Genomic DNA, 288,358 nt, shown 5'->3' on the forward strand with positions numbered 1-288,358 from the left:
TAGCAAGCTAAGTTCCTGCTGAAACTCGACACCATCAATGATATGGAGAACGCTGGTACTGTAATGAAATGTAATAAGACGACCGCGATGATATTGAAATGTGTGTGTGTTTACTTGTGTGTGTGCGTGCATTTTCGTCTGCTTGTGTGCGTGCACGCGTATGTGTGACTTTCCATATGTATACAATAGATATAGTTTTAAAAATGTTACAATATTTTTATGACTAAGAACATTTATAGGTATTTTTGGGATTAAAATTAATCAATATGATTAAGTCTTGTACTAAAAAGTTATAATACTAATTATAAAATCCAACGAAGTCAATGACAGCGGAATTGTATAGTAGATGAGTATAGTCATCTTTCGGCTCCATCATGACACACCAGCTTGCCTGATCGACAAAATTAAGTAAATAATTTCATAGGTCGCGAGTTACTGCATGAAAAAACGAATTTGAAACGGGATAGAGTAAACAATCAAATGTAAAAAATAAAAACAATATCACGAGATCTAGCGTAAAAATTGAAAAATCGCGCTCGAAACGCACCAAATTCTTATCTAAAATGAATCCTTTTCTGCTGTCAGTAGCAGGCACGCGGTGGGTATAATACGAACCGGTCTCAGCCCACCAATGCGTTTTCAATGCGGACGCAATAACATATGCCCGGTATAAAAAGGCGAATTTACGGCAGTAGCACACATGCGATTTAGTGGCGATTCGCGTTTTGACGATTCGATACGGTATACGTTTTGGTGACTGGCGTTTAGTCGCGGAACAGAAATTACAAGTTTTAGTGACTGTATTAATGCTAAATCAAGCATTCAAAAGCTAATGCGATTGGGGCTCAAATGTGTACAAGCTGTAGAGTACCTACGATCGCTGAATCGACTTTCAAAAAACAGCTAATTCAATCAAAGTCAATCGCCGTGGTTGAAGTTAGTATGTCTGCTGCAGCCCTTACAATCGCCCACTCTGCGATGCTTCGTCAAAGCACACTATTTCGCGCTTTATTTCGATGCGAGAAAGTTGAACGTTTTCTCATGTCTCGTTAAGAAATATGTGCGTTTTGTATGAAGTTCCTTATCGCCTGAATTTGATGTGCGGTTCCACGCTTAGACAAGTTTAAGCGAGACTAATTTTTAATGATAATATGTCTGATATTTTTGATAGTGATAGAATCATTAGTAGTTCAACTTCGGCGACACCATGGCGACAACAATTTATGTCTAGTAACACTAGTGTTAAACGCTGCTGTGTTTAAGTTTGACTTGATACTTTTCTGAGGCATTCCAACGGTTCTTAGAGGTAGCGACGCCAAACGTGTGGCTAACCTCTGTTGATCACTGACACGTGTACTATGGTGGCAGTAGGTACTTACCATTAGATGGACTGCACCGTTACTGTCATTATTATAGACAAAAGTTAAATACGCACATTTCCAATAATATGTTTTCTACCAACAATAGCATAAGTATCAAATTATACACACAATCATTAAACAAACACATGCAGAGATAGACATTAACACATGCACTATTAAAACACAACACATCCACAAAATGCCAATCCAAATAAAATATCGAAGCGCAATTATAAGCTCACTCCCTTATTATTTGATTTAAGATTAAAGTGCAAGGCGGCGATTTGGGGCGTACTGGAATCGGTTTGATAAAGACGTTATTTATTGCGTCCATCGAGACACGAATTTATTTTTATTTCGTACATGATCGTGAATGGGCGGACTTAAGCTTAACTTGTCCGGACATGGTACTTGGATGCGAATTTTATTTAAGCAAATTCTCTACATTGCTAACTTAATCAACTGTGGAGGGTAATGTTTTTTAAGCGTTTTTTATAATAATGTTGGAGTAGCAGATGAGCATGCAGTTCACCTGATGGTAAGTGGCTACTGCCGCCCATGGACATCTGTAATCAACCCGAAATAGGGTTAGATATTCCTACCTAAGGTCGGCCACAGATGCACCGTTATCTCAGCGAACTAAGCTGGATTGCTTCCGAAAAGTATTTTTTCCATATCACACCCTTCAAACCAGAACATAGCAGCGCTTCACGCTGCTGTTATTAGGTAGAAATAGGTGTTGTGGTGGTGCCGCCATTTAATTTTTTTGGGACCATTGCAGCCCAAATGCCTTGTCGGATTTTAACATTAATGAGATGCATTCGTCAAAATTTTGGAAGTGGAAGAAGCTATTTTTAAGCAGTTGGACTCCTTGTTTTTATTGATTGATAGTCATGAAATCTATCTTCAGTCAAAATTTAATTCAAATTGAGTCTACCATAGGCCGAAATTTGTCAATTTCTCTTAGGCAGGAAACGTCAAATTTAATCTTTGATTGGTTAAACATTGGGTAGATTGAATATTAGTAACATGCCCTAGGAGTTAAAACAAAAACGCGTTACAAACGGAATTACTTTCGCATTTGTGTAGTGTAACTTTTATCTTAGTCAAGAACTTTTTTAGTTAGTAATTTTAGTACGAATGTAAAGATTGTCGTTTTGATTACTAGTAATTGTATTCGTATTCCATTCATTCCTTGACTTTTAATGCGCCGGATGCCGCTTTTATTGTTATTCACAGACTGCGAACTTTACGTCAATAAGTAAGTTATGTAAACTGGCATGCAAATTAAAATCGCACAAACTTCATTCATATAGAATTATTTTTGAACGTAAAATAAGGGTAGGTACAGACAAGCGACATTGAGGTAGACAGCGAATAGTCGCTGGCGTGTCCGCGCACAGGCAGCGACAATCGCGGAACGGAATGTCGACGATCGCTTAAATTCGATGTCCATCGTATACCTATAAGCCACCTTAATATTGCCTCTGTTTATTTTTTTAAACAAAGTCAATTTGATTGTACCTACACAATAATTATAACTACAAATTAAAATACATATAGATTAAATATTGTTAATTGAAATGTAGTGATACCACCACCGCATCTTTTCTGTCTTATACCAACAGTTCTTGTTTGTAGTATTTTGAATTGAAATCAAATCATTTTTTTTATTCAAAATAGGTTCTTTACAGAGCACTTTTTAAATGTCAATACAACTACTACCACTTCACAAGGTGTTTCGTTATGCAGAAGAAGCGGCGAAATAAACTCCATAATACACATCTTTAAAAAAAAATGTTTTTACAATGTTAAACTTAACCTAATGGTACATGTGGAGCTGGAACTACTTCAGACCACACCGTTTTGTCAGTCAAATAATCATTTAGTTTATACTTAGTACGCTTTTTTACATAGCGTTTGTTTAACGACATGCTTGAACTTTTTTTCTGTGAGATTCAAAATGTGGTCGGGTATTTTATTGGAGTAGCGAATACAGTTACCCATGAAAGATCTAGCCACCTTAGATAATCTATGTTAAGAATTGCTACTTTATTTCTATTTCTAGTATTAAAGATGAAAATCGGTTAACTGTGGTGACACGGGCTATCCACTTATACCTATTCGAATATAATATAATAATAATTATATAAAACATACATGTAAAACTAATATTCCTAAACAGTACATAAAAGTAGATTTTGGTAGTAACTAACGGTACTACCAGCAACACTGCATTATACATGGAAATCTTATTAAAAGATCAGTGTTAAGCACAGGCGATATAAACTACAGGGCATGCAGGAACTCTATCTATTCTATTCGATAGCGATGCAGCGATAACCGTAATCGAATCGCTAAATTTATTCGCCATCGCTCCCGGCTTCCGACGATTGTTGCTACGATTTATCGACGCGGTGTTTATTACAGAATGGATGTTAGATGCATGAATGGATTGTATTATGATGTTATGCGGTGAATAATTTGTGTTTAATATATGCGTGCATGTACTTGCATACGCCATTAGATTTTTATGTACAAAGAAAGAGTTTTACAAGGTAGCAGAACTTTGTGGTTCTACTTCAAAGGCACCACCGTCTCACCTATTTCTGTGTAATAAGAACACTAAGTTCTGATTTTAACTGTATGGTCGACGAATTATCCAAGGTGTTATTTTCTTATCTTTAAGGGTATAACATCTGTTTGCGATCTGGCTAGAACAATAATGTTATTGGGATTTCATTGGATATGTTCACGAGCGGCAATAGCTAATCCTAAAATGGATTTTATACTCGATTCCTACTTCAATATAAAAACAACAATGCTTTCTGCATATGAAGAAAGAAGAAACAAATTGGAGTACTGTCACACCGTACCTACGTATCTTCCACTAAGTACAAAATATGAAGACACAGATCGTTTTATGTACCAGTAGACGCCTAGAACTTAAGGTAATAGTTTTGCTTTAGACTACAATGTTATTGTAACATTCATATATGTACTAATCCCATAACCAAGGGATTGAGCATGCCTTGCAATATAATATAAATAAAATCGAGAAGTGTCTGGTCGTAGTATTAAATGACCTACTTATATACTTCGAAAATGCTTAATTCGAAAATCAAATTCGAAAAAATGTATTGTAGGGGCCAATCAAAAACATGTTTAACTAAAATATTTACAAGAGTTAATCATAATCGATGCTGAACTAATAAATATGAAACTCTCACTCAAATATTTGGGACGAGTCTACTATAAAAAGTAACACTAATTCTTAGATCATTATATTTCTATATCTGACTAACCTTTAAAACTAGCAAACCTTTTAAATTTGCAAATTATATAAAATTAACTTACATAAAAAACCTCAGCATCAACAACTATTAAATAATAGTAATTAACTGAAAAGGAAATAAGGAAATATATTGCAGTGTAAATACTAGCATATATAGGAGTACTTTTAAACCAAAAAATACGTAAAACTAAAACCATGAAGGGGCGGGTAGAGCCATGTTTGTGAGGTAGTTTATAATAACTTAGATTCAGAGGCGACAGGTAGGATTATAGGCGTCTTTGCAAGTGCATTCTAGCGAATGGCGAGGGTATTATTATGTGGACTAGTGTCTACGTGCGGGTTTGTATAGTTTATTGTTTGGGCTACATTTAAGCGCTATTTTATCTAATGGAAACAAAATTGCCTAACAAGAGGTGTATGTGCTTAGAAAAATTGGCCAAGTGCAAATCGAACTCCCACAGATTATTTCAAGATTCGTTTAGGTATGTAATTCAAAATATTACATTTTTTACGCAAAAAACACTCATTAACTACAAGTTAAGTAGCTAATTACAATCTAAGTAATGGACTCCAAAATACATAAGTAAATCACCACAAATGAAGACGTTCTGTGTAGTTGACTAATTCATCATTAAGATTTTTTTCTTCTTTTTCTTTTTTAAAAGACGCTTTCTACACTCACAGCCCCACACTAGGATTCACTGTACCGTGGTTGCTATGGGCACACACAGAGACAAATATACAAAGACCCAGACCCAGAAACAGAAATCTAAATTTATCATTAAGATATCTGTCTGTCCGGGGATCGAACCCGGGATCCTCTGCGCGTCAGACTGGCATGGTGACCGCGCCGCTACGCGGGTCGTCAAAAATGATTTGCTTTACCCTTGGTCGAATCCAGGTCTCTCTGTCACAAGTTTTATGTCGAATGTATGAGCTTATCGTAAAGTAACTTAACTTAAAGTAACTATCTCGTAACCAAAACAAAACAATTTTATTTTATATAGATACCAGGTAATTGGTATTGCGGATTCAGCGCTGTAAATACGGATTATGAATGAATTGTATCCTTGAATTTATATTCAAGTAAAGAGCTTATTTGTTAAGAGGAATATTATAAAAAGTGCTATTGGGCCCTACAAGGTATAAATAGAATTAACTTTTGCGACAATTCTTGAGCTATAAAAGCCATTTAATATAAATGATTGTCTGGCCCTTTTATTATTTTTACAAGCGTTTATTCAATTTGAATTTTTATAATATTTTTATAATGTAGGAGTAGAAGATGAGCATGCAGTCCATCTGATGGTAAGTGGCTACTGCCGCCCATGGACATCTGTAATCAACCCCAGATAAGATTAAATAGCGGCAATATCTGTGGCCGACCTCAGGTAGGAAACCTGAGGTCGGCCACAGATACGCCGCTACCCTTGAGCACTAAGCTAAAAGGCCTCAGAAAAGTATGTCTCCTTTAACACACCCTTCAAACCAGAACACAGCAGCGCTTAATACTGCTGTTATTAAGCACAAATAAGTATAGTGAAGGTGCCTCCGGAGTCAAACCATAAAGGGTTCTACCACATTTAAATATACCTATCGTATATGTTTTTTACTTATTTCCGTAGGATCTTCGCTCTAAGCTTTCGCTTAATTAAACTTAAATAAATTGAACATTGCAATTACTGATTTCGCTAAGACGCTAAAGCATCTTATATGGAGGCATTATTGTTCAATTTACTAAGAAAACTGCGAATAATTTTAATTCCTATGCCGTTTTAAATAGAGTTGCAAATCCGTTACAAGATAAAGTATTTAAGGGGTAATTACTGGTATTGTGTGACAAAACAAACAAATGGAAAAACACTTAATCACGAAACAAGACGGCTTAATTAAAACTTAAAACTCAAAAACAATTAAACAGGGTATCAGTAGCTATCATTGTTGTGTTAAGAGGTACCAGTATATACACTTACTATTTCTTCACGCAAGGCTCTGAGTTCGAGTCCCGGGGAAATTTATCGTATATTTTATAATATAAGAGTAGCAGACCAGCATGCAGTCCGCCTGATGGTAAGTGTCTACTGCCGCCCGTGGACATCTGTAATGAACCCCAGAACCAAAAAGTTTACTATCACCTTTTAAGGGTTCTACCTACAGACCTGTATTTGTTTTGATCTACCAGTCCAAAATGCACATACGCTCCCTATGTAAAGTTCAAAGGTCGACCCCCGGGGAACTTTATCATTTTATACTATTTTTTATAACATTGAAGACAGCCATTATTATAAGTTCTTATACACCACCATTTTCGCCTACTAAATAAATGAAAAATAATTTCATTTGTTGGACAGAGCGAGTAATACAAAAAATCCCGAATCTAAAACTTCACTGCTAATGGAAATACAAAATTACACAAAAGTCAACCACAAAGTGAATACGTAATACGTTCGATCGTTATCGAGAAGTAAAAATTTAATTTTACCTCCCAAGCGAGAATTAGGCCGATTACAAACTAACGATTATCTTAAACATTTCGTAATATAAAATAAATTAAAAAAAAATACAATTTGATTTTAATGACGTTAAGGTATTTAGTATAATCGATTGATTTTGAAATTTAAAAAAATATTTAGATGAACATTTCTAGAATACATATTTACATTAAAAAGCATTATTCGAAATAAAATAATGCCATTTATCTATATCTATATTATGCATATTCAATCAATATTATGGCGGACAATTAAATCTGGCAGTGTGTATATTTGATTTTAAATTAATAATTAAGTTCTCTGCATAATAAAAGTCGTCCAGCTGTAAACAGCCTAAAGGATTTATGCAAAAATTAAGAGGCCAGGAGGCTCATTAGCAACTTTTTAGATCTTTTAACGTCTTAATTTGAATTTCGGCTTAAAGCCTGTTCGACCTGCAAAAGGCTCGTCTTTTGAGGCATTCTGAAGGTTAAGGTTGAATTATTTAAGCATAATTTATGCCAGTTGGACGATTTTGTTATTTTTAGACAATAGTGTGCTAATTAATGAGGCTTTTAATGAACTTGTAATATCATTTTCATGTGAATTAAGCTTATAGTTCGGTGGTGCAAGTGTCGTCGTCACTTATTGTCCCACTGTTGGGCACGGATCTCCGTCTACCGCACTAGCTAAATGTGATTGATAGACTTCATACACCTTTGAATTTTGAATTTTGAAGAATTTGTTTTTTGTAAACAATTCTATAGTGAGTAGGTTAAGTTCCTCAGAAATATAAATAAATTATTACAAAATGCCCGTTTTCCATCGCCGTTTGAGCAAATTATAATTAATTTATAATACGTAGATACTTTGAAAACCCAGAGCGTGCCCGGGGCTTGAACCTCAGACCTCCCGAATCAGAGGCCGTGTTTCAACGACTAAGCTATCACTGCTAAGCATGCTTGGAGGTGCAGGTGTATCGAAAACGATGTGCCCCTTAAAGCAATCAGGTGATTGTCTCTTATGATAATGCTTATAAGCCTTTTAAAAACTCGTGTGACGCAGTTATCTGGCTAATCCGCGCATCCGGTACCGGGTTCAATGCCTGATTAAGCAATTATGTAAATGTCGAATTTAGATTTTTTGTACAATTAATTTTATACTAAATAGGAAGTACTTAATGATTATACAAACTAAACGCCTGACTGCTTAAAATAAATAGCTGAAGAGCGAAGTAATATACAATAGCATAGTGACTTACTTAATTTAGACGCATCCAACGACATCCCTCATGTTAAAATCTATCAGGCCGTCCAAAGAATGAGACAACATACATATGATGTCTCATTCTTTTTATGACATAAATGCGCAGTGGGATAAAAATACAATATATTTCTTATTTAAAAATGTTAAGAACGAGCCGATTTAAATACAGACTTAAAATTTCGCATCTAAATAACAATCATTAAAAATCCTTACTTTAATGAAGACATTCGATCGCTACCCGCTTTAAGCTAAACGCCGTCCAATTAATTAGCGGATCGCAATCGCGATAGCCGCCGCTATTGATCAGCCGAGATCGGCCGATAGTGAGGACGGCAGTTGTGCGTTCCACACTGTACCCACTGTAAAACCGAGCTACTTTTTCCTGCCATTTAATAGACTTTGTTGATAGTTGGTCATAATTCATCATTATTATGGGTCATCATCACTGCCACTACATCTACATTTACTCAACATTGGCAAAGCTAATTGCCGTCTAATTAATTAGCGGATCGCAATCGCGATAGCCGCCGCTGTTGATCAGCCGAGGTCAGCCGATAGTGAGGACAGCAGTTGGTGCGTTCCACACTGTACTCGATGTAAAACCGTAGCTGCTTTTTCTTGCGATACAAAGTCGATATAAGACTTTGTTGATATTTGGTCATCATCGTAATGTCGTATATTCTATACTGTACCTACTAAAAGTGCGTAATATACCTACTACCTATTTTTTTTTTTTTTTGCCTACCATTCTATAGAGTATACACATATTTGATAAGTCAGCACCCCCTCCACCACAAAGGGATTCGCCGAATCATTGTAGTGATGTACTGTAAAAATGTGCTTCTTTTTTCACCGCAAATAGTCAAAGTTGAGGAAAAAATATTAAAAAAATTAAAATCTAAAAATTGCCTTATATTTCATGGTTCTTTTACATCTTTTAACCAATTTACATTTCAATATGGTAGCCCAACTATCTGATAGTATTTAATAGAAAAAATGAACACTCCATGATCAAATTTGTACACGGAGTTAACGAAAGAAGATGAAGAGGGCTGAATTTTTTACAAAAATATAAAACAATCGATAGTGCAAAATTGGTGACACTTTTACTAAGGATTTTTTTTTTCTCCGGAAGGTACGGGACACCCTGTATATATACTATTTTATACTATTTAAATCTTACTGTCAAAACTAAAACTAAATAAAAAATGAAAATACCGTTACAATATACAGTGTACAAGTGGAACAAAGCCACCCGTTGAGTAGTGAGGGCACGGGCAAATGAATATGCTCCAGATCAGCGCTGTGGACCGCGAAGAAAGTAATAGGCAGACATAGCTAGGAAATAGAGTTAATCTATCGTTGTTGTGTGTTTAGGTATACAAATGGAATTAGCTCTGGTATTTTTATAAGCGACTTCAAAGAGATTATGGATTGCATCTATGAATGTATTGTTCCAATATGAGTTTTCAAGAAGTTGTAGTGTGTGGAAGTACGAGTCAGATTATTATTTACTTTTATTTGCTGAAACGTACCTCGTATGAATATAAAATTCAGATGTCTGTGTGCTCGTAATTCCTTTCCTTTAAGAGGAAGATTAGTTAGTTTGACCGACTTCTTCACAAGTCTTTTGTATTAATTGGACAGTTATTAGGGACTCTTAGATTCACTTTTATTCGTTGCAATACAATAGTTTATAATCGACTAATTTCCTTTGTGAAGTACAAAATCTTATATTAAATGCCCCTACAATCACTTAATCACTGCTGCTTTATTTTTATTAGTTGCTTATAAAAGTTTATAAGCATTTCATTTCAATACAGTTTACTTATCGTAAAAGTTACTGACCAAGATTTCCTCACATCGTTATCTCTAGAATATACGTAAACAAAACATAAATAATCTTACTTCAAACATCCTTGCGTGTACGCTGGAACTACGAACTTCCACAATCGTCAACGGTTGAACTACACGAGGCTTTCCGAACAATTCGCGCAACAATTTTTCAATCAAAGTCGTGTTACAAAGTTTCTGGGTTCCGAGAAATGTAATAAAGGACGCCGGTCACGCTACTGGGTTTGTTGGTGGATGTAACATAAAAATTTGGATGTTTTTATTGTATTGCTAATCCAGTTTAAAAGTTGGCCTCCTACTATTCACATAAGACAAATAAGTACGTATTAAAAGTAGTTATAGCCTATAATATCTCTTATTGGGGAACGTAGATTAGAAAACCGGTCATCTCTAGTTTTTCAAAGTTATATGCGTATAAGTAACAATTAACAATTGGTTAAAATGTGAACTTAAATATCATGAGGGAACCTGTACGATTGAGCTCTGAAAAAATAAACAAAAATGGTCTCAAGGGTCTGTTAAGTCTTACCAATATGCACTTGGCCATTACTGCAGTGGTACAGTAATGAGATGGCGACGATAGGTGCTTATTACTTAATTATCATTTAATGAGCAACGAAAAAGAGACAATACAGAAACCTTTAACTTTGGAAGTTCTTAATAATTTTCTCACAGCCTTGTATTGTGTAGCGTTCTTGGTCAGCTTAGTGGACTATGACCTACATCCGATTCTCTTGTAGAGGAGTCCCTAGGAGAGAAGTAATGTATTTCTGAAGGTGGTAGAACTCATTATGGTTCGACTTCGGCGCCACCACAAATATTTCTACCTAATAACAGCAGTGTTAAGATTGGGAGACATACATTTTCCAGGCGTTCCAGTTTTGTCCTCAGGAATAGCAGCGCATCTGTGGTCGACCTCAGGTAGAAACACAGGTACAGATGTCCATGGGCGGTAGTAGCCACTTACCATCAGGTGGACTGTATGCTCGTCTGCTACTCCTATATTTAAAGAAAAAATCTCAACTTAAAAAAACTACATGTACTTTTCTTAGGTAGGTAGGTAGAACTTTTCTTTTAACCACATCTTCATTAGGTAACAGACGAATATACTTACTCCATACTTACTTTTGCCTCATAATAGTAATGTGTAATATTATACTCATTTTAGTATAAAAAAACTAAACCTATTAATTTGATTTTTTTTTTTTTTTTTTTTTTTTTTTTTTTTTTTTTTTTTTTTTTTTTAATAGTAACATTTATTTTCAACAAAACTATAGATATGTATATAAACAACATTCTAAACTAAAATAAAAAACTTTATAAAAATACTAACTACAATTAAATATAATAGGCTTCATCCAAATTGTTGTCCTTCGGAAGAGTTCCCAAAACACTGGCGACATTACCCCGCTGAATAGCTAAGCTTATTCTCTGTCCGAGGTAAGCGCCAGCCCTTTGGTCATTGGTGCACTCGATCAATCGCTTGGAAAGATGTTTATAGAAAGATCGAGCGTCAGAACCCCACGGTCCCATTGTCTCCACGCCAAACGGCAAAAATATGTAGTCTCTACTGAGACTTGCATAATTTGATAAACAACAATACGAGTAAAACCTTCTTAAATTAACGTTAATTAAAATGTTCAAGACCAAAATTAATAATCCTTACTTGGATATCTAATACACCTTTATATAATACTTCTAAGCTTAATTCTTAAGAGAATTTTCGCTAACATCTTTACAGTCAAAATAGAATTTCCTCGCAAATTATTTTCTTTGTCTTAATTAATCTGCTTTCATTAGAGGTTTCCATATCGCGTTACACTACGTGTGGGTGAAATAATGATGAAATAAATAACGATAATGTTACGACGATGAAATAAATAAATAACGGTGAAATAAATTATTTACTTACGTGATATGAAAAGAGTAGAAAGAGATGGATTGTGCAGTGGTGGCACGTAAATACTTCAAAACAGAAGCCTTTTTTCTTCGACTGCGGAGAGTAATGTCATGTAGTCTTTCGAGCGTATGTAGGTATGTAAGTATGTATATCTCATTCTTAGACACTCTACAGTCCAAACGAATTTACGGACTTTATATAAGTGTCGTTGGATTTGTCTAAATTGTAGAAGTGATATAGGCTTATATTTTAAAGTCAGGCTTTATGTTTTTAAATTATTGATTTGTATTTATGTTCATTAATTACCTCATAATATTTCTAAGTTTTGAACTGATTGCATTGTGTTCGATATTATTTTAACCGTTAAAATAAGCAATAACATGTCATATGTGTAAATTGTACACATATGATATGTTATATCTGTTGTGCCTATAATCGACTTACATACATAGAACAGTTGTATATGTATAATATTATAGTTTACTAGCTGACCCGGCAAACGTTGTGTTGCCGGGTCATATAAATAAAAAAAAATGTTAAGGGTGAACAAGCCTTATCACTTACGGGTTTGAAAAATAGATAGAATATTTGAAACTGCGATGGTAGCGAAGTCTGTCGAATCCAATGTGAAACATTCTAAAATCAACAACTACTTACGAATTAAAAAATAATTAAAAAAAAACCTTTTCCCACGGACTAAATTGTGAATCTAAACCATTCTCAAGTCCCCTTGAACACACACAACAAATTTCATCAAAATCAGTCCAGTCGTTTAGGAGGAGTTCAGTGACATAAACACGCACATAAGAAATATATATTATAGTTTATAAGTTTTATTTGTTAAGCTGTTGTCGTGGTAAAATAAATAAATAAATAAATAAAAATTCTATGCTTAACGTAAGTCCTTACAATTAACAGCATATAGAACGAATTTATGTAAGACATACATTTTATTTAAGTCGGTTACAAATGTCTATGAGTGGCATTTACCACTTCACACCATCCTTGTTTGTTCCGTTACAGATTTCTGCTTTATGTTTCTACTTCACACATGAAGGGGCAAGACCAAAGCGTAGAAACCGTATCGTATATTATCGAGCCGGTTTCACAATAAAGATATAAATCAAGAGGAACTGAATAAAATCGCTCACATCTCGCTTATCGCGCGATCGCTTGCTCCTTGGTATTATACCCGCGATTATACAGGATGTTTTAAGTTATAAAAATATTTGATTTAAACTGTAAAAAAATATGCCTATTTTTTAAAGATTTATATATAAAACACAAAAAAAATCTGCATATGATAACGTTGAAATGTATATTAGTCAATGTTTAAAATATTGAAATTACGTTCGAGTTTTTTTTAAATAATTACATAGACTATTTATTGTTACCATATAATTATAATTGAAATAATTACACACACAGATTCTTTATCATTTCCAAAGAATTTATATTCACATATCTAATATACACCATTAAAACATTTAACACTAAAACCATAGATTACTGAAGATTACTCCCTCCTAACAAGAAAATGTAACCTTTTGACAATTGTCACTGTCAATTATTTTCATGTTTGAAAAATATTAAAAAATGTAGTTTTTAAGTCATTTGCAAATGAAACGAATTTTCTTCGCACGTTTTTTTTTCGATTTCGTGTCTTTACTGCGCATGTCGGCATTATTCCGCCTAAATGACACCATGACAGCCATTAAACGGCTGACAGAATTATCAGCCGTTTAAGTCATTTAATGGCTTCCTTCAATTACAAGGCGGTGAGATATCTATACTTATCTATGACTTAAACGTACAGTTTCGAGAATCTGATCAAACTAAATTTAGTAAACAAATATAGTTTAACTTGGTTCAGTAGTTCAAAACATGATAACACCTCTTTGGTTACTAGAATAGTTCTCTATTATTAACACAATAAAGTTTGTTAGCTGAACCTCACAAATCCAACCACCACAATAGAATATTTGTATTAACATCACGGAATTCATAAAACTGGCAGTAATGGTACATCGTAAGTATAATCCTTTTCATGAGCGGAGTGTAGCAGAATGGTGGTTTTGCTAGGTTCCGTATGAAATAAATTCTATAACACGGTTTTATGTAAGAGCTGGTTTATATGTAGCTTCGTTTTCTTTGTTTTACCGTTATTTTAAGGTCAATTCTATGTATACGCTAGATTTTGAAGGTGGTAGAAACCTTTGTGGTTCGATTCCGGCGGCACCACCGCCACACCTATTCCTACCTAATAACAGCAGTGTTAGGCGCTGCTGCTGCTTTTCTGAGGCGTTCCAGTTTAGTCCTCAGGGTAGCGGCGCATCTGTGACCGACCTCAGGTAGGAATATCTAATCTTATCTGGGGTTGATTACAGATGTCCATGGGCGGCAGTAGCCACTTACCATCAGGTGGAGTGCATGCTCGTCTGCTACTCCTATATTATAAAAAAAATGTTTTTGGCGTAGGTTTTAAATTAAATAACCATTAATCGTCTTTAAGTAAGTTATAAATATAACTATTCTTATGTTTCTGCCACGATGGGGTCACAATTATAGGATTTTAAAATGTTATAAAATATGAGACTAAACATAATACCGTAGAACTTTTTTCTTTTTTCCGACTGCTGAGTGTAATGGTTTTCGAACTTATTTATGTATGTATGCATATATTTATACCCGTATGTATGTATATCTCATTCTTTAACACGCCCTGCATCCCAAAAAGTTTGACGTTTTACGAAGTTTTGTTGAATTCGTCTAAATTGTGAGAATGACAAAGATTATATTTTTAGCACTCGAGTTGAATTTTTTTTTAAATATTTTTTTAATTATTTGGTGTACTACAAAAAAATATCATCCTGTATAATGTATATGCGCTGCCGCCCGGCAACATTGCAAAATAAAGTTATTTCTAACCTGCTGTATATTTGCGCTTTCTTCGTGGTCCAGTGTAATATTTAACGTTATATTTTGTAGTTAAAGACATTGAAGTAGTATAAACAACTTGTAATTATTATAAAAACGAAAGACCAGATTGCTTAAAATTAGTGTAGCATGTCATATCACGTCATGTCAACATCACACACCTCATGTGACATACATACATACGTAAAATACATTCCCCTCCGCAGACCCGTAACAAGGAGTACGAATAATTCATTTTTAAGTATAATGACGCACATTTAAAATTATACAAATATATTGCGCCCCATATTTTTGAGCATCCTTTTTAAATATGTATATTTTAAAAGTATTAAAACGTTTAGATTCCGAAGACCGAACACTTTATACAGTATTATACCGAAACTGATATATCTACTGTTTTCTACACATACATTTACAGTTCTGTGTCTATACACAGAACTGTATTTATTCTATAATAACATCTTCATTTTCGGGCTTTTAATAAACCTCTTTGTTGGTGTCCTATGTGCCTCTTTGGAGAATAGTAAAATAAGAAGTCACACAAATTTAGTACATAATTCTGTAAAGTAAATTTATATTTAGTACATAAATTATTTTAGTACAACCATCCCACACCTGACCTGTTTCTTGCGTCTAACATTCTAATACATTAGTGATGTACATTTAAACTCACATTACAATTATGTCCTCTAAAAAGCCTGTGCCCCATTTAGAACATTAGGACAGAAGGTAAAATTATGTACCGACCCTTTCTACTCAGAAGCCGTTCTGCTTGTGATTTTGTTTGTGATTGTAAAGGTTTATGTTCATTAAGTGACCTTAGTAAGATATTTGGTAATTTTAGAATAATTATGATTTTTTTAATTGTTTGTATGAAAATTGTCTTTTATATGTATGGTTTTATAGTTTAAGTATGTATTAGAAAAATCGGAAAGTAGTCAGAATTTTCTTTGATAAATTAAATTATTTATTAAAGAAATTTGAAATGCAAATAACAAAACAACTATTTTAATTATTACAAATAAATGTAGAAATTTATTTTAATTATTTCGTGACAGTCGCATAAGTAAGTACCTACCTATCTATTAGAAAATGATAGAAATTATTTTTTGATTACTTTTATAATTATGGTTCTTGGAGAAATAATTGAGTTTGTGACTCAGTACAATGTTTCTCGATATATAAAAATACTTAACAAATTATTTATTATTGATATGCATAATTTGACTAAAACACCAACAACATCCATAGAATTTAAAATGAAACATTTTGTATAATGATTGTTTTTCGAAAAAAAATCTAGGTCTATGGTTTTATCGTTCGAAAGCTGTTGACAAAAACCATGTATAACTTACTTAATATTATGTAGTAATAGTACCTTTGCATATTGTATTGTACTACATGAAGGTCTAACAAAATGGCTAAAGCTTCTGCGAAGAAAATCTCATATCTGAAATTACCATTACATGTTACTATGAACAGAGCATTATCTCCTAAAGGATTTCGGGTGCCCTAGTCAAATAGATTTGGACACAATGCGAGATGCTGGGTTATTTATTTATACGTTAAGACGACTAATCTTGCCAAATAACCTTAGGCTGAATGGAATATGTCAAATAGGATTTTTAATAAAAGTGTTCTTATTTGTTATTGACGACTACGATTAATCGTAAGCATTTTTAATGTTTAATTTAATACCATTTGATTTTATATACAAAAAAGGAGAGATTTATGAAAATACAATAATCATATTGTTGTGGTAAGGGAGACATAGACATTTCGAGCCATTCCAGCTAAGGCCTCAGGAATAGCGGCGCATCTGTGGCCGAAAGGAAGGACTTCAGGACTTCAGGAAGAAAACTAATCTTATCTGTGGTTGATTTATAGATGTCCACAGGGGGCAGTAACCACTTACCATTAGGTGGACTGTATGCTTGTCCTACTCCTACATTATAGAAACATTATTTGAAATCGTGGTGCCGGTGACATTAAAGACATGATGTTACTATTTTAAGGAATGATGCCGCAGTAAAATTATTGCTATGTAAATAATATTGTAAAATGAAAGCAGTTTTCATATTGTACTTTTACATTGTCTTCGTTATGAACAATTGGACGACTTTACCAGTCTTTTTATATATTTGGTTGTGTCGTGATCGAAAAACGTACATAATATTGTAGTATAAAAGCAGTTTTCATATTGTACTACTTTTACATTGTTTTCATTACGAACAATTGAATGACTTTATCAGTCTTTATATAATGGGCATGATGACAGTATTGAAAAATCGAAGAATAAATGATTTACTTACAAACAATATGTTGAAAGCATTCTCAAAAATGGCCCAGCTTTAATAAAAACTTTAGGATTCATTATATTTTCAATAAAATAAAAGTATAACATACTGCATTCGGCCATCTTGTCTAAAACGCTAATCGGGGCGAAATGACGTCATTTTTTTGACGTGTCACCGTATTGCTTGAACTTTACTATGGGATATCGAAGCGTGACGTCACTCGCGGACGCCATGACACCTGTGAGCGTTTTAATATTTCCGTTATTACTGAATTTATTGCCAAAATAATACGATGTTTGGAATCAGTAGACATGTACCTACATTATAGAAGCGGAGTTCAAAATTTGTCATGCCCATTACTAACACATTGGTCGTGTCGTTGTCGCATCCAGTAAAGTGTCTCTTCTAATGTTCAAAGGCAGATTATCATGCGAATAACGTAGCGTTGGAATTGAGCCTATAAAAATGTAAGAAACATTATTATTTGGTATTTTCTACAACGCAAAATTTCTTTCAAATAATGTCAAAATACCAAAACCTGGTTCACGTCATGTATTAGAGGTCTATTAAATTTGTAGGAATATACTTTTCGTTGAAATATCTTCTAAGAATATTTGGTATATCATTTTATAATACTACATTTTTAAAATTACGAGTATGTATTGTTTTGTTTATCTTAATAAATCTGTCTGTCTTAATAAATCTGTCTTTATCTTCGTAAATTTGAAAAGTATTTTCACGAAGCAAGAAAAACATAAAGGGGCAGACATAGGTACTTTTTAAAACTAGGTATACTTTTTAAAAGCTCGATAATGGCAAATTCTTAGAGAATTGATTTTGAGTCACTCAAAACACTTGACACTACAGTCATTATACTTTTAGTTTTTGTTTTGCAGCTCACCTGGTGGCAAGAGGGTGCTGCTGCCCATGTATATCTGTAATTAACCTCTGATAATATTAGGTTCCTACCTGAGATTGACTAAGTCGGAACGCCTCGGATAAGTATGTCTCCCTTACCATACATTTCACACCAGCGCTGAACTTAGCTGTTATGTCCCAAGTCGAACCACAATGGTTTCTAGCATCTTCAACTAACATGCCTATGACACAAAAGGTTCCAGCTTCAATCCCGGTCAGCCTGTATTGTCTAAAATAGACAAGTAGGTATTTAATCACAGATTCTATTCTAACCGTCATGCTATCATTTTAAAATCATTCATCACATGAATGATCCAGGATTTTGTCTGTTTTGCTCCCTTTGTGTGCTAATGGTTCGAAGCTGCTGACTCAGGCACACGCTACATAATATCTGATACTCCGAGAATATGTATCTTTATTTATCTTTATCTTTGCTGAATGGATTCTATTGTGAATTTTCTAACTCGTCATGAGGTTAAAAGGTTTTCGGCTTGCTTTATAGATAATGCTATCTTATTCTTAATTCTAAAATGCTCTGTATTATGGTGGACACATGAAAGTGCAAACATTCAGGTTTTTAATAATAACATAGATATCCGGATTGCGCACCTATGCATCACCATCCATGAATGAATACCACCAGCATGAATACCACCTGATGCTAAGTGGTCACTGCCGCCCGTGGACATCTGTAACCAACTTCATATGGAACAGAGGTTCTACTTGAAGCCAATCGCAGATGCGTTGCCATTCCTGAGGAGATAGATGGTCGCCTACCATGCAAATAGCGGCTATTTACCACTTCAAGGTCATTACAATGTATGTATTCGGCGACTTCATTAATATATTTTTTTAAATATATTTAAAAATGCTGATAACTAAACTAAGTTACTAACTAAGCAAACTAAGTTAACTTAGCAAAGTTAGATAGAAAGAAAGACGACCACAGACATCGCCATCGCTTCCACATTCACAACATACAAACATTTGACGACCCACGTGGCGGAGCGGCCGCCATACCGGTCTGATACGCAGAGGGTCCCGGGTTCGATCCCCGACCAGACAGAATCTGAAGGATGAATTTAAGTTTCTGTTTCTGGGTCTGGGTGTTTTTGTATTTGTGTAGCCATAGCACCCACGATACAGGGAATCCTAGTGTAAGGCTGTGAGTGTAGAAACGTTTATATAGCTAAACAAATCACATTATCGCATAAATGTGTGTTATTTTAAACTTCACACAAACCCCGCCCACACAAAGCCACGAATGGTCACCGCTGACCACACGCCAGAGACAAAGCCAAGCGAAGTCTCAATGCAGGCTTGAAAACCGGAGTTTAACACTCCTATTGTGGTTTTGTGCTGTAAGAAATCAAGGCGACAAAGGGATTTTGTGGATATAAGTGTACTAGATGCGGCTAAATGATTTTATATTTTAAAAATGTTTTATGTTACCAATGGGCGCGGGCTACACATTGATTCTTTTTAGGTCCGATTTTTTTGTTGTTACGATGTACACAAACATTGTTTTTGTAGTAATATTCATAAGTTTAATCATGCTGCTAAACTGCTAGTTTGCTCTGAATATACTAATGAATCGCGTCGCCGTAGTAAATTGTATGACTACACCCTCTCGCAACAACTTCGGAGGGGACTAGCAGTTTGGCGCGTACTATACTATTTACATGTCGCCTAATTGATTCTATAGCCTATTGATTCTATACTAAAACGAACTAATGGATTGCTAAACTTCACAAGCCCTTAAATTATGTAGAGCTTAAAGACACCATTGAAGCATTTGCTTTAAAGGTGTTCAAAAAAAGAAATCAATAAAACGATAATATAAGACTCTTCCAGCCATCTATTTCTCCGTTCGCACCTTCAGAACTCAACAAAAGATCTCCACATTATACCGCGTTAAGAAGACCTCAAAGAACCTTATCCGGAAGACGCCACTTGTAACGTAAATACCCTATTGTGTGGGTCTGGACCCAGACCGCCCTGATGGACTGAGCTTTGTTTTGTGAATAAGACGATTTTCACACTAATTCTTTCGATAAGGTACAACTCGGTACAACTACTTTTAATACACGAATTTAGCGATTTTTCGTAAGCTAGATGCAAATACAGCAGACATAAAAACGCCAGTCGCGAAAATCGGTGATGGGACGAAACATAAACGAAAAAATCACCCAGTCACCAAAATGTGCGATATCGATAGGTACTGGGATCGTACGCCAGTCTGCTGGTCGCGAAAACGTAATGCAATCGCCAAAGCGCAAATCGCCAATCTCAAAAATAGCTAGCCATTTTTAGGACAATATGGCCGAAGAGAACATTTCGATGTACAAGGCATTTAGTCGCTGCCTTACTTATGAGGGAACCATCTAAGTCCTTAATAGCGGCAACGAATCTGTGATCAGCTATTTCTAATTCTAATTGGCGGCGATAGTGCAGGTGGACTGCATGCTGGCTTACGAATTCAATGTTAAAAAAAAAATACTTTCATCGATCTTAAGTAGGACTTAATCCCGTCTGGGATTGATTACAGACATCCATGGGCGACAGTGGCAACTTACCTTCAACTTTTTCACTGAACTACTATATTTCTAAAATCGACAGATTTTTTTAGCGCACGAACTTTTGTAAGCTAACAGCATCTTAATATTATTTCTAAGTAACAAAACACCCGTTTAAAGTACGAACTACATAATAAAATAGATAACTAAAGTTTATCACCGTGTGAGATATCAAACAATATTTATCTTGAATGCTACCGTATATAAAAATTATTACTAAGAAACGTGCGATACATTGTAATGAAAACAGGGATGCTTTATCAATATTATTATTTTACTTCAGGGCAAATGTTTAGTTCGGACTTTTATGGAATTTAATATTCATAAATATTGATATTAAAATTATTATAACTTAGTGGTTTCCAATTGGGCCTCTCACGCTCGAAGTCCAGTTCTTTTCGAAGAATTTGAAATCCACTTTTCTTAGCTAGCTTAAACAGTGACGCAATCATGAAAAATATAACCAAACAAAATGTTCTCAAATGTATGTGGAGTCTCCCAATCCGTAACTACTTTTGAAGGTGGAAGATCCCTATTGGTTTGACTCCGGCGGCACCACCGCTACACCTGCTTCTGCCTCGTAACAGCAATGTTAAGCGCTGCTGTGTTCTTGTTTGAAGGGTGTGGTAAGGGAGACATACTTTTCCGATACGTTCCAGCTTAAGTAGGAATATCTAATCCTATCTGGGGTTGATTACAGATGTCCATGGGAGGCAGTAGCCACTTACCATCAGGTGGGCAGCATGCTCATATATTGTTGCAGCCGAGAAAAAAATTGTAGCAGCCCTAACAACAATTTTTATCGAATACAATGTGCGAATTATATGAAACGTTTGAACTAAACATTTATTTTGTTCTGAGAACATTGAGTGCCGAATTTTATGAGCTCCACGAAGTACCCACTTGAGGTGTGCACGAAGATAATTTCTCGAAATATCTCAATAAAAATATAAGCAGTATCTCCATACTATTTCTTAGAAATTTCATTTATGATCCGAGGTGTTTACTACCTATAAATTGCAATGAGTAATATTTGAGAGGCTTTGACTCTTAGTAGCGATAATATTTTGGAGTTAAGTAGATAATATTTTACTTTTTAAGTCATTTTGATAACTGTTATGAATGAAAGAAAGAATCATTTTCACACAAATTTTATAAGAGGAGTATGAAATTACATTAAAACAAATAAAAAAGTCATAAATAGTCTGCGCGGCCGAAGATTAAACCCGGACACTTATTAGAGCATCTAATTAGACCAATAACCGCTTCAAAATATTCATAGGAATTAAACTCATACAGTTTCATTTTTTATCACAAGAATTACCCCAAAGCATGCATGCTTGTATATACTAGGATTTTCCCAAGAATTTACAACATTTTAAAATTGCATCCACAAAGAAAGTCACGGGTGATAAAACACTCCCTTGCAATCCTGACAATCGTTCATCCTGCTCTACCATACCTCTCTTTCTTACATCTCATTCAGTAGCAAGAACATGCGTTATACACTCACTTCATAAACTGGTTTCAAAATAACTTGTACCAATAAAAATCGTATCTTAAATTGGCAGCTTTTGTATATCTTTCTTGCTCACACATTGGAAAGACAGAATGAGAGGTGAATACAAATTCCGTCATTTTGGATTAGAATTTTGACACAGTTTACACCATTGTCTCGCGAAATGCAGCCGCAATTAGAGTGGCCACTGGTTGTTCGTAAATCATCGGCGACATGAATATTTCTTTGAAATCACATTGCTTTTGTTATTGCCATTGTGTTGTTGTTTCACTTTTTATCGTATTACAAGGCTATTGATGTTGTTAATAAAAACGTTGCTAAGCACGCAGCGTTTAAATGAGTTTGGAGTTGGAAGCTGTTTGTGTTTCAACTGATATATATTCGCTTTTGGATTTAAGTCGCTGACAAAACTATAGATTTTTTATAAACAAAAAAAAGTTACAAATATTGCCGATGATCTCCCTACAACTTCGACGATTCCAACGACACCTCTTATGGAAAAATCCATCAAATCTTTTAGGCATGCCAAAATATTGAAGGTGATAGAACCCTTTGTGGTTCGACTCCGGCGGCACCACCGCCACACCTATTTCTACCTAATAAAAGTAGTGTTAGGCGCTGTTGTGTTCCGTTTTGAAGGGTGTGGTAAGGGATACAGACTTTTCCAAAGCGTTCCAGCTTAGTCCTCAGGGGTAGCGGCGCATTTGTGCCCGACCTCAGGTAGGAATATCTTATCCTATCTGGGGTTGATTACAGATGTCCATGGGCGGCAGTAGCCACTTACTATCAGGTGGACTGCATGCTCGTCTGCTACTCCTATATTATATAAAAAAAATGAAATAAACTTACTATAACCAAAAAAACTAATATAAGCGACAACGTATTAGAAGCCACTACTTTATTGCAAAGACACGTTTTTGAAATGACCACAACGCAACCACAAACTTTGCATAACGTTTGAAGGTGGTAGAACCATTTGTGGTTAGACTCCGAAGGCTTCCGAAGACTCCACACTTGTTTCTGACCAAAACAACGATGTTAAGCGCTGCTGTGTTCTTGTTCCAAGGGCGGGGAGATACTTATCCGAGTTTCAACTTAATCATCAGGAGTAGTAGGTATCTTCGAAGCTATGCTCTGGTCGACATCAGATAGGACCTCTAATCTGGGATTACAAATGTTGATGGGCGGCAGTTGGTAACCATAAGACTGCATGCTGATTTATGATTATTATAAAAAAGTGACCACTGCTCGTTTGTTGCTTCTGTGTGGTATGATTGTGGTTACGTATGAATAGACAAATTTTCATTTAAAGCGATAATATGGGAGTAGCAGACGAGCATGCAGTTCACCTTAAGGTGGCTACTGCCGCCCATGGACATCTGTAATTCACCCCAGATAGGATTAGATATTCTAACGTAAGATCGGCCACAGATGCGCCGCTACTCCTAATGACTAAGCTGAAACGCCTCGGAAAAGTATGCCAACCTTACCACACCCTTTAAACTATAACACACTAGCGCTTAACACTGCTGTTATGAGGCAGAAATAGGTGTGGCGGTAGTGCCGCTGGAGTCGAACCACAAAGGGTTCTACCACCTTAAAATTTTTAGCTTTTCATTTAAAGTCATATTTCTTGGAAACAACCTTACGTCTACTCATCGAACCCCGTTAAAGATGAAAATTCTTGGTCAGCAAATTTGGTTCATCCGCAGAAATATATTTTATCGGCAACTTTCACAAATAATGCCCCACCGTTGAAGTGTAGCGAATGGCGATTAAACGAGAAAATAATAATCATGAGCAATTCGAATAAAAAAATCATTGAAGCAATATAACATAAGCAGTACGGTAACTTAGTGATTTGTCTCCAACACAAGTGTTCCTGGACTCGATTCCTAGGCATACGCAATGTGATTTTTGAAGATAATTATAAGGAAAACATCCTGCATGATTTAAAACAATCCATTGTGCTCTCAAGTATTTGTGAAGCACCACCAATGCACTCTGCACGAGTATTGGGATATATTACCCTGTACTGTAATTATACTGTAATCAGTATAACTATATTTACTGATAAACTGAACCATAACCACTTTCGTATTCCACAAGATTTCTTTATTTATTATATTTTTGCAATTAATATGTACAACCTATCGCTTACCCACTCATAGTGAGGAACGTCCAATCGAGTCCCAAGAACCGAAATTTTAAATGGTAATGAATGAACAGCGAATGTGCTATAAATATTTTTTGCTGACAATTTTATGTTCCGAAGACAATGTGTGACTCAACAATGGTAACGATCTTTTATAAGTGACACGGATGCATTCCTGTTAACTTCAATTCAGTGTTGACTGCATTTGACTGCAGTCTGTCTGTAAAAATCAAATATTGTCGCGGAAAGTCTTGCTATGGAGTATTCCTGTAGAGTTCCCTTTACCTTTTATAACTGACGCAGAAGCATTCCTATTAAATTCAGTTCAGTGTTGAGTGCCTTTGACTGCAGTCTACTGTAAATCTTTGGTCTTTGCGCAAGATTAATTTTGACTGCAGCATAGATGTATAATGTCATTGGACTGCAGTTTTTCTATGAAGTCTTTCTGTGGAGATGTCTTTTCCTTTTATAAGTGACACTTATGCCATCCTGTTAACTGCAGTTCAGTGTTGAGTGCGTTTGATTAGTCTTGCTATGAAGTCTTTCTGTGGAGTTATCTTTTCTGTTCTGCTGCTATAAGGCAAAGTAGTGTCACTGCCATATTCAAACTACGATGCTATCTACCACCTAGAAAAAGCTATATTTATTTATTTATTTATTATTATTATGTTACACCAACAAAGTATACACCAACAATCGGTAAAGGTACACAGAAGGAAATAAGACACAGGTACAAGTGCTACCTCAATTATAGGTGCAAACTACAATGCAAATAATAGAATAACATAAAATAGTATACAAATTAAATGGAAAGAATTGAATAAAACTGTAAATATAAATTAATGAAATGATGTCACATTTAATATGTGTATGTCTATCACGTAAGAACATTTTTATGTAAATACCTGCCAAATACACGAATGGGCGTCCCACTGAACCCATCCTAATACCCAAGTCGAGACACGTCGTTCAATTTTCCTCCGCAAAACCCTGATAATGGCTAATGAAAGCCCATATAATTAGTTACCTGGTATCAATTATTTACAGTCCCCTGAGGGCCCGCCCCTACATAATAGATAAAGCTGCCCAAGGGACCGACGAAGACTCAATCGGATGTGGATTTTCTTTGATAATTATCAGGCGATTTGACTGATAGTGATAGTAGTAATTTACTGGGTTGTTTTTCGTATAAAATGTTGATAGATGCATCTTTTATGATCGAAATGATCGCGAAAATTCATGTTTTAAAAGATGACTTGCATGCTTGGCCAAAATTGAGGCTAAGTGGAGATGCCTTAGAATTAAATGTATCTAATGTATTGTATCTCTATTAGTATTTTACATCGATCTTGCTAGATATGTAGTCAAAAAAATATTTATCATCAGAAAATGTTCTAATAAGTTATTTTGCATCCTAAGAGACTTTCAAGACTTTAAAAGTTAATTTAACTAAATTAAGTCTTAAAATATAATCAGTCCTAAAATAGGAAAGAAAGTAACTACTTACTAGGAATTATATTATTCGTTATTGTTATTTCTTTACTTAAATATGTAAAAATATCGAAATCAATATAATCCATCTGTAACAATTCCCACATTTTTTCCTAGATTTATCAGAATTCTGTTATGATACTAATATTTTACTCTATTTAAGTCCCATACTCTATTGTGCTATTAAGTCTATATTTAGTCATACGAGAGATAACCACCCACTCATATAACAAAACTAACCTTTGCTACGTAGCTTTATTCTCCATTATTCCACTATCATTCACAATCAACCCTGACAAATCGTTAAGCCTATCTGATACAGCAACTGTGGAAGAAGATTTAAGCCACTTGTCAGACTGCAGCTGCAAAGCGAGAAGTTAGAAGCGAGTAAAAAAATTAAAGGTTTGGGTGTGCTAAATGCCGTTCTTCTTCGTATGACTTATTATGAGGATTTATGTAAAACATTATAATGGAGATTATATCTAGACACAAGGTTCTAAACTATCTACATAGTACTGTGTGTTACGTTTAATTAAATAATCTAATTATGTTGGATTAAAACCCTATCACATTATGTAAAGGTTAAACACTATCTAATTATGTAAACGTTGAATATGTGAAACATATTTTCTATCGCTGAATCTTATTACATGGAGTGCTCAATTTAATCGTGTAAAATGCTCTTTCATAACTGATGTATGTCGTCAAATATCAGAGGCGGCCGTAACATAGCTTCCTTGCCGTAAGATTTCGTTCTCAAGGAAAGCTATATCACTGTTTTAAAAATCGATACGCTAAGGCACAAAAAGTACCTAAACCAACAATAGTCTGTTGCGTCATAAGTCATACAAATATCTATGACTTCTTGTGACTTGTTAGGAAGACTACACACCTACTTATAATTTTCATGATAAATGAAACATAATTCTCTTCCTTTGTAAAGAATATAAGTTTGCCACAGTATTCATTAACCTACATTTTCAACCTAGATAAAATAAGTATTTTGAAGGATATTATTATACTATTCGTCGAGGAAGCGTTTTTATTACATAGCTTCCACATGGAAATTACTTTCTCATCGACGTTTATTTACGTCATACTGCATATTTTATAGACAGAAACAAACTGGCGAAGTTTTATGCAAATTCAGCGTTTTAATATATTTTATTAACGCATTATAAAACACATCTTCACTTTCAAAATACATAATGACACATATTTTTGTAAGTATACACTTAATTTGATTTGTTTATTTAAAGGACCACTAAAATTTTTCTGCTAATGAAATTTATTGTAATGTGCAATTTAAAACTGCACTGGCATAAATAGGAAGTCTTATTTCGACTTTTTATTTATTTACCGACTTATCGCGCTTCGCTCAAACCACCACAAAGCGTAAGCCGAGTCGTCCATTTACGGGCCGACAGCGCGACGAATTATGACGGCCGGCCGGTAGTCATTACACTCGCAAACAATACCTCATATAATATTCCAGTGTTTTGTAGATATAATTACGATATAATGAATACTTTTTATTACATAATTTTCTTGAACGAATCTTCGCTTTGAAAATACATAACAAGATACAAGCTTAACAAGATTATTTTACGTAAGAAATATTTACTGCTCCTAATGAATTAAGAATAAATATGATTAAAAAGTCCCTAGTAGAAATAAGCAGTTTTATTTCGACTTATTATTTATTTACCGACTTATCGCGCTTCGCTCAAACCACCACAAAGCGTAAGCCGAGTCGTCTATTTACGGGCCGACAGCGCGACGAATTATGACGGCCGGCCGGTAGTCATTACACTCGCATACAATACCTCATATAATATGCCAGTGTTTTGTTTTGGCGGTTAATAAAAATCTCGCGTTGGACGCACGGATGAGTTATTTCGTCCACTCTTTGTGAGTGATTGTCAATGGGATAGATATTTGCATTGTTTGGATGAATGGATAAATTGGATAGTGGACGTGGTGAAATGTGGGCTGTTGGGAGAATTTAATGCTTTGTAAAGGCACAATTAATTCGTGAAATGCAAGTTAAATATCAATATAAAATTGGAGTGAATTAAAAATGTAATTAAACACTATCAAAACAAGTACTTATTAATTATTTATACTATCACTACTTTCTATAATAATATTGTTGTAAATAGGTAGTTAATTTGTTACTTAATAAATAACTTTTAGGCACATTTTATGACGAAATCTTGAAAAAAAAATTAAGTTCATTTAACGGGAAAGTGAAGTAGAGAATCAGCATGCAGTCTACCCATAGTATCTAAGTGGTACCCGTAGACAACTGTAAATATAATTACAAGCTATATAATACAAATCTGCCTGAAACCACAGATTCGTCTTGACGGTTAGGAGTTAGATGATTTCATTGTAAGTACGTACACTTTAAGCCCAAGTACTACACACTTTAAGCCAGTATACAGCAGCTTTAAACAGCTTAACAAAAATAGGTGTGGCAGTGGCCCCTGTGACAGTTACACTACAAAGGATGCTTAGGTACTTCAAGTCGTTCTGTAACCTTACCAGGAGTTTTTACGTTTCGACAAATATGACTGTTTTAGTATTTGTTTACGTATTTGCCCATACAAATTCCAATCAGCGCCCCTAGCGGATTGTGTCAAAACTAGAAAATCCTATGGGCCAATACGTAAACAAATACCAAAACAGTCATATTTGTCGAAACGTAAAAACTCCTGGTAAGGGTACTGATGTCATAATACGTAACGAACTATTCAACCACGAAACAAACATCGCGCAAAAACCCTAAAATATCACTTTAATTTATAAACTGGGCCACAAAAGGCTACAAATGACCGCAAATAAATACCTTTTCTTTTCTTTTTCGTACAAAATTCTCTTCATTACGTATAACATTATCTCTGGACTTGTTCCGATCATATTTTATCGGGAGCACAATGAGACCAGAAATAGCCTCATAATCTTGTTATTGGCTATGTTTGGTCTTTCTTTTTAGCATACAGACCACCTCTATGGTCACTTTGCCTTTTGATATTAGTTGTCATCCAGTAAATAATACAAGTTGAGGAACCCTCAGCATACAATTTTAAAAAGGACTTGGAGTTACGATTTTAGTTTTCCTGAAGACTAAAATGGAACGTTTCAAATCAGAACACAACAGCGTTAAGCACTGATATTATTAGGCAGAAATAGGTAGGTATGGCAGTGGCGCCTCTATATACAGTTACGATGTGTAATTTCCTGATGACTATTACCCATTATTAATATAATTGATCTACCTAGTAAACATCAAAATTTGACCATTTTAGAGAGATCAAAACATTCGAAATGCGAGGATCTATCTTAAATCACAATACATTGCGTAGTTTGAATTTCTCTACTTTAACATACTATGGAAAGTACTCTCATTATATACCTCTGTGCTTCAACGAGTTCTTATAGCACACTAAGCCAGAGTGCCCCATATCACACGACATGTTAAGTTGAATCTTTGAAACACTTTGATATGTCTACAAACAAATCAAGAATTTAAATATCCAAATCAAAATCATAATATCTCACTATTACCCTCCCATAGCGACGCACAAACAAACAAAGGGACACTTACATCGGTATTAGTTGGTATGTTAAGCCGAAAGCAATAAAATCGGGATTTCGCCCACGAGCGTCCGTGTCTCATTCGTGCGAACACGGCCTATGCCAAACGTTCGTGTGGGTGGCTTAAGATTGTGCACAGTTAATGGCCGAAACTATATAAAGCTATAAATAATATTTTTGGTCAACTGACGAAAACTAATATATCATCTGTGCGAACACGGCCTATGCCAAATGTTCGTTTGGGTGGCTTAAGATTGTGCACAGTAAATTGACGAATTTATATGATACACTTAATTATCTATTAATACCTAAAGTTTCTTCAGTGACAACACGGTCTATACCAAGCCTTCGTGTGGGTAACGTTATAGTCTACGAAACTCACAGCTATGTATAAAGGTATAGATTTTTTAATAAACGCATATGATTGACAAAATAATACAATTGTTCCCCAATAACAGCCAAAATTGGAACGTTTTTAAAAACTGTGCTAAAATTTACAATAAAGGTTTGTATACGCACTTTTTCTCATTAAGAATGGAATAACTTTCGTGATTGTCGACAATAGGTTGTCGCTAGCAGGACAGGACTAGCACACTTATAAAGTATAATGTTTAAAAAATGGTTCGAACTCGCACGTCCCGCTCGAATGCGTAATTTACGTTGATAATTGAATACAAAGCTTTCGAGTTAAAGGTAGTGACCCCATTCGATATATTCTATAAGTAGCATCGCTTAAACTGGATACTGAACCTAAGCACTAATTCATACTGTTTCCTCTCGATTGTGGAGTGTGGTCAGACATTTATCGTGATATCGATAAGAGATATTTTTTATTGTTACAGAATTACTTGACTGGTGTGAAATGGTTATCTGGACGGTGACATATGAACCGATGGGCGAATTATTCAAATATCTTTTACCTTTTTATTTAAAGATAAAGAAAGAAAAGATTGAATCGCGTTTAAATCCTAATAATATCACACACACATATTTATTAAATATAACCTATTTAACAGTATTATTATCATTATCATGATAGAAATACTGTTTCTTTCAATTCGGATATCATACCCACTTTATGCGTACGTATAATTACTAAGAAACTTAAAACTTTTCCGACATTTCGTACCGCTAGCGATACACTATAAGCTATACAAAATTGCGTAACGAAAAATAACAGCTGTTAATCGCAATTAAAAAATGGTAATAAATGCTTATAGGTTATTTAATTTATTCCTATTACTAAGTAGATTGAGAAAGTTAATTGCATAAATATAATTTTGTATGTGTGGAGAAAAGCTTCCAACTAAGCTCGAATTAACTTTATCGTGTGATTGACGCAATTGTTAAGCTTTTAAAACTTTTATGTGCAGAAGCAGATAGCATGCAGCTCGCTCGATATTAAGTGGCAACTCTCGCTCATGAACACCTGCCACCAGCTCATAAGTCCCCAGAACTTGTATCTAAATCTGATCACAGATGCGTTGTTATGCACAAATGATAGAATAGAATGCCTTATTTGAATATATATACTATCTTATAACATTAAAACGATATAGTAAAACTTATTTTTTAAACTTAAATATGTTTTAAACTAATTATCTGACTGCTATTAATGCTAAGGGTTAGCTTTTTCAAACGTATTTATTTATATTTCATTATTTAACATACTTATGCTCACGGCCCCGATGGATTTTATGTGAGGTGTCGCTGGATTTATCTAAATTGTGGGAGCACATATTTAACATTTTTTATTTACAATTTTGAATTTATAATAATTACTTATTTTAATAAATTTAACATTATTGTAAAATAAATCATTTAAACATAGCTATGCGTTTTTCTGTGTTTTCGCCGGCGATAATAATTACTCGCTTACACTACATTAGTGAAACTAGTTGCGTTGCTCACTTTGACAACCTCAGCCGAAGTTGAAAATTAACTTGTTCGTCAAAATTGCGAATAAACATAGTTATAATTTGCGTGTATTTGCAAAAAAGTTTCCGTCTAGAGTCAGCGGAGAATCAGCAATTAGGAGGGAAAGTAAGAAGCTATCACTTCAAAGACTTTCTGTAGAGTAAATTGAAAGTAACAATGAAGGTACTTTTATGTAAAATTGAGTTTATTTTTATTTGCACTGTTTTTATGGTCTGTATAAACATTTAAAACTTCGATAAGAAACTCATGTTTTCATAGAACTCTTTGTAGTCGTATTTCAGCGACACCACCGTAAGGGCAGAAGGTAGCGACTGTAAATCATTTCTACCTTAACGCTTTCTACACTCATAGCTCCACACGTATTTCTCCTAGATCATGGGTGCCATGAACATAGACAAAATCAAAATTCATCGTTTTGATGTCTGTCTAGCCGGAGATCGAACCTGGAACCTTCTGCGTGTCCAACAGTCGCCTTATAACAACAGTACCTATTTAACTATGATGTGCTCTAGTTTGAAGGTCGTGATCATAGAAAGACACTAACGAGGCATTCCACATTAATCCGTAGCAAAGTATTTGTGATAGACCTGAGTAGAGCTTATTTGTCCGGTACAGTTTAGTAATTGTTTCAATAATATTCCATACAGATTGAAGGGTAGAACCCTTTGTGGTTCGACTCCGGCGGCACCATCGCTACACCTATTTCTGCCTCATAATAGCAGTGTTAAGCACTGCTGTGTTCTGGTTTGAAGGGTGTGATAAGGGAGACATACTTTTCTGAATCGGTCAAGCTTAGTCCTCAGGGGTAGCGGCGCTTCTGTGGTTGATCTCAGGTACGAATATCTAATCCTGCCTTGGGTCAATTACAGATGTCCATGGGCGGCAGTAGCCACTTACCATCAGCTGGACTGCGTGCTCGTCTGCTATGGAATATGGAGTATATTGTAAAAAAAAAAGATATACAAATGAAAAAAATATCAAACGGTCTATATTAACTATCTTCTTATATAAAATATTCTTGTTCAATACTTACATTGAATACGCAAAGCCAGGAAGTCTGTTTCATTATTACAAATACGTAATAATATGAAAATGTTACCAGACATACAATTTAGCATTAGAGCCGTCAGTTTTTCAAATCCACACCGATACGGCCTGTCATCCATCAATCTTCATACATCATCGCGGTAATATGCCATCATTATGTGATCAATTTATGTACGGTTAACAGGACTATTGGTTTGATGTTCCGATTGAGTAATGTCGTTTTGATCGTGTTTTGTTTGTTGTGTGATAGAGGCAGATTGATTGGAAATCTGTTTGAAAGTAAAATTCAAAGTAATTTAATAAGCAGTGATAAGCGCTACTGTGTTGTGGTTTGAAGGGCCACACCCTTAGGAGACAAACTTTTCCGAGGCACTTAGTCCTCAGGGCTAGCGGCGCATCTGGGGCCAACCCCTTATCTTATATGTATAGTGTTGCTTACAGAGATCCATGGGTACGTACTTACTATCAGGTGGACTGCATGCGCATTTACTACTTCTTTATTATAAAAAACGGATTTTTTCCTAACTTGTAGGTAAAATCTTTCGAAGTTATACTCTGTAGGTAGGATATAGTGAAGCAGAGCCCAGAGCAGAGAGTTTGAAGTTAGTGTCAAGACAGATATTTAGACAATGTAATCTAAAATAATACATTTTAAAGCTGATTACAGATATTATCAGATAAAATTCATTATCATCTGTTACTTACATTTAATTTTCAAAAAAAAAAAAAAAATGATGACATCCTTCAAACCAAGACGCAGTAGCGTTATCTTCAGCTAATTAAAACTACGATAGTGGTCGTGACGTCATCAAATACCCTCCAAAAGTATTAATCTCAATTATTAAACAAAACTAATCTATACCACTAAATAACTATGTCAACATAGTTAAACAAATCATCAAGTTATTACTGTAGCCCACGTTAGTCATAGACGTTCCAAGTAAAACACGACTCCAATATTTTGTATGCGCCATCCCAAATGCTAACCAGCTCGCAACAGGCAGTAAATATAACAAAAGACAAGCCGCTAATTGCTTCACGTGGAGTATTCATGGAGCTTGGGTTAGGCTGCTTACTAACTTTTCTAGTCGTATGTCAGGATGTCAGTGATGATAATCCTTACTTCCTTACTAATATTATAAATCCGAAAGTAACTCTGTCTGTCTGTCTGGTTGTCTTTTCTTCACGCTTAAACCACTGAACCGATTTTAACGAAATTTTGTACAAAGATAGTCTGAGACCCGAGAAAGGACATAGGATAGTTTTTATCCCGGAAATCCCACGGGATCTAGGGATGGCGATCTAAGATCGATTAATCGGAGAATCGATCTTTTGGATCAAAAAAAATCGATTATGTTAATCGATATTAGCAAGAATTGAATCGTAAACTATGCATTTGATCAAGCGATGATCTTTAGCAAAGTTGTTGTCCATGAGCCCACCAAGGTTTCAGAGTTGGTACGACAAATTTTCGCCAGATGGCGCCACTGTCATTCCAATAAAGGTACGAATTTTCAGTTTTATGTATGTTAGTATGTCATATTATTTTCTTTTAAACGCGGGCGAAGCATCGGGCATAAACTAGTAAGTCATAAAACGTGATAAAATGTCAAGGCGTTTTAACAGTGAGGGAGGTATCTTAACAGTTAATAAGGGTAGTTGCTTATAAATATAATTATACTTACGGTTAGTAGTGTGGCGCCTTCTCAAAGAAGATGAACATGGTTGTTATTGGGTTCAGTATAGGATCCGAAAACATCCCTCTAAAAATAAATTTCACCACTGATATCAAAACTATCCTTCACGCCAGATCGTAGTGTTATATCATAAACAACAATATCATAACCAACAACAGTTGGTCATATTATGACCGGGCTTATGAAAGAAGGAAACAAAATTAAAGAACCTCGATAGATCGTGATTGGAAGCACATGTAGCGCAAATATACATACCTATTTGCTTAAATGAATCAATATTAAAAACAATTTAATAAATTTTAACATTTAAGAAGATTCACTTCTGCAACCGCCCTAATCTTAAACAGTCCATACTCTACTAGCTCTCTTAAATCACTTGTAGAAATGACTTCGTATTATTAAATAAGTCGAAGTGAAGCTTGTAAGTCATGTAAGTCCTTATGCATTGATATGTAAGTTGGACCTTTGTGATTTGGACCTAGACAAAGATAGTCTGAGCCCCGAGAAAGGACATAGAATAGTTTTTATCCCAGAAATCCCACGGGAACTAGGGATCTAATATCGATTAATCGAAGAATTGATCTTTTGAATCATAAAATCGATATTTAGTACTTAGGATTGAATCGAAAACTATGCATTTGATAAAGTGATGATCTTTAGCAAAGTTGTTGTCCATGAGCCCACGAAGGTTTCAGAGTTGGTACGACCAATTTTCGCCAGATGGCGCTACTGTCATTCCAATAAAGGTACGAATTTTCAGTTTTATGTATGTTAGTATGTCATATTATTATCTTTTAAACGCGGGCGAACCCGTGGGCAAAAACTAGTAGTAATTATAAATCACGTTATACTAAATTCTGTCCTAATTTAAAATAAATAAAATTTAGTTTACAACTTTTAATATATCACAATAAGTTACAATTTTGTACGACCAACATTTTAAATGGATTTTGTTAATGCGTTTTAAGTTAACTAGTCGCGCTTTAAATTTTCGCGTTTAACTCATTATTTATATCCTACTGTGCACATAATTAGTCGACGTCTTCGAAGATTTTACGTAGGTAACTTTGATTTGATTAGAATATTATATACAAAATACCTAGTTAATAAGTTCATAAAGTATTCTAAAGCTTAGGCACATAAATATAACCCATAGGAATCTAATAAGAGTACCGTCAATATACTTAAAGCAAATAATTGATGAAAAAATTAAATGCTTGCGATTTATATTTAGGAACCATACTTTAGGATACTTTTTGTTTTATATCTGAGCTCCTTGTTAATTTTTATGCATTAGGGTCATCATTGTACATTGTTACATCAAGTACGAGATAATTGTATAAGCAATTTGTTACTCGTCCGATCTTATCACAAATTGTCGCATCGTCGCCGTCCATTAAGGGAATTGTTGACAATTGGGGTCAACTCGGTCATTAATTTTTGACATAACGCATTAAGGGAGAAATAGGGATTATATAAACACTCCTACAGATGTAGTTCCATAATCTCTCCGTTCCTATTAGAAGGCATATCACAGCCGAATGCACTCTCTCAATCTCAAACCTGCATAGACAAAAACCCCCTATGCTCGGTGCAGCTGTCTCCCACCCTACCTGCGGTCGTCTCTCTCCCCCATCAACAACAAATCTCTTATCTCGTTCCTACCTCAAAATTACATTCGGCTGTTTTCGTCTATCCTCGGATGCACTAGCCGTTGAGCCCGCTAAATTTTCAGTCAGTCGCTTTCCGGACGCCAGAGGAGGCGTTTCGCTGTCCGTCGACTCTCCCGCGCGAACATCGTAACGTGCATCTGTATAGGGATGTTTATTCCGAGATAGTGCGCCCTATAAACCCCGACTCACGGATTAACAGTGCTGTGAACGCATTCGTCAAGTGTTCGGACTAAACAAAAGTTTAGTTGGAGTGCTGTGGTCTGGTCATTCAAACTCATAACGGATGCTGAGATTTGTTTGATTCTATCAAAGGTAAACACATCAGTCGGTTATATTAGAGATGTTGCCGACTGTTGACGGCTGACAACGGGTTAATGGATCGGGCTGCACAAATGTAACATCACAGCGGAAACATGCAATGATTTAGTTTCAGCCGAATATTATGAGTTTCAGAAACATTTACTAACTACAAAACATGATATTAACGATGTAGCTTTTGTAAATGCGTTGATAATAACAGATTCAAACACGATGTTTGAGTAGGGAAATTTTGAACAGAATTTCGCGAGCGATGAATAGAAAGAAGCGGGCTAATTGGATATTAATAGCCATTATATGGTGTTTAATATAAGCATGTGGGAGGAATAAAAGCCAACAATGAGGAGGCAGTTTTAGGATGAACACGTAACAAAACAATCCATTACAACAATGGGGCATTGTTTGTGATTGAGCTACAAGTTTTTGTCAGTAAATTAGTTTCATTTAGGTTGTTTATAGAATAATATCCGTGGGTTGGACAATACCGCTGACCTTTACAAAATCAATTAATGGTACCGTAAAACAGTATCGATTCTAATTTTATAACGGACGTCACTAACAATTGTTATTGTTCATTAATTTTGTTACAATGAGCTTTTTTATTAAGGAAATTTGGCTCCAAAAACATTACTGTTTATCTCATGGTTGAAATAAATTTACAGACTTATTATGCACTTACATATCATACAAGAATAGCAAATAAATATAGTTCTTAGACGAAAGTAGTTATTTCTGCATCCATTTTGGAATAAATATAATTAAATACCGTTAAAAAGATATGTATATATCTTTGTTATAACCAAAAAGTATATATAATTCTTATTAGATTTTAAAAGGAAAGCTTACCCATCGGCTGAACCTAAAAGTTATTCAAAAATAGCAGCTGTTGTATTAACTATAATTACTACAATTACTATTAACTACAATTTAATATTGGATAACTGACTAAAATAATTTCGAGTGACATATTATAAAAAATCCACTCAAGTGAAGCCGCAAACCGTAGCACTCTTGTACACATATCAAACAGATCTCATATCACCCACGCTTATGAACCGGTAGCAATAAAATCGAATACCCCAACAATTCTGTAAGAAGACAATAATCTAAATAACTGAAGTTCAGTATCACAAAATATTCCCGCGAATACAGTAAACGGCGATAAAGTTGTGGAACCACAGAGCGGTTTTGGAAACAATAGAAAGAAGTAAGGAGATTTCCTTTAGCATTATTTTAGCTTTTATTTTTCGCTATGTTATTCTCGTTCCACTCAGTCCTCATAATGTACTAATTGAATTGTTAAGATGTATTAACTAAATGGGAAAATGGACTTTAAGGGAATTTAAGGAGAATTTCTTTAGCATTTATTTTGTTTGCGCCTTATGTAAATTTTAATTAACTTTGTACATTCATACTTCTAAATTTTGAATATGAATATGTTTTTGTAATACTTTGCGCATTTAATAAAAATAATGTAGAAAATTTTCCTGTCGTAATTTTAGCATTTATATCTTTAAGTTAATACTTAAGCGAAGTGAAAGATTTTTATTGGTCGTGAGGCAAACATATAAGACGATCCGAATTCTGTGAATTCCCCGCGAAAATAAGTAAGGAGCGATAAAGTTATCTAAATAAGCATAAAAGGAATATTTTGGAAAGAATAAGCCGGAATAAGTTAAGGAGGTTTTCCTTAGCGTTCTATATTCAGCTGATGTTAATATTAGTTGCGTTCAGTTTTATATTTGGCATATCCTTACATTATGGTTGAGAGATTTTGTGAACTTTTGACATTGTGTATCTCTGATAATAATTGCGTAGATTATTAAATTGGTTCTTATTTTTTGCAGATAATAATAATAACGTTACTTTGAGAACTAAGGAAGGTGCATATCCTTCCTTAGTTCCCAAAGTTCTCCTTCGTTATCATATGATATAAGGATCTTCTATAAGGATGATATAAGTATATAGATAGGATAGGAGATAGGAGTTCAGATAAACACATTTTTTCTTGTACCATTTGATGATTATCATATTGTTTTTGTTGTACCCTTAACTGTGTCACTGCTGGGCATAGTATCTTTATAATGAGCTTTACGGTACGCTATCTAAATACAAATGCAAAGGACTAAATTTTCCTTTAACAATATTACGAAGAGCGATCAGCCAACTTTCAACTTTACAGTTAAAGCTTTACTTTTTTTAATATATTTCCTGTTTTTCCACCATACTCTTCTATTTATTAAAAGTATTTTTAATCATTTCACTTTACATGAAATCTTGTCTCGTTAGAATATTACTAGACAAGATTTCATGTAAGCTATTCCATATGAGTGAGATTATCAAATTGGAATTCAAAGTAGGATACAGAAAAACTAGTTTAGTTTCCAGTCTAAATAACTCCACAGCATGTAGAAATAGTAATTAGTTCAGTTTTTGTGTCGTATTTCGAAACTATAAATAAGAGCGATACGACACGGAGACAGCTATATAAATATTGTATCCTGTTGGACTCCATGAAGTCAGTAATAAAAAAGATAATTTCCATGAAAGTTTAGTAAAACACCATTTATATACAAAGCCCACACATACAACAAAGCCATGAATAGATATAGGGCCTTCCATAAGCGCTTCCATTTCATACAAAACTGCTTTTAAGTAGCATCTTTGTTTGAAATTCCGAAACGCATAGAATCTTACTTTGGATAAAAAGCGGCCTCAATCCACAGTAGATTCATCATACGAAACGCCTTTCAAACGGAATGTTTCTTAAAATATAGGCAGTAGAGTTGCCAAGCGAACAACGTTGTAGGGACGTCCTATTTCTAGGTCGATGGTTTACGCGAATGCGGTCGAAATCATAATAATTGCGTGTTTTAACAATGGGCTCTATTTTTTCAGGGTCTAACATTTTTAGAACCTTTTATGTCGGTTTTTATTTATTATATCCTCCTCATAATATTTATCTACGCTATTTATGTAGATAAAACAAACTGGCTCAAAACATTTACTCAATAAAGTATTTGAAATTTAAAAGTAAGGCTTCAAGAAGGAAAAGATCAACAAATTTTGGTTAACCCAAGAAATATAACAAATTAAGACACGCAATAGCTTCTTGGTTAATTATAATTGTGACTTATCATAGTACTTAAGTATTATCTGCTACTTTTTTAATAGAAATCATTATTATAGCAGATTTCAAAATTAATCTTTAACTCACAGTTACTTTACTTTAACACGCTTGAAGTTTCGTTACATTTTATAGCGGATTTTATCTATCTTTTACCCTAAAATCCTTTTTATGAGTTCAAGATGGTCACCCTCCCAACTACTGACCATAATTTGATGGATGTTCTCGCTACAAATGCGTATCCATTCATCGGTACGAGCGAGAATATTACCGAATCGACTACGGTGATATCATCTTATATTGCTACGAATGTGTATGAAAATTAGATTAGTCAGGCTATTGATGTATGTATTTCCTATTGGTTATTGATATCACGTTGTGTTTCTATATCTGTATCTGTTTCTGTATCTTGATGATCCCTTGCTTGAGCGTTTCGACGTGGGCTTGATATTACTATATTGGTTTACAATTCATTATTGCTAGAATGTTGTGGTACGTCTTTAAGATCTACTTTATTATTGCTTAAATGTCTTATCAGTGGAACACTACTTTTTATTACAAAATATTGGTTTTTAGATTAAATTTGTTTAAATGTACAAGGTTCAGGAGTGTTTTGGGTAAGAGGTAAGTGGTTTAAATGAAGCACTGTATATTTTAACCCTAATTATTTACAATAATGTAACCTATATGTAATTCACAAGTTATCACAAAATTTATACAAACTTTTCAAAATATAATAAAAAAATGAAAAATCAAAATATCCAAAAATTTACATTGAATTAAAAAGATAGTTCATATACACAGACTACTCTAGATTTATTTTAATTTAGTCACTCTAATATTGATCACGTTGCTTAAAATTCATTAACACGTCAAAATCTTACATCTCTTGAATGATGAGGATATCTAAAAATAAAATTAGGTCGGCGCTAATAGCTTTTTTATGCGAAAGTTACGCTAAATAACATTTTCTCGAGAAACTTACAACATCATGAATACTTGAATATTTATCGTAAGCCATTGAACTAAAACATCTAAGACTTTAGCCACTTGTTTCATTAAGAACGGATAAAATATTATTCGCTATATGATTCGCTATATATATATCACAAAAGTTCAATATTTCAAAAAATTAGACTTTGCATTTGTTTTCAAGTCTTATTATAAAGTGAAATTCTATTATAGGTTTCGCTCAAGTTTCCAAGTCCTATTCATTAAACCATTTTACTACTAATGAATAGCGATTAACGATTTAACGAATTAAGTAGATATGTGAAAGCTTAAGGCCAACCTCAACGTAACTTGTACCACTCACTTTCTTAACTTTCTTTGTCATAAAGTTTTAATAGGTGTTGTAATTTCCATGCAAATCAGCTTTTGATTTCGCTTTGAAAAGGCCGCTCCTTATCAATCTATAGAATAACTAATCAGTTTCAATATTCCCTTTTTTTACACGTTTCTCCTTCACGATAAAACAAGTCCTTGGTATGAAAATATCAGGCTGTATGGGCCTCTTTTCATTAGAGATCATTAGAGTTTCGAGGATGAAAAATGAAAAATAAATAAAGCCTACATTGTAAGCTTCTGAGCGAGTTCTGTGGGAAGAGCTTTTTGTAAAATTTTGTCTCGGGCATATTTTTTTAACGTTGTCAAAGTTAAGACTCTCATTTTATTTGTTTGAAGAGATTTTCTTTTTAGAAATACTGGACATTGTGCGGGTCGTACGTTTTATTTGAAATTGTTTGATTTATGGAAGAGAGGAATATTACTTTCTTGATGGGAGTATCTGGTATATTATGAACGCTTCATTGGATGGCTGTGGATTTTTTGGAATGTTGACATTCCATCAGAATATGACTTAATTACTTAATTAAATATGCTTCAAGTCTTTTAGTTCTAATAGTTGGGGCTAAAACTATAATTGAGAATTTTTACTTAAAATTAGTAATTTCATCCAATTGCACGCAAAAATATGCTTATTGGGAATACATGCAATTAGAAATGTGCTTATTGGTCATTCAGCGTGGGAAGTCTACATTTTGTTCTGAGGTACAAAATTTAGACTTGATAACATTAATAGCAGCATTGGTATTCTACATTGGGTGTTCTATCACCACTATTATTGTTTCTACTACCCACCAACTGTCTACCATTTCTATGAATTTATTCCAAAAGCAAGTCTCATATTTAACTCTAACATTTTCAACCGCGAGTAATAACTCACGTATTTCTCTATCGGATTTGAATTTCCACTGAACTAGAGTAATCAGAGCGATCTGACCAAGTTCGAAATAAGTAACTTAATGTTATTCAAAACGTGTCTCTGCATTTATCCTAAGTGGGAGATCTGGCACGACTTCACCGACAGCAAACCAACTAAATATATTACATAAATTCTACCCATACAGCATATAAATAATATGATGTTCATATATTGAGATTTCTAAGATAAATATTATTATCTGTTTAATTTTATGAATTGTTTTTTCATATTAAATAAAATATTTTAAAAACGAACATAATAACACACACTTTTGGTATTTTGTTTGGGTTGTAACGTCATACCTATTTTAATAAAACAAATTATAACAATCAATTTCAATTACAAAACGAAATATAATGATTCAAACTTACCCATAACATATTTCTTAACACGTACCAAATATATGCAACTAAATAAAGCCAATTCCTACAAGATTCCCGATATAACACTTGCAGTGTCACCGAAAGATTTGCATTTATTCAATTAGACGTATCTGGCTGACCGTACTCGGAGGTAGGTCTGATGGTAGCCGGCCACGATAAAACGCGACATTCGCGACCAATTTGAATAGATACTATACGTCCAGATAATGATATGAAGAGGATTAGAAGCATCCAGCTCATTAGAGAGATTCAGGGAGCTTAGTGATTCTGATATTATGTTACACGTAGTACGAATACATCGGAAGAATAAATTGTAGAATAGTATGCGGATAATCAAATTTTTTAAATGTTGAATAATTGAATAGGCATTAAAAATTCAGATAGAATTTTGTTGAGAATATAAACGCAGATTTAAAAATCTTCGCCCTTAATGTGTACAGAAATCCAAATATACAGCTAGGAAACGAGGCACATAATTAAGTACATATACTTACTCGTTCGTCTTAAATAAAGCAAGTAGTATCGGTCAGATATTTTGTGCACGATATGACATATCTATTATCTACATATTATTTATGTCGGTATTGCCTTATTAATATTACGCTTTTAAATTGTTTTAAATGATACAGTTGCAGATATTTCGCGAAGTGTGTTTTTCTTTCGCTTTCTGTTTGCGATCTGATTATATTATAATTTCAATTTCATGACTTTGCTCTTGCTCGATTTAACTTATGACCTTTACAAAATTTAAATTATTTCTGTGCTAGTAAATCTTAAACATTTTTCCTCGAATTTCAATAACACTGTTTACTTTATATTGCGTAGCTTTGTGTTAAGAGTAAATTCATTTAAAGGTATTTGTTGGACCTACATTCTTAATAATAGAAATTTTCTTAAATTCAGTAGGTACATCTATCTATTTAAATTTTAAGATTCTTAAAAACTTTTAAACTTCAAATACAAACTTTTAAAGGGCCATCGTAAACAATGAACATTGCTCTTTTTCAAGGCAATTTAGGCATTATTATTTGTTCTTTGGGAGGTTTTCTGACAAGAGTACTACTTTAGTTATGCTAAATTTTTCGCTTTCTTTGTTGTGTTCGTATATATTATTATTCCAAAAACTTTCAAAGTTTATTTAATCAAGTGACCAAACCATCCGTATACTCCTAAACTCTTTTAAAATTGCCTGTTGACAATGCACTTCATTATACCAGGTGCTCCAAACAGTCTCGAAATTTTATTTTGTACCTCCCCAAATATTTTGTTACGTGAATGAACAAAAAGTATTCCACTGTTATTTTATCCTCGTGCGCATAATTCACATTCTCCATATTCATATTTCAAAGCCACGTTCATTGTTTATGTTACTACAATTACTGAATGTTTACTCGATCCGATGTATGGGGTAAACTGTGTCTATTTTTAATTCTTTGATCTCGAATGGTGGCAATAAAGCGATATTAGATTCACTCGAGTACAAACGTTTACGTTCGTGTCTCAGAGTGTCTTTGCCTTAGTCGGTTAATACTGTTTTATTGTTTGATCCTACGTTTGATTATGTACGCGGCGCCACATTTTATTTCTAATGGAATGTTTAATGACAAACTTTGTAAAATTTTCATCAAAGGCTTTATATTAAATAAACAATTGAGCTTAATACGTATTAACAACGTTAAATTAATCATTAAAGTAATATGGGTACTTCAGCAGGGATGTATGACAGCTAGTTATTTGAATTTCGGGCTGCCACAATGATGGCCTGGAATTTAAGTCCCAGACATGTATGTAGATTTTTTAGAAATTGTGTGCATGTCACTTATAACTGTTTTTTTGAGGGCTAGAATTTTCAGTAATAGAAATTACATTTGGTAACTTTGATGAAAGATGACAAATGGCATCTTTCATCAAAGTTGCCTGGGATCGAACCTAAAACCTAGATTTTATGTCTAGTATAAAGGCGCTAGGTATTTTTGGGCTAATTTTCACTATAACTTTATCAACTCCAGCACTAGTAGATATATCGAATCTATTATGTCACGGCTCACAAGCAATTCTTCATTCGCTTTTGGTCTCCGAACGGCTTATTTTTATTCCCTTCATTGGCCGCAGTTAAAACTTCCGTTCCGTTCTCAAAAAACCAACGAACTTGATTTACGATACGTATATTGAACGAATTTGTCGTAAAGCACGCTTTACGGCTGGATGCATCTATTCGGATCTGCTTCGGTATAATATTTCTATCCAGATTCAATTATGACCGTAATAAACAACGCTCAAGAGCAATACTGACGGGCGGTGGGTAATTTTGGTCGTAAATGAGTGATATACTGGACCGTCGAAAAAATTTAACAACGTACGAGTAAAAAGTAAACAAAGATTTAAAGTTGATAATTATTTTTACGATAAACAACATACTACTTTTAATGTCACTTGAGATAGGACACGTAACAGAGGATTCTAGACTTAAAACTTGAATATATGATTTCCTTAAATAGGGTATCAGTATGGGATAAGTAATTTTAACGGTACAAGCTATGCTTTATAATTTAGTTAAATATTAAACCTGTGATAAAGAATACTTTAACTTTGATTAAACCGTATTATTATTAAAACCGTATCAAATATTTACCTTTTAAAGGTCAAAGATTATTCAGACGTGACCAGACTGTTTGCGTGACTTATAATATTCATAAAATTGGTGACCCTTAAAGGATAATCGGCTTATTCCCGTTCCGTGAGTTACAAATTTTCATATTAAACATCTTTATGTAAAGCGAGATGATAATCAGCGTAATAATTTACGGCCACGGAGCAATAAGTACGGACGAATTATACTAGGCGATTATCAAAAAATCGCGTAATAAAATTTTGTGGATATCATAAAGGCCGAAACGGCTGGTGTTCGGTACATATTTTATTAAAAAACTTCCACCATCGCGTCACCACAGTCGGCGTTACAAGTTTGCTCGACGATGTCAATCTTCTTATATTAAATATTTTCCTCACTGAATCTTTTAGTGAGCGTCGCGGAATATCTGGACCGGCGAAATTTGATGGAAGTGATGAGATTACAGAATTTGTTGGAAAACAAGCTGGTAACATACACTAGAGATTATATGATATTGATGAAATATTCTTAAGTTCTGGATAAATTTATTAAATATAGTAATATTTTGAAAATAAACAAAATTAGGTAACAAATTAGAATCATCATTTATGATCGATCTAAGCAGTCCCGATAAAGCTGATTAAAATGATTAAACTGCAAATGATTAAAATGCTGCGGTTTTTTCAAAGTCATGATAATAAATATTTACCTAATTCACCTTGTGAAATAAATAGAACCATCATCGGTTTATTTACTAAATAATTACTTTACAATTTTTACTCGAATTTACTTAGGCACTTTCCTTGCTGCGGAAAATTATTTTTCTCGAGCGTATATATTAAGTACGTATATATATCTTATCCGGAGTCGTCTTAATAGTGGGAGTGACATATATTTTAAGCATATTTTTCTTTTATTTTAATAAATACTATGTATGTAATTTTATTATTACTTACATCCATACATACTTGTAAGTTACCACTTGATTCATGAAATTATAATGAAATCAAATTACATCAGTAGAAATGGAGTTGCCAACAATACGAAATAAAACGTAGGAAGAGATATAAAAACTCAATCATTCCATCTAGATTCATTATACATAAGAAACTTTTAAGTAACATCGTTTGAAACTTGGGGAAGTTAGGAAATTACTTGTCCATCTTTATAATAAGATGGAGGCAAACTCAACGCGATAGATACTCTGGTGTCTGAAGATATGATAATACTGTGTGCCAATAGAACTTCTTAGCAAACTTCCTGAAACTTTTTACGTTTTCTCTGTACATTTTCGTCGCGAGAACACATTTTTTTGGACCGGAATATAAAATACTGCAAAGTGTTTTAACTAAACAAATAAATATGTCTTTTGGTGTGTAAATTCTAGCTAAGTTATGTGTATATTTTTAAGATAACGAAATGTAAATCCATACTTTTGTCATCTGAGCGTCTTTGTCTATGCGGATTAATCTTGGAAGTGGCTGAACTACTTGACTTTCCTTCGAATAGGTTTTTCTTAGAACTGTAAAAAAATCTTAGCTTTGTTTCTCTGGTTACAACATACACGATATTTACATATTACTCACGAGAAAACTAATATATAATAATAGTAACGTTGTCGCGTTTCCCTTTTTCAAGGACCCTCGAGGTAACATCTACATTTACACGACATGAATCATAATGAAATAACAATAATAGGGACGGAATGGTAGAAACAAGTAATACAAATTCAACAATGACTAACAACACTCGAAACGGCAATAAAGCAAATAGAAAACAACTAAGAGACACTTCAAGTATCCCTTTTGTGCCGTAGTGCCACCCATTGTTGATAATAAAATGTAAAAATCACTTAGCACCGTACGTTTCTCTGAAGGCGTAAAACAATTTAGTATAGAAAGCCCTGTGCAGCCCCTATTCATTCATAGAGCGTTCGGTAAAATTTTATTGAGTGCCCCTTTCATTAAACCCTACGCTAATGAGGACGTGTTAATAGGAACTTCCTTGCTTTACCTTCTAGTTTACATTATCCGATGCCTTTAATTCGGTTCCTTTTTATCTTCCTCAGAACGTAATGGATTACTTTTTATAGGACTGTTATGTTCAATTTTTATTTCAGCCTTTGGTTTCTTTTGGGGTGCCGATACTACCCACATCGTTTATTGCCCTGTTTCAGTATCATTAACTACGTCTATCCATTGTTTGGAAGATCTATCACATGACTTCTTTCATTCGATCTATTTTTAAATATTCAGTCTGGTTAATTTATCTACATTCTTTCGAGTGCATTTTTCTATTGGACCCTCTTATCGAAAACCACGAGTAATAAACGCGTTATCGACTTCAAATTAATTATATTAATTAAATCTCTCACGGTTCGAATTATTAACGCCATCTACTTGTAATGGGTTTGAATTCTCGCGTGGGCAATTAAAGAAATTATTTCCAGTTCAACGGAGAAGATTAGCGATCAAGTTTTATCCTCAGTTTGCTTTTAATGTCTTAATAAAATCAACGTTAAGGGACCGGCTAAAATGGAAATGCAGTGGTTTCTAATTCTCTACATAATTAAAACTAGGCATCGTGTCGAAATCAAAACCCTCTGTTAATGAACAATTTAGCTTTGATTGCTGGCCGTCAGTTATTTGAGTCGTATTCATATTTTTGAGCATAGAATAATTTCACGCTCTGATTTTATAGAGCCGACGAACCTCAATATATGAGTTTCGGTGGCCTATTTGGAAAACGCATAAATATATTTTTTGGAAATATTTTTTGCAAAAAATTACGCAGTTGAATATCGATAACCTAATTCTCTTTTGTAATATTTCCTTTGTAGAAAATAAGTAAAAAAAAACTAATAAAGTCATAATCGTTTCGGAATCGTTCTGGAAAGAGTGTTCTAATTTTCAAAGATTTACCCATTCAGAATTTCCTAGCTTTAAGGTACAAATGCACGTGCAATCTAGAATCGAATAAATCGTGCCGTTCTCACAAAACATGAGCGTGTAGCAGCGTGCGTTAGCCGACCTGGAAATCAAAAAACACCATCGACAGGCCTTTGCCCCAAAGGGAATAGTAATGTTGCTAGAGTTCAGTTTCCGTGCAGGCGAATTAGATTAGAATGTACGAACCAACACCGCTTGGCCGATAACCGTTATCCGTTCCCACATCGTTCAATTTGGATACATCGCGTAAAACAAAAGGCAGTTCTCTTCAATTTCTTTATTCGTTCTCATTATTTGTGGGTGTTTGTGAATGTCTTCAATGTTGTGTCTCACTGTCTAAATTTTTTATACCTTTGAGAATTGCTAGGCGAAGTATCATGAGCTTAACGGGTGATAACATTGTCTTAACTTCGTAGCTGTCCTTTAAATATATTTTAATTAACTTTATATTCTTCTTAACTTATCTTGATAATATTAATAGCCTGTTTAATAGCCTGTTGTACCAACAATCTTACAATATCGACAACTATAAAAGTTTCTTTCGCCGCTTCTTCGGTGGTAGTTTGTTGACATTCAAAAAGTGTGAATCAATTTTAAATAAATGAGATTAGAATTTCAATGTATTGATTTCATATGTTCACATTTAAAAGCGAATAACGAGTAATTGACGGTCTACAAAAATACATACCATGAACACGCTTTATCCCAGAGGGAATGATAATGTTGCAAAGAAATTAGATCCACAATATGAAGGAACCCTGTCGCTCCGATAACGGTTAATTATGTCGCTCTACTTTCTAAAAGGTCTTTACCTTAGATACAAAAAACTGTCGACTGCAAAGCGTAATGTTTTCGAGCGTACGTTTGATTCTTTGACAGGCCATACAAAGGATTCAAAGGCAATTAAAATTAAATTGAGTAAAATACAATTAATAAAATTGCAAACTAGAATAGTAACAAAGCAATTCGGAAACTTATTTCTTGTAATTCTAAAATAAATTCAAATACCTTTCTCATTTCTACATTTATCATAGCTTTAACAAATAAAATTCTTACAACTCTGTCACTGAACACAATAACATTGAAAGTTCCAAAGTAATTGATTTATTAGTTCAAATCAATTGTGGTTTCAGTAATAAATCAATTAACAAACCATAACTTAGCGATGACGAAGTTTAAATGCCATTTTAACTGGATAAACATAAATTAATTAATGTCAACCTTAACTTTTAAGATTCCCAACTGTACTGTTATGTCAAGTATATTTTAACAATGTTATATATTATAAGCCACGAATTTTGTCTATTGTAGGTATTATCGACTAGATTTTGTCTCCGGTGTTGCGTGCGTTTTATGAGTACCCATCATTTTTATTACTGTTGATCCTAGCGAAATTTACAGCGTCATCGGGTTTTAGTGGCGAGCCTTAAGCGCAACCAGGACATAAAGGATGGAAGGGAGAAACTGTTTTGGTCGACGAAGCTGGTCTCCTGGTCCTTCCGCGTTCGCTGGAGGGAGGGAAGGTTGTCGAAATTGTAGCCATCAGCCAGTAACTAATATTTTATTGAATGTTCTCTACTCACTACAATGAATGAGTTTAAGTTACTGTTTCAAGATACAGCCAAAGGAAAGTTTGTTAAACCTATAGGTATTATCTAGGTACAATTCTAACGAGCCTGCCATGTCAAAGAATGAGACATACATTTGACATACATACGCTCGAAAAACATTACCTTCCGCAGTCGGGTAAAGGGATGAAAATAAAACAACTGAAGCAAATCAATGCTTACGTAAGCATAATGTACTTAGAAAGGTTTAGGTATAGGTACATTACTTACCCGAGAGACCCGATGTAATGTGACTCGATATAACGATACCCGCCAAACCTTTTCAGGCTTTCTTAGCTTATTCTTAGTTTGATTTCTTAGAAATGTACTTATTTAAGGTTTTAGTCCCTAGTGAATTATTTGTTTGAGCTGTGGGTATATCGTAAAAGTTGCCGATGTGTTTATTAATCATTCGTTCGTTCATTCAACCGTTCGTAAATTGCTTCATTCACATTCATTTCTTCATTACTTTATTTAATTCTTATATATAAAATTCTCGTGTCACAATGTTAGTTACCGTAGTCCTCCGAAACGGCTTTATCGATTTTCACCAAATTTTATATGCATATTCAGTAGGTCTGATAATCGGCTACTATCTATTTTTGATATATTTTTGATCACTTAGGGGTGATAAGGGTAGTTCACCCTGAACAATTTTTATTTATATGGCAACACAACGTTTGCCGGGTCAACTAGTCTTACATAAGAAAGTCTACAGTTTAAAATATTAGGTATTGACTTACTTTTTTGACTTACTTACTTGCTTACTTTTGACTCCAGGGGCAAGACCGTAACACTTTTTCTGCTTAATAACACAGTGTTAAGGGGGGGTGGGTTCCGCTTTGAAGGGTGTGGCAAGGGATACTTATCCGAGGCGTTCCAAGATAGTAACGAATCTGTGGCCGATCTTAGCTAGGACTGTAACCTTATCCGGGGTTGATCAAAGATGTCCATAGGAGGTAGTAGTCACTTACCATCACTACCTTTCCATGAGTTTTTACGTTTTGACAAATATGACTGTTTTGGTATTTGTTTACGTAGTTGCATACAATTTCCAATCAGCGCCCCTAGCGGATTGTAACAGACCTATAGTGCCAGTAACGTAACATTAAATGTCTAAATTGACAAAATGGCGCTTTATGTTTTGTCTCCCTATTTTGCGAACATGTGAGGCAGACAGAAAGATTTGAGCACTTACTTATTGTTACGTTTACTCAGTCTACTAAAATCTAAAGCAAACGGAACAGAATATTGGATTGAGTAAACGTAACGTGAAATTGTGTGATGTTTTGAAAACTCATGGTAAGGGGTGGACATACTTGTTTACTACCTACATCAATATTATATTAAAGAACGAAAAAGAACTCCCATACGACAATTTACTTGACTAATTAAAAAGCAACATACCACACAGAACGTCATAAACAAATCCGAACATAAAACCTATTCTTTAAAACGTATTTATCAAGTTTCATTAAAAATTTAAGATTTGCTGATAACCATCTCTAAAATAACCAGTTTATCAAGACCTCTATTATGTTGAAAGGTGATGGACACGCGTTATAAAAAGTATAGCTTAATGAATAACACGGGTCAAGTATAGTTGGTTATCAACTAATTATTGCTAAGCCAAACCTGTTGTTTACTTTTATGTTCGCATAGAATTTTAGAATATGTAGTTAATTAACAAAGTATTTGTCATTTATTGCGATAGACATCCAAATATGTGTATTGCTACACCAATAAAATCCATTAACTTTTGTCCCTAATAAATATAAATGTAAAAGCAAAGGCCGTGTTTGGTAAAAGCCGTCGGTGTTGGAATTTCTAAGTTTTGAATTAAAGTACTACAAATGATGAAAAAGAAATATTTCTTAGCAGTTTTTCCAGTAAGCACACAGGAAAGACGAAAGGTAGATGTTACTGCCTATCAACAACAGTATTAAACACTGCTGGGTTCTTATTGGTTTGAAGGATAAGGGAGGCATAGATACTTATCCGAGCTGTTCCAACTGAGTCCTCAGATGTAGCAACAGATCTGTAGTCGATCGCAGATAAGAATCTGGTCAAATCTGAGGTTGATAACAGATGTCCATAGGCGACATCTCACGTCAACACGCACCATCGTTAGGTATAACCGCGTACATCGTACACTGTTTGGCTTCATACTAAACTCTTAAGCTCATGCTCGATAATATTCCATACTCAACAAAATGGTGCCCGCAAGCATCCTTCCTTAAATAAAGACTAGCGCACATGGATGTTCAAATAGGGATGGCGATCTGAGAATGATTAATCGTATAATCGTCCTTTTGGGTTAAAAAACGAATATTTTAATCGATCACCAGTAATGGATCGATCTTTCGTACTAGAAAATCGAAAGTCGATATTTTCGAAGTTGGTCGAATATGTTACAGACATTATTTGCTGTCGGATACGTATTTCAGTGCTTGTTTGCTCCTGATGAACTTTTTTCACAATCTTCACTATCTTTAGCTGAAAAGAACGAAGATAGATTTTGGATAATCGATTCTTTGGGCCTCGATTTTTTTTTTTAATCGATTTTTTGCACTTCGATTCAAATCGATTCAAGAATCGATCTTTTTTGGAAAGAATGGCTATCCCTATGTTCAAATTGCCTAGATGTGTCCAAAACGGGAAGCAACGTCGGTCCTGGAATAATTTCATACCGCATCAGGGCAGGCGTTGCCGTGTGGTTGCACGACTTCTTCACGTGGATCTAGATCACTAGAATTGACAGTAGATACGTAGGAAATATGGGATATGGGTGTGATTATTAATTTCACGATTAGTTTATTATTATTGTGACACTAATATTCAAAACTTCAGAAATAATTAAACGATCTTGCAATATACTCATATTTTTATACTGTACCATATTTATGTTACATTTTAGAACCATGAACAAAAATATTTTTTCACAAATCAAACCGCATACATTTACATGTATTGACTATAATAGTATTAGTAGGTACTGTATTAGTAGGTACTGTAAAATATCTGTTCTACTTTAATTTTGAATGTATGTATGAAACACAACAATTTGTGATGCTATTTGAACTGTATTTGTAAACTCTAATCTGTTTGTTTATATTAGTATTACTTAAATTGACTCTTTAACAATAAAATTGATTTTACTTACTTAAATTATTTCATCATACTTTGCAACGTGCTTGAATTCCAAAACAATGCGTGTATTATAATTACGATACATAGTTTTTAATTCTAATTTTTGTAAAAAGACATCCTTAGCAGAGGGACAATCATCTACCATTTCCTACGCAGGTATATTTTTAACACAAACCGTCAAATGCTGCTAAAATTAGCTCTCATATAGTGATTTATATCTCATAATGTTAATGATAATAAATATAGCGTCATTATAGTGTCCCGTGAAGACGTTCGTATCCGTCGGTAGATTAATGACGCTCTTTATTGCTTTCTGAAGCTCGTCGTGACAATATTTCAGCTAATATCAAGGGTCACTTCTAGTTCAAATTAAATGCATGTATAGGTGAATTGTATAGACTCTATACTCTAGAGAAAAACTGGGTAGATTGTAGTGTTCAAAACAGTAATTGCTGACCAAAGTGTTAGCTTCATAAGCTTCGAAATCCGTGGTTGCTTGGACTTTACTCTGACTTGACTGATTTTACTATACTCTGAATTGTAATGAAAGAACAGTTACAGCCGAATGATTTAAACTCTATCTCTCAATCAAGGGGACGAGGTTTGCATCTCAGAAACGTACTTTTGATTTTCAAAATTATGTTTATTAGAAATGAATTATCGCTTTTTATAACTAAGAGGGAAAATATCGTGAGGTAACCTATGCCTGAGAATTCTTATAAGAGAGGTCTAAGGCCTGTGAAGTCTACCAATTCACTTGGCCAGGGCGGTTGAGTATCTAAACCCCTCTCGTTCTGAAAGGAGTTCAGTACTGGGACAGTAAGTAATGGTTTCACAAGGAGGACGGCGACGTCATGAACTATAATAAGCGAACCAGAAGAATTAGTGAATGTTAATAATAAAATAAATTAAACATATTTTTTAGATTTTACACATCATAAGATTATGAAACAGTTAACTAATAGTTCTATTACAGCTTGCAAAAAAATCACGCGCCGTATATTTCATGGCCTCGATTAAGACGGCAAAATTGAAATAAAACAAATAGATATAATTAACAAAATAATCATTAAATATATAGATAGAGGTATGAATTCGTTAACTAAAGATAGATTAAAAACTCATTAGCAAACAAAAAATGCAATCGCAGTTACAAACAAAAAGTTCTTATAAGAAGTTCTTAAGAAACAATTTCAATTCGTAATACAATTTTAAGCAAATTGTAATTTATGTTGATAATATATAATGTACATACATATAATATTTATTAATCTAAATAATTTATCATATCAACAGTGTGCAGGTTTCCACGAGTTTAAGCAAGTAATATGTAATTTCTAACGTCACCTATATAATACGTACGTAATCACGTAACTTTGAAAAATCTGTGTTTGGATCTGAAGCTCGGACCTCTCGATCACAAGGCCGAGTTTCTTAATCACTGCCTGCATAAGAACAGTACTCAGCATAATGCATCATCATCAACAACCCATTACTGTCCCACTGCTGGGCACGGGTCTCCTCTCATAATGAGAAGGATTAGGTCATAGTCCACCGCGCTGGCCAAGTCTACCAAGACTTCACATACCTTTTTAGTTCTTTTTTATAAATCTCTCAGGTATGCAGGTTTCCTCACGATGTTTTCCTTCACCGTTTAGCAAGTGATAATTAATTTCTAATACGCATATAACTTTGCAAATTCAGAGGTGCGTGCCTGGGATTTGAACCTCGGACCCCTCGATCGAGAGGCCGAGTTTCTTAACCACTAGGATATCACTGCTTCGCATAATTACACTCTCGCACTCAGCATAATTACAGAGTCTTATTTATTGCAATACTATCAAGTAATTGTTATATATTCTAAGTATTGAGGCCACCAACTAAGTTAAAAAGGCAATAGATAGCGCCCAGTTAAGTACGTATTCTCGTTCATCTTTAAGAAGCAATTAAGGTATCTACTTTATTTCTTTCATTAGATCGCGATTCCACTATTAACGTTTTATTTATGGGTGGAAGTTTAGAAGCTTTTCTACAGCTTTGCAGCCAAGTTTCTTGGAATGTTTCGCGAGCGTGTTTTGTTGTTGTGTTGTTAATTGTTTACATTTCATTACGGGCTTAGGGACGTAACACACGTGCGATAGTTCGACGACTATTGCTTACGATCGCTTATAGTCGCCGACGACAGCCGACGAACGTCGCCGATAGTCGGTACTTGTCGGCTTGTTTCGCGAGCGTCTTATATGTTAATTGTTTTATTATTTTGAGAGGTAATACAGTTGATGTCGACAACTGTCGCCGACATGACTCAGGGCGACTATGACAAGATTTAGGGCGCTATTATATTCTGACGACAAACAGCGACAGCCGACAACCGTCGTCAATAGTTGTCAATTGTTACTAGACGTTGCTGGCAATTGCCGGCGACTGTCTGCGACTGGCCTATGATCAGTGACTGCTAACGACAGTCGTCGTCGTAACCATCGACGATTTGTAGCACAGAGTGTCGCTCATCTATTAGCTAACTGTCGTTCGTATGCAACCTCCCTAAGCTTACCATACTTTATCGTTTTCATTCCCGTTATTATAGTTTTGCGATGGGTTTATAGTTATGAGTTATGGGATTTTCCTAAAATTGGACTTCCAAACCAAAGAAAATATACATATATTATATATCTGTAATTTTACAGTTATTGTTTACATACATATTTTAAAATTTTTGTACTACGTTATGATTAACTATCTAGATTTTTTTTATAAAATCAAAGTAAAGGAATTTTACACTACATTGCACTTTTTAAAACTCCTTCATATATTTAGGTGGATATTTTTCTAGTTATAGTGGTAGAACCCTTTGTGGTTCGACTCCGGCGGCACCACCGCCACACCTATTTCTACCTAATAACAGCAGTGTTAGGCGCTGCTGCGTTCCGGTTTGAAGGGTGTGGTAAGGGAGATAGACTTTTCCGAGGCGTTCCAGCTTAGTCCTCAGGGGTAGCGGCGCATCTGTGGCCGACCTCAGGTAGGAATATCTGATCCTATCTGGGGTTGATTACAGATGTCCATGGGCGGCAGTAGCCACTTACCATCAGGTGGACTGCATGCTCGTCTGCTACTCTCATATTATAAAAAAAAAAAAAAAAAAAAAAAAAAGTTATTTCAGTATTCGTAGATTGGAAATACTAAAACATTGAATCGCCAGTTAAAGGGTTGCACTACTGAAAATGGGTCAAACTCAAAATGTATTCATATTGCACACAAATTCAAACACTTTGAAATATTTATATGCATTTATTTCAATATGTGGCCTGTAAAGTTCTCCTGCGTTTACAAAAAAGTTGATATGTTTTGCTACTTGCATTTTTGCTTTTTTGTTTTATTTTTTTCATAAAAATCTCTAAGTATCGCGATAATGGATGATGTGCAATCATTATTATCGTTGTGTAGTTCATAATCACTGTGATTCAGATGGAAATTGTGGCATGTTTAATAGATCTACATTTAATGTAGATGTTTCATGAAAACCGGCTGATGTAATTAATCTATACACAAAAGTAAAATTGTCGTACCTATCTGTAATGTTAACAATTTTTCTAAATGCATATAAAAATAGGTCCGATACGTATAACAAACAGACACCGTCCGCTTGTCTATTTGTTTGTTTGCTTGGTACGGGTAATATCCGAAACGGTTGGACCGATTTTGCCGGGATTTTTACTGGCAGTTAACTAATGCTACTTTTAATTTAAATAAAAAGTTACAAGCAGTTCGTTTAAAAGTTGTGTACTCCGTGTAAAACTGCTAGTCCGCTCTGAATATAGAAATGAATCGCGTCGTCATAGTAAATTGTATCACTACCCTTGCTCGCAGAAACTTCAGAGTGGACTAGCAGTTTGGCGCAGATTAAATTAAACGCAGACAGAACTGCGGAACACACCTTGTAATTTTAATAAAGCTTGATTATATAACATGGGGTATTTATGCTAGGCATAGAGATACGTCACTATCAACTGAATAAACTTTAGGAAGTTAGCATTAAGAGCTATCTTGAGCTAAGAGTTGATTATCTCATAATTAATAAGTAATGTCGTATAAACATAGGGCGCTCCTTGCGTGATTGCAACTTCATAAAATTACTATTCTAGCACTTTATGGTTCACGGAAATTCATAATATTATGGCATCTATTTAAATGCACGTTAAACCAGAGTTCATTAAGTTATTTACAAAATGTTAGAAAAATCGTATATTTTTATCCGGTTGCGGGTAATGATTTGCAAGTTTATGTCGAATTTTTTTGGCGCCACCTGCAGCTCAAACAGTTTGACAGATTTTAACATTTGAGAAATCTATGAATCGATTTTGATTCGACGGAATCAAACTTCGTGACGACCTTTTTTTTTCGGTCCCATAATTTCAGAGACAATAACGACCTCTTTCAATTTCAAAATCGATTATTTCTAAATGAATAATTTGTGACTAATCGATATATATAGAAAAAAAACAAAAGTCGATTATTCATTAGTCGAATGTTCACATGCCTACCATCTCCACTGCTTACTCACGCTCAGCTTAAGTCTAGTTCCATTCGGCAAAGTTGTTAAAAATGCACGACAAAGCTGACAGTCCAAGTTGGAAGTCGTCCATTCTCCACTGAGTTATTTTGCGTTTCTCACGCACCGCGACCCGTCCGATCTTCTGCTCCCCGAATACTAATAAGTTAATCTTTTATATCACGTTCTCGTGAAACAAAGAGATGAGGGCAAGTATGAGATAAAACGACCAGTTTATCTTGAACCCACTCTCGCATTATGCCTTGTTTAATATCCAAATAGATTTTGGTTTTCGGGAGGTCTTTCAAGCATAGACGCGATGGCCGTGTGAGTATTAAGTAGTGCCGGAATTATGAAAGGATATGCTCTTTGAATACTAAACGGCAATTTTGTAGTCCGGCATATGACGTAGTGTCCGAGATTTTTTCTACTTGTAATTCATATGATAATCTAGGTGTAAATGGCGTCTTTAGAACGTTTAAAGATATTTTAAGCTACGTGAGGGGAAGCAAGTGTTCGAAATGAATAGATATCATTATGAGTCATCTACATAAGAATGCGTTCTTAATTTGTAAACAAATATGGTAGTACTTGCGACTAGTAGCAACTTAAAATTTCAGATATCGTCCAATGAATATATTTTTTGTATTTCGAAGAAAAGTGCTGCTTTCGTGTGGTCTGATTTCTCTGTTTATATGTACTGAAATAGTGCACTTACTAAAGGCCGAGACCCTTATTAATATATTTTATCATTATACAAAATACACGAATAATCAATAAGAAATCTTAAAATTTTAATGACAAAGTGTTGTTTGGATAAACTTAAAACAAATATATAAACTACACACGCTTTACAAATGGTGTAGTATATGCTACATCATTCAAAGTTACAATACAGTCAGCAATATATTTGATTTATAATAATTTTGTACTTATAAGCTATCCTATTACCACTTGATATGGTAATGATTATGTTTATGAGATACCGAATAATTTTAATACTAAATATACAACACAATAACCAGATGATTTATGTCCAACCGACATTAGCATAATTGGTGAAATAAACATTGTCACTGATGAACTAATTATGTTAGAATTATTGGTGGCATAACTATGCAGAATAATTTAATAAAATTAAAATGTTATTGGAACGTGAATTGCATTGGATTTGGTTATTTAATGGGTGAGTAGTATAACAATTTAGAGTAAATATTTATAATCCAAATCCTGTATGAATAACTAGATTAAAAAAAAACAACAACAGCAAAAAGCTGACAAAGCTGCTTAAAAATATACCTCATATTTTAAAATTCTTCAAGCCGTTTGAGCTGCAGGCGTGCCAAAGATGAGATGCAGCATGTGTTATCAACCACAAATAGAATTGAAGTTCTGCATTCGGTTAGCCACAAATGAGTTACTCATAGACGTGATGTTTATGGTGTCAATACTCTTAATGACTACGTTGGAATGTCTCATATTAGTATCTCTCTTATATGATACCCGTCTAATTAGAACACAATAGCGCTTAATAACGACTACTAAAACATAGTGAACGTGGTGATGCTACCGAACTGTACCCTTAGTATGAGTTTTTACGTTTTAACAAAAATTACTGTTTTTGTATTTGTTAACGTATCTCCTATATATTTCCAATCAGTTCTGATACATGATATGCTGATTGGAAATGTATGAGCAAATACGTAAACAAATACAATAACAGTATTTTTTCTCAAAACGTAAAACTCATACTAATGCTACTGGAGTCACGAAGTTTTGTACCACCTGTATGTACTTATCAAATCAATTTATTATAAATTTGATAGCAACATAGTAACTTGGAACTCACTGAAAAATTCCCAGCAGTTCGATTGGCAATCAAACGACTGTAGGTACCAAACTTAACGCGCTGTTAACAAAATTATTTGAAATAATCGTTCCCACATGTTTTCTTGCTTAGATATGAATAATATGTGGTAATAATTGAATATGCGATTCATTTGCAAACAAAAACGTACATAATTATGATTAATTAAAATATTTACGTAATTACAATTAAATTAACGTTCTTCTACTAATATGTATTTAACCTTGACTTTTCCAGTATTTCTAATTAGAATTAACATCATTCTATTAATTGGCATTCTTATTAAAGTCTTTGCTTACACCAATTGGGACTGTTGTAATGTATTTTAGAGTACGGTTGTTGAAATAGGTTTTACACAAAATATTTTTCAAATTTCAATCCAAGAGTCCTAAACTCTGAAAATTAACCACAGACCCCCTCATTTGTATGCGCGACATCAACACCATAAACGGCTGTACTGTTTTGAATAAATCTCCCACTTAAATACTAACTCAATAAGGCGAGTGCTCGTTTGGCTCGTGTTGAAAGTTAACGTTCACTGAATTGAAAAAGGTTAACTCGATTTGCATTTTACTTGAAATAATTTCGTGAAGTCCTTTCATGGTTCGTCGTGCTTAGATCGGCGCTTTTTGTCTTATTAGGCGCGTGTTTCCCGTCAATTGGCTTTTCACGTCCTGTAAATATAAAATTATATTTATTTTTATAAATAATGTCTATTATTTCTTTCTTTAATTCTTGCTGAATCTTATATTCTACTTTTCCTGAATTCAATAGCTTTGCTTTTAAACCAGAGAATGTTCCACACAGAATTTTAAATAAAACCTATTGATTTATTATATTTTTGAGATATTTTTTATGCAAGACGTATTTTGATATTATCATGTTTAGACCACCATCATATTTTAGCCTTTAATTCTTCGGCTAAATTAATAGTTTAAGAAATCGTTGACTTTAGGAGGATCTGTATTGTGTTTATTAAACACTATAATTTGTTTATTTATTTAACGTTACATCTATCATTACTGGTATCGTTACAGTTATCCTAAAGCGACACAGTAGCCATATTAGTTATAACTTGAATTTTATACGTGTAATATTAAAAAAAATAATGTCATACATTAAATTATATTATAGCAGTTATGATTATTACCGCCGTTATAAGTAATGTGCAGAGCATTAAAAATTTAGAATAATTTTACAGAGTTAAGTTATGCGTGTGATTATCTAACATTTTAATACCTACATAAAATAGATCATTTCGCCAAATGGTTCACACACTTAAAATCTTCGACTTCCGCAAAACTAAAGCTGTTTCCATTAGCGGTTATAGCAACTCTTTAGCAAGTGCCGGCTCATTAGAGTTGAATAGCTGAATAGGAAGAATGCCACACACAACCTAGATGCTCCACCATCACTCGCTATGAAATAAGCTATAATTTTTTCCCTACGATCATATGTAAACTTAAATTAATTTCAATAATATTATACACGAAAACCTTTAAGTTTGTGTTATTGTTAAAAATCTTTCAATGTTTTTCGCGTTTATTTATATACAGAGTTTTAATTTTTTATACATAGTTCCTTACTCATAATGGATATTAATACGAGTAGTTTTTTGAAGTTTCATCTTCATTTATTAGGTACTCGTACTTCCAACATTTCTTCACTTAACATATCTTCAACACGGCTCATAGCAACATCCTTAGCTATTTAATCAACGCTTCTCCTTTCAAGTTCCTCGTTTACCGTCATTAGTGGAGCAAGCCCCGTATTATGACTAAGTTCACCATCTCCATATCCGTTAACTCCATGTCTTTACAAAGTAAGCGCTGATTCACTCTAGACAATACACCTAATGAATTGTCTAATTCCTTATTTTGAATGGACATCATGGTAATCGGCGTGTCAAATTGACGTACATGACATAACTTTAGTTGGTGGAAGTGAAGACGTTGTTAGGAATGTTTGGAAACGGATGCCAATCATTTAATTTTAATACAGCGATCATTATTATTACTGTGTTACGAGTTTACGATACACTAACGAGAATTTTATGCAGATAAAAGAAAGTACGATTGGTATACTTTTCTCCTAATGTAAATTTAACCTCGGGCCTTCAATTCATAGAAAACAAGCCTTCCTTCTTGACACTTTTGTCATCCGTGTAGTCTATTTCCAAAAAACCAAGTATAATTGTCGATGTCGACGTATAGCAAGATTTTTTAAATTGTATAAATTAAAGTTAGAATACGAGATACATTTATTTCTTTTGACATCAAAATAGCAGTAACATAGTAATAAAATATATAATTGAAACATTTTACATCACAATAAAAGTAATTTTACTGAGTGCTATTAAGTATGTCATAAATAAGTAGCTACCGATCAAACCTAAGCTCCCTGCAATCAGAAATCAATTGAATGATGCAATAAAGACATTAAATCTGCTCGAACTACAATAATCGTGGTTACTTCGAGCTATGAACATAAAAGGAACAGTCCTTTATTTCGTATGCAGAAGGCACTCGTAATCTTGCAATGGGACTGTAATAGCAGGCACCAATATAATAGATCGTGTAGTACAATATTATACTAATGGAAATCATTACCTTGGTAGATCAAAAATGGTTCTACATAAAAAATATTGAACGAGATCCTGTTTTTTATAATTATCCTATTTTAAATATGGGTTTTACTTTGAAACTATTTTTAATTTAGATATCGTTAAAAGGGAAGGAGAAAGCGAATATTTCAGATTTAAATTTTTGTCACTGAAATAAATAGTGAATGTATTGAAATAAATGAATTGTTTAATTAGTGTACCTATACTCGTATTACTGTATTTAGAAACTCGAGGCTATTAAGAGTCATGAACGTTAAACGTGAAACAAAACAAGGTTATTGTTGTAGAAATTAATATGCCATCAACATAGAATCTTGAACTAAAATTTTAATTAAGTCTTCCAAGCAAACAGTAATTAAATAACCAATCCTCATTACGTTCACATTCGAGTTAGCATCAGATTCGACTCGAAAGATATTCCCTTTGAACCAGCCCTCCATGGGCTTATTAGAATTCGCAACAAACTTTTGGGGCGTTCGGTTTAGATTTGTATCTATTTAGGACATGCTTGACTGTTAACGAGAAACGAATGTAATGCTAAGCGTTAATATGTTAGTTTTTGATTTGAATATTCTTTTAGATCTAAGCAAAGATCTCTAATTGGTACAGGATTACACAAAGATCAATACTAAGATCGAAACGTTATTGACCAATCCGTTACATTTTATGAACTCATAGCATAATTGCTATAGAATCAAGTATGAAAGTACATTAATTTACTCTACTACTAGTGGTATTTCATGATTGTGTATAAAATTCTGACTACAAGTTGACACTGCCGTTACTGGAAATCTGTAATCAATGCCAAATAAAATTGAAGTACTATTTTAAGTCAGCCACTGATAAGGTACTACTTCTAAGGACTCTTGGACCGCTTCTTATAAATGTCTCGGCCTAACCCCATCAAATCAGATGAAAGCGGCGCTTAACAATACTTCTATTAATAGAAGTAGGAGATAGATTCTACCACCCACACTAAGAACTGTTCGATTACATTGTGATTTAATCTCTGAGATTATGACATGCTTCCCAATTCGGAAAAAATAATCTCATTAATCATTATCGTTTGATCCACCGTAGTTGAACAAGTGCATTAGATCTGTATCTAATATATACGGACGTGATACGTGCTTGGAAAGTGCGATTAATTTACCTGAGTTTATTTTGCGGTCCGTAGCAAGGATCGGATTCAGCCGATAGTCTTTGAGATATGCCGAAACTGTCCACCTAATGTGTCAGAACCTTCGTCTGAATTTCCAATTTCATTTAGCCTTCACTTCGGGGTACGTACTTAAAACTTTCGAAGATTCGGGTCAGATATAAACCTTGAGTGTAATTGAATTTCAGGTAAACGATTTTGCTAAAATTAAAATTTGCTACTACTACGGCTGTTACAAATTGCGTTTAATATTCCTAGAAACTATTTTCAGTGCAATTTAACTAGATTGTTGCTGATCTCATAATATTATCTTTTTTATATCTGATTTCTATCTAGCTGTTGATTACAGTAGAACTTTAATTTTATTTGCATTTTTTTTAAATACTCCAAAGATTTATGAATAGTAAGTGCAGACGTAGTAGTCCAGTTCCATTTTGAATACGAGGCCTTTGCGTATTAAAAAAGGCAAAGAAAAAACGCAGTCAGACTTTTCAAAAAGGCGCCTGCATGACACGCAAAGCCTTTCTCGGAACTAAACACGTACCGGAAATGTGTACCGGGCGTCCATACGTCACTAGACAAAAGAATAATCAGGCTCCAACAGCGTTGTACGGACCTTATTTGAACACTTGAGATCCCTTTCTGCGTATCGTAAAAGAAAACCAAATTAACAGACAACGATGACAGGTTACAAGTGATTTGAGCAAACATAACTTTGAAGTCGGAAAAAATCATCGTTTCTTTCATAACCTTATGACGTTTAGATACAGTTGAATTTTGCTGGTAAGGCAAGAGTGATTGATAATTGTACCGTTGTATTGAACCATTCACTCTTTTGTATTGACTCTTACAAAGACAATTGATAGAAACAAAGAGCCCAGCAAGTGGTCAACATTCTCGTTGGTATGTCACAGGGAGGTGTACTAGCACCATTTCTTTACAACATGACTAATAACTATTGATCTATCGTCATGTATAATTTATAACCAAACAATAAAAGTAATTACGTTTTATTTTTCATGATTGGTCATAATTATTATGATGTGTTTATAAATATTCAATTATTTAATACGACTTATGTTAAAAGTTAAATTTGCATGAAAATGTTTGGCAATATTTTGATAGATTGTTTTAAATCTCCCGTTCAAATTTGATGCTCCATTTTTGCTTAAGAATTGTGTTTTCGAACAAATAAAACCACCTATTTCCACACATCCAAATTTAAATACAGCAGTAACATCTGCAACCATCTCAACATGCAGAATACAAAATGCAACCAATAAATACCCACTGTTTCAGCTAAATCTCTATCAATAAATACTCTCGCCAAAATAGTACCACAAAATCACTACAGCTTAATCAACTAAACCACGGCAGATCGGCCTCAATTTAGTCAAATTCTGAGCACATTAATTTCCCTGCCGCTAATTCGCGAACACGTAGCACTAAATAAATCTAGCCTTACACGTCGCTCTGATATAGTGATCGATGCAATGTAATTATGTCATTTATTCAAAAGCTTACAACAGTTCCAATTTGAGTAGTTAATAGGTATTCTAGCATTATTGATGTTTCTTTAAAATCTAATTTATTTGGGGTTACTAAGGTTAGAGTTATAATCGGTAAAGTATGAATTTAGTGGATTGGGTGTATGAATTGAATTAATTTAATGTGATTTATGGCATAGAAGTAGAGCACATAACAGAGAACAGGATATAAGAAAATAACTCTATGACTGATAATGAGCTCTACCTACATGAAGTGAAGTGCATTGTGCATGTTAGAAATTCATTATTATTTCTTGTACGGTCAAAAAGAAAATTGTTGACTTGTCTTTCGCTTTCTTAAAGACAATTATTCTGAAGCGTGCCGATGGTATCATATGGCCTCACACACTTTCGATCAGCTTTTCACTATGAACGTCATAAGGGTTTTAAAAATTTCATAGTCATTGTATCATTAAAAGATCATTGTGTATAATGTGGAGGAACTTCAAATAATTTTAATACTATATGTATATGGGTATATACGCTTACTCGATCAAATCAATAGTAAAATATATTTTGGTGCAGATAAGCATGCCGCGCAATAAGATCAATAATATTCGTAAAAGTGGTTTTACATAATTAAGAACTATTTGATTATTGATGAAGGAAGTCGTGGGCTGGTGACCAACCCGTGTAGGAGGCTTTCAAACCGTCCACAGGGTCTCTGATAAGATATATCGGCTGTTATACAATGATAATATCCAGGACTAACGGTTTATTGACATGATAAGCCATTAGCCGTTTGTATACCAATACTACTTCAAAACTATGAAGTCAAAAATACCTATGAGGAGAATTAAAGGATGAGGAACGTTTTGTGGTTTGACTCCGGCGGCACCACCGCCACCCCTATATCTGCCTCATAACAGCAATTTTAAGTGCAGGTGTGGTAAGAGAGACATACTCTGAGGCGTTCCAGCTTAGTCCTCAAGGCTAGCCGCGCAATTGTGACCGCTCAGGTAGGAATATTTAATGCTACCTGGGATTGATTACAGATGTCCATGGGCGGCAGTAGCCACTTATCATCAGGTGGAATGCATGCTCGTCTGCTACTACGAGTATATATTATAAAAAAGTATTAGAAATAATTCAAACCTAGAGGACAGCTATGTATAACGCAAGCAATAAACTACAATTAATAGCAAATTAAATGACAACTTAAAGTAAGCTGTCACTTGCATGAAATATGGCAAAAATGTAATTTCGCCATCGTTAAATATTAAGATACAATTTGAGGTGATTTATTAACGAATCAAGTTAATAAATACAGGTCGTGATCGTGTTTAGTTGGTCCGCGAGTTGGGAGGGTAGTCGTGATTCGTTCGTGTCATGGGTTTCCTCTGAGCTAGGGTTGCCACAAATCTAGTTTTAATTTAATTCTTACTCATATAAGGTATATTGTCATGTTTTTATTATGTCAACGACATGAAAAAATAGAAATAATAAGTATAATTAATTTATGAATAAAAGAAGAAAGTTACTTAGTTATACCTAATTAAATGCTACCAATCTATCTATGTGAATAAAATAATTGTGGAAGAACAACAATATTATACGAACAAGTATTAAAAGTATTAAAACTATATTATATTTCTGCGGTTGATCATTATAATTGTTTAAATAACATTTCATCTAGTAAATCTTCATTAACGTTAATTTTAAAATTGTCTGTGATTATTTCTAATTATGTGAATATTATAATTTACAAGTAAACATTAATTATTTAAAATATATAATCAAGGATTTTATTTTCTAAAGTATTTTTCTAAATTTTTGACAACCCTTATTCAGTACAGTCTGTCTCAATCGGAGCTCTTTATCTCCCGCCGTGATTTAGAAAGAGACGGACGAGACGGGTAACCCGTGTTCCGCTGTAGGTTTTGTCTCTATTGTTGATTTATTGTAATAGCCGGGTAATGAATTTATTGACCTTGCTCTTTGACTGCACGAATCAATAATCGGCTGGTTGGGATAAAGGTGCGCTTGTAATAAAGTTGTTTTTGCAATCCATGAGAGTTTAAAGGTAGGACTTCGTACTAAGGATGTACGACTTTTATGATTTTGCTCTTTCACAGGAAGAAATCAGTAATCGGCTGGTTGGGATAAAGGTGCGCTTGTAATAAAGTTGTTTTTGCAATCCATGAGAGTTTAAAGGTAGAACTCCGGACTTAAAGTATAGAACTTTTATGGTTTTGCTCTTTGACTGCATGAATCAATAATCGGCTGGTTGGGATAAAGGTGCGCTTGTAATAAAGTTGTTTTTGCAATCCATGAGAGTTTAGAGGTAGAACAATTTAAGTAAGTAAATAATTTAAGTGAGACACATTATAAGTAAAACTTATCTACTGTTCTTACTGTTTTGGTCTATGTAATTTAAAGTGACATAACATAATAAGCAGATTATCGATATTTACAACTTCTAAACCCCATTCATACCTCTAGTATAAACCACCCCACAATTGCATCAATTCAAATATTTCCGCGCGACTTAACCCTTTAAAAAACTAAAACGTTCTAAGCTTTTGATACGCTCAGACCAAAAAAGATAGACAAGGCCTCTTGAATAAAATATTAAAGCATGCTGACTTTTGCCGTTTTACGACGTTACGCACGTTGTGTTGTGTATACAAGAATTATGCACACATGCACAGAAGTTCCTCCTTTTGTAAAGCAGTCTCTAATTCTACACATTTTCGTAATTTTGCGTTGCATATGCAAGAATTAAGTATGCATACATTCGCATGTGATCAAGCAGAATGCGTTCCACAAAAAAATATCTCCTCAAAGAAGTGATGTGTCCTTGCGATATTGTCCTTATATGAGCAAATAGGTACAATCCGCCAAAAATGTAGTAACGCAATATTCATGAAACATACGTCTTTCAAAGTTACACGTTTTGATGCAATATCGCGAGCACGCTCGTCCTTTTTGGTCTAAGTTCATACCTAACAAAAAGAAAAAGTTATAAAAAGCGAAACAAAAAACTCCTTAATCCGATACGAGGCTTACACACGTTCGACTAGACCTGTACGAATGGAGTTAGTGATACAGAAATATCGGGCGAAAAAAATCTCAATGAACTCCAGTGTTTATTACGGTATACATTTTTTTACCTTCGGATCGTGTTAGGTATTTGTCTTATAGAAAACGAGGAACGGCATTATCTTGTTTTCTTATGAGGGTATTGTAATCGGTTGTTGCAGCTACAAAAGCTGAGCTATTTGCGATAAATATCTTCACTGACCTACACATACACACACACATATACAAACTAGTATTCATTAAAAAAATCTAACTGCTTCTAATGTAGCTATGTGAATACTACAATTAAGATGAATCCAACTATAGCCCACATGTAAGTTAAAATTTGTCAAGCCGTTAAGTGGCATCTTTCCTTGATAGTTAGGTTTAGATAGCTTTCCTAGATAGTTTTCCTTCCTAGTTATCTGAAGGAGAATTTAGATTGCCTGATTTATGTTTAAGGTGTATTCAAATTATTCTTAAAATAATTAAATCTAATTATTTTTTACAAGACCCACTTAAATATTTTACGTATTTAAACTTTTGTTCGATTGTTAAACATACCAAAAAATATAACTACATTTTAACCATATAGCTTATCGCCGCTAACTGACTATACGACAATCGCCTTATTAAATTTTTTGCACTTGACGTTCTTTGGGGTTGAGCGCTTTTTACGCTAAATCAAGCGCCCCTTTGATTGGGTAAAAAGAAGATTTTCGCAGTTTCCGTCGCCACTGAATAACTTGGAATAGGGTAACCGTGTTGGCGTAATGCTATTAATTTGTACTTTATAGATAAAATAACGTACAACTTATTGGTGAACTTCAGATATTATTTTGAGATAAATATTCATTTATTTATTTTATTTATTTATTTCTTAGGGATAACAACAGCGTACGCCAATTACAGTTATCCACACATTAACAGACATGTAGTAAAATAGACTAATATTAGATGACTTTTACCTACATACCATTGTTTTCATGTGGGTAGACAAAAAAAGTAACTTCAAGACATAACTACGAATTTATATAAAAATAAATAAATCTATCAAATATAAATAACAATTAATAAATATGTTTTCCATAAATAAAAATAATAAGGTATATATATGTATATATATTAATATAAAAAAATCTATCTATATCTACTATCTCGAAGGTAGTAGAACCTTTTTGTGTTTCGTCTCCAGCGGCACCTGCGTCACATCTATTTCTGCCTCTTCAGCAGCCTTAAGCGCTCTGATTTGAAGAGTGTGTTAAGGGAGACATATTTTTTCGGAGGTGTTCCAGCTTAGTACTCAGGTGTAGCGGCGCATCTGTGGCCGACCGCAGATAGGAATATCTAATCCTATCTGGGGTTGATTACAGATGTCCATGGGCGGCAGTAGCCATTTACCATCAGGTGGACTGCATACTCGTCTGCTACTCCTATATTATATATAACATGAACATGATTATTAACAGTGACTGCAATGCTTTTTAGTTGAATGAAGCATATAACTTTACAAAGGAGTTCCGATTAAATGACGTAAATGCAAGCTAAGAAAGATTTTATCAAACATAATTCTCATAATAGGAGAATGAGAGGTAATATTAAATCTCATAATCATCGCCTGGCTGAACAAATAGGGGTGCAAAAATAGAAGTTCTTAAATTACTACTACTATAATAAGTGATCTCGTACTCGTACTTATAATAAGTATAATAAGTGATGAAAAGCTGATATCAGATCCCATAATCATTGCCGCACTGGAAGTGAGTGAGTGACTGATATAGATGAGCCCTACGAAAATTGTTCAAACACAATTCTCTAGTGTCAAATAGGGAATGAAACACTATAATCCCTTAGCCATCGCGCTAACTGACGACCGCGTGGCGGACCGGTCACCATACCAGTCAGACGCGCAGATGGTCCCGGGTTCGATCCCCGGCTAGACAGAAATCTAAATGATGAATTTAGGTTTCTGTTTCTGGGTCTGGGTGTTTGTGTATTTGTCTACGTGTGTGTCCATAACACCCACGATACAGGGAATCCTAGTGTGGGTGGGTCTGTGAGTGTAGAAAGCGTTATTTATTATTTATTTAACTGTACAAGTAACTAAATTTAATCGAAATTCCATTAAAATTTAATAATATAGGAGTGCCAACGACAGACATTTTAACTCCCGTTAGTAATTTAGACAAAGAGATGGTTATTTTTAAAACATTAAGCTTAAACTAACAGCTTCAGTTGAGTGTACTTTTCACTTTTTACCGAAATGAAAATAGATTTTTATTCCACAGTGTCAGGTTTATGCACAAATGAAGATAGAAATTTCATTCCGGCCAAATGAGGCAAAATTAAAACTGGATTGAAGTTATTTTAAAAGATGCTTCAATAAATTTGTTCGTAGCGTTAGCACTATGCGGAAATTGCTTCGAAATGTTTACTTCGTTATTAATAGCTGCTCTACAATGGTTAAAGTTTTATAAAATGAGACAATTATTTTTAGTTGATAATATGTGAGTAGCTAAATATTCTTCTAGTTTAGTCCATTTCTTAATAACTCTAATCTACCAAACCCAAACACGAACACAATATTTTTATCATTTTACTGTTAAAATTACAACTGTGCCATATGTTGTAGGAAGGAATATTTAAGATTCTATGAGGTGACGTTAGATGGCGTTGTCATGCTGGACAGGATTAAGTCACAACCACCTCTCAATTTTTCCATTGATGTCGTAGAAGCGTTAAAGGGTTTAAACCTAGAATACGCTGCAGCGTTACCCTGCAAATTTGTTTTATCTACTGTGGTTACTAATATACACATTCAAGCCATTATCACCATAACCAATCCCACCTTACTAATAAAGCCTTTTTCCAGCAACGAACTTTTACTAACTGGATACTTTGCTAGTTCTGTAATATACAATAGTCGGCAAATTCATTCCATCCCTCAATATCCCCCAAAAGAATATAGAACACAACGAACCGATGTGCGAGATAACAAAAATATGACACCATAAACTCGAAAACATTCACAGGAAGAAGCCGATTTATCATACATCCATATTTCGTGCACGCAAAAATTGCCGAACAAACGTACGTAGGGGAGCGGAACGTCTTGATATCGAGTTACTCGACGCTAAGGATCATGATGTTTGTTTACTTGTCCTTTGTTAGCTTTTGTCGTAAAGCACCGGTATGACCCACTTGTCACACTGGAAGCTGTTGGCGGTGGTAAAAGTATGTGTTACTGCTACCGTAAACCGCTTTGCACACGTATGGTCTAGATTTGTAAATTATGTTGCTATGTAGACGAAGTCATAAATTATTTGATAAATGAATTAATCGATTATAATGTAAGACTTTATATTTTTATATTCCCTATAAACAATTTTATTTTAAAACTATTAGCCTGTGACGTGCTAAATTTTAGTTAAATTTACAGTAACTTTATTGTATTTCATTCACTTTGTCTAATTTATCTCGCTATGACATACAAAATCTGGTAAAATTATATTACTATTTGCTTTTTTTCACTTTTATCTAAACCGAATTATACCATGTTATAATCTTCCAGTATTATTTGATTGAGTTTAATAAGATTCTATATAAAGCAGCAAACTTTTAAATGCCCATAATTCGATTCCCTTATAATAATATTTTGACATAGAGACGGTGGAACAAGCACCTCTGTATATAGGATATCCAAGCGAGTAATAGAGACAAAATATAAGTATTATAGGTAGGAAGGAAAGAGATGAAGATGTTGACAATTTGGGAGACAGCGCTGACCTAAAAGATAATCCGGTTAAGTAATCCAGAGTAAAGCTATATTTTATGGTGAGAGGTTCAGAATAATTGGTTTAGAAACTACTGTAATAAAATGGTGTTTATAACAAAATATGGTTACGGTTTTATTTCTCAACGTTTATTTGTTTTGGGCGACCCACTTCGTCCAATGGTTTGTTACATTGAGGATTCTGGGCTCAAAGTCTAGCCGACAAGAATTATGATGTCACTCCTAAGTATGTATGAGTGTGTAAAATAGTACTTGTACATGTACTAGTTTTCACGTATTTTCATACGTACACTACTACCTATAGATTTTACATTATAGTAAAAAAAGTTACAGTTCGAAACATAAATAAACATATAAAGAAAATAGATGTACTTAGATCTACCATAACTAAGTAATTTCTATTCCATAGAAAGGATTTTAATTGGAATGAAAGGATTGCTACCATAAGTGCCACTTACGACATTGAAGAAACAAGAAAAATTCAGCAGCATGTTGTGTTCGAGCAGAAAAAACAAAACAGTTACCATTTGATTCATAATCCACCGAGAAAATACTTCTCAGCAGAATCGCGGCTGGAATTCTTATGTCATATTCCCAAGCTCCTGTTTTTTACCCAACGAGACGCCTTCATACAGGTTTTAAGACTATTCAACGCTAAAGGGGTCTATAGAAATATCGTGCTAAATGTAACTCTAGTCGTCATGTAACTCGATTCCAGGGCATCATGCTGTTATTTAGCGGGGAAACACACTATCCTTTGTCCTCTTTTCGCAAGGTAGGGTCTGAGAAAAAGATCAAACTATTCGAATTTAATAGAGAAAATATTTATTACAATTATCTGATAAGCATCTGTCTTTCTATCAAATCTAAAATTTCAGTATATGTTAATGCGTGAATAATAAAGTGTAAATAATCATTGAGAATGTTAATGTTATTGAATGAAATGTTAATAATGTTTTATAGCTTACACATACAAAAAATTAAATATAACAAGCATTGCAAACAATAAAAAAAATACTATGATCAGTCGTCTAGACGTGACAGAATATAACCGTTTTTTTCAACTGCATATGTAAATTGTTTCATATTAAGAATTCTAGATCTGTTGTATTAGAATATTCACGTCTATATTGTTTACATTGTCTTCTACAATATCATCGTCCATATTCTTTATATTACCTTTCTACTAAATTTGTTTCAGCATCCTCATTAACATGAAATGTTTTTCATTATTAAACAAAATACCTCAAGCTTTGATAAAATGTTTACCATCGAAATTGAAAATGGTGTTTGCATCCCCTTATTGATTTAATCCCCAACGATTTACATTGTAAGTTGAATCCGAATGATTTTGTTTCTTATTTGCACTCGTTCCGGTAATAAATACCCCTAATTAGTTTGTGCTTCAGAAGCGATAAACAATTTCTAGGTTAAAACCACAACATCTGTTAAAGTAAACCAATTAGTGTGGATGGAATTTGCCGAATAATATTTGTTAAGTTAATTGTATTCGTTTGACTCGATTAATTAAAAACAGTCTGATGTAAAAATATAATTGGTACTCGATTTCGATATAAAGTGTCGACGAGACGAAGTTGAATCATCAAGTGGTTTATAAATGACGTGAAATATTATTCGGTATTTCGCTTCCATTTTCTCGATACAAATATCGTTCTGAAATTTCATGATAAATAATTTCAATGAATTAGTACTTCATTCCTTAATGCCGAAACTTCAACTGAATTTTCAATTAGTGTTAATACATTTATGTTTTCAGTATTAATGCTTCTTACACATTTGTTAAATTACACATTCTCATTTCTTATGAAATGTTACATAGTTTTATGAAACAACTAAAAGTATCAAAGAAAAACATAATATAGATCAGATAACTATCTTCCGATATTTTAACTAAAATTGACGCTCAATTTATTTGTTGACTGTACTTCTTATAGCCCTCGCCTAAATATGATACCCATTGGAGTGGATTGATAACAAAAGGCCATTCTGATTTTGTTTTGACTAAAATCGAACGGAGAAAGGTCTGATTTCACTAAACTTGTTTGCAATGATATTTAATATTTTATTTGCGTTACTGTTAACTTTTTATAGGCATAATATTTATAGAACTATCAGATAACTTTAAGAACTATTTCTATTGAATATCATATTATTTATCAGGGAAGTTGGTCATGATTAAACAAGTGCTGACAAAATAAGTCTTATTCTTGAAACAAAAATTTAAATGTCACATAATGTTAATACGTATATTGATTTATAAGATCAGAATCCATGGGATAAAAACGATTAGAATTTTTATTTATATAAGTACATTACATTTATCTATTGTTTAAGTTTATTTTTCTTATTTTTACAGGTACGTCTACGGTGCAAGCAGGTATCAATTGCCATCCTGCGAGGATAATTGGTGCAAAAGGTTGGTGTGTCGGTCGCTTTAAGACACCGGATATGATAATAAATTTTATTGTGAAGCAACCAAAAAAGTAGGTATAAAGACCATTGGTACATCTTCCGTATTACATTGACTTTTGTGTTCCAAAGTAATTTATTGCGTCAAAATTCGTTCCCAATTCACGAATATTTGTGGTCGGTTACTTACTAGTTGTCACTGGGAAGGCATTGTGTCGGAGAATGGTCCGGAAGTCCGACCGTCTTGCGTGCGTTAAGATTCGCATAAAAATATAAATGACATCAAATAGCTATTGTGTCCTTTATACATATTATTGACAGTATACAATGGCGGGTCATATGAATGGGCCTGCAGGAACGAGCGCGCCCACCGTCCCAGTGTTATGGGTTTAGTACCTTTTTGTCCGTATTCCAGCATTATGAATGTCCCATAAGAACGTACGTGTGAGAAATGAGCCAAGTTTGTCTATTTTATTATTTTATTCGTGATATTGTAGTTGAACTACTGTTTTTAATCAGTTCAGTTGAATGATACTACTCGTATGTTATGAAAATTTAGAAAAAAACTGTCTGTTGACATTTTTAAGACATTATTTAGAAAAGTTTTATTTATCAGCTTACTTTTTAGTCAACTTTTGCCAGTATAATTCAATAAAGTAAGTTATTACACTTTAACTTCTATAGTAAATAAATACGCTTATATTTTATTTACACAACTTGACTGTCACACTGCCATGCCCCAATATTTGCTTCCTTTTGCGATCCTTTATTGTCAGCGGCGATGCTTACGTTCCTTTTCATAATTCCCTTCATAATATCATTGAAAACTTCTTTTGACAGATTAACGTCAAAGCTTGGTGTTTTCGATGTGTTTTTTTTTTATTTTTTAATTTATTTTTTGTTAATTTAATCCGATTCCTCAATTGAGATTTTAAGCTTCTTGCGAATACAATTGAAAGAGTTTATTTTTATTGAATGTTCTATCGTTTTTATTGCACTTCATGGATTTCGTTGGATTCATTTATATATAACCAATTTCGAGTTAAAATTTGTTCCTACTGACTACTTCTTATTTCCTACTTCATTGTCTTCAAACTATTTGGCATAATATATCCTCCTTAATAAAATTTAATACCTTAAATGCATTATTTAGAAGTATTGTGAGCGACATGGTGGTCATCCGTGATGATTATACTTCATTTTGATTCTATATGTCTGCATTCATTTAATCAGAACAGACTAACCACTAGGAAATCATCTTGCTCTATAAAAGCTTCCGTTGCTAAGTCAAACAGAATAAAAGTTTATAATTTATCCACCTGCTCAACTCCACTACTTGAACTAACTAGTATCTATTTAAGTATAATTTATGATGCTATGGTACTTCTTTCTCCTCAAGTGGGTGCTTTAGTTCGTAAAAGCTCTTAAACCTACTTAATATGGGAAGTAAGTTTTAAAATATTGGTTCTGGTTACAGTAAGATTAACTTACGTAATAAGATGACTACCACTTTCTATTCTTTTTGATGTTATGACTTCATCGATGCGTGGAGTAGTGTTTAACTTGGTTTTATAATGTTCTTATTCGTTTATCTTGTTTTAAATTACGTCGTATAGATTTGTTTACTGTCAACAATTAACCATGGTGGACAGTGCGTTATAAAGAAGTGGGGCTAGGAATGTTGTTAGTGCGTTAGTATAAAACTATTTAGGAATATATTTTTTTTTTTCAAACAAAGAAATTAGTATACGATTAGATTAAATTAAATTATAAGGATCTTTGAGGCAATATGTACCGACAAATACCGGTGTTCCCTCTATATTGTCAAAAATCCCAGGTGCGCTTAACTTTTTAAGAATTCATGTTATTAGCATTGGAAATAATAACCACTTTGCTTTAACGTTAGTCTTGTGCTTTCAATATTACATACAATATATGAATCAATAGTATTAGCTATGAATGAATCTCCAAATCCCAATCTCTAAACCTTACAACCACGTCATAAATTAATATCATTGGAGCGAAATTCGTGACAAAAGAAAAATGGAAAGCAAATTTTATTAAACGTCAATAGGAACGATCGCGACACATTTGAGCGCATTCTCAAAAGAAGCGAACGTTAAACCGTGTGGAAACATCACAGACAACTGACACACAGACAGACATTTTACACAGAATGATATTATTTGCAGCGATTCACTGTCATTCGTTTTAACCGAAGCAAATTGTCAAGGCGGAGTTGGGACGTCTATTTTTTTATTCGAGTCCCTTCTCAGTCGTTGACACATTGATGCATGATATGTTTCCAGTTATGAACGGATACCGTGGAATCGTAGCCAGGTAGACGCTTATCAAAAGATGTTTCTAGCTCCAAACTTTGTGCCGGCTTTAATTCTTTGTTGACAGTTTTTTTAATGCCGAATTGGTTTATGTTACAGATTTGTAAGAATTTTTGATAAAGGTTCACTGTCTGTGCGGGATTATGAACACATGTCAGTTAATTTCATTAAAGATAAGTAAAAACTGGTTGAAGTAGCAATCATCAGTAATGTCGAAAAATCAAAAGTTGTATTTAAATGAAAATTACGAATTAATGTATGTTACTTAATTTTTAGTTGATCGAATAAGCATCAAGCCATTTAACGTTTTGATGAGATGTAAAAAATGTATTTCGGAATTTCAAAAGAAACGTAAAGCCGACAAGCGAATGAATAATGTAGGTACATAGAATATATTGTAACCTATTTGTACCTTAACAATTTTGTTGCTAATGAATAAAATATACTAAGCCGTGTTTCCAACTTCATTTAATATTCCCAAGGATTAGGTCCGTAAATCAATTTTCGGTTTTATTGCCGTTGATATTACGACGAAGTTCGCTCGAGGGAAGTAAAAGCTAGATGAAATCCTCCGTGACGTCAAGAAGCCAATCTGTAAGAGTATAATAAGGAAATTAAATTTACCGATATGTACGAAGGAGGCATTGAAACAGAATGTCTACTCGATAAAACAGGGAGGGTCGGATGAGAATGCTTTTAAGACAATGCTACGTGAGCAATTTTCAAGTAATTTTCAATGCTAAAAGCGCTGTCGGTATGTTCATTCGTTTTTATCATTCCTTTTATGTCTCACAATTTTTGCTTTCAAATTTCTAGTGTTCCTATCTCAATATTTTTGATTTTAACTTCAGTTTCATTTAGAGATTTTCTTGTTTTAAATTAGTTTAAGATAGTAGTTATTTTACGATTTTTATTCATTTTGATAAGCTACATATACAACGGTTATTAGACGGATTTGACAAGCAAAAAGTTCTGGGTTTAATCTTCGTTTATGTAGAATTCTGGATGATTACAATATTATGATAGACTATAAGTAAATAAAGCGTTATTATCATATTCTGATATTTGAAGTTTATATCTTTGAATATTTGTTGACAACAATTGTTTGTAAAACTTTTGTATTGCTTTAACATTACAAATACTTAACTGTGTTAAGTAGAATACGTAATTTCAGAGCGCAATAGTTCAGTTAAAGTATCAAACTATCAAAGCCCTAATATAACAATGTTATTTGATCAGCTTTGAGTTTGTTGCCGTACAAATATTGAATCAGTACACGACTACGTACTACATCTTATCTGTGCAACTTGTATGGAATATTGTTATCTATTGCAAGCACCACAAGAACGAAAGCGGCTTGTTTAAATTTAGCATCTGGCGTACCGTAACTGTTGGTACTATGTACGCATTTAACTAATTCAAACACAACCCCTCTGATTTCCGTTCTGTAAGGCTGCATTGCCCTCAATAATTCCAGTATTATTCTTCCCTCGTAACAAAGTAGAGTTGAACTGTAAATTGTTTAATTCACCTTTTGTATTGGCTCCGTTAAAAGTTCTCTTGTTAGCAGCGGAAGTTCCAAAGAAAATTCTTCCAGTTAAAGCATTGAATATTTTACACAAATTTAAACTTGCGCTTGCGATAGTTTTACTGCAGTTCGAACCCCGCTCTAATTACATTTGATTTCTTAATAACTGTTTGTTGAACGTAATCAAGGATTTATGTACTTACTTAAGCGTAATAAAATCCTTAGTTACTTCAGACCATTTCACCGCCGCTTCGCTTACAGCTAGTGCTTAGTAATATCAGTGTTAACTATTGGTACGTTCTACTTTGAATTCACATAAATGTAAAATTACATAATGTCACCAATACGAAAGAATAGCTCAAAAAGCTTTGACGATTACCTTTCAATATGATGTTGATATAAGATATTTCGAAATCATATGGAAATAGAAACTGCCAAACAAAACGTATGCATAGAAGTATAAATCAATTTACAGCAATATCGATATCGAAACAAAAACCAAACAACAAAAGCTTAAACATCTCACTTTCAAAGACGAGATCCATTCATTTATCGAACAGAAACAAATGGAACAAACAGGGAAAGAATAAACACTTTATCCTAAAGATATTTCAAATGCAATTGTCTTATTTCGCCCCGTTAGATCCATTATTTATTTCATCGTGATATTCTTCGCAAAGGAAATAGTGATGTGCCAGTACGGTTTTTATCGAGTGTTGAGAATGAATGGTTTAATAACGTTTTGATTTTTATACAAGCACTTGATCTCCTAAGATCTCAATCTGTTTATTTGTGGTCGCGGTTACGCTTTTGCATAAAGGGAGATGAAACGATTATAACAGGTAGTCTCAGATAGGGCTGAAATCCTGTCTGGTTTTAACTATAGATGCACGGATAGAAGTGATACGTAGATTATCAGGTGAACTGCATACTTTCACGGAGAGGTGACTATCATGACTTTAAGAAATATTGACTTACGTAGATGACTACTGGAATTTATCCCGAAAATATTTGGAGTGTTTGAGTTTTAAAGAAAGACTTATATTTTATGCGACTTCTGCGGATAATATTATTTTAGCGTATTTCTCTATGTTGGCTTATCCTGTAGCCCAAACGGCTAAGCGGATTTTAACATATGAGGTATGTTTGGATTCGTCTAAATTCTGGGTGTGACAAAGGCTACATTACTTTCATTTTCAGTCAGTTAGTTTTAAGCCGCCAGATTATTTGTTTCTATAATAACTGACGACCCGCGTGGTGGAGCGGTCACCATACTGGTCTGACGCGCAGAGTGTCCTGGGATCGATCCCCGGCCAAACAGACGTCTAAATGATGAAGTTAGGTTTATATTTCTGGGTCTGGGTGTTTGTGTTTTTGTCTCTCTGTGTGTCGGTACGATACATGGAATACTAGTGTGCCTTGAGTGTAGAAAGTATTATTTTTATTAATTTTTTATAATGAATACTAATTTATTAATATAATGAAACATTCGGGCAAAACCGCGTTCAGATGCTTGTATAATAATAGTCTTTTTATATCGTAGGTGCGTGACAAAGTTCATTTTCCCTAAGAATCATAGTATCCACTTAATTAACTGTTCATCCCGCGTGGGATGTTCTTGAGCGCGAAGTTTGTAAATCTTCTAATGCGATTATAGTGGGATCTTACGAGAATAAGGTAGAATATTACATAGAATAAACACATTATTTGATATCGTGAACTTTTCAATCATGCGAAGTAGAATTAAGAATTAAAGTTAGAAATTACCATCACAGCTGCACACAGTAGCGCATAACATTGCTGTTATTTACTAGACAGAAATAGGTGAGGCAACGGTGCCTGCGCATTAAAACCACAAAAAGTTGTACCTCCTTCAAAATAATCCAAATAATTCTATGATTTAATTTTCGGCAGAATTTTTTTTAGACGTTAAGAAATATTGATATATTTACACTTGCTGGTATCCCGAAAACATTTGGAATTTTTGTTATGATTGGAAAATCTTAAGTTTTCAACTACATTTGAGTGTAGTTGCGATTAGATATTTTTGTTATAATAGTCCTTTTATATCGTAGGTGCGTGACAAAGTTCATTTTCCGTAAGATTCATAGTATCCACTTAATTAACTGTTCATCCCGCGTGGGATGTTATTGAGCGCGAACTTTGTAAATCTTCTAATGCGATTATGTGGAATCTTACGACATTTATTAGTTATATTTTGTAGAATATAAATACACGTTTTTGGATATTTTCGACATCGTTTGATTTTGCGATCGTGCTTAGATTGAGGTGGTAGAAATTTTTCATGTTTCTATTTCGGACTTATAATAAAAATAATGTCAAGCGCTGATGTGTAGGTACTGGTATGAAGAGGCGGTACATGGCTCGTACCAGCATAGTTGTCAAAGCTAGCAATACATCTATGGCCAAACTCCGATAATTGTTCAAGTTAGCCACTTACCATCAGGTGGACTGCATGATCGTCCGCTCCTATATAATAAAAAAAAAGACAATATTAAGTTGATAGCTCACTCCGGCTTTATTTACAATAGCGCTACATTTATAATTAAAAATTAAAGTGAAATAAAACAGTAAATGAGCAAAGTTAGAACGATAATATAATCTAACACAAGCTCGCGCAATGAACCTGTCTCATCCAGGATTTAAAGGTACCAATGGTAATTATTGGACTAACAGAAAACCGTACCAAGACTGCACCCATTCAAATCCCAAGCAAATCCCATATGAGTTTTAGGCTTTAGAGTCCATAATACGTTGGATTGAAAGCAGATGGTTAACAATTTCGCTATGTAACTAAGATTTATATTTCGTTCGCAGTAATTAAGTGGTCTGGACTTAGGTATCTTTATTGAGGCGCGTGGATCTTGGAACCAGTTTGATAATTGCGGTAGGGTTAGGTACTATAGGCTTTCTTTAATAGGTCTGTAGTGCAGCCGGCATAGATTTAGCAATGTGTACTAGGTTTAATTTACAGTAAAAATATGAAAGCATAAAAACAAACAAACAAACAAACAAACAAAAAATTGTAATATAAACGACCAGCGTGGCGGAGCAGTCACCATACCGGTCTGACGCACAAAAGGTTCCGGGTTCGATCCTCGGCCAGACAGATATCTGAATGATGAATTTAGATATCTGATCTGGGTCTGGGTGTTTGTGTATTCGTTTTTGTGTATATCCATAGCACCCACAATACAATAGTGTGCGGCTAATGAGTGTAGAAAGCGTTGCGTTGCCATATAAATAAAAAAATGTTAAGGGTGAACAACCCTTATCACTTAGGGGTATGAAAAATAGATAGTAGCCGATTCTCAGACCTACTAAATATGCATATAAAATTTGGTGAAAATCGGTAAAGCCCTTTCGGAGGAGTACGGTAACTAACATTGTCACACGAGAATTTTATATATAAGATTTATATTTATTTATTTAAACTTATGCTTTAGAAGTAGCAAATGTATACGCAGTACACCTGATGGTAAGTGGTAACTGCCGTCCATGCACATATACCCCCAGGTAGGGATAGTCCCTTGAGATCGGCCACGGATGCGTTGCTACCTCTGAGAACAAGGTGAAGTGTCTTACCACACTTCAAACCAAAACAGAACCGCACTTAACACTGTTGTTATTAGGCAAATATGGGCCAGACGACAGTGCCTCTGCAGCTATAGGTACTATGAAACGTTCCACAGATTTTCAATGTTCGACATTACAGGCAATTAAGACTTGACTACAACTTATTTAAGTCCTACTTCTGAGATCTCGTCTTTCTCCTGTTTTCAAACCTCTTAAGGCCTCCTACAAATAACAACCAGGACCGAAGGCTTGTTGTACACGAAGCGCAAAAGCGCGCATGTATGTATTATATGTACCTACTCGTATTGTATATGTTTGTATACTCATGTATCAGATACAATAGATAGCATTATTACGTGTAATTCTATTAGAGTAAGTAATCTATTGTTAGATCGAGTTACTGGTTGCGTGAGAATGATAGTGTAACTTATAGGTAATTGAAATAGTTCTTCTTATGTAATAGAAGTAGCTAAGAAGCATGTAGTCAGTAGTTTGAAGGTGGTAGAACCCTTTGTGGTTCGACTCCGGTGGCACCACCGCCACATCTATTTCTGCCTCATAACAGCAGTATAAAGTATAGCTGTATTCCGGTTTGAAGGGTGTGGTAAGGGAGACATACTTTTCCGAGGCGTTCCAGATTAGTTTTTAGGCTTAGCGGCGCATCTGTGGTAGATCCCAGGTAGAAATATCTAATCCTATCTGGGGTTGATTATAGATGTCCATGGGCGGCAGTAGCCACTTACCATCGGGTGGACTGCATGCTCGTTTGCTACTCCTATATTATAAAAAAAAGTCGGCTTTGTGGTTAGAGGTCATCAATCACAGAAATCTCTATATTCCTATCTGAAGTTCGTTAAAATTGCGTTGCTACCCTAAGGACTACGTTGGAAGGCCTTAAATAAGTATGTCTTTCTTACCATACCTTTCAAAACGGAACAAGGTAGAGCTAAGTCGCCGTTATAAGACAGAAATTGGTATCGCGATGATGCATACGGAGTCGAACTACACATGGTTCTACCATCTTCAAAGAGGATTATTACAGATGTCCAGGGCTGGCAGTGGCGACTTGCCGTCAAATGGACTGCAGGGTATTTTGCTACTCCTATATTATATTTGAAAAAACTTTACGAATATGTTGACGACCACTATATAATATTTCACAAATTGATCAGTCAAATCTGGTATTTAAAGTGAAATCGTAGTCAATTTGTTTTAACTATAAAAAATAAAATTTAACAAAAATTCAACATCTTAATTTTTATATAAGAAAAATAATCTTCAATTTATTTTCCACTACACGCGCACACCGCGCGTGTATATAAAACCTCGTCTAGACTGGTCATACTTTTACGACTAATAAGTGAGACAGACGAGCGTATCAATACGAAGCGACATCCCGTCTTATCACGTCACCTCAGTAGCAGTTACTGCTCTATCGCATATTTATCAATATGTAATTAAAGTAGGATTGATGGATAAAAAAAAAGACGAATATGTTAACGACGGCCATATCATGCTTCAAAAATTCATTTGTCGGATCTGGCATTTACTGCGAAATCCTCACCAATTTATAATTTTTATTTATTTTATTATTTTTATTTTGAAGAAATCATGAACATTTAGCGAAAAAATTTAGATTTTAATTTTTCACTATCAACACAAGATATCCCCACTACAACACGCACACACGTGTATAAAACCTCGTCTAGACTGGTCATACTTTTACGACTAATAAATGAGACAGACGAGCGTATCAATACGAAGCGACATCCCGTCTTATCACGTCACCTCGGTAGCAGTTACTGCTCTATCGCATATTTATCAATTTGTAAATACGGCGGGATGGATTTATTAACTGGAAGGCTGTAATGGATTAGGATTAGAAGACACGTGGGCCTTGATAGGCCATGATGGATGGGCCCTTATCAATTTGTTACGGGTCTGTCGGGTACTGGGGATGTAGGTGATGTTTTGACGCCTCTCTTCCTGCTCCTTGATGATAACAAACGGGTATGAGTTTTTGAGATACTATTGATGGTTTTAAAACGGGATGTGACGATGTTTGGTTTATTTTTGTTTGTCGTTAGGACAGTTTATACATTATATTATAGCGTAGGTATATACTGTATGTATAATACGTATGTTGACAGTTACCAAAACTACCATCAACATGCCAAGATATGTGTCACAACTTTCTTCTGAAGCATACGTTTTTCGAGATAAGGTTTCTATCTTGGATACTTCCAATACTATTTGCTATTGATTGCGAATGTCCATAAAAGGTAACCACTCATTATCCTTTCAGTTTCATAAACACATAAAATACAAAGTTGCAACGGTCGTCGTAATTGTCGCTTAGGCTTTAAAAATATAAATACATTCAAACCTTATCCAAAAACAAACATTGAAATTACAGTTTTACTAAAAAATCAACATATTTTAAATAAAATCCCAGCTAAACAAGACGACTGAACTAATAAATTTAAAAGTTACCCTATCCACAAAACGGAAAGGTCTGAATACAAAAAACGGTACCCTGACCAAACTAAAGCTGATAAATCTGCTTAAAATTTCGCATATGGAAATAGGATTAGACTAACGTAAAAGCTACAAAGTTGTTTGAATATCTCAACTAGACTCCCGAGGGAGACAGTAAAGGGAAAACCGCAGGAGGCACCGCAGGGCGGAAGGTAATATATCAATGACTCGCTAAGTCAAATGCAAAATTACGATTTGCTGTACATGGGAATGATGAAAGATATTAAACCGAAGAGCCAACTCCAAGTGTATTGGATTTCAAAGTTAGATTACAAGGAACATTGCCTGTTGACCTTTGCCTCGATGAGACACTAATAATATCAGTTTGAATATTAAATATTCAATTTGTAAAGTTAGGGACGAAGTCGTTATAAGTGGTAAAAAAATGAAATTGATATTAAATATACACCATTTGAATATACATATTATAAGAATAACAAATTAGTTTCAGTATTTAAATTTTAATAAAAGTAAAGTGATTTTTTCAATTGTATTTAAAAGAGACAACATAATACTTATAACGAATTTATTTCACGTATTAACGTATTCCGTATTTGCTTTTACGGATCAGAATTTAATTAATGCTCAACTGAAGCCATTATTTACATTTAACATTCAGCGCATTTAATGAAATAAATTATAGACATACTTATCAGAATCGTTTCAAATTAGTACTCAGGGGAAGCAATGCACCGGTGCCCGACTTCAGATAGGATTCGTATCTTATCTGGGGTTGATTACCATGTCCATAGGTAATAGCCACTTACCATCAGGTACACTATATATATTTGTTACTTCAATACTATAAAAAGAACCGTACAAAATATAGAAAACATCTTGATGATGAAAAATTAAAACGAACGGAACCCTAATGTGTTTTATGTTTCTCGCTTCACAATTCCTTTTTTAATATCGAGGATTGTATCCAGGATTACGATTTGAATAATGCCGTCAAGAAAGCCTCGGATGAAATAAAGAGCTTATGAATGAGCGACGAAGTACGTTCTCGAATCTTTTTTATATTGACGCATTGTTTAGCGGTATGTAAATTATGAGTCAGGGACTTAGTCAACAAACATAAGTAAAATATGTAAAGTGAGATGCCACCTCGGAAGAGGTTTTATTAGAGCTTTCACTGCCTCGAAGTAAATGAATAAAACGTAGCTAGCTCACTACTTCGGACAGAAATGATTTTTGCATAGCAAGAACAACAGTTTCTCTCAGATGACTTATTATTAAGATTTATAGAGTTAATAACTACCTAATATTACTTTGTTTGCCATTCAAATTTGAGTGAATTTAGTGAATAAGAACATAATTGGCCATAATAAATCTAAAGAAAGAAAGAAAGAATACAAATTGAAACACCTAAACTGATGAATGTATGTATCTCTATAAGCCTATCTATATAACGTGTATTCATAAGGTGACTAATAACCGTGTATGTAACTGTAGAAACAAAACAAATTAAACACAAAACACTGACTTCATTTCAAATAAAACATGTCAGCGCATTACTGACACCCGTGTCAGTAAGTCCGCTCAAAGCACCAAAGCCTGAAAGCTTCAAATCACGGGCAATCTATCCGAGTACCGCGTACTATAAAAATAATAATTCGTCTCAGTCAGTTCCTGTCCAGAGCATGAGTTGTAAGCGATTTATCATTCTAGCGAAGTGCCTTGGGAATGAACCGTTCAGGTTTGCTACAAGATTTTCTAGCTTGTTTGCTCTGTATTACATTTTTATCAGGTTCCCATCAGGCTTTTACTTATAAATTATCTTGTTCTTAATATTTAACCTTGTTAGCCTTCTTTCTATTTATATTTTATTTCGTGGAAGTTTCTTTTATAATTTAACTACGGGATCAATCATATTGTCGCAAGAAAATTAGAGTACCTCGAATCTAAATCTGAATCTCTGCTAAAATTGCCAGTACCACGAAAACATCTCTAATGTAATATTTTATAGCTCAACATATATGTTAAGACTTACGAGAAATATCAAACTACACTTTAATATCCACATTTTTTCTGGAAATTATTCCTTTAGTATAGAATTATTTAATATGGATTACGTGAATTATTCTTACGATCTACCAAACATTTTGTGACGTGCTAAATACTATCTAACACATCATCTATTGATACATCCCTAGTAGCAAAAACAACATTAAGCAACTCACGAACTTCACAGTCATTATCGGGAAAAAGTACATTAAATACAATATAGAAAACATTACCATTTTTTTCTATTCCCTAATGATCGACACTTGAGCCACACAATGCTCGTGATCCCTGGACCAACCGGGTGCGACCTAATATCGCAGCACGCTGATACGTTCCCGTAAAAGTTATATTTATTTGCTTTACCTTTAGGTTATTTTATATACTGTTTTCATCTAAGAGGATATATTATAGCTTGTTGAAATATGAATAGATTCGTGGTGATAATGGTGATGATGAGGTTTACAGCCTTATCCAGTTTTAGTGCTCAATTGTACTCAGAATTTTTTACTTCACATAATAAGAGTACAAAACTTATAGAGATTATGATCATAATTTTTATTTTTATGTTCATTACCTTGCAATGATTTGACGATGATACGACGCACATATCCTCGTAAACTTCCCTGTGATTCGAACCCCGGACCTAAAATGTAAGAAGCCATAGTCTATACCTTTAAAAGAGTATCTATTATTCTACAAATGTATAAAGTAATTTGTAGGTAGGTTTTATCTATTCAGTATGTTAATGGTTTAAATTTAACACAGTCATTAGCTTTTATTTTTTTATTGGCATTACATAAAAAGCAATTAAGATTTATTCTCACATCTAAGATATTGCCATCCACATGAATCGTAACGTCCAAAGTGTTACATCTCGATAATACGTATCGCAAAGCATCAATCCAATTTAATTCACCTATCCATTACTCATTTGGCTAAACAAAAAAGATATGCTAAGGTCCATCAAAAACAACAATCGCTGTCATCATTACAAACGCGGGCCCACTGACCTCGCTTCAAAAAAACCGGTTTCTGACGAGCGGCCGATTAAGTGATCTCCCCGCTGTTCCACCGATTTCGAGTTAATTTCTTCATTTTGTTGCGCCTCAGCCTCACATTCTTGTTCCTTTTGCTTATCTCTTAACATTCCGTCTAAAACTCGAACGGCCAATTTTTCTAATGGCCTTTCCGAAAACACTCCGTGTGATCAAAATTCTCTCTGCGTAATTGTAATGGTCGCCTTGTTACGTCCCGTTTGACAAGCGTGAGAGTGATGTGAGTGCTTCTACAGTTCTTGTGTAAGGATCAGGTAATGTAGGTGCTTAAGTTGATGTGGCCATGCACTTAGTACATCGAAGAACGATTGGAACGATGGGATATTCACCATACCTACATACTGTATGGTGTATAGCCAAGCGCAAACTAGGTGGTCTGCATAGTTTATAAAGAAACAATAGTAGAGGCTTTTCCCACACTCCCTGTTTAATTTACTCGATTTCGACGCATTTATTTAGTAGGTTGTGTGATAATGTATTATTCACAGAAAATATTCGTTCTATATTTATTTTGAAATGTTAATCTAGTATAACAAAAAGACTTTCCACAAATAATAAGTATAACTTTCGATGTTAAATATTGTTTGTTAAATACCCATTTCATTTTATGGGACATGTTTCAATAGGCCGATACAATTTAGCTCGATGATTATCTTCCGAGTTTGTTGGAAACGAAACAATTACTGCCCTGGATAACAACTCCGATGGAGAAGAAAACGAAGTTATAAAAGCTATTCCGTCACTATCTGTGGATTATTGCGTGGAATCTCGTACAAATACTTTGATGACACGTATTTAGAGGAGGAAAATAGAGTAAAATACGTAGCTATACGTAGCTATAACTGTTTATAGTGTAAAGTTGTGTGAATAACGAAATGAAATTGAAATCTCTCTTGACCATAAAACAATAACTACTACACTGCTATTATGTATTTACTAAACATAATAATGTCGTTAGTTTATAACCATTAAGCACATTCAAGGTTACTTTCACCACAACACGGGCAAAAACAATATACTATTATTCCAATATGTGAATTAATATTAGTGTACGGTTTCATATCCAGCCTATTAGGAATTCCAAGAACGCAAATATCAACTTATTTTGGTAAACATTACTACGAAATATTTTCATTAAAATTTGGATTTATTACTATCGATACAATCACGAACTTTGAGGTTTCTATCACACGAAATTTCTATTCCATTAATAAAGTAAATAAAACTGTTGTTTCACTTGTTTCCAGTGTTTATTCTATATAAATAATTCATGCAGATAGCCCATTCGTTATTTGCTTTGTAAAGCCATTGTTTTGATTACAACTATTCATTTTGGTTTTATTCAGAAACTTCGATGAATGTTGCCATTTTGTACTGAATATTATTGTTGCCAATTTCTATAACATTGATTGTTTGTTCATAATCATTCGCATTAATAAATATTACAGAGCTAAGTAATATTATTTTACTCATGAATGTTTTGATATTAATCAGATAATTTTGCAATAGTTTTAAATGCTAATTAATCGTTTTTCTAAAATTGTATATTTCAATAATATTCAAACAACGAGAAAACCAAGTTAAAGAATAAGTAAAAAAATACGATTTAAAAGTACAACTTATTAATATTGCCATACAAAAACTACTTAGAACATAATCCATGTATCGTGAGATCTCGATTTATGAAGGTTTTATGATGGTATTTTAATTATTTTGGCTCCAATAATAGAATAGAATGATTTCCTTAGATGGTTAAGAAATATAAAAAAGTTTTTTTTTCAATATTTATTTATCTGAAACAGTTTGACACGAAACCCATGACCTAGTCATTCATAATCTTCTAGTCTTATCACAATGTCTGGAATTCAAGTTAGTCGTGAGCGAGACATCATTCCTTCACCTCTGGCATTTAATATTATACTTGAAAACAATTTGTAATGTAGAGCACATTTTGAATTATGTTATTATTATTTCGTAATTCTTTAATATCTTCTAGAAATCTTCCATTTTAAGTATTCATTCATAAACAAAAAACAGGTAAATATAAGATAAATACTTAGCTTACTGATGTCATAATCCCCCGTTTCATTTCGCGATAGTCGGGTGAATTAAGGTTCTCGTATACAAAGATACTTGTACTAATATATCCGTTTTTATGATACATAACAATGTATGTATATAGGTACTTGATAATTGAATCTTAGGACTTAATGTTAATTATAACTTATTAATTTCAATTTCTGATCCCATCGACTTATAACTAATTTCACACAATATTTTAAAGTTATTATAACAGATTTTAGAATTTGAGATTAAATATCATCATGATTTTATTTAAAATGGGTCACAAAGCACCATTGCCCCGAAGCTTATCAATTGACCTAAATCTGTAAGTGATGGTGCCGTTTCGAGATGCAACTATAAAGGTCTTATAACCTTCGCATTTACTAAGAAAAATTCTTCGTCCTGCCCGTCGTTTGGCTTAATGTTGTTTTGTAGTAACTGCATACGAACATCGTATTCGTGACCTTGTCAGAGGAGGTCTAAATCTGTTCGTCTCATGACAGCCACAGATTCCAAGTCAGTCGTGAGCGAGATGTCACTCTGATGTTTTTATCATAGGTCGTGGGTCGTTTTTTTAGTTTCCGATCTCCGGTGTGTTCTTAAGTTTTTTTTACAATGGTAGCCTCCGAAAAAGAATAAATTCCCTTATTAGAATCTAGCTAAGAATCGAACAAAGTAACAATATATTTTGCCTTTGATTTGTCAACACTTGTATTTATTTTAATTCTTTAATTACCTCATTCACTGATTCTATTTAATTATGAATGAAACTTATTATTATCCAATAAATCAATCAATCAAATTATGAATGAACCAAATACTGATTTTATAAATATGACTATTACACAATTATTAATTATTATTAGTCACAGGTGAAACAATATCAAACAAATCGAAAGATTTCCGACATAAACTTAAGCCACTTGTTTGTTCAACTACGCACAGTTCTGTGGTAAAACTTAAAGCATATTTACTTATGTGAATATTTGAGTAAACAGCGTAACTAAGTTGGAGAATGTTGGGTTGGATTTCACATAATGACTCATGACATTTGGAAGCCTTCGCAATTGAAGTTAAAATAGAATTACCATTTTCAACCTTAAGATGTTCTTCGGTATCGACGGAGCGATCATTGAGGATGATTTCCACTATAATAACATGAGAACAACCGTTAAACATATGAATCAAACGTCAAATAGTAAGGTCAAGTACGTTAACGAATATCCGAATGCTATATAAGATATTCATATGGCTTGTAATGTAACGTCCGTGAAATGAAAGGCCTGTCCAATAGATGTGTTGAACGTTTTTGTGAGTAATTAGGCGTACCAAGCTTATTCTAATTTTGGTCATCTATTTCGTTCATCGTGTATGGTTCATTGTTCCTTTAAATTACGTTGTACTTATTTCATAATGTAAATATTATACAGAACAATTATGTAAGAATAATTATAATTAATATCACTGTTCTCATTCGTCTTTATACAAATATACCTTTTGTATGACACACGAGCCTATTAACAGACCTCAATTATAAAGAAGCCATATCAATTATTATAAGAGGGCGCAAATGGTATCCACTTTCCTCATCTCCGGAACCGTATCATTTGATCTTTTAAACAAACTTTGTTTCACTGAAATTAAATATCGTAACTGATTATTCCAATCTCGGATTCCATAAAAATGTAACTCAAGGATTTATGTTTAGTTCCATAAATAATACAATAAAAGCACCCACCGTTAAGTCGAATAATACAATTGCTCGAATTGAAATAGTAAAACGTCGTAAATAAATCTAAATCGGGCAATAAGCCGATAACGATGGAACATTTTAATGACACTCCATACCCCAATACGCTTATACTGCCCGGAATCGTAAATTTGTTAGTGTAACCAACATCTATTGAGTGCGGTCCATTTTGTTAATACCATATTCCTCGCTTTTGTTTCGCTCGAACACACTCAGTAATAAACGAGGTGGCAGATCGTAAAACTGGGCTTTATCGGCATTTGTCCGAGTTTGTTTATAGCCTTACAGGATTACCGGTGTGATTGATTCAACTTCCTCTAAATAAATTTCGGTATCTCCGCACCGGGAAACTTTGTCAGCTCGTTTTTGTAATGTCGTTCTATTAAAATTTGAATTAAAAGAGATATCCTGATCAGATTTATGAATTGATCGCAGTATAAATAAAGAAAATACTTCTATAACAAAATTTGTTTATCCCCGGACCGGTTCGTTTATGTCAGTCTTTATAGGTCCATCAAATTATATAACTGATGTTTTATCAAAGACGGGCTTAGTGAGGCTGAATTTGGAAGTTCGTAACACCCAACGTGGATATATGATGAAGATATTTACAGAAATAGTTTGTAATCAAATCTATTCGAAGAAAATGGATATTGGTGCCGACAAAACATATGTAAGGCACTCGCTACCATGATATCCGAGTTGTTGCTTTATAAATCGCCTTTGATGGTAAATGTAAATTTGATTGCATTTAATACGCATCCCTATGGTGGTTCAGATAAGAAGCACTTTGGTTTAGAGTTGGTTAACGTTAATCGTTAGAGGGTATCAGCTCAGAAGCCCATAGTACAAGCTCTCCTCTCGCTTGGTTAATTAAGACATGGATTATCAAACGTTTTGGAGCAGTAAATAAAATTGTAATCTTTCAACGTTAGAGTATAGGCGTCTCCATAACACGCTCTTATCTCAGAATGGTAAACCGAAACGCATGGGGTTTCTTTGATCCCACACCTACGCACACATTTAAAAGGTAATATCCTTCCAATAATACTAATGCACTGTCAATTTTTAATGTAACTTGTGATAAAGAAGCAAGAAAGACCACATATTGAATGTGTACCATTATTCTACTGTAATGGAACTTTGACACTGATGCCTTTTGTTTGTTTGCAGGTAAGTTGACGTTACCAACTTAATTACACCGGAGAGTAAGTAAGTTTATTGATTTTTTTTTTTGTGTATTAAGATATATCTATGTATAGTACACCTACCTAATAGTTGTATAGGTCATGTACTGAAATAGTTTCTTTCCTCTTATCTCTTATCTATTTATTACCTAATATACTTTTGCTTTTTAATGCTGTCTTCTTACTTGAAGTAAATTCATTAACGACGGCGAAAATATATTAAATGTACGAATTGTTTCGAAGGTAATAAAAGCTTTGCTAAAAAATTCAAGACGAGAAAAACATAAAGAATTTTTAAGGTAAGTAATTCGCATTAAATGATGCCCCCAAATTCATCTATTAGGTACCTTTAAAGAATCCGAAGAATCGTCAACTTATTATTGCCTTAGGCTTTCTTGTTCCCGACATCGAAATTACATTAAGATACTCATTTGTAAAGGAAGAATAACTTCGCGAAATATTTTTCCGTGATCTCCGTCTGCATTTCGAAACATTAATTTGTTTGCGCTCCCTTTTACCCTATTTCCTCACACTTTCTACGTTTCGCCATTAAGCAGGTCACAGACGAACGACAATGGGTGGAAATAGAACAGGATGTATACCGTGTTAACTCGTCCAACGAAAATTTCCGCGGAATTGAATCGTAGTTTTAAAATATTAAACGATGCAACGTTCATAATTGTAATGATGATGATAGTTAAATGAAAGTCATGTCATTCTAGAAATGATAGGCCATTACTTTTTCTTTAAATAGCTTTTCTTTAAGCATCGTTTTTTCAGAATATTTTTCCCCGTAAAGCATTACATCATTAGGTCATTTCAATTTTATGAACTATGTAACGAATTTAAATTTGATTTTCACTAAAGAGTGAGTTGATTTAGGAGAAAGGATTGAGTAACATTTTCTATTAAGGCTTAAGTAAAAATTGACTTTATGGAATTTAGAGATAAGGTTACAAAATATGAAATAATAAGTCCAACTAAAACATTTACAATTAAACACCAATTTTCAATGGAAACAATCGGTGATGTGAACCGTGCCTTAAGCGAAAGTTCCAAAGATATAAGTCACGTCAAAACTTTTTGTTACGCGAAGCAAGTTACTGTAGAACAAACTGATTAAATGCTTTAATCTTTATTTACTGGAACATCTGTACGTACAATTTCCTTTTGGGATTTATCGCCAAACTTTAAATTAGTCGAAATGAAGTTTACAGTTGGATATCATGTAACTTATGTTCGTGAAGCCAGAGCCAAGGTTTAAAATTGTCGCGTTTTATTTCGTACTGGAATAAGCAAAGTGTGAAAAATGTTTTTTTTTTCAAACAAAATGTAATGCGTCCCAAGGAGTTAAAAGGCTGTATTTAAAAATTATTCGACTTGGCGCATTTCCAATTTTGTTTGGCCCGCATTTGTCCGAGTTCTGCTTTGAGGTCGCTTACTCTACTTTTTGCTAGAGCGTGCCATCTGATCTTTACAATTTAACTCCGGGGCCGATTTAAATGTTTCTATACGGGTTTGCTTTTCTTATTCATCTGACTCTTTCCGGTTCCTATTTAGTGAACATGGTAATATTATACTTAACTTTAAAATTTCTATCCCCATTTTAAATTGAGGTTTTACAGTTTTAGAAATGATAAAAGTCTTATTTTCCTTTTTTAAGGTCTCATTAACCTTAATACTGTTTTCAGTTATGTTTAACATTCACTATTCGAAGAATAAGTATATACTGAACTAATCATAAAGATCTAATCATGTATAAATAATAATACAAAACACCTTTTTACTATCATAATCCCACACAAGAATTTACAAACACTTACATCTATACTATAAGTCCACAAGAGTCTGCCTAACAAGATATCAAACTTTGAATTATCTTTAGTCAGACCTGCAAAGAGATCTTCTCACATAGGCATCAAACATGAGTAAATGTGTCTAATTCTTTAAACCTCTTATTTAACTAAGAAGCAATACAAAACAAAACACATGTGTTAAGTTCGTAATTGCTCCTTACAGATTTGTACATTTTACATCAACATACCAGCTTTATTGTAAGCCTCCTCCATACATATTTTCCATATTTCCTCCTCCATTGAATCGTAATACAGTCAGTACATAAATAATAGGAATGTCTTTGTCTGATCAGAAATTCTGGAGAAATATAACTTGAATTCAGCTTTCTGGGTCAACGGTCCCAGAGGCCAAGACATGACATGTGGATTGATGTGCGCTATCTACTGTTGTATTTTTATTTCTTTAGGTTTTATCACGGAGTTTTGGAGACCGTGTATCAACTGTCTGTACCAATTCATCTACCGTGTACAGCATGTTGTGTACCGTTGTTTTAAGAGTCGTGCCATTGGAAATATGGGAACGATTCGGTTTGGATCTTTCCAACTTTTAGGTTTTTAGCTCGCAAATATTTGAGAACGTGAACTCTGAGTGTTGAGTATTCTCAATCCGACTAGAGTACTCTTGTAACATTAAACGCATAAAATATGAACGAAAAATATTCAAGCTCACGTGATATTGTAAAAAATAAGATAAAAAGTAGAAAACATTTTGAGATTTTTATATTAGTTCAATTTTTAGTGTAAAAAATATCACGGCTTTTTGTTCGTAAAGTATCGTGAGCACTTTATAATTATGTATGAAAAAGGTAATTTTTTAACTGTATGTGAAGTCAAATCAGCTCTAGTAAGTAGCTAGTAGTATTTTCCTACTCATTCTGAGGGAAGACCCGGCCGGGTCCTACTATTTGTCGGTAGGAAATTGACTACTATTGTACTTTTACTTTTAACTACATATATTGCGTTGCGCACGATATTTAAAATATTTATTAATATTTTACATAGCGTCTACTGAATTCAAAACACCGCTTTCTTCATCGAACAAGCTTAACTAGTAATTACTTATTTAGTTGATGTTAATACCCTGACCTATCTAATGGATCAAGGCGCCATACCTCATCCGATTTACATTTCTATGCCTTTGGAATAAGCGTTAGATTTAATATCGAAGGGATTATGTTCCTTACTAAAGTAACGAAGTCGTCATAGCCGATGCTTTTCAAATATTGACCGGTATTGTTATTGAATATCTATGGGAGCGGATCGGTTGTGACGCGATAAGTTGGTGTCGCCTTAAAACGTCCGTTTATTTGTCAGTCTGTGTTTGTTTCGGAAGGTGCGGCGCCTTTATCAAACTGACAGGGTGGAATTCTTTAGTTAAGATATCCTTGGGGATGGGAAGGAAACTTTAATTATTGCACTATTTTGACTCTAACATGAAATAAAGAGGTGCGTCATTGGTAAGTGCCTTCATCGTAATACTTTTAAAACGATAAATATTAAAATGGCTATAATTATTATTAAAGAAAACCAGCATTTACGGAAAAAAAACACTTATAAATTAAATTTTATGTATAATTTTAATTACTAAATCATAAATAATGTAGGGTGAGACGAATATCTTATGAACAAAAATATTTACAAATACATTTCTTCTTGTCGATTTTTGTGACGCATATTCATAATTCAGTTTCGTCTTTTTCCTAACTTAACTCATAAAACATTACAATTATCTGTCAATAACTAAAAATATAATTGTTATGTTCTGTCAAAAATGTATACTACCTTAACTCTACAAAAAATAATGATTTCGCATGAAACAAGTTATATGTAAATAAAAACTAATAGTATAAATGAGAATGATATTTTTATAAATAGAAGAATAGTAATTACAACAACCATAAAGAAATTAACATGATAAAATGAAATAAATATAATAATTACGTAATAAATTCGTAACATGACACGCACATGTGCTGACTGAGGGCTTTCAGGAGTTCAGAAGTTATTAATTACAACAGACAGACACCCGACCCGACGAGCTTCTCAGTGAGTAATTCAAAGATTTAATTGGGAACAAATGTGCTGAAAGCTGAGTTGCATTTTTTGTTTTGTAAATAGAGAGGATAAATTGAAGGCTTAAGGATACATAGATCGTAGTAAAAGATTTATATTGGCCGTTTTAAATTCTTCATAAACACTGAAATTTAGAAGGTGGTGATGGTGAAACAAGCAGTGGGACTGATAGCCTAGTGATTGAAACTCGACCGCTCAAGGATTCGAGGATCAAATTCCAAGCCACCACTAATTTTTTGAATTTATATGCGTAACTCATCTCACTCTCTGAAAAGCAACGCATCAGTGATCGACTTTATTGGTCACTTCTAATCAGGTATTTCGCATGTTATTTTACTGATTCGATTTTCAATAACCTTTAAGTTATATCTATGGTTTCGTTAACCCTTCTAATTGTAAACGAACACTATCCATCATTAGAAAAGTTTTCCTTAATAACGTTTATTTCACTCCAACATTATTCCAATTACCGTAAATAAACGTAACTCGAATAAATACATTAATCGCCGCACGTACAATTACGCTTCATGGACATAACGATAGTCATCCCAAATTACAATGGGCTTCCATACTCACAGATAATGGATCTTTATTCACGGGTCAATAAGATTGACAAAAGTTTATCATTTTGAAATCTGATAGGATGGAATGATTTAGGGTAACAGCGACAATTTACGTTTTATAAAGTAATATTATATAAATATATATTGAGTAAAATATAATATAACTGTCTGTAATTTTAAAATCACTGCCATTTCCTGTGTTCATTATGTGTACATGATATGAAAACATAAATGTAATAATTCAAAACTTGTATGCCTCTGTCTATATGGATAATTAATCTACTAAATTTGAATCGAGTCTTTCCAGGAATGATATAATTTTGTAGTAAGGCAAAGCTGGCTTCTTATAATGAAATATCTTACAGATTATTCGGGAAACTCGAAATTTCAAACGCGTGTGTAGAATCGGACGAGAAATATACTTATCAGTACGTACTACTATGTACATGAACAATGTAAGGAAATCTCCAAACTTGAAACTTCTTTAGAAAAGCTTTCAAATGGTCTAAACTCCTCAAATTCTGATAAAAGACCCGTGTTGAGGTTTAATAGATTGACAACTTTTGAGTACTAGTTCCTATGTGTATCATTTGGACAGTGTCAGATATACAAAATATCATTTTAACAAAAGAGCTATTTGATAGGATACACGAAATCATTTTTGTTTCCTAACAAAAAGTGATATAAAACGGTTTAGCAGAAAGGTAGCGAAATTAATTTAGCATTCTCTACCCGACAACATTTAAAAATAGAAAAAAATGTGAACTCAGCAAAACGACTAACGAGGCACTAATGTGTCGGTCATTAGTGCTTTTACCTCGATTCATATTCGGAGCTTAAAGAGACGTTCCACCGTCTGTGTATCCAGTAGCAGGTTGAAATAATGGGAGTACCAGGACTAGGTATATTCCATGCGAAGTTTTAGATTTTTTTTGGACAGATGCCTTGAGTAAATGTTTTCGAGGTAAATATTTGTTATTCCCTATTAACATGGGCATATCGTTCTCCGTTTTCAAAATTGTCAAAATCTATAGAGAGTAACAGAGATTTTTAAAATTTTGTGTTTTTGTAAGGTATTTTGAACTTATAGACAAAACAATAAAACTGAGTAACTCTTATAAAAATCTGTTCTGCACATTTATGTCTTTATTTGTTGTAAGCATGGTTGTGTGTAAGATACATTGTATGTATTGTTTAAAAAAAAACAATTACTTTTATTAATTTTACACACACATTACATTTTACACTTTAATTTGTGTTAATACGTGTATTAAATTTATTTATAACGGCATCAAAGACTTGGGTATCAATGTAAATATTTAATTTAAAGAATTTATTGCCAAGGATTGAAATCTAGGAATGTTTAACGACCTATTAATATGTTCGATCATGTATGAGTCAACAGAATGAAACCAATCGCATATAAACGTTTAACAACCAGATTTGGATGCAATTAACTATATTGTTATGTTAATCAGATTTCTCGATGACGCGAGATAAGTATTCTTATTGGCTGTTTGCTCATAAGATTAATGTTCGTGAAAATGATTATTCGTAAATAAATGCATTAAGCGCGGACTTGATTATTATTGTTTTATGAGTTCCTGTTAAGGGATTTAAGGGATATAAAAATATTAAATGATAATTCCTCAATAAGATAACATGTGTGCGTTATGTTTAATTTTCTCGATTGGGCAGTAGGTAATAATTCCATTAACTAATTTTAGTAAATAATGATTAATTAATGAAACTACTACTCTATTAAACCTAATTATTAGGCATTAGTCAATTATACTATATTAAACAAAGATGAGACGCATAATTCAAAGTAATTGTGTCAAAAATTGACGGAAAGGAATATGGAAACAACAGTCACATACTCGATTTCGGAAGCTTAATGTCTTTGTTACATATATTGCTTAAATAGATTCGTGACATAGAAAATATACACCGGATGTGAAGACAAATCCAATAATCCAATAATACTTCATAATTTTATTAAAAACCATTAAGCCATTTACGATACGAATGAAACATCCATCAATTAGTGATATACAACGCAAAATGCCAAAGAACCATAATACACAATAAAGGGTAAAATATAAAGTAAATAGTACCCAGAAAAGCCAATTATTGAATACGCGGAAATACATGGAGCTGAAATAAAAAACGTCACAATCGAAGTAATCCGACGTCATCGCTCTGAAACGCGTCGACGAAACACTTAATGACAAAAACGCCAACTGTTGCCTCGTCAAAAATGCTGATTAACATATTAAAGTGGAGGACAATGATACAAGAAGCGATAATTACAATCGTTTGCTTGTCGCAATTGTTTTGAGCGGACGTCCAACAATTTGCACAAAGGTAATTATTGGAACTTGTCAAGGTTCTACTTTTGGACCGCTGGTATTATTTAAAGATAAAAACATTTGATATAGATACAAACATCACGCATATAATTTCCTTTATCAACCAATTAAATATAATAAAACGAGACCACTTTAGAAGTAATAAATACAAAATACGAGTAAAATGTAACGTTCTGTCAACTATTAAACTACTTATTCGCACTAATTTAAATATTACTCGTACCCATAATCATAACAGATATGAAGGAAATTTATCTGGAATAATCTGGATCCTTAAAGTCTTACTTGATTATCTTTTTTCCTCCTAAATTATTCATAATATTGCGGTCGGGGAGGCATATATTTTAGCAGTAGGCTTGTTAGGATGACGTATATTAAGCTACTTGACTTAGAATGAAACGGACTGTTCAGTTGTTATACAAAATATACGATGGAATGTCCGAAATTACGAAAATATGTCATAATGTATGGACATTTTGTAACGTTATTTTGATTGAATTTGCCTTAATTACCAAACACTTTATTTGAAAAGTATTAAGAACACACTTTTATAGTGATAGTGATTTCTCTAATTTTCATGACGAGCAAATAAATCTGATACTTGAGAAAATGACAATTGATCTGACATTGTCCGTTTTGTAGTACTTATATATTTGACGTTTTTGAGAGCAATCACAAACTCCATGAAAATACAGGTCAATGACCAGACCTTAACGAGATAACTAATACAAGACGTCTTGTGGTACAAATTGGTTTAAAATCGCAAAAGTAGCACCTGCACGGCCGCTTTTATAACGAGTTGTTTTTCCCGCACAAATTAATTATAATTACGCAAGAGGTAAGAACCGAGTAATTAACAGTTTTTTTCCGCCAAATTACTCAAGTTACGCCGTAATTGCCATCATTATGACGTTGCAGAACTTTAACAAATTTCAATAAATCTTAAATGGCTGGTGTTAATGTTGGGATTGTAATTAGGTTTTTGTTTAGTAACTTTGTTTAAATTTTGCTTAAGGTTTCACGAGTCATCAACAGAATTTATGCTAGGACAGGCCAATAAGACATTATTAAAATTTGTCCTCTGGCTATGTTCTAAAAAATAGTTTTGTGTAAATCCGGTTACTTTTGAAAATTTTATCCCAAGCTCTATAACACATATTACGTATAACTTCTGTTTAAGAACTTTTTTTGATTACGTGCATAAAGCCGCATTCGAAGGATGTGATGTATGTGAAAGTAGTCAACAGCACTCACCTAATTCACACGAGTGAGCCACTGTACACGCGCGCTAATTAAATCACTTCCATTGTTTTTGAAACGCATGTTTTGAATTGTTGGTACTCCTAGTGTTTTCATAGTAGCGACAATACCAGTACTTCAATTTCTGCTTTATAATAGTGTTTTAATACATACTACCAATACATATATTTGATTCCCATGATATTTGATCTCGACTACTATCAGGTATATTACAATGAGTGACAATAAACTCTTAACATCAGTAAATATCCATGTTTTTATTACACGAAACATGTAAACTATTTTCACCATTTCATTCTCTCAAACCAAAATTCCGTTCAAATAATCATACCCACTTGCATGGACTGCTAGTATTCCTAATATTGACGGCAAAATTGCAATTCCGTCAGTATTCTCAACTAGTTAATCTTCACTGCATCGAAGTTAAACAAGTACTGTATTCTGAATAATCTACTTCATGCAATAAATAACATAAACATTGAACACCATTCGTCTGATACGAGTGTCTATAAAGTGTTACAATTCTCCAACCAGGAATACGTTTCAAGTTTACATCGATAGCTGTCTTAGGCTTTAGTTATTTACAACTATCCTCGCCTTAGCATAAATACCGGTAATACCTGTAATATTTCAGTCTACAAGGTAGAGCTTTCGTAGCGTATTCTAAAGTATGGCTGAACTAGATCCCCCGAGATAAAACTTCCTCTAAAAAGGTGGTCGCAATATTTTATGGCAGTTTGAATTTTTTTATACATAGGTACCTCGTGGATGAAACTTTTGCTGCGCTTTAGCGACAAAGATAGTTTGAAAAAGAGCTCTCGCAAAAATGTATAGTTTGTGTGTAACAAAAAAGTATCCGGTGACAAATATGAAAAACCGGTTTAAATTGAGACCACTTTGTTTTGAACAACTTTCGATCAATTAAATTTGAGTTATAATTTTGAAATATTACAAAAAATCTTTCCGCATTAATAAATAAAGACGGGTATAAAATAATAAAAACGCCTCATACTAAATTTCTTTTCTTTTTAACTTATTAAAAGTCAATGACAAATATTATCAAAAAATATTTCGATATCAATTTCATCCATTGTGTCAAAAGCTCGTCAGTATTCGAAAATATTGTTTTCAAATCTGGACCATTCTAAAGACAAAGCACTTCAAATTGCACATCATCCCTGCATTCTTCAATTTCAAACGGGTTTGAGACAAAAAGACCCATCCTACAACATTTATACAGACGACGGTTTTTATCACCTTCCGTTGCGCAAACATTATCATAATCTACATCATCTTCTTCGATATTATAAAAATTGTTATTGAGTTGTGTTTGTATATTTTGGTTAGTATCATGCAGTTTCTAAAAATGAAAAGTGTTCTTATCTGCTTATTTTGCGGTTTTGCGTTGTCGCGGCAGGTAATGTTCTTAGAGTATTTGTATGTCAATCTTTGACATGACCCTCAGCCCAAACGCCTTGACGGATTTAAACATATAATATGATGATTCATCTTAATTGTGGGAGTGACTTAGGTTACATTTTTAAGCCGCCGAGTTTTTTATTTTTATCATAATTTTTAAAGTTTCTATTATAATAGTAGATATAATCGGCAACCTAAAACATAGACAAACATGTTTTATATCTCCAAAATTTGATTAAGTGATTTTCTTCATATATGGTCGAATATTAAAATATTACGATATCGATTTTATAGGACATGAAGTCGAAGTAAGAGCTAGTATAAAATTATTAAGTATTCGTCCTCGTATTGTATTGATATCAGATGCGTTCTTGCGTACCTTCATTATGGCTTTTTCAATTATGCCCACGTGTTACTAAAAGGAATTTCCGAAGGGAGCCTCAAAAATTCATTTATAAATATGTAGTTCGGTTTCTCATTATTTTTTAATGAAAAACTGGAATTGATTCAATGTATCGTGATATAAATGCGAATAAATTGCCGATACTTGGAAATCGTGGAATTTAATGTATTACCATGAAACTTAAAGGATTCTTTGTTATGTATTAATTGTGTGTTCTATATTGTGAAATATATTATGTAGTAACATGGATAAAAATAGTTTTAATATACAAAAACTTTAATACATAAAACATATATATTCCAATGTAATTCCCAATTCTATTATCTCATCTTTATCGCCCGTTGATAACTAATTAATCTACCCCAATGTTTTATCTACCAACGATCGATATTTGCTAATTCTTCATATTAGACAGTGTCAATTTGGATATTTGGTAGGTAGTGGATTGATCAATTATTAATAATGGACTTGAACCGATAGCAGAGTGAACTTCAATTCTATATGGAAAATACTAAAAAAATGTAGAGACAATTGAGCAAGCAGACATGTTTGTGCTCCACCATAATTTCACAAAAAAATGTGCTTTCTTACATCACTTTAAAGATTTCATATATATGACTTAAATATAACTTCCAAAAAACGAGACACATTATCTCTACTAACTTCCAAATGTTATAAGTTAACGCCAACCACAAGTCTTCGCGATTAAAAGTGCAGATAAACCGAGCTTATGATACTGCACTTCCGTTAAGCACTTTTTAGCTCCATCTACAAAATGTGAATGAGTGTAGGTATGCTGTGCAATGAGATTCGCGTTAAGCTTAGTATGCACTATCCTACAAGTTGAGGAAGCAGGAATTAAACGGACTTAGATATTAAATTGAAATATTTATTGCTCGTGCATATTAAGCGTCATAAATAGTCCGGCGAATGTGTATGGAATATGTTAGGACTTATTACTGCACTTTTGTTAAGCACTTTTTCACTCCATCTAGAAAATGTGAATGAGTGTAGGTATGCTGTGCAATGAGATTCGCGTTAAGCTTAGGATGCACTATCCCACATGTTAAGGAAGCAGAAATTAAACGGACTTGTTAAATTCAAATATATATAGCTCGTATATATTAAGTGTAATAAATAGTCCGGTGTATTTGTATGGAAACTGCTAGGACTTATTACTGCATTTCTGTTAAGCACTTTTAGCTCCATCTAGAATATGTGAATGAGTGTAATGCTGTGCAATAAGATTCGCGTTAAGCTTAGTATGCACTATCCTATATATTAAGGAAGCAGGAATTAAACGGACTTGTTAAATTCAAATCTTTATTGAAAGTGCATTAGATGTTACAAATAATCCTGCGCACTTGCATGGAAAGTCACTTAATAAATTAAATTTTAATTAAAATACAATTAATAAATTAAATTTAATTAATTAATTATATTTTATCACAGATTAAAAATATAATGCAGAAGAAAAGAATTGTTATTATTTTAGTAAAACTGAATATTACAAAATCGCCACAAAGATCAATAGTTTAAAATTTATCTTGGTACAATTTACACAGAGTGAGATTTTATCCAAATAGGCCCCTTCACTCATTTTAGATTTTTTCGCGTAATATTTCTTTCGTCACCCACTCACAGTTGAAAAGTTCCCCCTATATGTCCTTTTGTAGTTGTACACCTCAAACTGATTTGAAAATTATGCCCAAATTGTGGTCAGTAAATGATCAAGTATTACACTAACGCCAGAAATAATTATAATTGTCCGCTTAAACGATTTATGCTTTAGAATACCATTCATGAATATCATTAACCACGTCCCTCTTGTAGGCAAATGCATTTTACATACGCCGTTGTCCTGACGGTATGTGCATAAGCGGCTTTACAGTCAACTCAACTAAGAACGTTGGTCTAACAAGCACTTTAGAATTCGAGGCACCTCCATATCTTTTATTTATATTGTCGTAGAAGTTCAAACGTTTTAGGAATATTGCATCTGTGTTTTAAATTTTAAATAACATTTTCTGATACTGCTGCTAGCTAAAGTAAAATTCCGGTTTTGTCGCAAAAATACTAGGTATCTTGCAAAGGCTTGAAAAATATCAGCAGCTTATTATTTTTATCTTCTTTCCGTTCTATATTTTTCGTTTTATACAGTTTTATTCATTTTATATTATTCGTACTTCTACTTACTACGAAAATTTGTTAGTGCGTTAAAATTGAGAATGATGCATTGTTTACTAATAGTTCCATAAGTACTACGACTCACTGTAACGTGCGTATCGCAAAACACATTTCGATTCATCGTTTACATCTCTGCCTGGCCGGGAATCGAACACGGAAGCTTTTACATGTCTGAACAGTATTTAAACTGTAATACAAATGAAGAAACGCGGAAAAAACATAAAAAAACGAGATATGACAAACAATGAAGCCTCTTACAAAATTACCTTAAACCAATCTAATATAAACTACATTGAAATGCACATGTCAATCTCGAATCAGATCAAAATGGCACTAGAAATGCAAATACATAGAGTTGGCGCAAGTATTAGTAAATCAAATCGGCAAGTCGGAACAAACATTAGGGGAGCAAACTACTTGGATCCGATTTCGATTAATCTTAGTCTGCGCCTTCCTGCATATGCAAGTTCCGAACTGACTTTAGCATGCATTAAGATGCAGCGAGTTCCTGGATTGATTTTGGGAGTGTGCTCTTGATGCATTAATTTAAGAATTTGCAATTCTAAATTGGTATTAGTAATTCGCTGACAATAGTACGAAAAGTTGTCGTAAGTTAATATTTTAGCGCAAATTGTTGCATACACCCTAAATTTCTCATCGTCTATAGTATTGGTGACGATGATGTCATCTTAATATTTTTATGTGAAACCACATTTTACGGTATCAGTCGTGTTGAAATATCTTAATTATTGATGCTCTGCGGTTTTTGTGATAATCTGTCATGCAAAATAAAAGAGATGCTATTAATCACAATAATTATGATATGTTTATTAAACTTTTAAATACCAATTTCAACTATCGTCACGAATAAAAATATGCGTAGTAATATTTCACTGCTATAACGATATTATGGATATTAAATCAAAATTAATCATTAAAATAAACTACACTGCAATTTATTATTCCCGACGATAAAAATAAATAAAAACCGCGTGAACCGCGCGCCTTTCAATAAATACTTAATTATAACCCCTAACCGCCAACCTATTGACCCGTGCTCCCAAAACGTCAAAATTTTAATTATTATTCGTAACATCTTAATCGTCCAAATCGTGAGTTATCATCGGGCGTGCATGTACATGTCCAACCTAAGCAGAAACCTCGGCGTCTTGCCGGGGATATCTGACAGTCATGCTTACAAAGCCTTCGTGCTCCACTTCTCGGTTGCCAAGTGTCTTGTTAACGTGGCCGAGAGATACTTAGATTATTACATTACCCTGTAAGATACTAGTTCTCGTTCAAACCACCCGCTGTGCTCGATGTGCGGCGTCTGTACAACCAACCGTACAGGCACTAACGCCATTCTCTAAATTAACACACACAACGTCTTCATCTCTTTTGAATTAAATATCGTGCGCTGCAACTTGTGCTGTCAATTGTACACCTCAAGCTGTTCCATTACAATCTTTACATCATTTATCATACTTTACATTGCCATAATTTATTCATAAAAGCTTTCTTGTTTTATTTCCAGCGAGATTGCTTTACATGGTGTTCTCGGATTTCTTAATACGTGATGCGATTCTCTGTATAAAGTCATCGCCGAGTTATTGTAGTTTTATTATCGATAACAATATTTTACACGTCGCCAAGTGTGACTGTAAAATGAAACCGAAACTTATTTATGTTACGGTCGTTATAGGATTATGGATCTCTTGTCTTTATAGTGGAGCTTTACAGACATTTACTTTAGTCGTGTCCAACCCCACTGGTTTTATGACATCATTAATAATATTATCTAAAGACATTAATCTGTAAATAAAATTTCATAGTGTTCAAAAGTATTCAGTGACAAAATAACGAGATAAATGAACACACAAACATATTTAATGCAACTTTCTTTAAAAATACTTTGAAAAAGTTCTATCAAATTACCAATTACGAAATAGCAAATGAAATGGCCCTAATAGATCTCCCTGTCGCACTCCTATTAATGGCTCTAAATGATTAAGTGTTATTAATGTAACCAGCAATAAACACACGACTGGACATTAATGTCTCGCAGCATTAGCTCTGATCGCCTTAGCTGAATATTTAATGCTTTATACATTTAACATTCAGGTAGTAAATTTGCATCTGTAGGTAGCTACAACTTATCAGTAACGACATCTAATACTTTTATAGTGGCGTTTAAAATATGATTCACATTTTTTACACATTTCTTGGTATTAAGAAGAACAAATATCAGCTTATAGATATGATGGCCCTTATCGGTCGTGTAAACACTAATAAAAAATTATTTATGTGTATAAATTCTGATATCACATGATTGTAACACTACTTGAATGTATGCTGTAGATACGATATATTTACCTACATAAAAATGATCTTATGTTACCTTAATATGTACATTTGTATGTAAATAACGTATTGTGAGGATTAAGAAAACAAGAACGACTCATGCGGTTTTTAAATATAATACTAATAAAAATATGGATTTTAGTGATCAACATAATATAAAAAGTGACTTAGAAGAAAATAGGATGATATAAGTCCGTATAAAAAATTTCGTTGCCAACAATATCAAAATTGTGATAATAAGTCTCATGATAAAGAAATGACCAAAAATGATGCAAGTATTATACTCTAGATTATAATGTAGGTTTTATGTGCATCGTATGTATGTCAAACGCATTATTTAATATAATCGACGTCTCCCTGCAAGCGAGGAAGCGGTACAATATTGAAGCTACAAAAATATTGAGAAATAATTTGAGACACATATATTTATCGTGTTCCCTCGGGATAAGCCCCGTCCCGTCGTTAAACTTTCATAACACAGATGTCACTATAAATCGTATCAAAACTTAAATTTTTTTGCACTCATCATCTCTCGCAGAGATTTTGTGTATTATTGATGCCATAAATATTTGTAAAGATAACTACATGATCACCTAGAAGCATAAATTACGTAAGCAATTATAGATTTCTCTTTTGAATTGGAAGCTGTTTTGTAACATTGAAGTAGCGATTAAGCATGCGGTTCCTCTGATACTAAGTGATCGCTGCCACCCATTTATATCTAACCTATTCAATATAGAATTTGCGTTGCATATACTGATTCAGAAATAAAGCTAATAAAATAAATGCATAAACCTGATCAGAAATTAATCTAAGTTGGTCGTCACATATGCAAGTCAGCTGGCATCGACACCCTTCCATCAAAACTTAAATCTGTTTCACGCTACAGATCGATGTACTGGTACCAACTTTGACATAGAGATTCCTGGCGATGAAAGTAGAAAGCGTTTTTTATTCGTTAATTGGCGTTGATAGCACAAGTTCCTTGTCCAGTCCCGTTTCATAGCTTGGATAATATGGTAATGAGGCGGGGTATGCTCCAACTCTCCTCGGTCATAAGACTTTACCAGAGCGTACTGATGTAGAAAATTGTATTTTGTACCTCATAGTTATTTCAAAATATGTGACCTGTGAAATTAAGTCTGAATGTCGCGATAATGTCACATTAACTTTTTGTAAATTCAAACAGGTCTATTTTAGAAACAAAGGCCAAATAAATTGGTAAAAAAATTAAGCAGTTTTTACATTATAATTAAGTTTTAATATTTTATACGTTTTTATGTAAAACACTACATACGTAATGTATTCATAACTTTTTTTTGCGAAACAAAAGTTCAACAAAACAAAAACTACGAGTATATTCAGTATCTGTTAATTCTCGCGTACAACTGAAAGAATTTATAAAATTTAATGTGAACCACACTACTAATAATAAATTGGTTACATTTTATTATAATTAATCATTCCTTCAAATATCAAGGTTAGAAAAAACGAAGAAATCACATTTAAGCAGCCTTTTTCGTACGGTAATTTGTAGTCAACTCAGCGAAGACATAAGCCTTAAATATTTAATGAGAATCTTTATTAAGACATAAATCTCGTATTTCGCCTGTCACATTTTCATAAAATTGCCATTAAAAGTCGAATATTCGTCCACTAATAACGCTTTAAATCGCCGAAGTGTCGCGGTTCGATTACCAAAACTCATTTCATCTGTCGTTCGCATCAATTTATAATACCCATATAACCAATCAAATAGAATTGGTTCTCTTGATCTCACTATCGCGTAAATTACTTTTTCATTTGTTGCCACGTCTATAATGGCGGGTACGTGTTTCTTTTATTATTTATTATTAACATCAATTAACCCTTGTCCGACCGTTGCATTTGCATTTGAATGTGTTTCGAAATCATAAATTTGTATCGTTTGTGAGGGCGTTAGTTTATTTTCTTTTGAAGAAGCGAGGTGGAAATCGAAGTCCGTTTCAATTAATAACTTTGACGTCGTATTCAGTTCGTTCAGCTTCCTTTTTTATTTATTGCTTATTAATATTTCTAACATTTAAATCAGCCTCATATTTTTTATTCCTCAACATAATGTCTCAATCAATAGCGAATTTAAAGTGATATAATAATGAGCTGATGTCTTAATAGTCCTGAGAGATTTATTTGTTTATATTATTTTTATTGAATTATAAAATGTAAATGTAAGCTTTTTGTATCTTTTGATACATCGGTTTCGTTGATACGAATATACCTATTTGTTTAATTAGACCGATTTAGCAAGAATCTTTTAGTTTACGTTTTTATGTAAATAAACCTGTTTTAGCCTATTTAGTAGTGTATTAAATGGTAGTCGTTTGTCTGTGAGTCAGAAGATCACCTAACCGCCGATGCAGTCATATCCTTTAAAATTAAATTTGAATAGCGTTTCATGTAAATCTATCTTACTACACCTTAAAACACAGAACACAGAGTGACTGATAGTGTGACTGGTATAGAACTACGGGCAATATAGTTGCTGTTCAAGAATAGATTATTTTTTATCAAAAATATTTGACATTTTTTCGAAATAAAATAATTTCTAAAAATTCTGTAACCCATTTCCAGCTATTCACCTAATTATAAGCTATTTTGGAGCAAAAACACCAAACTACGTAACTCTGGCGATTTCGATTGAAATGTCGGCAACTAAAAATAATCTGGGAACAAAGCGACCGACCGATGTCTTAATTCCACGAACCCAGTACGAATGGCTAACAATTTGTCGGCCTCGTTGGCTTGATATCTAAATTAGTATGGAGACGTCCCTTCTTTTTTTCTCCTTGCGATCTTGACGTCTCAATTAATGATATGTAATTTCAAAGATCTGAATCGTTAACGCCTCATAACTTGGTGAAATTGCTCTCAGCTGACGTACCCGTTCGATCGGCGTTATTAATACAGTCTAGTCGAGTTAGTTTTAGTAATTAAATTCAAATTTGGAAATGAAATTTGTTTTTTTTTTAATCCAAAATTTTACATTATTTACTTACCACATTAAGTGTTAATACTGTTTGTTTACGATAGGAATGTCTTCGATTTCAGGTTTTGGCTTTTTACATCTATCAAATTATAACAGTGTAGATGCTGTCATAAGGTAAAAATAGAATATGTAGCTACAAAGAATCAAAACTGAACAAAACCACAAAGTCATAATATACAACCAAATATAATCAAACTGTTACTTCATTTAATTTGTAAGCATCATTATTGGTCTAAACACCAACAATAATAATTAACAAACAGCTGTTTATTAGATGCGGTCTTTGAAAATCATACCAATGAACATTTATTAGCCACGATCAATTATTTGTACTCCCTTTGCGGTAATAACTGATACTGAACTAAATGAGATGTTTTAAATCGACACGCTCCAATGAATAGGTACTATTCAGCTACGGAAAAATTTTTCATTTCAAAAAGCATTTCCTATCTATGAAATAAAAACTGACTTTGAAGTTAATAACGATGTTAGCGATAATTTTCATCAAAACGAAAGAATTAGTGAGTTTCAGCTAAAGAATACTTTGTCAAAAATTAATGCAAAATAATACAATTTGGTTAAGAGCGCCCGTCGGAGCTCGCTCAATGTTGTAAAAACCCCTCTCCTAGCCATCCGGGCCGACTGTATTTATTTTAGTACCTAATTTAAATAAGATAGGACAAGTTCTTTTGTGACTCGGTAGAGATTCGTAAACAAATTAGCTTTATGTGAGAAATATATTTTATATTTCCATTTAAAAGAACATTAAGAAACTTTGACGTCGGGACTTGAATGCGCCTCGTTAACGAGATGAAACTTTTTAAAGAGCAGATGTTTTGGATGCATGGAAATTATTAGGGTAATTATCACTCTAATAACCGAAACTGTTACTTAGCCACGTAATTTAGGACGATAATCCCTTGGAGCGTTTTAAAAATGCACCGAATGAGAATGTACCCACAAGACTACAACAATTCATCATAATAGTGCCAGGCAATTACTGTTAGAAGCGTTAATGACGGGCGTCCATTATTAATCTTTAGGGAACTTGTTTTGAAGGTACAAGACTTATAGCGATTTCGATAATAATCTTGTTTTAATAATTACCGAGTTATTTCTCTTCCCACAATCTTGATTAACTCTATTTGTATGTTATTTTTCTTTCTACACGGCCGCCTTAATTTGGTGGCTCGACAACTCTTTTAAGAATGCTTAATTCGAGTGATTTTTCTTGGCTTCAGTTATCTTTTTTAAGATCGGGAAGTGTTTTCTAGGAAATACACTTGGACGTTTTATTCCAATTGTCTCTATCTACAACCGTGTCTTTTCCGAGATGTGTTTCTTGGCATACTTCCAAATGTCCTTCCGTTCTCAGTGAATATCTAGAAGATATAGTTTTGCTATCATTGAAAATACCGCATGAACTTTGCATTTCATTTTTTCTTGCTGTCAGTCCAAAATTCTGGGCATAAGCTGCATAATTTCAAATTCATAAGATCCTAAAAATTACTCAAATTAATTCATAAAATTTACATCTTCGAATCTCATTGCGCAAGTTCTTTTCAAACAGAGAAACGTCCTACTGTGCTTAGTTCGGTGATAAATATTAATCACTCACTAACTCATATTTAAATGTTTCCTGCTACTGTTAAAAAATTACGTATGCCCGAAAGAATTTAATTCATAAAGACTTCATTATCATAGCAGGGCTTGGCGTGTGGGTTGTCAAGTTTCTTTTTATCATCATTACATGTATTGTTAACGAAATGAGTTGTTATTTTATGTTATATCTCTACTTGGATTCGGCGATATAGTGTTTTCTCTTGAGGACAAGATAGTATTTTGAATAATTTATTCAACACCGCCTAAACATGTGCCTAATGTAAATTGAAGCAGTGACTTCTTTATAAAGGCTGTTTAATAGGTATTTTTTATAGATTTTGTTTTAATTAGTATAAGAATGTTAAGGTAAGAAACAGTTATATAAATTTTATATTGTGTTTGTATATACCTAATATTTTCTGTTAAATCATTCTTACATTTCAAATATCGAGAAAACTACGACATTTAGAAGTCATTAAAAAAACTTGACTTAATGCGTCAGGATCACAAAATAAATTTTGGACCTTTTAAAAGCTAAAGCAATTTAACGATAAAAAACCAAACAAATCTATATAGTTCAATTACACGGTATATTAAAGATGTATATTATTACTCCTTATATTAAAATATAGTATTCATGAATAGGTAACGAAAATATAATTTTAACGAAGATATTTTCGACCGCCTACCTTAAGGTGTGGGAGTTACCGCGTAGACCCGGCCACACCGTCATAATAATTAACTCAGACATTATAAACACCATTGTCTATAAAATCCTATCAAGTTATCAAGCTGCGATACAACCTCTGGTGTGTATAAATAAAATTAGCCGCCATTTTGTTTAAGCTCGTTACAGCTCGACGCACGTCAGTGGCCTTCGTAATTATGATGTTAAGCTCGACTTGTGTTAGTGTGTGTGTTGTGCGAATAAGCTTCATCGATGTGTGTGAGATGCGCAAGCGCATTGTGTGAGTGTCCGTCGGCGTTTTTGAGTTCGGGCGTTTGTCTAATAATTACTATATACCTTACACCCGCAGGCGTCCGCCCCCGTCCTCTTTTTTTCTTAATCACAAGCCTTGGTAGTGACGGCACACGTCTGTTGTAACAAACTAATTTGTTATTCGTCTTTGTTTAACCCTCTAAACCGGTTTGAGGGATTTTATAATTAGACGCTTTTAACACGATAGCGATATTTGAATAATAGTTTGAATGATAGAAAAAGACGGAGCGTTTTCTAATTCATCACTCTTAACAAAATACAGGGCTTATCAAACTAACGATGTATTTTTGTGCTTTATTCTGTAAATATCTAACCTAAGTATATCAAATCTGTGGAAGTAGGGCATAATATGGATATAAAACACCACTCTTACTAAACTAAATTATTGTTTCCGAAGTATGAAGTAAAAAGATTAGTTGAACAAACAAATATCAGTGTAATCATATTACATATAAGTGAAGGTGTGAGTAGCAACCCATTAGACTATCACGCTCAGCATTTAAGGGTTACGGTTAATCACGATTGTTATCGCTTTTCGATTACGAGAGCGCACGAAACGCCCAAATATTGGATCAGCACTTGTTGGGAGCGGTGTTGACGTTGATATTAAATTGGTACGTGTTCGTAAAATGTTTACGTTCATTATTGATTATATTCATGATGGAACTAAAGTTAATGATAAAGCGTTTGCTCGTAACCAAAATAAGGTATTGGAAGAATTTAAATAGGGAATTACAACTGTTTCAATTTTAACAGTACCATTAAGCGCTCATGTGTTCCAGTTTGAAGGATATGATAAGGTAGAGATAGGATTTAATTCAGTGTAAGCTAAGCTTAAGTGTAACGATGTATCGGTCGATCTGAGGAGTAATGGTTTCAACACAGGTATACATGGACGACAGGGTTCACATGGACGACTGTATACTCGTCTGTGAACTCTATTTTCTAAAAAACATTAACAACTACGAAACACTAAACACATACTGCGTGTACATTATTTTTAAGATGTACTTATTGTACATTTACCTAAGGAAAGATTTTATTTGAATCAAAATATTTTATCTTCAACATCTAAAATGGTTTACATAAAAAGAAAAGCTTTGTTATAAGATTATAAATTTAATAGTAAAATTTAACGATCAGCGCTTAAGATAACTTTCGGCCTCCCTTACATTGCGTTTAATAGATCATTAAAAATAGATAAATATCTATTAAAACTTCCTTGTTTACATAATTCTGATAAACTGTCTTAGTGAAACTAAGAAAATTGTAAGCTATGAATTTGGTAGAACTGGAATCAAAATTGAAATATTACTAAGACTATCGACAGCTTTATAAATTGATCCCAACAATAAAAATAAAGAAGCATTCCAAATTATTATTACTTCGCAAAATCCTGTCAAATAAAATCAGTACAAAGCTGTTAACGAAATCACTAAAGCCAACACGGTAGCTTACAGACCCCCAATAGAAAATAATAATAGACTCATTCAGAGCAACGCCGATATAAAAGAGATCGTTGAAACAAAAGACCCCGGGGGACTCGAGCTCTTGAGATAAAACAAAACAACTAATGACCCTACAGATTGTAAAGCTCTGTACTCACTATCCGTTTCGTCTGTCCGCCCGCGCAGGATGCATGATACGTGAGCGTGCGTAGGCTTGACTTAGCAAAACGTCATGGATTTTTAATTTTATTTAATTTTCAAAAGCGTATGCTTAATAGGGTGTGTATAATAGACGTAAAGAATATAGAGAATTGAATGCTACAAAAAAATCGATTAAATTTTGATATTTCGATAGTTTCTATCACATTTGTTTTTGAAATAACTATCCAATATCCTTCAAATCTGAAGAAAACAATGATAATTATCGTTTTTTTGTGACAGGAGAATATGTGTAAATTATATGATTTATTTGAAATAAGGCTTATGTTAATGTGTCACCGCATATGTCAACGATTAGTATAAAAGTAACACAAGATTTCAGACAACCACAAGTGGTATATTTATTAGATGAAACATCTTCTTATTATGTGCAAACGTATCCATAACTGAAAGAATAGTGTATAAACATCAGAACAGAAAAAGAAACGTCTCTATCCATGTTCATTTCGAGACAAGAACTGGGCAAACGAATGTTGATGTCGAGAAATGAACAAACACAATGAAATTGTTAAGCAACGAAGATAAATACAAAAGGAATTTAGTGTCGGTGGAATCATAAGAGTGGATGTCATGATTGTCGTGTCACGACTCTCATGGGACGATGTTCTAGAGTCCTTGAATTTAATAATTCCACGATTTGAAGCTGAAATTTCGGTCTAATTGGATAAATAAAGAAATGTGAAAATTCAGACAAGTTTGAAATTTCAGCAAACGAATTTTTGAGTAGGGCTCGGAACAAAGGAATTGACATGTATGTTAAGAGCTGTTCGCAGAACATCAAGATTAGATATGGCAACCATTTTTATATTCATTGCTGGCCATGGCTCTCTCAGCTACTGTAAGAAATCTGAAGTACAACTCTAAAACCGCAAAAGCTTTTGCCAAAAATATTAACTTATCTGAATAAATAAGTACCTACTCATAATATAAATACGTTCATCAACCACTTACATTATCATTTTATATTAACCTTACTTGTCCAACCAACATCATTAAGAGTTAAAAAAAAGTTTTATAAAAACCTAAAATTGGAATTTCATACAACAATATCCCTTAAAAAGTTTCAAATCAAATTCTGTGGTCATTTAAAATTACCCAACCGAAACTGTGTCAACAGTTAACATTTTAAACGGGGCAGCAGCCGACTATTTAATTTCGCTTTTTACATCAATTGTAAAGTCTGATGGTAGTCGGATATCATCACGACAATCCGCGACCGCTTCTCTCTTGTTCGTTCCATTTACTGTATTCTTATTGTTGTTGGTTTTTTGTACTTTACTTGTTGGTTTTGTCGAGAATGTAAAGGAATTGACGTCTCCATCGCGATTCGTCACGCTTCGCTGTCGACGGGATGACGGCGCGATTTTTTCCGCCATTAAAACCGATAGACTATATCCCATGTATGAAATTTATTCCTTAACACACCGGAGTAGAGCTCATTCTTGCCGTTTTCATCAAGGACATGGCGTAGTTAAATATAACTGAAGTAGCCTACACGCAGACCCCTTATAGAGAGGAGTGATGACTTAATTTCAGCCATTTGCCATGGGCGCGGGATTGCATATCTTTAACGTACTGCGCCTTTGTGAGGCGTGCATTTTTTAATGCAACTAGATGCTTGTCTCGTCGATTACACCTTTTTATATCGAAACTGGATAGCATGAGTGCACTTTAATACCTTTTTGCTCAATGTCGGAACATTATAGCTACGTAGATTTATAGCATCGGCAATTTTTTGCCGATCCGATGATTATGTGTATGCTGATTCAATTTTTAATGGGGTTGTAATTTTAAGTGGTATAATTATGTGATTAAGGTTATGTTAAGCTTTTTACCGAGTCCGCAAATTGAGTTTGCTCTTTAATAAGAAAATTATCTTCATCACCATAGTTTGTTTTTGCGCGGCCTATTAAGATATCTTGTTTATTTTACGGTCTTGATAATCTTGAACCTACGTCGCGCAGAGCTTTACGAGACTTTAAAAGTACGAGTCACAGAGCAACTTAAGAATTTACTGCACAACAAGTCAGTAGGGGTCTCAGAGCACTTCTAAGTTCCTCGGAGCGAGAAAGGCAATAGTATAATCACGTGTAAAGTGTGTAGCAGCTCAGGGAAAGCTCTCGGGTTCCCATAGGGATACATAGGATTCAACGAGATTACATCTGGAGTGTACGCACATAAATTGTACTGTATTGTGTACCGCGTCGTCTTCCATCATGGCTGTAAATTTCTCGTGATAAACAATGTTGATATTGTTATATCAAATACCGTTGTATGATTTAAGAGCCATAGTTCCAGATCGATAGTTTCGAAGTTGGAAAGTTGGTCTGTTTGCATCGATTTGCGGTAAAATATGGAGTGACAAACGGTTATCCATACAACTTTGTTGTTACTTACTCGTGGATGTGATAAACTATATTCGTGGACATTTTAATATTTATGGCTTTAGATGAGATTAATTCTCGTAACAAAGCGTCACATAAATTTCTGATCATTATTTCAATATTTAAATTACACTCGAATAAGTCTTCATGTGTATTGTTTATTAATACTCTATAATGCATTACATGTCTATCTTTATTTATTAACTTAAACAGTTATAATGTACGATGTGTGTTTTAAAATACAATATTAATCATATTTATAAAAGCCAATGATACTTATTTCATTATGAACGTTTGTTACGGTTAATGCATATTTCTCGCGCATCAATATATTATCAATTTAATCGCCACAAACATTAAATACGTCTGTCATACTCATTTGTATGACATTGCGGTGCAAATAAGAACTGGCTTTGCCGTTAATTTGCATAACATTAACGTGAAACTAGAACGTATTTATTTTCGTAATGATTTAATTACTTCCAGTAACATTGCGTTTGCGGACGTAGAAACATAACATGACCCAAAACTCAGTTTGGATTATCCGTACACTTTTGATGCGAAATTTTTATACGCAAAACAGTATTTTGTTGTAACAATTAGTTATTAGCTAAATCAAATGTACCTATTGTTTATCATTATGTTATTTTAAGTTACCAGGTAGGTACATAACGTTATTTAATATTAATTTTAACGTGACATGAACACTATAAAATCCAGCGTAATTCTATTATTATGGGTATAAGGCCGACCGAAGACCTATTATTGTATGTTTTTTTTTCTTTCTATAATATAGGAGTAGTAGACGAGCATGCTGTCCACCTGATGGTAAGTGGCTACTGTCGCCCATGGACATCTGTAATCAACCCCAGATAGGATTAGATATTCCTACCTGAGGTCGACCACAGTTGCGCCGCTACCCCTGGGGACTAACCTGGAACGCCTCGGAAAAGTCAGTCTCCCTTACCACACCCTTCAAGTCGGAACTCAGCAGCGCCTAACACCTAACACATTAGGTAGAAATAGGTGTGGCGGTGAGGCCGCCGGAGTCGAACCACAAAGGGTTCTACCACCTAAACCTATTGTATGGTTCTTAACATGGTGCTAGTGAAGTCAAAATCAACTACCACGAAGTGTAAATAACATGTTTACGACGTCATACAGTAACAAATTATATCATACAAATCAAATACTTATTGCTGTAGCAAAATGTCTGAAGTTGCCTTTATTAAACTTAGTAAATCCGACACTGTAAACTACCCCGAAGTAAGTACGCCTTTGAAATCTTATATCTTTACCCATACAGTAGGTAATTCAGCGACATATTTGTCATCCCCAACTCAGCCATTAGATACGTCTTCCTCGGAAGAGAATATGATAAGTAATTCAATTTCCCTGAGACTTGAACATTAAGATAACTAGCGGAAGCTGCGATCATGAGCACTTTAGACTTCAATAACATTTGTTTGAGTAATTTGCTACTGGTTATAGATATATACAAATAGACATTATTTGGTTTATTTATCTATATTCGAACGCGAAACATTTTGTGGCTTAGCTTTGTCGTCAACACGATAGGTATCTTGTATAGAATTATAGTAAGGAAGAGGCACTAGTAGCCTAACCAGTTATTTTAGGGCTTCCGTCATTACCGGTTTTTTAATTATGTACATATAAAATATTTACAAAAACGTTTATTAGCCAATTTACAAAGGTTACAATACTTAATTTCCTAAACATATTGTATACTACATTTATTTTGGACATTTAGAAGTAATTATGTCGTCTTCGTTCGAATTCGTTCTTGAAATTGCTCTGAGGATGAAATTGGAACATCCTTCAAACCAGTATCCGTCCATAGCTTTTTGTGGTCTTTAGCTGCTCATGCTTCTCTCCTCATTAGATACTCACATACCATTTAGTTACTCAAACCATATGACTTACAATTTATCTCACCTTTACTGGGACGCTGTAAAAAAGAAAAAAATCAACATTCGTAACTTAAACAGTGTAGATATAATTCTAGTCAGAAGCAGAGCCAACAACTAGAGCTGTAGTGTTGTTAGCTAAATTATAAATGAAGGCCATTCCCCGGAACAATTTGCATTCTAAACATTCGTTGCAAATTTGACGCAATGTGGAATTTCATCGCTTTCATACTTTATTATAACGCCATCTGTTGTGTGGAAATGTTTAGTTTGTTCGTTCTCGTTAAATGTTTTGTCTGAATTTGGTTGTATCATTACCATTTCGTGTTGAATTATCCTCGAAATTTCGGTTATTCCAATTATTGTTCTATTGTCAATCAAGGCATAACTATTCTTGGGTTTACCTAGATCGACAATAGTACAATATTTTCAAGTTGTATTAGGTCTATTCAGTCCTGTCCCTGTAGTACCGGGACCAGAATAGGGCTACGGTATCCCTTGCCTGTCGTAAGAGGCGACTAAAAGGGGCTTCCGGGGTTGCGGGCGGCAAGAGTGGGAGCTCAAACCTTCCAGCAAGCGACCCCGGGAAGGACAGCGGTTTGTGTGGTCGCATATCGCTGTAATCACCAGGGGATGTGAGAGGAGCGTAAATTGCTCCCACCAGGGCAGAGCCCGATAAAAGGGCATCGCGTTAGGAGGACTCCGGTTGTGTTCCCTTGGAGATCCCGGAGTTCTCCACCAAACGCTGAGGACGGCCACCGGGGGGGGGTTTAGTGCGGTAAAAATCTCACATAACCCGGCGTCCCATGGCGTCGGGTACCTTTTGAAGGTTTCCCCCTAGTCAACAAAAAAAAAAAGGTCTATTCAGTACAACACTATTTACGTTCTACCGTCTTCCATTCATTCCCCATAATATTCACATTCATATTATATTCTATCTCTATATTATATTAATATTCATTATTAGTTCGCGGAACGTGAAAAGTTCTTCTATGTTTCTGCAGGATCCTTCCAATGAGAAACCGAAGAAGAAGTTCCTCCTTAGATAATTTGCTTCTGTTGCCATAGCTAAACAAAATCGTAAGTTGTTCTTAAATAAAACCTAGTAAAATGTTCTATCTAATCAAACTTCTACTCAAAATCAAAACCTACCTGTAATAACTGTGTTCTGGCAAATAAATAATTTGAATTTGAACTCTAAAAATGAGATTTTTTCACAAAATTCCTTTAAACATCTTTATGAGCACTATGAAATCATTTTAATCTCCAAAAGTGAAATTGAAAGCAACAGCAGTGAATTCGTTTCATTATACTCATAACAGAGTCTATGTCGTAAATACAACGCAGCCATAGATCACAATTTGGTATGACATAGCGTAATTAAATTAGCTGAGTAGTTGGCATGCCTCAATTTGCATACGGCGCTATGTCACAAGCGAAGAGGAGTTTTGGTAACGATGGAATTTACTTTGAGTAATTAATTTAAGTAGAGTAGACTTCATAAGTTTAGACTTAATTAAATGTTGTTGATATTATCCACTGTAATTTAATAGCTAATCAAAATAGATTCATTTTGAAATTGAATACGATATTTTATCCAATATATGAAATTATAACACAACGAATAACTGTTGTGATTGATGTGATTTTTTTGTGATCACCTGTAGCCGAAACGGCTTGACTTGAGTTTTTAGGTACCGTGTGTTTTCTTGTCATCTCAGCTGTACAGCTATATTTTATGCTAGGCATGTGTTAAATTAATCGCTATTCAAAGATAGAATAATATTAGTGAAAAGTCATATAAATTGTACATTTTAGACCTTAGCCTTACTTTACTGAATTAAGTCCGTTCAAATTTGAAAAATATATTTATTATATTTAAAAATATACACCAAACCCTTTATATTTTGAATGTCGGTTAAAATAAGATTGATCCAATTTTGAACAATATTCAATGAAAACACTGCTTTTTCTATTCTAGCAAGTAATAACCTATGGAGATACAAATCTTTGCCCGTGGCTACGGCGATGTCACGTGTAATAGTTCAAATTAATATATGGGGCTTGCTACCATGGCTTTCACGTTCAGTGTTCCGATGCTAATCTCCTCTTAGGATCTCTATTCTTCGACATAAATGGCCTTATCGTGAAATGCTTGCCACGTGTATGGGCTAAATTATTATGTAGTCTGGCCTCGAGGTACGAAAAAGAGAATTTTAGTATTATAGCGTTCCCGTTCGCAAGTTTCGTGATGATCAGTGATTATTATTAATAATTGTGATTGTGGTAGTGGAGTAGGTGTGAAAGGATTTTTATCTTTATTTTGTTTTTTTAGTGATCAGCATAAATACGAATCCTTTTATTTATAGCTTACGCTGTCATTTGTATTTTAAGAATTTTTTTTTTGTTAAGGTTCTTGATTTCTACCTTTGCAAAATTTTAAAATTCTAAAACAACTTATTATTTTACTTATTCTTAAACTTGTCCATCATCGTTATTAATTGTAAGGAAACGAGCGTAACTTCTCTTATTAAGCAGTCCATCATAATGTACTTCTGGTCACTTCTTGACATCCGATTATTCAGAACTTGGTCCCGGTTCCTCATTTAACTATTCATGGCCAAGCTTGGCAGTACAACGTATAACAGAACCAATAAAGCATCAACTAATACACCTTGCTATCAGAATTTGCATTTCAAACGATTTCCCCCGGGATCTCCATATCGGCTAATGTGGGAAGACAGGAATTTAGCTATATTAGACTGTTACGCTTAGGCTGTGTATACATTTTCGAGTAGCTACAGATCTTAGATATTTAAATATTGTCGTATATTTTTTATTAAGTAAGTTTACTCATTTTTATAATCACAAACCATACCAGGATTGTATATTCTGTGGTTGTTATTAAGACACAAAGATTATATTTATCCTTATCATATTCATTCATCGTTACGATATCTTTTATGACTTACTATGCATGGTTTTGCTCTCAGAAGGAGAAAAATATAATCCTTAGTTCAAGAAAGCTAATCGTAGATTAGTAAATTTTACACATCTAATAATGGAAAACCTGCATGTAAGGACACATGAGGAAACACATCACAATACCTTATTTTAACTTTAAAATTGATTCCATATCTAAGACCGAATATGCAGAAGCCAAATTTCATACGTCAACTATAAATTGATTAATATTGCCCCCTTCGAAACCACTTTGCACTTACGTGTGTAGTCACCATTACGCAATCGTAGGTGTCAAGATACAAGCTTCAGATGCGGCACATTCTCATTGAATGCTCCCTATAGAATTACGATATGCAGATATAATTCCTCAGAATGCACAGAGCACCAAATTGGACTTCATTTGCTAATAAATCGTTATACCGAGCATTATGTACTTCTTTATGTAAAACTTCCATGTCATGGAAACCATATACTGGTTTCTATATGTCATTAATTATCAAATTTATGTTTACCTTTTCCTTTATCATCTTTTACATCTATAATAAATACGTTTAATGTTTCTCTATGGTAGTATTAAACACCAATCAATCTATGGTTAACTATCGTATTTTGTATACCAACGCTAAGCATAGAAATTAATAGCTTTTATTTAACTAACAATATTACTCTTTTCAGAAACTTTATTATACCTTTCATATTATTCTTGTTATCATGAACGAAGCACATAGCTTGGCTAGATTGCAAGCGATCAGTCATACAATACCGACCTCAGTTGGTCGTTTAATTCGTGCATCGGTAACAATTCAGACCATTTATGTACTACGGAGACCATTTTAAACTGTGAAACTGTCGAAAGGTTCTTTGGGCAGTTGAACAACGTCTAACAACTGGGTCAGGCACTAACCCGTATCAATTAACCACACGGAATTGAACCAAAACTGGAATGTTCCGAAGCTTTAAATGTAGGATCCTTTATACTGTAGGCTGTACACTTGTATGTACTGTGTTAAGCGTTTCTACGTACTAATTGAAGGATGTAGGATACGAACTGCTTTGCTCTAAGTTAATCATCAGTGCAACTTATCCGAGTTTATTGTCATTCTTTTCAAACAAAACTTCAATACTTTTTTAATAAATTGAAGTACCAAACGAGCTTGCAGTTACCTGATGGAAAGTGGGTATTGCCGTCCATGGACGTCTGTATCAATTTCAGACAAGATAGATCACACCAGAGGTGGACAATAGCTGTTGCGCTACCCTTAGGGACTAAGTAAGAAAGCCTCGAATAAGTATTTAATCCTTACCAAACCCTTCAGAGCGAAACATACCTATAATTAACACTGCTGTTCTTAGGCTGACATAAATGCGGGAGTGTTACCATCGACCACCTAGAGGGATCTACCACCTTCGAATAGTAACTAAACACTATTCGATTGTAGGTGTCCATAGGTGGCATTATTTCTGTTACTTCAATTCCATAAACATCTTCCCTCAGAAAATACCCAGCAGCAAGTCAACAAACGTGTGTAATGAAATCATGAACAAGACAGAAACAGACACATTAAAAGATATTTAATCTGAAGTTATTCCAGTTGACATTCGCCCGACTTCACACGCGTCGCCTGCAGTGGAATTGAGTAGAGGTGAGCAATAATTCATCACGACGTGATAAGGTGTTGTGACACGAGTGTTATATTACTGTTACTTATCGCTGTTCCTGTACATTAGTGTTGAAAGGATAGAAGTGAATATATGTATGTTCGTGTTAATAAAATTGTCAGACATGGTTCCAACGTAAGGGTTAAAGAGACAGATCTGGAAGTGTGATATTTTGGAGGGAAGATTCTTACTTTATAAATAACTTATTTGCAAAAGTGTATTTTGCAAATAAGTTCTTGATTTCCCACACATAAAAATTAAGAGGTGAATTCTAAGAATCTTTTCTTCATTGTCATATATTTGGAAAGGGACTATCTATACATTAAGTAATAAAGTAAATATGTTTGTCAATACAGTAATAAATCGTTATTCACTTACAAATTATAGTTAAGTACAATAACTATACTATTATTGAAATCGTCATTTTACTTCATAATTCGTAATAAACCTTCATCATTTTACTAAATACAAGTACATTATAGTATTAAATCGTTTGTGTTTATAAACTACTTAAAAATATTAATTGGTCGTATTTTATTATGCACACTCTTAAGATACTTCATTAATTAAGAACTTAATATTCTTAACTATAAGTTTAATTCAAAGCGTGCACTTTCACTCATAACTCATAAGTACTTACTTTTGGTTAAGAAAACCCATTGTATTAATTTCAACGAAATAAATTAAAAAAATAATCACCCTTCAGACCGCATTTCACAGGAAAACAATGTTATTTATTCATTAAAATGCCTATTAACAATTACGCACCGGAAACCTGGTTGGTTGGCGAGGCGATAATAATCTACGCTTTTTAATTACACCAATAGGCTCCACCCGTTTTTAATTTGTATAGAAACGTCCAATCGCATTACAGGCCGCTGACGTGAGTGTCATTCGAGCGCCGAGAATATTAATCACTCTGTCGTTATGATTTCAAAATTAGAATCCAACGGACTTTTTCTTTTGGGAGAGCGGGAATGATATTTTCAATGTGATTCGATCTGACATTCGGTCGAGAATGATGGTTGTAATGTCCGAATGCATTATGTGTTACAGGATGGATGGAGTTTAATGGAATGTGTTTGAATTTTCCAATTTGTATTGTTTAAATAATTCTGTGTGTTTTTTTTATTTTGGTATAATTGCATATTATAAGTTATATGTATTTGCTTTAATTCGCTTTTTAGTAGCCTTGTTATAGACATATTGACAAAAAATTTAATTTAGACTTACGGATTTAATCTATGCATTATTATCTATCATCAGATCAATGTAAGGATTTATCGAGTATCATTATAAATGCATTATTCTTTCTTGACGTAGGATATTTCTATTAAGAAGATATGTAATTTTTTGATAAATATTTAAGGTAAAATAAAATTCAATTTATACTTTTTTGTATTGTTAATGTAAGTCACTTCATTACAACTTACTCGTACAACGTACTGTGTCATGTTATTCCACTTGTATTGCATTGCATGACCCAATATTTTTATAAAACCTTCTAATGTTACAATGGCTTATTAACAAGTGTCATTCCAGCGCCAAGAATAATTCATAAAGCCCGTCATTGTGATATTCATTCTAATTAGGTTTTATGGAATACATTACATACTATACATAGTAATGTATGTCTTTGTATAAAAAGAAAGAAGAAAATATACAAACCATTATTAAATATATAATCTATGTTCTTGGTGCAATGTTTAATAAAGAGTACGCAAACATTTAATCGAAATTTATCATTTATAGACGTTTTGCCCGAGAATCAAACACGGAGCTCTGTGTATCGAACAGGTATGTTAATCGCTCTACTGTCTAGCTCACGTTACGCACGTCTTATTGCTGAGCTGCAACTCAGACAAAGAATTATTTCGCTGGGCCTACTATGTGAAATACTTATTTATATAAAAGTAGCAGTATCTGGTAACTCCCGTGCTAAATATACCCTATCGTTCTTCCGAAGGGCTTCAACTTCCAATTGTTTTGTTATTGGGTGGGTATTATTTCCAAATGTTTTAAGTAAAGTAGTTCCACGACTTAGCCACGAGAGCGTAACAAACAAACCTTAACAATTTTAATATTTAATGAACCTTCAAATTAATACCAGTAATTGTCACCAAGTATTCATGAGTTGGATTTATTAACTCTATCTTTAAAATCCCACGTTCCTTTTTTGTTTTAGAAACGAACAAGATAATTAAATTTCGAATATCATTTGATTTGACGTTTAGTGAGGATGATAGCTGTAATGTCAGGATGAATCATGTTGAATGTAATGATGGATAGGAATCAATGATACAAAAAATAACATTTTAAGTCTATCACAAAACGTTTCACTTCTCACGAGCAATTAACTTTTTTCTTGCATCTGTTGATCCGTAATCTGAGATTAAGATATGTTGATTTGATGTTCGTAAAAACTAAACGCTGACTTAAACATGATAAAATATTCGAGATATTCTTGCAAGATGCACGATAAGAGTCGACAGCATAACTCAAGGCTTAGAGTTCTTTTGAGGAGTTTATCAAATGCCTAATGTTATTTATCTACCTATAGTGCGTTATATGTATAAACGTGATTAATTCTATTATATGTACAAAAAGATTAAATGGGGCATTGAGCGGGCCTTATAAAAAAATCCTTACTAAACTTTCATACCGCTTTACAATGACGTCATCTCGGATTGATTGAAGTTTGACATATATTTCAAACTTATTACCAATTTGTAATATATCGTGGAAGACACGAAAATACTACCTTAATTATTACGCTTAAATATCGTTGGATATATAGCTTTTGTACATATCAAATTCCCGTACTTATTGACATTTCTAACTGGAAGTAGAATTCTACTGTTTTAGTATCGCCATTCACCATCGTCCATGTTACCAATCGTATTTTTTATAAAAATGAAGTAGCAAATGATGTATTGGATGATGTATTGTCCCTTATGACAAGTGGTAACTGCCGCACCTGCAACGATTTCCAAACAAAAAATATACGTGTAACCGACCACAGATGCATTGTTGTTGTATGGTGTGAAAGAAAGACTTAAGCAAAGTGTTCCAACAATCTTTGGTCAACTTTAACTTAACTAGTAGGATTTAAATCCTATTTGAGATTGATAGCAGAAATGCAAGTACAACAATTACGAGAAAGGTGATTCTTTTTCAAAAAATATTTCCTGTTCGACTCTACGATTTAATAGTCCCAAATTTATCCAAAATCCCATTATCTAATCTCGTAACATCTATTAAATTATCTATTTGAAGCACTCAAAGTTGCCGAAGCGTAACGCTTTCGGTAGTACTAACTCACCACTTAAAAATTACCCATATTCGGTATATAATTTACAGCTGCTCAGGCGGATGCCTTCTCACAAATTACGATACAAAATAACACATTCCCCGACACGACTTGGCCATGGGGAGTTTCGAAATTAACCATAATTGCTTAATTCAGAGCGTATGTTGTTTGCCCAGATCTCGACCGCATAAAGTTCTAAGACGGAAGAGGATGGAGCTACTAAATCGTATAACGACGACAGAGACGACACGACTGTAGAAATTGGTCGAGATAAACCCATCTTCCAGGTACAAAATATAACGTGTGAAGGGATTGAAAGTGGAACCATTATAGATGGTGTTTTTACCGCAACTCATAATGATGTTGGTGGTAAAAAAGTAAAAAATTGACTTGTCACTATTTCAACTGCAACACGTTTATTTCGAAAACAGAAGACGAACGAGTAAGTACGTTTTTGATGAGATGACCAGTGGAATTAGCAACACAAATCATATTGATATTAACTACTCACTTGTTGATAATCTTAAAATGTGAATTTGTAAAGGTGCTATAACTTTTCGAATTATGAGTGGAAAGGCATTATTATAATACTACTAGCTGACCCGGTAAACGTTGTGTTGCCATATATATAAAAAAATTGTTAAGGATGAACAACCACTTAGGGGTATGAAAAATAGATAGTAGCCGATTCTCAGACCTACTGAATATGCATATAAAATTTGGTGAAAATCGGTAAAGCCGTTTCGGAGGAGTACGGTGACTAACATTGTGACAGGAGAATTTTATATACATACTAGCTGAACCAGCAAACGTTGTGTTGCCATATAAAAAAAAAATTAGGGTTGTACTACCCCTAACATTTAGGGGGATGAAAAATAGATGTTGGCCGATTTTCATAGATACCGGATAAGCGCAAAAAATTTCATCAAAATCGGTCAAGCCGTTTCGGAGGAGTATGGCAACGAAAACTGTGACACGAGAATTTTATATATAGATATAAGATTTTACCTAGATACCTACTCTAGATTTGGACAAGTCCACGAATTAATTTTCAGAAACAAACTGCTAATCGGTGCGACTCTACACAAGAGCAGTTTTGAATTTGAATCTTTTAATATTTTCGAAGGGAATTGTAATGTATATCTTCGCGAATTCCTAGTAATCATATTAAATATAAATCGTATGAATAGACATAAAAACTGATCAAAAACATCCTATTAATAATTCATAAATATTGAAATCATTATTAGCAAGGAGCAAAAAAGTGTTAATTGCCCGTGGATCATGAACAAAGCCAGTTAATTGGTATTAACTAACTGACTATACAAACGTTTAGTAACTTAGTTAGTGTAAGACCACCGTGTTGTCAGCGCATTTCAATGCAACAAAGACACAAACCAGAATACCTGCATCCATTACGCATTTAAACCTGAACGTTTTAGGCTTCGAAGGAATATCTTCAAAAAATATTTTAATAATACATGAATAACCAGTTATCGATGGTAGGATAAGGTTGGGTGAAATAAATAATGGAATACAAGTAGCTCATTAGTATGTGGTTATTGTAACTTTAATGGCTAATAATATTTTGATCGTATTTATTGTATTCTATTTTATCTTTTCATTTCATTTTTAATCTATTTATACGGCTAGGACAAAAAAGACGCGTTCTACACTCATAGCTCCACACTAGGATTCCCTGTATGTGGATGACATAGACATACAGAAACATGCAGAACCAGAACAGATATCAAAATTCACCATTTGCATAAAAACGGAACCGTATTACTAAGCCCCCGCTGTCTGTTCGTCTGTCACATCCTACAGGGCTTGAAATTTCGTACCACGACCTCGTTAAAATAAGATTGTTTTTATAATATTACAATAAGCAGTTTTGTATTATGTTGGTCGAAATTATTCATTATTTGTTTTGCTATTTAACTTTTTAAACAAAATATGATAATTTTATTTGGTTTTATACAGTGGATAAGCCAAAAATGAATAAGGGTTTAATTTGTTCAAGTGCATATTACGGAACACAATCAAGACCGTGGTGCGTAAGAGATGACACTGTGTTGCGATGTTTCGTTTCCTCTTGGATAAGGAAGAGACGAATTACTCGTTCTTTTACATCACTCGGCAGGAATAAAACAAAACTGATTTAAGGAGGTCTTGGTACGAAAAAAAATGTAGATGCAATATTGAAATAAAACTTTCCGGAATTATGATGGTTTATTAAAGATGGTGGTAGGCCCCCTGGGCTCTATCTCTCAAACCGTAATAGATAGACACTTGGTTTTTTTACAGATGTTGAATTACTGTGGCCGCTATAACAAGAGATACTTAACATAAAATACCTTTAAAACAAACATAAACACACGTACAAATACAAAAACCCATTTCACTGTACAGGGATCGAACCCGAAACCCTCTGCGTTGCGGATCATAAAATCCACATACTACATCAATTACACGAGAAATACTAATAAACTTTCCTTGTTTCAGATGTCGCCGTCATTCGGATGACGTCATTAAAAAGGTTGGTGCAGTATTTTAAAGCCGCCCATAAAACGTACGATCGAAAATATTGCAACTTGCAATTTTACGTGCAGCAAATAAGCAAGCGAAGCTCGTAAAGTCGTGTTTTCAAGGGTTTTATTCCCGCAGTCATAAATTCCTGGTAGTTATTCGGTACAAGGATCGGTTGCTATAAAATCGCTGTCATAGAAACAACCACGGAATTAATGAACAGAATGAAGTGCCTTTACATCCGCGCCTAATGAAGATAGCCGATTTAAAGTGAAGCGACGTGGGGCGCGGTCGGGAGTTGGATGGGTGACCGGTAGTAGCTAAGCGTCCGTGCTTCGGAGGACTATATCAAGCGATTAATCTCAAATTAAGCTCACATCTAAAGAAGATATAAAAACTCAAGTTAGTTATTTGCGTGATTAATACTTAAACTCTATGCATTGTCTATGACTGCAACCCTCTTTATGCCCCACTGCGAGGGTAGATCTCTTCACAACTGAGCTATATTCTACTAAGATGATCCAATACGGATCTGAAGTGTCATTTATCGCCCGTCTATGGCCCGTTAGTAACAACCGCATTCTCTGTATCCCACATTATTAATAATTGATCTATCCAATGTTTTTTCTAGCAAATATCGATATTTGATAATTACTTTACACTAGAATAATAATCAATAATGTCAATTTTCGATCTTTTGTGGGCAAAATTAGAATATATTGAGAATAATACACGCGCATCGATATGCTATTGCGTGACAAGTAACGATCCCAAAATAAAAATTAAAAAGGTTAAAAGATTATCTTTATGGGTTCGTACACAAAACTGCGATGCGACGTCGCATCGCAAAAATCTGCGAGCTCCCTCGACGCATCGCAAGAACTTGCGAATTGATTCGCATCGCACAGTGGTTGTTGTTGTTGGTCACCCTGAGAGATGCTACGCCGCACGATATCGCATCGCAGCAATTCGCATCGCAATTTTCTGCGTTGCGAATTCGCATCGCGTCGCATCGCAGTTTTGTGTTCGAGCCCTATTATATAACAAAAACCAGTAAACAGTTTTAATTTTCGAAACAAAAGAAGGAAGCCTGCAATCTTGTGTATCGATATAACGTGAAAATGCGCCATTTTCATTGTCAAAGGCAGTTTATTTGGCGTTATTACAATCATTATTTCTCCTTTTACTTTTATCTACCTTATCCAGGGGCTGGTAACATGTGGCTCACGATAGTACTAATTCATTTTTAATATAAAATATGCGATTAAATATTGACATTGATTGTGTATTTGTACTACACAAATAATTATTACTCTTATTTCTAACTTATAACAGTAGTGTATAACTATATATGTATTATATATAAGACCTGCTGTTTTCTGGTTTGAAAGGTAAGGTAACGGAGGGAGCCATTCCAGCTCAGTACTCAGGGGAAGCGGCGCATCTGTCGACCTCGGGTAGGAATCTAATCTTATCTGGGGTTGAGAAGAGATGTGTAGGCGGCAGCACTCACTAACTGCAAACTTGTCTGCTACTCCCGTATTATATAAAAAACGATCCCGAAATCGATTCTGAAGCCTTTCGTTATTGAAGTTGTGAGAAAATAAGAAATCCATTATGACCTACTTTAGCGGTGGAGGAAAATATCAAGAGGAAACTTACATGCATGTGGATTCCTCATAACATTTTCAAAGCCAGGTAAAATATATTACCTTGGCTTGGTCAACTATAATATACCTTTGTGGTTCGACTCCGTCGGCACCACCACCACACCTATTTCTGCCCCTGAACAGCAGCGTTGAGCACTGGTGTGTTCTGTGTTGAAGGGTCTGGTAAGGGAGACATACTTTTCCGAGGCGTTCCAGCTTAGTCCTCAGGGGTAGCAGCGCATCTGTAGCTGACCTAGGGTAGGAATGTCTAATCCTATGTGGTGTTGTTTACAGATGTCCATGGGCAGCAGTAGTCACTTACCATCAGGTGGACTGCATGCTCGTCTGCTGATATATTATAAAGTAGTATGCAATTGGACCTGAGCATCGATAGAAAAAAGAAATATTTGTCTATTTGTAACCATGACAAAGTTGTTATTGTTTGCGGCCGCCGCCATAGGGCCTATACCTTGACATTCAAGTTCAAAATTTGTTCAGTAACAAATGAGCCAAAGGGATTTCGAGAGTCGATCGGTTGGGAGCCTTTGGTGACCTTGGGTCATATGTAGGTAATGAATGAAGTATTATTACATGGGAAGCAATCGTGACAGTGGCAGATGCTTAAATAAAAATGAAATAATTTTCTAAGCGCGAGTCGATCGCACACGGAGGGTGGCGCATTATCAAATTTTCGTTTGTTTTTTTTTATTTTTAGTATTTGTTGTTAAAGCGGCTACCATTAAACATATTCTATGAAAATTTCAAGTGTACATTACGGTTTCAGAGATGGAATCCTGTGACAGAGGGACGACGAAAATTCAGCGGAGGCTTAATAATAAGGTTCTGACTTTGCCCTTTGGGTACTAAACACGGTAAAAATAAAAAATACCCTAGAACAAAGTCTCAATATGAAAAAGTTAGTTTCAATAGAAAACCAATAGCAGGGACGTTAAAAAAGTGAAATTATTACCTTCTTCTCGTCGATAAAATAGTCATAGTACCTTATTACCACTTCAGTTTTTTAATGGTTTGAGCGATAACATTGATTGAGGGTTAGGTCTATAAGTAGAGGGTTAAAATACCCTCTCTTTCTTTATCAGACGGTTAATTATGGCTGAAGTCTTCGTGATGTGACCCACTTATAAATTCTATAATATAATTATTACCAAGAGCCTGTAGGCTACAGTGGCCGACACAATCCATCACCAATCCATCATGTCCATGAGCGGCAGTAGCCATTTACCATGAGGTGGACCGCATGCTCATCTGCTACTCCTATATAATAAAAAAAACCGCGACTACCTTATTTGAAACTAGAAATAAACCATGCGCTTAACTAATTACTTCTAAAACGTTATTGCAAAAACGTCCGCTATTTCACCCACATACACATATCCATTTTGAAATAATTATAACAAGAACTGAATCAAAGTTGCACTAAATTTCCCCGTACATTCCCCGCGTATTTCGGTAGCAAAGCGGAAATTGCGTGCCCGGGGCGCCGGCCATTATAACCTTTTATAGTAACTTTAAAAGCGCTCATTGGATATGAAAATTTCGTGATTTTCCCCTTTTTTGGTTAGATTTTTTTGTGCGTCGAAATTTTCGTGTCGTTAAAACGGTACGGATGAGGGATTAACGTGATCCGATTATAGTATACATATCGTTTTTAACACGCTTTTGTTAAAGATTTAATCTGAATAGTTTTCTGTTGTAGTGAAACAATGCAATTAGTTTTATATCACAGATAGTTATGACAGTAATAAATGTATATTTTTATTTTTATTTATTTAACGTATATAAGAATTTTGAGTGTGATATACTATGAAGCCTTTAAAATATAGTACAATTTCAACAAAATTTGTTGTAAAAACCGGGAATTTCGCTTTGTATTCTACACGAAATGCTTAATTAAATCCCCGAAACTAATACACGTCCTCAGAAAGTCAGTTTTTGTTTACAAAACCTGACGACATGCGAGATTAACGCATAAATCATCACAAATTACAAACTAGCGTTCGGAATACAAATCCGTAACCAATAAATTCAACCTCGGGTTGTCAACGCAAATCTTTTTCTCCGAACCTCAGACCAAAAAAGAAGATAGCGAGACATTGCATTGAGACAAGTTGTGTGATTTTTTTGTTGGGATTAAATACCATGTTAGATTTTGTGGATTGGAACAAACTTTTTCGTGATAGTTGCACGACTTGGTGAAATATTATGGCGTTTAAATGTCGCATACAAGGGTTTATATTTTCCTGCTTCACACACAATACAATCGGAATTATTTTAAAGAATAAATTATTTTTGTTTATCTTAATCATACATTCAATTTTTTTATGCGAAAATAATTCGTATATAATACGCAAAAGTATGATATAATATCCTTTAATGTTTTGTATCATGTGTCTATTTAAATATTAACGGTCAGTCAGACACTATACAAATGTTTGCTGCAATATTTGGTTTGAGAAACAAAGTTTTCTTATTTCAGTTTGTGCACCAAATTGCAGTGCATTTATCATTCAGAAATATTATGCTGCTATGTATTTCCTTTATTATTTTGGTCATTAGTTTAGCCTATTTTATTCTTTATTTCGAAACTAATTCAAAAGTGTACTTATTAGCTACCAATCAGACCTGATTGTACAGATGCTTGCTTAAAATTTGACCGAAAGCCTAATCTGTTATCTTTTTAGTTAGAGCACCAAATTCAAAGGTACGTTTATTAGCTGCCAGACAGACATATACAAATTTATTCTTCAACCCATTGTTCGAGAGTCTATCTTTTTGGTCTGATGAAATTCAAAAGTGCGTTTATTAGCTGCCAGGCAGACATGTGTACAGATGTTCTGCGTTCACTTGACGGATGGGTCAGGCGAGGTCGTCCGCCATCTTGCGCTCGCCAATCGGTGCGTCCCGGGGTGCCTGTCAACGAAACGGAACAATTACCGGGATCGTGACTCCGATGGTTAAAAAGATGGTAATTAGAGACGCGTTGTCTTAACAGATTTGGGGGATGAGATTTTTTATGTTTTCTTAGAACACAGAGTTAGAAGTAGTAACGTAATTTCTAGACATATTTTTTGTATAATATTCATTATTTCTTTACTCAACATGAACTTCACTCTAAATTTCATCTAAAGCGATTTAGTACTATCGATGTAAAGCTTGTTTGTATTAATTATCAAATTATCAGATATTTCAATGGTTTACAAGCATCGTGAATATGCAGCCAAGTATCTACACTAATATTGTAAAGAGGAAAACTTGGTTTGTTTGTTTGGTTGTAATGAATAGGCTCAAAAACTACTGGACCGATTTTAAAAATTCTTTCATCATTCGAAAGCTACATTATCTACGAGTAACATAGGCTATATTTTATATGAAATATATTTGACAAATAGATTTTGAGGCGGTACAAAGTTTGCCGGGTCAGCTAGTATCGAATATAATGTTTATTTTGAAAGAAAAAAATTAAAATTAAAATAAAAAAATATATATATTCTTTCCTATCATTGGCTCCACCCATTTCAATGATAAACATGAAAAATCCTTAATTCCATAAAATCTATATGATCTATATCATAAACAAAGCATATAACATCTAATGTCAATTCTGAATATCCTTGTACTTAAATAATTATCAAAATTATGTCTGACATAAAGAAACGTTTTACCTCTTTATAATATTAGTACCTATGACATAATCATGTAATGGCCAATCGCGTAATAGCCTGGGTCGGAGGTCAGCAATTAATCTACAGACGATTAATGTTTCAATCGAGAGTTCACAAAAAATTAAAAGCTTTGTGCAAAAATAGGAACTTAGTCAACAAAAACTAATTACCTATATAACGGTCATAGAACTTTGACTTTTAAGGAAAACAGCTTAATGGTTATAACTATTTCTGATTCATATCAGTGCAGTGCTGTTTCGTTCATAAGGTATGAGAATCTAATTTTTTTCAAGGCGTTACACCAGCCCTCCGTTTTTAGTAGCAATGCAAGTGCAAGCGAGTGAGTACTGTTACGTATAGCCCTTAATCAATTCCAAATAGGATCGAAATCCTAAGATATAAATAATGTTGCCTCCGAAGTCAGATCACGAAAAATAATACCATTATATTTTTAAAGGTCAATACAGTTCATAAAGTCAGTCGTACAATTAAATTGTTAGCATTATCCTTACCGAGAAAGGTCGCTATAAATTAATAAAGTCATTATCCATCTCAACATTATTGCAGTGTACGTTTAACTAGCGGTTTATTGACTCGCCAACCAATAATCTTAAACCACCTGTTCTTTAATGAAGATATTTCGTTTCCTCCGCAGGTGTCTGTGATCCCGAGCCCAAATCGACGGTTCATTATGTTGTTCAATTCATTATGCCCTTTGTTTTCTTCGACCGTTTTTTATCCTGCGAACTTTAGTGTCTCTAATACAATTTATTGTGAAGCTTCATTATTAATAGCGTCTGCTTTAACATATGTATGTGATTAAGTTGTAAAACGTTTTATGTTGATCGAAATGCCTTGTTCGGACAGGAGTTTTAATTTGCTCTAAACAATAGAGGTAGATGAGCTAGCGACCGCCAGTTTTATTTTGTTCACGTTAAAAAAGCAATGTACCGCCGAGCACGTAACAGTCGCAACGCATCCTGCTTTTTTATGTGCAACATCGCCAGTATCGAAGTCTCGGGCAACATCGCCCTGCGTCGAATGGCTTCGAATTTCAATTACGTGTACTCATTGACATCCAACATTTTGTTTTTAAACGTCAATGTCATTCAAATCTGCTACATCATCTAGAAAGCGACTCCATTTAAAGGAATTTAAGCGTCAAATTCATTTGTTCGGTACACGATACAAATAGTTGTAGTTCCCTGAGATAATTCGTAAGATTTCGTTTGAAGTGTGTAATTCGTACACGGCACTGTAGGCTTTATTCATGACTCATTTGAGCCCATATCGCTTGGTTGTTCCATGGCTCGAGGATTGGAATAAAAGTTATTGAATGATATCCGATTAGATGATCATCGGAGCGAAGTTGCTCGGTCGTGGCTCTACGTTTTATATGGTAATTGAAATGTAATATAAGCATTCGCTTTCGAGACGTTCATTATCAGTGGTTTACGATGATCGGTATCGGTAACACGGGTATGTGGGTACGTATCACGGAATTAGGTATTCGGATAATTATCGATAAACATGGTATCGATTACTTGAATTTTAATGAGCGAATCTGATACGTAAGGTAACATTAATTCGAACGTCTATACACGAATATTTGAAAGCGATGAAAAAAGATGACAATGGAAGCGGCAGATGCGGACTGCACAATTAATTCTATAGTTGTATAAAATAACGTCTCTATCTCAGGAAACCATTTCTCCGAAGATTTGACGTGTTATAAATTTCTGTGTGAATGTATTTTTTTCGTTGGGACCCTTTTCGGATACCATATGCTGGGTATGTTTTATTCAGGATTCGGTCAGGTTTGTTGGCTAGTTTTTGTATATTCGGGTTTGTGGCATGTTATTAATCTCTCTCGGCGCTTGTGCCCGTATTTTTTTTAATTACAAAATAACAGGTTATTACGTTTGTGGTGGAGTGCAGACTCCGTGGCACGTGGTATTAATAGAAATAAGGTTATTTAAAAGTGAAGAGTAAATAAATGTTCTAGGTCGTAATGTTCTTGTGTCCATTTTTTTTATCCTTTTCATGAATCGTAATTATCAAATATTTCTATATTAATTTATTTGGATGTGGGACTACTTATACTATAGTTTTTAGAAATTTGGTATGTTAGTTTTACTAGTTTAGGTTTACTTTATTCATGCACTTTATATAATTACTTAAACTTACGTCCAAACTACTTATATAGTAGATACTTACCAAACTAGGTTTAATTTGTACAATAATAACTTGAAAAAGTAGAAATGTGTAAACAAAGAGCGAGTTACGAAAATCTTTTCAATAACATAATGGATCTTAAATATCATCAATTATTCACAACTGCTAACAGACAAAATAATGTGTTCGCGAAAACATAATTCTAATAAATGGGAAATTTGATCTTTTTGTTTACTCCAAATGTAATTCGTATTAAATAGGGTCTTGAGGTTTCAGTAGTAACTTTGGAGCCCATATATTACATACAGTAAACTGACTGTAAATTATCTGCCAACTACCTCTTAATCTTGTCAGACTAATCCTATCTGTTTCCGTTGTTACACGATATGTTGTAAATAAACAGATGATGGAAGTTAATCTTGAAGATATACAACTTGATATTCACTGTAGGATCTCTATAAATTGAATGTTTAATTGCTGGTCACAATGAAATTATAAATGTAAGTAAGATTTATGTAAAAACTAGCTGACCCGGCAAAGGTTGTGTTGTCATGTAAATAAAAAAATGTTAAGGGTGAACAACCATTATCACTCAGGGGTATGAAAAATAGATAGTAGCCGATTCTCAGACCTACTGAATATGCATATAAAATTTGGTGAAATCAAAATCAAATCAAAAAATCAAAAATCGGTAATGCCGTTTCGGAGGAGTACGGTAACTAACATTGTGACACAAGAATTTCATATATAAGAAGAGATCCCCACAGTAAGCTTCATAATAATTGCTCTTTTTGAGAAAGTTGAACCTAGCTGAACAGTCTACATCAGTCAAGACTTATTAACTACACTTAGCTCTTGTTAAAAGTGGCTACTGCCGCCCATGGACATCTGTAATCAAGATAGATAAGATAAGATTAAAGTCCTACCTGAGGTCGGTCACAGATGCATTACAACTCCTGAAGACTAAGTTTGAACGTCTCGGGTTAGTATGACTCCCTTACACCCACACCCTTTATACCAGAACACAGCAGAGCTTAATACTGCTGTAAGGCAAAAATAGTTGTGACGGTGGTACCACCATAGAAGATTCTACCACATATAACAACTTACCTAATCTTTTCTACAATTACCTTTGATATTATATTATTATTAAAGAATGATATCAAAATACTCCGTAGCCACTTAGCATCATAAAATCAGCTCGGATAAATAGGGCACCCTTGGGGCCTGTATTCCCTCTAGGAAGCCGTAGGAAGTCCCTACGTTCATGCAAATTTATTCAAAATGCTGTGCGGACAGATTAAATAACACCTTGTTCTTGGTGTCCGATATGTTTTAGTACAAGTTCCGACTGAATAATGTGTGTTGCGTGTATCTGTTTTTAATAATACATATAACAAATTTGATAGATTGTTAACTAAGGATTATGGTAGGTTGCTTATCAAGTACACGATCTTCAGTATTTTCGAAAACTTTTTTATAATAAAATATCTAGGGGAAAATTGATAGGCAAATTAGTAAAACTGTTTATCCTTAAAAAGTTTTAATTTAAAAATCTGATGTACCTAAAAACCAGACAGTTGGAGGTTAAACTGCTTGTATTTTGTTTTATAAAGTATAGTATATTTGAAGGTGGTAGAACCCTTTGTGGTTCGACTCCGACGGCACCACCGCCACACCTATTTCTACCTAACAATAGCAGTATTAGGCGCTGTTGTGTTCCGGTTTGAAGGGTGTGGTAAGGGAGACAGACTTTTCCGAGGCGTTCCAGCTTAGTCCTCAGGGGTAGCGGCGCATCTGTGGCCGACCTCAGGAAGGAATATCTAATCCTACCTGGGCTTGATTACAGATGATTGATTACAGCCACTTACTAACCATCAGGTGGACTGCATGCTCGTCTGCTACTCCTATATTATAAAAAAAAACATTTTTGTTCAATCATACTTTAAATATGATAACAACACATTAATACAATTTCGAAAACAAAACACGAGCGCAAATTTGCAAAATGTAATCGATAAAACTTATATTGCCAATCAAAAGCCGGTAATATTGCTTTTGTATGCAAAAATTATTAAACCGTAACATGGAAACGTCATTAATATACAAATGGATTCAACCCACCCCACGGCGACAGATGTTGAACCCCGCTCTCATATTTATGTTATTTCAAAAGATTTTTTCAACAACAACTATTCAAAACATTAAATCAACAAATAGAATCGAAAACCGGTGGCGATTTCGCCGCAACATGATCTTTTGTTCCACAAAATCAAAATTCTCGATTTGACCTGCATGGACAAATCGTTGATGCTATAGATTTCTATAATGTAATTGTATGAAAGAAATTGAATTATACCATTATTAATAATAGAATACACGTAATAACTCCCCTCGTTTAAAGGTGGACTGTAACGAATGTTATATTTATTTACGGACAAAAATAATGGGGAGGAATTTATTTTAGAATAATGAAGTTTAAATTAACATAATAATATAGTATTCACGATTACTTTCAGTAACAATGAAAATAGTTATAATAGAATAATATAAGTACCATTTTATATACGTTATAATACTTTAGACGAAATAACCGAGAAAGAAGAAATAATAAAATGAGAGACAACAGATAAACTCTTAGTTAGAGTTAAATGTTTACATCGTTTCCATTATAACCATTCGCCAAGCATTTAAAAAGTAAGATTAACTTGTATCTGCTCTTCAAAGAAAAAAGTCGTTACCAATATTTCGCACAAGCTCTCCAAACCCATATGGCTTTATTAGATCATATGGCGTTTAATTTCGGCCGTTCAGATCCCATGGCGCCAAACACATGGTGTTAAATGCCGTGGTACTAAAACATTTCAATAAACACGTTTACGATTGTTAAAAAATGAATAGTCAAACTTTTTCCCCTTCGCATCGTAAACTTTGTTTACCCCCACTTGTCAGGATGACTTTAAGAAAACAGTTTTGCTACCGACCCGTGCTTTATCGTTTTTTCGGTTCCATCCCTTCATTTGAGGGTCCGTGATTATCGACATATGTTCTTCTGTCGGTGCTTTGTGTACAGTTTTAAAGGTTCCCATATATTTCTTAATTTGGTAGCCATGTTTTATGACATACTTTAGAATTATCTTTACAAAATTCAGGAAAAACTTAAACCGTTCCTTCTCAGTTTTTAGGGGCAGCAATTAGGAGTACTTAGCAATAGTAATATTCTTTATTATTTCTTGAATTTTCAGTTTTAAATCCACCAATATTCAAGTCATTTCACGTTCCTGTTATATAAAATTAGGATTCGTATCTTAATTAAATAAAAATTCTAGTACAACCGTATGAAACACTTAGGCAAAGTCGGAGATATTATAAGTTACGTTGCATAATTCGAATATAGAATAAGAAATAGGTGTTTTATATTTTGGCCAAAGAATTAAAATGGCCGAAATATAAAAGACCTATTTATCTAGAAACAACTTTTTGATCAAATGATCTACATGACTGATAAATGATAATAATTAACATGGATCCAATGTAATCCATTTAACTTCTTGTAAAACAACACCTATTGACAGAGTTCCGCAAATAGATAGGAACGGGCCACGAAAGATATAAAACGACCACAATGAACGAGATACATACAAAACATTGCTTCGAGCACACCAGTACTTATTTTTTATAATTCAATCTCGTCTTTATTAACTTTTGTCATGTTTAAGTAAAATGGAAAATATGAAATCTTAATACTTTCCATGAAATTTTGAAGGTAGTAGAATTCTTCTTCAGTAGTACATCTACAATGAGCTAAGATACATGTGTTCTGATTTTTAGGGTCTACTGAAGAAACATACCAATATATTCATACTACCTTACCCCAGAGCACCAAACGCATGGACGATTAACCTCAATTAGGACTTCTGTCCTATTAAGAGTTGGTTGCAACACACTAAATTATTTATAAATAAAAAGACACAATCTTCATTAAATACATCTTAAAATAGGATTGGTTTTAATTTGGCTACAAATATTATATTCGTAAAATTCCCCTGTGGGAAATTATTTTGTTACTCCGACTTCGCTATTTGGTCGGCAACATTAATTGGTACTTGCATCTGTTCATGAGTGGCATTAAAGCCCTCGGACACGACGATAGCGGAGATATAAGAGGCCGGTTCTGGTCAGTCAGTATCGTAAAAGTTAACAATAGCAATAAAAACGCTAAAGTTATACCCGACATGGCTCAGCTCAGTTACAACAATTTCGTCCTTAACTATTGATTTTCTATTGTCTCTTGTTTTATGAGAAATATATTCTGAATGCTAAGTTTGCTTGAGTGGAGGTAAATATTTTATGAACCATAAATCTAAAGTAAAGTATGAGTGTAATTTCAAAATTTAAAATAATTATACGTTTAGAAATAAAATTATTACTGGCTTGAGTTTAAAAATAATTGAAATAAGACTGATCCATTCATTTTAAAGAAAAAAATACTAATCTCATTTATAATATGTTTCAATATAGATAATATATCCACCGAGAAATATAAAGTATTTATTTATTTTACCAAGTGATAAAATATATTAACTTTCTTATGTTTCTATACAATATTATTTTTTGCGATTAGTGTAAGGCAACACTAATTTAAAGGGCCATTAATCATTTTTCAAAGCAACCCGGTACATTAAACCATATGCCGAGTCCGATGAAATGTTTACCTGAGGCTCAAAACCAAGCAAAAAAACTTGACAATAAACACTGACGTCGCTATAAACTCGTGAGATGTTTCAATTTATAGACTCGCCGTAACTTTACAATCGATCGCCATCGTCGAGGGTCGTAGAATCAATTTGTTCTTCGAAATCCTTACAATTATTCCTGTGGCAAAAGTTTCCAACTCAATTATCTACAAACTGGCCTATTAACGTCTTTATCAAAGGCCTTTGATAGAACGTCACAGATCGTGGAGTTCATAAGCGATTTACGACAAAAGAATTTCTAATAATATATTCTCGGTTTATTTTGTCGATCCCGTCTGAGTCTCTGAGCACGGCTCATTGGCAACCAATCCCCCGTGTCTCCAACATTCCTGCATACAGAATAAGTTATAACTCACCATCTGACGTTATCTGATAAACCGTCCATAAGACATTCGGAGGTGAACTTGACAATTCATTCCCAAACTTCCAAGTTCACGAAGTGTGAACAGTTTAAAGATATTATATTTGTGGAAGACAAAAATTTTATTTTCATCGGTTCAAGACCCTTAAGGATTGTGACTTCTTAGAAATTATAGATGCTTATCGAGTTTTCGCTTTGAGTCCGACACCGCTAACGAACTTCACTTTGGTACCTGTTTTTTTCGTCTACCGTATCGTCTACGTCAGTGGGCATCGGTTGTCACGATGTGAGAGGGAGATAGCGGGTAATAGATGGCTACCGATGACTGTCAGCTAAGGTTTCGGTGTCACAAAGGTTCGATTTACGATCCAATGTCAGTGAGATATCCTTGCAACAAGTTTCTTAGGTGACGTACATTGATACATCGTTAGTGCTTGTCACAGCGATGACAGTTGGGAGATTAATCCTTTTCGAATTAGTTATTTGGTAGGAGTTGATAAAGACAAATTATCTCTATGCGTATTATCAATATTATTATCAGTTACGAAGCCTACAAAAGGTTAGGCCAACTACACACTTTGGTCACACTATATGATAAATGTTATCTCCATAATCCCTCGGATCCGTTGTAAACCATTTCCCCAACACATATGTCGCACGAGTTAACGCTCTTTTGTAACCGTATCAAAATTAAGATAATGGATAATGTCCGTCCAAATTTCTACTTTATTATTAGCCTCGTTCTACACAGCTGTTGTTATTTTTTTGTCGAGTGGGCAGTGACCGGCCGTTATAGATTGGTGCGGTCCCATAAAAGTGAACAGGTAATGAGCTTCGAAATTGGTAATGACTATATAAATTTGATAGGCAACGTACGTTTGATCCCTCAATTTGAAATTATTTCATATCCTGAGAGCTTGGTTTGGGTATTTTGTATTTCTGTTACCTAGATGGATTAATAAATAAAATTTTAACTTAAAATTCGTCCTCATAATGCAAGGGGCATACTTTAATTTTTTAAAACAAAATCGTTGTATTTATTTTTTCAGCGAGGCACATGCAACTTATTTACGCAGCCATTTTTCGTTTTCGGAAACATGTTTGTTTGTTGTAAAATTACCAGAATTCCAATATTTTAAGCTGCATCGTGTTCCCAGTCAGCTCAATCCGAGACATGGAAAAATAAGCTTTTTCCCAATATCCACATATTGTTAATATTGCGCATTGTCAAAATGTTCGCAGCGTCGACAGATGTCATAACATCGTTGTTACGATGCTTGTTTGTTTTCTTTCCATACAAATTCCCGTAATGTCCCACGGATGGCTAAACGTGAACGATTTCGTTTGCTGAAATAAACAAGTGTTCTGCTGATTCGTTTTAAATTTTGAGTAATTTTGCGATGCAGCTATCGATTTACTGTCACTGCCCTTTTTATGGTCCCACTTATTTCAAACAATTTAACATTGTTTCTTTATACATGATCTATTTTTCATTATTATCAAAAATTAAGGTAAATCCTTTTTACCTTCTTTAGAATATGTTTAATATGCTTGAGATCCAAGGAATTACCTCACCTATCTTTCATAGTTACATGCTGACAATGTTCGTAAATATAAAATGGTGTAAAGGTAAAAACTCTACTTATCACATTGTACCTCCAGCACGTATACTTTCAGGTACAAGCAATCCTCATAAGTTCTCACGTAAAACGGTCGTTATATGTCAACTGGAAACAATGTGTGCCAATCGCCCATTTTCCCCAAATTTGCTCGCAAGTGTTGTACCACATGAAATTCCATTTGTTTAATTGGGGAGCCAAATATTTGTCCCGATTCTGTCGATGTCGTTAGTTCTGTTCTCATTCTGTCAATACGCGTCCACTAATAAAGGACAACTGGGCAGCGGACGTACAATACTGAACCGTACGCCTCGTCAATAAACCTCAATTTCGATTCTACCTACAATATACCCAAATTCGTTAGTATTTCGACTGCAATTGGCAGGTTCTAATCAATTGAATGTGAGCTTCATAATGCTGTCTAATTGCTGCAACACCACAATGTAATTATGTTTAAAACTGACGCCTTTGAGTTCAAAGCGAATTGTTCTATCTGTATCATTTCAATATCAATCGTACCGACTTTGGGTATGAAGTTACTGACGGCTTTGTGAGTCTCAGATTAATGGAAGTTGGTTTACGTGAACTATATTAGACGTGAGAATAATATCCGGTTTATTATAAACCAATATTAATTAGCAACGTTTTGATTAGGAAATCGAGGGTTAGAGTACTAATTACTAAATACTCTTGTACTCGTATCTTTCTCTATGACATCGTAATAGTAAATTGGCATGCAATTCATCTGATAGTAAGTGTAGTTGCTTCTCATGGAATCCGTAATTAGTCTCAAGCAGAATTGAAGTCGTACTTAAGTTCAGTTAAAAAACCGTTCTTGCATCTGAATTAAAGATTCGAGTAAGCATATCGCACCTTTACGAATACTTCAAACCAAATCACGACCGCGCGCTACAAAACATACAGGATACCCTTGCAAATTTGCTTTGTGCATTTTTTCAAATTTTGTTGTATATTTTTTGGGATACAGATTAGATAATAACCATGTATTTTTATGTTAAAGTCCCATCAAAATCTGTTAAGCCATTTTCAGAACCAATAAAATATCTGTCACGCGAAAGAAATTAAAAGTTATGAAGTTACGAAAGACTTTAATATATCAATGTTTATTTTATGAAAGACATTAAGATGACGGGTACCTTAACATATGTATAGAATGAAAACAAACAAGTGTATAGAAATAAAAACAAAAATCAAATCAACAACTAGGTCATAGATACATTCAAGCAAATAACACCGTACATAAGCCGCTATATCTGATACACGGTCAAGCACTTGCTGAATCAACACGATCGAGTGAAGCGATCTGTCCGAACGCCACTTCAGCCGGAGCATCTTGACCCCTTTAAGTCATTATAAGCATCATAAGGGATATTTTCGTGGGATTTTCGATATGACAGCGAAAATGTAAATATATTAAATATTTGGTAGTTTAGTGTACAAATAGAGGGAGAATATGCAATGAGATTGAGATATTAAATTTGTATAATAGTAATAACAATACACTTTCTACCTTCCTTTACAAAATGTATTGCATGCAATTTAATATGAAGAGATATTTTTGACAATTAAATAATAATTTTATAAAAAGGAAACCAAGAAATTATACGCGCTGACAATTTAAATTTTAATTTACTTTAAAATCTGATTATAATTTAATTTCTCCTCGAATATTTATGCAGATCCTCAATTGTTCTCGTTTCATTAAAATGGTCTAATTGAACTCACTCGACGGCTAAATTAAATTGCAAAAACCTACACTCGAATTCGCAAAACAAATCTTCAAACTAACACAAATGTGCAGTCCGTTTCAAAACGGGACATTATACAAGAAATTTCACCAGTCAAAACAATTATCCAGCTCATCATTCAACCCGCTGTTTCCACAAACTTGTGGCCCAACGTTGTACCAACAATAAATTATTTGTAAATAGACGAGCAGTTTCACAATAAATATCTGATCTAACACCGTCTTCCTGCCCACGCCCATAATTCAGGGAGAGTTATTGGTATAAATTAAATAAACATTTCAAGTGGGACATTTACAACGAATGTCGGAGTCACCGCGAAATTATTTATAGAAATCGTCATACTCTAGGGCTGAAGTTAATTGGGTGCAAAAGACACTGATCGTAAAACGACATCGTGTTACGTTTTTACGGAAACAAAAAAAAACAAAAATATCAAACGATTCACACCTGATCGTAATAGTAACTGATAGATATTTTAGATTAGGGAGTGAATTAATATTCCTGACCAAGATATTGACACACGTCTAGTTCTGAGCACTTTAGAACATCTGTTTACAGCGATATAACCGTAAAGAACGGATGTCATCTTCTAGGTGATACGTATGGATTCCTACCTAAAACTTATCACATACAGCAACGCTAAATTAATACTACAAAATAAATATAATGTAACTGTAATTTGTACAGCGGTGATGATAATGATATGCTTCAAACTGAAAACAGCAAAATAAGACCTCGTCCACAAAGTGGTCATTCACATTGATCTTACACACGCACAATTAAAGCCTGCACAGCACAGTTAAGGACTGTTTATAACCAGAAAACATTGATTTATCATCAAATGATTCGCAACAAAACCACTCATAAACCACAATATAAAGGAAGTAAGGTGGTAGAACCCTTTGTGGTTCGACTCCGGCGGCACCACCGCCACACCTATTTCTACCTAATAACAGCAGTGTTAAGCGCTGCTGTGTTCCGGGTTGAAGGGTGTGGTAAGGGAGACAGACTTTTCCGAGGCGTTCCAGCTTAGTCCTCAGGGGTAGCGGCGCATCTGTGGCCGACCTCAGGTAGGAATATCTAATCCTATCTGGGGTTGATCACAGATGTCCATGGGCGGCAGTAGCCACTTACCATCAGGTGGACTGCATGCTCGTCTGCTACTCTTATATTATAAAAAAAAAAAAAAAAAAGTATTAAAAATAACCACAATTTCCGAACTAATAAATAATTATTATTTGATTATTGCTACACTAAAACCATTAGATACTGGTTTGAGTGGGTGTTAAGTCTTTGTCTGATTCTCGTGTGCTTAGATAAACTTGAATGCGATAAAAATAGTGATTTTATGATACTGAAATCTCTAAAACATTGTTCATCTTGGGTGGTCAAGTCTTGGTCTAATAAATTGTTGGGAGCTTTACTCCACCCGGTTCTTCGATTGTTTGCTTTCATATCATACCACGGAATACTCATTACGTCCACATCGGAAATACGTTGGTATCTAAAGTATCTGTAATTCTTGTTTGTACACGTGTTCAGATTTCAACTATCTCCTTTCGTATTTTAGGTCTTCCTATCAGAGTAGTCTGTTTATTGTAATCTCGATAGATTGTTTTTGTTGTGAAAATAATTTCTTTAAAGGCATCGTTAAATAAAAAGTTAGTCGATTTGAAAACCACCTATTTGAAACTGGTTAATAGCTGTAGTAGATTTCTAAGAAGTAAACTTAAGCGTCGATAAGCATTATAAAATATATAGTTTTAATATAAAAATAAAAGCAGTGAAAAAAGTACAATGCGAAACGACGAAAAACCAATTGATAATAATATAATGATGTCGATCATTAAATTCTGGATAAGACGAAAGGAAATAATGGAATTGTAATTCAATTAGCCTTACATTTATAACAGTAAGAAACCCATACCTTTGGAGCTTCTCGGAACCAACCGTGTATGTCTCCGTCCGAATTCCGTCGACTCGACGTGATATTTCATCTCCCCGACATCTGTCAAGCCGAACAAGATCGACTTTGTCGTTGACTTCTTGAGTATCGTGCCTCGGTTATGCTCGTCATACGTTGATTGCTCGAAAATTCGCTGATTAATTGAATGTGTTGTTATTGTAATAATATGAGACGGTTTATGTTATGTGTATGTTTATGTATACATATATGTTTATGTCTTACTTTCTTAAAACTTACACGTTGTGTGTGTGTATAATTATCGTCATGAAACTCACCTTACATAGCGTAATGAAACGACCACATAGTCCACTGAAATATAAAAAGTGGCCACATGGATATTTTAAATTACATAACTGCAAACAGGATTTGACCTAAATGATGTCGGTAACAGGTGCGTTGCTACTGTTGACGAAAAAGATGGTTCGTGTGTCTCTGTCTGATAACACGCTACACAACCAAACATGAACTTTACATTAGCCTAAGATAGCACAAGTAGGCAAGTAGGCGACATTAGTGTCAATGAAGTTCAACCACAGAATTTTACAATTCAAATTTAATCTAAAGAAACACAAATTTTAATAAAAATCATTCATTGTAGCCGCAAGCCGCAACCGTATTCCAGAACTTGTCATCCACCATTATTAATTTCTCGGCTCCAGCTTATTGGTCGTGATTGGCTTATTTCCGTGTCAACTTTTTTTACTTCCGTAGAGAACTGAAATAGGTCGCGACGATTTACTTTTATTTTATGTTCACGACTTGCCGGGAGATTATCTTAATACTTCTTGAGATGTTTTTAAACATCTCCAGTATATATTGGAAGTGTTCAACAGTTTTAACTTCTAAAAATATGTGTTTAAACACTAAAAGCTTTACAAGGTCGATGATAATAATGTTAAAAAGCACGTCGAAAATCTTTCTGCAGAACATTTCTATTTCATGTATGCATTTAAATGATTTCTTCAAGAATCAATTTTGTTACAATTTAAAAAACGTTCATCTTTTACAAATCCTAATTTATCTTACAAGGCATTATTTTTATTACTTCTAAAACTACTAACAAAATTATCCACATTGTAATACTGGAAAATATTTTTTAAAGTACCTAAATTTTACCAACGTGTAAATTTAAAGTAAATAAAGATTAAAAAAAGGAAATAATATTTAAAAGAATCTGATAATCTGCAAAATAATGTCAGTATTAAAATCGTAGAGAAAAATACAGTTATTGTGATGCTATTCATAAATTGTCAGCATCAATAGCACCCAATAGTTCATTACCAAAATATATTCATAACGCTATCCGTTACAGCTGATGTATACGACATAGATAATGTATTGACAGGGGCAATTTGTTTTTTCGTCTCTCTATTTGTTCACCAATAAATCTTTTGTCGCGTTATTAATGGAAACGTGGTATTATGTTACTTATCGGGTCTATTGATTTTGATATAGCGATGATCAATGAAATTTATTCTGTCGTAAGAGTCAATGAAATTCTATAACCGTGACAATGAGTTCATAAATAAAAAGTAGTGATTCTTAATGGTGTCATTTCAACGATAATACTTTAGAGAATTTTGAATAAAAATTATGTAATAAACTAGTAAAAAAATGTTTAGCTAAATTTTTAGTTAACAGTTAGAATTAGTTTAAATTCAACAATTTACATTTAAATATTTACATACAAAATTAAAAGTAGGTCTCAGAGCAATAGAACACCAGTAAAGTTGTATTATGTTTACAATTAAGATGTTTAGAATTTACCATATTTGAATAATAAAATTCAGTTCTGAAAATACTTACACATTTTAGAGATTTTGAAGAAATATCATGTTTATTAAGTGTCTATTTATTACTTCTTACTGTCTCACCTTTCGGTAACAGGAGATTGACAAATCGTAGCATTTCTTTAGTATTGGCTTACTCAACTTACCACTTCTTATGCAGTGTTGTTCGAATAACTCCAAATCGACATAAATGTCGATGAGAATTCATTTAACAGCGTAAAGTGTGAGAAAATGTAAAATACACACAGTAAACTTACTTTACAACACAAGACAGGGAATGGAAAAAGATTTCACAATAACGATACTGTCGCTCAAGACATCAAAAGTTTCGAAACGGAATGAAAGCGACAAAACAATTAAGTTGACGAAAAAGTTGGAACCCGACAGCTTAATACAAAGAAAATCACTTAGACTCAAGAAGTGTAGAATTGTGAGATTTTTTGCGGCGGCAAGAACATGAGTGATACAAATGTATCGAATCGATGCCAATGTTTTTGCGGTGTTGTCGTTGTTGCAAAAACGACTGTTGATCGGCTGTCGGTTTTTGCTTCTTGACAAGTTACTTCAATCGAACCTCATGTGAATAATTACCTCATTATTTGTCTTGCGGGTATTTGCTGAGTAATTATTATCGATTGCTTCAATAAAGCTGCTATTTAACTCGCTGTAGAACAATGCCGTGAGCAAATTCGCGACCGACTGTAACCGAATCGTTATTTTAATTATGTTTTTAGATTAGCTTTCCTATATTCCCGATGTAATGTAATTGCTTATATAGTGTTCTATAAAATTTAGTTAGAGAAACATGATTGCTTATTAGATAGTAATACTGATGCTTTTCGCACGTGAACTTACATAGATAAAAAACATTATTAATTCTTTTATCATTTAAAATCATTGACGTTCGCCATTTTGAGTAGTAACGGTTGTAGCTAAGCATTCAGGATTAAAAAAACATCAAATTATAATGCCTCTAGAAAGAAATTATTCAGGGAATATTGTAATATCGATGTACTAAAAAAAGCTTAAACAATTAGCTTTAGTTAAACATATTAAATTAAAACTTGGCCTTTTGATCGAGGGGTCCGATGTTCAAATCCCAGGCAAGCCCCTCTGATTTATCAAAGTTATGTGCGTAGTAGAAATTAATTATCACTTGCTAAACGGTGAAGGAAAACATCGTGAGGAAATCTACATTCCTGAGAGATTTATAAATAAATAAAATTAAACTCAAAGGTATGTGAAGTCTGCTAATACGCACTTGGCCTAATCCTTCTGATTATGAGAGGAGACCCGTGCCCAGCAGTGGGACAGTAATGGGTTGATGATGACATTAAAAATACTATTGAAAAGTAACCTGTGGAGACTAAAAAGGTCTATTAATAAACTCATTTTACCAGTCTCAAGAACCCATTAGCAAACATATTACGATTCCAGTTTCAAAAGTCTCAAGATATAAAAACGCAAACGATGTCCGTACGAGTACTTCCTTATAACAAGCAACTGAACATGATCTCAAAGAGCCTTAAGGAGATTATACACTATTTTACTATCTTAGTGCGTTAAAATAGTTTAAGATTAAACTGCACCGTGTGTAGTTGGGTCTTTGTTATGTTAGATTACCGGTACTGTGCAATATTTATAGAATCTTAAGAAATTTAAATCATGCGATAAAATTATACTACGTTAACGTCTTTAATTTTTTATACATATTTATTAAAAAGAATAGGTAAACAAAAATACGTATTACATAAGTTAGTGTGTGCCTTCTTTATTTATAACAATAAAAATATAATAATGCTGGTTGGCTGCTGTATGGTGACAGTTCCACTACGCGGTTCTCTACTAGTATGCATTCTTGTATGTATCATCGTCAGTGTCAACTCATTACTGTTAAACTGTCAACTGTTAACTCCTACTCCGATTTTAAGGCAAAAGTGAGAGTGAGAGAGAGTTGAGGTTAAAATCCACCGCCTTGATTAACTGCAGATTAGTAGATTTCCTCACAATTTATTTTCATACGAGAAGAGTACAGAAAAGTAGACTCCATAGTTTACCAGAAGATATCAATACATCATTCATCAATAATTTATTCGAGTATGATATTATTATAGTTCAAAGGATGTGATACTTACTCGTACATATACATGTTTTGTTCATTCGCGTCGTGCGCAAGCCGCTTTACAGAAGCGTCGACGGCTTCTCGAATCGCAAAATAGCTACATTCGGAGCGCTATTTTCTAAAAGGCTAAAGGGAATTTCTTTACGAAGCGACAGAGGAGAGCCTTTAAAAATATCCTGTATTTGTATGCAGGTGGCGTTACGTATCGATGTGTTCAGTTCGGCGTTCTTTGTGACGTGCTTTTAACTATTTGTAGTAGCTTACTTATGTAACAAGTTTTTTGTATTCTGCTTGTATCTGATACTTTTTATGAAGATATCAATGATCGTGGAACATGTTTGTTAAACTCCTATTTCTACTTAATAACAGCAGTGTTAGGCGCTGCTGTGTTCCGGTTTGACGGGTTAAGGGAGACAGACTTTTCTGAGGCGTTCCAGCTTAGTCCTCAGTGGTAGCGGCGCATCTGTGGCCGACCTCAGGTAGGAATATCTAATCCTATCACCCTTCAAAACGGAACCCAGCAGAGCCTAACACTGCTGTTATTAGGCAGAAATAGGTAGACTTGTTAGTTGACTTACAATATTACATTTCGAGTTTGTTATTTACATTTGCAATGCAAATAAAAACACTAATCCTACGTCCACGGGCCTTGTACTTCTGTACGCCCCCCTTTTAGCAAATTACATCATAAATCTACCTTCAAAATGCAACGAAGTTTGTTAACGCGGAAAAGTAAAAAATCCGTCCTTCTGTAATTGGCCCTCATCCAAATTAGTCGGGGGACGTCTTAAAGCATAATATCTTTCATAATCTTAACGAAATATATTGAGGGGATGAAACAACGAAATGAACTGTCAACTGGGACGTCCAAATCCAATTACTCATAGCCTCTTGTTTGACCGTGAAAGAGGTAATGGAAACGAGCTGAAGAAACGGTAGATCAATAAAGTGGCACATAAAGTAGAGTGAAGTAGAGTAATAGAGTAGTTGTAGTAGTAGAGATACATAAAAGACATCTTGAATGGAAAAAATAAGATTTAGTAGTTGTGATTAAAATATTGGGATTAAAGTTTTATGGAGACTATCCTGGTTAAGAGTAGGACAGAAATATTTGCAGATACCTATTACGTCTTTGACTTTGGAGGCCAAACCACCAGATCTATAGCAGATTAAATAATAGTAATAGTTTTAAACGCTAATGTTTTGTTTTAAGGTTGTGACAGTTTCATGTGGAAGTAAATCCACGACCTCCTTCACATTAGATCTCAGGGGTTGAAAATAAATGTTGGTTGACATAAGGTTACATGCTCATTTTCTTGAATAATATTACAAAAACCGCTCTTATGTCTAAAACGAAATTTTATTTACAGTTTCATCAGTGTAAGTACAACAAGTGCCTAAAGCTAACAAACGCGAGGATTTAAATTAACCTCCGTTTCGAGATACCTATCGCTGGATTTGGCGGTGTATAAGGGCTTTGTTGTGAATTCGTTTTCGCTGTTTGCGGATTGTGAAAAGGTTATCTTTGGCGAACCGTGAATTAGAAGTGGCAGGACAAAATTTACCGCAAATTTTGTTTAAAGGACGTTTTACGCTCTCCTAAACAAACTCATAATTTTTGTTTCGCTTTTTTTACACCTTTGTTTTTGTGATGGTAAGATAAAATTTAATAATATTCGTTCATTTTCTGTTGATTTTGGTGATACGTAGATATAATTAGATATTTGATGAACAACAGAAAGTAAACAAACAAAGATTATGTCATATCTGTATAAAAAAATATTATAAAAATGATAATGATGTATAATGATGATTAAAAAAAATAAGGCTGTTTACTTTCATGAGTCTAAGCAGAGATAGCCACTTTACCCTACGGAATTGCAATAGCAACAATAGTATGAAAGTAGGTACCTCATAAGTCGATCAGTCTTCCACACGACACTGGGTATTATAATATACTTGTCGTTTTGCAAGGTTATTAAGCAGGTAGTTAACCAAGTACCCAACAATAATGGCCCTCGTGTTGATTGAGTTGTCAGAAATTATTACGATGACATTTTCGTAAAGTTAATATTTAACCAGAATTACATGTTCGTTAACTGCAATCAAAAAGCAATTATCTCCGGGAAGTGTGAAAATAAAGGTCCAAGAACTTGACATAAAGGTGACTCTAAAAATAACACTGAATTAAAATGGTTATAAAGTCACTTTGATACGCGGTGTGAAAGTTGTTGGCAAATCATATTTATAAAACAGAATGAGGGAAGTAGCGAATAAGTTTGTATGCATCCTATAAGGCTCTTCTTCAGGATAGATAACCTTCACACTAGAACATAACTCTTAATTAAAGTGTTTGACCCTCTTATTTAAAGGTAGATGTGGGTAAAAAGTTATTACAATTAGCTCTACGTGTAAGTCGTCGACGTCCAACGTCAATAATAATGAACATCCACAAGATGGTACCTCCATCGTCTTCTCGCGAAGTTGTGTATCTGCTACTATCACAAATACGTAAAGGTTATAGTAATTATAATGACTATACCCCTCCTAAACACTGCACCTATTAGTCTTAAACATTATAACAACCCTAAAATGCTACGAAATAGACAACATGTTAATAATTTATCTAAGTCGTCAAATAATCTAGAATTAATCATATTGGCCTTTTTATTCAGCACTGCTATTCCTTTTAACGATTTCTCATCGCGTAGTCCCTATTACCAGGAATATAAGATTAAAACTAAATTGCATTTAGCGCCATCATGAGATGCGGATCAACTTTGTACGTTCATAACTTTAGTTCCACTGTAAGTAATTACGAACTTTGTTTTCAGTTAGCGAAACCAAAGTTTCATTAGTTTCATTTCATTTATAGGTATAGGAGTTTCAAAGGAAACTCCCGTGTTTATTGCTTTCCAGATGTTTTTATGTTTTGTTTTACAAAGTGTTTACATGTGGAATAACCGCGTAATTACGACGATTTTATTTATAGTTCACCATTTTGAGAAACGTCATGCGTTTTACGTTTTTGGTTCAACGTTAATTTTACAGTGTGTAATTGGACCTGATAGGTATTAACTGTTTATATTTTCCAAAATGATTATTCGAGTAAAATATTAAGTAACATATTCATTAAGTAATATTCGTTACATGTTTGATGATTAAAATATAAACTGTAAAATTAATATTGATAAAGGCAGTTTATTCTGTAGATTTTATTGATTAAAGGATTAACCTACACGTACACAAATAAAATGTATTTGCCCTGTGATCAACTTGTTGATACTTTACTGGTTATTTCAATATAGTAAATATACTGTTATTACATATAAATTCACATTTCAAATTTAAAACCCAAGATTTAATATAACATCGATAAGTAGCAAAATACATAATAATTGTCACACTTAAAATAATAATAAAAATATATTTAAAAATATCTATGAAAATTTAATGCAATCTAAAACATTCCTAAATTCGGTGCCCTACATCAATCTGAACCCAGAAATTCGTGAAGAAGGCAAACAAAAGGACTAATCAATCAATCCTGATCAATCAGAGCCAGGATAGACGAACGGTGACAAATGGCACGGTAATTGCCACGATGGTAGCAAGAACAAAGATATTTTTTTTGGAAGACAAAAATCTGATCCGTCCGAATAACTCCACGATTGATGACCTGTTGAGGACTAACGAACGAATGTTCCGAACTCTTGATTACCGTAGAGTAGGGTTTCCAGCGTTTTTAATCTACAAATTCAGCTTGACCTGGTTCGTTTTTGGTTCTATTTGTTTGTAACTTTGAAATGCAAATGCACTATACAAATTTAGTTTATATTTAGAAATGTATTCCGTTGATTCTAGACTTTAAACTCGGATTCCAAACTGTATTCTAAAATTTTGAAATGTTTGTTACACTTTTATCTACTGTTAAAAGTAGACTTAATCCATTTAATAACAGATTATAAATTGTAAACGTTGATTTTATTACTTTTTCGTTTTTTAAATTGACTATATTTTCCTTCGTCAATTTGTTTGACTGTACTGTCTACTCAAGTAACGTTGCTTTTGAAACTTTTATTTTTTACACTTCGAAAATCTGTAGATATTTTATTTAGACTAAATATATTTTCTAAGGTAAGGTATTCAAACTCGATTCTTCCTATTTCAACAAATAGCGTAATCTCTGGCATTCCGTGCTCTGTATCAGGTGCAGCATCCTTATTCAAACGGTCCCAGCTTTCCTCAATCCGAGCGACCTCGGGAAAAACTCCGAAGATTTACGAGCCGCGATACTTTAGGAAAAAGTTGCGCTCAACGTTTGATGCTCGAGGTATGTTGATGGACGTTTCTCGATCTGAAAGCCGTTTTGTTAAAGGTTACGCTCGTTACTTTGTTACTAACTGCTTCGTTTTTGTCGTATTACGTTTTTGTCTTCGCAGTCAATTTGACTTCTTCTGTACGATTTATGTTGACGGTTTTTGGAAGTTAAGTGACGATTAATGCGTTTGGTGATTACTGGTCTTTAAATTTTAATGATGATTATGAATCATCAATGGATTCATGAAGTTTTGTTGCACTGAATGAGTCAGTATCTATCATGAACGGTACTAAAATAAACTTGTGGTTGTTGATAATAAAATTTTACAAAAACGCAATTTGTAGATACAATAGAAAAATCAATTATTTATCCATTTTATACTCAAAATGTCCGTAAAGCCAACACTCATAAAAATTCACTGACCAAGCCGTTCTAAATGAATACCCATACAATTCGATATAACATTCTACTCAGTCACCCGTATGAAAGTTTGTATCTACCGTCTCTGTCCCACCTCTACACAAATAAACGCTACCATTGTTAAAAATCTCACTTTTTATCGACGTCAAAATCACGATCGCTATCACGATATTTAGTGAACGTACGTGCGTTGAAAATCTGTAACATTTTAACAGGCGATGTGGTTGATGTCGCAATTCAGAACGGACTTTGAACTTTCGAAAAAAGTCACTTTTTCTCGTCCCCATGTGGGTATTACTTGGGAATAAAAACAGTAAAAAGGTGATGTTTTTAAACGCGTTCGATTATATCTGCTATCAATCGTTTTAAAGTTAAAAAGTTAGATTGCTGTGCAAAAAGTAAATGGTTATTTTAATTGCGTTCGATAAAAAGTGGACGCTGATGTTAAAAAAGAGGTGCAAATATTTTTGGTATTAAAAGCGTTTAGTATGTTTAAATGTGACTAACTTATGAGAGGTTTATTTTTCGTAATCTAGCGCTTTTTGTACTGGATTCAAAATATTCAATGTATAATCAAGATTTTTATGTATTTTTATACTAAACAGAACCTTACCTTTAATTATAGTAATGGATGGAAACGAATATGAATAAAGTATTCATAGCCTTAGTCTAAGACGTTGGGGCGAAGCTTTTGGTAAAATGTTAGAGATTATGCACTAGACTCTACACTCTAGAATGTTACGGCTAACACCAGTTACGCTGTATACATTTACAGGCTAGAGCAGGCTAATATATTTAAAGGTGTAATAATTACATTATTCTGTGATATGAACGTATTTGTTAAATTAGGCTATTTCGCATATAATATAAGTAAAATGCTATCATCAAAAATTTAACTCTATCGCTAAACGCTACACTAGACCAAGTTAACACTTTATACATTTACTCGCTAGAGCAGGCTAATATATTTAAGCGAGGAACGATTGCGTTATTCTGCGCTATGTGCTTTCTTGATAAATAAAGATATTGTCGAATTCAATGTTACTGAAATGACATTATCCAAAATTTAACGCTAGCGCTAAACGCTAGACCAACGCTAGACTAGACCTAGTTAACACCGTATAAATTAACACGCTAGGCCGAGGTAATATAATCCAGGCTTTAACAATTATATTAATCTGCGATATACAAGTCTTTTATAAATTAGGTTGTTATTCAATTCAATATTACTAAAATTATATTATCCAAAATTTAACGCTGACGCTAAATGCTAAACTAAGTCAACATCGCATATATTAACACGCTAGCCCGAGGTATAAATTCGGCTTGTAACAATTACATTATTCGGCGATTTATAAGTCTTTGATAAATAAGGTTATCATCCAATTCAATATTACTGAAATAATATTATCCAAAATTTAACGCTAACGCTAAATGCAAAACCAGCGCTTGGATTAGACCAAGTTAACACGATATACATTAACACACTAGCACAGGCTAATATAATTAACCGTGTAACAATTACATTATTCTGCGCTATGTTCGTCTTTGATAAATTACGTTGTTATTCAATTCAATATTATTGAAGTGATATTATCGAAAATATAACGCTAACGCTAAATGCGGGACCAACGCTTGCACTAAACCAAGTTAACACGGTATACATTAACACACTAACAGGCTAATATAATTAAGCGTGTAACAATTACATTATTCTGCGCTATGTACCTACGTCTTTGATAAATTAAGCTGTTCAATTCAATAGTACTGAATTGATACTATCCAAAATTACCTTTAAATGTTAAACCAATATTGAGGGTAGTTGTATAAAGCCTTGAAGACTGAATCTTTCAAAACTCATAATTCTTTTCGAAGCTCATAGCTAGTTGTATGTTATATCTACGCTACAGACTATGCGTACATTTCACACTCTTTTAACAATAGTTATTTTCATAAAATGATTAATTAATGGTAACATTTAAAAACTAAATTAAATAGAAATCTTTGTGATAAAGGAATTTGTAGGTGAATGTGGATTCATTTTATTGATTTAAATACATATTATAATATTTTAGTTATAATTCTTCATAATGACCCAATGACCTATTCATGTTTAATGACAAATTATATCAAGTTTATTGTTATACTAGTTTCAATATTAGATAGTTATAATTTTAAACCTTCTAATTTTCGCAATTCAATGCTATAAATTCAAAAATCCTAGTAATTAATTCATCAATCCTGTCGTTATCGTCAAGTTCAAACGTAATTATATATTCTATGTAAGATTATATTAAGTCCAAGTTTTCACGAGCAAATACTTCTTCTGGTTCAACTATGTGGTATATTTTATCTTCCATCCTTTGATGTACTCATTATCTTGCGCTCATTATAATATGAACATCTGCATACTTTAATATCTAGTGGTTAACAAAGCTGTACTGCAAAATTCTCTTAGAGTCTTGTTTATTATAACAAAAGCTTTTAAACATAGTATTTTAGCTACTATTCTTTCTTAGTCTTCATAAAATTCGTCTTGATATTAGTATAATAGTGGAAAATGTTTTACGAAAACGATTTTATATTTCGTTTCGAATTGTCAATCCGTCTATATTTGTCTAATAGTTTATCCAACCTTACATGTTTGAGTAATACACGAAGTATTCGTTAAACTATCAAATTTTCAGCGTACGTGATCGTGTAATAATTTTAAGTAAATCTTTACTCTTTTTCTAGTTTTCAAATTCTAGCACGTATAAGTTTAACTCAGATACATTCGAGGTTACATCCATTCTAAATTCTCTTATTGCGCATGTTATTAGACTCGAGATCCCACAAAAGCATTTGTCGAGGGTTTTGTCATTCATGTCACGATATCAAAGACACGGCGATTGTTTATTTCATTATTTTGCCACTTGTCTTGCTGTCTGCGTTTGTAGGAAATAAATTATCTACGCGAAAGTTGATTTGTCGTGCTTCTGGGTGGCAGTGCTTATTATCTTAACTTGAAGATTAATTAAAATCTATAACTACTTCGAGCATCGGAACGATTCGTGCTTGAACGTGTTGGAACATGTAAACTCAATCAAAATATATTTGATTTGATAAGCAACTAAATTTAAATCGTGTAATGAAAATAAATTATGAACTAATCACTTCTTAGAAAATGTTCTACCACTATACAGGAAAGTATTTCGCCATGAAGAAGAAGCGGGAGGAGATACTCATAATATATTATGCCCATGGGACAATATTTTCTATAAAAGGCTTCATTAAAATCTCTCGACTGATACCCACAGCATAATAGTTATTAATTAAATAACTCTTCACCTCACCGCTCAAAACAGCCGATCAGTCAGCTACCAATTTGTCGGTCACATCGACCGGTGCCAATTATGAGAATTAAACGCTGCAACCAATTTACTTACCCAGCTTGAAGTGCACAATAAATTAAAGGAGAGCTAAAATATAGCCGCAGGCGCCAATTTCCATCTCTTCGTCTATAAATATAGAAAGCGCTTCTGTACATTTTATTTCAGCGTTTGTTACCTTGTTAACATGTTCGCAGTTTATTCGGTGGGAGAGTGATTGTAAATTTCCTTTTCCGAGCTTTATTACGCTATTATTTTATATGCGCTCCTTTCTTTTGAGTGTCGTTTTTAGACCGTCTGCGGTGGTTGAATGACGTGCATTATTTTTATGTTTTCTTAGCAGGGTTGGATATTTTGATATGCTTTATGTAGAGTCTTGTTGTGTGTGTTATGGAGTTGGGTTTAAATAAACACTCGAAACACTGAAAATGCTTTTTTATTAGTGAAACATCAACTTGAAGTGAACTGAACATAAAGATAAGTTGATGTTTTTCTCTACATAACATTTATACTAACAATGACATAAATTAATATGAATAACATCTTATATATAATATTCTCGTGTCACAATGTTAGTTACCGTACTCCTCCGAAACGGCTTTAGCGATTTACACCAAATTTTATATGCATATTCAGTAGGTCTGAGAATCGGCTACTATCTATTTTTCATACCCCTTAGTGATAAGGGTTGTTCACCCTTAGCATTTTTTTATTTATATGCCAACACAACGTTTGCCGGGTCAGATAGTCTTCATGTAAATTAATCTCTACACAATATAGTAAACCCTTTCCATTGACTTCGCTTATCTCTTCATTATAAATATTAAACGCAAACTAGCTATTTTGAGGAGCGGTTATTACATTTAAATTATTCAGACCGGTATTTCAGTCAGTCGTTATTACGAGTATTATGACTAAAATTATCTCACGTCTTCAAAAATATACATAAAACTTAAGCACGATTTAAATAGTTCTTACCTTGAGAATTTCAGCATTATTCTCACAACTTTGAATTTTCTTTTCCACCACGTTCTTCATCATCACCAAACCTATAATTAACCTGACATCTTTTATTTTTAACGATATAGGTTCAGTATAAACGCGTTGCTTTTTCCACGGGATCATTAAGCCGCTAACGTGTCAGGCGGTTGGCATAAAAACCGAAGTTGACACAGGACTATTTTCATTCATGTTTATGTCTGGAGACTCCCCGTGCGTCGCGCTCAGTTTTATTGACAACATAAATACAGAGACCGTGGGCTAGGAATGTGGCTAGACTCTGCATTTTTAAAATAGTCCTAATAGCGGCAGCACCTATCAAAGTTAGAAGATTGTCTATCTTTCAAACATCGTTCTCAACAAAAGCATTGTATACCTATCAGTCAGTTTCTTTATTGTGCCACGATAAATTGGTAATGCTATTTTTCTAATGAAAACAATACACTTGTATTTTTCCAAGCGTATGTTGATATATCTTGTTATGCTGAGAAAATATTTTATGTCTAAGAACAGAATTGTTAAATTGAGTGTTTGTAAAGAAGAAAGTTTCGAGACAAATATAGCGCTTACGGGCTTAAGTTTTGAAATAAGATTTTGTTTTTGTGGATAAGAATTTGCTAAAAGAAGGTGTACATGAAATACCTAACATAGATATATATGAATATCTCAATTTGGTCCACATCATATCGAGTTGCAGTTTTCATATACATACTTGTATTCGTAAAACTCAACAAGTATTCGATGGACTTAATTTTTTTACATTTCTAATTATGAATGTTTTTGTATTCATGTTACCTTGAACTTCTTTCTGAAACTATACTGATGAAACTTTCTTGTACAACTCTTCTAATTAATATGAGACTGAGCCTCAGCAAAACATTTAAAACCTTTTTTAAAATCAATATTACTTTTTATTATTCGTAGTATTTGTTATATCTAGTATGTCTGATCGCTGCTATTAAATTCTCATATTTCGCGACAGAAACTTACCACCATCGAACTAGCCAAGTTCAACCCTCAAAATCTCGTTATGCAAAACCTCGTGAATCCGTATTCCAGTTTGAAACTTGTACGAGCACGTGCCCCAATTTTAATTACAATGATATGCACTCACGTACCGAAATCAGATTCAGAATTCAAATCGAACCACGTGCTAGCAATTATAGCAACTGTGTAAGTCCCAAAATCATGTCTAAGGTAATGTTCACATGGGCAATTCCTATTAAATCCATATTTGAATACATGAAGACGTATCGCGTATTTAAAAGTTACTGACGCTAATTGGGTAAACTACATATGTAACTTTTGTTTTTCTTGTTATAGTTAGTACTATAACTAAAACGTTAAAGTTTGAACGAATGATTGATGATTTTCATATTGCTTGTAACATTGCTGAAATAATTTTAGAAGAAATTTTACTCGTTAATAGTTTTTATAAAAGAAAACTTTTGTTATTACTTCGTGTGTTGTAGTTGTTACACAGTTTTTCTATGCAATAATAATTTATTTTTACGGTGGCGAAGCAAAAGTCATAAAGGCTTTTAATTTTCAAAGACGTTCTAACATAATCACGTGATTAATTTTTTACTTCTTCTCTGTAGGAAAAAATATTAATCGTTTCTACTTCGTTCATTATGATAACGGATTGAGATCTAAATGACAATTAAGAACAAAATGCCCTCACATTCATCAGTACCAACATCTCGTGCCTTATTAGCATCGGGACCTGTTCTAATAGCATCTCAAGTCTGCGGGCACGTACACGGTTCCTTGTAAATTGGCGTCGTTTGATATCTTAATTAAGTCTCCTCAGTTTTTAGACCGGCATCACGGCTGTGTCGTGAGTGTCTATATATCTATATGTCTATGTCCCATCTACTACTTGAGTTATCTGACTGAAATATAAACTACAAACAATTATTCTCTCGATTAGTGATTGAGCGTATGCTTCATTGCCCATTTACAAATCACTAAGAGATAATTTGTAGGAATTTCTTGATTTCATCGATTTTCTTCATCGTTTCTAATGAAGACTACCGAGATGCAATTTGATTTGATCAATTTATTTGATCGTTCTCGATAAAATTATTCGCGCGCTGGTTTAATTTATTCATCACCGCTCTCATCTATCTTATCAACTTGTTTCATAACTTTTTGGTCTGTACATCGTTGCTACTATATAGTTGCTAGTTTATATTGAAACATATCCCTTATTTCCGTTACTGTTGTTTACTATTAATATCAAATGTGGATATTAATAGTAAACAACAGGGTATTTAAAAAAATATGACGATTTTAGTAGATCATAGTTTTAATCGATTTGTATGACAATCTACCACGTGACAAGTCAAACAGGGGGGGAACTTTCAAACAAAATTTCCACTGAGACTAAATAGAGTATGAAATTAAAATAAATCTTGATTTTCTATGAGGTGTCTAACATTATTAAGAGTGTTATTGTAAGTGTGGTAAATATCTTAGTATCAAGACAAATATAAGGCCCACATATTTTACAAACAAACGTTGAAGATACAACTTAAGCTAATAAATTCGCGTCAGGTAATCTAGTCAGCGTTGCGGACAGGGAACATATGTAAACGTGGAGTTGCATGAAAAAGTTGTTAGAGACTAATTTAGATAGCACATGCATCTGATATGTTTATATAGCTAAGAGTGCGATAGTACTTAATTTCCTTAACAAGCACGTTATCTGAGTTTAAGTTAGACAATTTACTAGGCAGATGCAGGACATGTCTAGAAGTTGGAAATGTTCGTAATTGGGTACATTATATCTCCTTCCTCCTTTGAGATATTACATAGGCTTGTATTATTCATTGTTTACAAGTGGATTGAGCAGGCATATTAGAATTTTACTTTCACTCTTCTAAGTACCGTGATATCGACTATGGAATATCACAAATGAAATTCCATAACTTTATCAGAAATTGAAGTCGTAGTGACCATATCTATTCGTAGCCCTACGACGGCAATTGCAATCAACGCCACTCTACTAGAGAAATAATAAAAATATAAAGTAAAATAAATTATAATAATGGATAAAGAAATATTGCAATTCCATTCATATACAAATAAAAAACTAATAATATATATATAAATATTTCTTGATTTTTATTCCATGCAACAATTTATTTAGTTACCCATATGTCTAGAATGGCTCCACTTCCTCTCATAAGAGGACTAAATTTAATTAAATCCAGTAAAGACAGCTACTTCCTGCTAACTTATTCATTAAAGTGGTCAACAACACACACGAAGCCTAATTCTCGTTTCAAAAGCTTCACATCTAGCATTAGACAAAGCCGATTACTCATACTCATGACTCTTACTTACACTCATTGTTCAAATAACAGCTCCACCTTCACAGTTTTTGATGTAGAGTTAGAAATACTGTGTTATGCTGCTGTGTTATAAATTAAAGAGTGGAATAGGAAAAGTATTTGATTCATGACATTGATGACCCGCGTGGCGGAGTGGTCGCCATACCATCCTAACACTAAGGGCCGTATTAATAAACAGATCTCAAGTTTGAGATCTAACTCAAGTGCCATCTTAAGTTCGTTATCGTATTAATAAACAAAACTTAAGTGTCTAACATTAAACGCGCTCTCACTTGAGATCTGTCATCGCATTCGCTAATTAATAAATCAAACTCACTCTCAAGTAGCCTCTTGAGATGCGTTCTGAGATGGTATTAGCTGAGTGTAGTCGGACCTTGACTTGAGTCGACGTTTACGTATCGCCGAGAAATGGATTTTGAAAATATTTTAGACGAAATAGATTATTACGATTATTATGAATGATTACGATAATATTGATGATCGCTTTAGTTCTCGGTTACCGAAAATTTATTTAAGGGACGCTCAAAATCCTTTTTAAATGCCTATACATATATTTCAATTAGATTCTATTTACACTTCTCTTTCACAGTATCACTAATTTTTATATTAATTTATATCTTGATTCAACTTCATAATTTAGCTATTAGGATTTAAATTTTTGTAATTGAATTTTTTTTTTAATTAATTGTAATGAAATTATTTTATTTTTTATTCTTTTTCACGTTTTATCCAGGATTGGTTGATTTAATTAAGATTTCAATTGTAATTAATATATATTTTTTTTATAATATAAGAGTAGCAGACGAGCATGCAGTCCACCTGATGGTAAGTGGCTACTGCCGCCCATGGACATCTGTAATCAACCCCAGATAGGATTAAATATTCCTACCTGAGGTCGGCCACAGATGCGCCGCTACCCCTGAGAACTAAGCTGGAACGCCTCGAAAAAGTCTGTCTCCCTTACCACACTCTTCAAACAGGAACACAGCAGCGCCTAACACCGCTGTTATTAGGTAGACATAGGGGTGGCGGTGGTGCCGCCCGAGTCGAACCACAAAGGGTTCTACCACCTTCAAAATATATTTAAACTCTTAGAGTATACTTCTGTAATGTATTTTTTTGTATATCTTATTATTCAATACATACAAAGATTAACCAAATGTGTAAGGTGAGGCTGGTATGTGTCATAAATAATACAAATATAATTTTATAAACAATATATTACACAAAACTGTTTCTAGTATTACAATTATAAAAAATAGTTCCTTTTCAAAGTAGATTTAAATTTTAAATTACTCAGCTTTACCTGAAAGAGAAAAATTCATTCAAAATACAATTCAATTCAAATACCAGAAATGCTTTATAATATAACCTAATTATATAAAATAGGAAACTTATTAAATTCTATTATTCCAAATGTAGCTTTAATTCATAATATAGTTCTAAAAAAAATAAAATGAAATTCCTTATAATATAATCTTTTATATTAAATAGGAGATTTATTATTACTTAAAATGTAACTCTAAATTATAATACCAAATATAGGTTTTAAAATATATACCTATTGAATCTTCTCTGTTTTTATTGGATATAATAATAATGTTATAAGTAAATTACAGCTAATACCTAATAAAATCAAAAGCTTTTCTTTTTTTCTAACATTGAGGCAGCGGGCGGATGCAAAGATAGTGAACAGGGTGGAGTGCTAGGCTTGATTATAACTTTCTCCTTTTCTTGTGTATCATTAGGCGCGGCATAACAGTCATTTCTAAAATAAAAAATAATATTAGTAATGCAGTCTGAAATATTACTAATTATTGTATAACATGAACTAACGCATAGCTAACTATATTTAGATATGTAGATGCAGTACTTCAAATAGTTAGATATGTAGAGTAACTTTTAAAACATTTTAAATACATACCTGATACAGTGTCGGAATCATCATCAGCACTAACAAGGAGCCCTGGAGTCAGCTACGATACATCTGGATTCATTTCTGCGTCACTGGTAGAAGGGCCGCCTCCATTTGACAATGTTTTCACATTGTTGTTGCTTTGGGTCATCCACAACCGCATTAGTTGTTTACTCGTATCCTACAACATTATCATAAATATAAAATCATGCCATTTTTATCAAATACAAGTGATTTGTATATGTTGTTTCTGTAGTATGTATATTGTAAGTTTCTGTTCATTCTAAATTAATAATATAAGAGAGTATAGTAGCTCTGTAGGGAAGTTAACCTATACTACAGGTTTTTTACCCAATTTAGGCAGCTGACGATACTGAATTAAAATAAACGATTATTATAAAGACTACTCTGAGAAGATTGCAATTGTACTGATGCTTCATGAAATAAAGAATTATTATTATTTGGTTTAAGGTTATTGATAAACATGAAAAATAGATGAGTACTTACTTGACGGGGTATGTGGGAGCTGGCATTATATTCACTAGCAATTTTATACCATGCAGAGTTCTTCTGTTGCGAATAATATCCCTCAATTTTAATACACTCCACTACACTATTATATGAAAACGTTGTTTCCACTTCCCTGAATATGTGTTTCTTATTCATTTCCATAATAAAACAGTCCAACTAATGTAAATACAGCTAAATAATTCGCACTTCACAACCAACTCATAACAAATAACAATGGAACAAAAGTAAACAAACTAATGACGCGACGCGTTTTATTCACAGTAACAGTGTCTGAAATCGAACTCGTAATACTTTTTTCCGAAAAATATTGCACGTGAAAGCATATACTTTTTATTTAGTATACGATTTAAACAGGATTTGTCATTTTTATAAATATATTTAATGAGATATTTCACTACATTAAACATTTTATTGCATTAGCAAAGGAGCGGAACCGAAACGCTGCATGACGTGATTGTAATGTTCCACTCTCATTCATTCATAGCTGTCATTTTAAAAAATATTTTTAATCTGTTCTACTGTTTCGAATGAGATGCTTCTCTTGAGACCGGTATCAAATGATACGCACTTGATACTCATTTATTAATTAGCGACGCTCTCAAGTCGCTGATCGCAACTTAAGAGCGACTCAGTTGATACGAACTTAAGATTGATATTGAGATCCATCTATTAATACGGCCCTAAGAGGCTTCCGGGTTAGATTCCTGATGGAACAGATATCTAATCGGTGGCTTTAGATATTTCTTCTGGGTCTGGTTGTTTGTCAATATATCTTTGCTTGTGTGCATAGCACCCATGACACGATTCTAGTGTGGAACTGAAATTAGAAAACATTTTAAAAAATAACAAAAGTGTGTTACTAACATACTCACGAACGTTCCAGGCCACTTAACATCAGGTGCAAACAAAGGAGTGTAAAGAATGAAAAACGTAATATAATTTGAAACGTAAAACAAAAAATGGAGTCAATTATAATATTCCCCCAAGTCCACACAATCTGTAGTGAGACGGAAGTGCGGTGGCACCTTTTAGACGAGAATATAATTAAGAGGGATGCGCCAGTCACAAGGTTTAATTGTCACTGAGGAACAAAGCGAGCTGACAACAGTAATTACCAGTGTTGCGAGTTAAATTCATGTTTCTTACGAGTGCCTCTTTTAAATGCTGGAAATGTGGGTTATCAGGTTTACTTTATGTTCCATTTAATGTTTTTTGTTTTTTTTTTTACCTAATTTCGTTTTTTTTGTACTGGTACTTTTTGTAGTTGTTGTAATGATAACATAATGGTTAGATTGCAGCCTCTCAATTTGAGGATCTGTGATTCTAATCCCAGGCAAGACTAAATTATCCAATATGTACGTGTCTGGGTTAATTATCACTTGCTTAAAACGGTGAAAGAAAAGAATGTCAGGAAATTTATACTCCTAAGAACGTTCTTAAGGTTGAGTGAACTTTACCATTCCATACTTGGCCGCCTCGGTAAATCCTATACCACAACATTATTTTTCTTTTGCTGATCCTCTATTTTAGGACAAGTTGAAGCAAGACTTTAACAATACAAATTACTAACAAATACTTCAAATTCATCAACACATACACACATATTTTGCATCCAATGTATCGATCAATTCATTACGGAATGTCGGAAGGAAGTTTGTTCTACGATAAAGATAATAAGCATTTAATCTTGTCACTCCAGATCCGATAGTGGCCTCAGATAACAGTTCCAAAAGGAATGCTTACCACGGCCCCGGAAAACAGGCGAGCTTGTTAGATCTCACATGCGGGTTTCCTGTGTCCAGGCCCGGGAGCTGATTGGACGGAACTGATTGTATGAAGGTTAAAATAAATCGTTACTGAGAAAAACATTTGAACGTATCTACTAAATTGTTGCAGTGTTTAAAATGTAGTTTCTCATTTAAAAATTAAAGATACGTGTATTCTTATACCCTTAATTACATCAATCGGTCTAATGTTTTGCCCAATAAATATTGATATTTTTTTACCATTTCTGCCTACTATAATAAAGTTGCATATTTTTCATTCCAAAACTGCTAGCATAGTATGGAAATGTATCTACACAAACTAAATTATCAGTTAGTGATTGAACTAAAAAAGATTGAAAACGAAGTAGATGCACGTCCGCCTTTTAGCTTTCGATCCCGCAATCCAGTATATTGAATCTGGCAACATTGTCAAGTGTCCCCCCAAAGGGGGAAGGTTAGGCGTGCCATCGAATATTATCTTGGCAGCCATGCCTCTTGGCAAATGGTTAGCATTGCGAGGCGTAACGAATCCGTCCATATTCCGTTTTTGTATTCAACCTATATTTGCAGATGAATTCCGAAAAAATTGGGTTACAGCCTTACGGCCTTTCGTTCGGTTATAAACTGGTTGTTTTATATGTTTTTATGCGTTTTTCTTCGCTATTATGGCTAGTAGGTCAGCGGAGTTTCGGAGTCAAGTTCATTTTATGTTCACTCGAACATAGATTTTGATGCAGTCTTTTATTTGATATTATACTTATCATGTTCCTTTGGTATTCTTTTTTTTATAATTTCTCATCTAGTGCATATAACGTGATAGTTTTTGCAAGATAATATATTTTGAGCTATCAGAATAACTTTTATCGTTACCATTTCTTGTAGATTCTAGCTAATAGGCCTAATAATCTTTAGTGTTCCATCAATTAAGGAGTATTTTAATAAAATATTTTAGTGAGACAGTTATTATTGTTATTTTTATCAAAATATTGCATATTAAAGTAAAGTTTTTAAACTTTTTAGCATCAAATAATTCGCTGAGTCAACTTTACTTACAGATAAACATCTTGATTCCTATCATCCATCGACACAACATCTATTGCAACTCTGAGTCCCACTTTCAAATTGTCATACTTAATTTCGTCAAACAAACACACTTTCTTAAAACCTTTTAGGACCAAATCAATCGCTTCCTCTGTATTACGCATTGAACAAACATTGGTCCAAACGTTTTAGCGGACGGGTGGCGTGTCGTGGTGTTTGTGTTAGCATTAGCGTCCGGCTAATGGCCGCGGTAGCCTTGTTCTTATCCCTGACGCCCGTAGCTTCTGTGTACTTATAACATAATGTACTCAATATAAACATAAATGTTGTCTACTCTGTAGGTCCTCTTGGGATCTAAGGCATATCTCTGGTATTTTAAAGTCAAGCGCTAGTATCTGAGTTATACAAGTTTAGAATATTCGTATTTAACTTACAATCATTATTACTTCTTTAAATGGTATCACTTGTTTTAATAGGGATTAAAAAAGAACAAAATATTAATAATTATGCCGCTCTCATTATGCCTTAACTTCTTTATTCATAACAACACCATAAAGAACCTTCTATGTGCCTACTAAATCTTCACAGTTCTGCAAAGGGTACAAAAGCCACTAAATTAAGTTAATCAGCAATTTGACAGCAGTTTTGAAACGCTACATAAACGCAAGCTACCAGTTGCATAATATACCAATATGTGGTCAGCTTTAGAGTTAGTAATACTAGGCGGTCAGCCGTAGTGGGTAACATTTGACAGTGAACTTGGGTACATCACAATATGAAATGTTTTACGACTAGTCATCGACACGGAATACACGGCATTATTGTAGAGACACGAAACCCCTGCAGCCAACTATATCTTATAACCTAACAGTGAGATAGTAGGGTAACATTTGACAATGAACTTGGGCACTTCACAATATGAAATGTTTTACGACTGGTCATCGACACGGATACACGGCATTATTGTAGAGACACAAAGTCCCCGCCGCCAAACGTTTTAGCTGAGCGTCCTCTGTTTGTTTTGGTGTTAGCCGGGCTAATGGCTACTTGGGGTCTGTGCTCACTAATGTGTGAAAATAACAATTAAAATTAATTTAAATTTGAATAAAATAGGTAATTTTAAATCGACGAACAAACTAGTTTTATATCAATTAATTATAAATTAATTTGAAAAAGCAAACCTAAGCGTGTGGACGGAATTAAGACGTTATAGAAATGAAAATATCTTTTGTACTATATTTGATGCAATAAATAAATTAATTAAAATGCTTTGGATAAACCTATTTTATTGCGCTTCACCAAAATTTATAGAACAGGAGAAAAAATGAATATATTAGGCATTCCAACTTAGTCCTCAGGAACAACATATTGTACAAGATACTTATGCAGGTATGCATATTACCTATAATATTCATATTAGACTAACTACTGAAAGTCTTTTCCATCGCAAATTTTCTAAGAAACTTGGTTATTACTATACTGGAAATAAATTGTCCATCAACCATTCTTCTTTTTTCTTCAATATTCCTCAAACCACAGTGCGCATAACTAAGACTAAGTGAGTCCAGTTTATCGCTTGCGCTAACTACAAGCAGAAACACTCGAGCGGGTTACGCGTTAAGACCACCTACGGTTTTACTTTCCTATGCTTTTCATCTTTGTAAACTGGTTGAACATTTTTCTTACCGATTATCTCAGAGCAAAGAGCGGGTGGACCCTTGAAGCGGAGCTTTGTTTTACCGGCTTTACTATAGTGAATGTTTCAAGGAGATATTTGCCTTTTTATACCTGATGCCTGTGTCACCTTCCCTCTATCGCACAAGTCGCCCTGTTTTTTTTTATATAATATAAGAGTAGTAGACGAGCATTTTTTTTAAATATAGGAGTAGCAAACGAGCATGCAGTCCACCTGATGGTAAGTGGCTACTGCCGCCTATGGACAACTGTAATCAACCCCAGATAGGATTAGATATTACTACCTGAGGTCGGGCACAGATGCGCCGCTACCCCTGAGGACTAAGCTGGAACGCCTCGAAAGGTCTGTCTCCCTTACCGCACCCTTCAAAACGAAACACAGCAGCGTTGTGATGTTGTGAGGCAGAAATAGGTGTGGCGGTCGAACCCGCCGGAGTCGAACCACAAAAGGTTCTACCACCTTATATATTTTAAATTAAACTAGGATAAAAAGGCAAGATATACCTTAATTTGATTGTATATCATGCACGCCACCGTTTCTCCAACAATCTCAAGAACTCTGTAAACGAAACTAATTAACTGGTCGTGAGCACGCGAGTATTAATGTTATTACTCCGAGATAAGGTAAATGCAGCAAATGTTGACCTACCTGCCAAGATATGCTGAATTTATTATATGTACGTACAAAATAAATATTAAATTAACAATAACACTTAAAAAAATGTTAGTATTAATTTTGATGTACTTAAATCAATGGCGCTGTAATACTTTCATCGTTACATTGATATTATTTGTATGATAAGGAAATAAAGATATTAACTTAAAAAATCTACTAAATTTTTCATGAGAAAAGAGCATCACGATTTTTTTTCGTACTAACCGAATTAATTCGTGTTCATTACAAATCATGTAATTAATTGAATAGATATTTAAATTAATTGAAACAAATCGATGTTTACTCTCGATAACCTTAATTTTGGAGATAAATAAAAGTGGAATATTTCAAACGGAACTAGAATCAACACTGTAATAACAGACCAAAATTCACGGTTGTGCTTACAAAGCATAACCAGGCAGTGATTAAAATTATAATTATAGGTTCATAAGCTCGCAAACAAGAAGCAGTGCATTATTATGATTCGCTTCCACCTAAACAAATCTGAGTAAAACTAATTAACGGTCGTGAGCACGCGAGGTATTAATGCTTTTAAGACCACAGCAGACGTGCTACTTTTAATATCGATTGACGACTTTGACTTAAAAAGTAGTGATAGCCTAGTGGATAAGAAACTTGGCCTCCTATCGAGGGGTCCGAAGTTCAAATCATAGGCACCTCTGATTTTTCAAAGCTATGTGTGTATTAGAAATTAATTATCTCTTGCTTAAACGGTGAAGGAAAACATCGTGAGGAAACCTGCATACCTGAGAAATCTTTAAAAAAAGTTTTCAAAGGTATGTGAAGTCTACCAATACGTACTTGTTTAGCGCGGTGGACCATGGTCTGATCCTTCTCATTCTAAGAGGAGACCCGTACCCAGCGGGACAGTAATAGGGTGATGATGAAATATGAATTTTAGGAATCTATGTATATGTAGCGATCAAACGCAACATCTCGCACGTTTGAACATCGGTCAAAGATGCGTTTGGAATTTAGTTGCAAGAACTGAACATGAAAAACACTACAAAGCATTAATTTCAAATTTGATAGTTTCTACATAGTTCTCAGCGGTAGCAACTTATATGTGCCCTATAGACGTGTATAGGCGGCAGTAGCCACTTACCATCACATGGACTGATAGATCATCTCTTACTTTTAAATTACAAAAAGGCTACATGCAGCCATCAAACGCAAGTCGCCAAATCGAGGTGCAGCATTGATACATTCGCCAAAACGCGAATCGCCAATTCTAAGAGAAGCATGTCTGCTAAGCCTTTAATGCTTTATACTTCGAGATAAGGTAAACGCTGCGGTTCTGTACCGGATAACTATTTACGGGTCCGGTAATTTCATTTAATGTTAGTTTATCATGTAACTCCAATTTAGATCTTATTTCGTCGCATTGCAAAATACTGAGTCTTCTTAATTACCTCTCTTACTATATTAAGATCTCACCATAAATGATAACTTTTGTTTAAAAGTTATAGTTGGTAATTTGTTATAAAGTGATATAGTTGGAATTCTAGCTGTAATACGATAGTATTGTTGATATATACAGTAGTATTGTTTATTTAGATAGTTATACGTAAATAGTGGTCCTATGATAAATACGAAAATGTAATATACTGTTTACACCAAAACTTTATTGTATTGTTCGTATAAGTGGCACCAAACACCCCACCAAAGAATAAATTTTTAACTTTACGGCATTCCTAAGCACGATCGTTTCATACAGAGTCGGTATCTTAAATACGGCAATAAACCAATAATACCTTCCAACTTGAGTTGGTTTAAGTTGTTTTCGTCAACACAAATGTTTGTTCAAATAAGATTTATCGCACACTACAAATATTTGAATATGATGAAAACAAATTGGACCAAACTGCATTAACCTTAACTCAAGGCTTTCACATTTCATAATTAGCCACCACTCTGCTGATTAAGACATATACGCAGTTGCAGACTCCTATTCCTCTTAGAAATGCATTTCTTAATGAGATTTCGCTAATTTGTTTTGCAGACCTGAGAGAGATCAGATAGTATTAATGTTGTCTTTCTAGAGTTGCGAAATAAGATTTTAGTCAGTTTTTATAGGAGATTTTAAGTCCAAATTAGGGAAAGCTTTCAAAGCTAAGATCCTCTAAGAGATATTCAAACATGTAGGTACGTCAAAGTAAGTAAGAGTGTGGAAGTTTTATAAATAATTACCATACTCGTGCACATCATCACGAAAAAACTGAATCATAAAGTATAGGAACTCTACTATGTTTCTTATATACTCAACATATTTTTAAATGCAGTAATATCATTTACTTTACCTCACTTAGAATTTCTTAATATCGGTTAGTTGAGTAAAGGATTTAAATCTAGTGATATTACTTGTAAGGGTACAATTTTTTCTTCTTTGATTAAATATTACTAGGAATAGTATTGAAATAAAGAATTCTAAATATTTCTAAGTAACAAATTTCTTGTCTAACTGTTCGGCCTACGAGCAAGCAACTACACTCGTCGCTCAAAGTTCCGTGCAAAATGGAAATACTTTAACAAAACATTCATCCAAACTTTAACCGCTGAAGGGATCGGGCAGTGAAATTGACCAATCATAGTCGATCACAGCAGCAGGTACGCGGCTCGCACGGAAAAAAATTAGTCGTCCCTAACTCCCAGCGTCGGTCGGACGTGTGCCGTTCATTGATATGCGGAACGAATTCGACGCTAGTTGGGCGAAGCGTGTGTTGTGTGTGAATATGTGAATAGTTACGTTCTGTGACGCTGTTCGATGTGAAATATTTTTTGGATTGTGATGAAAAGAAAAGAAAAGTGCTCGGTCGGAGTTTTACGAGTTTGAGCGGTTTATCGCAAAATGTTTACCGAGTAATGGGTGAGTTTGTTTTGTTTACGCGATTAAGTTAACGAAATAACTTCGGACATTACTTGCACTTACAAATTATACTATAAATAATCCTTTAATAGTCATACGTACATGATTTAATTAAATTTATATTATTAAATGTTCACTTCCGCGGCGGATTAATTTTACAAATAATTAACCGAAAGCCTCGTAAATTATTACGTAGCTCTTTATAATGATTTAAAAACAAAACTCCATCTCTTAATTAACCGATTTAATTAAACATGTGTTCTCTTTTGTGTATTATATTACTACAAATTAAAGGATCGATACTATTTATTCTAAACCTAATTCTACATTCTACTAACCTAATTCTAAATTGCAATAAGCAAATTAAAAATACATTCCTTAAAATAATTTTAATGTTCTATTATTTGAGCGCATTATTTTGTGCTGCTGATATTTAGTGCGTTTACCCTAATTCTACTATTGGAGATAATTTATTCTATTAGAACATTAGATAACTTCCCAAATTGAGTTTATCATATTTCTATTTCTGGAAATATTTCCATCAGAAGACGAAAATAATTATGGTAGAGCCGCGCGCCGTGTAATGTTATTACATAGCTATTTTGACGTAATGTAATTACTTATTGCTAATCATATTTAATTACGGAATATGTATGTTATTTCGGTTCCGAGGAATATACACGACTATACGTAGGTTGTATAGCTTTTTGGGGCTATACTATGTAGATAGAATTTTGTCTTTACAATTTTTAGAAGCCGCGATTTACGGTATTTTTTTAAAACTTACACTATTACAATATTTTTTTCTGTGTATAGTATTTTGGGGTTGTACGATCTAGATTGTTATCTTTAGAATATTTATCTATCTATCCTTAGAATAGTTATGATCTAGGTTAGTATTTAAAAAACATACATTTTCTATTCTGGAGTTTTATTCCCACGCTACAATTCTTTATGTCACGAACGCCATACACACATAAAATAAAATCCGTAACAAACCTAAACGTACAAGAAAAATCTTAAAACAATTAAATTTGACCGAGCTGGACGAGATCGAACCCGAACCCTCTGTTCACGACCGTTATGGTTACATTCGGAAGTTTTGTTACTTTGTGTTTGTTACAATTACAATTTAAAACATCGTTTTTTAACATACATCCCTGTTTTATTCACAATAATTCATATTTAAAATTCTTAAAATTACTACCACATACTTTTAAGTCTTTAAGTTTGCATTAATTATAATTTGTTAACTAATACGGTTACATTCCACTTACATTAATTATAACTGTACATTCAGCGTAATATAATAATAATTGTCTGCCATTTGTAAGCACATATCGCTAAATAGTCTCAAAGGGACTACACGTTGGACCTATGCCCTCAGGCAAGTTCCAAATAATAATATTATAACTATGGTATATGTATAATTTAACAATATTTTGGTTATGCAAATTATTGAAATTATATCAAGGTGAAATGAGCTCTAACTAAAGAAACTAAAAATAAATAGTGTTGTTCATAAATAAATAACTCTTTCGACGAAAGCTCCATACTAAGATGTTCCTGTGCTGTGGGTACCACTGCCGCACAAAGACGAATACAAAAGCACCCAAACCCAGCATATAAATTTAATTATATCTTTTATAAGTATATCTATCTGGTCGGAGATCGAACCCGGAACCCATTGTGTTTCTAGTGTTCCCACTATGGTCCTTAAACCTTGTAGACAAAATATTATATACTAGTAGATAACAACAGGGAACGACAGTATAAAGTGTCCTCTAAAGCATGGAAGCACGCACTTTTAGCCATTGTCGGTCACCCATCCGATTTCCGACCGCGCCCGATGTTGCTTAACATTTAGGTTACATTACTCCAGAAGCCGGGATTATATAAGAAATTAATTCATATATTCATAAAGTTTAACAATCGAGCAAGCAATTAAAACTTTACGCATAAAAATAAATACGTTCAACAATATTACTTCTATCTCCGTTATAATCGAAATACGAATGAATATTTGCCAATAAAGGCCCATCCTATTTGCCTCAGATTAATTGAGAAGATTGTTAAACCTGTTGAGCTTGTAACATTGGCTTTATATCTATGAGTACAAGCGAAGCTGTAGGTAATATTGATTTAATGGATATTAATTCGTGGGTGTATGTAAGGGGGATCTCTTAAACCCGCTTAACATTTGGCGAATATTTTGTTTGAAACGGAAGGACACTTTTTTGTTTTTCGTAAAACTTTAATAAACAATTACTTATTCTGCATACCCTCCCTAGTATGGTTGCTAAAAAAGGATCCATCTTTTACAAAGATTTAAGCTGTGGATTTTTTATATCTTGAATTCTAGGTGCAACCCCTTGTAAGGAACGTAAAATCCTACCTATCATTAATTTTGTATTAAAAAATATTTTTTATATCATTATGTTTTCATCTTAAAAAGTAACACAATTATGTTTGTATTATCTTTTATTTTATTTTTTTCCCTTTTCTGTGACAACTCTAGTCTGATTCCCATTAATTTTAGACAAAAAGATGAAGAAATGCTATTTATTTAGCTTATCGCTTTTATGTGACACTGAAAGCAAGTAAGTTTTACTTTACTTTCTAGAAATCATTTCTTTTTTGTCATTTCAATTGTAGTTGGATTTGCGTACAAAGCTGGTATTAAACAAAAAGTGTAAATTTACTTTAATTGAAAGCAATTTATTCAAATCGTCAACGCATTCACCGATGTGCTATCTTCCGTGACCAATCAATTGGTTATTTAGCTCGCGAGTTAAAATGTCCTATTCATAAATATTTTTACTAAAACTTTTTTTATTACAAAAACTATTTTGTATCAGTTTGTGTTGGTATCGAATATCGCCATTATATACACGCGCGTTATTAATAAGCAATATATCCGGTTACCAAAGATCGAAATTTGACAATGTCTAGTATGAACAAATTGTTAATGACGATCTTTAGTAGGCAAAACATCGGATTATTATCGGATTAAATATTTTGAAGGTGGCAGAGCCCTTTGTGGTTCGACTCCGGCAGCACCACCACCACACATATTTCTACCTAATAACAGCAGTTACGCGCTGCTGTGTTCTGGTTTGAAGGGTGTGGTAAGGGAGACAGACTTTTCCGAGGCGTTCCAGCTTAGCCCTCAGGGGAAGCGGCGCATCTGTGGTCGACCTCAGATAGGAATATCTAATCCTATCTGGGGTTGATTACAGATGTCGATGGGCGGCAGTAGCCACTTACCAGCAGGTGGACTGTATGTTCGTCTGCTATTGCTATATTATAAAAAAAATATACTAGTAACGGACGATAAGCAATACAATTTAAGATCACGTGACTCCAATAATCACTACAATACCACAAAACCCACAAACTTCCCACCAAATAAAGAAATATTCAGTTTCAAAAATCCAGCGTCCCACTAAAGATTTTTCATAACAACACTTTAAAGTTGTATCGAAAGCTTTTGAACTCAAATCTAGACGAATAGTTTTTGAACTAGGAAACTTCGCAGCGATATTTTCTCATACAAAACTATCGGTTCCGATCAATTTAAATATGTTTTATTCCGCTCAGTTCGCTGAAAAGTAGGTTATTTTCTCCGAATTTCAATACGTATTGTTGGGCGTATTTGCTCCGTTTTATTTATTTGTACTGTTTGTTCTTATACAAGGAAATACATGCTCTCTTTTTAATTTATATTAATATAGTAATGACAGAAAGATTTTTATGCTATTTCTCATACATTTAACTAGCTACACCTCAATTTATGTTTTATTTTATTGTATATTATATGTATATTATAACATCGTACACACAGCTCATGAGCGTTAGTTTAAAAACAAAATTATGTAAAGAAAACTTTAATGTTACTTCGCAAAAAATTATAAATTTTATTAAATTTATTATAATATCAATTTCGTTATACTTTTCTTTATACGATGTATTGGTTTTTTTAAAACAACTTAACGTATTAATGATGTATGTTGTCTGGTAAAAGCAAGGAAAAATAAGCAATATTACAAAATAAAAGTTTAACGTTTGTGTAAAATACGACCAGTAACGCCATCTATCGGGCGATGGATAAAATAATGTGGTAGGATTTATCGATCTTACTAGATTTTGCATTCTTATTTGACTTCGGAGTTCTAGTTAAAACTTGTATATCATCATCATCAACCCATTATTGTCCCACAGCTGGGCACGGGTCTCTCAGAATGAGAAGGATTTGGCCATAGTCCACCGCGCTGGCCAAGTTTGTAAAACTGTATAAAGTGTAAAACTTTTATATGCTTCCACTTAAATTATTATCCACCAATCTCATTGCAGCATCGTGATGATAATTTCGATTTTTGATAATAGTTATCAAAGGAATTTAGGGAAGTAGATTTCTAATACAATTATGTATTGCGCTACAAATCCGTACTTTATCGAAATATTATAATAATAAAATATATTAAATTGGTATTAGTTCATTCTTAAACTAGCTAGCACTTTATTGTAATCTTTGGGGAAAATCTTTTTAGCTCCTTTCGCGTACTCCCAGGGATTTCTAACCACAAAGGTCCGAAAGCCCACAACACATCTGACAAGACCTTTTATTCCAACGGTACATAGCTTCCCTTCAATTCAATCTAGATCCTAGTCGCACAAACCTAAATCGCTTAGAACCTAGATGGCATCGCGGAACGCAATCTCAATTCAAGGAACCTCTGGACCTATGACCTCGGATTAGGATTTCAAGAGGCGTCGCCTTTATTTTCAGGGCTGGTGCTTTTCTACTTTATTTTATTTATTTACTCTTTATTGACCATGTTAAAAACAGTGTGGTGCAAAAGCGCTAAATAGCATTTTCTCCCAGTCAACCTAAGGGATGTGCAGAAAAATTGAAGGTATACTAAAGTAACTAACTAAGTAGTACTAAAGTAAAAGTAAGAAACTATACTAAAAAAATAATAATAAATAGGAAATAAAATAAAATGAAAAAAAAAAACTTTTGGTAGTACATTATAGAATTACTGTCCTACTGCTGGACACGATTCATATTAGTGATAGATTTCATCTTAAGTACGTTAATGTAATTGTCCACCGCGCTGGCCAAATGCGGATTTACTTTCACGCAATGAGATCTTTTTAAAATTTTAACCGTGTAGGTTTACTCTCGATGTTTTCCTTCACCTTTATAACTAGTTAAAATTAATTTGCAATTCAGACATTACATTGAAAAATCAGAAGTTCGTGCATAGGATGTAAAATCGGATCTCCCGATTGAGTAGCCAAATTCCAGCCACTAAGCTATCACTGCTAGGAAGTAGGTATAAATAATATGAATGTTATAAAGCAAACGGGATTACACTTCCTGATGTTACATCAAGTATAACTCATAATAACTTTTTTATCAAATAGAAGTTGTAAATGAGCACGCAACTCATCTAAGTCGCTGCCGTCTATGATAAACTATAACCAACTTGATAGAGACCAGAAGTTCTACATAAAATCGATTGTAGAAGCGAAGCTACTCCAGAAGATTATCTTTTTTACTCCAGAGGGGTATCTTTCTGAAATTGGATGATATCTCAAATATCCTTGTATACCTACTATTCCATGTTATATTATATACAAAACTACATACATTCCATTATGCATAACATTGACAAAAATAAATCGAAAATTTTGGAAAGTATGTCTGTTCATAACGATTTTTATTAGCAAACCAAATTTTAATAACTTTTATTTTTCCTACTATAAATTATCCTTGCAAAATGTATGTACAGATGTGGAAATAAAGAAAAAGAGCAATAACACCGTGAACATGTATGAAACCATATTTGTTGCTTATTTCCTTCTCAAACCATCATAAAACCAAATTACAACGACCACCAAATCAAAATTCACCAAACAAATCTTCAGAAACCAAAGCGCTAACCCTACGGATTAAGCTGGCAATAATTCACGTGAGAAAACCAACAGAATAGCTTCGTTAAGAGGCTCAAGGGCTCTTGGCATTGTGCTGATGTCAGGTCTTCCATGACAGGCTTCGAGTGGCCACCGCGCCAAAATGTTAATGAGACGTCGATACGGATGGTATGGATGGCCATTGATCAGACTTGTGCCGTGAAACGCTAATCCACACAAGGGGATATGATTGTGATGTTCAATAAGATGTCACTTGTCTGTGCTGTAAGTAGACGTAAAATATTGGTAGTAAATGAGATAAGATTTATAGATTTGCTGACTATCAATGAATGTATGATTGGCAGTATTGGTTAACAATGCATTGATTATAATACCCATACTAAAGTAGGATGAACATGAAGATAATGGTTTAATTAATTTTAATTCTAATCAAAACAATTATATGAATGCAATGATTTTTGTATACTTGTAATGTTAACGCTGATAGCTCATGAATAGCACTGACATAGATGTTACCGAAATATTAAGTTAAGCAAATGGTTTTGACTCAAATCAAAATTAAACAGCAGCTAAACTTTATTACTGTAAATAAGGCTCATTAATAGATAGACAACCACTAACATAAACCGCAAATAACACTATTCATATCACAAATGTAACATTAATCCATTAAGAGCATCACATCTAAAAGAATAATCTATCCTTTCTAAAACACTTTGTGTGCCAAACATTTCAATGTATTCAGATCGAACTACCCAAGTGCTGTCTAGCGCTGACCCTTGATCCCGCAATCTCTAAGCGCCTTTCCACAAACATCTCACGCATACATAATTTCACACCCATACCATATCTTCATCGGAAACCTTTTATCCTCGAGCGAAAATCGTAGCGAATAGTCTCGACTTGCCTCTCCAATAACATTTCAATATTGTTCAGACTAATGTAGGTCATTATTGGAAAGTGGATATTTCTTAATGTTTTTGAAGCTATTACCTAACCATCGATTGATTGATAATGATTACATTATAATACTTCCGTTACTTATCGCCCTAAATAAAAAATATGTTCGACCGCTTTTAAGATGTTAGATTAAATCTTAAAACATTTAAAAGCGTTCGCTAAATTAAAAAGGAAAAGAAAAAATAAGAGCTCCGCCGCAAATCGAATCCAAACAACCTAGTCAATCAGGTAGGCACTCGGAGAGAGTCAGAACATCAAATTAAATATCAGAAAACGTTGAACTTTAATCTTGAGACAGCGCCGCTCTGACACCATCGTGATAGGAGCGCACTAACCGAGTGCATAGCTAGAAACCCATCCGTTCAATTCGTTGCGATAAAAAATAAATTAAAATAAGCACCGGACGGAGCCCTGATGATATCGATACTGGTTCCGCACCCATTGTGCTCTCAGACATGGCAGTCTCTAATTGCGGCGTCTTTGTTATACAAAATGAGGTGTTAGCTCTTCTATTAAATAATAAGTGGTTCGATACCAGCGAAGAATCGATACGCCTGCCGTCAGAAACTAAATTGGTTGGTGTAGCGATGGATGTTTTGATGCGATTTGTTGCAGTGATTGGTGGGATTTAAAATAATATTAAACGTTTATTGTTACAGATAACATTGAAGGAGAACGCTGCGTATGGCCGAAAGATACAACGAGAGTCCAACTAAGGCGTCGTCGTACGCTGTTTGGACATTCCAGAATGCTTTGTATAAAAAGCTTAATCCTAAGAAAAGCTCTCAAAATAAGGATTTGAGTAAAACTGATTCTGAAAAGTTCGTTGAACAAAATGCTAAACGAAATACGGAAGCAGTCGATGATATTACGAATCCTGAAACACAAAACGAACAGAATAGTTTTATAGCGTCTGAAGTCGATTCCGTAGACACTGACTTCAATTATGAGAACGAGGAAGTCAGGAAAAACGTATGGAGCGACGTCGACGACGAACTTTACATAGAAAATCTGATAAAACTGAGGACTTCAGATGAAGTGACCCGCGTTAAACGTGATACTAGTGATTATACGAGTGTTAGTGATTACAGTGAGGTTGTGAATAGTGTTAAGTTAGAGTACGAGATGTGGGAGTTAGAACCCACGGACTTGACGGAGTGTGACTGTCTTGGGCCACCTCCAGAGTTCCTGCTGCCGCCGCCTCCGAGACCGCCGTTCCTGCAAGCCGACTACTACTGCGGTGACGACCCCATTCCCGACTTGGAGACTTGTGACACGGAGCCAGTAAGTTATCTCTTACACATATTTATCTCTTATGAAAGTAGGTTACCTGGTTCGTTCACCCAATATTTGTCATGATTCATGTTTTATAAAGTATACATACGAGTACTTACTCAGGGCCTTTTAACTTAGTTCTGGTTTAGAAACGCCTCTAATGACTATCCTCAGGTAGGACTAAAATCGTATGTAGGGTTGTTTACAGATATCCTGTCGCGGGACGACCCGCGTGGGGGAGCGGTCGGTATATCGGTCTGACGCGCAGAGGGTCCCGGGTTCAATCCCCGGCCAGACAAAAATCTAAATGATTAATTTAGGTTTATGGGTGTTTGTGTATTTGTCTCTGTATGTATCCATGGCACCCACAATACAGGGAATCCTAGTGTGGGGCTGTGAATGTAGACTGTTATTATTATTATTATTATTCCTTGAACAACGATGTCCACTTAATATGGTATAGACTGCATTTTAGTTTGTTATTTCTGTATTATAAAAACGTTTTCATAATGTACATTAGTTAATTTAAATTAGTTATAAATTCAAAATATTTTTCAAACGCTCTATAAACTTTTGATATTTGACATAATATAATCTTCCACTAGTAGCAGCATAAAAATCTACTACCTTTTCGTTAACCGTATTATAATCTACGGAAATCAAATGATAAATAGCAGGTGCTTTTAAAAGCATTTATACGTAGACAGCTCAAAAACTTTTATCTACAGTGATTTAAATGTGCTTATCTGTCTGTTTAATCACTGGAACTATTCCAGGGCCGATGATTAAGTAGAAACGCTCAAAATATTTACACATTTCTATTGTATTCTGAGACGTTTAAACCCCACGGGAATGATAAATTAACGACGAATCTTATCTGTGGAAACGCTTCGAAGTTTTGTTCTAAAAATGGTAATGAATAAACAACTTGAACGAGCCTTATCTGTCTTTGTAAATATTTGACATATGCGGGTCCTAATGAAGCCGTGGTAACGACAATAGGAATTATCTTCACATCTCAAACTTTTACGATGCTAAACTTTATAAGCAACTCTTGTGTGTTTGTTCATTTTCTCGTAATTCTGGGATGGTAAGTAACGGTTTACAGCCTAAATTTCGTATGTAAGTGTAATGCAAACATTGATAAGTGTGGACTTTCTCTTTGTGTTTCTCGTTATTTCGTGTAAAGACGGGTGTCGTCAACACATTACTGTTCCGTTCCTGTGCACGGGTCTCCTCTCAGAGTGAGGTGAGGAATATTAGGATATAGTCCACCGCGCTGACCAAGTGCAAATTGGTGAATTTCACACACCTTTGGGAACTTTTTTTTAAGTTATCATATGTATAGGTTTCCTCACTTTTACGTATTTCTACACCGTTAACGCAAGTAATTTCCCATACACATAAATTTGAAAAATCACAACGTGCTTGGGTTTGAACCTTCAACCCCCGATCGAGTTCCAGTTTCAACCACTAGGCTGTTGCTATCTTAAGACGGTGGGATCAGAATGTCTGTAATTTTGAGATTAGTCGGGAATCCATTAGTCATCCTTTAGTGTTTTTGTCTTCTCACAATCGGGCACTTTCCGTTGGAATGTAGTCTCCATTGTCCGTACCTCGCGAAATATGATAGTTGCAAGCTTTTACGTGATGAGTCACACCTCGTAGGTATTGTTTGAAAGTGATAATTCTGCTAATGATTTCGCATTAACATTACGATTTATGGATTCGCGGGTCGTTGCGAAATCGTTCCGTTCTAATGTTAAAAACGTTTACCTGTCTACAAAGTAATGATTATTATTTCAAATGGGTCTCAACTACAGACAACTACAAAGTACTTATACAAAGTGTGTCCGTTTGTAAGTTTATAACTGTTTTTCATAAACGGATTTTATTTGCCGGAATTTTGCCGGAAACTGCTTAGGTATGTGTACGTCGAATACTTTCAAAAACTATTTTTACGGCCGTAAAAAAATATAAAAAGATAAATGCTGGCTAAATATTGGTTCCAATCTGTTATGTAAAACAGCATTTTTAGTCAGCGGTAAGTGGCCACTGCCTACCATGAACATCTGTAGTTACCCCTAATAAGATAAAAATCCTATGCCACCACCACGCGTTACGCAACCACCGATGTTTCTACCTCTGAGACCTAAATTGGAACGCCTCGGATGAGCATATCTCCATTCAAACCAGACCAATACCGCCCAACGCTTCAGTTATTAGGTAGATGTACCTTTTTTTTTTTGTTTACGAGGGGGAAACCTTGAAAAGGTACCCGACGACGTGGGAGCGTCGCCGGGTTATGTGGGATTTTTACCCCACTAAAACCCCCCCGGTGGCCGTCCTCAGCGCTTGTTGGAGAACTCAGGGATCTCCGATTGAACACAACCGGATTCCTCCAAGCGCGATGCACCGATCGGGCTCTGCCCTGGGGGGAGCACTTTTGACTCCTCCCACACCATCTGGTGTTTACGACGGTATGTGACCACACATAACGTCGTCCTATCCGGGGTTGCTTGCTGGACGGTTCGAGCTCCCAGTCTTGCCGCCCGCAACCCCGGAAGTCCCCTTTTAGTCGCCTCTTACGACATGCAGGGGATACCGTAGCCCTATTCTATTCCTGGGACATAGGTAGATATACCTAGGTATGTCGGTGGCGCCTCCGGATCCTCCAATCAAACGGTTCATAAAAAACATACATTTATATTTCTGCCTAAAGGCTGACAGTGGCAATTATATAACATGACTATTATATAAAACTCACTTTGTTTCTTTAATTAATGATTTTTAATTTCACATTCCAAATCCGATTGTATTCGAGGTTACGACCTTTCAAATACTTCTAAGTTAAGGTGCCAAGCAAAGTAACATCAATTAAGTAATGACCCAACATTCCATGGCATGAATAGCATAACAAATCAACATTACGGACAGACAATAGCCGCTATTAATGTAGATATTGTTGCAATAATAAAGCTGCTAGACACTTGTGGTGTTGCCGGCGATTAACTAGTAGCGAGTAAATATCTTAAGCTTAAGTTATTAAGTCACTAACGTTTTAAAAATTTAACATTACCGTTGAGTTAAAAACCTAGTTGGATTTTAAAACTGTATAATCGTCAAACTACTTACTATATTAGACTAAAAAAATACCAAGCAAAACTAAACATTCACAAAGTGTTTTTTATTACTAACAGTTATTAAAAATGTATCCTAATATGGCCTGGTAGAGCGAGAATGGTGTGTTCTATTAAATCAAATTGTTTCGTTCTCTTGTATATTCAATATTTAAAGAAATTATGAAACCAATTTTGAGGAAAATTTTAAAATAATTAAAAAGCAATTGTAAGGAGTAACATCTACTATATTATTTTTCTTAACATATTATCATAGGAAAATATGAGCTTAGTTTTTTTAAGATTTTGTCGCTTACTCGCTTATAATAAAACAAGTGCGTAAAATCTGTATATAGTTGCAATAATAGAGACATAACAGCGAATAGAGATGTCGAATTACGAAATCGAATTGTTACGTCGTGTTACGAAAACGGGAATGAATTAATTGGAATATTTGGCTTTGCTTGAGTCATGGTTGGCGCCAGAAACGTAACGTTTAGGCTTATTTGATCTATTGGTATTGTTTCTGGTTTCGATAATGGTTTTGCATCATAGATACTCGCGAACAATTCGCCGAGTAACTCGCGGAGTATGTAGATACTGCGTATTACAAGCGTGTAATATTTGATTCTTGCCAAAAAATATATATCCTGAGGAGGATGTACGGACCTTGACACTATTAGGAGACGTTCCGTCTAAATCCTTAGAAGTCATTCCAATTTTACGAATGCTTTAACTTTAGTAAATTTTAATAAAGGGAAGGCCTTTTTTAGCGTCTGTGAGCACAACTCTCCCCACTCTATATTTACGCAAAGAGTAGATAAGTACGCCCTAAATTTTGCAAAAACAAATAAATAAACATAAGAAATAATAATAAAATTGCTCTCATTACCACCATCTAGCCCACTCTGCTCCAATGTCATCAAAAATAAAGCGAAAAAGATCTCCACTCCCTTTGAGCCTAAGAAATACTTGAATGAACCCGGCACTATGATCGTCGTTTACAGATATGGATGGCAGAAATCATTAGGTGTGATACATGCTTGTTTCCAACAGTTCAACAATGTGGGGAAGCAATCTCGCATTCGCAGAAATTGTTTCGATATAATAAATATCTTGGATCAAAAAGCCATTAATTTTAATTAATTAAGATATCTACCTCACTAGAATACCTACGTTACCTGGAGCGTATGATTAAGACATTAGTGGTTAGGGCGATAGCACACATGCGACTTTTAAAACGCGATTGATCTAATTAGAAATCTACACATACACATTGATAGATTTTAAAAAACCTGTAAAGATTGTAATATTAAACAACCATCATTTTAAAATTTTTAATCCTACTTTGCATGATACTGAAACATTTGTCAGTTAAGTAGTACTAAGTTTTTTATAAACATTGTACTCTTTTGGATATAATATAAATTGTTTTTTTTAACACATCAGCGCAAAATGTATATTGATGAAGGATATGCCAAAACTTTAGTAAATATTTTAATAAACAGAATAGTAGTACGAGATCTCATTCAGATCAACATTAATTTCACGCATGATGACAAAAGTAATTTCTTCTTTCAAAAATCCTGTTCTGTTGCTCCTACAACCTTAGAGCGTTCTGTAAATCGTATGTCTGCCGACACCCTAACACCGTGTGATTAAGTCTTAACAAGATCTCAAAACCACACAAGCCAAGCCACACAGTAGGTGTTCCAAAAGGTATATTCATCACACTTCGCGGAATTTTCCGGTGGTCCTATACATCGGTATAGGACCACCGGATAATTCCGGCGTTAGCGTTGAAAAGTTGACTCAACGCTGGTATCAAATCGTTTATTTCTGTTTGGTTTTACAAGTGGATAATCGGTGCTAAATGATTGGAATTTGTTGTTTTATATTCTAGTCTTCGCTTGAGATTTCGCGTGGATTTTAGGTCACGATTTTTTTACAATATTGAATTAGCTCTAGCATTCAGTCCATCGCCCCAGGAACTCTGTAATCAATCCCAGATAAGATTCGATTCGTAGCTACGGTTGGCAACATATTAGGCCATTCGAAACCAATTTGATCATAAAAATAAATTTTAAAAAATATCGGCAAAGTTAAAAACAAATGCAGAATAGTTTTTGGCAAAACATGATTGTTTCGAACAATTTTTTATCTCCCAATTTAGAGAGAATTTTTAACCCAAAATATTATCTAAAACATTTAACAAGCATAAAACGATCTGTAAAATATTAGGTGGTCCTATAAAAGATCCGATAAAGGTTTAAATGTTTGGTTGTTAACTTCGATGAGTGGTCAGAACACTTGGGTGGTGTGTTATTTTAATAATCATTTTATGTTTAATCATTTAGTATTGTGTGGTCCAGATATTTCTGAAGTGTTTGTTAACATTAATTTCTTTATTCAAATGTTATCGTTTCTTTATTGGTTGCTATAGTCTTGGGACTGGTAGATGTCGTCAAGATATTTATTGTTAGAGCGATATCTAATTCTTTGTGCGTCATTTCAGTATTACAATTCAATTTGCTATTAGCAATTTAACACATATGAATTAGAAAACACATATGTACACACAAAGAATGGCTCACTTCTTTCCTTTGGGATTGGTATAATAAAATATAAATATCAATGGGCAGTTGTGATCACTCAATCAAAAGGAATCATGCGCGTTCTTCTATTCCGTATTAAAAACCATAAACACTAAAGAATATTTTTTTTTTTTTGTAAAAGAGGTACTATAGAGAGTACTTGCATAGTTTATATTGTTACTATGGCCCGACCTAAGAACAGTTATATTGATATGGAAGTAAACTCGCCTAATCAATTGAAATGAAATGTGCGCTTTGTATCAACTGTGTACCTCAAGATTGCATAAAATAGCTTCGATGTCTGAAATCTTAGTAATAGCAGCAACGACGATCGTGATTGAGTAATTTAGCACAAAGGAAACCGTGAACAAGCCGTCTTGAGTAAACATATTATTCACGATTGTATTGTTTCTGTGGTAACGGAGAAGCTTATTGAACGTAAAACCAATAGAGGTAACGTTTTAATAAAGAAAGAAAGTGGAAGGAATATAGAACGAAAACAAAAAAGAAGCATAGAATACAATAAACTACGCTATAGTCATAGATGGGTTAGAAAGAAAAGCAGATGATGAAAAAAATAAGCATAGATCTTCTCTAAGAGACTTCACACAGCTTTGAGAATTTTTTTACAAAACTTTTGTCAAGGGCCTCTTTCCTTGGAATGTTTTCATCCGTCTTTTAAACTAATTGCTTATTACTTTTTAACATGCACATATTTTCCATAATCAACGAGTGTCCCTTGGGATTCGGTATTTTACAACTCCAGCATGAGTATCCAAAATTTAAACTACTAGATTATCTAAGCCTGACTGATCACTATAATAAGTATTAAAACAATTTTCATCTACAAATACCAATCATTTTGCCTGTTCATGTATTTAAATTAAACTTTCTGAAAGCTAATCTCACTGCCTACGCGTTTTGGTATTTCAAGAGCATCCTGTAGCTTGTTAATGAAATTGTTGACATGATGAATCACCCTGTGTATTGCGAATAGTCATTAGTTTTTTTATCATTAATCACTGTTTACTTACTAGTAAACTATGTGTCATGCTCACGTCTAAGCGTACATCTAAATTTTGAACTTATGGAGATAACATATGAGCGACATTATGCTGACACCCGAGCGACAATTTATACCGATGATTGTCGCGGAATATCGTCGCCTGTCGTCAGCCATGTTCCCTGACTATCACCTCCAAATATCAACGACAGTTCATGTCGATGACGATGATCGCCGACTGTGGTCAAGTGTCGCCGTTTATTGTCAACGACTGTTCATGTTGACGTATATCGCCAGATATCAACACCTATTGTTAGCGACCGTCTGTCTCGTGTGTTAGTTTAGTCGCTCGTGTGTTGGCGTCTTTACATTTCTATTCTAGATTCAATTCTAGGTTTTCGTGTATTGGTTTACCCACACAGTACAAAAACAGGTTTTAAGAAACATTATTATTGCTTTTTATCTTCCTTGTAAAAAATATTCTTTAAGAGCTGTAAAATAACTTAGAAAAAAGAAGGTAGAATGAAAAATCTAATTTAAACTTTTACCGCACATAACCAATGTCCTGTATCTGACGATGAAACTCAGGAACTCGATCAGATAAATTCTCCAGCGCTCATTCTTTATTTTTATGGAGCTCCAGACTCCGCGGTTCAAAATTGACTTTGGGATTACTCTAAACTGTTATTAAAATTGCGGGGTAGTTCTAAAAGTTGTTATTGGAAGTTGACGTTATTGTTTGAAGTGGGGTTCTGTAGTTTTAGTGTTATGGCTTTCATTTTATCTTGTAATCGGGTATGAAGATGGAAATTAATAAATTATTTTGTTCTCTTATTATGATTACGTTATTGGTGCTACAAATTCATATCTAGTCAATTACGCTACACTACTTATGTAAAGTCTATTCCTTATTTACTAAAAATTGCATTTTTGCTTATTGCATCCTCCACTTTAGTAGTAGACTACAGTTTTTCTTTAATTTATTGACACATAGTATACAGACAAATTAGTTTATTTATGAAATTATTATAAAAACTAAAAATAATAAAATTCGTCCGTACTCCATTTATTTGCCGTTCATGATGGCCCAAAGAATGAAACAGACATAGATGTGCACGGAACTTGGTGAATTATAATTATATGTATATTAATATCATTAATATATCGAGTTTTGGATCGGACCTTGGCTCCTATTTTACATACTTAAGTATTTTAACGGGATATTAATTACATGAAATACACAAACTGGTCTATTGATATCCCTTTAAACCTTTCGAATATTTTTATAAGTCGTTCCGTTCCGTCAGGCGCAGGAGAGCGGTCACGTTTAAGTTTAAATACTGGGGAAGTTGTTAGCGAAGTTGTCCGATGTGGGGACACTTTTGTTATCTTCCAATATATTGCGTTTCCCAACGGAATTTATTGGATTTTCCGATAGTGTTAGTAATTTTTGCTTACGTGTACACAACTTAAAACGCCTCATATGTGTATGGATTAGCGAAGATAAGTGATAAAAATTTGAAGGCAGAATGGAAATTAAGCTGAATTATGTAGATTTCCGTTTGGTTTGGAACCATCTGCGTGACCTTTACGATGTATGGTATTTATGACAATATCTTATGAAATTTGAATCGCAATCATGTGTGTAGTTATCCACAAATCCGATTGTAGTTGACCAATTAATTGATCGAAGTAATCAACTTATATTAATCCTAGTACTTGAATTCATAGATGCGTTACTATCTCTGAGGTCTAAGTTAAAAGATCCTTTGTCTTTCTTTTACCGTACCTTTCAAACAACAGCGTTTAATACTGCTGTTACCAGACAAAAACAACAATAAACAGACCCCGACGCACAAAGGGGTACCGTAAAAAAGTGAAATAAATGCACTCCCATTTATTTGAATCCATTTCTCTCTTAGCAGAAAGCGTTTTAGAATAAAAATGCTATTAATAACATATTTTAATTCCGCTTCCGTTCACCCAGAATTGTTTTAATTCCAATAAAAAAACTCCGAAAAACTTTTGGGTAGCATAATCATAATTTAACAAAGTTCAGTGAAACCGACCCGAATTAATTAAGGTCTTATTCAATTTTTTCTTGGACTTTTTATTAATTAAAGAAGGGGCATTGACAAATCGCTGGGAGTTAGATCGATAGCACGATAAGTAGGGTGACCGCAGAGTTGGAAAGTCGGTTTCAGGGGCGGTTGGGCAAACGTGTAACATCTATCTATGTTTACTAAGGGCTATATTTTATCAGCATGTCTAATAACAAATAGGCATTGTTTGTTAGATTGTCAGACTGTTATTGAACTAGTTTTAATTTAATTGTATTTAAAATTCTATCATGACAAAAACCGCAGATGAAAAAACAAGCAAACAAATAGAAAACAAAAAATATAATTAGTTTTGTTTAAGAGTTTTGACTTTCCTTTGAGGTAGTTACTACAATAGTAATGATATAATTACATTTATAAAAATAAGAATGATATTATTATAATGAAGCAATGGTAGATTGAAAAAAAGAATATTTATTTTACTCATTGCGCAGAAAAAAGAAGTTAATATGTTTGGTCAATTACATCTAATATTGTGTGTATTAAATGTTCGCCATGCAGACGCGTATATAGGCTTGTTTATTATAAATCCTTTGGAAGTTGCCTGGCCTTTTTCGTGATAATCCGACCGGAGCCAAGTTTTTTGTTCTTGTTTTTAATACTCTGTTGAGGCTACAGAAGTGCAAATATTAATAAATTGCGAGGTGGAACACATGATCCGCAGGGCAGAGAGGGCAGTCCCAATGACGTTTTGATAAACATAGAACTTAGAACATATTACTTTCGGGTTCGATTTTGTACTATAGAACGGTCACCGTAGCAGTTTAATATGTAGAGTTGATTGAACCACGACACTATGGTAACTATATTTCTTCCGAGATTGACAGTAAACATTCCACAAAATATCAGGAGTTCCATAACATAATATCTTAAATGATCACATTTGACATTTCCTTATTTCTTTCGTTTAAAAAATATTAAGGTTTTAGAAGTATGGTGAGTTCCTAAGCTTTCGGAGATGGTAATGCCGCTATAGTTGACCTCAGTCAGATTAATAAAGACATATTGTCCTTAAACGATCGACTTCATAAAAATACTATGAATCGTTTGATATAAACAAAACCGGGACTTATCTCCCAAAGTACGACTATCATTGTTCCCCTACAGTTACTGCTACGGCATTCTAAATAGTATCGTCCTAAAGATTTTTACTCGATACTGTTTGTGTAGATGCCAGTAAGATATTTACGATTAATTGTCTTTACCGTTGACATATCGTATTTTATAAACGATATTAAATATATTGATATTTGGTATCGATTTTGTTTATTATTGTAGGTATGGTTGTAGAACCCTTTATAGAACTTTAGAGACATTGCTGCCGTCTCTTTTTCTGCCTAATAACAACAGTGTTCAGCGCTTCTGTATTCCGGTTAAAAGAGTGTGGTATGAGACTTTTCCGAGGCGTTTCATCTTAGTCCTTAGTCGTAATAATCATCTGCGACCGACCTCAGTTAGTTCTTATATCAGCTAGGCCTTATCAGGGATTGACGTTGTTCATAAGCATCAGTAAAAATTTACATTCATGTGGAATGTATGCTTGTTTGCTACATTAAGGAAATAAAAAAAACATACTCAAAAGTAGGACGTAAAAACGTTAACATGAAACGGAGTCCAAAAAATGCATCCTCAATTTATTACCTGATGCCATTTGTTGAGATAGCATCTTAAATCCTCTCCGATGACGGATTCCTTTCGAGATAAGCGACATTTTGACAAATCGATGGCCCTTATTGGAGCAGGCTCTGGGCCACAGATCTCTATCTGGGTATGAAATAAGAATTCAATGACCGGTGAAATTCGGGGCCTTGTGGCCGAAATTAGTCGGTGACGTCTTGGCCTTAGGCAGCTTACAGACTATGCAACTTGTGCATATTGATTTGACAACCCTTTTTGTTCTAATACTGTGGTGTATTAAGTTTAATACAGTTGTATTTCACTGGAAATCAGGTGGTCTGGAGTACCTACTCTAAAATGGTGGTCATATATGACTTTGTAGACATCGTATTCAAACTGTTTATAAGTACTTATTCAGATAAAATTCATAAGTTTTACCTAATAAAACGGAACTATCGGTTTAACATGTCCTGTCGAATCATAAACGCGTATAAAACTTATAAAAAATATTATACATAGGTAAATAATTCGAAAAATTTAAGACTCGTCAAAAAGTTATTCTTTTTGTTAGTTAAAATATCCTTAATATGTTTAAAAACATATTCAAAATTATTACTTCTGTCTAGACTAATCAGCATTGTGTGGAAGTAGCCTAAGAACAAATATGACTTGACCGCGATTGTAATCAGAAAACGGTTATTTGAATTTGTCTTTCTAATCATTATGTATGTTGGAAGATATCGTAACATTTCTTAACCGTACTCGTATGACATATATTTCTCCCATCTCTACCTACTTGTTTCGAAATACATGTTGTAAATATATACCCGAATAAATATAATGCAACTAATGTACTGAATTGTTTACGTGTGGTAAGGAAGACAATATACTTACACAACATCTTCAGAGTTAGCGACGCACTTGTGGCCGACCTCAGGTAGGAATCTAATCTTGTCTGGGGTTGATAACAGATGTCAATGGGCGGCAGTAGCCACTTAGTATTCTACATTTGTCTGCATGCTTGCTTGCTACTTCTATATTATAAAACAAAAAAAATACTCTCAGGCGTAGGTATACATATAGATTTCCTCACGAACCTCCATTGTTTTCCTTTACCATTGAAGTAAGTGACAATAATTTATAATACGAGGACGACGCTTGAGATTCGAATCTGGATCCTCGTGATTGAGAAACCGAGTTTCAACCATTAAACTATCATTGCTGTGACTTCTACCATCCTTAATTACACTCTAATCACGGTACAAGTATAATTTACACCAAGTTAACTGAAGGTACAACATCGTACCCACAGAACCCAAAATCATAACAGTCGTTCGCTCACTGAATTAACCGTCCCATGATAAATAAAACAATACGAATAACCATTTGGCATCACACAACCGTAACAACACTCCCTAATTCGATAAAATCTATCAAATTATTCCCCACTATTGTATATAATAATTATTTTCCCCTCCTACATTTCCCTCATACGCCGTATCCACTAATTGCGTTTCCCGCGTTGCGTATAAATGTTTTTATTACACAAAAACATTATCCCGCCACGGGATTTCGTGATAATAACTATTGTCTTCATTATTGGCTATTATGAAAAAGAATTATCATTGTTCATCAATTTAGCTAATAAAAAGATGTGGTCCTTTGTGGTTCGTGGCCGGTGGTAAATTTATTTTGGCTAATAGTAACAGTTAGGCGCTGCGGAGTTCCGATTGAATAGTTTGGTAAAGAAGATACACTTATCTGAAGCGTTCAAGCCAGTGATAATAAATTTCTAAAAAATACATAACTATGAAAAATCAAAGGTTCGTGCCTGGGATTTGTACCTAGGACCTCCAAATGAGAGGCTGTGTTTCTAACCACTACGCTTTCTCTACTATTTAGCGAATATACTCATATTTAGCAGCAGTAAATTAAAAGAGTTTCAACCAAAACGAATAGAAATGTAAATATATTTTTAAGCGTCAGCTGCACGCAGTTTAATATTTTAGATGGAACAAATTAATAGTTTTTATTTATTTTGAAATTGAAATAGTAAACGAGCACGCAATCCGAGGGTAAGTGATCCCCGTCCACATGGACATCTGCAATGAACTCCAAATACGATTGGAATCCAATATTACAAGTGAGGACCAAAATTGGAACGCCTCGAAATGTATTTCTCTTACCACGCCCTTCAAACCAGAGCAGCGCTTAACACTGGTGTTATTAGACAGTTATAGGTGTGAAACATCTTTGAATTAAGTATTTTCATTACCTATGGATTTATTTATAATCTATATTATCGTCTGACTGAATGCTCGTCTGCTACTCCTATGAGTAGCAGACGAGCATTCAGTCCACCTGATGGTAAGCGGCTACTGCCGCCCATGGACATCTGTAATCAACCCCAGATAGGATTAGATATTCCTACCAGAGGTCGGCCACAGATGCGCCGCTACCCCTGAGGGTTCTACCACCTTCAAAGTACGACAAATAAGTTTTATATTTTTGCATATCTCTATACTTATGCATAACATTCATAATAATATTGCAGAAAGTTCGCGCACTAAACAAAATACTCTATCATATAAAAAACGTTAAGGGTGAGTGGTCCCATAGGAATACGGTATCCTTTACGTTTATCTGCCACTTGTGGGGGGAATCTAAATGGGGTTTTATCGCCATTATAAGTAGACATGACGTAATCAGTTGTATTGTTCGCTTTTCGTTATGCACACATGATATCATCATAAAAATAGATATGGATTGGGTAATGGATTCGTGAAACTTTGAGGACCATCTAAAATATTTAGTTAATTAAAAATATTTGAGAACCACTGTATTGTCCGCTGTGAATATAGAAATGAGTCGCGTCGCCATAGCAAATTATATGATTACACCTGCTCGCAACAACTTCAGAGCGGACTGTACAAACGCACAGATAAATAAAAGGATTTGTTCTTTACACAAATCAGATAGTTAAAAAATACCAAACTAAAATAGGTGTCTTAGTACAAAGCTGAAATAGGTGTGGCGGTGGTGCCACCATTTCAACTAAGAAAAGTTTCAGATTTAAAGACCTATTAATAAATCAAAAATACATACTTAATAATACATACCACACCGATTTAGCGCGAACTAAGTGTAGACTAGATATAGGCTGACTTGCATTGGGCACTTACATGGAGTGACCATCTTAGCTCTCAGGAGTTGCAAGGCATCTATGATCGCCTTGAGGTTTTATATGAAGTAGGCTATAGTTGTGCGATGATAACCACTTACCATCACGTGACCTGCATCGTTAACATCAATCTTATAAAAAACTAGCTGACCCGGCAAATTTTGTACCGCCTCAAAATCTATTTATCAAATATATTTCATATAAAATGTATAGCCTATGTTACTCGTGGATAATGTAGCTTTCGAATGGTGAAAGAATTTTTAAAATCGGTCCAGTAGTTTTGAGCCTATTCATTACAATCAAACAAACAAACAAAGTTTTTCTCTTTATAATATTAGTATAGACAAAGCTTTGTTTTAACGACCGAGCTTGCCAACCAAAAAACGAATGGTTACCAAAATAAATTAACCAACGGTTGTTGTTAATTTTTAATGTTAATCCCGTGTTTTAATTACCTAAATGGGTACATCCCTTGGCAGAGGGATGTTAAATTCTCGTAAAGTGTGATTTACTGTTTAAGTGTTTGTGTAACGTAATAAAATGCTTTTGTTTAATAATCCGTGCCTACTTTATGGTTAATCCATTGCTTTCCCACTGCTGGGAATGGGTTTCCTCTCATGGTGTCGTGTGACTTAATGCACTACACACATCTTTGAGAAGTTCTTTCAAGAAGTCATGTATGATGATTTCCAAATTTTAAACTACTTGCCTAAATATCATATTATTTTACGAAATTAAGATAATCCAACAGGATCTCTTTCAAAAAATATTTCTACCATTTTACCTGTTTTTATACAGCTTTTTGATGAACTTATAATACATTCAGACAATGCTGTTTTTTAGTAAATTGCATAAATTTCCAACGATATTTAAAAAAATACAAAATTGAAAGACTATAGATATATATAAAATTAATTAACCGTACGGGTAAATTATTTAAAATATGAGTAGTGAAACTAGTATAACGCTACGCAGATATTATATTTGTATTTGAAGCCACAGACAAATACCAAAATATTTACGAACTATCAATTAATTTAAACGCTAGATAGAATTTCCAACAACTAAAAAATACCATACCCACAAAATAGATAGACCTTTGTTTTACGTAGAATGTAGATGAATGAATGCAGACAAAAAATATTAATCTACAACAGCTATTTACTAGGGGTGGGTAACAAAACACCCCTCGCGTGACGTCCATGGCACGAAATTATTAATATATAAACACCCTACAGCACCTTGCGTAACAAAAAGCTACGGAACCCATAATTACGGCAACATGGCGTGAGGGTGACAACGAAATGGTGCGAATGGTAACTCCTTTTGATATATCGCTTACATTCGGGCGAATTAGGGAACAAAAGTTGATTATAAATAGCCTTAACAGTAATAATATAAATTCCCGGATGAAATCTTATTTCACTGTCGCCATTATTAATAAGCAATCCATCCAATTTGCCTATCGAAGATTGACATTTGAAAATTTCTTCATATTCAATTTCAGTTATTCAGTGTAATATTTAGATCTTCGGTAGGCAATCACAAGATACATTGATGATCAATAAGAGGTCTATCAGTGTCTGGCCAAGGATCGAACTCAGAATATTCTGTATAATAGACAGAGCATACATAATTGCTTGGTAATCTCATGTTCACTAATAACGTATATGAAAGTTTACACTTTATAGCCATTTCACAAGCCGTTATAACTCAAAAGGATTGAGTATAATAGCTGATGTCTCAATATGTTATAACAATACTGTTCAGGCATATCAAATTATGTTAATCAAAATAATGGAACAAGAATTAAACGAGATAACATTAACATTAACGCCCCCATGCTGGCGCGCACGTGCGCCTGCGCATATCATTTTCATGGCAAGTCTGCAATAATTGCAAAACAACATCAAAGTTTATGTTCACTCTATTAAAATTTGACTTTGTCACAACTACATTAATCTGCTTGTAGAACTCTGATCTGAAAATTTTGAGAGTTAAATGGAACACAATTTTTTATTATGTATCTACCTACTGCGTTTTATTTAAATACCTGTTTGCTACTTACAAGATCATAAATCAAATAATTACTCAATGAAATTCAGTATAAACATTCCAATAAGTAAATAAAAGTATTATTAAAGACGTTCAAACAAGAACCCAAAAAGAAACTCCCAACTCCGAAGTAAAACACGAACTTGACAATGTTTTGATTACGAATCTGAGTGATGATGCGCGAAATCCATAAGTACCGAACAAATAGTAAACAGATTTGGCAGCGACCAACTTTTCTTTAGCAGAAGACAAATTAGTCGTACAATATCCAAAACTCATTACAGTACCCATCAATGTTCATACTACTATCGCCTGTAGATATAACAACAAAGTGTCTGTTTTCGCATACAACTTTTAACAAATGGCGGATACAAATGTGTTGTGTGTTACACGTTGTGTCGATCCTCTTGGAATCGTTCCAGGATTTGTGAATTGAATTATTCGCGTCCATTGACACACTTGCTTTGATTAATTCTTGCTCGTCCTTCTGTTTTGTCCGATGTGAATGGAAATAGATATCTGTCCGGATGAGTTATTGAGGCTTAAAATATTCCTTTTATATAAGTAAGACAACTTGTTCACTTATTTTGACCGTATTATTAAAGTTACGGACATTCGGACAAGTTCCTATGTTACTATGTTCCTACGTTAAGTTATTTAAATCAAATGATTATTTATAATTTCTTTCGATACATGTAATACAAACCATTGTGAAAACATAACTCATTTGTTCTCGTAAAATAATAGAATATGTCCTTGTTTTACTAATTTTGTAAGAAATCATAAAATAAAGACAATGTATTGAGCATTTTCTTTTATTTTAGTTTAACATTTATCTTCTCTTGGAAGCCTAACATTATTTAATTATATGTTTACTTAGGGTCACAATTCTATTTTATGTTTTTCTTAGTTTCTATAATTATTTATTTTATTGTACGTAGTTCTTATTTAGTTCATATTATTTTACCGTTTATAGCAAAGAAATAGAGCTTTTAGTCTATTGTGAAGGGTAATGTTCTTTGAGCGTATGTATAATTGTATATCTCATTCTTTGGCACCCACTGCAGCCCACACTGCTTGATAGAGTTTAACATAAGGTGGCAGTGGTCTAAATCGTGGAAGTGACATGGACTTATCTTTAAGAAGTCAACATTTTTTAATTATTTTTTTCCTTTTTTCTCCTTGCAGAAGATAGACGCGTACAACCACAGCGGGCCATCCCTCCAGACCTCAGCTGTTATCGCCCTGTGCTCTATTGTGTTGCTCATCGGCGTTCTTATAGGCGCAATACTTGTTTGGAAGTAAGTCAATTATTTATTTATTGTAACTTGAATAAAAGTGACAGATCAGCTTTATTTTCTTAAAGTGAACCGAGGTAAACTAAATGAGATATTTCTATACCAGTAGGGCTAATATGAAAATGATGTAACGGAAATCGGTTTATATGGTAATCATTTTTAAAATAAAAATCACAATAAACTATTAACTACGTAATTTTATATCTTAATTTTATTTTATTTATCGTAGTGCTATGTGAAGATTTAATTTACAAAATAAATGTTCAATTTAATTTAGACAAAAATGCTTTTACTAGAGAAGAGTTCTTCATGAAGTAAAATATATCTTTTTAAACAGATAACGAACAAAAAAAGAAACGGTATATAGAATTGACTCACCAATGAACGGAAAGTCGTTATTCGCAGGAGATTGTATAAAAGCAAAAGAAATAGTTCTTTCGAAATAGTTATTACGGGTTAACGTCATTTAGGGGCTTCTACGAAATAACTTGACAATTTCTTAGCCCTAACACAATTTGTACCACGCATTGAGTTTGCTGAAGCAATTTTTTCAAGCAATCTAATAAAGTTAATTCTTAGCCTCGGCTTGTCCGTACTCAAATTAGTTTTCATTAGCATGTTCCGACGTTAATAATCCCTTATTAGAGTTTATTGCGTTAAATCAAGATTACGGTTTCTTCTTACTAGTAGGTACGTTGATACTCTCATCATGGTGGGTGATGATTCGTTACCAAAATTTTAAGAAAAATACCATAATATTATGAATTATATTTTACGGCCCAATTATTATAAAGGTTGTATCAATGTGGTGGGAAGTCGAAACAAATGATATAAAATATTAGAACTTGAATTTTTTTTATGTGACAACTCGACACATGATTATGTTTTTTTCATTCATTATTATAAAATAGGACTTGAATTATGCATATGTGAACATAGAGATTAACGATTTGTTAACTTATGACTTATTAATTTACCTAAAATATCCAAACTATTTTGTAAGTTCTGACATCGACGAATTTCAAACGTTTTCCATAACAAAGAATCATTGCAAATAAAAAATATATTTTCACAGAGGATTTGAACAATCTAAGTTAAAGAGCATGGATAACGCCCAAGACAAGATACAACGCGTCTTTGAAATACCTTTCTTAGTAGACGCAAAACAATAATTTCACGAATTAGCACCGTCAAGGAATCTCGTCGGCTGTATGTGACAGTTTAATCGTCGTTAAAACCGTCGTCACATACGTCGCATTTGGAGGCAATGGCTTGGGAAAGTTGATTAGAGTAGCTGTCACCTATTCGAGATTTAATCCCGAGTTGAACTTGGTTGACGTAAGATGTAAGATGGAGCGGTGTGAGTTTAGAGCGATAGACTGTCTAACACTGAAGATATCTCAATCGTATCTTAACAATGTAATTACAGTTTTTAATTTAAAAATATTAATGGTAATTTTACATTTTACTGGATTTCGTGGGAATGAACATTGAATAAGTGTCAGTTAGAGGTAAATTTTTGTTCTTGAAGGTCAATTTCATTATGCAAAGAATTCATGCGATAAAAAATTATGTTTCTAGACCCGTCGGTGTAACCTTTATATGCTTTGCCAATCAACGATTCAATGTTTATATGGATTAGGTCTGAAAATATTATGTGATAGACGTTACAAGTTTTTTATTTCTTATATCAGTGTCATATGGATTATTATATCAACGAATGTGTCCACTTGATTTCTTAGCTTTATTTCTTCAATAACTTTAATAAAAAGTTTTTATGAAAGTTGAGAATGTGTCAATGAAAACTTGAAACTCTGTTATCCATCAACTAATTCTTTACTATTTCTCTGTCACTTCCGCTGCCTCCTCTAACTTAAGCAGCAACAGTAGTATAATTATACGTGTCACAATACGCATGTCGTCGCTCTGCGGACATTTTGACGGGGATTTACCGACAGGCCGTCTTATACGATAACTGGCTGTCTCCGAATAATATTGTTTAAAGACTCGTCGCACTGGTAGCTGGTAGCGATTTGAAGCTGTAAGTGAAGTATGAATCTTACCTCTGCTGTATACTAATTGTAAACTTTGTTACACTTAACTATGTTCTAGTGCCTATCTACAAATCTTCATATTACTCGTATATTTGCTAAAACTAGCTTTGTCTTGTATGGTTTCTACCATGACCAAAATTAATTTCTCTTCAAATTTACCTCTCAGAAAAATAAATCCCCAAGTTTATCTGATGATAACATCATTTTCATCATAATAGTAAGATTGAAGGTGGTAGAACCCTTTGTGGTTCGACTCCGGCGGCACCACCGCCACACCTATTTCAACCTAATAACAGCAGTGTTAAGCGCTGCTGTGTTCCGGTTTGAAGGGTGTGGTAAGGGAGACAGACTTTTCCGAGGCGTTCCAGCTTAGTCCTCAGGGGTAGCGGCGCATCTGTGGCCGACCTCAGGTAGGAATATCTAATTCTATCTGGGGTTGATTACAGATGTCCATGGGCGGCAGTAGCCACTTACCATCAGGTGGACTGCATGCTCGTCTGCTACTCTTATATTATAAAAAAAAAAAAAAAAAATCTATCAGTTTCTTAAGAGATTATCTATCGGCTTCTATATGGTAATTGGTTGAGATAACCAATAAAGAAGTCCATGGACTGCCAGTCTTTATTATCAGGTTCATTCTCCTTTGCACATTATTTTTGTAAACAAAATGTATACACCCTACAGACGTTAGGAACTTCTTCAATTAAAAATAACTTCTACTTGCGTCACTGAATAACTTACCGTCAACTATAAGCACGCTCATATACGTCAATTTAAAAAACATTTTTCTCTTAATTTAAAATATTTATATATTTCGTAGATCATCGCTAACATTTAACTGTCAGACAAATAAAGTTTTGGTTATCTTAAAATAATATTACTTTATTAAGGCATAAGAGATAAGGTTGGATTTGTAAGACGAACCGTATAAGCGGTGTTAGTTAATGTTGGATAAATAGTTGGATTAAATTTCACGCTAGTTGCTTTAATCTAAGGCTTCGAAGCTACGAGTAAATATGGTTTGTGATATCTTATGTTTCTCAACTTTTTTTGAATGTTGATAAAACTCTTAATATACTTCACATGACATTGACATTTGTTTGCACGATATAGTTTTCTGGGAATTTCATCCTCAACCCATTACTGTCCCACTGCTGGGCACGGGTCTCCTCTCACAATGAGAAGGATTAGGCCATAGTCCACCGCGCTGGCCAAGTGCGTATTGGTAGACTTCACATACCCTTAAGATTTTTTTTTAAATCTCTCAGGTATGCAGGTTTCCTCACGATGTTTTCCTTCACCGTTTGAGCAAGTGATAATTAATTTCTAATACGCACATTAATTTGAAAATCAGAGGTGCGTGCCCTGGGATTTGAACCTCGGACCCCTCGATCGAGAGGCCGCGTTTCTTAACCACTAGGCTATCACTGGCTTTGGGAATTTACTACACAAAAATAGTTCAAATGGTGAACCAACGTTTCTATACCATGTATAGTCTATAGTTCTATACCAAGTCAAAAAGACTTACGCCCGATAGTGGATAGGTATTAATCAATTTTTGCCTACCACAGTTTGAAAATTTGACTTACTTGTCAAAAGATTAGATTTCTTTGCCACACTCATTTCTGCTTTAGATAAAACAGCAGTGTTATAATCTGCTGGGTTTCGCCTTGAAAGATGTGGTAAGAGGTATTTTGTGGCTGATCTCATTTAGGACTTTAAAGTTATCAGATGTCACCATCAGTTGAAGTGCATTTCCGTTTGCTACTTCTAAATGGTTTAAAAACACTATTTCACTTATATTACATTATTTCTATGAATAACTTAAATTGTATTCAAATATCAAAATTAGGACTAAACACAAATAAAAACATTTAAGATTTCCTTTACACAACTTACTTCGTAATAAAACCAGCGAAACACATCCTAACACCAATAAACAACCCCATTGCTTTACTATTCTAAAAATATTAACCCATGCTTCAACGCTCATTGCCTCTAATGTATCTGTGCACAGATAAAATAACCATTCCGAAACAATATGGCCGCATACCCGCGTTTATTATTCATAAATCATCTAACTGTCAATACTGGGCTAAAACGGGAGTAACGGGGTGTTTCCTGTAAATAAGGGCTTAAAACAGAGGGATTTTGGGAGTTCGGTTTTGTCGTTGAGTTGGACGTTATTTAGAACGGTTTAATTTACTTAGGAATAATATAGATACGTTTTATGCATTGCTTTATAACATAAAAGATAGTGCAAGAAACCTATGCCATAATAGTGTCTACAGATTTCATTGTTCTCGTAGATCTTGTTTTACTTTTTTTATGCATTTTTTTATAATATAGGAGTAGTTGACGAGCATACAGTCCACCTGATGGTAAGTGGCTACTGCCGCCCATGGACATCTGTAATCAACCCCAGATAGGATTGAATATTCCTACCTGAGGTCGCGCGCGCGAGATGCGCCGCTACCCCTGAGGACTAAGCTGTAACGCCTCGGAAAAGTCTGTCTCCCTTACCACACCCTTCAAACTGGAACACAGCAGCGCCTAACACTGCTGTTATTAGGTAGAAATAGGTGTGGCGGTGGTACCGCCGGAGTCGAGCCACAAAGGGTTCTACCACTTTCAATTGATGTATGTGAGCATCCTGTCTTGTTTGTCTAGTTATTATTATTTTCAATTGATATCTGTAACAATCTCTACATCGGACTGAAGTTCTACTTGAAATCTTCCGCAGTTATATTGCTACGATATGACAAACATGTGCTAGTAGCTGATCAGCTATTGCTGATCTTAAGATTTCATATAGTAAGATTTAATATAGTAACACCACCGCCATTCCTATTTTTGCTCAACATCAAGAGTGTTTAGTGTTTTGATAAATAGAATCAAGCCAAGTTATTTATAGACTTTAACATAATTTCGTTTTGTAACAGAGCACAGGAAAACGATTTTCTTTTTCGTTCTGTCCAAAACCGCTTAACAGTGCAAATGATTAAAACAGTCAATTATCTCGTCATCCCATCTTTATTCCCAACATTATGTGAATTGAAAATGGCTGCCATACAAGCTACTTCCTTGCACGCAATATCTGTTTGTTGATCGTTGCGTAGTTTTTTTGTAGGCACAAGAGGTTATTTTGATGCGTGACTAATTATGCCAAATTTATACCGTGTGGTTCCCGCCGCGACGCCATTGGCTCATTGGAAATGGCCGGCCAATGAGTGGCAAGGGCGGGAACTCTTGCGCAGACCTATGGAGTGTGAATATTCATGTCGTGTTTTGTAAATAATTGTACGAAATCGTCGCTAATTAGTGTATCCTTTGCAAGGAATTGTATCGCCGTAACAATCATTCTGGGAGGGATTTTTATCTTGCTTCGATTTTTCTAATCTTAATTTAGATGTTTGGTTAATTTAATGTCATTCCATTTTTTGCTGCGGTCAGCTATTTCTTCGATAATCTTAAATTTAAGTAATGAAGAGTGTTACTGACTATGCCAACGATATACGATATCACTAATTTTTAAAGCAAGAAATTTTGAACTAATTTATCTTTTTAATATAGTTATTGTGATTCTTTAAATAAAAAAGTTGTTGCTGTAACGCAACGTTTAGAAAGATTTTTCCGTAATTCAACTTATGGTGGTGTATGTAAAGTATACACTTCTGCATAAAAAAAATATTTTCCTTATATAACTCAACACAGACTGACGCATAGATGAGCGTTAAGAAAATTTTGAAGTCTTAGCCCCTAAGGGGAATACATATTTGATGAAAGTCTAATATTATGAAGTACAGGTCAACTTATAGTGCTAAGACCCCAGACATTGTATTAGGTCTTAGTTTTAACCTGTCTGCGAAGTTTGGAATTGCCATATCGGACTGTCGCAAAACTTTATATAAGTTTCCGAAGAAAATTGCCTTCGAATTTAATCTCCAGTGTTTCAATGTTTGATGTTCCTTCTGGGTTTTGTTTATTGAATAAAGTTTTTATTTATGACTTTCTTGGGAAGTTCGAATATATTTCTGGGATTAACCTTCCCTTGTAGTAGAGGATAGTAATAACCAACGTACTTTTAAGTTGAAAGATTTATTGTGAAACATTTATGTATCAATATTTTAACTTATTCTGAGAAAGTGTTAATAAATCAGTAGAATCATGTAATTATTCACAGACATATATAACATCATAATCCTACCCTAATACTAGTTTCAATTTGTAAAAAGTAAGAAATTGGTACAAGTTTAAATTTTGTGACATATATTTTGGTTTCAAATAAAAAAGTATCCGTACCATATTTTTCAATTATTGAAAAAAGCTTGTTTCCCAAAATTACTCCTGACACTAACGCTACTGGTTAAGCACAAGCTTGTAATAAATAATTACTTCTCATTTTACTTAAAATATAATATTAAGTTTTAATCATAAATTTCCACCTAAGTCTCTTCGCCATGATCTAGATATTAAGTCGTCTAGAATTTATGAGCTCTCGAGAACTTTAACACTGGCTACAAGTTTCGTAACCATTTATTAACAGTATAATAACTATTAAGTTCGATTGTTTTCGTCATTGGTACTGTGTTGTGTGGGGACACAGTGTCGGATTTTATGGTAAATATGAATTACTTGAAATATTTTTTTGTAAAAGTTGCCGCTTTTTTTTAATACGCTTTTATTAGCTTCAGACGTATGTATGTTAGTATGTAACGGAATCTTTGAACATGATTTTAACCCCCTTCAAAACGTCGGATTAACTTGAAAATTGGCATACTTATTAAGGACCGATGACAATTCAATATTTTAAACATTCTGACCCGTTATCCTTACTAGGATAATCAGGATCAGCGATTTTTGTTTTCCTGATTTTTATAATATTAGAGTAGCAGACGAGCATGCAATCCACCTGATGGTAAGTGGCTACTGCCGCCCATGGACATCTGTAATCAACCCCAGATAGGATTATATATTCCTACCTGAGGTCGGCCACAGATGCGCCGCTACCCCTAAGGACTAAGCTGGAACGCCTCGGAAAAGTCTGTCTCCCTTACCACACCCTTCAAACCGGAACACAGCAGCGCCTAACACTGCTGTTATTAGGTAGAAATAGGTGTGGCGGTGGTGCTGCCGGAGTCGAACCACAAAGGGCTCTACCACCTTCATACTACCACCTTCGGTTGATGAATAAAACTTATTATTTATTTAAGGTTATCAATTTTAATGAAGACGATATTTTTATAAAGTTATAATAGGCGAAGGGTCTCGAAGTAGATAATAGATTAATTTAGACCTACCTTTTTATTATTCTTAAAATGTAGCGTGATTTTCAATTACGAATCTTTAAATACATTTACGAAATGTTTTAAGCATAATGAGTCATGACACACACCTATCAAAATAAGACTCCTTATTACTGTCTAAATTTAATATGATTGCCGAAAACCTATGTTTTACTAAGCCTATGTTACGCATGATTTCTTCGGATGATGACTTTATGAACTTCGTTTTAGACCATCTGTTATCTTAGTAATATTGGCTAAGCAATGTTTCTCGGTAACTTTAAAAACTCCGACCAGATCGACCGTGTGTCGTCCAAATCAGCCATGCGTGAAATGTTTCATGGCTATTCAAATCAGTGCGGCGCAAGAACGAATTGAGATATTATGCAAATGTCTGATTGTATGCAGATTGCCAATAATAAGGACCGTTGCACTCGAGTTTCAGAGTACCCACAATCCGTTTGCCATAATGAGAACGAGACAATGGGACTTAATAAAGACTTTAACCCGTAAATAGAACGTCCGATCGTGTAGATAGCATTAGGGAAAGCTATAAGTAGTTGGCGAACGATTTGAATATGTCGCTTGTGGGCGGGACCTTTATAATATGTGCTAACGTTTTTGTTTAACATTGAAATTCTCACGAGGAATGAGTGTTTTGCATTGGTTTCTTATGTGGCGAAATAATAGTAGCATTCTTTTTATATAACAAGGTTAAATTAGCACTGGCGTGTAAGGAATTTTAATACAGGTTTTCAGGCAAATTTGTGAGGTAGAACAAATCTAAAAAAATCTTAACTTTCAACCTAGTCAGAATCAACGGAGCTTATGTGTAAATAGCACAAAAAAGCAAAGTTCCAAAACTTCAAATGAATAGAAAATTCGTAACGAACTTCGAAATTTTCGAAACCAACAACATAGAACAACTAACTGCAAACAAAGGTCTAATTCCCCCTAATTTTACCAAAACTAAGCTAACTATGTGAACTTTGAAAGGCGTTTCAACTTTTGAACGCAAAGAGCAGGAATTCAGTTCTCAAAAACCCCGTGAACTTGTTGAGCCCTCTCGAGCCACGGGGTTGAACAATACACTTCATCGCCGCTTTGTCTTGAAGCACTTACAGGTAAAGACGTACATTTCATGCTACGTAAAGCTTCGTACATAAAGAACGTCTCAATCAAGCAATGTATCATGCTTCATTTCACTGATGATTGATGTAAAGAATTAAAAAAAAAATCTGGTGGTCAACCATTTTTCTTTGCTGAAGCTTTTTGATCAGTAATTAAATATTTTGTACTTTGGTACCATACACTAGTAAAGATTACTCACTCCTAATAAGAAAATGTACCAGCTTTGAAAAGATATTTCTCTGCACTTTTTCTTCCATTTCATGTTTTTTTTTGTACCACTTAACTGCACATGTGGGCATTGTTCCACGTAAATTACATCATGATGACAGTCGGAGACGTAATGGGAAAGCTGTCAGCCATTTTACTTATGTGTCAGCCATTTAATGATGATTATTAGGTACAAGATAGCAACAAGACTAAATTATTTGAACTTTTTTCTTTTACTCTTATTGAATCTAAGCTACTAGCGATCTGTTGTAATTTTCAAAGTTGCAAAGACCGCATTCCCCACTTTATGATCAAAAACCCCAACGTACCTACGCTCAATATCCTGATAACTTATTTAGTCTCAAGCCTCACTGCCGGGAATTTGAGTACAATACACTCCACTGCTTTGTCTTGAAGCACTCGGTTGCTGACGTTAGCAAAGACCTTCCATTTCATTTCTGCGTTGTATAAGCGTACCTCTAAGGAAATCAATTTTATACCACGCTTCTTACAAATTTCGTCAATAAAATTCTATTTCTTTAACAAGTAATTTTATTCTTTTAATATAATTGGTCGAGTTCTCCGTTACCTATGTCTATCTCAGAATAATAGTATCAAGTGTTCCTAAATTCTGATTTGAAGATTTGCTTTTAGATTTTGAAGCATCGTCGTTTGCTCTTTAAATTCATTATTTTCACGTATTAATCGCTTTTGAAATTGGTAGTCATGTGAACTACACGTCGTTGCTTCAGTATTATAACAAAAACGTAAAGCATCAATTCCATGTTCGTAATAGGTAATATAGTCTCACATTTAACTCCGAGGAATCCACTCACAGCTCAAAAACCCCTGTGAACTTGTTGAGCGCTCTCAGCCAACATCGGGGTTGAACACAATATACTTCACCGCCACTTTGTCTCGAAGCACTCGGCACAGCTAAAGACGTCTCAGTAATTCTATTTAGCTCTACGCTTCGTTTAACTGATTTTTGTGATGTAGAGTTCTTTGATGACAGACGAATACGTACTTTTTATAGAGTACTCTGTTAAGTACACTTGAGAAGTTTTAGCCATTTTACGTTAATTACGGTTTTCATAGCGTTACCTTCATTTATTACATTCAAAGTTGTGATCAATGCATTCAAAAATGCAGTTTTTTATCTAATTTATTATTGTAAAGCATATAAAATTTAAATATGTTTTATTAACGTTTGTAAGTTTATTTTTTCTTCAGTCAGGGATCAATTACATACAAACTAATGTTTCATGCTTTTAAATTATTTATCTCTGTGAAAAATATAATCAGCAATCGGTTAAGTTCTTGCATTTTTATTTACAATATCTACGCGTTTATCGACTTTTTGTCTGATATATTAGCTGTATTCACATTTACAACTATAATTCAACGATATTGTATTCCAAAAATCTACTTCACCTAAAGCTAAACTAAATCACACTATTCGAAAGCCAATACCAATACATTAAGTTAACTTTAAACCGAAATACTTTAACTGCAGAAAACAAGAAATATCCGATGACATTTTTCCCAATCCCAGTGCACTTCGAGACGATCAATCTTCAATTACAGACACTCCATTTGAGTCCGCCATACGTCACTTCCAAGTCCTGAACTTGGTCTAGACTCCAGACTAATCTTTTCTATTAAACTAAAAGCCTAGCTGTTCTATTTTTAGTTCACCCAACTTTGAATTTGATGCCCTAAAAACTAAGTTTTTGGTTTTAATCAAATTGAAATAAATTTTAAATAGAAAGAATTTTAATACTTAGTATAAGTAAGTCTCGTATAATATAGTTTAATCAATGCCTTTAAATTGTCATAACGATTTTTATTTTTGTATTTAGATTATGTTTTACAATTGATTGATTTAGATTTTATCTGTACAACATTATGTTTACGATTTCTTGAAGACAACAGTTATTAATTAAGAGAAACTTTTGTACCGCCAACTAATGCCATCTCGTAGCATATTTGGGAACAAGTGTGATAATAGCTGTCACGAGTTTAGATTATTACATTATGTCACAACAGATGGCACCTATGACGTGATATTAAATTAAATCTGCTGATGACAAGATGAACACGCGGAGGGAAGATTAGTCTCCTGGGTATTAATAATTAATTAGTACTTGGTACTGTTATTTACTTTTATTTGTTACAATAACGAATTTTATGAGAGAATTTACTTATTTATTTTATTTACTTATTTACAATTGGACAATTTAAAGCAGCTAGAGAATGACTATAACAATAATCCGTGTGCTTAAAAATATAGGCTACGTCACTCCCATAATTTAGATGAATACAACGACATCTCTTTTTGTTCTTTTTTTTTTATATATATATTATAGGAGGAGCAGACGAGCATGCAGTCCACCTGATGGTAAGTGGCTACTGCCACTACATTACATGGTAAGGATTAGATATTCCTACCTGAGGTCAGCCACAGATGCGCCGCTACCCCTGAGGACTAGGCTGGAATGCCTCGGAAATGTCTGACTCCCTTACCACACCCTTCAAACCGGAACACAGCAGCGCCTAACACTGCTGTTATTAGGTAGAAATAGGTGTGGCAGTGGTGCCGCCGGAGTCGAACCACAAAGGGTTCTACCACCTTCAAATCCGTCAAGTCTATCTTAAAATCCGTCAAGCCATCAAGGTGTGCCAAAGTATGAAACATACAAACATACATACTCTCGAAAAACGTTACCTTCCGCATTCCAATAAAAATAACACTGAATTTATTTTTGGCATGGAACGATAATAAATGTACTTACCGTAATTATCCAAAAACGATATAAAATGTCTGAAACCTTTATCTACGAATCCATTATCTAATTACTAAGTAATAAAGTTACGTCTGGACTCATTTCGAAATATGTTCCTAACAAAGGGACCCTGATAATTAATTCATTACGACATTTTTGTCTAACTCAGATGAAAATAGCACTTAAATATATTTTTGTTACAAGCAATAAACAAGCTTGCAATCCACCTAATGTGGTTAGTGCGCTTATGGACATTTATAACCAACTCAATCTACACTAATATTATAAAGAGGAAAACTTTGTTTGTTTGTTTGCTTGTAATGAATAGGCTCAAAAACTACTGGACCGATTTTAAAAATTCTTTCTCCATTCGAAAGCTACATTATCCACGAGTAACATAGGCTATATTTGATATGAAATATATTTGATAAATAGATTTTGAGGCTGTACAAAGTTTGCCGGGTCAGTTAGTATAGAATAAGCGTGGAACTCTAAAGCTGATCATAGATGAATTATCCTTCCTGGAGAGTAAAATCTCTCCTTTTATGAAGTCAGATGTCAGATTGGATTTGTGAAAAATTAAAAATATGAAAAATAATTTAAACATATTACTTTTATCACTCCAAATTGAGTTTTTAATTCAATTTCATATTAAAGTTTATGAGCATTTAAATCAAGAAACCTTTTCTTCGGACATAACATATTTTTGTCATTTGTATCATATCAACGAGGTAAGCCGTAAATAAACAAACAAAAACTATCGCAAACATTCACAATATCATCCAAGCACACCATCCACATGTTAAACAAAAATGTACGCAAGTGTCACCAACAGATGTGCTTAGTGCAAATATGAGATCCGTCGTACAAATAACACTCACGAATACACTAAACGTGTAGTTCTTGGATTCACAAACGTTGAACTAAACAAGCATTTACGAGTCATTATTTGTATGTACAACAACTGTACTGACGGAAATATTGCTTATGGAACCGTATTTTTGATTTCCTTCAGCCTAAAGCGATTTTTTCTGCCTAAATCACAGTCATTGGCAAAATCAAAGATTTCTGAAGAAGAAGAAATCTAAATATTTAAGTGAAAGTAGATATTTGAACGTCAATATGTCCGATAAATTTAAAAAATTATACACATTTTTTGTATCATTAACATAGCAAACAATCCAGTCCGCCTTATGACAGTGCTCATGGACATCTGCAATCAAGCCCAATTAATATTGTACCTTCTGGGGTCGGCCACAGATAAGTTACCCCAAAGGACTAAGTTATAACGCCTGGTTAAATATGTCTTACCACATCCTACAACCGAAATACAGCAGCGCTTAACACTGCTGTTTTTAGGCAAAAATACATATGTTTGACGTTGGTGCCGCCGGAACAACAGGTAGTAAATGCATCATCAGCAACCCATTACTGCCCCATTGCTGGCACGGGTCTCCTCTTATAATGAAAGGGATTAGGCCATAGTCCACCGCGCTGGCCAAGTGCGTATTTGGTAGACGTCACATACCTTTGAGATTTTTTTTAATAAATCTCTCAGGTATGCAGGTTTTCTTACGTTGTTTTCCTTCACCCTTTAGCAAGTGATAATTAATTTCTAATACGCACATAACTTCGAAAAAATCAGAGGAGCGTGCCTGGGATTTGAACATCGGACCCCTCGATCAAGAGACTGAGTTTCTTAACCACCAGGCTATCACTGCCAGTAGATGCATACTCATGCCTATTTAACTTAAAACGGTAAACGTTGCTTTAACACTGTCAAAACTCACGTTACGTTTAACAACCGTTGTGTCAATTTACAAGTAATGCTGTTTTCTTGACAAAGTAGGAAATTAAAGCTTGCTTTACTTGACGAAGTCGGAAATTACTTTTGTCTCGTTTATCTTAACCGTAACTATGTATTCTTGAAATAATTTGCATTTGCATGGCTGTTACGCCATGTTAAGGGTTGTTAAATTTTGGTCTACAGAATATGGTAAAGCAAATATTTACCCGCGTGGCGGAGCGGTCACTTTACCGGACTGACTAACCATAGGTTCCAGGTTCGATCCATAGCCAGACAGATATCTTAATGATCTAGATCTCGGTCTATGTATCTTCATGTTAATGTGTCCAAGGCACTTACGACAAATACCAAAATGGTAGTGTAGAAAGCGTTGTGGACCAATATGTGGTCATAATTTAAAGTATTAATTCCTATGTCCTCATGGGTAGCAACACCAGCTGTGACCAACTTCAAGTATAACTCCAGTCATATCCAATCATAATAAATTATCAGATGCAATTTAAATTTAATAAATACCAAATTAAACGAATGCTCACTATATGGTAATTTGATACCACAATTTCGACCCAGTTTCATGGATGGTCTCGGCGATATATTTTTTAATAATTATATTATTTATGTAAATGAAGTGGTTTTGGTCACCTGGCACCGTGAAGAACCTTCTGGAATTTAATTTTAAATAGCGATGCCCTTTGAAACCATTTGCAATGGCCAGTTTTCATTTAGTTTGTCCAATTAAATTAAAAGTTGGCATTGCAAATGATTTCAATAATGATGTCCTGGACAATTGTTTCCTACTTCCATATTATATTAAAAAAATATCTTAACCCATTACCGTTATCTTCCTTTCGCATTCGATTCGCATTGGAGCGTCTTGATGGAGTAATCGCCAAGTCTTCCTAAATTACGGTGACTTGTACCGATAACAGAGGAACTTAAAGGGTTGCAAAAAAGTTAGTCTCTTGGGAAATATTTTTAATAGTGCTATTCCGGGGTTTACGCAGTTTACCCAACTGCAACATTAAGGGGGATAATGTTTTTGTGAAATTTACATTGGCTAAGTTCCACGGCTCCTCATCGTTCCCACGGGATGTGTACAATTTTCCGGGGTTCAAGTAACTCGACCACTATCCCGAAAAACACTTGTTTCCCAAAAGTCACTTCGGTTCATACCTATGACATCTTACGATAATTATGGCTGTCTTTGTTGACAATCCAACAAATGGGGCTCTTGAAACCAGGTTAATCAATTTAGATTTTGGAATAGAAAAAACAATTGATTTACCTTTTGGAAATATGAAATGTTACATCATTTCGATCTCAAATACGAACAACATCATAACATTAGAATCCCACTTCTGAGTGGTTTAAGGGCTTCACAAAAGATCAAAAATATGGGGCTTGTTTTTTTTTTATAGTAGCAAACGAACATGCAGTCCAAATAATGGTATAGTAAATAATGGTATACATAATACCACTGCCGCTCTTGGACATTTGTATCTAACACCTTTTAGAAGAAGGGTCTACTTCAAAACGATCTCAGATACGTTGCCGCCCTTGAAAATGATGGTCGCTTCATATCTAATTCAGCCACATATTCGAACCTGGACCATGCTAGGAGGCTGAAATCCACAACTAAAAATACAGATATAAATATAATATATGGTTGGCGGAAGCAGGTGGCTAGCGGAATGTCAGAGAAAACATGGCGGAACGTGTTCTTATTCGCCGTTGCATAAATCAAAATATTTACCTACTTTCATTGTGGACATTTTCCGTTTTGGTGCCTTCTTGAACAATAGGAGGAGGAGGAATTAACAGAAGACTAGTGTTTCAAGGTATTTGTTAGTTCTTTATGTATAAATAAGTGCACCGGTTTACTATAATTAAGCTTAGTAATATTTCATTTAATATAAAAAATAACGTTAGATCCATGGGCAAGAAAATAATTATAACTTATATAATGGTATCTTATTCCTGTGAAAGTTATTAATGTTATACTTATCGTAAAATCATAAACTCATTACTTGTCTCTCAAACAGTTTATATAAATGTTAAAAAAATCATGTGACCCACTCAAATTGTACCTTGCGGTGGAAACAGTGGGATTGATTCGCCCGAAGTAATCAGCTGGATACCCAATTATAATTGAAATTACGACCTCTGTAATCCTCAAGTTATCAAACTCCTGCCCCATAACTATGGGCATAAAGAGCCATTCAAGGACTTTAAAACAATGGTAAACTGATGTTGTAGTGTTTTGTTATAACTTCTAAAATTAAATCTTTTTTTTTTGTAATATTGAAGTTGCAAACTTGACTGAGCTTGCAAATCTACCAGAAGTCGATCATACTCCCAAACCAAACCATACTTGTTGTACAAACCATACGTTAAATACCTATTTAAGAAAGAAATACAAATATTAACATTAACTTTATAAAGATGAAACAGAAATGAATTCAAGTACATCCTTGAAGTACAAGTAGAAGTTGAGTTCACTAAACGTTAAACATTATTGCCATCCAAAAAAGAATCTGACTTTGAAATCCAAAAAGTACTTCAAAAGGCACCAAAAATGTTTGATCAAACCGAATCCCTGGGAATATTTCGCTACAGTCGGCACGCCTATAGGACACCGGTACCAATCCCGGACAATCCCGTACAATACCGTACGATCCCGTAATATAATCCGCTTTCCTCAAACCGTCTGCCGGACGCTTCGCCCGTGTTTCGGAGTTTTGACACCATCCGATATCTCACTGCCCTTATTACGTGTCATTGGAATTGATGGAAAGTGATGAAAATCTGTCTAGCAATCGTAAGGTAATGTAATTTAGTATGGGTGAATGTTTGGCCTTTATTCTTACAGTAATTTAAGAGACTTCATTTTAATTGAAACGCAATAAGGAGAGAAACGAATACTAAGATAATAAAATTATCTTGACTTTGACGTTTGAGATGAAAAAAAAAATAACAAATGTTTGATCTTTCTATTTATTACATGATTTTGAGCTGAAAGTGCTGAATATACATTTTTGTATATTCGAGTTATTAATAGAATAACTTTACTGTAATAATCTTTCGAAATTTAGTCACACTTGGCGACTTTACTGATGATAATTATATCAAGACTATTCTTTCAAATGCGACTCGCTCACTTTTAACTCAGTCTATAAACCTGCAGTATTTGTTTTCAAGCAAAATTATTGACAAGTATTTTTCTTAAAGTTGCAATGTCTATGCAGTTGCCATCACGACACGTAATCAGCGGTGTTTGGGTGATTCTTACACCTACCGGGCGCCACCCGAGGCGTGTTCGGCGAACTGTTATGAATTAGCGGTCGATACACTAATTAGACCACCATCAAAGATGAGTGAGAAATGAGTTGTCAGCTTTACAAAGTTACAAAGTCGCTTCGGGATTATGAAGAACAGTCTAACAATGGAGATGTTGTTTCTATGGATTTTGTTTTAACCCGACTGTGGAGAGAAATGTGTTTCAAATATATGTATGTAATATTCTTTGGCACGCCCTGCAGCTCAAATGGCGAGACGGATTTGAACGTTTGAAGTGTTGTTGGCTAAATTAAAAGAACTAGAATTAGAATAAAAACAAATATCTTAGAAGGCACTCCACGTCGTGCAACCAACACCAATCGTCGACTTAACGATTAACCATCGTAGAGTAATTTTACCCTGATGATGCTCCGTTTTGGAGCGAAACACGTGTTGGTGGTGTATATTTTAATGTTTTTGCATCTGCACGCATTCTTATTAACATATATACCATCATACATATTTGTAGCGGATTGTTGCGAAGTAGTTTTAATATTAAGTTAATAGCATGGATTTCCGCAAAGTAACGCCTGATACAATTAACTGTTTCTACCTAATAAACGCAGTTTTAGCGCTACTGTGTTCTGATTGGAAGGGTGTGATAAGTGAGACATACCTTTCCGAAGCGTCGCTGCTAAGTCCTCAGTGGTAGCGGCGCATTTGTGGCTGATCTTAGCATAGCGTTTACGCTGTATCTAAATCAATCCTACCTAGGTTTCCCTACGTTCTAGATGTTATGGACACACATAAAGATGGATTCATCATAATCCAAACCTAAGCTGGATTGATCTTTTAGATTTTACAAGAGTCTACGCCAGACCCTTGAATTTGACGCATCTGTGATCATGAGTAGAAGTCCTATGGCAAATATGCTTTTACGTTATCACTTATCATCAGGTATGCTGTATATTTTCTTGCTACTACAATTTCTTGAACAACTAACACGAATATATTGTTATAAGCTGCAACCAGCTCAATATTTATATAACCTGCAACTGTATAACCGGTTATACGTTATAGTTATATCACACAGGAGAAATGTACGCACTATTGTGTACGTTTGCGGAGCAAAAGCCAGTGTAATCCTATGATTACGCTTCGTAGGACCCCCTCAAGCCTGTTGGTATATTATACATATCTCTCTATCGGGGTTTAGTTCAGGACTCTATAATTCTTATAGGCTTGATATATTTTCTACTGATTTATATACGACAACTTTTTGAGGTTATATGTAATATAGGAGTAACTGACGAGCATGCAGCAGATGGCAGGTGGCTTACCGCTCATGGACTGTAATCAATCCTAGATAAAATAAGACTCCTACCTGAGTTCGGCTGCTAATTCGCCGCTACTTCTGAACACTAAGCTGGAATACCTCTGAAAAGTCAACACCACACAATTCAAACCGGAACACAGCAGAGCTTAACACTGTTGTTGTTAGGCAGAAGCAGTAGCGATGAAACCGCCGGAGTCGAAACACCGACGATTCTACTACTCGTATCTACCAGCTCTCGTGGGAGCACTCAACCAAATGTCGTATCTAACCGCACATTTCCTAAAATTTCCTAAAATAACTTGAAAGCATTTACATTGTCTTAACCCTACAACCACCAACCGCAAACCATCAAACGCATACTCTTCGACACATCTAATGGGTTCGGACGGTACATTTTGTAACCGGTATCGTGTTACCGTACCGATTCGCGCGTCACTAATCCCCCTCGACACGAAATGAGATTGATTGGCATCTGTCATTAGTTATTAACGCGGATAATGAGGTGTTAGTGATGGGAGTTTGTACTGTTTAACACTTGTTTTTTTACTCGCGGAGGGTAATGTTTTAGTGTGAATGGATGTCATTATTTGGCGTGCCTTGCAGCCGCAACGAATTTTAACATATAACCTTATACGTATATCAACTTTATGTAAAAAGATCGCGTGGCGCAGTAGTCACCATGCCGGTCTGACGCGCGCGTCCCAGGTTCAGTCCCCGGCCAGACAGAGGTCGGATGAATTTAGATTTCTTTTCTGGGTCTACGTGTATGTGTATGTGTCCATGGCATTAACGACACAGGGAATCCTAGTATGAGTGTAAAAAGTATATTTTTATTCTAAGGCGGGAAAATATGTTTTTAGAGCATCTATTTCTCATTCTTTGGCTTGCCAAACTGTCACAAAAGAAAATTATGCATTTTATTGTCATCAATATGAAATGGAATATTGGTTTATAAGAAATGGCGCTAAATATATTCTGAATCACGCTATTGAAGTTTCTTACAAAGTCTGTACCCCAAAAAGTACGTTCCCCAATAAGTATAGGTACTGACCATAAGCCTTCTGCTAAAAGTTAGAGGAAGATAACCCCGGATTTTAGGGATATTTCGAGTGCCTTAAATCGTACTTTTTATGCCCTTCGAGAAAATAGGTTGCGATTGGAGATTCGAAGGACTATTTTCTTTGGAAAATTATTATTACTTTACCAGGAACAGTGTTACCCGAATATAGAGTATGTTCAATAATTATACTAATAACATCATATGATATTTTAATGAGAGCAGAGAACAAAAATAATAGCGTAGTGGCACGGGTTTCCGCCTTTATGTGTATTTGAGGTTCCAGGTTCGTATCCCGGGAATGCAATTTTACGTGATACCGATAAAACCTACCAGAAATTTATTATAAAAATGCTTTAACGGTGGAGAAAAGCATCGTGTTGAAACCTACATAATTACATATTCATTGAGAAGAAGTTCTCAAATTAAAATACGTCGTGTTTCAAAAATACTGGCAGAAATTTTATCAATACTTGGAGGGCGTATGCTTGTTTGAAATAAAAATTAAATTCCTTTTTTAATTCATCAAGATACCCAATAAGTGTGGGATTTGGTCATCAAAAAACAAAAATCTTAAAATCAAAAAACGTAACACAAATCAACATTTATTACTGACGTAAACAAACATTTAAACCTCGTCAAGCCTATCTTGTGTGATTAAAATAATCAAGAACATTAATTACGATAACATTTTGAATATTCTAATACAACGATACGATAAAATCTGAAAATAAATTACTATTTACATAGTGAGCTTACTAACAATCTTTACACGGAAAACTTTTTACTACTTCCTAAATGTTGTAATTGATACGACGATCGAGCGATTCTTTTATCTATTTGATATACCATAAAGCCTATATTCTTATGTGTTTGTTTTGATACTACAAGTCAAAAATGAGAGTTTTATCTTAAAAAATAGATAAGAGATGAACAATCGGAGGTAGTGCGGTATAGCGCTGCTGTGTGGAATGGGCAGTGTGCGTATCAGATTTTCTTGATAAATTGGTATCGATATATCAAATATCTGTTGAATCGATCATGATAAGATGTTATTAGGCATAAAATATTCAGGTCATCTGTCAATATTTATTATCACATTGACCAGTGGCTGCTTGTGACATTAGATAACATAAGTATTTTGATTTTGGAAATAAGAGAAAAATACGTACAAAAAAATAAGTCTATGTTTTATAATTTAAAATAGAATGTCTCAATTTACAGTTGTCTTAGTATTACCCCGAAAGGGAATAGTAAAACGTTGACGATGCTGATGATTTGATAATTAAGTTTATTACCTAATTACAATGTTTTACAAGGTATACATTTTCTCCATACAATTCAACACCTAGCTATTTTTATCACCATTTTATATTTGCAAAATGAAATGGCGAAAGAAACATACAGTGCTAATTTTAAATTACTCACTAATATTTATTTTGACCCAATAAAAACTCTCGATTTTTTTAAATAACAATTATTTCTATACTAAAGCCATTACACAATGACACGTAATTCCTAAACATAAGCCAAATCTTACTCATATCGATACCAATTGTTCCACTGCCCAATCCACAGCCACCCGAGTACAACGACCGTTGTCTGTGGGTGGTCGCCACGTCGCTATGGTCGCTATGTTTTACCAAGCGACATGTATTTGTGACATCGGTATAATAATTGCTAGATTTATATCCCTGGAATACCCCGACATCCCCAATTCTGTGCAAGAAACAAAGGAAATATTTTATCAACTGGTGACCATTTTCGTTAGTGTTTGGAAGATGTGCTAAGGGACAGACTTATCCAAGGCCTTCTAAAATAATTGCTAGATTTATATCCCAAGACTGGAATAATTTTGAAGGTAGAACCATTTGTGGTTCGACTCCGGCGGCACCACCGCCACACCTATTTCTACCTAATAACAGCAGTGTTAGGCGCTGCTGTGTTCTAGATTGATGTGTGTGGTAAGGGAGACATACTTTGCCGAGGCATTCCGGCTTAATCCTCAGGGGTAGCGGCGCCTATGTGACTGACCTCTGGTAGGAATCTGATATTATTTAGGGTTGATTACAGATATCCATGGGCGGCAGTAGCCACTTACCATCAGGTGCATGCTCGTCTGCTACTCTTATATTAATTAAACTATATATAATCTGCCCTACGATATCAAATATTATATAAGGGTTGAGATTTTATTTATTTTTATTATCATGTACGTAGATACCGACGAAACCCCCGTATCATCCATTACCTACTCCTATTCAACGAACACAAAAGTATAACCTCCAGCGAAAATATAAAGCTTCTTCTCAAAGCTCGTACCTGTGAAATTGGCGTGTCTAATCGATTTTTAATAATCCCCTAATATCATTACTGGTAATAAGGGTACGTGAAAACGTAGTGGTGATATAATTGTGTATCGAACGATTGTTATGGATATTCTTAGATAGAAAGAATTAAATTATTTTTTACAAATCAAATTCAATTATCTATACTAATATTATAAAGAGGAAAACTTTGTTTGTTTGTTTGATTGTAATGAATAGACTCAAAAACTACTGGACCGATTTAAAAAATTCTTTCACCATTCGAAAGCTACATTATCCACGAGTAACATAGGCTATATTTTATATGAAATATATTTGATAAATAGATTTTGAGGCGGTACAAAATATGCCGGGTCAGCTAGTTTTATATAAAAAAAAGAAGATTTTTTTGTATTTTGCTTAAGAACTGATTTCATTTTATTATCCTTTTACATCCCTTTGAATACGCCCCTATAGGGGTGCATAAAAATAATTGATTCGCCTTATTAAGATATCCACCATATTTTAAATTTAGAATCAAGCCATTGTGCTTTTATGCATTAGATATCTAAAACAAAAGTATGTTTTTTTTATAATTAATCAATTGTAACTTGCGGTTAATTAGTTAAAATTCAGCTAGGAAAATCAAATAAATAAAAATACAAAGGTGTGCAATATAAACTCGAAGGTTTAAGGTTTTATTGAAACCAGATTTTCGACAAAATTGTTGTTATTATCGATAACCGATCGAAAACTGATTCCTTAAAAAATATCCAGTAAAAAATATTTTTTCGTCCCGTAAAATGTATCACAATGAATGACTGTTATTACTATGTCATTGATATCATGATATACCATAACAGTCATATCCACACAACATCCACCATCGTTATTAAAAAACGTTCAAAAATAATGTGTGCCGCATCCCCACCGCAAAATATGATGGATCTGATACGGTATTGTGCTCAGACAAATATTAATAGAGATATTTCGATAAGTGGCCACGCAATACAAACCGAACTTCAACTTTATTAGGGATGTGAAACCATAATCGATTTTCATTTATCAATTTTTACAATAGTAAAAAGATTTTTTAATAATTCGATTTTTTACGAATATATTATTTTAAATTAGTGATTGGTAAGGCTCCACCTACAATTTGAGAGCAACTTTCATGAGGTTTTTTCGCCCTTAAATTTCAAGTGCCTACTATTAACGACCTTTATTTCGTCAACTAATTTTGAATGCAATTTAAAAATCGATTTTTAGTTGTTTTTTCAATAGTCAACTTTTCATTACACATTACACAGAAGTAAGAAACATCAATTACTAATCGACTTATTTCCTCGTTTCCACATCCCTAAAGGTAATCGTACTTCAAATTAATAATGGCCATCGTAGAGGAAACCGTACATCAGATCACTTATAGCATTATTATAATCGTGAGAGACTTTATTATATTATTAATGTGCATAACGCTAAGGTAGTTCACATGGCTTCCGCTTTAAGATGAAGATAAACACGCGATTCAAACGCTTAATACGATAATTGAGGTTATACAAACAAGATCTTTACGCTACTTGAACTCAAGTAAATTTTTATAGGTTATGATTATAATAACGATTTCTCGAGATATCAGTTGAAATTTTAGCTGTCGAATATTGCATTGTATATTTTGCATTGTATGTTTCCTTTATTTTATTTTCAGTCGTGTTCATTCTAAAATATAATTTTGCACAACACGAAATATGCTAAATTACGATTAGAATTATTTCAATAAATGATCACTTTCACAAACAAAATTTTCGTAATATTAAAAGGGATAAAAAAAACTTAAATGGATTGTATAGTAAACACATAATTTGTGAATATTTAGATCTTTAGAACTTGGCTGACACGCTACCGAATGTCTAAATTTTCAACATTTCTTTCAATCTTGTCAATACCGGGAAAATTGCACAACGTGAAATATTTGTATGAAATAAAGATAATATTTTTACGAGCGTGATTTGTGTCACGTTACGTGCCTCCATATGAAAACCATCAATTTAACATGTAATTTTAAAGAGAAGAAAAATATACAAGTTAAGAAAAACTAAGTTCCTACAAATTAATCGGCGCTCAGGCTGGGACATTCATAAAGAAAATAACGGAAACAAAGATAATATGACTTTTATGTTAAATATACTCCTTTATTAACATTAGAACTTGATTAAAACAGACGTAAAACAATGTTCGAAAACAAATCAGAGTAACAATTACTTATATACATCCTCTTCTTTTCATATGTTTACCAAAATGTACGAATATCACATCTAACCATTGCATTTCTTCACCAGGCACAAGCGAAAAGTGAACAACCTTCTCCCATCGAAGTCTTCCGCGCCGAACCAGAGCTCCGGTTCACAACGCAGGGCTCCGCCACCCGCCCCACTGTACGAAGACCTACAAGACCTGCCCAGACGACCACCACTGCCCCACAGACCTGAGATGGAACCACAATTAGAGGTAATTATTTTCCATTAAATTAGTACCCTTCGAGTAACGTTAAGTGCAAGTGTTTGTAACAGAATTTGACTTTTCCATTATATGATGAAACCAAAATGATAATAAAACTTTACCAAACGATGTGGTTAACACATTATAAATATGTATTAACTATTGGGCATCTTAATAAATATTATGTGATGCCTCATTTTAAGATAACGAAGTTTCAAATTTAAACAAGTAACATGTTTTAACATATTCTTCCTCCTTTCCAGATGGTAGAAACAAAGAGACCGAACTGTCAAGGACGAGTGTTCGTGTGCGGCGCCGGCGGCTCCTGGCGAGGTGGAAACAGCTGTGGAGGCGACACGTGTGGTGCTCCCCTCTACGAAGAACTGCCACATCGATCCGACGACTCCATACACAGCGACGACCACTTCGCCGAAGACGAGTTGAGTCTCGTCGGCGAAGCGGCACCCTGTCGAACCTGCTCAAGACCTCCCGCTCCACAATCATTGCCTCACAGACAAAGACACCAGCGCTTGGACCGAAGACCAAAGTCTTTGGAAAGACGACGAGGGCAACATCGCGTTCCTCGACACGTTCATCCACCAGACCCTTCCGAGTTTCACGAAGGGGTTCTCCTAGATGCATTACTAAGATTATATCCGCAAGTAGGAACAGTTGGAGCTAGACCGTCTGGTCCCATGCCTATGGGAGGCGGTGCTTGGCCAGGAGGAGATTTGCCCGGAATGGGCTGCTGGAGAGGACCAAGAGCGTCTCCAAAACCTCCGAGTGGAGATTCCTCTTTTGGTTCGGATTCAGGATACAGCAATAACACGTGTGGAACTTGTGGCACAAGAGCGTCTTCAAGGCATCGTCTATCAGCGGAAATTCCGATGTCATGAACGCTGGAGATGAAGTGTGTGGACTTTAAGTGATGGTCCTGTGCCATAACTGTTGCGTGATATAATGGATGGAGGAGTACGGAAGCATTTATTAGTTTACGGCCTACTTTCCACTGATATTCAGTATGGCCTCATTTGCCTTCTTCTATTAAAGTTCGTGTCACTGTCAAGTTGAAGACTAATCCTCGTAGCGTTTATATTTCTACAGATATGTACAAAAGAGCCTAGGTAGAGGATTTCTCCTATTTAGAAATATCGATCATCTCATAATTTTTGTAAACAGCATTTTTTGGCTGTATAAGTAATAAAGTTCTAAACTATTAGACAATTTTGTACAAAATTCTCGTGACCATAATGATAGGTTAGTATAGCGGTTTTGTCCTAGTAAGTTATCTCGAAACTAGTCCTAAAATTATTACGATCAACAATCAAATTATAATTGATTTCCTGTAAAAAATCATTAAGGATTGTAAATTGGTTCGGTTAAACTGTAGATATTGTAAAAAATAGGTAAACGATTCAAAATAGGTTAGTAAGTGGAATTTTATAATCATATCACATTAAACTTATCCGCATTGCATTTAAATATGACATCACAATTTCCTTTCTTTCTTTATTCTATTTGTATCTTTTATCACTGGTGCTAGAAATTTTATGTTTTCTCGAAATATTATTTCCTCTTCTAATTTATATTTTAAATTAAATTCTTTGTTCCTTTATCTTTATTTTTCTCTTTCTTCTCTTTTATATTTATCTTGATAAAATATTCATAAACACGTTCAATTAACTGAATGGAGTATTTTAGAAGAATACGAATATTTTTCTGTAGGATTTTTCCGTTCGTATCTCTGTCTAATGCTCAATTATACTAGTATTTTATCGTTATATAAAAAATAAACATAATATAATGATTGCCACATATTTTAACTGTTAAAAACTTTTCTTGACAAAATGTCACAAAATTCGCAAATGGATAATATTTTTGGTTATCAAAACGTTGTTCTTGTTTTTTGTTTGTATCTATAATTAAGTGATATTTATTTTTTAAATATTGTTTTGCATTGTATATTTTCGGTTGCATCGCTAATGTAATTAAATACGGACCGGATCGGTTCAGTTTATAAATTATGAGAAGCACAATAAAATGAAGAATAAATACATTTTTAAAATACTGCCTTTTAATTATCCTGTAGTGAATAAATCGTATAATTAAATAAGTCCAGAAAAGATTAAAGCGTTTTAAATTCTATAAATTTGAGGATTGTACACGAATCAGAAATATACAAATCATACCAATTGTAACAAGTGCATAGAAGATTCTAGGCAAACATTGTCAAAATTCGATCTTCGATAGCCAAAACATTAGATTTATTAATAACGTATGTATATTATTAAATGATCCTACATTCGTTCTTTAAACAGCAAACAAAAAGAAAAGGTACCTAAAGTTCATTAATATTTTTGTACAATATAGATAAAAATAGCAAATAACCATGAACTGACTAACATGACTAAATTAAAATCCCTTGTATACCTACCTAAGATTTTCCCTAACAAGACTTATTAAAAAATACCACATATCTGGAAGTACCCTCTGTGGTTTAAATCCTACGGCACCACTGCCACATCTATTTCTGCCTCCTAACAGCACTGTTAAGCGCTGTTATATTCTGATTTGAAGGGTGTGCTAAGGGAAACATTTTCTGAGGCAGTCCAGCTTAGTCTTCAGGAGCAGCGGCGAATCTGTGGCCGACTTCAAATAGCAATCTAATCTTATCTAGGCTTGATAACTGATGTCAATGGGCGGCAGTAGCTACTTACCATATGCAGGTGGAGTTCAGATTAGATCCTCTAGACTCTAGAGTATAGAGTCGAAGCAGAGAGGGTTCTACCTTCGAGAGCTAGCTTCGAAACCTATCAGCGCACAGTGTCATGTCACGTCAGTGTCATGAAAACTAGTTTTTTTATACAAAAACCTACCTTCTAACAAGCAGTAACTACATTGAAAAACACCAGAGCCCTATTGAATAATTTTCCTTCGTTTTACCATTCAGGCCCTGGTCTAGATACAAGCTAAGTCGCAAGTAATTTCTCGTTAATGTCGACTTTTCAAATTTATGCAGATTGTGAGGTCAGGCCGGGAAATGTATTATGTAAGACATCTTCTATTCTTTACTGTTTAGTGTCTTTACGTGTGTACTATTTGTTACGTTTTCATGGTTAAACTACTGAACCGATTTGGATGAAATTTAACATATAAATTGATTAAACTTTGAGGGAGAATATAAGCAACATATCGACATAACATATCAAAAATTTAAATCGTCGGTGAAATTTGAAATTAAAAATATTTTTTACAAAAATCAGACTGCGTCGGAAACCTAAAAGTGTAAAAACCTTTGTTTCGAATTTGGTAATACGAAAATAAATATTTCGTTGTAGGTTATCACTTTTTATATTCTTATCTAGAATTTTCTATGTCAAGGGTGCCATTGTCATACACATTGATAGCTAGCATAACGCCCAGACCCAGAACATAAATCTTAATTTGTTACTCCAAAAACTCGAGAATCGAACTCGTGCATATCAGACCTCTGTGTCAGATAACCACTGCGCCACGCGTATCATAATCATATTCCTTCACCACTAGAGCTTCATACAACAAAACAAACACACATAAAATTTTTTTTTTTCTTATAATATGGAGTAGCAGTCGAGCATGCAGTCCACCTGATGGTAAGTGGCTACTGCCGCCCATGGACATCTGTAATCAACCCCAGATAGGATTACATATTCCTACCTGAGGTCGGCCACAGATGCGCCGCTACCCCTGAGGACTAAGATGGAACGCCTCATAAAAGTCTGTCTCCCTTACCACACCCTTCAAAACGGAACACAGCAGCGCCTAACACTGCTGTTATTAGGTAGAAATAGGTGTGGCGGTGGTGCCGCCGGAGTCGAACCACAAAGTGTTCTACCACCTTCAAAATTTACTTCCAAATTACCTACATAAATACATATAAATGTCTACATATAATTACTAACAAGCTAAGCGTTAAATACACATGTACCTACGTCGTGTGCGTGATAATTACGATGTAAGGGACAGACACACACAAATGTTTTTAATAATAGCAACCACCTTGCCACTTTCTTAAGACATTTACAAATAGAGTCATCTCAAAGTACAGTCGGCGAGACAAAAACGTATTTTCTACTAAGTAAAATTTAAGGGCGTTTACACAGTTGCGATTTAATTTTGTTGTAAATAAAGACTGATATACAAGATCAAATAAGGTTATTTTAAACCCGAACACAGTTACTGTTTTTGTTAATACTTCTATAATAATAAAACATATAATTTTATAATATAGTAGCAGCAGACGAGCATGCAGTCCACGTGATTGTAAGTGGCTACTGCCGCCCATGAATATCTGTAATCAACCCCAGATAGGATTAGACATTCCTACCTGAGGTCGGCTACAGCTGTGCCGTTACCTCTGGGGACTAAGCTGAAATGCCTCGGAAAAGTATGTCTCCCTCACCACATCCTATGTTTACTTCAATGTCTACTAAGGATATAGTATTCCACTGTCGGACACGGACAACGGTGTATCTCTTTCAGAGTAACAATTTGAGGGCAAAGCCTATCACTATACTTTACACAGTTTTACAATGTTTTTTAATTCACACATAAAATCAAAATTAAGACGTCCCTGGGATTTCAACCCCCAACCCATAGTCTCACAAACCAAAGTTCATACCACTAGGCTATACCCTTATTTACATACAAGTGGTATTACATAAAGTTGTCCAAACGCTCGGCATTTCGCAGCCGTACTAAGTGTTCAAACATACCACTACTCTAGTCTTACTCTACATCGCCTAGAGCCAGTCTATCGCGCCGCGCAACTGGTTGGAGTTAAATGTACTAGATACGGCTTTTTTACCACGCTTTTATTAGCTTGACATGTATGTATGTATGTATGTAACGGAATCTTTGCACTCGATTTTTACCCAGTTTTAAAAGTCTGATTAATTTAAAATTTTGAAAACTTATGAAAAACCGATGACAATATACGATTTTAATAATTTTGTCCCATTCACCTCATTAGGGTCGTCAGGAATCAGGATTAACGATTTTCCTTGTGCGATTTTTGTGTGTTTTTAAACTATTATTTTATTTGATTTATTTAAACTCAGTTTAAGCAGCATACAGACCATCTGATGGCAAGTCACTGCCGCTTGTAGGAACATCTAAGAACAGGAAATTTTATTGTTACCCCTGAGATCTAGCTTAAAATATCTGCTTCTCATTCGCCATTTTACAGACTTCAAAGCAAAATACATTTGACACTGCTATTATACGGCAAAAGCTGATGGTGTGATGTTTTATAGCAAAACTATAAAACATTCAGTACCTCTAAAATTACGTCTTATTGTCTGTACTTTTTAATATAAAAAATCTGAGTAGTACCTAAGAAACACCGAACGGAAATTAATGAAAGCTAAGCCTGGTTTAAAATTATATTCCTTTCTGGTCCTAAATAAGAAAGGATTTAGTCAACTCCTGAAGATATAAATCATACAGTTAAATAAAAAATATAGTTTTTAGGCTTTTGAAGATCAACAATAAATAAACTCTAATTAACTACTGAGTTCAGAACAAAAATTAACAAACATCAAACTTTACCCAATAAAAAGACTCTTTATAAACTAAACTAACTTTTTAATTGTTGTTTCATAAAAGTGATGTTTTTGGCTGCTCAGCTTAGAAAAAATATTATTTTTTTAAAGGCTGTTACTAAAATCTTTATGTATTAATTATTATTTTAGTGTACAATAAATAATTGTTGTATTGTATTTGTACTGGAACGTTTACAAATATTCCGAGACGACTGTACAAGTATATTGCATCTCTTTCACGCCTTTCCTGTACACCACAATTGCATCAGATACCATCTCACTTACATTAACGTCACAGATGTCCCAAGAATGAAAACAGGCATAATTTTAATGTGAGTCACGAATAAATAATCTTCTTATTTTAGTCAAATATTAAATATAGGGATAAAGAGACATAACTAAGGATTTAATAAGGAAAGAATAAGATCTATGCGGGCTTAATTAAAGAAGTCTTGATACCTGTGGAATGAAATCAGCAGATTAAGATTCGAATCCAAATTATCTAATAATTTACAAAGTAATAAAAGCAATTTTGAAGTCTTAAATTTATCATTCGCTTGTAAGCTCGATAGCTCGATAGAACATTCTGTACACCGAATGTGGAGGCACCAATGTCACAAAAAAAATCATAGCACTGTTCGATCGTTGTCAAGTTATAGGTGGGTAGACGTAAAAATGCAACAGATTTGTCTTTTATTGACATTTCTTGCGACCAGTCGTCGACTTGCGCTCGGTGAGATCATACAGAATTTCTGTACCTGCTATTTTTCACGTGGACTAGCCGTGCTATCGCCTGTGAGTTGTGAAGTGCATAGAGACTACTCCTCAGGAAAACCAGGCCGTGCCTACTTCTATAAGCCCTGTGACAGCACAGGGCGCATCACCCCTGATACGACTTGATTCTGCAGATCGACGTGGAAGGCAAGTTTGGTGGTTATATCTAATCCTTCATCTTTCTGCCGGGGATTGTGTCATACCTCTTACAATTCTATACATAATACTCTACTATATCGTTAGGCCCAGAGTGCGAGGTCTGTGTGTACCGCACAAATATAATATTATTACCATTATATATTACTTTGATTGTAAAACACGACCGGCGCATTTCTACCTTAAGTTGACATAAAATCTTTGAGTATTTTGAGTAAGTTTGTAAATGTATATTTGTAATTCTATTAAGTCCACAAGACCAGCAAAGTTTAGGTAAATGTTCGATCGCAAAAGTGAATCCTATACGATTTATATATAGACGGCAGTATTCTACACAAAAATTATAATTATAAGAAAGCATTATTTCCGAGGACTACGCAAACCATTCTTAACCCTACACCGTTCAAATTGAAGCCCACTATGTCTAGCACAAGACAATTTCAACCAACAACACTCAAAATACACGTAATTCCAGGAGCTACAACTACAAAATAAGCACAAGTTTGCACTACAAATTACGCTTGTCAGTTCCAGCATTAACACTATATCAACGACAGAGCAAATATTAATAAGCCGCCGTAGGCAGATGATTTATATGTTTAGACGCTCGTATGAATATATTTTAACAGCATACAGGCATTTGCGATGAGGCATCGGGTGTCATAATGTCGTCGGAATGAAATTGTTAAGTATTTCGTGGATTGAATAGGGTGACAAAGGTTTTGTCAAATTGAGGATAGGATGGTGCGTCAGTTATTGTCAGAACAATTTTGTATATTTTTTAGCTTTCTTTTAATACCTATCGCGTTTATATCTTATTTAGCAAATTACGACTAATCAGTCAAATTCAATCATTTTTTTTTTAATTCAAAATAGATTCTTTACAGAGCACTTTTTGAATGTCAATACAACTACCACCACTTCACAAGGTGTTTCGTTATGGAGAAGAAGCGGCCAAAGAAACTCCATAACACACATATTTTAAAAAAATGTTTTTTTATAATGTTAAACTTAACCTAATGGCACATGTGGAGCTGGAACTACTTCACACCACACCGTTTTGTCAGTCAAATAATCACTTAGTTTATAGTATGCTTTTTTACATAGCGTTTGTATAACGCATTGTTTGAACTTTTTTTCTGTGAGATTCAAAATGTGGTCGGGTATTTTATTGTAGTAGCGAATACAGTTACCCATGAAAGATCTAGCCACCATGCATAATCTATGTTTAGGAATTGCTAATTTATTTTTATTTCTAGTATTAAACCACCATAGGTTACTATTTTTTTCAAACATATCAGTGTCTTATATACATAATATTTTCATATATGTATTGACTATGTACCGTCAATATGTTAATAGTGGGAAACAGTTCTCTCAGGGACTCACCACGTCGCAGACTATATATTGACCTTATTGCTGATTATGATTAGGCTGACTATGATTTTGATTAGGGTTCCGTACGCACAGGGTAAAAAGTCCGACTATTAACACTCCCTACTACCTGTCCGTATGTCTCAGGGCTCTAGACACAAAGGGTAATGAGTAATAAGTAATGTGGTAAAGCCCTTTCTGCACCGACTCCGTAGGCACTACCACGACTCCTCTTTCTGCCTAATGATAGCAGTGAAGCCCTATCAATTCGGCTCTAAAAGGATTCGTAAAGAAGACACATTCTTCCGTGGCGTCCTAACTTAGTCCCCAGGGATAGCAAGGCATACGTACCTTGGAGATTCGAGCTCTAGGACCAGGGCCAGATTTAAAATATTTTGGGGTCAGGGGGCCTCCACTCCTTTGTTGCCTCAAAGCCTCTAGATCTCTAAATCCGACCATGTCTAGGACTAGGAAAATAGCGAAGTTACTACAAAAAGAAAACAAAATATCATAAAATTGTAATCGAAATCAAATTATAACGTTTGCGATACAAAATAAATATTTTTGCTTGCATCGCACGCAACGCAAATATGGCGCATCGATTTTATCGCCACAGTTAACGTAAACCGGACGTTGTTACTTAAAAAGGGGTGTTCGGCGGAATTGGTCCTTGTTGGTATTCTGCTTTAAGCCCCACGACACGATGTCGCGACGACTGCGCGCATACGTCACGTGACTTGACTACGCTACGCTACTGCGAAGAGTTTTATAAGCTTTGTATATATATTACATTTTTTTATACATGCATTAGGCTAAACAGCTTCGATTTTAACATAAGAGATAACGTTGGATTCGTCTAAATTGTGGAAGTGACAATAGCTATATTATTAGCAGTCGATTTTTTTTAATTTCTGTATTAGTTCAGTAATTAGAAACGTACCTGTATGGATTTCTATTTCGTATATTATATTCCACGTATAGTATATATAGTATATATATATTAAACCAATACATCTTTAAAAACTAAAAAAATGTTCCAATATGAATATATTGTTTTTTTTGGGTACAAAGCTCTAAAAAGAACATCGGATAAGCCATTAAATTGTAGTACAATATTAAAATCTTGCAAAAAAAATAGGCTCATTCGTCAATACACATAAATTGCACGGTTACCTGGTAGTGTAGTATTTAATATGTGGTCTTAGATAAAAACAAAACAACGAATATTTAACACGTCGTGTCGTATCCCCTAAATGTCCTGAAAATGTTCAAATAGCGAGTGGTTTATATTTTGTGTTCTTCACATACTTTCAGATATTTCCAGGGAGTTTTCTGGTTTTGCTCTTCATTGTAATAAAGTGTATGGGAGTTCGTTCAATCAGCTGATTGGTCTTCGAGCAATGTCGAATATCCTTTGTGCTTCTGTGGGTTTTATTATTTTAGTTATTACTGTGGTTTTGTGATATTATTTCTATGGTACTGAAAAATACGTATTTTCATTTTGACTTGCTTAGACTTTCTTTGTTTGTCGGTTACTGAGGGCATTAAGCCGCTCCGGTTTTTATTTTTGGCTAGTCGTTATATCTTGTCGCAGGTTTTATGGGGTCCAAGTGTGTGTGTGTGTGTGTGTTGTACGTTCGTGGTGTGGCGGATATGTGGAGGAATGCAATCCTCCACAAATCCACATTGGAGCATCTTGGTGGAGTACTCCAGGCCTTCTTCCCTGGTTAAGTAGAAAGATCCGTGCCCAGAAGTAAGATCGGTTTTCACACTTGTATTGTATTATTTTAACACTTGTTTAACAAAGGAATCAAGTCTCTATATCACAACCCACATGGCGGACAGTGTGCTTATATGGTACAAAGAAGGTTCCAGGTTCGATTCCCTGCCACATATCTAAATGATACAATAATCGCCAATGGTGACGAACAGCACAGACAAGCGGCTCTTGGTGGTTCTTTTCAGACTGTCGTTTAAGCCTCTGAGGTTCAACTGATGCTCGTAATACCAACCGGGACGTCTTAACTGGCTTTCACGCTCGCAAAATTTAGCTACTACCGGTCACCCATCACCGCCCGACCGCACCCAACGTTGCTTAACTTTGTAAACCTATTACCTACATAAGCCGCGCAACACGCTTCTTTACCTATGTAGCTAAGATTATATTAAATGCACGTCATTGACACCAATCTAACATAATTAACCTCGATGCATGCATCATACATGCATGATGCATGATGCATGCACACGTCATCCGATTACGATTACGACCGCAACGTCACAGCTAATTGGGTATTAATGTCACAAGTAATAAAGATTCATCTCATTCTAATGGTTAAGCATTAAATATCATCATTGTCATGATAGATGCCTGATTACTTATGATAATTCAATAGTAATTTAATACAAGTTTAGTTTATGCTAAATTTACTAGTTAAGGAATAAACTTATATCTATGGCATTTCGTTTTCAGTGATATATCTACTTTTTTTCTAAAATGTAAGTAGCAAATGATCATACAGTCCACTTGATTATAAGTGGCTACTGCCACCCATTTACATCAGTAATCAAGTTAAGATTAAAACTACTTCGCAACAATCCGCTACAAATATGTATGATGGTATATATTTTAAACCATGCAGTATGTACCACCCTCCCTCCCACAAAGGATGCGTGCTGATCCAAAATCTTAAAAATATACACCACCATACATACCACCACCAACACGTGTTTCGCTCCAAAACGGAGCATCATCAGGGCAGTTGACTCTACGACGGTTAATCGTTAAGGATAACCGACGATTGTAGCGGATTGTTGCGAAGTAGTTTTAATCTTAACTTAATAGCATGGATTTCCGCAAAGTAACGCCTGATACAATTAATTATCTGTAAGCAACCCCAGATAAGATAAAAGTTCCATCTAAAGTCGGACACAGATAGGCGCTACCCCTGAAGTCTAATTTGTAACACGTATGTCTCCCTTTCAAACCAGAACACCTTTCCACACCTTTCAAACCAGAACCCAACAGCGCTTAACAGTGCTGTTATTACATAAGTAGGTATATGTGTCGGTGGTGCCACAAAGGGTTTTACCTTCAAACCTTCAAAGGAATTCAATTGCTTTATTTAACGACGACGGAAAATGTTAGGAATAAAGTCTCATATTCTTACAGATCTCTTAGACTTTAAGTTACATTAATGAACAAAGCCCTAAGCCCTTCAATTAATTAAGACTGTAGGACTACAGTGAGTTACATAATAGACTTTTAGGCGTTCTTTTAATTACAATGTAAAAGTACTTGATCGATAGAACCTGTCATGCTTACTTAATTAAGTCACAAAATGTTGCTAATTCTAAGACTAAGTTGAAACGCTTCGGCTTCCGTGATCCATATTTACAGGACCTCTCAAACACTAAATGGACGTAATTATGCAAAATGGATCCAACCCACAAAAACCGTTTTTTTTAGTTACTATCACAAATGGCATCTCCACATCAACTTTCGTATATGCAAAAAATATTCAAGCATGGTACATTTTTTTCTTTTGAAATATACATATATCAGTAATCATCATTAACAACCCATTACTGTCCCACAGCTGGGCACGGGTCTCATCTCATAATGAGAAGGATTAGGCGAACTTGTTACAAATGTTAAATTACAATTACAACTTGTTAAATTACACACTTGTCCACCGCGCTGGCCAAGTGTGTATTGGTAGACTTCACTTACCATTGAGTTTTTTTTATAAATCTCTCAGGTATGCAGGTTTCCTCACAATGTTTTCCTTCACCGTTTAGCAAGTGCTAATTAATTTCTAATACGCACATAACTTTGAAAAATCAGAGGTGGGATTTGAACCTCGGACCCCTCGATCGAGAGGCCGAGTTTCTTAACCACTAGGCCATCACTGCTTTTTTCGTACATCAGTAGTACTAACCATAAATTAAGCAATTTAACTTTTACTAAAAGACCTATTTTCTCAAAAGCTACTTTTTGTGGTTGGATCTATTTTGTATAACTACGTCCAATTATGTTTATTGAATTGATACTAAGCTTTAATAAATTTACATTATCTACTTTTTTATAATATAGAAGTAGCAGACGAGCATGCAATCCCCCTGATGGTAAGTGGCTACTGCCGCCCATGGACATCTGTAATTAACCCCACATAGGATTAGATATTACTACCTAAGGTCGGTCACAGATGCGCCGCTACCCCTGAGGACTAAGTTCAAACGCCTCGAAAAAATATGTCTACCTTACCACACACCCTTCAAATCAGAACACAGCAGCGCTTAACACTGCTGTTATAAGGCAGAAACAGGTGTAGCGGTAGTGCCGCCGGTTCTACCACCTTCAACCTACTAGAACCCGTGAATAATAAACATTCTACCCGTCGGTTTGCGTACCAAAGACTGTTTGACAATTTCTGCCCAACATAAAGCTTCTAATTTCGATCTTAGTTAGACTAACTGGATAGGTTATTAATAACGAGTGGGTCACATTCCTATTTAACATATCCAATTTTGTTGAAAAGTTTTTTTTTTATATATTTGAGCCTAACGATAAAGCAGACATGCTACCTGATGGAAAGTAGTCAACGTCGCCTATGGACATTTGCAACACCAGGGGAGTCGCCAATGTATCGCCGGCTTTGAAGGAGAGCTCTTTTTGCACCTTTTTTGAAGAGCCCCTAGAATATATAATCTTAAGAATTCTATAATAATCCTCACCATTACAATTTCACAAAAAAATGTTGACAACCAATTCCTATTCGTTATAAGGCGCCAAGTGTGTACCATCCAGTATAAACTGATCTATCACTTCGTCTGATTGTTCTGTATCACAGAATTCCAAGTGTAGCCGCGGGTCAAGACATTCTGGTCGCGTGTTAGTATGTCTGAATTCATCAAATAGGACGTGAAGCAATAATTCCTGGACGGACTTGGCCGAGAGGAATGCAATTTATAAACGAACTTGGCTCAAAATTCACTGAAACTGCTCTCGTGACGATCTCTGGACGGTAACGTTATAAATAGGAGGGGTGTATTCTTGTAGTGGTGGTATTCAACAGAATATCCTAGGGAGAATATTTTGATAAAGTTACAAACGGTCATGCAAAATTTGCAAAATGCGGTGGGGGTGGCAAAGTCGGCACATCGTATTAAATAACATGCATTTTCTGAAGATCTTTCAAACTTAACTGTCACCTTGGGCAGTATTTGTAGAGGGCGAAAGAATTTAAAAATCAGTGGGCCTTATTATTTGCCAATAAATTTACAATATTAATATTTAACGCATTTGTTTTGCTAGCTTTTTCTTTAGATAATAACAAAGCTTCCGCAATGGTTCCTTCACTTTTAAAAAGAGATAACATTCACTATAAGATAGAAAAATAATATTAAATTTAAATTTAAAAAACGTTAAAATCAGTGCAAAGTTTAAAGTAGTGCAAAGTAAAGCGAAGTCAATACTAGTGAATAATGATCACGAATCGCGTAGACTCCGACAGGCGCGACCCGCTGCCAAGCGACACTTAGCACTTTCTTGTAAACAGCTGATTTATTTCTTGCAGATTTCGTTAAAGCAAGTGTATTTGTACACGATTTTCTCATTAAGGTGATAAATTAAAATGGTATTCGTTTTTGTTTATATATTAAATGTAGTTCCGAATTGAACAAAGAGAGTGTTACTTGAAGGTAAATTCTACGGTAGCTTTCGTGCTTAAAAGAGTACATTAAAATGACGTTCTAGTTGCTGTAGGTACATTTCGAGACGGCAATATTTTGATTGTATTTAACTGTCAAATTTTAGACACTGTTGAATTTGTTCTTGAAGACCATTTTTACGACGCTTATTCCATAGGTAGTAGCAATTTAAATTTTGACACTAGATCCTACGCACTTAAAACGAATTTATCGTTTTAAGTTTTAAGTCCCTGTAAGATCGAAAGATAATACTTTAAATTAAGAATAATAATAATAAAATCAGTGCAAAGCTTCAAGTTGTGCAAAGTTTAAAGTAGTGCAAAGTAAAGCGAAGTCAATACTGGTGAATAATGATCACGAATCGCGTAGACTCCGACAGGCGCGACCCGCTGCCAAGCGACACTTAGCACTTTCTTGTAAACAGCTGATTTATTTCTTGCAGTTTTCGTTAAAGCAAGTGTATTTGTACACGATTTTCTCATTAGGGCGACAAATTTAAGTATTTGTTTGTTTTTGTTTAAATGTTTAATTCTGAATTCAATAAAGGGAGTCGGATGGGTGACTGTTAGTGGCTAAATATCATGCGGGCTTTTTTCTTCGAAGAACACTTTAAAGCTCGGTACTTAGCTATACTTGAATAGAAGTTAAATCTTGTCGGACTCCGTTTGGGTGGCTTGAAATCAACCGAAAAAATTGGCGACTACCTTCTACCACTAATCTACCTATCTACATTGAAGTAGTGTATTGCTATGCTCCATACCTTCTCGAACTGTGCCGAGCAGTAGAATATAAAATTATCATTACAAACAACAACCAATTCAAACAAAACAAACAGTAACAGTAACAATTTCAGTAAATTGTTGCTTGTTTTGTTTGACGCTGACTTTGCTTGATATTGCTAGTTTTGTTTGAAGCCTTAGTTTGTTGTTTGTTTCTTGTTTGTTTGAGATCTTAGGAAAGGATCCAGTCTTGCCTGGGGTTGATTCTCTAGCGGGATTCTAAGGGGGGTGGAAGGTCCGGCCCGCCCCAGGCCCTCAAACACAGTTGTTAAAAAAAAGGTCATCAGAACCAAACAATTGATGAAATGTGTATAAAACACAACAGCGAAAAAAAAGAAAATCACCGGAATCATACGTATAAGTCGGCGAATAAGTCTTAGACACATTAATTGTATTTTTTAAGATCAAATCAAATTTTTACACTTTTCCTTAACTTAACTTTCCGCCCGGCCTCCGCACGACCATAGTCCGCCACTGGGTTGATTACAAATATCCATGAATAGCTAAAAAAATAAAAAAAATACTTTACTTACGTAAATATTATATTGCGTTCACATTACATTGAAATGAAGTCAAATATCTAGTGATCCGAGAATAGTCCCCGTCACCCCTTGATTGAAGATTTCACGATTTAATTTTAGTCGTAACCGTTTACGATGTTTGTCACAGCGCCTTTGTGAGCAAGTGGCGTATCAACGTGGCCCTTTGAAACTATTTTTAGCCCTTTCATGGCAGTTCACAATTAATGGCCAGGTGTGTTAAGGTTAGCGCTGTCCTTTGAAAGGTCTGATGTGGAGTTAAGGCATTAATCGTTTTATTGCCGAAACCGCCTGGTCATAGAAATGTTCAGATTCGATTCCTAGGTAAGCCAAGATGTCTTGATGATTTGATTCTAATGGGTATTTACGTTATTTTCTTCGTGTTCGAAGCCTTTATTACAGTCTTGGGTGCCTGAACCCAAGACTGTAATAAAGGCTTCGTCTGCAAAGGTCACGATACTGATTGTGTCTTATGACAGCGTTGCTGCAATTGTTTTACAATTTTTAGTATAAAAGAGACATTGAGTGGCGTTCAAGTTTAGTCTTCAGGGGTAAAACTCCCTTGGACTACTATTCTACGTGAAATTTATTTTAAGTGCCACATACAAACAACATACCATCATCTGAATTATATGCTTACTTGCTACTCTGATAATAAATAAGAACAAATTTAATTTTAAATTTCAAATTTCAAAAAAAAAAAATTTATTATTTTCAAACTACGGTCAGAATGTACCCAATAAAGTCATTCTGTAAAATAATTCATATTTTGTTCTCATACAAAAACATAATAAATTAAACTTGTATGCTATTTAAGATCCAAATATTCTCGACGTCCCTAAGACTATTTAATCTATATAATTGGTTCTACAAAGCAAACAGCAATAACACTAAGTACACATCTAACACTAATTCGGCCGCCATTATCGGATTGCTACGACCATTAGTCGCCACTAATCCTCTATCGATCGCTTATTCAATATGTGTAATCGGATTCCGCCTAATTTATTCATCAAGCCTACACTATCAAGACTATTAACACCTATGTGAGGGCTATGTACATTATATATCAATAAAGCTCGGTTGAAACTCTGTATCTAAATTGGGGGGGTACGATGTTCAAAGTTATGTGTTTTGAAAATTTATTACCACTTGGCGTAACGGTGATGGAAAACATCGTGAGGAACAAACAAAGTTCTAAAAAGAAGTTCTCAAAGGTGTGTCAGGTCTACGAATTCGCACTTGGCCGGCGCGGTGAACTATGACCTAAATCTCTTACACTCTAAGAGGAGACCCGTGCCCAACTGTGGGACAGTAATGGATTGAGCAGTGATAGACCATTGGTTTCAAATTCGCTTTGTAACGTTTGCGGCCTGAGGTTCTCATTCGAAGTAAAGCCAAACATCGTTAGGTAACCTACAGACCTGAAAGATGTTTTTAATAAAAAATCTAAAGTCTAACAATTCGCACTCGATTTGTGTCTATGTGGTCGTCCAAAATTTCTAGGCCCCACCCGTGCCCAGGAGTGGGATGTTTTTGTAAATAACCGATCCGTCCAACTAGTGGTAATTGATTTCTGTTACCAACTGGTACCTGTTATAGAAAAACGCTTCTCTCAGAAGCCGATCACAGATGCGTTGACAATCCTGAAGACTAAGATTGTCGCCTAACTTACCAATTAACAACCTCAAAGTTCCACCGAATCAGAAAACCTGCTATACCCTAGTAATAGACTATAGTACTTTCCTATGTCGAACCTTCGAAACTATAGCTACAGTATATCCTTATACTGTGCTATAGCCTTTCGAACTTTATGGCTCATAGTCCATAATAAAGCCAGTTAATGTTAAACTTTGATAAATATAAAAATTAAAATCAATGAACCAAATCGTAACCACAAAACCGCAAAATGTGGTTCCCGTGGATATGTTTAATTAAATTAATGGAATCAGCTACTCTTGTGGACAGTAAATTCTAATGAAATGCCGCCAAAAGTTAAAATAATTAAATTAATAATTGCGCTTTCAATTAATTTTCTGTTAATTAACGGTATATTGCATTTAGGTGCTCATTAATTATTTGCAGCGTTGAAAAGTGGTATAAAATATTATTTTCACGATCGAGTTAAATATTTAATGGGTTTTAATGTTATGTGATTAAATAATTATTTGTTACAAATTTTGAAAGATAGGTGCAGTTTACATAGACTAAAGAAATAATAGAGAAGGCGTTCATGACACAATTTATTCCCAAACCGAAAATAGTTACTCCTAGCTAGTCCACGGAGTAGGACTAGCTAGGAGTAGGTAGGTAGGAAATTTCGTAAAGAAAACAAATCCCTTCTCACAAAAATGACTGTTTTTGTATTTGTTTACGTATTTCCCATCAGTTCTGATACAGTCCGCTAGGGGCGCTGATGGGAAATGTATGGGCAAATATATAAATACTGATACGCCGCTACCATACACTTTAGCTACTGCGTTTAACACTGCTGTTTTAGGCAGACATATATAGGTGTAACGGTGGCGCCGTCGGAGTCGAGCCAGAAGGTTCTACCACCTTAAAACCTTAACACTTTCATAAAGTTAAACTATGATCATATTCTACAAGTCAACCAATGCCATGACATATTTCACGGATGAACCAACTGATCAGCACTTTCCTCTCAGTTAGATAACTTACCGAGTTCAGGACACGAATCTAAATCTCAATTTCAAGTTCGCTAACAAGACCTCGAATGCAAATACTATATGACTTTCAATATTTGATATGTTATGAGAAATACGTAGAGACAAAATGTAGTGGAATAGTAAATGTACCGTGAAATATAATGTCACAATACCTAAACATTCATATCTTAACTGTAATGGATATTCAAGGGAATCAACATGAGAGATATTATGAAATTTATTTCATATTAATAAGGTTTTATATTCACTTACGGTCTTAGTAACCTACTTACATTTTTTTTATAATATAGGAGTAGCAGACGAGCACGCAGTCCACCTGATGGTAGGTGGCTACTGCCGCCCATAGACATCTGTAATCAACCCCAGATAGGATTAGATATTACTACCTGAGGTCGGCCACTGATGCGCCGCTACCCCAGAGGACTAAGCTGGAATGCCTCGGAAAAGTATGTCTACCTTACCACGCCCTTCAAAACAGAACACAGCAGCGCTTAACACTGCTGTTATTAGGCAGAAATAGGTGTGGCGGTGGTGCCGCCGGAGTTGAACCACAAAGGGTTCTACCACCTTCAATTACATTTAACAGACACTAAAATTTAACTACCAAAAGCAGCTGACAGTTGTTTGCATTTCCATAATTCAAGATAAATAGAAATCTTTACTACTTATTTATTTATCTTTGGAAGGGCTTTACGCTTGCCATAATTTGCGCGCAATTTCGAAGAAAATCTCTGTCAGCTAACCGAGTTTAAGTTTTAGTAGATTATTGAGACCGGCCGTAGTAATTAATTTTTCTTGAAAAAAGAAAATTAGGGGCATATTGCTAACATGTTTTCATTTTTTTAATCATGACGACATACGTGACGTGGTGGTCGCCACACCATGAAAATCAAAGGGGTCCGGGTTTGATTCCGCATAATTTAGATTTCTATTCTGGATCTGGGTGTTTAAAGACTCTTCTTTGTTTTGATAGTACCCTCAAAACAGAGTATCTAAGATTAGGGCTAGGTGTCTAACCTAACCTTGCAATTAAATTCCCTTTGTGCTTTATCAACATTTTTGCCAAATAAACGTTCAAATGTCATTGCAATATTAAATCACTTTTAGTATCACCCACAAATCCCACAATCCGCCATAAAAACAATCTACCCGCAAAACTGCGTTCTAATTTCAAACTAAACGTCAGTACTCTTCAATTGTAATCGTTAATCAGACGCGCAGTTACACAGAAAATTAGTATTTAACCTTACAATTGCAGCAAATATCGGTCGAAGTATTTCCCGGAATTACTCGATACATACATACAGGCCAATATCGCACATAATTCCTAAGCAATTAGGGCGAGGTCAGCGTGCACTGTTCCATAGTGTTGGGAAATTATATCGACATCAACGTGTTGTGGTCGAATCGGCACGTTGCCTGTAATTACATACAAATGGATAATTGCCCAGTGTTGCCAGCTCATTTTCATTGTTGCCCGATATTCTGTACGGAATTTGAAAAGCTATGAATGTTAATACGTACGAAATATATCGGAACAAATACCTTCATCAACCAAAGAGCTTAATTGTAAAACATGATGGGAACTTTGTGGAAAAAAGACGTAATAGGATTCGTTGCAAGTTCTCTTTCTCATTTAAATAAATTGTAATAACTTAATTACGTAATACTTTACGAATGTATAATTATTAATTTTCAACTTTTAATTATTACAAGTAGGTACATCAAGTTTTTATAAGTTTGTAAAGAAACAAATAGTAAATAAATTTTCGCTTGCTTTCACAGTGAAGAAAAACATCGCAAGAAATCTCTTGTATCACGAACTTCTATCGTGTCATGTTTATGTCCTCATGGCGCACTCGAAACACCAAAGGTACTTCAGGTAAGTAGATTTTTTTTTAATTTACAACATTTACTAAACTTCCTATTCAATACACGGAATGCTAATGAACCGCGTACAAAATCTTTCAACATAATAACACGACACTAACGTATATTTTCAGAACAAGTTAATCTTGAACAAGTCACTTCTATATTAGTCCACATTACACCCATAATCCTATCATTAACTAGAAAGCAAACAGAGTAACAAAACTTCTGATCCGTAATATCGTTTAATTTAATACTACAATATGATGATTTAACGATTGCCATAAATATAAAAGATTTAATTGAGTTATGATTATGACAGTGCCATAATCTCTAGGTCTGTGACATACTGTCTCTGCATGTTCTAGTGAGGTGATGTTAATAATACAATATCGATAAAAACCTTAACGTTAGCTATTTTGTGCAACATATTTTGCACAATGTTGTACAATGTTGTATTTGTTTGCAATAACATAGTTATTTCTATAACTACATTTAAATAAGTGGTAACAACTCGATAAAGATTTAAAGACAACTACAAATAAAAAATATTCTATAAATCATTTCAAGCATAATATATAAAATATACTTATTAAAGTCGTTGAAAATATAAATAACAACGTTATAAAGTATAAATAACACCATCATCATTGAAAACACTAATAACAATGGTCTTTACTTTAGATCTTATGGCAGGCATTGGCCTAATCTACTCCTATGATTATTAAATTAATAAGCTGCATTTTTAATTTATTTTGTCCTACAGCTGGACGTGGATCCATCTCCATAATTAGAAGAACCATGGAGTACACCGATATAGTTCAGGTAAGCTTTCAACAAGATAATTATATTGACTGGTTTTCACTCATAACTGTGATCCATAAACATCATCTACTGCCAGAAGAATAAGTACGCATAAAATTTAGTCACTAGCCAATTTCCTATCACGTCGCATATTGCTTAACTTTAAAGACCGATTATACAAGCCAAGGGCTACCGCGCATCTGTTTTATGAAATAAATTATCGATAAATAATGCGCAATAGGGAAGGCCTAGTGCGTATTTTCGTCACGAAGCAAACGCAGCTGTCGCGATGCGTTTTCCTTCACCGTTTCACAAACTGCGCGTATGTTAACAACATTGTTGTGACAACCCTGACTGTTCTAGAAATTGGAACATTGGTAAGTTATTTTTCCATTCGAAAAATGGAATTAATTAATTTAAAACCAACTTACATCGCTGGAATTCTTGTGTATTTGTGGATTTGAATTTGTTTGTTTCGTAATTTTATGTTGATTTAGATTGATTAAGCAGTAATAATTTAAGGTACAAGTTTTTGGGGATAATGCCCTCGATTTTTTGTCTCTGGTACGAGCATTGTCACCTCTTTACCGAACAAAGATAGTGTTAAAAGCTGCTTTGTTATTGTAGTGTGTGTAAGACTCATCCGAAGATTGCAGGTTCGAGTCCTGTCACGGTCGCCATGTAGTGATGTCGCAGGCAGGTTCGAATAAAGAGGCGTGTTACTTGAATGATGTCTTTAATATTACTGTCTAATACTAAGCTTAACCTAACTTATATAACTATGAGTCTTACACACAACATACGGTACGGTAGATGTTAAGGGGTTGTATAACAGCGCATCTTTGACAAACATCGTTTACTCAAATCATGTTTGATCATATTTTATCGAATAAAAATTTCTATCGTTTGGCACTTCTTTTTATGAGGTGTTCAACCTACTCGTAAACTAACGTAAAGAAAAAAATACTGAATAATATAATAAATGTACATGTCCAGAATATTAGTGCTCTCATTAATTAACACGCCACAAAAAAACAGCTAACTAAAGCTCATTTTGGATATACCTGGAACATTAAGAACTTTATTTGCGTCAAGCTTTTAAGCACACATAAAGCTTTGCTATGGACTTTGTGATAGGCGCAATTTATTTTCCAGTAACTATCTAATAAGTATTGTGTATTAATTAATAGAAAATAAATGATTATATTAATAGTATGTGTCTCATGATTTTAATTGACAAGAAAACATGTTTCCCAAATATAGGCATTTGCATACACTGCAAATAATTAATAGTATTCTGCGGGGGGATAAGAATATTTTTTATAATCAACAATAACGATATAATTTAGATTATATTTTAACCGTTTTTCCGTTTCCGGTTCTCAAAGCGTAAACATCACAGTATTGTCCGTCTGCATTAAAACGTCATTTAAAAATAATAGTAGCTTCCCGGTAACAACTAATCAGTGCAGAATAAAAACCTGAAGTATCGTGGAGTGCAGTTTACATTAAAAAGTCGCGCCATAATTCCAACACACTGAAGAAATTAAGTTGAAAATATCGAAAAGTGAGGTCAAGAACTTGTCACAAGACATTGACAACATAATACGTAAGTCATCAGCAAACTGCCAGAGACAATAGAGGTAAATCAGTGTTGCCAGAACTTAGTAATACGTTCCATTACACGCTTTTAAAAATGGAAGAACAATTTTTAATGTTATTTGATAAAATGAAAATTGAAATGCAAACTCAATCAGCACAACAAACAGAGACTATTACCAAAACAATAATGGATAGAATGGACATGAAATTGGAACCTATCCTAGCAGAAAATAAAAACTTGAAATTAAAAGTGGAACGGCTTGAAAAAGAGATCGAGTATCTAAAGAAGGAAAAGCGAAACAACAATATAGTCATTTTTGGTTTGAAGGAGGAGAATAATTCCACGTTAGAACTCCTAAGCGTTGTTTTGAAAATTTTCAGGGAGAGGCTGGAATTAAATGTGGAGGAATGGGAGGTAAACAAAATCCACAGAATTGGGAAAATAAACAAGGAGAGCGACAAACCACGGCCTGTCCTACTTTCATTTGTGAATAGCTTGAAGAAGAAAGAGATAATGAAAAAGAAGAACCTACTTAAAAACAAACGCATATATATTACAGAAGATTATCCTAAAGAAGTTATTGAAATAAGAAAAGCTTTACAACCTAAAGTAATCGAGGAAAGAAGTAAAGGTAACATTGCATACATACATTATGACAAGCTAATCATTAAAGAAAATAAATCAAACAAAGACAAAAGAAAAAGGGAAGTATCTCTGTCGCCTCAATCTAGCAGCCAACCCAAAAAACAACAGACATTTACGTCATCCAAAGCAAATCGCACGAATGCTTTCGATATAATGCGTGGCAGATCAAACTCACTTTCAATTTACCCTGGAGGAAAAAACCAATAGCAACTAAACATCGGCAAACGGGAAAACAAACAAAACAATGAAATAGGAAATAAAACAATTGGAAACAACATACCTCCCCCAAGCCGACTGGTCATCGTGGGGGAAAATGACCACGACCCTCTTAGGAAGAATTGCATCACATACAAAAAAGCAACTAATATCTACATAGCTACCCTCAATGCTAGATCATTAAGAACCCCGGAAAAACTTTTAGAACTCGAAACTGCTTTAGAAAATCTAAATTGGGATATACTAGGGATCAGCGAAGTAAGAAAACTTGGAGAAGGTATAATAGACAATGGACGATATATTTTACACTATAAAGGTGAGACACCAGGAATGCATGGAGTAGGATTTCTTATAAAAAAGGACATGGTGGACAAAATAGATGAAATCAAAGGAATTTCGGAAAGAATAGCTGTTCTTAATATAAAACTACCTACACAGAAAGACTATACATTGTGGACCATAATCCAAGCATACTCACCAACCGAATCTAACAAACCCGAGGATATCGAAAAAACTGAAAATTTCTACAGACAATTGCAAACTACTCTAAATAGTGCTAACAAGAATATCATCATAATGGGTGACTTCAATGGACAAGTCGGACTATGCAACAAGGGAGAAGAATACATAATAGGGAAACACGGATACGGTAAAAGAAGCAATAATGGCATAAGACTAGTCACATTTTGTTCTGAAAATAAACTAAGCATCCTAAATAGCTTCTTTAAGAAGAAAACTGCGAAGAAATGGACATGGGTCGCCCCCAATGGATTGTACAAGAACGAAATTGATTACATTTTATCGAATAATCCGAAAGCTTTCAATGATGTAACTGTAGTCAAAAATTTAAACTTTAACACGGACCATAGAATGGTTCGAGCAACACTCACGGCTGGGAATATAAAGAAAAGTAGGAAGTTCCACAATAAATATATAACTCCTATATTCACTGGGAATAGCGATACATATCTGGATAACCTGAACAGTTCATTAAGTAAGAAAATGAAAGGAAATATACCAATCCAAGAAAAATACGACAGGCTAGTAAATATACTTAAGTCAGAAACTAGGAAAACAAATGCAACCAATAAAAATATGATATCGTTAGAAACTCAAAATTTGCTTTACGAAAGGAAAGAACTTATAAGCAGGAACAAATCAAATATAAACCGGCAAAAAATTACTGAAATTAGTAAAAAAATCAATGAGCAAATAAGAAAGGACCGAAAATCAAAAAGAATAAATGTAATGAAGAAATATATTGAAAGAACGGGCGGTATTACAAAAGCCATTAAAGAATTAGACCAAACAAAGACGTGGATGCCAAATATGCTTAGAAAGGACGGAAATCGCACTGCAAAAAGATCTGAAATTATTAAAATTGCTACAGATTACTATCGGAATTTGTATCAGAATCACAATCTAATAAAATCCGCGACAGAACAAACAATAATAGAACAAGAGGATCCACCTGACCTATTAAAAGAAGAAATAACCAGAGCTATAAATTCCTTGAAACGTGAGAAAGCTACCGGCCCAGATCGAATTACAAACGAAATTCTCAAAATATCAGTATCAGCCATTACTCCGCATTTAACAGAGCTATTTAATGAAATCATAAGATCTGAGTATATCCCAGATGACTGGACGAAATCAACAATAATACTGTTGCACAAAAAAGGGGACAAAGGTGATATTGGAAATTATAGGCCAATAAGTTTGATTTCGAACATTTACAAGGTATTCTCCAAAATACTACTATCTAGAATTACCAGGACTCTCGATGGAAACCAACCGAAAGAACAAGCGGGTTTTCGAAGCAACTATTCCACTATAGATCATATCCATGTAGTAAGACAAGTTATTCAGAAATACCAAGAATATAACAAACATTATTACTTAGCTTTCGTTGATTTTAACAAGGCTTTCGATTGCTTGGATCACCAATACATATGGGAAGCACTAGGTAGGCAGGGTGTAGAATCAAAGTACATTAGACTTTTAAAAAATATTTATGCAAAGAGCACTGCAACTGTTAGGCTGGAAACAACAGGAGAGGAATTCCCAGTAGGTAGAGGTGTCCGCCAGGGCGATCCGATATCTCCAAAACTATTTTCTGCGGTTTTGGAGATGATTTTCCGGGCCCTGGATTGGTCCCAGAACGGTCTGAATATCAATGGGGAAAATCTCAATCATCTTCGTTTTGCGGACGATTTGATCTTATTCTCAGAGTGTCCAAGAAATTTAGAGCAAATGTTACAACAGTTGTCGGATGAAAGTGCTAAAGCCGGGTTATCAATAAATACATCTAAAACTAAGATTATGACAAATTTCATACAAACATATACTATACGAATAAATAACCAAGAAATAGAATATGTAAATGAATATGTGTACTTAGGACAACTGATATCGACATCTAATTCCATGCAAAAAGAAATAGAAAGAAGAGTGACAAATACCTGGAAAAGATACTGGTCTCTAAGTGAAGTTATGAAAAACAATGAAATACCTATATCATATAAAAGTAAAATATATAACACGTGCATTTTACCCTGCTTGACGTACGGTTGCCAAACATGGGCATTGACAGACCGGCTATGCAATAAATTAAATGTATGTCAAAACGGAATCGAAAGGAGTGTAATTGGAGTTAGGAGAAGAGACAGAATAAGACTGAAAGAAATCAAAAGCAAAACCAAATTTAAAAATGTACAGACAGTCTCGAAAAAACTTAAATGGAGATGGATAGGGCATATGTTAAGAGAAAAGGAAGAGAAATGGACAAGATCTATAACAGAATGGTACCCACGAGAGGCGACAAGAAAAAGGGGAAGACAATTGAAACGGTGGGAAGACGATATTAAAAAGATAGCTGGCCCACGATGGATCAGGATAGCTAAGGATAGAGATGAATGGAAATCTTTAGAGGAGGCCTTTGTCGGAAGACAAGCTGCTACAGGGGAATAAAGTTTGCCGAATTTAAGAAAAAAAAAAGAGAAAACAATAATAATAACAAAACATTAAAAACATATACATGTGTAAATTTCAAAGTGTAAAACCTCAAAATACTTAGTTTGTAACTTGTGCAGTAATAAAGGCTTATTTTATTTATTTATTTTATTATATTTTAACCAGGTGTAACTAACTTACATTTGTAAGGTAATTTAGTTTACGCCACCTCTTGAGCATTTTTCTATTCACTGCTTTCCATAATTGTTTAATATTATCGTACACCGTCTTATTCTAGCTTTCGTTGCAAGCAGTAATTCAATACCGTAGCGTTAACAATACCTTATAATCAGCCACAACCAGAACTGATTTCAAATTAAATTCCACTTTTAAAGTGAAGAATTCCACCAAAAACCGATAGCTCACGGTTCAGCGTACACAACCTTAAATGGGGTCTCAAAGAAATGCTTACTTCCGAATAGGTGCAGAATGGAGAAGATCCGAATTCTCCGGGGCCTGTAAAAAATCTTCATTGTCTGAAGTACGTGATCGGAATGCCTGCGTCCAATGGCCCGCGTCAGAAATTATTATTTCTCGCCGACTACTCTCTTTTTTATTACACGAATGTTTAAATTCTGTAGCGTGGAAGTGGCTACGAGTTTTCTATATTTTTTCTTCGATTTTTATTAATTCAATAATAATTCTATTACGTGTAGTATTTATCCTTAAATGTTATAGTTTAAATTCACTCCTTAACTTTTATAGTTGGATTAGACTTTTTAAAAGCAAAAATATTTTTTATTTTGACTATGGAACTGTTTGCAGTGTATGGTTCAACAGGCGCTTGACAGCCTTTTTGTACCTTGTAGCTCCTGTCGGTTTTTAGGTCAGTCGGTTGCCCATTTTTTCTTAAACAAAAATGATAAAAACCGGAAGTAAAATGAAGACTGCACTTACTTACGTTTGAGCTGCAGGGACTGCCAAAGAATGAGACAGCAGCATGAGCTGTGGACAGTTCTGTATACTTAAGTTGTTTTATTGCAGTAAATAATACGAATCCATTAGGTACACTTCTAATTTCAAAATTAATATTTTTTTAACCATAATAAATAATAATACATGCCACATTCAACACGCATTTTTGCGCTTTATAGCTCTATCTATATTAATGGAACCTTTACCATGAATAAATATAATTTCGCAACAGACATATCCAGTAATACGCTCATTTAAATTCAATTATATCTTCGTTATTTTTTATTCCGTTATTGGCGTTTATTGTTACTGTCGAAGAAGTATATTAGGATCATAATTAACCATATTTGGAGATGATCTAATGACCTCACCCGATTTATAGTACGGTTTATAAAAGACAAAAGAAAGGGCTTTGTAAATAAATTTTATTTTATGTGACTGTTGGCGGCTTTAAAAATGTATGAGTTGAACGGGCCCTAAGTTGCTTAAGTATGCTTGAGTTTTTTGTTTTTTATAATATAGGAGTAGCAGATGAGCACGCAATCCACCTGATGGTAAGTGCCTACTGCCGCCCATGGACATCTGTAATCAACCCCAGATAGGATTAAATATTCCTACCTGAAGTTGGCCACAGATGCGCCGCTACCCCTGAGGACTAAGCTGGAACGCCTCGGAAAAGTCTGTCTCCCTTACCACACCCTTCAAACCGGAACTCAGCAGCGCCTAACACAGCTGTTATTAGGTAGAAATATATTGAGTTGTCGGTAGAAATATATTGTAATATATTGAGTGTTATAAATTATTAAGTAGGAGCTGAAACATCTTTACTATTCATGCATCTAAAATATTGTTGATGGACAACGACAATTAATTCACGGGTTTGACTCCTGATTCGACCAATGTCTAATACGGTTACACAATGTTTTTCTCCACCATTTAAGCAGTAATCATTATTTTTTCTACTATTTGAAAAATCACAGGTGTGTGTCTGAGATTTAAACCGTGGACCCCCGATTGACAGGTCAGGTTTGAAACCACTAAGCAATACACATCACCATAATAACGAAACTCCTACCTAGGTTTCTACAGTTAACTGAAATGTTGTTAAACAAACGGATTAACTAATTTGGATTTGAACCCAAAACCGACACCGCAATATTCGAGTCTCCATATAATTGCGATACTTATTTAGAGTACAACGAATATCCAAAAACGAAACGCGTAACTTCACTACGCTTCGCAACGCTTCGGTGAAACACGGTCTCGCTAATTAATACATGGTTGCGAATGAATAAAATTGCGATGTCTGTCTGTAATTTTAAAATAACTACCTAGTTTTAAACTCATATACGTTGCCAGGCACTGCAAACTTACAGAAAGAGTTAGGTATACTACCTTATATCAGTTTCTGCACTATTAATGTGTTTTGTTAACTGTTAACCTGTAGGTTAATTCTGAAAATACTAGACTAAACTTGGATGGTACTTTCGCAAAGACAAAATTTTAAAAGTCTAAAACACTAGTAAGAGTCTAATACACTTTCTGCACTCACAGCTCCACACTAGGATTCACTGTGTCGTTATTGCCATGAGCACACAACTGCCCAGAACAGATATCTATTTTGTAGAACCCTTTGTGGTTCGACTCCGGCGGCACCACCGCTACAGCTTATTCTACCTAATAACAGCAGTGTTAGGCGCTGCTGTGTTCCGGTTTGATGGGTGTGGTAAGGGAGACAGACTTTACCGAGGCGTTCCAGCTTAGTCCTCAGGGGTTGCGGCGCATCTGTGGCCGACTTCAGGTAGGAATATCTAATCCTATCTGGCGTTGGTGGACTACATGCTCATCTGCTTCTCCTCTATTATAAAATAAAAAAAATCTAAATTCATCATGCCGATATTGTTTTACCGGAGAACGAACCTGGAACCATTTGCGCATCAGATCGATATGTTGACCGCTTCACTACGCGGGTCAAGATGTCTTTATAAACTTGACAAAAACTAGTTTTAATCCAATAATATCTGAAGTTCCTTCGTAAAAATCGAAAACCCGCGATAGGGACGAAAAAGGTCGTTAATACGTAAACCGTTGTATTTATTTAAGTTCAATCAGCATCGGATTATGTTTAACTAATAAGTAGTTAAGTAAAAAGCTTTTAAGGATTCGAAAAAAGGGTAAGCCACCCTATTTACAATGAATGTTTGTTTTGAGTACGTGCTTTTTAGGGTTCAGTACCTAAAGGGTAAAAGTAGAACCCTAGTATTAGGCCTCCGCTGTCTGTCCATATGTCACAGAGCTCTATCTCTTAAACCGTAATAGATGGACACTTAATTTTTTAAAAAGCGTATTACTGTAGCTGCTATAAAAAGCAATACTTAAAATGAATATAATACAAAAATTAAATATATTAAAGGAGTACTTACAAGAAGCCGGTATTTTTTCGTGCTTATTACTGAAATACTAATCAAAGTTAATACAAAAATGGTACGGAACCCCATCTCTATGTTCAACTGGTACTTGGCCATTGCCTCTAGATATGTTTAATAAACATAAATGTGAAAGTTAAGGACACTAAGTTTAAATTGCTTTTTGGACTTTTTGTCTGTGCTTCTGTTATGAAAATAAATATAGCTGTCCGAGGTTCAAATCCCACACCACACATCTGAAACAGCCAAGAGTTATTTAAAACTTCTCAAGGATGTGTGAAGTCTATATGTTACAGCCGAAGTGATAAATTCAGAACTTATACATAATACCTAGCCATTATGTATAATATCTACTCAATTTGGTCAAAGTGATAAATAACACGAAATAAACACATTAACCAGCCTTTACATATTATAATATCTTCAAAGACTTGGATAAAGTAATAAAACAAGTATAAGTAAAGGTTATGTGTGTATTTCAGTTTTCCTTAAGCATATTTTTTTTCGTCAAATTAGTAAAAATTAGTCATTGTAGACAATAACCAGTCATTATGTATAATAGCTATTTGATCACTTTGGCTGTAACATATACGTATCAATCTCCACCTGGCCAGCACGGCCTAAGCCCCTTTTACTCTGAGAGAAAACCCGTGCCCAGTGGAACAATAAAGGGTTGAACACGATGAGGCTAATGGCACTGCATTTTTACTTGCACTTCTCTTCACTTCAAACAAAATCTCCTTAAAACAAGGCATGATGTAACTTTAACGTCTACAAAGCCTAACCAATCGTCAAATACATGATTTAAAAAATCATTAGTTGCACCATTTTAGTTGACGTTGAAATTACGTCATAACTAATACTTAAAATTAACCGCTCGATTTTGATCGGTTAAAGTTACAGTATATGTCAAGTTATCTATTTGTCAACGTCGACTAAAAATTGTGGTGACAGAAATGTCATTAATGACGAGTAAATTGGTGCAACACAGAATGGTTACATTCCATCGCTGCCGTCTAAATTACTGTTATATTTAACTTTAACGCAAACTTTAACCGGGCTTTCGATGCAACCCACCCTAAATGTACGGGTAGTATTTTAAAAGTGTAGGTACGTTGTTATTTGCCTCAAACTATGTAGGTGTAGAGGTATCGTGTATTTCTACTATTGCACAGGTGAAAAAGATGTGTTAACGATTAGTATTTTCCCGTAGCGTAGTAATAAAAGGGAGGTCCTGCAAATTGCGGGATTCGGACCTAGTCTTTTTCGGATGTGGTGCAAGTTACAAGCGATTTTCGTTTTATTTTTTTTTACATTTTTTTGCATTTTTTAATTAAAGTATTAAACGTACAGTCACGAATTAGAAATTAGATTAATCAATTAGAAAAACTCTACTGCTTCGAAACAAAATTGGAATGAATCTTTTATTTCTGCCTTTTAATACTCTTCAAACCAAAACACAGCATCGCTTAACGTTGTTGTTATAAGGCAGAAATGGGTGTGGTGGTGGTACCCCTGGATCCAATAAAAAATATTTATTTTATATGTATATACATACAATACATTTGTTATATACATGAATCACATAGAACAAAATCGATAAAACGTAAATAAGATTTTAATGAATTTAGAAAAAAAAGGTTAGAAAAAAAAACATAAAATAAATTTTACTTTAGTCAAAAACTAGTGATCATCATAAAAATACCACCTGCTTAAAATTAATTAACTGAGAAAAGGGATGTAACCTACCTAAAGAGACCTATGTCACTAACCTAATTTAGAAGAATCTAATTACATCACATGTTAAAATCCATCAAACCGTTTGAGCTGCAAGGCGTATAGTCCGCGTAAAACTGCTAGTCCACTCTGAATATATTAATGAATCGCGTCGCCATAGCAAATTGTATGACTACACCTGCTCGCAACAACTTCAGAGCGGACTAGCAGTTTGGCGTGGACTAAATAACGTGACATATATACACTCGAAAAGCATAACCCTTTGCAGACTGCTGAAAAAGAAGCTAAAAGTCATTCAACGCTAAACGCTTAATCTCTTCCCTTGCACCATTCCCTAAACATCTCCCGCCACATTATGGGATGCGTGTCCAGAATTTTATGAGGACCCAAATGAACCAGCCAGTGTTATTCTTTCTCGAACATCTGTTTAATTATTCCCAAGGACGGTAATGGTTTTAGGTGAATAGATAACAACGTTATTCCGCTCATTTGGACCTTTTGTAATCATTATCGCTAATTGCTAATGACTTGGGTAGGTAATAAGAATTTTCAAACGACAGTTTATTAGGAATTTGAATTTTATTTTTGATATAAGATTATGTGATGACCGCACTATTTTTTTTTAGTCCTTTATGAATACCATGCAGTCAGTGGTAAGAGCTACTGCCGTAATGGAGAACTGTAATCAACCCCAGATAGGATAAAACTCCTACCTGAGATCGGCAACAGATGCACCGCTACTACGAGGACTAAGGTGGAATACCTTGGCAAAGTATGTCTTCCGTACCACACCCTTCAAACCAGAACACATCAGCGCTTAACACTACTGTTAATACTCAGAAATAGGTGTGACTGTGTTGCCGCCGGAGTCGAACCACAAAGGATTCTGCCTTCAAAACAATGTTTAGCCACTAGAGGTCAACGATCCAACTTTCGACCGCACTAAACTTTGTAAAATTACGATCTGTACACCGTGTTCCCTCGAAAGGTGTAAAAGAAAATAAGAATTCACTTGGGTAAAAAACTTTTGAAAAAACCGCTCTTTTTATAATTAACAAATTACGTTGGAACTTTCCAGTTTGGTCCGTCGGAATAATATCCAACTAACTTTTAATTAGTTCTTCATTAAGCCGCGGTGAAGCCTTCGTTGTTTTATTTGCACACAGGTTTTAGTGTTCCGCACAGAAATTTGGAAATTAAATGTTGCAAGAATATAATTTTTTTTCTGTTTAAAAATGAAGACTAAAGAAGGACTTTTGATAGGATATAAAATGGGGATGGATTTTTTTTTAATAGGACTTTTTGATGTAAAATAGGGGTTATTTTTTTAAAGTACGCCGATTTTTGAGCAAATTCTATGAAAATTAGAACTGGTTAGGAATAATTTAAGATGTAAGTCACAGTTTTTGGAAAATCAACCATGAGTTTCGAGGGTTCGATAAGGGTTGAAAGCTCATCGAATATAAATTATATTTTAGATGTGACTTAATTTTCCTGTCAAAGCTTCATTTTAACTTAAAAATAATATCTAAATAAGAGTAAATAGAAAAGTATTCATTTTCTGGACTTTTGAGAACTTTTGAGAGATTCATTATTACACTGCTGGGCACGGGTTTCCCGTAAGAGTAAGGAGTCTAGAGGGTCTGCTTGCTGGCTATGCTTGATAGACTTTACACGTCTTTTAAGAATCTCACACCATATCTTTACCATTATTGCAAGCAATAATACATTAAATCAAAATATTAGATGTGTGATAAGATTTGAACCGCGGACCCCTGACATGAGAAGCTGAACTCATATCACAAAACTATCACTGCTTAGTCCACGGGACACTACATACACGAGCCCCACTCACACTTAACCAGTTTTTATTTATGTCTGGACCGCATTTGTAAGATAGTCCCTCAGTAACACTCGAAACAACTTTAGATTGAATCTTCGTTTTGAAGAGGACTCATTAGGAAAATAATAACGAAACTTGGATAATAATAGACTGGAATACAAAATTATGGAATTATTTCCTTTGACCGCTACAGTGGCTTTTCATTAGTTCTTAGAATATGTAATTTTCAGAATTCGTATTAGTTTTAGTGTCTGGTTTTGGATGCTGATTCGGCGCTCTTTTCGGTTTTAGTCGTTTATCTATAACACACTATTGCGTTTATCCGTTGTATATTAGGTATATAAGTGTATAGGAGAAGACAAGATGACAAATTTAAGTAATTGTCAGACATTCTGTATCTAGTACAGTGTTTTTCAAACTCTTTTCAAAGTATTTATTTTGTGATCCTCCGTTGTGTCTGATTTGTTCGTTACAGATATTAACTTCCTTATCTTTTTAATATAAGAGAAAGGGATAGATACATAAGTAAGCACTTACTCAAATGGCCTTTGATTCTTATTTATGTAAATTGAGTAAAAATATATTTATTTAAATTCTTTAGCTTTTATTTAGTCTTCTTCGATCTTATGAAAAATATGAATATTAGTTAGTTGCTACCACAGTATGAAGTACGAAAACTATTTAAAACTGCAGCCGTTCCCACTGCGGCACTCTTGGTTTGGTCCGCAGCGCAATCTAATTTATACTGCGTCCAATTATTTAATGTGGATTACCCGCTGTAGCAGCTAGTGTGCCCGTGGCTTATTGTCGCGAACCGTGGATCGCTTTAATATGGATGTAAGTTATTTTGATTACGATTTTTTGTCTACCTAAAGGTAAAATTTCGGACCACTTTTATTTAATTTCCTGTGTTCTGTGTATGTTCGAATTAAATCTTGAAAGTTAATTTTTTCCGCTTTCCGGTATCCGATTTAGCTGTTTTTTTGCATGTATATATAATTCGGATGACAATGTAATATTAATATGACATGATGCACGGACGTTCTTGCCACGGACGTGCAAGATGTGGAATGAACTTCCTTCTGAGGTATTCCCGGAGCGCTATGACATGGGGCTCTTCAAAAAAGGTGTAAATAGAGCTCTCCTCCAAAGCCGGCAATGCATTGGCGACTCCCCTGGTGTTGCAAATGTCCATAAGCGACGGTGACTACTTACCATCAGGTAGCCCGTCTGCCTCATCGTTTAGGTATAATTATAAAAAAAATGATTACGTTTTCTAAGTAATCTAGCGCCAGAATATGCTAGTTTATAAACTAACAAATATTAAGGTCAAACAGTATCACACAATCAATCGCAAACAGTCTATCAGCACCCAGCCGCCGCCTTTCTGTCTCACCTTACACATAATCGTAATCATATAATAAAACATATAATCGTATTATACTATTTTAAGACAATCATTCCGAATTAAACGTGAACCAATTAGGAATAACCCGAACGGAATTCTAAATTAATGTCGCATACGATTTAATGTCGCATGCGACATAGAACAATAGGGACCTCGTTTAAGTATTCATAACACGGGTCTTATTAATGTGAACATACCTTAAAGGGGATAAATAATTGGAAGTTGGTCTTTGTGATAAGAATTAGCTAAATTAGCTAAATTTGAAAATTGAGTATATTTTATTGAATTGAAGAACATTATTAAATTAAACCACCATCCCTTAGACCACTTACCATATCCTACAGTTGGACCACGCTATTTTTCATCATCATCAACCCAATCGTCTTCTCTCAACATGAGAAGGATTAGGCCATAGTCCGCCGCGCTGGCCAAGAACGAATTGGTAAACTTTACATACCTTTGAAAACTATTTTTTTAAGATTTCTCACGGGTTTCCTCGCGATGTTTTCCTTCGCCGTCTAAGCAACTGATAATTAATTTCTAATACGCACATAACTATGAAAAATCAGAGGTGCATGCCTGGCATCTGAACTTTGGGCCCCTCGTTCTAGAGGCTGAGTTTCTTGACCACTAGGCTAGCGCTGTTTTTTTTGCTTTTACAATATTATATATATAAATATATAAAAGATTTCAGCCAATGTAATTAAACTGCAATCTTATAATCTAGTATCGTCATATTAAAAAGCTTAAGTATTTCTTAAGCGCCTGCCGCTAAATGACCAGCAAATTATGCAATTCACGTAATGCATATTAATTTTTAAGGCACTGAGTGCTCTCATTTAATTCACTAAATATGCATGGCTCTTCTAAATAATGGTTTTATATGCTAAATAGAAAATTATACGCTATTTTTATTTGGTATTTAAAGTCTTATGAAGTTATGTAATTATTATCGATATTTAAATATTCCCTAGCACGAACTTAACTTTTGGTACCTATCACAACACCTACCTACATATTAATCATAGATTAGTATATTAATATTAAGCTTTTGTGCGTAACGTTTGCTTGAAAATTAGAAAATTAAAAGTATTTTTGTACAAGAAAGCGCTTCAATTTAATTTATTTTATTTCACATGTAATATTACTATGAAAAAACTCAAACGTTGCTATTTCTAAGTACCGAGCTACAAAATTTACCCGGCTCAATATTTGCTGTAAGAAGTTTTGTATAAACAAAATCGCGATATATTCCATAATTACACATATTTGAGTTGTTTCGATACTTTCGAATATTGGTAGACTTCAGCTACGTTCTGGAGAATTTAGCTATGTTTTGAGGTGCCCGCATGCTTTAGCAATGAGTTTTAAAATGATTATAGAAAATAATCATATTATTGACATTTACTGTACATTGAAGACCACTTAAAAATATCGGGGGGCACGGTAGTGTCCCCGCAAGTCGAACAACAAAAAATTTAAATTATTTCCAGTAAGCATATTGACTGTTTTAAGAAAATAGCGCCATCTAGCGACAACTGGATAGACTTACATAATTTGATTCCTATTTGAAATAAGTACAATTAACATGTGCACAACAGGTGCAAAACGAGCTCTCCTTTAAAGTCGGCGTTGCATTGGCGACTCCTCTGGTGTTGCAAATGTCCATAGGCGGCGTTGACTACTTTCCATCAGGTAGCACGTCTGCGTTATCATAGTTAGGTTAAACAATAAAAAAAATGTGTCGATTGTTTGTAAGTCTTAAAAATGTTGATTATTGATAACCCTAAAAAGCGTTCATTGGGTCTTACTTACCCGTGCGTAAATACTCCGTAACATTTAAATTCGATGTTGACTGTACCAAAACGTTTTAGAAACACAAACAATGTTTCGTGAGCCCTCGCCAAATACGTTTACTTCGATTTCGTATACTGTCAACAAAAATTTAACATAACTTTTATTTACACTGACAACACCGTTAGGGATAAAATAAAAGCTTCTGAGCGAGCTAGCCTGGTTTCATATCTAAAGATGAATTTAAATAAAATAAAAAGATTCGTTTCCAGTAATATACAGGGTGATTTTTCAAGTGGACTTAAATGGTCAAATCCGAAATTATAAGGACGAGCGTGAAATGAAAGTAGAAAGAGACGGGGATTGTGATGAAAATGAAAACTACATACCTAATAATATATTACTAAAATTAATAAAAAATAACTTTCCTTTCGTGAAATTGTTATTAAAAAAATCATCCTGTATTATCACTTTCGACTAATGGAACTAACTAACAATAATTTAAATATATTTAACGTTCCTAATGATCGAAAACAGAACAAATTAATAAAATTCATCAAAAAATATTTAGCGTAAGAAAGCTCCACTAAATATATTCCTTTTCTGCAAGTCCTTAAGTGTACATTGTCACATAATAAAATCAGACGAAAGTACCAATCAAACAAATTGTGTCTACAAAGAATAAATTTTAAAACAAATCTGAGAGAAGTGCTCATTCACTGCTAAGAGCCAGTTAGTCCGAAGTCCTAATAATATGAGCTTCTGTGTGTGAAATGAACTTAATTTAGACGAGTTATTTGGAAAATGTTTGCCCGCTCCCTGCTCCACCAGTTCCGAACAAAGCGTTCCGTTAGCAATGGAGTGTACACACGGGATAGTTTTGTGGACGTTTTCTCAGCTTTTTATTTGGCTTTCACTACTGCTCTTCATTGAATACTTTCCACAGCTGGGGGAGGTTTGGGATATAACCCATTATCCGGATACTACGCAAATAAATAATCGAAGATGGACAGTAGAAAATTGTATAAGATATTTTTATTTAAAAAAGAAACGTTATAACATTTAAAACACAATAATTTTCTATTAATTTTGAGAATTCAAAAGAAATATATCAGTCAAAACAATTTTATTAATAATCATAATTATGAATAACGAAGGAATTTGTACTGTATTTTTTAACAGAAAATATGCTGTGTACTTCCTTAAAATAAATTGTATGAACGCAGAATGAAAACTGCTACGATTTATAAACAAAATAGAGTCCGTATATTTTCAATTGGATCCAAACAAAGGGAAATTGCAAGCAATTTAAATGCATGCGTCTTAGCTGTAGCAAATAATCTATTATAATTATCTAAAGTAGTTCAATATCGAATTGGAAGGAAAATTTTCAAAATTAGTTTCTTATTTTGTAGCTTTAGTTGTCGGGCTTTGTTTACGTATTTGTTTATTTATTTAATTTATTCATTGTTTATTGTAATGGTCTCATAAATCATTTAGGCTTCAGGATACAATTTAAAGGTCCACTTCCTAATTGGACTTCAGACCTCCTTTTTCATAAGATTGAAGTAGAAAATAACAATGCAGTTCCGATGTTCAGTAGCCAATACTGTCTATAGGTCTGCCTTTTGTATCTAATTTCGTACAGAAGGGGTTCTTACTGACGCTGAGGTGTTGCTGCCCGTGACGACTAAGATGGCATGCAAGTCAGTCTACATACACTCGCTTCCGAGTTCTGGTTTGAAGAGTGAAGTAAGTGGTACTCATATGAAGCATTTTAACTTGTCCTAACGAGAAGCAAGGTGACTGACTTCAAATAGCTTCAATCTTCTAGAAATAAATACAAATGACAAAGGGCAGATGACACTGTTCTTATTAGACAGAAATTAATGTTGACGCGGGAGTCGAGGGGTTCCATATAAATGGTCCTCCTATTTCATAAAAAGAGACATGCAAAATTATCTCCCGTACCATCTGCTTGTCACACGGGAATAAAAACAAAACTCAATTTTCATGACAATCCGAATGAGGAAAACGTTCCGACCATTTGAAGGGACTGCTTGAGTGATGGTTGACCCTATTAGGAGTTGGGTAACTTAGGGTGAACCAGGGTAAGTTGAGCTTCCCTCCTCCGAGGAAGTGAGCTTATCTGGGCGTTCACGGGGTATCGTTGAATGAGATGAGGGGTCAACATGTCCAAATAGTGTGTATTAACCGCTCGAACTAACAAGACTAATATGATGGGAACAGCTAACTCGATTCATCAGTGTCAAATAAATAATATTGACTTACGCTGTGGAGTAACTTTTGAGTCTGTCATGAGGATAATATGCGAAATATTAATATAAAAATGGATGTTTGTTGCGTTTGTGTTTTTATTTCATGGGGGATGAAAGTTGGATTGAAAATTAGTTACTTTTTTATTAACTTTATAAATTCTAGTGCCAAGTGAAGGCCATCAGGATAATACTTAAGCACTTTTCAGACATAAGTTTTCCCTAGATATTGTCTATAAAATCCTTTGTTTTTTATAAGTGTCATTAAATTCGGTTCAACTTTTACGAATACCAGAGCCTTTACAAATAGACTAACGTAAAAACAATCCAATTACCATTTTAATTAATAAAGAAATCGATGGTTCTAATTACCACGCTTTTACTATCTTGGGTTGTATTTTATGTATATAACAGAATCTTTGAAGTCGATGTTTACCCACTTTAAACAGTCCGAATAATTTAAGTTTTTGAACAATTATCAAGAACCGATGACAATACACGATTTTAATAATTTTATCCCATTCTCCTCATCAGGATCGTCAGGAATCAGAGTTAGCGATTTTCCTTGTGCGATTTTAGCGTGATTTTTAGTTTTTAAATTATGTATAATTATTTTTCATATTAAGGATGGACGCCTCTGTCTTGTCAATTTTAGGGATAACATATGAAAAATTAAACCTAAAATATTTTCGCATGAACAAACGAAGAAAACAGATATAATATTTTCGCCAAATATTACCCCACGCCGACCAAGCCCCAGGTGCCCCAATTGAAATCGTAACCAATTAAAACAATGGCCATATTTGTATTCTGTAGATTTATAAGCGCTAATCTCTTAACGCTACACGTATGTGTTATATTTACATAATAATATATGGATAAACCTAAATGCGAATACCCTGCCCCGCTGTCCCCTGTCCCGATCCTCTGCGATATATGACATATAATGACTATTCATGATCTACTTATAAAGCAGCAGCACATATGGTGGTGGATAGGTGACCCCTAGCAGTTTACTTACTTACATCCTTCGAAGGGGAGCTTAAGATGACAGTCCGTGTTATTTGTCGCAAAACGAAATCCGTACAGGAATGGATTAGCGATAGGTTTAATACTTTTTAAACGGAAGTAGCAAACTAGAATGCCGTTTAACTCAAAGTTAGTGGTCACTGATTCATTACATCTATAATCAACCGCAAACACCATTGAAACTCTACCTGAGATTAACCACAGATTATCCACTAATTTGGAAATTCTCATATACCTAAGTGTACCTATATATATGTATGTATCATTTGCTATTTTAGGCATATGCCTAACCATACAATTCAAACCACAACAGGACCGCTTAGCTCTCCATAAGACTAATATTTTTGAAGAAAACGCTTTTTTCCAAAACATTTTTACAAAACTAATAATCGACGGTTTACTAAAATCGTGTCTATACAACCTTACCGGATGCAAACTATGGGTTCCGTCGGCCAGAAGAATATCAATATGATTTTAGGATATTACTATAAAAACGTATTATGATTATACGCTGTACGGAAACGACCGACATGTATGAGTATATCGGATGTGTTTGATCGCGAGCGAGTGAGCGAGAAAAGATAAATAAAGCTTAATACGAAAAGACAAAGTTTGAAGATGGTAGATCTTGTTGCTCAACTCTAGAGGCGCCGCCGCCGCACCTATAGTCGTCACAATTTAATAGGCCTATTTTGACACATGCCATCCCAATGTCATTAATGTCTTAAACTAACTTTTTAGTAGGCAGATTACGACCACGTGACTGCTAGAGCTTGCGGCTTCAAAGCATTCAGAAGAAACCATAATCGATTAACTTTCAAATAATCGAAACTTAGAATTACCAATAACTTATTATTTATCCCTTTTTCATCATAATAACAATAAAATACTTGATTACTTTGCTTCTTAGGGAATGTAAAACGAAAAAAAAAATACAGTTCACGACCGATGCTTTATTTAATCTTCTAAAAATGATTAAATTTTTAAATTACACTACAACTTATTTTCTATTCTCCTTTTTATTGAATATTTAGATGATTTAGAAAAATATAGAATAAATATTCTGTTTACAAAATATTAAGTAATTTATACAATACGATGTGTGGTTTTAATCGATTTGTCGTCAAAATCGGTTTCTTTGGTTATCGATTTGTATGTCACATGCTTAGAGCCTAGCGATGGCATGTGTCAAAATGGGCCTATTAAATTGTGACGACTATACTAGTATTTCTGCCTAATAACAGAAGTGTTAAGTGCTACTGTGTTCTGGTTTAAAGGGTGACATGCTCACCAGAGGTGTTCACACTTTGTCCTCAAGTGTATCGACGCATCTGTGGTAGGAATCCCGTCTTATCTAAGGTAAATTGAAGATGTACATGGACAGCAACAGCTATTTACCATCAGATGTTGCATGTTTGTTTGCTACGATATGTTATAGTGATCAATATCATCGTTAAATAAATTGTAAACGTCCTTCGTGTTTTATAATTAACAGTATGGAGTTACCATCTATTTCGGCCTTATAATAATGCGTTCATCTAACTAATACAACTTTAATTTCAAACTGTCTACACATTTTGCTAATTATGATCAAATATTTCATTTTCCACTGTTCACAACAAAACTTTCATAATATTTTCTCGCTTCTTCGCTCGCGGTACAACACCAACCCAAAGCCAGGCAATGGTTTAACCGGAATACATTTTACTTGGATCTTTATTGGTTTTTCATTTGTTTCCTTTGTACTTTATGTTTATGATATTAGAGAATCCGCGGAATAAAAGCTAATGTGATTGGTGGTAAAAATAACATAAATGTGCTGTTTTTATTTTATATTTTATCTGTACGAAATTGAAGGAGAAAAAGATGGGTACACAACCCAATAGTAATTGGAAACTTTTATACTATGCTACTCTTAGTAGCAATCGAGTATTCAGTCCACCTGGCAGGTGGCTTCTGCCACTCATGGGCATCTCTAATCAACCACAGATTATATTAGCTTCCTACTTGAAATTGGCCGATGAACCCTGAGAACTTGCGAATAAGTTCCAACGCATAGGTATGCCCTTCAAAGTGGAACCCATCAAAACGAAGTCGAACCACAAATTGTTCTACCACCTTATACTGCCTCCTATATCTTTCAACAGCTCCAAAGAGGATTAGAGTGCCTGAAGTTTTTCACTAGTCAGTGTTACCCCTTGTCCCTGTAGTTCCGGGATCAGAATAGGGCTACGGTATCCTCTGCCTGTCGTAAGAGGCGACTAAAAGGGGGCTTTCGGGGTTGCGGGCGGCAAGAGTGGGAGCTCTAATCGCCAGGCTAGCTACCCCGGGAAGAACGATGGTATGTGTGACCTCATACCGTCGTACGCTCCACACGGAGTGGCGAGCTTCATAATCATCTGGGCGGACCCAGACAGGGCCACGCGCCAAGTGGACTCCGGTTGCGTTCCTTTGGAGATCCCGGAGTCGTCTACGCAGCGCTGAGGACGGTCTCCGGGGGGGTTTTAGTGCGGTAAAAGTCCGTACCTAAGACATAACCCGTCATCGCTCCCACGACGTCGGGTACCTTTTGAAGGTTTTCCCCTCGTCAAAAAAAAATGTCAGTGTTACCCCTGATGACTACGTCATAACGCTATGCTAGTCTCTACGTTATCACACCCTTAAAAGTGCTTAAACTACGTAAAATTACGCCTTACAATAAAAACTCGTATGCAATAAGATGTCCCATTATTAACATCATTGTCAATTCATAACTTTCGCTGAATAAGGCTTTCCTTTGGATAAGAGGGGTTAAGTATAGAGGTACGTCGACAACTCTTGTACTCAGCGATTTATCGGTGACTTGTCGGAAAGATAATGTATCTTGTATAATCAACGGAATAACTGGTTATTGAAATGTAAGTCAAAATTATCATTCACTGGTTATCAGGGGAAGGCAAAATTATGTTTTAAACGTTTGTTGTCACAAATAAAATTTAATTTTCACGCATTTTCTTTTTAATCTTACTTAGTTCAATTAACTAAACAATTAATTAAGTTAACCTAATTAATTAATGTTAGTTTTAAGTTTGCATCAATTATATTTCTCAACCGTATAAATAAATAAGTAAAACCTAATTTACATAACTTTTAATGAAGTGACATAAAATTGAATGTTTGATAGACCTAGTAAATATTACAAAACTCTGACATTCTTAAAATCGTATTACATTAACTTACTTAATAATTTTAATAACGTTAGAGTACCTACATAATTTTCTTTAGGTATGCTACAAAAGTAAATCCTAGCGCAAAGCTAGGCGAACCGCAACCCACTTAATAACGTTAAAGCAATACCCGTCACCGAGCGAAATAAACGAAACTTTAATATTTAACATAACACACGGAACTAACTGCAAAATTTAATAAGCCCACGGTCGCGCCATCTGGCGGAAGCGGCGTGTACTGGCGAAATTCATAAAACGCTTAATACTTACTGCCTCTGCCGTCTGTACACGTCTTTATGGCCCAGCGTCGGGACAGAATTCAAAATTAGAATTGGCCCAATTTGGCCTCTTTATTGCGACGTCCGCATTCGGAGGGTTAGGGTACTTTACGGCCGTATTGCTCGCGACAGATATTTTTATTTAATTCCCGCGATAATGTAGGTACGTGTGTGATTTCGGGTTATGTGCTTTAAATGTACCGTGTAATTATGTAGGGTTAATTCTGGGCGGTTTATTCCGTTTTCACGAAAAATGTTTTCGTACTTTTTACATACGATTTTACATAGAGTAAAATTGAGCTGATAGCCGTAAAAATAACTTTATTGAATACTTTGTTTTATGTTTCTCTGTAACGCGTTATAGAAACAAACCACAGGCAATGGTAAGTGACCAATAAGACATCTGTTCCTACCTAATCAACCCCCGATAACATTAAATTTCTACCTGAAATCTAAGATCTGATAAATTTGAACTCGTCTTAAAATTTTATAAGGAGTCGTTTCAAACTACACAACAGTGCTTAACACTGTCATTAATAAGTAAATTAAGTCCCGTCTGCCTTTTTGTTAGGTATACACATAGATTAGTAAAGATACTTCGCCGCCTTGAAATTGAATGAAGCCACAAATGGCTTATTATCGTAAGTTCTTTTTTTGAATTCTTGACAAATAAAAACATTTTTAGGGAAAATTTACGAATAAATAACTAATACTGCGTAATTTATCATGAATTTACATAATAAATAAATAATTATTTCAAATATTTTAGGGATATTTTAGCACGGAGACGTGGCAAAACGTTTTTACGCAAGTATTTCAATTCTCAAAACTGGGTACATTTTCTAGTTAGGAGTGAGTAATCTTTACTAATCTATGGGTATACATATAAAATTTAGACAGTGACCACATTTCATACGAGAAATACATACTCGTTTGCTAGTTAATTTGATAAAAAGTAGGTACCCAATAAATCGTCCTAGACCTTCCTAGCGTACTCACCACAAGTAATATACTTTTATGGAACATACGACGACAACCATTTCCCAGCAGGACCGGAGGAGGGCAAAAAATTTAATAATGATACGTCACAAAAAGACAATATTCATATGTCTCCCAGATTTATTCTTTTATCCCAGATATGAGGTTTGCACGGTAAAGTTTTATTCCGTAACCGTAAAATGTACGATTGGGATTACGTATCGTACTAACTCTAAATTTGTAATAAAAGTGCGGAGTAAAACTGGTATTATTTATGTTACATTTTTGCATAAGGTACCTGACTTTATTTTTCCGAAATACTCAAAATACGTAGCTGAAAGAAGTTGATTAGCAACTTAAACTACCTAACATACAATTTTAAAATAACTTAAATATATTAATAACCAAATGTTTTCGCAAGTATAAATTATGTAAGATATAATTACAATTAAACCTGACTAAATAGAACTCAAATTTAAATTCTATTTCACCTGAATTTCGAAAAGCTCTACTGCTTTCAATACGTAGCTAGAAAATGATATCAATAAATTATAGTCAACCCATTACTGTCCACTGCTGGGCACGGGACTCTTCACAGAGTAAGAGCCGGTCCACACGGCGCGTTGCGTTAGCGTTGCGTCGACGTAGCGCTGTGGCTGCGTCGTTTTACATACTAATAAACATAGTGTACACACGGTGCGCTGCGTCGACGCAGCGCATACGCGACTGAACTGCAGCGCACCAGACGAAGCGGGAGGGGGAGTATTCATTGCGTCGCCGGAGCGGCAGCGCTCAGTTGTTTATGCGTTGATAAGGAACGCACACGCAAGCTGATATCGCTTATATTTACGTATTGTGACGGTGACGTTGTAATTGCAGCAATGCCAGACGTCTTTTCCGATCCATGCTTTCTATAGAATGACTGCGACGATTACTTAAAATGCTCATCGCAACGGTGCGTCGCCGTTGCGATGACGGAGCGTTACAACTCCGTCGTAGTAACGCTGCGTTGGCGCAGCGCCCGTGTGGCCGGCTATGCGTCAAAACCTTTGCGTTGCGACGACGCAACGCAACGCAACGCGCCGTGTGGACCGGCTCTAAGGGATTTAAGCCATAATCGTCCGCGCTGGCCAAGTGTGAATACTCTTACCCTTGAGTTTTGTCGATCTCTCAAGTACGCAGGTTTCTTCACTATATTCTTTTACCGTTAAAGCAAGAGATAATTAATTTTTAATACGCACATAATTTAAACTAATACATACAGAGGCGTGTGCCCTAGATTTGAAGCTCAGACCCACGATATAGAGGCCAAGTTTCAACCACTAGGCTATCCCTGAATTTAAGACACAGAGTTCAAATTAGCAGAAACTCTATAAATCTATAATGTCATTACACTTAAACAATTTACGATTAGTAATCAAGATCTGCAATAAAGTCTATTTCCCCAATACGAAGTACCTTTTATGTAGTAAAAGGTTTATTAGTTTTGGAGTTCCGCGAAGATATTTAAGAGGTTTATATTAAGCTGTTTAAATATATTACTTTCGGCGATTCTCTCAAAAACTTTAAGTTAATTAATTTGGTTAATTTCTTGTTGTAAAATCTACTCTTATATACGAGTATATTGCATTACGTAATAAAAATATTTCTTAATAACAATTAAATAAACTTTATGTAAAAATTAATATTTGTGCATAAAGTTATACATTTCTATATTTGGTTATACATTTACATAGCTATACATAGTTATACATTTATATAAGTTATATATTTGGTATTGTAGATTATGGGTTTTCAAATAAAACTCCAACTTGAATCTTCAGTTCTTTTCTTCTTGTTTTTATTCCGAGGCGTACACATTTTTCCATATTTTTTTTTTTTTTTTTTTTTTTTTTGGCGCCCAGATGTAGGTGGAAAAAGGGCTGACCCTCTACGGAGAGGGAGGAGCAAAAAATGCGTCCAAGCACTTACAGGCCGCGACGGCCGGTGCCTGCGTCGTGTGGGGCTGACTGAAAGGTCCTCCTGAAGGGAGGACCATCCCACTAAAAACTCCTTTAAGGCATTCGTCCAAGGGGACCGTACAGCCGACATCGGATAGCGACCTCTCGTTTGCGGAGCGAGAGGCGCTAGCGGCGCTCCCTAGAGAGCTACCGCTGGATAGATGACACTGAAGGTGTCAACGTATCATGAATAAGATTAGAATCGTCGGGAAGACGATTCTCTATGGAGAGTTGTACGCCCCTGTGGGCGGCCAGAAGATTCTCCACATCGGTGGAGAGTTTGTTAGGAGCGTCGGTCAAGATATTTCTTGGCCGACGGCAATTGTAACGGGTAGGAAGAGGGGCAGCATAGTCCGCTGCACCCTTGATTAAGGGGTTGGAATGGTTTTCTGAGCGGTCGAAGAACGCTTCAGAGAATTGTCTGAGGACTTGTTGTATTGGAGCGAGCTCCAGGTCGCGGTGGAGGTCAGCGTTTCTGACATACCAGGGGGCATTAAGTGCCCGACGACAAAAGAGATTTTGTATGACCTGGAGTTTGTCTAGGATGGTGGGATTCGCGTGAGCGAAGACTGGAGAGGCGTATGTTAACACCGGTCGAATGCAAACCTTATACAGCGTTCGCTTATTCCTGGCTGACAACTTGCTGTGTCTGCCAATCATGGCGTTGAGGCGGCTCATGTAAGAGCGGGCGGTATGGGTGACCTTAGAGACGTGGGGTCTAAAGGTGAGGCCCGGGTCAAGGGTAACTCCTAGGTATTTTACTGTGGGCCTCCATGGAATGGGGGCCCCAAGTAATTTGACGGAGGGCAGGTTGTTTAAGCGCCTGCGTTTGTGGTCGAAGCGCATTGCGGAGCTTTTCTCCGCATTGACTTCGATGCGCCATTTCCTAAACCAATCTCCTAACTCGTTGACCGAGCGTTGGAGTTTGGTGAGGACAGATGACTCCTTTTGCCCTTGGATGTAAAGGGCGGTGTCATCGGCGAAGAGTGAGAGCTGCACCCCATTTTTGGGGATAGGAATATCGTTGGAGTACGATATGAATAATGTAGGAGCGAGCACTGAGCCTTGAGGGACTCCGGCTGTTACGGGGCGTGGGGTAGAGAGGATACCTTCGTGCCTGTAGCGGAAGGTTCTGTCCTGAAGGTAGGAAGCCACGATGCGGACTAGGCGATCAGGAAGACCAGAATGGTATAGCTTGTATACCAGTCCTCCATGCCAGACTTTGTCAAAAGCCTTGGCGACGTCGAAGAAGACTGCTAGTGTCTTGTTACGTCTTGGATAAAACCCGCTTGTGATGTACTCGACAATGCGGTGGACTTGTTGGGGGCACGAGTGCTGGAGGCGAAAGCCAAATTGGTGAGGAATGATGAGTGGGGGAGCATCAATTGGGAAGAGGTGCCCTCTTATGTGAACGAGGATCACCCGTTCGAAAACCTTGCCCATTGCATTGAGGAGGCTAATGGGGCGGTGGTTGGAGGGAATATGTTTCGGTTTCCCAGGCTTGGGAATACCGATAACTGTTGCTGTCTTCCAGGCTGTTGGAAAGAAGCTGAGATCGAGGCAGGCATTGAAGATAATGACCAGAAGGGTCAGTGCCTGCTCGGGGAAGTGTTTGAGCGCCAGGTTGGAGATACCATCCGGACCTGGGGCTTTACGAGGTTTCAAACCGCGGATGACGGTCCGGACCTCGTCTGTAGTGATTTTAATGGGAGCAGAGGTGACAGGGAGAGAGATCTTTTTGAGGACCTCCTCCTCCACCTTGTGAATGTGGATAGGGTCGCACGGTTGAGTGCTGGGGGAGCACTGCGCAGCGATGCTATCTGCGAAGCATTCGGCCTTCTCAGCGTCTTCGAAGGCTATGCTGCCGTCGGGACGCGTGAGAGGGGGAGTGCTTGAGAAGGCTTCGGTACGAAATCGTCTAGCGACTTTGTAGAATGCCTTATGAGAAGGTTGGATATCCTCCATGAGAGAGTTCCAGTTGGAGTCCCTCATTTCGGCTAGCCGGGATCTGACTTTCCTTTGGAGGGCGTTAGCGCGCCTCCTAAGGACAGGGGTGGGATACTTGGCGGCCCATCTGAGGGCTGCGTTTTTAGTTTGGATTAGCTTCCTGACCTCGCGAGGTAGTTTTCGGTTCGGGACCTCTACCACCTTCGCGTTGTCATGAAGCGAAGTCTGAACTAGCTGGGTGAGTGAGTTCACCGTACTGTCTATTTTCTCCGAGCTAACAAGGTAGTCTGGGGAAATAGTATACGGTGAATCGGGGGCCTCTATGGCCGAGGTGAGAGATTTCTCGTACCCTTCCCAATTAGTGAAGGTTTTCGAGGAGGTATGGGGAGTTGGATCATAGGGACCTAACTGTAGAGAGACTGGACGATGGTCTGAGCCCAGATCGTCCAGTGTTTCGATCGCTCTTGTATTGAGCGCGACGCCTTTAAGGAGGGCGAAATCCAGCACGTCGGGTTCTTGGTCTTCCCGATCGGGGTAGTGGGTTGGCGCTGTTGGAGAGAAGATATCAAAGTCCAGTGCGCGGGAAATGGTTAAGAGTTTCTTGCCGTTGGTGTTAGTCAGACGACTGTTCCAAACGGTATGTTTGCAATTGAAATCTCCAAATAGTACGACAGAGTCTCCGAGCGAGAGGAGGGCCTCCAAGTCGCTTTGGAGAGGGGCTTTATTGGCGGGGAGGTAAATTGAGGCTATGATCAGGGACGGGTGTCCTGTCATGCCTAATTTGCATATGGTGGCTTCCATATTGGTGAGCTTGGGTGTTTCCAGAGGGGTGCAATGAAAGGATTTCTTGTAGTAGATGGCAGTGCCTCCGCCACGACGGTCGTCGGCTCTGTCATTACGTACAAGCGCGTAAGAGGGGAGACTTACGCCTTTAAGGGAGGGCTTGAGGAAAGTTTCCTGAACAAGCAACAGGTCGATATCCCTGTTGCGGACGAACTCTTTGAGTTCGGGAATGCAAGGCTTAAGACCTCGTGCATTGAAGGAGATAAGCGAGACGCCTTTAGGTTTTTGACGACCGGGATGAAGGGGTTGAGTATGAACGTTACTCATTGAATGGACTTGAACAACGCTAGGTGTTCAGAGTAGATTGCGATGCGCTCCGCCTGGCTGGCGTTACGCATCTTTTGCGAGACGAGTATGATCTCGTCGAGGTTCACGCCCTTAACGCAGTCCTTAAGGAACATGATATGTTCCCTTACCGATGCGTCTTGGGTGGGACGGGGAGTGGGAGTGGCCTTAGGGGCCGGGGTTGGTGGGGCGGTCGCGGGAGCGACTTTCCTCCAACTCATGGGAGCGGTTGGGGTTTTGGAGGCCCCTAGCCGCGGGAAATTGGTCGAATTGACCGGAGGTGGGCCTGCTTTCGAGGGCTGCTTTTTAGCAACCTTCTTTTGAGCGGGACGGGGGGCTTTAGGGCAGCCACGGTAGTTAGCCGGGTGCCCTGAAGTGGTGCATAGCACGCAGGCAGGAGGGGATTCGTCTTCACGAGTCCTCTTGCACTCACGTGTGGCGTGGGGTTCTAGGCACTTGACGCACCTTGGGGGGGCAGTGCAGTTCGCCGCTGCATGGCCGTAAAGCTGGCAGCGGTGGCACTGGGCAGGGTAGCCACGCTTGTTAGGTGGTTCCACCTTGATCTCAGAAAGGCCACAGATTGTGAGCTCCTTCTCCTTGAAAATGTCCTTGGAGGACGGGGTCTTGGCTAGAATGGCCAGGGCTAGAGGGTATTTGACCCCGTTGCGGTTGTACAACTTGTGTACACCTTCCACGGGGAACCCTTGGTTGACTAGATCCGTTAGGATTTCGTCGGTGGGAAGCTCGTAGGGGAGACCCCTAAGGACCGCTTTGATTTTGCGGTCCTCTTCTAAAGCGTACGTGTGGTACGGGAGTTGAAGATGAGTTAGGAGCCTAATGAGGCTCCTGAAGTCCTCGGTGGTGGGGCATGAAACGCGAATAGAGTCGCGAAGGTTACGTGCCTTGGTGTAGTGGATCTGTTTTTCCACTAGGGTTTTAGAGAAGTCGGACCATTTCGACTTATCTCTGAAGAAAATGTGTGGGGGCGGTTTGCACTTGGCAAGTGCCGGTTCGCAGCGCGTGGCTGGCTTGGCGGGCTTAGCCGCGGGGGTTGAGCTCTGGGGCTCGGTGGAGGTTTTTGGCACGGGGGCCAGAGTGGAGGCTTTTGGCACGGGGGCCAGAGCGGGGGCCGCTGGGGCTGGGGTGGCTTCAATAGAGGCCTCGGAAGAGGTTTCACTTGTCGCCTTAGCGACGCGTTTCACCGGTCGTTTTTTCGTCTTCTTCGACTTGACTGGGGTGAAACCCTGGTCGTCGTCGGAGAAGGCGGCGGAGGTAAGAGTGTTCTCCGACGATTCGTCGGAGGAGGCGGGGCGTTTGAGCGAGATGGCATCGAAGTCTGTTATCCTATCTGTTATCACGTAGGCCATGGTAACCTGGGATGCCTCCCTGCCGAGGCAGGGAGCTAACGGGGAGGGGGAGGGAAATGCAATTACCCCTAAGGGAAAGTAACTGCTACCGTCACCCTTGGGATAGCCCAAGTGCAGTGGGATCGGGTCTGCCGGTTTCTCTCAGGCCGAGAGGTCTGAGAAGCGCACCGGGTCAACGCTAGCTGGTTTCGTTGGCACCGTTAGGTATCCACCAACTCAAACGCGTCGGGACGTGAGTTTTGTTTATTCCCAATAAATTGGCAATAAACAAAGCACGGACCGCTATCGATAATATCGAGTAGGCGAGAACCGGCCGAAAGGCCAGAGAAAATTCTGGGTTAGGAAACACTAGAGCGCGAGCAGGCGGGGCTGCTCGGTCTGGCGTTCAAACGCAGAGTGTGATTTTTCCATACAAAAAGGCGAGCTTAAGTACTTATTTTGGGTACCGCAACAGGCGCAGGCTCAGTCAGCAACCGCGTCCTATTGCCGTCCCTTTCTAACATAGCCTGTCTTACTCTTACAATTCTATGCTTACACTCTATTGCTATCCTACTCTTACATATCTATTCTTATTACGTAGGACTTATATCTATTGCAATAAAATGTCTTATTTACATAGTCTTAATTACATACACAAGTTACATTAATCAACATTTACATTTAAATTCTTAGGCCGTTGTCGTCCGTAATAGGTATTTAGTTATTTATTTGTATATAATAATTTATGTATTAGATTGAAAGGTGCAAAAAGAGCTTTCCCTCAAAACCGGAGAAGCATTGCCGACTACTCTGGTGTTGCAAATGTCCACAGGCGACTGCTTTCCAGTCGCCCGTCCGCCTTTTTGTTAGATATTCATAATATATACATGTTTTTTTCCTTCGGATGTAATATAAGGAAAATAGGAATACTAAATCAAGTCTAGGGCAACCCTTTTTATTATACAGAGACCAGTGTCTAGTAGCGAACATCATCAATATGAATTAATAATGACTGTATTGTATGCATCTGTCGAGACTCTAGAACCAATGTCAGTAATGAATCCTAACCCTCCAAATGCGGATGTCGCAATAAAAAACGTGAGATGAAAATTGAACTAATTCCAATTTTGAATTCTGTCCCGGCGCTGGTCATAAAGGCGTGTGCAGATGGCAGCGACGGTATTAAGCGTTTTATGAATTTCAGTGTTCTTTGGACCTCTGGGTAGATGGCGTTAGTGTCGAGTTAATAAGAGTTTTTACGTTATTTTATGTAAGAGTTATAAAATCCATCTTCATTTAAAAACTTGACTTACATTTAATGTCAATTGTTTCTTGTGTGACTTACAACATTATGCTTTAATCCATTTTACAAAAGGGGAAGTAATATAGGAGTAAATTTTTTATTAATATTTTTATGGTAAACCCGACTTTGCGGATTTTAATAGATCGATTTACGGGTATATTTTTTGTTTCTAGATTTATTTATTGTCAGAAAAAAATAATATTTGGTCCAAAAATATCAATTTACTAACATATAATAAGTATTTCATCACGAAAAACACTAACCTCAGTTTAAACAGTCTATTCCCCGCGAAAAGTAATCACCCTTTACCAACGCAAGAATCCTTCCATTTCCCATCGAATTTTAAGTACTTAACTCTAATACCCTATTTTCAGGACTTCTCTACAATTCAATTTGTTCAAACACTACTGTCGAGATAGTTGGAACTCGAACACGGATTGAAAATAACATTTTAGATTCGCAAAGAGCTGAATTAATCTGTGTTTGCGCGACGTTCGATCACACTTTTCCATTAGATTCTTTCAGTGTCACACAGTTTTGACCTATCTGCACTACTGGCTGGAAAGTGTGTTGGTAAGGCGACGGCACACAGTCGACTTTACCTATTTAGTTTTAGAAAAACATATAAATTTTATCGTGGCGCTAGTGCTTAAATTTGCAATGAGCTGTGGCCTTAAATAGAAACATATGAACATAATCTGTGTTTGCGCGACGTTGGATTACACTTTTCCATTAGATTCTTTCAGTGTCACACAGTTTTGACCTATCTGCACTACTGGCTGGAAAGTGTGTTGGTAAGGCGACGGCACACGGTCGACTTTTCATTGTTTAGTTTAAGACAGATCAAAGTAATTAAATTTTGGCGGTATATCATAAATATGAAATGTGCTGTGAACTTTAATAAAAATAGAAACAAAACTGTAATCTTTGGCTCTGTTCTATGCTGCAACGTGTCTTGTAAAGAATAGGTTTTCCACAATATTAATGGGATATTGAACAACCGTAACACTAAACGAAAAGTTTATTTTAAACTTAGAAGAAAATAATACAACCCGAATTAAAAAAATAATAATTCAAGTTTAGAACAAGTTCGACTCAGGCTTAAAGAACGAATCCCGTGTGCGAGGCCCCTCAGTCGAAACTCGCAAGACTCGAGATCGATTGGCACTCGAGCGAATCTATTTTCAGATAGACGCTCGCCTTCCCGGCTTCTAAAAGATTGTTTTCGTGTGACACGTTAAGTGAACTCCTCTTCAAACAAAACGTCAATCGAACATTTTATTTAAGTTCCACATTTCTCTGCAAGTGGGTTAAGCCTTTACTTTGTTTTGAGAGTTTTAACTTACTCGGTTGTAAGTAACTTATAATATTAAGGAAGTTAGTGACGACTAGTGCAGTAAGTTTCGATGATTTGATGTCAAGATGTTAAAGGCATGTTGAGATTTTTATCTTAGTTGTTATCAGTAGATGTTAGTTATTAAATCTTATTAGAGAGTTTACCATATTTGGTCTGCATTTAAGCAACTTGTAGAAGGCCTCCTATCTTTTCCAGTAGAGACCCATGTCCAAAAAAGCAGTGAGTCAAAAAAGGCTGCATCCAATTTATTAAATCAAATTTGCGTGTGTTAATCCAATCTGAACCACTTACTTAGGGAAACAAAATTAATTATTCAAAGTAAGAAACTGTTTAATAGTCAATAGAAATAAAGTTTTATATTGCATTGTTACCCGATCTACATATATGCATGCAAAATTTCAGCTCAATCGGATACCTGGAAGAGGTTCCAATTTAACTTTTAAGGCTTGACCTGAACTAACATACGTACATTGCTAGTTAAATATAAGCTTGAAAAACAATCAGACGTAAAATAATAAAAATTAATAACCAATTACTAGAAATTACAATAAATAAAAATATTACGAATACGATAAAAAAATTGTATTATTTTAATGTATCTACTATCTTAAAACAAAACAATATTTATGTGGGAAATCCAATGTTTCCTATAAAGAACTATCATACACACATAAACCCTTAAAAGCACATTATGATGGTATTCGGAGTCTTCGACTCACGTCAAATTGAGATGACAGAGGATCGAGAATTGACTTCTTGAGGCATTACTGTTATGGTCACCGTATTCGATCTATTTCAGTTTATTGTTTTATAAACGTAATGATTGTTTAAAAAGAAAATAAAGAGAACTTAAATTCAGTAACAAAATTTCGCTTCACTACTACACTCATAACTTCAAGATTTGGGTAGACTAAAATGCTATTTACTTTTACTCGAGTCATCAATAACTACACTTTGTTACACAATATCAATTTATTAGCACCTTACAAAATTTTACTATATTTTTTTTAAGTAGATTGGTAAGTAAATAATTAACATGGTGCATATTAAATTTTACATTATTCCAGTAATTCATAATTCATTCTTTACGATTATCGAAATTATCTATGAAATCCATACTTATTATCTTATGACTTAAGTTAATAAACATTTTAAAACATTAAGCAACTTAACAATTTAGTCACTAATTAAAATTTCTTTACAGAAATAGCATTCGAATTAATCCAATTACATCCGTGTAACTTTATCTTTAAGCTTACATTTTTACCACAAATAATAGGCATTAGGCCTACTCCATCACCAGTATCGAATACATCATCATTACCGTGACGTCACAACCGCCGCCATATCTATTTCTGAGGCATTTCGCTCCGTTGCCTCTGTATTTTCGGATCAAACTAATTTTGTGCTTTGTTGACTTCTGTTATATTTTCATTTCTGTTTTTTGTGCGTGCGGTACCGAGATAAGGTTGTGTGCTTACTGCCTTAGTTTTATCAATTGTTTTAGCACGCCACACAAGATTTTCTAGAAAGGTGTTTGTTTACGCGAAAATAGTGACTTTATTTCGGAAGAACGGCTTACTATCCGTGTCGGGTCATTTCTAACCAGACGCAAGACCTTATTTAAGGTAATAGAACCTTTTGTTGTTCGACTCTGGAGGCACCAACGGCACACCTCCTGCTTAATGTTGGTGTTATTAACCGCTGATTTCTTCCCTTTTTAGTGTGTAGTAAGGAAAAATATGTATCCCAGGCATTCCAACTTAGTCCTCAAAGGTGACTACGAACCTGCAGTCAACCTTAGGACTCTTATCACTTACGCGGTTGACTGATCTCAGGCAGATCACTTAGCATCAGGTAGACCTCTAGCGGCTTTTTTGGGGTCAGGAGTTCGTAAGGGGCGGTCCGCCCCGGGCCTCCGATCCTGGGGGGCCTCCGATCTTGCTAAAACAAGATCTTCAGAACCAAACAATCTATGAAATGTGTATCACTCAGATAAAAAAAAAATAAAGGTCACCAAATCACAGGCGAATAATTCTATGATACATTTGTCATTTTGTAAAATCAAATCAACTTTTTTACACTTTTGGGGACCTCCATTCAACTTTGCCTCGGGCCTCCAACGACCTTAGTCCGCCACTGAGGTGGACTGCTCTTTTGTGACTTTTTTTTATTATAATATAGGGGTAGCAGACGAGCATGCAGTCCACCTGATGGTAAGTGGCTACTGCCGCCCATGGACATCTGTAATCAACCCCAGATAGGATTAGATATTTCTACCTGAGGTCGGCCACAGATGCGCCGCTTACCCCTGAGGACTAAGCTGGAACGCCTCGTAAAAGTATGTCTCCCTTTAAAACGGAACACAGCAGCGTCTAACACAGCTGTTATTGAGCAGGAATAGGTGTGGCGGTGGTGCCGCCAGAGTCGAACCACAAAGGGTTGTACCACCTTCAAAGTATACTCATATAAAGCATTAATTAACTTAAAATCGATACAATCGTAAATGCGGTTCGAAAAGCCCCATTTATTCGAACCCCATGCCCGTATTCGAACCACGTACGGGGCCCCAACAAATCTAAACGGCCGAACATTAGAATTAAAATTCCGTATGCGAAGCTTTTACCTATTGTCTACACAAAATACTTTAATTATGTCGCTCGCTTCTGTTCTTTGTTGTGGTGTAAGGTATAAGCGGAGCGGGCTGTTTTGTACGTAATGACTACGAAGCTATGAATTTATTCGTTTAAAACTACCCTTACCATGAATTTTTACGTTTTGACAAATATTACTGTTTTGGTATTTGTTTTGCCCATACAATTTCCAATCAGCGCACCTAGCGCATTGTATCAGAACTATAGTATCAGTAAATTAAATATCTAAATTGACAAAATGGCGCTATATGTTTTGTCTCTCTTTTTTGCAAGCATGTGAGAGAGACAAAAAGTTTATCGTCACTTGAGCACTTACTTATTGTTACGTTTACTCAGTCAACTAAAGCAAACGGAACAGAGTAATAGATACAGTAAACGTAACGTAAAATCGTAGGATGTTTTAAAAACTCATGGTAAGGGTACTGGTATCTAAGTAGAGAATTCCCGTTACGTGAGTGCGCCCGTTTTACGTTGTAAATGCAGTTCGCCTGATTAGGAAAATGTGAAAATCACTTGTGCATTGCAACATCAAATGACATTTGGAGCTTCTCTTGTGTTTCCCTCTGCTCTCTTTAAACTAGAATAACAAACAATAATAAACAAGGATAACAAATAAGCGAAACAGAAGCGGTCTTCTGTGTATAGTGCATCCAAATCGTGGCGTAGATAAAAAATCTCGTCCCAGTTTAAGGGTTAAGGCAGAAGCGAGACCGCCTCTCGCTTCTGCCTTAACCCACACACAGCATGTAAGCGGTAAACACGTTTGTTTAAGTACATAGAACAATACTGCCGTTGTATATCTCCGCGGATGTTCAAACAAAATTAATGGCGGACAACACGCGCTGAATTTTAATTGGTGTAAATTGCGTTCGTGAATGATGACGACAGTTATCAAATTTGACCTCGTTATTGTAATTTAGGGAGCAAATGCAAAAGTTGGGTCTAATTGAGTTCCAATCTCGTTTGGGAAGGTAATAAAGGTAAGTAGGTGCCGTCTTTATGGTGCGGTATATTTGGTACTCAGGGACCTTTATATTGTTATGTTTAGGACGTCTTGGAACTTATATAGAAGACCTGATATTTACTATATATAACCTTTCGTTTATATATCTACTTCGAGCTTAAGCCGAGTTTCTTTACCACTAAGCTATCGCAGCTTAACTGTTATTACCTGAAAATATCAGTGATAGCCTGATTATATTTGGAAGGTGGTAGAACCCTTTGTGGTTCGACTCCGGTGTGCAGTGTGTGAGCAGTGTTTAGCGCTGCTATGTAAACCGAAGTGCCCCGAAAGTCAAACCACAAAGGATTATACCATCTTTCCCTTATTCCAAACATCCTTTCCAAATCATACTTCTATTCTAAACAGTACTAGGGCAATCGTCGTGAACACATTCACCCTCTACTGGGCACGGGTCTCGTCTCTAAGTGTGAAGGGTTTAGGTCTACCAAATTGACAAAGTGCAGATTGGTGGCCTCAACATACTTTTGAGATTTTTTTTCTAAGAGTGCAGGTTTCCTAACGATGTCCAATTAATTACTGTAATATACTGAAACGGTGGTGAACACTATAATTAATTTCTAATATGCACATAACTGAAAAATTATGTGTGCCTAGTATCGAACCTTGGACCCCAATTGAGAGACCGAGTTTCTACCCACAAGACTATAACAGAACCGAAATAGGTTGACAATAAATTGCTACATTATAAGGGTTTTACATAGACAAAGCCTTATAAAAATTCAGTAGCTTGAACCCAGTAACAAGAAAGAAAGACAAAGTTTTCTTTCAATTATCGCGTAGAGTAAGTCGGAACTCCGGATAACAGGACTAAGTTAGGATTTAAAAAGATAAGTCGAGCGTTGTACTAAGCTATTTTGTCGGACTTTGTTAACGAATTAACATAACTTAGTCGGGCTGTGGCGGACTCTTTGTAGTTTTAGATGCGAAATTTCTATGTAAAGTAACAAACGAGCAATCGAGTGCGGTTAAAAGTATTTTTATAAGCTTTTATTAGCTTCCTTTGTTTTTTCCTTCTTAAGCCAACGTTAAGCATGAGGCATCGTCAATCTTCTCGGTTTTCTAATATTATTTGTGTGCGTAAATTGCGTAATTTTACCTTCTAAAAGTAAATTTATTTTCGTTTTTTACCCGACTACGGTGGCATGTCTCCGTCTTTGACATGCCTCGCAGCCCAAACAACTTGAAGGATTGGAACATATGAGATGTCTTTGGATTGGTCTAAATTGTGGGAGTGACAAAGGCTATATTTTTACGCAGTCGTGTCTTTCGTTTGTATATAATTCTCTAATTTGTTTATCATTCTACAAAGTTTACCAATTTATTTTCATATAAGTACCTACTAAAGAAAACGCAAGCATCAAATCCAAACCCCCGTTATAACATGTGTAAAACATTAAAATTCACGATCCACACTAAAAGGAAGGGTAGCTTCTGCTTCTAAACTGTTAAATTTAACTACATGCTACATAACTAGGGAATCAGGGTCTTAATGGGTAATTACATTATCTTTTAGGGTGTTATCGCATTTTAGCGGTTCGCATACGAGGTCTCTAGGTGACTCATTAATCTATTCAATTGTGTTGGTGCGAAGGCATATTCTGGGGTAATATAACGGTCCTAGCTTTAGATTTTAGTTGTATGCGTAATTTTACCTTCTTGTAATAAATACTTTTAGTTTTACCCAACTAGGGAGGGCCATGTTTTTCGCGTATGTATGTGAGTATATATGATTGTGTTTATGTATGTCACCTTCTTTGGTATGCCCTGCAGCCCAAACGTCTTTTTTTCTTTAATTTTATATAATTCTCTAGTTTCTCCATCTTCCTTTGATGTGTCTTTTAGGGTGTTATCGCATTTTAGCGGTTTGAATACGAGGTCTCTAAGTGACTTTAATCTATTCAATTATGTATGCAAAGGCATTTTCTAAAGTAAGGAAGCTTAGTTTTCGTTGTCGATATAATAAAATAAGTACTTTTTTATTTTTAATTCTAATTAAAATACATACTTTTTTTATTTTTAAATATAGTTGTAGCAAATTAGCATGCAGTAAAGGTGACCTACCAGTATATGGACATATACATTATTTGTTATTATTACCCGACTGAGAAGGCTAATTTTTTTCAAGCATTTGTATGTTGGTAGGTATATATTACTCTAAAAGCTCGAACTGCGGTAAATCCTAGGATTTACCGATAAATCCTAAGATTATGCAACCCACAACGAGAAACGCCCGAAATTATCATTTATTTCGGATTGTTACCATTGACTTAGTAAGTAAATGGTTTACATAGAGGGCGCTAATGTTCCGTAGCTACCCACATTAAATAAAATGGACACAAAACTTAAATGTTTCACTTTCCTTTAAACCCTGTAAAGGCACCCTAGGAACAAATTAAATTGAACGGTAGCCACTAATGTTAACAGCTGTCATTATCATTTGACATTCTCTGCCCTTTTGTTAAGGTTGTGTAGTTTTGTTTCTAAGTGACAACTTTAAATTTTGAACCTTAATTTTTGCACATTTGTATTTCCCATTTTAATACGTTTTAACATTTTTTTTTTTAATTTTTGCGTGCTTTTTATTTTGTCTTATATGATTCAAAATTTTCTTTATTCATTTTATTTTTCTAAGTCTATACCCATCATATAAATTTATTACTAGAAAATTATCTCCAGAGTCAGGTAAAATATATAACTAACATAGACTACGTCCAAAGTCTGTCTAGGGGGACTGTATAAAATTCTCATTTTGAAAAAAAGAAAACAACATTAAGGTTTTGCCTCTTCTTAGCCCAAAATGGACAGTATTATAGATATGATTTAGAGATATTCGTTTTGAAAAGTATTGCAGCTACCCTTTTCATACCGTGTTCTCGGCGCGAAGAGTAGTTACATATAGAGGGTTCGAGTTTCTTCTTATTCTAACCTAACCATACCTGATAAACTTTTCTTTGAACCTCAAGAAATAAACTTCTATCATTAAGAATGTATTTCTCCGCCTTTTCTTATGTAGATGAAGATAAAATTGACTTAATACTCAACTTCTGATTAATATTTTTTTATGTACAATAGATAATATAGAGTAGCAGACGAGTATGCTGTCCACCTCATGTGAAGTAGCTACTGCCGCCCATAGACATATGTAATCAACTCCAGACAAGAGTTACTAAATAAATAAACCAGATTCCCACCTAAGGTCGGCCACAAATGCGTCGCTAATCCTGAGGACTAAGCTGGAATGCCTTGGAAAAGAATGTCTTCCTTACAACACTCTTCAAACCAAAACACAGAGTAGCGCTTAACACAGAATGTTCTATCACTTTTTAAATATCTTATTCTACGAATTTTACTTTTTCGCACGTGATCTAAGTTTTTGGTGAAAATTATTAATATCTAAAACTGTGTAAAATAAACTAAACAAAATTGTTGATTTATTCCTTTACATAATCTTTTTTTTTATTTTTTTATAATATAGAAGTAACCGACGAGTGTGCACCACGACCTGATAGTAAATAGCTTCTACCGCCTACATTTGTAATCAAGCCCAGATAAGATTAGATTCTTACCTGAGGCCACAGCTGCGTTACTACCCCTGAGTACTAAGCTGAGCCACGTCGGAAAAGTCCTTACCACATCTGTTTTGATTTAATATTATGCTCTCCAGTATATTAATATTAAATACTCTGTCGCTACGCTACGCTGTGTTACCATATGCAGGCACACACGTCCCGCCAAGGCGACATCTGTTGGTAACGGCGTGACATTTGCAGTGACGCGCACGTGATCTAAGTTTTTGGTGAGTATTCGGTCCGTTGGCTGCTAAAAGCCTTTTGGAAAGGACCGAACACTGCAGGAAAACTGGGTTTAAGCTTAGCTTAGTAAGTTTTACCTTAACGTATTTCAAAATATACTTGTAAGATGTGAATGTTATTTATAAATGACAGTCTTAAGCTTATATTAAGTCAATAATATTAATCAAATTGCAATTGTTATGTATTTTTATATACACATAATACGTATAGATTTTTTTAATTTTAATTTCTTAGTACTGAGATCACACCTGTTGCCGACTTAAAATAAGACTTCAATTCTACAGAAGCTTACAGATGTCTACAGTGGCTAACTTCCGGTGAAATGTACGTAATAAGCTATTTCAAAAAATGAAATGAGCAGCAAAAATGGCGTTGCGACTTCCAAAAACAAAAACTATTCTCCTACAAGTCGAACAAAGCCTAATAAATATGGTGTGAGACTGAGCAATCGTCCATCATAACACTGTAGGCCATAAATATTATTGTTGGAGCTATTAGCACTAAAACTTCCAGATATAAAAGCTCTGTCGTCATAAACATCCAGCAGTGCTCGCGATACATCGGAAAAATAAACATTTTTCGGGTGCGCACACATTGGATAAGAACAAGCGGTTTGGGCACAAGCTGTAGCGGAAGCGATATAATAGTAGATTTACTACTTTACTAATAATTACTTACTTTACTAATGAAGGTGTTAGAACCCTATTTGGTTCGACTCCGGTGGCACACCGCCACACCTATTTCTGCCTTATAACAGCAGTATTGAGCGCTGCTGTGTTCTGGATTGAAGGAACAATGGTGAGTCTGGTTTGAGGGGGGTAAAGGAGACAAACTTTTCTGAAACGTTCCAGTTTAGTCCTCAGGGGTAGCGGCATGCCTGTGGCTGACTCCAGGTAGGAACATCTAATCCTATCTGGGGTTGTATACAGATGTCCATGGGCGGCAGTAGCCTCTTATACCACCAGGTGGACTGCATCCTCATCTGCTACTAAAAAGTTACAAAAAAATTAAATAAATGTTCTCTGAAAACAATCAGTAACCTGTAGTTGTGGTAAAAAACATGCCTAAGTACTAAATGAAAAATGATGCCAAAGAAAGACTGAAATTAGCGCTACTAGTGATTTAGCAATTACTATGAAGATGTATTTAGTCTTCTTAGAAGATGGATTTTCATAAATTCCCTTTTAAAACTCACCTAAGTTATACACTCACTACCCACGTAGAATCCCTCAACGATAAACATGTCTGATAGTTTTTACCGCCGTTTCCAGATTTTACGGAGATCATTTTACGTTTGTCTTTTTTATGATTGAAGTAGTTAAATGATCACTGTGACTTAAGTTAGAAGGGCTATGTACCAACTAATGTAACCTTCATATGACGTATAGTCTGTAAGAATAAAGATTGAAAATCGCTATTCTAACATCACCATGACCCAACTCTTATCAGCTCCGTATAGGCATCAATTATGAAGCCCCTCGATATCTCTTAAATTTTCGTTTTGTTTATACCCTCACTACCCCACGTGGGATCCCTCAACGATAAACATGTCCGAAAGTTTTTACCGCCGCTTCCGGATTTTACGGAGATCGTTTTACGAGCGGCTTCTCTTTATTACGGATCATTTATGTATACTTTTATTACGTCATTTTTATACCAGACTTGAGGTATTATTTTTTCATAATCCGTGATTCCCTTTTATAAATAACCACTGTAAATTTTGTATTTTTTTGTATATGTATCTAAAAATAAATTGGATTTTAATTAACTAGATTTTTATTCTACCTATATGTTTGTTGTAACAAACATGTGCCACGGAGTATGACGAGAATAAGTTGACCATAATCGTAACCATTATTATAATACGATAAGTGATAACAATTTACCATGCAGTTGCACCTTTACCCTATATAACAGAGGGTGGTTGGGGGTAGAATTATTCAAAATGCCCCCTAATTGATGTAGCTGAAAGCTTATAATGTTGCTCCGAACTATACAAAGCGTTGATAGATTCGTGACACGGAATTAGATGCTACCTATCACACCGTAATTATGCTTTAATTTTTTTGTCCAAAATATATAATTATCAAACGTTAAACATCTGTCACCTATGCAATATATATGCAATATGTAGGATTTTTCTTACCGATTCACGATTATTTGTATAGTAAAAATAATTTTGAGATTCACTGAATATTAACTTCCCTAATCGAAGAAATGCACCCTTTAAATGCAACTATTTCCTACCCTACTGCCCTTCAAAACAGAACACAACCTCGATTGACACAGCGTTATTGTTAAAGGTTTGTTTAAAGACAGAAATAGGTGTGTTGTATGTGCGTCGGCTCTAAACCATACTTGTCGGTATTTGGGCATGGAACAACCATTACGATACACCATATTAGTTTACTTTAGTCATTCTGGACCAAACGTATCACTGACCGTAGAATACACAGCGTCATTGACCTATTATATCCCTGGGAATAATAAAAACATCAGCAGTGGTAGCCTAGTTAAGGAACTCGGCCTCTCGATCGAGGGGTTTGTGGTTCAAATCCCAGGCACGCACCTCTAATTTTTCGAAATTATGTGCGTATTAGAAATTAATTATCACATGCTAAAACGGTGAAGGAAAACATCGTGAGGAAACCTGCATACCAGATATTTATAAAAAAAATTGAAAGGTACGTGAAGTCTACCAATTCGCACTTGGCCAGCGCGGTGGACTATGGCCTAATACATTTAGAGAGGAGACCCGTGCCCAGCAGTGGGACAATAATGGGTTGTTGATGATGATGATGATGACGATGATGATGAATAACAACATCAGTCGTACTTAAGACGCATCAGCATTAAATCAATATATTTAATAAATAAATCGATACCACTACAGTGTAACACACAGTCACTCAAATTTGAGTGAAAATGGACTTGATAATTCCAACGCATTTGCTCCTAATAGAGCTGAAGCGTTCATTATGCGTCAAATAACATTATCGAGTGATAATGGAAATTAAGGCTTTATCATGATGAATACTAGGAATGTGCTCGATAAATCTATATGTATGATTGATCATTGACAATTGGGTAAAGTATGTTAATTAGAAATTAATTATCACTTGCTAAAACGGCGAAGGAAAACATCGTGAGGAAACCTGCATACCTAAGAGATTTATAAATAAAAATCTCAAAAGTATGTAAAGTCTACCAATACGCACTTGGCCAGCGCGGTGGACTATGGCCTAATCTTTCTCATTCTGAGAGGAGACCCGTGCCCAGCAGTGGGACAGTAATGGGTTGATGATGATGATGTTATTTAATTTTGTATATTCTTTTATATATCAAATTCTCGTGTCACAATGTTAGTTACCGTACTCCACCGAAACGGCTCTACCGATTTTCACCAAATATTATATGCATATTCAGCCGGTCTGAGAATCGGCTACTATCTATTTTTCATACCCTTAAGTAATAAGGGTTGTTCACCCTTAACATTTTTAATTGCCGGGTCAGCTAGTAAATTATTTCATCTTATGTTTTGATATTTTGCAAAACGACAAATTATTCTGAGAATAAGGTGTATCGAAAAGGTCGCGAATTGAAGTAGGTCTATCCCCAACCTCTCCTATTTAGGATCGTGCGTTGATTTGTTCTAACTAGACCTAGACTTTGATTGACCTAGACTTTGGATTAGAATCCAATCCTATCCGTAATCAAACTAACCGTCGAGATCATAACATGATTAATTTTAATCATTAATCATTAATAAGATTTCTTCTTAAATAAACTTAGAAAATTGTAAGCATTAATTTTTTAACATAATTATATGTATAACTTGGAGTATTCTCATTTTGATAAAAATATTTTATTTAAATTATTCATATTGTTTAATAGTAAATTTATAGTTAAGATCGTATGTTCTGTTACATAAGTCGTTTTACGGTCACTTTAAGCTGTACTTAAATACTTGCAACTTTCCGATAACTTAACCAACGTCAGTAACACGCTTTGTAAATAAACCTTTCTAATGCAAATTTGTGCAAATTCGCACGGAGCCTAGATTAAAGCCGAAATGCTTCGAAACGCTTCGAACAGCACCGCCTTTCCCTCGTATGTGTTAAGTGAAATTGTATCCTTGTTTCAACTGATTTTAACCCTTTGCCATAAATAGTAATTGGTAGATACTCTAATCTATTGGTATTGGTAAATGCTCTATGTTTTAAGTGTCTTTATGGACCCATCACTGTCCCATTGCTGGTCACGGACTTCTTCTGAGAATGAAAATAATTAAGACATAATTCACCGCGCTGGACAAGTGCCAATTTTTGACTACATATTACTACAATTACAAATTTGATAGCTTTATTTAAAGAATTCTCAGGTATACAGTTTTCAATACAATGGTCTCCTTCGCCGTAAGTAGAAGTGGTAATTCAATTATAATATGGATATAACTTTGTACACTTGGAAGTGCGTGCCAAAGAACTGATCCTCAGATCCCCCGATTGAAAGACTGTGTTTCAAGTATTAAGCTATCACTGTTTCAATACTTATAATAAACCTGATCAATTAGCGAAGAACAACAAATGTTTTTGCTGTTGACATATTTTTTTTATGAATTTCGTACTACAGTTGAAATATATGGGGCTATAGAGCGGAAATTTAATACCTCATATCAGGATAGGGCACGCAATATATCAACTGACCCATTAATTAAAATCCCACCACAAAATATAAACAAATAAAATCCATCAATTCCCATTACACTCCAAAAGATTACTATAAATTTCACTTATCCCGCTACCATATCCTCTCAGTCTTTGTCCGCCAAACTAATACCTCTATTTAATACCTCATATTGGCGTAATACGCCCGATATATCAGCGAACCCGATAAAGCTCCGCCATAATGGCGTATCAATGCCTTTGTGTTATCGTCTTCCGCTACGGTTTAGAAGTTTTATCAAGCGATTTACTTGATTATTTATACTGATTACACACATTTAATAAAGGAACTGAAAGGATCATTATACATTTTGGATTAAGTAATCATAATTAAGTGTTTCTGTGCACATTTTTGTAATCAAATCTACATAGATTTCTAGATCAATAAATATAAATTGGAACGCCTATTGTAAGGAGATACTTACATGAGCCAGAAGAAAGAAGATGCCTCATCATAGCAAAATACAGTACTACATTATTTATAATAAAGCTGTGTTGAAGCTGCAGTAGGTATTTTTGGTTCTAAATGAATTTCCATTGCCATTGAATTTTTACATTACCTTATTAAGTTTTTAACTATTTCGTCTTAAACTTGATCGCCGTTAAGAACGATTAAATGTTTATTTAATTGTTTCTTTTTTAACTCATAGTGTGCATTACATTGCAGTGTGCATTGCATTACAGTGTGAATTACACTTGGTTACCACTAAGAAGTGTAAGCATCTGTTCATAATACAACAGGTGTAAGTGATGCATAACATTTGCACAGCAATACACGGCATTGCACAGATAACGCTGTGGTTCTGAATAATTCAGCTGGAATCCAACATGTGTAGCACTTAGCGTTAGTACTGGCTGATTAGCGACTTAGTCCACTCATGTGTAGTAAGACAAGTTGAGTTAATCCGGCTTGCTTCACGCTTCGCTGCTTCGATTTGCGAAGCAACAAGATTTGTGATGATTTGCTATCGTTTCGGTATTAACTGCACTTGGAGTTTCATATGCTTTTCCTTACAAAATTACTTTAAAACTTTGAGATACAGAGTATGTAAAAAAAACACTTCTATAAAGCAATGTAACATTTGGAAAGATGTGAAGTCAAATAGTCGATGACTATTTTAATTGAATAAATTATACGAACTTGACTCTTGCACTTCCTTACCCTTAAATAATTCAATCAAGTTCCAATACCTACTGATGACACCGCATTACACACGTTCTAAGAAGTGCAAGCATGTGTTAATAATACAACAGGTGTAAGTGATGCATAACATTTGTACAGCAATACACGGCATTGCACAGATTACGCTGTGGTTCTGAATAATTCAGCTGGAGCCTAACATGTGTAGCACTTAGCGTTAGTACTGGCTGATTAGCGATTTAGTCCACTCATGTGTAGTAAGACAAGTTGAGTTAATCCGGCTTGCTTCACGCTTCTCTGCTTCGATTTGCGAAGCAACAAGATTTGTGATGATTTGCTATCGTTTCGGTATTGACTGCACTTGGAGTTTCATATGCTTTTCCATACAAAATCGTAATTACTTTGAAACTTTTAGATAAAGAGTATGTAAATAAAAACACTTCTATAAAGAAATGTAACGTTTGGAAAGATGTGAAGTCAAATAGTCGATTACTTTTTTAAT

General features: G+C 34.7%; 2 protein-coding genes and 1 long non-coding RNA gene across 5 annotated transcripts; 2 read left to right on the forward strand and 1 right to left on the reverse strand.

Moving 5' to 3' along the window:
- The first annotated feature begins 36,072 nt into the window (after positions 1-36,072).
- Positions 36,073-223,840, forward strand: pxb (putative Hedgehog signaling attenuator pxb). Of its 3 annotated transcripts, XM_073073604.1 has the most exons (6): positions 36,073-36,307; positions 127,995-128,028; positions 180,429-181,053; positions 197,922-198,034; positions 221,616-221,784; positions 222,039-223,840. In XM_073073604.1, the coding sequence occupies exons 3-6, from the start codon at positions 180,454-180,456 to the stop codon at positions 222,669-222,671; spliced, it is 1,515 nt and encodes a 504-aa protein (XP_072929705.1). In that variant the 5' UTR covers positions 36,073-36,307; positions 127,995-128,028; positions 180,429-180,453; the 3' UTR covers positions 222,672-223,840. The 3 variants fall into 3 exon arrangements, with proteins under 3 accessions (XP_072929705.1, XP_072929707.1, XP_072929706.1); XM_073073606.1 differs by lacking the exon at positions 127,995-128,028; XM_073073605.1 differs by lacking the exons at positions 36,073-36,307; positions 127,995-128,028 and adding an exon at positions 172,628-172,869.
- Positions 163,582-165,094, reverse strand: LOC140742490 (uncharacterized). The gene is made up of 4 exons (XR_012102285.1): positions 164,802-165,094; positions 164,304-164,475; positions 164,006-164,147; positions 163,582-163,685 (listed from the first exon to the last, which is right to left on the reverse strand). It is a non-coding gene; the product is annotated as an uncharacterized LOC140742490 (long non-coding RNA).
- A 19,585-nt stretch (positions 223,841-243,425) lies between the features above and the next one.
- LOC140742657 (uncharacterized) lies at positions 243,426-247,632 on the forward strand. Its single transcript, XM_073073609.1, has one exon. The coding sequence runs from the start codon at positions 243,751-243,753 to the stop codon at positions 244,507-244,509; it is 759 nt and encodes a 252-aa protein (XP_072929710.1). The 5' UTR covers positions 243,426-243,750; the 3' UTR covers positions 244,510-247,632.
- The last annotated feature ends 40,726 nt before the right edge of the window (positions 247,633-288,358 follow it).

Source organism: Epargyreus clarus, unplaced genomic scaffold (assembly GCF_041222505.1).
Source record: "Epargyreus clarus isolate Ecla_fem2 unplaced genomic scaffold, WU_Ecla_fem_2.2 ptg000006l, whole genome shotgun sequence".
NCBI classification, from domain to species: Eukaryota; Metazoa; Arthropoda; class Insecta; order Lepidoptera; family Hesperiidae; genus Epargyreus; species Epargyreus clarus.

Coding starts and splice junctions, on each gene's coding strand:
- pxb (XM_073073604.1), top strand. CDS start 180,454: ATGGCCGAAAGATACAACGAGAGTCCAACTAAGGCGTCGTCGTACGCT. Junction 198,035..221,615: donor GGCGCAATACTTGTTTGGAA/GTAAGTCAATTA, acceptor TTTCTTCACCAG/GCACAAGCGAAAAGTGAACA. Junction 221,785..222,038: donor AGATGGAACCACAATTAGAG/GTAATTATTTTC, acceptor CCTCCTTTCCAG/ATGGTAGAAACAAAGAGACC.
- LOC140742657 (XM_073073609.1), top strand. CDS start 243,751: ATGGAAGAACAATTTTTAATGTTATTTGATAAAATGAAAATTGAAATG.